This window comes from Takifugu rubripes, chromosome 22, assembly GCF_901000725.2.
Source record: "Takifugu rubripes chromosome 22, fTakRub1.2, whole genome shotgun sequence".
NCBI classification, from domain to species: domain Eukaryota; kingdom Metazoa; phylum Chordata; class Actinopteri; order Tetraodontiformes; family Tetraodontidae; genus Takifugu; species Takifugu rubripes.
The window spans coordinates 2,338,916-2,563,160 of record NC_042306.1 but is presented as its reverse complement, the minus strand read 5'-3'; the positions used below and the strand labels follow the sequence as shown (position 1 = coordinate 2,563,160).

Below are 224,245 nucleotides of genomic sequence, written 5' to 3'. Positions count from 1 at the left end.
GAAAAAAATCCCTACTGGAAGACATTGAAATAGTCTTCTATCCAAATATTCCTGCCGAAAACTAATACATAAGTGGCCTGATAAATGCAACTTTTACACATTGCAACTAGTGTCATTTCAAAACAATCAAAGGGCCTAAAATGCTCAAAATTTCTTCCTCATGTCATGTGGTGATGTTTGTACCACAAATCCTGTTTGTCGACCTGGTGGGACAGTGAATCGTGCTGATTCGGGGCCCTCGGAGGACTGCTTTGCTGACGTAGACCTTTATGTAGTTCTGGTGTATATCCGACTCAAATACACTTCAGAGATCAGTGAAATATTTGACTTTTTTTCTCTCTTCATTTTCTATACTTTTACTGGCGGTTTGCAAGCAACATGTCGTGTGTAATCGCTCCAACACTTCAGTGTATCTTTAGCCAGTTTGGGCTTCTGGCCAGTTTAACAGAGGTCAGAGTCCTACTTGAGCGTTTACGTTGTTTATGATTATGAACCACAGGGGAACTCATGTTGCATCTTGTTGCCCAATACATCACCTGGCAAAAGTTGCTTTAAATCAACTGAAAGGCAACAGCAAATGACCTAAGGTCGCTTCCACAGAGCTAATGATCCATTCCTGCCGCTGTGCTACTATGAACTGAGGGACTAATTTATTCTACACCAAAACGTCAAGAAAGCCAAACTTGTTGGACTCAAGTATAATGAATGTTAAATGTATTAGAGGGGTTGGCAGTGGGAGCAATTAATCATTCTATGATAATAATTTGTGATTTCATAGTAAATGTGTCTTTATGATTGGATTTCTTTTTTCTTGCCTACCGTCTGTCACGCCGGGCAGCACTAATGGCGAGTGGTATTCCCCTCAAAACGGGAGAAATGTTTTGCCTTTTACTTGACCTCATAAGTCAGACTGAATGTAGCGCATTAAACAAATAATTAATTGGTAAAGCAAACACACAAGCAGACTAACTGACAGGTCTAAACACTCCCTGTTAGCTTGAGGGTTTTCCCTCTGGGTTTTTCTACCTCCCGCTGCTACACTTTTCCATGTGTAACCGGCTGGAGATCCCTTGTGGTGCTCCACCCTTCGGAGGGCTTACATCCTCCATGTGTGGCACCTGTCAAGCAAATGCCAGCATCACTGCTGACAAATGTGCGGTGAGCGACAGTTCACCCTGTGTAACATTTGGCCCGCGGAGAACGGGACACACAGAGAAGGGAGTTTCCAAGCGTTGCTTCAGACAGCATGTCTGTTACCAGAACAGCTACAGTGCAGTCGTTCAGTCGCATTCTCTGACCTCCATTAATGGAAACGGCGCAGAAAACAACACAGTAAAGTGAGTAAAGATGAGAGAGAAAAGCAGATAAAACAAGTCTCTGCTTCTACATTTTCCATCTGTATCCATTTACTGCTCGGCAGACGTTCGGTATGGTCCATTACTTTGGCTGAGAAGCTCTGGGTGGTTTTGTGCTTCATCTCCAACTTAAGATTTTCTCTCAGCAATATTCGTGGGGGAAAATATGAGCTGACAGCATTCACACCCATTCACCGTCAGGTGAGTCATTTCATGTAGCACTTTGGGTTTCAGTCCATCCAGACCGCTGCCGTCTTCCCGCAGCCGGTGCCGTTCAAAGTCTCGTCCTGAAGAGAGCTGGCAAAAAACTGCTGTGTGATGTAGAATCCTTCCATCGCAGGCGATGGCAGGTGTTTTATTTAATTATATATTCATATTTTTGTTAATGACTGCCCAACAACCAGACCCTTTCACACTTTTGATATGAACAGGTTTATAGAATAATGGTTTAGAAGAAAAATCCTTCACCCTCAACCCAGATTTCTGGATGTGGCGCAACATAATAACAGTTTATGATGAATGAAACCTTCAGCGTGTCATTAGAGTCATAATTTTTAATGACTATGCAGTGCACTTAAATTCTGTTTTTCTTAAGCTCTAGAGTATTATTGATCCTCCTGAGTTACTTTAGATGCCAGTAGCACGGGAACGGTTGGACGGTCCATTTAGCTCCTGAATTATGAAGACCGAACTGCTGCTGGTGGTGCTCGTGGTGGTGGTGGGTCAGGGTTAGGTGGGGGAGTTCAATCCACATGTTTTTTATTTTAAGGCAACTTTATAAAAAAGAAAGTTCGTTGCAAACCGACCCCACCCACCCACTCACACACGCCACCCATTCCGATCACCATTTAATCAAACAGACATCTGGAGCACATTGAGTATTGCAGAGACAAACGGCTGATTGCTGTTAAGCAAACCACGCAATGATGTCACTTTTTATTAATAATGATGCTGCCCATCTCCCTGTCTGCAAAAAACATGGACCTCAGAACGAGGACGGGACAGGGACTGAGGACGTTCCGCGAGCTGGGAAAATAGGCTGATGCTGCGGGGAGACTCCCTGGATGAGTGAGTCTAAAAGCACCACAGTGAAACCAACAGTCACTCAACGTGTAACTAACTACATGTATTTGGTGTCTATCGACTTATATCACACATCACAGATTTGATTGACTGTCGAAAATCAGGGACAATAATGTCTAGAGGTAAAATAAAGCTGTCAAAGAAGAGAATAGGTTGAAATACGTTCATATCGTCACATAGACATAAAGCGGATGACCCCATTTCTGACCCAGAGCTGGTCTGAACCCTCCATCCAGGATTGTTCTCTGCACTTGGGTTTCATTTAGATTTGACAGTCAGGGGCTGGTTCATGTTTCAGCTATTGTGTCCATAAATCTAACATCTTGCTGGTAAATCTGTGACTTTCAACAAACCTCCTTAATGGCTGGTTTATACAGAGAAGTGAGTGTTTTTTTTCTCTGACCTTCAGAGCTCTAATAGAATCTCTCTTTTCTCCACATTTTCTTATCTGTTGCTTATCACTGATAAGAGTTGCAAGGACATGAAGGCAACATCGAAGTCAGGACAAGCCAGATAGAGATGAACTCATGTTCTGTATGGAGCAGAAATGACAGCAAAGAAAATATTCTGTCTATTTTCTGCATTTCTTCTCTCCTGTAGCTCATTTATGTGTCTTGTACTGACTGAAACGGAGCAGCAGGTGAACAGCTGCACAGAAAATCTGATTCTGACGTCTTCTTCAACAATGAATACGTTTTTTAGACATTATTAAGTTAAGAACATTCAAGCAACAGATGTAAAATGGAATTTTATAGCTTTTATGGTCACTGACACCAGTTTATGGTTGTCCTGATCATCACTGACTTATTAATTCAAGGTATTTCAAATGTTATTGGCTTTCAAATGGTTCAAGTGATGCAAAACTGTTACATTAAAAAAAAAAACACACAGACAGAATGTGAGTATTTTAAGAAAACGATTCCATATTTGGATTTTCAGCATTTTCCGACAGGCTTAAGTTGATAACTTTTGACATTTGTGTTTCTACTCTAAATTCTTGCTGTTTCGGGACGTAAATTCAGAAGGACCGTTAATCCGAAGTGACTGTAGCAAAGATGTAACCCATTATATCCCAACACCGTAACTAAGCGAGCGTCGTGGTTCTCAAGCCATCTGCTCGTGGACAACGAAGCGTCAACCCGTCAAAGGTCCTGCGGAGCATGGACACTGTCCAGCCCGCAAACAAGAACGCTCTGCTTTAAACTTTGAGAGAACATTAATAAGGGGATATTTGTTAAAAATGTTTTCCTGATTATGCTGCTTATCCAAATGAGGAGTGGGACCTTTCAGAAGAGGAAGCCATTCATCGGCGCAGGGACAGCAGAGCTGGTCTGGACAGTCTCCATTTGCCTCTGTTATCATTAAAAACTGAGGGGATTCTGTGTATAATGGCACCAATTTGATCTGTGTTCTCTCAGCTACAGTAATGAGCCTTTCTTATAGCAGTTTATACGTGAGTGTTTAGCTGTTACAAAAATAAAAAAAATTTAAAAAAAACGTGGGATGTGCTTTTGAGATCTGGGGGCTGAAGTGTAGGGAGGACAGATCGGAGCTGGAGAAGTCATTTGGCTCTCGTTGGAGAAACTGTCAATAACAGTGTGAAAGCGTTTAACCCAACAACAGGCAGGAAATAATTCCACAAAATGTCCTCCAGATTTGGAATAATAAACAGCAATGCGGCTCTGTCCCCGAGCGACAGCGTGACATGATTATGCGCAGATTTTCTCGTTGCAAAAGATGAAAGGCTGCATCTGGACCGGCGAGGTGGCCTGTAGCGGGTCTGTAGCGCCGTTGCGTGCTATCTGCCGCCACTTCTAAAACCTCAAGGTGAAGAGCGTGAACAAAAACACATGTGACCTGGGAGTGATTTGGCACCGCAGAGCCGGGTCAGGTCATTCCCCGTCTTCCTTTGGTTCGGGGTGTTCTTTGAACCCGGAGGCCAGAAGCCCGCTGACACCGTCATAAACACTACATGAATCTTTCAAGCCTTTCTGGTGTGCAGCCAGAAATATTTCCAGAGATTTGTCATGGCGAAATCAAATGACTAAAACACTGTAAATCATGTTTGAGGAATAATTTGAATGTTTTGGTGCTATTTCAATTGGTTAAACTGTATTCTTGAGATTATTAATGCACCCCTATCATGTACAAATTATGCTGCTTTCTTTTAGCACCAACTAGCTAAGTATTATGTTCTTTTATTGTTATTTTACTGTTATTGATGCTTACAATCTGGCACATAGATTCAAATTCCATCTTTCACTGGTTATTTGTGATTAATGTGCTTTTTAAATCTCTATGTTGTAAATTGCAACGTGGAGCTCCAACCATCTAAATGACCCTACATGGACATACAAGCTTGGATGTAAAGTGCAAATCAGATTTAGTCCCCATCGCTCTGTCACTCTACTAAAGCTGGAGCGAACTAGCCATGAGAGGGCCTTTGGAGCAACAAATGTTTTCCATTTTAGTGGGAAAAAATAGGTCTTAAAAGATAAAAGAGGGTTTGGGGGCCTATTGTTGTTCTCCTGCATCGCCCTCTGTTATTGTCTTTCGTCCCCTGGATGCAATTAAGTTACAAATACTTCTGGTAGCTCATAACGTGTCCTGACGAAGCTTCGGGAAATCGGAATAACCCTTTGAGACATAGCTGCGGTTCGATATTATTTATCCAGTCATTTATGGCCATTCCGCAAAGTATTTCGTATATTGTTTTAATAGGGGAGCAGTGCTGACGTAAGGAGGGAGCAGTGTTGTGATTCTTCCACAGGGAGGGGAGACCAAAAGGTTTCCATTGTCTCAAACGGAGTTGGCAGTTGGAAAGGCTTGCTTGGATTCCCCCGGCATGCTGTAATTTGTATTATATTGATAACCTGCATTAGGTTTAACATCGTGTGTTTGTCTCCTCTCGCCTGTAATAAGAACTGATGCCATGTGTAACAGACACCAATGGGAGTATGATTTCAGCCAGACGGTGAAGTGAATCACCAACTGCATGTTGCATGTGAAGAGTACATTTGCGTGACTTGTAGTTTATTGCCCACATTGAGCTGCGTGACTGTCTCTCTTATTTGTGCCAAATCCGAGACCGCATTCTTAAGTCTCTCCGTTTTGTCCGCCTTGTAAGTGTTTTTTTTTTTTTTTTTTTTAGGCAGTTCTGGTATCTCTTTTGAATGGATAATCCTAACAGAACATTTAATGTCTGCCAGGTTTTTTGGGGGGGGGTTGTTTCTCCTCTCCTGTTAAAAGGTTAATGTGTTGCGTAAGATGTCGACCAAAACCGCCAGGCTGTGTATGCACGCAGTGTGTTTTTCTTCATGAAATATATCATTTTTTAGGTGGACATAAGTTGCACATTTAATCTGTGAAGTCATTTAGGACATTTTACTGCTGTGACAATTAGTCATATTTCAAGAAACAATATTAGTATTTTTATACTGTTTTTTTGCTGTTAGTGTGTGAGGCATTAGGGTGGCCTGTATGATGGTTGTTCCTGTCCCTCTCCCCTCCTGCTCTACCCAGCCAGCTATCAACAGGAGCGTTACCCCAATATGAACCTGGTCCTGCTCAAGGAGTTGTTCCCTCGCCACTGTTGCCTGTTCGGGGGGTCAGGCATTGGGTTCCTGTAATGTGCCTCGAGGCAATTGTGATTGGAACAGATGCTAAAGTTAAACTGAACTGTAGTGACACAGAGCTTTTAAAGATGGTGTAAGCTCTTCTGGAAGTGTGAGTCTCCTACTACTGCTACACTGTTGCAGTCCCAGGCTGTAATACAATACGTGCCGGTGTGTTCTCCACTGAGCCGCGCTGGCGAGGCTGTGGTGGTGCATCCACCCATCTCTCACCCTCACTGGTATGGATGCCAGGGTAGGAACCCTCTCATTCAACATCTCTGCTGACTTAGGTGTTTATTTATTTCTGCTCAGGCTTAAATGCTAACATCGACGACCAACTGCGACGCTTTCCTCTCGTGTCTCAGTTTCCTTCTCTCATAATCCAGAAATGTTTTTGGTGGGAACCAGAACCAGAAAGTAAACTCAGTGACTGGAGCCGGGGTTGTTATCGTCTCTTTTCCGTCTTAAATCCAGGGGTGTGACTTCCAAAACGGGAATTTATAGGGGTGTGATATTCAAATGCCGATTGTCTTCAGCCGCCTCATTTATCAACGCCACTATCCTTCGCAGACACTGGAAACGTATAATGGATCACATATTTCCCAGCACAGATGTGTTCCTGCTCTGATAAATGAGAACCAGTGTGCAGTCCCTTTTTCTGGCTTCTATTGTTCTGTCCGGCATTTGGAAACACATAATAAACAAAAACAAGAGTTCTTGCGCTGCTTCCGGAGGTCATTCAACTGTTCAACCGTGCTCTGTGTCTTTTTATTCACACTTGTGTCGATCATGCGGGAGTTTGTCACCCAAACAGGCTTTTACAACAAATGAAAGGTTCAACTACAGTAGTTTTCTTTCTTTTGCCCCGCATGTCTGCAAGTGCAAGATTCAGATATAACATGCGCGTTCCAGATGTGGTCTGTAACATACGTGCAGGCTTTGGCCCCCACTGGCATCAGACCTAGTGCAGAGTTTTCTTCTTCCATTATAAGCGAGTGGTCAATGACATGTTTGCTGTTACGATCCGTGTACCTGTCTTTAGGAGAAAGATGGACTCAAAGCAGGAACAATAGTGTGGTTTAGCGATTAATTACATCACAGGGTATATTTGGCTGGTCAGAAATGTCAAACAATTTCTCAAACAGTCTCTCACATGCACGAGTGGGAGGTGGGAACGCTTCTGCAAAATCAATACAAGACTTTGAAAACGCAGGTGTTGGGGACACAGAAAAGGCCCACTGCAGGTTTTCTGGGTACAGAACTGAGGAATACATCAGCAGATGATCGGCTGTGTTTTGGTGCGTCTTGTGGTTGGGAGGAGGTGTTCAGACACAAACAATTAGATTCCCATCTGAAGACAGATCAGGATTTCAGTGCCACTTTATATACTTTCCCACAGCCTGTCCCCTGCGCTCTGGGACTGCAGATGCTATCTGCTGCTACATGTTTACTTCAATAGTTAAAAAAAGAAAAAAAAAACGCAAAACATTAGAGGACAAAATGTTGCCGTGTTAATTATTAGAATGAGGAATGAACGGTGGAGCGTCAGGCTGAGGTTTCAGTCATTTGTTTGCACATACGAGGGGATAATTTGGCGTTTATTGTAGAAAGTTAGTTGACACAAAAGTGGGTATTATCTACAAACAGATTGAAGTGAAGCTAATCTAAACAGTGACCCACCCTGTGATTGAATATAATTGCACACAGCCTTCCCGACATCTCATTGACTGAAACAATTTGCGTCATATTTCACTGAAATAATGTTAAAAAGGGAGAATTTATCTGCTTTTTATCCCTTCTAGTAATAGTATTCAATGATATTGTTTTTCTTTCTAACGACAGGAATTAGAGTTTTATTTGTGAACCCAGACTGACCACAATTCAGAGGTTAGTTTGGGTTCAGCTGGGATGAAGAGGTCATATCCTTCAGTATTTGTCAAGTTGATATACTGCTGGCAGCATAATTGAAAGGCGGGAGGTTGTCAAGCCGGCGGCGCAAGCACTTCACAGAGTATTGTTTTCTTTGGGCGCATGATGAATCTTGAACTGCGTGTTTTTCTTTTTTCCTGTATGGTTTTCACATTTGCATGGAAAAATCTTTCTTGTGTGTTTGGATTTCCATTGTGTGGACAACATAAAGGGTTCTGGGATGGGATGTGGGAAAAGGGAGTGTGCAGTTTGGTTAAGTGCATGTTTTGATGTCTGTTTGACAGCCGTGGTCAGCGGCTGATGTCATTACATGGGCAAAGTGAAAGGCCGTCCTCTTTCTCTTCAATTCACGCGGAAACCAGTGAACAGCATCCCACGAGATAATAACATGGAAGGCTTCTCCTCTTCTATTTCATCCTATGTCCGTGATAAACCAACAGCATGTTAAAAACCCAAAGAGAAAAAAAAATGTGGTTGTACGGGTATAAAATATTCAAGAACCGCGGTAGTGTGCTAACCCTATCATTTGGAAATAAGGGTTGATGTTCATATTCCAGTGGTTCTTCAAAAACCATTTAAAAGAAAGCATCTGTCCTGTGATTTGTCCTGACAAACTGTGGTCAGAAACCAATTGGCCAATCACCGTGTATCTGTCACACAAGTATTTACTTAAATGGGAAAGCATGTCTGCTCAAAGCTGATTCCCAGTATTAATTGTTTATTTAATGTCTGCGATGGCTGACCTCACTGATCACTCAAATCGCGACCTTAAACAATATCTTCAACAATGGAAAGGTGTTGTCTCCTGATTACACCTACATTTTTCGAGGTTTTCTTTTTTTAATGGCACACTTAGCTTCCCCATTCTTCTCTGGGTTTCCCTCTTTATTGCTTTTTTCCGGCTGCTTTTTTGTCGCTGTTCACATGTCCCGAGCATGAGGTGTTTAATAAGTGTCCACACTTCCTCTGTAAGAGGAAATAATAAATCCCAAGTTACGGCTTTAATAAACAAAATGTACTGGTGTCCCTGAGCAGTTAATCAGTGCGGAGTGTTTGGCACATGCAGCCAACAATGAGATACCAGGTGCTGCTGCTCTGTTATTGAGCCCGCTGGCAAAGACAGTTTCTTGGCATAAAGTGAGGTGGACATAATTTTACTTTGACACTTAGCAACTGAGCGTGAAATGTTTTTTATTTAAAACCAGGTTAAAAGAGGATGTGACCTTATGGTCATAGGTATGGTCTCACTGACTAAATATTGGAGCATGTAGGAAGAGAAATGTCAGGCCTGAAGCAGCCACCGGTGGGATTGTTCCCATTCATCTCTGTTCACCATAACTCAGACCTGTCAAGCTACCTGCAGCCAGTTTTGTATTCTCGGCTCAAGGTAAAGTTTCGACCCCGATGGCATCAAAAGTATGAAGGCTGTTGGTATGAAGGATTGAAATACCTTTCATATACCATATCCTGTGACTGATGTCACCCCCCAAAGGCTAAATAAAACTATACTGAAGCTTATCGGCGAAGCTTTTTAGCACTCACAATATATTATAATTATCAAATATGGATAACATAAGACATATGTCCTACATGCATGAGCTGCACGGTGAGAAGAAGATGAAAATACACTGCCCTCCCCCTTCAGGGAGGAGAAATAAACGGTTTGCTCAATTCAAGCAGGAGAAACTTCTGCGCAACACATTATGGTAAAAAAAAAAAAAATGAGGTAACCCTATTCAAACACTGCATTACTTTTTCATAAACAGAGACCACACCACCGGGAGGCCTTCGGTAATGTTTAGTTTATGAAGAGAAATGGGGACCAGGGAAGGTTGAGGGGAAGAGAGAATGAGGGTGGGGGTGCTGCTTCATTGCAGGGAGTCTTCGTGGAATCCCCTTGCGGTTTCTTCTCTGAAAGAGAGAGGGGTAAAACAGCACGGAAAAATGGGACACGCCTGAGAGATCGGAGAAAATTGACTGCTGAGATTGATGTTAACCGACCTCTCGTAGGTTGAATTGTTCTATATCTATATGCTAAATTGAACCCATATGTAAGTCTCCCGGTGCTGCCAAAAAAGGGAAATAAAATGTAAATGTCAGTTCCATGGTGACCCACAAAAGCACATACCCCGTTTGTGGTTAACTGTTGCTAACTCAATCTGAAACTTGTTAATCTTAATCTGTGGGTGTTTTTGGCCTGGTGCAAATTTGATACTGCTATCGTACAAGAGGCTGTGATGCGTTCAAAGTGCACCACACTAGTTGATTTAGCTGCAACCGTTTGAGAACAACTGAGGGGCTCCGTCATCTCCACATTCTAATTCTACAACAAACAGATCTACTCTGCCACCCAGTAATCTCACATACATACTGTCTAATGCCGCCTCTTGCACTGATGGCTCTAGTACATAAAATTAGGACAGCGTCCTCTGTCTTAGCTGCAGTAATTCTGGTAGCAGTGGGTCATGCTCGTACGGGATGGGATGGGAAAGCCTGACCCAAGTGCAAGGAACAATAGAAAATACGACATGGGAAAGTCTCAACTCTCTGTTTTCTCAACACCGAACACCGTGAGGCAGACCGGTGAGGGGGATCCCCTGAAAACATTGGTCCTCCTTTGCTCTGTGACAGGCACTGCTCTCCATCCGGTTCTTTCTTCCTGTCCCCTCAATCAACACACAAAGGGATCCCCAGGCTTCTAAAGAGGAAAATCAAGATCTTGTGTCTTTTGTCTGGACAATGGCTAATGGTCATTTCTGAAAACTCCAACGATGTCCGGAATAGGAATTTCCATGAGCGTAAGCAGCTCCATTTACAAGTTGGAGCTATACTGGGGTGAAGCGGCCACCTAAGCTCGTTTATGAGGGGCTGACTCACTGAAAAAACTCCTCAGTCACTGGAAATGCTGAATTGATGGATTACATCAGTAAAGATTTGTCAAATTTATGTTTTTATGATCTTCATCTGTCTGGGAATACACCTCTTCAAATGATATATTGTATTTCTACACAAATAAGCTCGTTTTTTTCCCAATCATTGTCAGGAGGTGCTGCAGCCTTTTCCAATGATCACTGGCCAAATGAAAGTAATAGAGCCTGGACAGGTCCCTCACTCACACACTCAAATGGAATAAATATATAGAGGGTAAACTAGAGTATTTTTAGCAAACCCACACAGGAAGAAAGGTTTCCTATCCACTGCACCTTGTTTGATCAGATCAGAGCTCATATCGATAATACAATATTCATCCTCATTACTGGCCACACTGTGCCTTTACACTTTTTGCAACTGAAACAGGATCTTTACCATTAGGGAGGGGGGAATAAATCTGTTTAGGCTTTGTTTCCCTGTATTTTGAGTCTGCCTCAAAAGGGACTACCTGGACACCATAAGGGTTCACCAGTCAGAAACAATTTAGGGTTTCATGTTTTGTCCAGGAACACCTAAATATAGAAATGACTTTTGTCTAACAGCATTCCATCTGCTTGGCCATACCACATGATCCACACTGTAGTTTATTTCTTTCTGTTTTTTTAGGGCCACCTACGTATATCTCAACATTCCATTCAAGCCCTGTTCTCAGGATTTTACTGTATCTGGAATGTCTTCCTTTCCTCCAATCGCTTCATCATCTATTTGTATTGGACTTCAGCACAGACTGTGGATACTGACCTAATAAAAACACAGCTTTCATCTCGCCAGGGGGTCCGTTCACCGAACAGATCACTGCGGACACAAACATCTCAACCCTTTACCCTTATCCTCCTGCTGCAGTCTCTTACATACAATCCCACCCTCAGCAGGCTCCCCTTGCCCTGTTTTCCCTACAGCATGCTGGCTACTACATGGGAGCAGCTCCTGTGGTTGAGGCCACTGGTGACACCTGTCTCCTCTTCAGCGCCAGGCTAGGAAGACCGCCCCGAGTTGATCCCCGCGTTAATTATTTTCAAAGCAGCTGGGATTTGTATCACTCTCACACAGGCGCCAGTGGCACTACAGCTCCCCAGGGAGGTGGCTTTCCCTTCTATGTCTCGATGGGCAGAGATTGCCACCCCTCTAGCAGACGCCACAGAAGCATCTGGCCAGCTGCTTGCATCTGAGCATTGTCCAGAATTGGATTTTTCATTACACATACCAAGTGACTTTGTCAGGGTCTCTATTAGGATAAAGGATTCTGGAAAAGCTCGTTGGTCCAACATAATAATACTAATACTAATAATACATAATACACCTAGTACCACTATTACTACTTCTAATACTACTACTAATGATAATATAATGAATAGACAGTCGATGCCACCCGATGAATTATGAAATCTTTTTTTCCAGAACTACAACTTTTTCTGTATAGTTTATCTTCATCTTTTGCTCACAGCAACAGTTCCCTGGCGTTAGCTTTCAAGTCCAGACCACAATTTTGGATTTGAACTCACACATTTCATGGCAAAAAGTGCGTAAGCTGGCGCAGTTATTCTTTCAACAAAAACAGTAAGGACACGTACCAGTTATGGTGGAGAGCAGTGTATTCTCTTGGTCAAACGTCTGTCTTATTGTTTTGATGTAATAACTTTTTAACCAAATCAGGCTTTTTTGGACAATTGTATTTAGAGGTTAACCACATGGAGTCATTCTGAGCCGCACCCCTTTATTTAAAAAGCCCTCTCTATTGATATAATTTCACAATTCACCTCTGTTATTGCAATATGTGTTAGAACAAAAGCAAACAAAACAACTGATTTCCAGCCCGATCTTTAATTGTCGACTCGGTGAGCCAACATGAAATCAAAGCCGTCTGCTTTTTCCTGGCCGGTGTAACAGCTGACACCACACTGAGGAATTAAAGGCCGCCTATTTGAAATAAGTGAAATGCTCCAGTTCATCCAATTGTAAAATACACAGTAACTTGAACTTTGACCTCTTTTTCATACAGAAGCCCATTCTCTCCTCTCTTTGTTTTTGTTCAGGAGTCAGCCCGGGTCATTAATTTTACAAGTTCCCGGGGGCTCGCTGCATTCTTTGATGTTTTTCGATACGCCGCACTTAACATTCCACTTGCCCTCCACGTCACTTTCGGATCTGGCAGGACTAGCAAGTGAGTTATATCCAATGTACCTCACACTTATCTCAGCACAGAGAAGTCAGGGAAAGGCATTCTTGGCTCTGTGCCACCATACAATACAATACCAAGATAAGGTCCCCGTTTGATGATGTTGCTTGAAGAATTAGTAGGGTCCAGTGTATATCCTGACATGCAGCCACACCTGCAGAATATAATGCACCAGTTGACATATGTTTAGTCCTTTGGCCACGATGCAGCCCCGTCTTATCCTTTGACAAATCTGGAAGATATATTTACTGATTGCACAATACCCGTCACACAGTCCAAAGTATTTTAAAAATCATCCCTAATGTCAGAAAATGCGGAAAATCGAATCAAGTCCAGATGTCGTCGGTATCTTCTAGCGGTCAAAAAACAGAAGATCCAGTCTCAAATGTCTTTCTACGCTGAGCGAACGGATCTGAGTCTGTTTGCAGCGACAGTATAGATCCCATTCTATTTCTAATTTTGGACTGTGGAGAAAACTATAAGTAAGACAGACAACCTGTCTGTTCACTGCGTAAGACAAAGCCAAACTATGTGGGATGGGACCAATGCCATCTTGAACTGGTGACTTCATCCAAAGCTGCAATCTATAAAGTGCAGTCATGATCAAGTACATAAGAATTAAGTTTAACTGAATTTTTGGGACACGCCTTTAAGAAATAGGCGCCAGTAACAAGTTTCTGTCTGCAGACTTGCAGAAAAAAATGACAATTCATCGTCAAATTTCCAAAATAATCTGTTAAATGGTTGTGTTGGATTGGGGGAAAATTTTCAGACATAACCAAAATCTGCACCATCCCATTTTTGCAAACCATCCTATACTAGACACACTGTGGAAAACACAAGCTCACCATGCTGAGGTGAAGGCTAGCCAGCAGGAAGGTCTCCCAATAGGAGCCTGGTCCTGCTCAAGGTTTCCTCCTGTTAAGAGGTTTCTTCCTTTCCACTTTTGCTCACCTGGGGTTCTGGGTCCCTGTGAAGAGCCTTAACACAATCTTAATTGTAATACATGATGTATATATAAAAATCTACACTTTTCCACCTCTGAAAAAAAAGCTCAATCAATGATGCTCATTTAATGGTGAAAAATGCTCATTTCTGGTTTTTAAATGTTTCCACGAACACATTTTGCCTCTAACAGTTCAACTTGCAGAGGTGCTGCTGCTTCTTACTACCTTCAGGTAAAAAAGCCTTGTAGCAATTCACTTGACATCCCACAGGAATCCTTGAAAAAATAAACCTGCGTGTCTGACCTTTGCAGAGACTCTTGTAGCAACAAGCTCCTCTTACGACTTATATCAGCTTCTATTGAAGAGAAAACAAAGCATCGGTAAGAGTTACCATATAGACCAGAGAGGTCTGAAGGAGACCCGGAAACACTGCTCCTTTGCTGTATTTCTAATTTAATGCAATCATAAAAATGTTTCATTTGCCAGCAAAGATTGAATTCTGCACAATTATAAACACAGTGACACGGGGCAGGATGGTACTGCCAGGGGCGTAACCCATTACAACTGATTTTTTTGATAAATATTTAGGCTCAGCCACATTAAGCTGATTTAGGTACTTTACTCTGCTGGTCTGCTGTGAACACTTGAGTCTAAATCTGCTTAACTTGTACTGTGCCACTCCGCGCGTGTTTAGCATTCTCTGGATTTGGAGTTACGTTATAACATATTTCTCTCTTTTAAGATGCAACTCAGATGCCTGTGAAGCTGTGGACTCGGCTACTGATGACAGTTTCTGGTGTTTTTGACGTCTGGGTGCATGAGAAAGACATCCAATTTCATCTGGGAAACTCTGAGCAGAGCTGCGATAATTGATTTGGGAAGTCCTGACAATTGAGTTATGGGTAAGTATCCAATACCAGGTTATTGTGGCAAGACAGCGGAGATGTTGTGGTGGAGAACTTGGCTAAACTCTCAGGGTGAAGGGTAACGATCCCTGTGGTTGACTGAGAGAAATAATTACTGGAAGATTACAAAAAAAGAAATGATGTGCATTATACAGGGTTGAAACGGAGAAGTTTGTTTTTCCAGGACATGCTTTTCTCTTCTTTTCAGATGGCAGAAATTTTTGTGGGGATTTGTTTTTCTTAAAAAAAAAAAGCAGGGGTTGGATACAGATCTCTGATCCCTCATCATCAAGATGGGCATAAAAATGCTCGTGGAGTGGTGCTGAATATAGGATCCCTAAACTTGTTAACCGACTAAAAAGTTGAAATAGTGAACAAAACACAACCTGTCATGACCCCTGAAAATATGTTCATCTACGACAGCTCCAAAAACCTCATCAAGGACATTCTAATCCATTCTCTGAGCCTTCTGCACACACCTTTATGATACACTTTAACATCAGCCCCACAGATTCCCCAAATGCGAGCACTGCTGAAACCTGTTGGGGTTTTTTTGTTGTTTTTTTTACAACTGAAAAGGTACCCAAAATATTTAGGGTTATATCTGTTAAAAGCCCCTCCTCATTTCCACGCATCGGTGGACAGTCACCCTCTTACCAGCCTCTGACTCACTGAATCACCAGTCTTGGACAAAATTCTTAACTCAGACACCGAAGAGCCAATGACAAGCTGGTCACACAAGTATTATGTTTTATGTTTTCCCCGTTGCTGTCTAATGTTTCACATTGAGGTTGGGACTATCGAGCAAACTAGAGCTCACAAAAGAATGGGCCCATTGATCCCCAGAGGAATAATTTTAGTGGAGGGAGTATTTAGCACAGGCCCAGCAAGAAGGAGCTATTAGTTGCTTCTCCAGCTCTGTGATCCATGACTGGAGAGGCTCAGTGTGAGGAGAGAAAGAGGACCCTGGCCTGGCACTCGTTTCAGGCAGTGTTGCTGAAGTCACATTTCACGCTCGTATAAACACAGCTGATATGTTCTGGTCCACTCTTGTGATATCCCATCCTTTGAAGCATCCTTTTAGTGTATGTTATCTCCTAATACAACAAAAGAGAGATGTTAAGCCTCACCTGGAACTCCAACTGAGGCAAGTTTCCTTTTAATGGCTGGAGCGAATGAATCACACCAGCTTGGGACATAATGAAGAAATAGATAACTTTTAAGAAAGACATCATTAGTGGCATCAAATTATCTGAAAATATCCTTTATTCCCAGTCAAATGCCAATAAAAGCAATGCGCTATCAGAAACCTGGCTACTGACAAAGTGCAGGAAAGGACTGTGTGCTTCTGTGCGCATATACGTCTTCATCTAGTCAGAGCTAGAAATCTCAGACTGGGCCTGAATTCCTTTCTCTCATGAGAAACTAAAGTGGTCCATCATTACCTCCTTCCAAACTCCCCCTTTTCCCATTTCAGCACCAGACTGAGCTAAGATATCAGCTAACACATTATCCTCTTAGCCCTTGAGACTGATAGCCAGCGAGGGCCTCGAGCCAGGAGCAGCCATAACAGGTCAGGGAATAAAACAAGCATCACACGGTAACAGTAAATTTAGCACAGATCAGTTGAGATTTTGCTGAACTGCCGATGCTTTGAGCAGCTTTAATACATTTAAACTGGAGAATTTAATTAAATGTATTTATTGCAGGCGTCCGTTAATATCTATTTGAGAAAATTGGCAAATTGCAATATTAGGTATTGGATGGGATATTGGGTTTTTAATGGCTAAAAGCGGGAAAAGTGTATTTGATACGATACATTTATCATTGCGAATTATTGTTGTTTTAGTAATCAGTCCTGGGGAGATTAGAGGAAATTTATCCCACCCTGTCCCGCGAAGGCCAGACAGTTATTTCAAATCATCGCGTCTGTCAGTAAATATCAGGTGTCTGTCTGTGTTGCCCACCGTAACTGACTTTTTAAAGAATACTTGATTGTGTTTCTTGGCTTGATCTGCACTATGTCAACACAGGAAGCCAAACCCACCAGGTTTTTATGATTAAATGGACAAAGTCACATGGATTTTATTCCAGATTTCTGGTCGAGCCATTTTATACGACTCCAGCAAGCCAAAAACTGAACTTATGAAATTACAGTAATGGCAGTCAGAGAAACATAAGTCCGTAACAACTGGGAGATGGTTTACGAGCAAATTTGACATTCCTCAGGCTCTGTGTTTTTAATCATTTTGGAAGTATTTATGTAATAGCTTCAGCTCATGCGGCTAAAAACATTACTGGGGCTGGCTGCGCTCCAAGATGCACCTGCGCTCTGTCAGCCGGCGAGCGGCCCGAACCTCTCTGCCCGTCTAGACACTCAACACCTGCTGATGTTCATCTGCCTCTGCTGCCAGATAGTTTGCAGTTAACCAGACAGCAATCTTGGTAGTGATAGTTGGTAGTTTGTGTTAAGCAGCTTGTGATTTTGTTGACATTTTTGTTCGTCATGTGCAGGGACTCTACCCACCGACTTCCTGTCTATGTCTTAGTTTCCCGCCACTTTGTTAACGCACCTGAGTTTCATTTGTCCTGATTGGTTGGTGGGTATTTAAGCCAGTCTGCCTTTCAGTCTGTGCCACATTGGGCCTAAAAATGTCTTGTTAGAGCTTTGTGAGTGTGCAGCCTTTGTTTTTTTTATCAAAGAATTTTGAGTTCTGCTTTTGTAGTAATAGGAAAGAGCAGTCGGTATTGCTTAAGACCTGCTTGAGTCAATAAATATTGTAGCCTTACCGCATTGCCTGCTTGTGGGTCTTTCTGACAGGCTTCATTTAGAGGACCTGATATTTCTCATCAAGTGCCTGGATTGAGGCCGCAGGAAGGGGGAGGACGAGAAGGTGGTGGGTAGACCCCCCCCCCTTTGCAAGAACTTCGCTGGGGTATTGTCAACTTCAATGAAACTGAACACCTGCAGTGTTGTTGGATGTGGTTGATGGGCTGGGCCCTCACCAGCCGTACGGTGACGTCGTTACTCCCTCCAGGCCCCCGCTCAGAGTGAAATAGGAGTCAAATTAAACCACAGACTCGTGGTTTAATGGTCTCTAATGTTCAAATACATCTGAACGCAGCATACCTTCTCCCCAAATTGTATCATATATTCACCACCCAAATGTTGCGGCAAGTCAACTGGAACTGTGCAACCAATTTGCAGAAATAGTGACGTAGCAGCCGTTGCCAATAAAATGCTGTTCAGGCTGTTTGTCTGGGCTTTATTTGCAGGTCATGATGTAAAAAAAAAAACACAGAGATTTTAGAACAACAAAAAAGGAAAAGCATGGGGCTCAGCACATAATGAATGTGTGTATTAACTCAAATGCCAGAGGTCATTTTATAGAAAACACACCTGGTTTATAACTATTTGTATTTTTTGGCCAGGCCAGCAGGTGGTAGAGTAATAGCGTGCCGCATCAGCACAATTTGGTTCTTAAAACTAGAGCACAACACGTGCTGAAATTATTCTATTAACCCCACAAAAGTCTAAGTTGTTATGTCTGAGACTCCTCTGTAATTTTTAAACTGTAAATAATCTATGAAATACCCTCTCAGGTCTGTTGTGTAGAATAATACTGCAAATATTCCAATAATTACATTGGTACTGTCTTTCTAGAATGTTCTATTATGCCAAACATAATGTCTTCAGGGTGGAGAGAACAAGCTAAGATACCGCATTCTGGTCAAATTGTTTTGATGATTCCATTGTGGAAAAGCAGAATAAAGCCAGCAGGTCTCTGCCCTGGATGCAGCCAAGGAACTGCGTGTCCAATGACAGCTGCGAGCGCGTGTTGACTAAAGTGAATGTCAGGGAAGGCAGAAGCAACGAGACAGTCATTCAACCTGTCAACGACTTCTCCACAATTCAATAAGTCAAGGTGGACAATTCCTCCGGGGTACAACAGCTCTGTAAATATCTACCTAGCATTGCATGTGCTGCTCTCTCAACCAGGCTGCATAATTGAAAACAGGGAGTTGTTTTTTGGGTTTTTTTTAAAGAGATGCAGTGACACAAGGAATGTTTTTTGCCCTGGATGGTTGATTTTGACAGCCTTGTTCTAACATGCTCCAGGAATCTGTGAATCTGTCTGCAGGTCAACATGTCCCACAATGCACCCATTGTTAGCTTGATTTAAATAAAAGTATTTGTTGCTGTTGTTGCTCACCACGACAGTGGTTATCATGTTTTCTTTGCCTGTATTTTAGTTAAAGCTAGTAGAAGCTCATAAATCCCTACTGCACTTTGAAAAGTCATTTATTTTTTTATTTACTAAAGTTAATCACAAACAGCAGCAGAGGGAGAGCTTTTCGTGTAAATCTATCACAGACACTTGCTTCAATTTTCTCTTCAAATTCCCCTTTTTGTCAAAGAAAAGCAGCGTTTCGACTTTCCCACAATCTCCTCTCAATATAACTGCCGCACTCTGATTGTGACTTAAACCTCTGCTGGACCATGGCCAGTGTGTTAACTCCAGCTAAATCGATGGATTAACAATTTAGTCCCACCGCGCCACATACACACACCACCCACCACCACTAACGTACTAATCTTAGGAAGCTGACCTCAGCCAACAAATGGCCAAATTCACAGAAAACGAAGCGCCATCCCCCACCGTCGACATGGTCCTTCCTTTCTCCCGATCCCCATGAGAGCCCCCATTGATGCAGCCAGCCACACTTGTTGAGATCGTGGTGACAAATCCTCAAGTACCTCTCTGTTAAACGAAACCATACAATCCTTTCACATTCAATTAAGTTGGCGAATTCTTGTGACCACATCAGCAAGGGTGGGAATGGAGCAAAAGCAAAGTTTCCTGCATTTATAGATGGGATTACTATCTCCACAGGCCCTATTCCCACAACAAGTTAGTTCTCGGTGCCTCAGCGGAGGTGCGAGTGAATGGATAAATCACCTTTCCTTTTACCTTACAACTTGAGGATATTTGCATTACACTGGTTTAATTTATGACCAATAGTGCTTGTTTCAGTGCCTCTGTTAGCAGGCAAAGCTGGTTATGACCCATGAGGTCAGCGATACTGTTGAATCCCTGCCACAGCAGGCGATGTGCAGCTGTGCTAGGCCGGGCTCCGGAAGGCCGCTTACACACACCATGTTGTTACAGTCATTCCACATGTTGGACACACTCACGAGTTCTCCTGTGCCAACATGAGCACATTTGAAACGTAGGAGGATGCAGGAGGAAAACCTGTGCCTCTTCCTGTGTTGGCACCATGTTTGAAAGCTTTCCCAGGTAGGCTCACTTCCGAGCCATTCATGACAATAACACATGCAAGAGTCTTTATTTGTTAGTGGGGTTCCTCATGGTTAGTATAGAGCAGGTCATGTGAGGGTGACAAGCTTTCATTAGGGGTCTGCTGTAATTCAATTGTACGCATTTAAAACCAAAAGTGTTTTCACGGAGCACCTGCAAAGGTTATGTATTTACACATGCATTAACATGAACTCCAGGGAGTGGAGAGTGTTTTAGACACAAGAACTGACTTGGCTGGGACATTACAACTGTTTTTGCCCCCCAAAAAACAGTTAAATGCTCAAAAAAAGTAGGATGTGAGGTATTTTATCAAGCACTTCACATCCTACTGTTTAATGCTTATTTATTTACTGCATCCTGCCACCAGAGGGCACTTGAGTCGCCCCAGCAGTGTATCCAGTCTGCGATGCAAATACACACATAATATTAAATACAGGTGTAAACAAACCCAGTGTTTTATGTGCCCCATGTCTCTAAATAATGAGCTCTCTTTCATTCCCAAAGTAAACAACAGGTTTGTCTGATGTCAGCGGGGCCGAGCAAGTCCCTGTCTGATTCTGGGTGTTCGGTGTTTACGCAATGTCTCTTTTTCTGCCATCTCATCTCTGGGTCAGAGGCGCCTGGTCTAACCGCGGTGCCATGTATCCTAATCGCATAAGCACACAGGCTAATCCATAGGACAGCTGGGGAATCTTTATCACACAGTTGAAGCATGAGCTGGACGGCAGCTTGGTGGCCCATCTCTATAAACTCCCTCACTTTCATCAGCCTACCATTGTTAACCCCAACAACAACACCAGCCACGCACACAAGCCGGCACAAATGAGCAGTCACAGGTCAGCGCAGCTGCTGATGGAAACTTCCAGGTCCTCCTGGATTTACAGTTGTACAAATTTCCCTGATGTGTGTGTGTGTATAACATCAGCGTTTCGTGATAAACCAGAGAAATATTTCACACTCGTCTGATACAGAAAACAGGTGGAAAACAGATTTCTTCGCCATTGTAAACGCTTATTTTACTGTGACACTTCACGCGGTGTAGTTATGGTATTGAATAGCTATTCAGTGATCTCTGAAGTACTTACTGTCCACTTAAATTTATGGAGCAGGGAGTATGTGTGTGCAGTATGGGTAATTCGTCAGAACGCTCTCTTATCCACCGTGACACACTGTTCCCTTTCAGTCTCTGCTAGAGCAGTTAGAGCATCCATCCATCTCCTCCATATTCTGAATAATCCAGGAATTCCATAAGGAAGAGAAATGTTTCTAAACCTGTGGCTAAAGGTTCAATTCTCCCGGTGCCAGTACAAGAGCAACAAGCCTGCCAAAAAAGCAAGCGTCTCTACAGGTCTATGTTTATCCCATCCCCCTAGAAACCCAGCCATGGGGTCTCTGGGGCTTTCCCCTCCTCTCCATGGATCTTTGCTAATGAAAGAACCACATGTGTCATAATTATTTATAGAAGAATTTGTTTCTTTGGGTGTTTTTGCAATGTTCATTACATTATTCTTCAGATGGAGAACATCAGCTGAGTCACTTTTATACAGTTTTAGACTTTTTGAGATTGAGATGTGTAGAATGTGGAGATGTCTCTGCCATGTGACATTTTTATGACTGTGAACAAGTGGTGATGAGCCACTTGTCATCATTGTGTACCCTGTCTTGTGTCTCAGAAGTGGTCAGTGAGCTCTCTGGCCTGGTGTAGCAGTGATCTCTACTATGGTGGGTTTGATTTCCAACAGAAAATCCACTGATAATATTTACTGATAGACCATACTTCTATAATTTGTATTTTAAGTTGTAGCATACTGTCTGTGTACATGATTTTCTTCCAGCTACAGATGCGGAGCTCACAAGATTTTCCAAAGCACAGAGTGGAAGCGGTGACAAGTGCCTAACAACAATCAAACAGCTATAAACAGGGCAGGCATTTGGGCAGGATAGAGGAGGGGGACAGGAGGGAACTCTATTTTCCCCAAAAGCTTTGAAAAATATATAAATATGAGCCCTGCGGATCTGCAGGTTGAGTGAGCTAAGGTGTTTACAGTGTCGACCACATTTGCCTCGCACACTCACCGAGCTACACACCTCCGCTCTGGCCCAACTTTGACTTAAAACACCTGGAACATTTTCCTCTAGAGGCATAAGCATTTGCTGAAACATATCTTTTAATTTTGGTAAAATCTTGCTAACGAGTTCGGCAGCACAACAAAAAAAAGCGACTAATACAACTACCCCCCTAAAATGCATTGAGTGTTACTGCAATGCAACAGAATTAAATATTTTTCAATAAATGTCTTGAAACAGTCTTTAAAGTATTTTTTTTAGCAATTTCTTTCCCAGCAGAGCAGCATGATCGTGTAGCCTCAACAAAGACCAGCAAGAGGACACCTGGTTCCTTTGCCATTATTGCTAAAAATAGAAACCTGAGCAGTGGTATTCTGTACGCGTGGTCAGTCCTCTCCTAGGTTTTATAATGATTGTTTAAGCAGATAGAAAAGTGTCAGCAAGAATGAAGGGAACGGTGTAGAAGATAGTGGACATGTCATGTGGTTTAGATACACGGGACCTGAGGAGAAGAGCTGGAGGTGGCAGCGATGAAGGTGTTGAGGTGCTCTTGAGGTAATAAAGAGGTGGTTTGCACGTGTCCAGAATAAGGACAATGGAAATACTGTTAGGAGGACACAGTATGGAACTGTGATGTGGGAGACCTAAGACTTGATAGGTGGATGTAGATGGAGATGATATGAAGTTAGCTGGTGCGAGAGAAGAAGATCTAGAAGACAGGAGATAAAGGAGGATGATTCTCTGCGGTGTCACGTTCAGATGTCCACGGGACGCCAAGCTTGAGCTGTCCTCGGCAAGTAATGATTCAGTGTCCATTGATGAAATTCTGTGGTCATGCAGATAAGCGCAGGTTGCTGCAAAAATAATCAAACACTAAGTATTTCTTGAATTTATCTGGGTTCCACTTTTTTTCCCACTGGAAAGCAAGTTTTGTTATTTCTATATTATTTCCAGAACATCTGCATTAATGGGTCTGCTTTGTTTTGGTTGTTCGTCTGAACGAGAGACGCTGGGATCCCCTTCCTGAAGTCAGCACAATTAGACCGCAATCAACACTCCTCAGCCAATAGCACACTCACATCCTGTGCAGCAAGGTGATGCTGGAATAACAAATCATCTGCCATTTTGAGCGGTCCAAGAATGGTCTTGCTAAACACTCTGTCAGCGTGACAGGACTGCACGAGCAGACCAGGAGGATGAGCGCAAGAAGGGGTGACTAATCACTTGCTTGACTCATATAAAAAAAATTTTAAAAGCTCAGGAGCTACCTTTTTTTCCCCGATATGTGCTTTGGTTGTACCCACTTCCTTCATGGTAACAGCTGTCAAAACATTGTCGGATTACAATGCACCACAGCGCAAGAGCTCATATTAGAGTCTGGAAGAGGGCAGGAAGTTAGGAGGAGCCCAGTGAGCAAGTCGCTTTAAAGCCTCTCATTGCTATGGGACCCGGGGGAGGCATAACTAACACCAAGAGGGTGCTGCAACAGCAGTACTAATTTAGGTACACGTGTCAGGGATATCATGGGCTTTTCTGCTGATGTTTAAGGTATTAAAACTGACTTTGTAATTGTGTTTTGCTTTGGCAACGGTACGTTTAACTCCTATTCACAGCCCCGGATCACAAGTCCATTTTCTGTTGGACTAGTCAAGCTTTGCACTTGTGTGATGAGGCCATGAGATATTCGCCAGGTTGTTGGGAGAGAAAACTCCCTGAAATCTCTGCTCGTGCACCGAGGGCTTAGAGCCTGTTGAAATAATATCAATTTGACGGGGTAATATTCCCCTACCTAATGCTCTTAACCCCAAACAGAAATGTTTATATGCAGCACTGATGAGTTTTGTGGTAACTTTGTTTGACATTGAAGTGAAAACAACATTGACACGGGTACTTTGCGACGTTATGCGGCAGGGGCCTTAATAATAAGTTTACGCTAAATCAATATTAGATGTCACAGCAAATCAAGGGTGATCCTGCAAAAAAAACAACAACTTGAATATCTAAAGGTGTCTGTATCAGGTTTCCAATAAACGAGTTATCAGTTAAGTCACTGACGTAACCACTTCCCACTCATTTCTAACTCCTTCCAGAAAAGTCCCCGTACCACAGAATTGGAATGAACACTTTAAAATATGTATATTTTTATATGTTGTGCCTAATAAAGTTCCAATTCAAATTACTTTAAGTTAAAAGACCCCTTAAAATACTTAATCCAAAGGCTGAAGTTCCAATTAAAATGATTTAACTCCATAAATGCTGTGTGAGTACTGGTAACTAAATCATTCTGTTGCTATTTCCTAGAATTTTCCGTAATCTTCGCTAACTTTTGCCCCTTTTGCCGACAAAGAAAGAACACTTGAGAAATTTTTAAAAATTCATTTATTATTTCAGATTTTTTTTCTGCCTTTGTTATACAAAGATGTTAAATAACTTAAATACATTCTTACCAGTCATTTTTGATCTGTTTATACCTACAAGCTATACACATGAGGTAGAGGAAAATAATTTAGGGTTCCCATAAGACATGAATAAGTGAACACGGACAAAGTCTTGTTGGTGTAGTATTATCATAAAGGGCAACACATGGTATTGTAAGCACAGTTCCAATCCTAACAAAAAGTATGTGTACATATAGAGTACATAAAAAAACATGTTCATACTGATGCAAATACTATAAATATTTATAAAACATTGTATGATGACAACCAACTCTACATTTTCCAAGCAATTATGCAGATGATTACGTTGTATTATATTACTGATTTGTATCTGATCTCTTCTTTGTGCATTCGTTTAAAATAAAAAATAGGTATAGCTGTTAGGATTTTTATTGCCTGGAAAACAATAAATGATGAAATATGAAATTAACTTTGACTCAAGAATGTACTGCCTCTTGAAGCCTCCGCCCCAAAAAGAACACCGGAAACAGTAAAAAATACAGAATATAAAATTGATTTAGACTTTGATGTTATTTACACTAAACACATGCTCATATATTTAAAAATAATTTATCTATTTTTTTTCTACAAAACATCATTTTTGTACATGATCCACTGGAGACTAAACAGTGCAGAGGTTTCGGATTTGAAAATATGGACGATGTCTAAAAACCGACGGGCTGTTCCTCGTCCTCGGGAAAAATGTTTTTGGCTTATTTACAATCTATAAACAAACAAAAATACACTCGGTGTGCATTTGGTATTCCTGAAATGCCTGTGTTGAATCTGTTCAATGGCAGAGAACCTCAATTTTCTTGGGCAGGAGAGAATCTATGTGGAGCACGTACACAAAAACAGTGAAAGCTGTGGGAAGCAGGCATTTACGCTTCAAGTCTCAGCATAGCTATTATGGTTTCCACGAAGCGTGCAAAGTTCTATGTATATGTTTTGACCAGCCTTTATTTGGCTCGACTTCTCATATCAAAATTCTTGGAATACATGTCAGGATATCTAACTCCTGCAAGGCTTGCTTCCTGAAGAGTGATGTTGCGTTCAGGGACTCGTGACTCTTTTATTGACGGACTCGTCACAGCAGCTGTCCTAAATTTCATCTTATTGCCACCAGTATTTGTATTGCTTTTTTAATTCTCTATACTTACATAAAAAATCTGCACTGAAGTGTATGGATAAATAGAGTATCCTGAAATACTTTAAAAGGAATTTTGTTTGCACTTCAGTGTGTGATTGGTGGTATAATTCAAAACTGGGTCCCTCAGTCAGTAGTTAATTCACAACCATCTACAAACAAACCATATTTTATAGAATACACCATAATGTTCTGTGTGTGCTTACGATACAGGGAACTGTCTTTGTTTTAGCGTGTGCACAGTGGCATTGTTCATGAAATTAAACATTTTTCTCATGATGCTAAGAATGTCCTTCCTTTCTTGCTGTTGTTGATGCCCCCCATAGATGGCAAATAAATATCAAACGATAGCCAGCAAAAAAAAAAGTCAGCTCGGCATCAAGTCTGGCCAGTTTCACTCTTTTCTGGTCTCTAATCTTAGCTAGCTTTATGTTAGCTGCACGTTAACATTAACCAGGAAGTCATGACAATGGTGTCAATCATCTAACCCTGGGCAAATAAGTCAACCAGCGTATGTTCCTGACACGTGTTCCTAGAGTGTCAGTAGCTGCACAGCAGGGCAAATGCATGACTGCTTCAAATCCAATGAACCGGCACATGTGTAGAAATCAATTAACTCATGAGATGCAGCTTCACTGAGCAACACTGAAGTGAAATCAGATCACTGTCCGTTGTATTGTCTGTCTTGGCGTCTTCAATATGGCTCACAAATTATGGCAGCAAAGGAGAAAAGAAGGATGAAAAAAAGGGGGGGTACATTAGGACAGTTCTCCACAGTTTTCTTTAGAATGTTTTTAGGATTTAGGATGTAACAGGTTCAACTAAAAGATAATAATAGCAATTACATTTAAGCTACAGGCTGTAGGTCCACAATTTCTGATCTGAATTTGCTGGTCAAGTGAGCATGTAGGAATTATACATTTAATTTAACAAAGCTACTGATATCTGAAGCTTTATTTGTTCTATTCCGCCATCTTCTCTGAACAGATCTAGTGGTTTAAGTCATTCCCTGAACTCTGCTTCGTTCAAGGCTGAGAAAAGCCAAAGCGGACTGGTTTTCTTTTCTGTTTCAATCATTTACTAACATCTCATTATACAAAAAAAAAAAACAACAGATATTTTTCTCCCTGTGAAAGAGAAGTCCCAAAAGATCTATAAATTATGCACAGCAAGGTGGCAGACGTGAGTCTCGTCATCATCATCGCGAATCAAATAGCAAAACAAGCGAGGGCACACAAACAAGACAACATTTGTGTGGTTAGTGGTTTGTTTTAACATCGTTAGATAAGTGGCTTATATAGTATCATTACAAATATAAATGAATTTATGTACATGCGTATTCAAACACACAATGTGTGTGTGTAAATGCAACTGTGTGTGTAGAGTAACTCCTACACCCTGTCTTTTTCTTTTTTTTGTTAATTCTTTTTCGCAGTTTCTGAATACGAATTCCATTGCCATTAAAGTTGTCAGACGCTCTGGTCAAGCTCACAAACAAACATTAAAAAAAAAAAAAAAACACCCACAGATACACAACGTTTAAGCCCGAGAGGCTGTTGGTGCTCCTCTTCTTGTGAAAAGATGTAATTGTAAGAAAATAGAAACTTCTCTCTAAGGCAAAACTGGGATCTAAAAAAAAAAAAGTCTTCAAATCAGCCCAGTTGTTGCAAACTCCAAACATGAGGCATGCTGAAGATCCCACAAACCCAAACCCACACAAATCCCTCAAAGTGCTTATTGCTTTTATATCAGCTTGCGCCTCCTGCAGAACGCTGTTCGGCAGACGCAGCAGCACGAGCAGCTCTCACCCGCTCTGCTGATATGAGGCGTCACCCTTTGCAGGTGTAAACCTCCTCTCTCTGCGTGCACTGCTTGCATTCGACATAGCAGCACCAACGCACCTGGCACTGGCAGGGTCGGGTCACCTCCCTGCTCTGAGTGTTGTGACCTCGCCCACAGCAAATGGCGTCGCAGTTTTTGTCCTTGTAGCACTTACGGGCCGCTGTGCCTGACGAATACTTGCTGGGCCTGCAGAAACTCGGCGAATCCTCTATGTGGAGCAAGTCCATAGTGCGAGGGATCTGGTCATTTAGGCCAGGCAGGGGCTGCAGCTGCTGCTGCTGCTGCGTGCTTCGGCCTGTGGAGATCTCCCCCTCCCCCGTGGCCTCATTAGTGGAGCTTCCCACCTTGATAGACGTCTCGTAACGCTGCTTCAGCTGCTTGCCGATTTCGTGGAATGGCAGGAGCTGCCTCCAGCACGTCTGGACGGTGCACGAGCCCGAGACGCCGTGGCATTTGCAAGTGGTCTCCACTCCGGCCTTGATTACCTGGATCAGAGACAGAAAATGCTCCTGTCATAAACCACAAAAACATTTGCTCGATTAGCTAATGCTCCCAATCAGACGTAGACAAAGCAAGTCCAATAATTTGGTGGGAAATTTGGGAATATCCTGATGAATATTGTGTCTCATCTACAATCAGTAAATATATTTATAGAACTACACCACGCTTTACTAGATGGTGGGTATTGTTATGGATTCCTAATATATATAGATATTCTTTATTAGATAAATATTCAAAACAAGCGATTGATTAATATATTGCTTATAGCTGCTGTACGGATTTCACCAAAGCAAGAATAAATGCATAAACAATGAACTGTAAAGAAAAAAAAATGCAGACGTAACCACAAGACTGTACTTTAACTTGACCTCTGTGCAGTCAGCCAAAGTTCACTCCAGCATTAACCACAATGTCAAGAGCACTGCCTGCACGCAGAAGTCAATGACAATAACACATTGTCTTAGATGGGATTTGGATCGCATCTACAGCTCTTTTCTCAGACTGTGAAACAGTTTGGGGAACAGGAAGTGCACATTCATCACACCAGCAGGTCAAGAAAAATTCTGATAGGTCAGCTTTAAAACATCAGGGGATGCCGAGGCTAGCACATTCCACCGTCATCCTGCATGTGGGAATGCGACCTGAATGAATGTCCTACCGCATGTGCAGATCCCTCCTCTCAAAAAAAGTTTTTAGAAAACGTAAAAAAGGCCAAACAAGGCGGTGAATCTTTTGTCTTTTCAGACATTTGTGTTTGGGAAGCGTGCCTCGACTATAATTCATGATGAAACCAAAATTCAGCAGGCTTCAGAGCCCAGCCTTTCAGATGGCAACAGTCTGCCTGATTTCTGTCCTACTATCAAAATATCTTTGGAGATTAAAAAATACAAACGCATATTTACAGAATGATGCCTATTTTACAGTTAAAAGTAACAGGACTGTTAAGATGACACCTGTTACTGTTGCATATCCACTGCATAAGTTGTCACATCACTGTCTGCATACATAAAATCACCGTTTTCTGTCTTTCCTTCATTGAACTGATTTATTTGAACAATTACACAACGGACCTTTCCGACTCAAAATACACACAGAGCCCATTCACGCAGTTTCCATAATAAGTGTGTCCTGCTTGGCTGATGTATGCATTATAACTCAAAATCACGCCAGTATTTTCCTTTCAAATTGTTGAAATTATTGCTTTAATAAATGGCAATTAATGGGAAATTGCTGTGCAATGAGCTTTTATTATTTCTGTGCAAGTGAACTCCCTAAATAGTTTCAGTTCATTAAACGGCACATCAATAATCTTCTGAACCAACCGAAATTAAGTCATACATTCAGACAAGTCCCTCGCTAATAAAATGCAGTTGCTGTCAAAAGCCACAGTAAAGCTTAAGTCATCAGTGAAGGAGTGAGTGGAAAACCAAATGAGACCTTAAAAAGGGCGTCCACAAGAAACAGATTAAAGCAAAAATGCTCAAAAAGGACACAGCGGGACTGACTTTTGCTGGGGTCATGCTCCAAAAAGCACCTCCCTTTTCCCATAATGCAAATCAAAGGCATTTTTCGGAATGGGTAATTCTTCCACTCCGTTGCACAACTCTGTTTGCGACACAGGCTTTTCCAAATATCACTGCCTGCATTGATTGACTTAATTGGAGGGGGATTACTCTACACTAAAACAGCTGTTTTAGTAAACAGAAACCTGTGTATTCTCACGCATGAGCTGAGCGCTGACAACTTGAGCATCGTTTTAGTCCTCTGATGACCTACTTAATCTGGTTTTCTGTTCTGGTACAGAGGTTCTGGAAGAATTAATCCCTTTAGTCAGTCAATGCCTCTCGATGGTTAATGACACTCTTAATAAATTAATATCCACATAAAACAGGATAGCCTGGTGCTGTAACACCAACCAGAGACAAAAGTCGTCATCCTCCCAACCAACACACTAACCTTCATGCCCACATTTGTGTTGTGCGTGTCCACGCGTGCGCGCAGGTCTTTGTTGGAGCGTTTGCCCAGGAAGTCCTTAACAAACTTGTTGGCGTATTTGAGGTTGTCTCCGCAGCCTCCCCACTGCCACGCCTTACGGTTCTCCAGGTCTGGAGCCTCGTCGCAGGTGCAGCGTTCCATTCGTCCAGCGCTGCAAGCCTTGGCCAACGCGTGAGTCAGGCCCGCTGAGGAGATGGCATACAAGAACGCCGTCTCTTTAAATCCTGGAATAGCACATTTGGAGTGTGAGGTCATGAGCCATTTTCGGTCTTTCCTGAGCAACGTGAAACAAACAAACCTCATACCTCTCTTTAATATGTTGGTTCGGTGGCGCCCCTCTAAGGTGCAGTTCCACCTCTCGAAGCGGAATTGATATTGGCATTCTAAGGCGCTCATGGTGATGGCCTCTCTCAGGGTCTCTGCCACGCCCGGGTCTCGTCTGCACATCCTGCGCTGCTTCTTTTCCAGTTTGAGCCGGTCACACAGCTTGTAGTGGGCCCTGCCCACGTTCTCCTCTGGTAGAGAGTTCAATGGCAGGATCGACAACGGTTCATTACCTGTCAACCTGCAGGGAAAGACCACAGATACACTCGGTTAACACAAATCTAGATAAGGACTCCAATAAAGCGCAGGATGTTGACCTTCCTGGATAAACAGTAAAACTAGGAGAAAGCACACAGCTGCTGGCATGTATGCACTTAAATTTGGTTAATCAATTCAGCAGTTCAGTGGTTAATGTTCAGGGGGATTCAACATTTGCTAGAGAGTGAGATCAACATTCTTCCTTCACAGCTATTCTGTCCCTGCAGTATACTTGACCAGAACAAGTCGTACTTCATCATTTTAGTAGCAACAGTAATATTTGCGAAGCACTCAGCTGCCTTGAGGACATATTTTAGGCAACAGCCTGCAGCAAACGTAAAAGTCACGGCATGCATCTGAAATGGTAGTCAGCTTACTACTAGGTTTAGTATTGACTTTATGTCCTCGGGCAAAGCACGTGATGGATATTCATATTGAAGAGATTTAGGCCTGCTCACACAGCAGGATTTACACTCGCTATACAGTTCTAAAAAACAAAAGTCCAGTATTCACGCTCCTAAGGCTGCAATCCGTCTGCAACATAACAAGCACCAGTATACGCTCCAAACATGCTATGGAGAACATGTGGGGACCTTGCACTCCTTTGTCAGTTTATTTAAGGGAGGCGTAAATAAAACACACAAAGCTGCCACATAGCTGGCAAAACCAGCGACCAGTGTTCTGAGGTCGCGATGGGGAACGCAGACCGTTGCTTACATAAACACGCACAGGGGACCCGGCTGTCCGCCTATGACTATTATGGCTGGTCTGGCGCTGCAGGTGGTTATTATGTGCATTTTCTTGCCACCTTTATGCTCTTTAACTGACTGTGCAGAAGGAATGGATTCACAGAGCTCCCACTCTCACAAGCAGAGAAGCTTTAGATCATTCTGATAGCTTGTGGAAAAACCATCGACTTAAAAACTTGGGCTGAGCATTAATGGCCAAAATATTCATCAGTTAAGACTGCATGTATACAGTGACACAGCCATCTGTCACTTATTGTGATTTTTATACATATGGGTTGCACTATGAGTTTAATTTTGAAGAATAAGATAGACTAAAAATGTGCTTGGACTGAGCCAAGCAGTACGACGGAGATCGCTCTGCAAAGAAGTATTTTTGTAAGAGGATAAGAGATCTCCATCAGACATATTTCTGAGCACATTTGTGCGTCTCCAAGATGATTCTGTCACCGCTCGTGTTACCTTGAGCCCCTTGCATAAGGTCAGAGAAGTTCTCCAGCAAGAGATTTGTTTTATTAAGTCCAATAACTGACTGACACGTTTCCCCTCGAGCCCAGAATTTCATACCGGTGGACTTAATATTCCACACATGCAACGCGATAGTCCATGCGAAGAGGCCTGCTTGAAAATCCGAGCAGTCAAATCAAAAAGGAGGGCCCGGGATTTTCTTTCAGATTGGGTCAGATGGTTTCCTTGTTAAAAAGCGTGTTTGCCTTTCTTTGGCTTTGTCTGACAGCTATGAATTTTCAAATGGAAACCTGGCAAGCTGTGTCTTGACAGAGATTGCTCCCCCAGCACACTTAGGGAGTGAAGAAAAAAAAAAAAGGATGGTTTGGGGCATGCAGAGTAAGACATGCACAGTGCACGAGAACCTCATCGCTCCCTGTGAATAACATTTTCCTCTGATTTGTTTCACGCTTAGTTAAAGCGAACTCTGCTCCCAATGCCAAGGAAACATTTCCAAAGTGCCAAATCAAACAGCTCCAGCTGACCTACTCTGCTACATGTGACTGACAACCGTCTCGCGTTTCTGCGGCAAACAAGCGGACACAGATGCAATGATAAAGTGCTTTGATTTAAAAATCCAGATAACATTTGGCTTCACACTACGCCAGGAAGCCGTGAGCGTGCATCGGTGCAGTTTTAATCAATACTGGCCGTAAGCTAGCAAAGAAATCCAGGCAACAAACAACGGCGCTAACTCGACGTGCACATTCCTAAGAGAGACGTGCGAAGTCACAGTATCGATGTCAAATCTCCCAAAAGCTTAGATGCTTGCAAAAACATGAGACCATTAGTGTGACAGGCCTCAACCGCGTGTGTGTGTGTGCGTGTGTGTATGTGTGAGTGACGTACGCCTGTCTGACACAAAGAGACGGTCTGAGCTGAGCTGGAGGGTGTCCAACGATGACATGACACTGAGCTCGGTGCTACTGTCTCTGCAGTGCTTCTTTTTTCTTGGTTTAAATCACACAAAAGCACACTTAAAGCTCCTCACAAAGACAGTCTGTGGGCTTGTGCAGAGCTGAGGGGGAAGAGATGCTTCAAGACGAAACAAGCTGTTCACGCCTGCGAACTCGCCGGACCCAAACTGAACAGAAGTCATAGATTCCATTTCATTTGTTCCGTCTTTGCGTAAACTTTGTTTTTCCAATTATTACAAGTTTACAAGCAGAGTTGCTGTCAATCATGTTTGAATTCAATTTGCTCAAGGATAATATTTTCACTGGATGCGTTCCCGGGGCCTCTTGCTGCCACATGAAAGGTGTCAACATTCCAATGTCGTGATCAATAAAAGAAAAATGCAAAAAGAGCCTAAAAGAGACTTTTATTGCATTCGTTTTGTCCATTTTGAGCAACTGTTTTCATCTCTTTTGCAAATATCTGCTGATTTCAATTGCGACTCATGTTATAGCATGTTATTTTGCTGTTGCTGGGGATTTGTGTATTATATAGGGAGGTAAACAAAGAAAAAATTAAAGGTTTTGTCCTCTATTTGCCCTTGCAGAGTGATTGACAATGGAAGCTTCTGCAAATGAGCTACAAGCTGAAGCAGGAACCACGTTATGAAATACTTGTGCTGCAGAATATCTGAATTTTCTATCTATTCACCATATTTGCGTCAGCGCCCCATTCGCTCATCAGTTATTCATCTGCTATTTTTCCGCGTCCTGATCCGAATTATGGTAATAGCAGCTTCACGAGAGGAGCCAAGGCCATCCTCTCCCCAGTCACCTTCTCCAGCTCCTCCAGGATACCACTGAAGCAATTCATGAATTGATAGGAAATGAAATCATTCCAGCATGTCCTGGCTCTGACTCGGGGTCTCCGCCCAGCTTGACATGCCCAAAACATCTCCCCAGGGGGAAGGACAAACCTTAATCTTGTATCACACAGGTCCAGTAGACCGATTCGCTCCGACTCTGAGAGCAGAGGGATACTCCAGTGCTCCCAGAGCGCCTCCCTCAGAGTCACTCTCTTCTCCAGCAACCTGGCGTGGATCATGGAGGCGCTGAAGTGTGATTGGACGCCGAATAACCTGAATTATGGCTCCTGTTTAAGCATCGATCACAATAAACAATTTAATGGTACAATAGTGGTATAAATGGACTCATTGCACAAAAGAACAACTATTAAGACTAACCCCAGAGGTCTCTGCTCTGAACACGCTATGCTCTTTGCTTTTTTCCATTCACAGCCTGTGTGCAGTCCTCAGACACCCGTGACCCCCGTCTCACGCTGCGCCTCCTCTCGATTGGGAGCGCTGTAGTTTGTTTAGTCCTTTCTCTCGATCTGTCAGCACCTCTTATTGCCTGTGACATTTTCTTCACATACATTTTTTCCAGTGCAGCGGGGTCGGTTTAATCAGTTCACTTCACACCGCAGAGATTCAGAGTTCAGTCCCTCGAGGAAATCATTTGCTTGCACTAAACTTCATCGTCATCAAGCTCTGTCTCTCTCTCGCTCTCTCTCTCTGGCTTTTCCATTATAAATGACCCTCAGCTGATAATTCTGCTCCTTCTTAATGGAATGTAGTAATACCTAAATTCCCAGACAGTGGAAAACATCATCTTTATTCCTTTAACTGTGTGGTCTTATATGCACTGTCTCATCCATACGTACTGGCGTGTTCTGGCCCGTGCATTGATTAATCTTGTCAGGCTTAAAGCCGAACATGAACTTTAAATATCAGACAAAGTGCTGAAAACAGTTGCTGAAGCCATTGGTGACATATTATTGTCCTTTTTTAAATGACAGTTCATAATGAGTATCACTTTACACAATTTTTAATAGAAAATACATTCTATATATATATATATATAGAAATCTAAATATTACTAGATAACCAACAAATGACATTGATATCAATGAAGACAGTCACACAATGACCGTTTTTAGTTGTATTTGCTCAGTTCCAGCATCTGTTAATGAGCAGAAATAGGATCAGCTGTATGGCCTGAAATGCTGAGAGATGCTGATATATGGACTTGTAGCCCAGCCCTTCTCCCAACTCCCTCTTTTTCAACTTTGTTAAAACTTTAACAAATACGCGCTAACAAAGCCAAGAGCTTTCTGACAGGGTTATTTTTCACTTGTGGAGAAAAGAGTGAAGACAGCGAGGCGGGGGAGTATTTCAGGGATTTTCAGCCAGTGTCTGTTTATCATCTCAGCTCTGCGGGACGAACAGGTGCTGGACGCGTCTCTGTGTGTGGATGCGTTGCACACGTGTGCGCGTGTCCATGTGGGCTCTAACTACCTTGAGTCAACGCCTACAATAGTTGGTCGTGGCAGAACTCGTCTGGGCAGAAAAAGCACAAAAGATACAGTTTCTACATGGGCCTGAACTTGCAGGCTGTGTGGTCTGGTGTCTCCTGGATCCCCCCACCACACACAAACACACACGCACACACACACACACACACCTTTACCTCCACCACCCCCTGTCTCTCCTCCTTTTTCCTTCATCTGCAAACTTCACCGACTCCCACTGGTCAATTATTCTCAATGAATGCCAATCATTCCGCCCAGCTGTTGGCTCAAAACAAAGCTCCCCAGTAGACAAAACCGTCTGCGAACGCGACCCGAGCGGGTTAATGACAGACATGAACGCGGGACTCGGAACAAATCTGCTGACACCGGGACCAAAATCATCTGAAGTCATATAAAAATAATTAGCTAATAACCTCGGCTGCGGCGTCTCAGTCGCTCCTTCAGTTTCTTTCCTGCCGCGTTTAAAAGTCTCCTCTCTGAGGGAGAGAAATGGGAATACGTGTGTGTTTTTCTCAGAAATGTTGGATGAACTTCAGACCACCCTGCCCAAGTCCCATCTGGTGTATCACGGTCTGGGCCATGCCAGAGGTTGTAGGAATGTGTGTATGGCGTGTTCTCCCACTGGCCCACTTGAACTATTGCTAAAAAAAAGAGAAAATACATAGTTCACAGCTTAAACCTGAATAATTGGACCAAAATAAAATGACTTGGTGTCAAATGACTTTCTGGTCAGGGAGTCCCCAGGTGATTGCCCACCTCAGAGGAGTTTAAATCTATTTTGCTTTAATTGAGACATTGTTCATTCATAGGCCATTAAAAACAGAAATGATTGCGAGGCTGCGATAAGACGAATTGAAAGCACCGGGTGATGCAGCAACTCCTAACAAGCAGTGTCTGACAGCGCACAGCAACATGACTAAACAACTCCGGTTGTACTGCCTCGGGCTGACTAAGTGGTTATTAGGGAGGTATCTGGGACGCTTGTATCATGAGGCAGGAAAAGTCCACTATCGCCTGTGACGTAACAGGAAATGAGCCAATGTTCAATCTTCCGCTGTCCCCTTCGACCATCAGGCCCACTGAGGCTCCCATTGCTCCCAGTCATCGAGCCGGTTGCCCGTACTCGTTCCCTCTGCACATTTTATATGTACTTTAAATGGCGTGTTATATTTGGCCTATTTATTCATCTGATTAATGTGCTCTCGTCCAGATTTCCAACAGGATTTCAATTCCTAAAATAAGGTTGGGGATTTAGTAAAATTTCTGCTCAGGCTAATTTTTTTTAATCCACAGCTGTGAATGTGAGTGCTAGCAGCCGAGCAGCGGGACTACAGGACCGTGAGTTTGGGAATGGGAGTGTGGGGCATGGTAAGAGGTTTAAGTGCTATGTGAGAACTCGAGGTTTCCAAGGTCAGCAGCTCAGTTATAGTCACTGTGTGACTGGCACAGATTGGGCGCGCAGCAGTGTCCACATGACTCCCCTGTTCTAGCCCACACCATGGCACAGAGCAGTCCTGTACCAGCGCACCGACGCACCAAACACGTTCAGGCGTACGCACCGTGCTCGGCTCTCGCCGAGTCGCACATGCTGACACAAGACCTTGAGTGCAGCGATTTGGCGAAAGGGCAAAAGAGCTTGACAGTGAGTTTGGTGTGATTCAACAAAGCACGCTTTTTTTCTTTTAAGATGAAAAAATCTAGAGCGCTCATGTCACGCAAAGTTAAAAAACAAAAAAAAACAAAAGAGAACAGTAGCTGCGTTGACTTCATGCCTCAGTAACTACTAACTACTCATTGGCTGAGTTCATTAACGGTTAGTCACATTATAATCTGCGATTCCTGGAGTGGCCCATTACAGCGGAAGCGCACGCGGGGACGGTCCGTTCCAGGTGTTTATTCATCTTCACCTGGCAAATATTTTACGCTCAATTATGCACTTCCTTTGACGTGGGCCATCCGGCTGCTGCTAAACCTGCGTTAACCGGCGGAAATTCATCTGCGCCGTTGCCATGGACCAGTCACAACAATGTACATCCCACTGTGTCCACACACACAATTAATGAGCCGGCTTCAGGGATAAATATGCTTTTGGGGGCAACCCCTAGTCTATGTAATAACACCCTTTTGGCAAACACATAGGCAAGAGTGGAGTAACCGAGTGCATGTCAGGTCAGGCTTGTGGAGGTTCATGTTTATACATGATGATCACCCTGATAAAGAGCAGAGAAAGTTGAGCCCAGGCTGTTTTTATGATTAATGGTCAGCTTTCTTACATTTGTCATATAAAGCAGGTGCAAGATTTTGAAAACTAATAAGCACAGAGGCCTACATGCAAAACATGTGCTTTCATGCAAATCAATTGTCAAAGGCCCTGAAATGTCTTCAGGCAAAAAGAAAACACGCAGAACTGATAACCTTTGCTTCCTTGAAATTCCATGACCTGGTCACACCTTTCATCTCTACCCCTCCTCTCTATAAATAACACTTTTGCTTCAGATTGTGGTTTTTATCCTACAGTATTCTCACTGTTACTACACATTGTACGTTATGACAAAAGAGCTGGTTCAGCATTCCAAACAGAACCCAATCTATCCACTTGAAGGCCCCAGAGATCTACATATAGCTCATATAGCTCCATTTATTTGTCTTGGCACCTTAAATCTGGCGCCATGTCTCTTCTATCAGTTGGGGAAGAGTCTGCGGACAAAGATGGAAAAGTCAGGACTTAGCAGTCATGCTAACGTGCATCATTTCATCTGTGAATGACCACTCTAACTATCTTGAATCCTGGTTGGCAAGTCGTCCCTGCAAATGAAGAGCTTTTACAAGTCATCTTAATGGGAATCACACAGATGTTTTGCCCGATCTGACAGCTAAAACGGACGTTTTTAAATCCCTCACATGCTGATGACACCAGCACTCTTACTCTTAGCAAGGATTTGCCAAACTTGTTTTTAAAGCGCTTACCAAACCGCGTAATCTTCGACAATATTCCGAAAAAGCACTTTATTATATCACATGATACCCATAACAGCCCACTGCAGAGACCACAGAAACCTTCATAATAAAGGTGTGCGTCGCTGCCTGCAATTTCTGATGATTCAACCAGTAAAACAAATAGTCAGCCTGTGTTATATTAAAGAAGACATGAGATTTTGTGCAGAATTGTAATTTTCTACTTTTGTATATGCTATGCAGATTGACCGCAGCTGAAGTGTTTTGTTTTTGCACATGATTTTACACCATCTTGGCAGTCTTTACAGGAAATGTTTTCACATTTAATTTCCCACTCTACTACGGTTACACACAAAGGTAACAAACTGCTGATGGAGAACGTCCCTGCACCGGCAGAAGGCGCTGCGCCCCCCTGTGGCCAACAGTGGTCATGGCGGGGAAATAACGCAGTAGAAAACTCAAAGTGAAGCGTGGCTTTGCGCGATCCACAAGTATCAAGCATAAACCAATGCTCTCTCTCTTTCTCTCCCTCCCTTGTGGTATGTTATCTAGGCCTCCAAGGTTATGTGATCCCTCCACACTGCACAGTCACAGTGCCGTTGCTGAGAGAATCCTATCTTGTTGGCTCACAGTAAGTGATACCCTCTGAGGTGTGGCTACAGCCACAGGATATCCTATGAAGTTGGGAAATCCCTCTATCAACAGTGCTCCCCGCCCTGCTGCACGTCAGGGCTAATCAGTCTATAAGGCTTGGTAATGAGACGCGCGCCACCACTGTCTGCCAGGCAACGCCAGCCTGAGCCCCACATTAAGTCTGCTGCTTCTAATGAGTGGTAATCACGCAGTGGCTCCCGCAAACCACTGCAGGGATGCCTGCATGCACAGGATGGGGGGAAATTCAGAGCGGGAGGCGTGGAAGAAGTGAAGAAAACGCAGAGAAACGCTCAGATGGATCGATTTAGGAAACGATAGCGGGTCTTGTGTGAAATGAGTTTTAAAAGGCAACTTTGCTCGATGCAGATGAAAAGGCGACGGTGCTCACAAGATGTTTTATATATTTGTTGATTGAAATCAGTCTTTTCGGTAAACTTACACCCATCCCGCTTTTTAGCTGGTGGGTTTTGCATTGACCTCCTGTGAGCAATGATGTCATCAAAAGAGGGCATCAGCACTGCGTTTGGAGGCCACTTGATGACAACGATTAAGGATATCGCTCTTTTTTAAGCAAATAAAGCTGTCGCTACACTTGCATTTTTTCATGTGCCAGGATTGGTCAATGCCAGATGCATTACTGTGGGCTGCTTTCCTGTATGTGTCACGCGTGAAGTAAATAAAAACCCACTCTCGACTCACAGTCAGAAGAGTTTACAAGACCACAGAATGACATGGCTTTTGCCAAAACTCATACTTAAACCATCAGAGTTGTTTCAGAGAGCTCGCTGCACCCTGACTGGGCCCACAAAATCTCCTCACTCTCTCACTTCATCAAAGGCGAGCTGATAATCTCTTAAATTGGACAAAGAGAGGCTAGACGAACATCTCCTGATTCAGACCTTGATGATAACAGATTTAGCAGAAGGAGCACCTGCCACAACAGGCCGGGGAGAGAAAATGAGCACTTACATTCTTGTGGCAAGGGATGACAATTTACTACGCCAAGAATCCCACCCCACCCTCGGTTGCGCAGAATCTGGGCAGGAGAGATTGTGTTTATGTTACACTTATGCTCCACCGCACTCTGGAAATTGGGTATGCAACATTGACCCTATATTTTAGGTAAATCGGTACTCGGGAGGCCCTGGGATGCCTCTCGCTTGTGGAATATTTATTTGAACGTGTTTGCGTTAGCGTGTCTCACCGTCGGGGCCGAGCAGCCGGCCCGTGCTGGAGTGTCACTGGTGTTGGGTTTCTGGGAAGTCTGCCACGGGGCAGTCGAATTTTGCGTCCGTGTCACCTGTGCAGGCTCTTTCAGTATGTTTCATGCTCCTCAGCTGCAGGGTTAAATCATTCACTGACACTCATTCATATTCCCTCCTCGTGGGGCCACGGAATAATAAACCTGAAGTATTGCAATCCCACATGTCTCCTCGCACTAAGCCGATAGAGAACAGACGGACAGAGGGAACTGAAAACAAGTGCTAACTGAACAAGCAAATATCCGTTAACATTTCGCCCATTAAGACCATTAAGACTTGCGCCGTGCCCAGTTTTAGTTCGGGTGTACAGTAGACACGGGCCTGCCAACAAGGACAGAAAGAGGCTGCATTTGTCTTTCCACAAAAACCTTTTTTAACTGAAACCACACAGAGGCAGATGGTGACGTTTTAAGAGGAAAAACTGCGCTTTAAGTCATTTCTGAACACTTTCCAGCGGCTCGGAGATAAGTCAAAACCAACATTTGTGTTTACTCCGGGTGGCTCATTCCTTTTGAAAATAGAATGATCTTAGATGCGACCTCACTAGCAAGATACTATTTTAAGGGTGGCCTGTGGATCCAGGAGAAGGTAAAACCCATCTAAACAGCACCCTGAGGGGACACTTTGAGTTCCCAGATCGCTTAACCCGCCTGGATCCTGCACGACACCCATATCTACCATGCATCTGACTCCGGTGGAAAGGCTCCAGGTCTCATCACGCAGTCCAGGGCTGACGGAGAAGCACCACGACCTGTTTTCTTTTAGAACCAGATAGCACTTCTGAAACTGCTCAAAGACTTGACATGCTGACTTCACGGGTAAATGTTCTTCTGTGGCCGTGGTAGAAAACACATGAGTTCAGTAGCCACGGTGACAGTGGAGGTCAGGGTGGACTACACCTAAAATCCCAGGCATTTCCCCGGACTGACTGACTTTGAAGTCTACACCCATGTCCTGGCTCTTAATTAGACATCAGTGTAGAGATGACATAATTCCCGAAAAGCTACATTATTCAAATTGATTTCCCAACACATGTCCCAGGTTGGTTTGGTCGGCAGCAGAGGGAGAAAAACACAACCTGGCAGAGTTGTGTGATGTTTATGCTGGATGGGGGAATTTTCTGTGCAAGCTGAGCAGACGTTTCGGCCACCAGTTCAGTCAGATTGCTTTATTGTTACCAGCTGTTGGGTCTGGAGCATATACACTCACCTTTGGCTGCATTCACACTCAGCTATGGATATGATTTTCACAAGTGTTTCAGGTAAAATAATCAGCTGGCTGCTTCTTTATTTTTATGTATGTATATATTTTGCAGTTTATTTGCGTTTTTTCTTGGGCAGGGTTGTTTGTGTGCTTGTTTTTGATCAATTATGGCTCAGTTGTCAGAATGAGGTGCACTCCTGAACCAATCAGCTATTTGCACGCTAGTCTCTTACAGAAGGTGTGTGTAGGCTACGCGTAAAACGCATCAAAACGATAAACTGTCAATGAGTGCGAAATAAGGCGCAAACAACCTGTTGCAGCAGTTGCAGCTGTGAGCTGCGCAAAAAGTGACCCCCGCAAATAAAAGGAGGACAAGTTTAAAGGTGAGCCGCGGGATGTTTTCAGTGACTTCTTCAGGGTCAGTTACCTGCTTTCTGAAATCAATGAAAGTGGCATCATGCGCACGCTTGTGCGCCCTTACCCGAAATACGCGGCGGTCGGTCCCGGTAAGCTGAGAAGATAAACTATGACAGCCAACGATAACCATCCCAGGAGTAGGTGTCCATCCAGCATTTTGCTGCGGCTCCAGGGCAGATCATTTCGTTTCTCCTGAGTAGCTGTCTAAAATCCCTGGTTGAAAGCGCAACACTTCTTATAGGCAGCGGAGAGGAGCCGCGCTGCGCTCCTCCCATCAGCGGAGAGGAAGAGAGGGGGGGGGGCGAGAGAGAGACGGAGAGGGGGGAGAGGGGGAGTGAGAGAGAGACGGGAAGGGAGAGGGGGAGAGAGGGGGGGGGAAGAGGGGGAGTGAGAGAGAGAGACCGAGAGGGGGAGTGAGAGAGAGACAGAGAGGGGTAAGAGGGGGAGTGAGAGAGAGAGACAGAGAGGGGGAAGAGGGGGAGTGAGAGAGAGACGGGGGGGGAGTGAGAGAGAGAGAGAGAAGGGGAGTGAGAGAGAGACAGAGAGGGGGAAGAGGGGGAGTGAGAGAGAGAGACAGAGAGGGGGAGTGACAGAGAGACAGAGAGGGGGAAGAGGGGGAGTGACAGAGAGACGGGGAGGGAGAGGGGGAGAGAGGGGGGGGAAGAGGGGGAGTGAGAGAGAGAGACAGAGAGAGGGAGTGAGAGAGAGACAGAGAGGGGGAGTGAGAGGGGGAGAGAGAGGGGGGAAGAGGGGGAGTGAGAGAGAGAGACAGAGAGAGGGAGTGAGAGAGAGACAGAGAGGGGGAGTGAGAGAGAGACACAGAGGGGGAAGAGGGGGAGAGAGAGAGACGGGGGGGGGGGTGATTCATAATCCACTTCACTGTTTCTTCATTGAATTTCTGATTTCTGATCTCTCCTGTCTAGTAAAATACTTGTTTACTGCCATTTAGTCGTGATTATTATATTGTAAAATGACAAACATCAAAAACCCTGTAGCGTTGACCCAAGTGACATATTTCATCGTGCACGTTTGAAGCGAAAGGCAGTTAAAAAAAAAAAAGACTGCAAAAAAAAAAACCAGGAGTCTTCTCGGCATTTGAAATGATTTATATGCGCGCTGACAGTGTGTTGATTCATGGAGAGTTTCAGTTTAGACACAGGTGACAAAACAATCCACAAGAGCAGGTCGTGGGAGGACTGTGGGGTTGGATTCACAGTTGCAGAGCAGAAACTGCAGCCTTGGCGTCACTTATTCATCACAGCATATCAGCTTTGTCAACACGTGACAGACACCTGGTGCATTCTGGGTCGTGCATCCTCCATCTGGAATCACAATTCAAGCGGCGAAATCTTAGCGATTTCTCTCATTTGGCTGCACGAGCAGCAGATTTTGGTGAGTGACGTCATCTCACAATAATAATAATAATGATGATGATGATGATGATGATGATAATGATAAAAAAAACACCACCTGTTGGTGTCATCAGGCAACGCGCGGCACAAAAGGCCCAGCTTGCTGAGCAGAGTTATGGTTTCAGATTGTCTGTTGAGGTTAAACATCCGTCTGGCCTCGCTTCAGTGGAGACCACTGGTCCCTTCCAAACCACACGGAGGTGAGTTCATCCACCGTTCACGCTAAAGACGACCGTCTGCCAGCAGGAACCGGGGAACCCGTTTCACAAGCAGGAAGCAAAACTCTTAATTACTTTGCGAACTGTCGAGCAGCGCGGATCAATCAGCCGGCGATTCATCTGGCTGAGGGGGAAATTTGAAGGCCGATTCCTGAAAACCGATGTTGCATGCTGAAGCAAATTTCTCGTGATGGTTCGACTCGGAGGTGCCATTAGTTCAGTGCCGAGGCCCCGTTGTGTTCAGGCGCAGTGGTCATCACAAGAAATGAGCAGATGTGTCAATAATAGCCAGCGGAGAAGGTATTCGCTCTGCAGCTACCCTGCTAAAATCCAGTTTAAACACCTCTGGGCTACCGTCTGACAGCTTTGTGTTGGTACACACCTTCATTTCTGGCATGCAGAGAAGGAAATAAGGAGAGAGAGAGAGAGAGAGAGAGAGGTATCTGGACTTGGATCAGGTCCAGCTTTTCCCACTTTACATCTGTTCAGCACCTCTGCCAGGATCCAGGCACCGGTTCCCAATCCCAAACCATACTCGCCACAGACGCTCCAAGTGACTCCGGCGAGCCAAGTTTTTAACTCGGTGTGTTGAAACAAAGCAGCAACTTAACCTGGAGATTAGGAGGGATAATTACAGTTGTGTGTTCCACGTGATATTATCTCCCTCCGATCGCTGCTGTCGACAGATCACCGGTCCTGCCTGGTTATTTAAGTAGGGGCGAACATGACGGGTTGATAGGGAACGCTGTTGAGAGCTGCTTTAAAATAAGTTTGACATTTTGGAATATGTGCTTATTTGCGTTGTGGCGAGCGTAAGATGAGAGCACTGATACCACTGGCAGCTCTGCTACAGCCTGGCTTTCCCTGTTTTGTTCCATTTTTGCTCTGGCAAGAAGCAGATCCAGCACTTTTTTTTTGGGGGGGGGGGGGTCAAAGTTCACCAATACAATTATGGGACCACTTATTCTGCCGTGTTAATTGACCAAATCCTTCAACTGACCCTGAGACTAAAGAGTCCTTTTAACAGGTTTTTATGATTACTCCTATTAACGCTCTGGAGGTTTGCTTCCACAAGTACCCTCCTTCACCCTAAGTCCCAACCCTTAACCCTAACACAAACATCAGCATATCTTTAGCGACGTAGCTTCCCTTTAGCTTTTTTAAAACTGCAGGCTATCAATCACGGTTTTACGGTAAACAGACACCAATCTTACCACACTCTCCGCTCCAACACACACCCACCTGTAACTATTAGCTAAGCCGCTCAGACTTGATGGCTCTAAGTTTAAATTCGACTTCAAATTATAGTCCAGTATTCATGCTGGTAGGTCTGTAAAGGCAAAGGAATGTACTTAAAAATAAAAAACTCTATTGGCCTGTCAGTCAGTGGTTAAGGAGAATCTTTCCAAAAGCTTTGGGTCCCCGTGGGCAGAGCTTTCTTGATAACACCTGGATTTAAGGAGATCAGCCCGAGGGTTTGTCAGTACATGACAAGAATGGACTCTAATCCTGAGCAATACCCGCCGGCCCTGCTAGCTGCTTGAGAGGAATAATTGATTCCCACACCCTCCACACTCAACCCCCCTTTTCCCAGACCTAACAACCAAGAAAACAGAGCTTGTTAAATCTGATGTCGAGGAAACTCGAGGACAAAAGGGTGTGAGCTTATGTCCCCGCAGCTCCCGATAACTGAACCGAGGGTTGGTGCAAGTGTTGGAGGGGGTGGCGGAGTTTTGTAATGGATGCTAATCTCTTTAAAAGGCACAACCTTACCTTCATCTGCCATTTTCTTTCCCTCTGGATTATATCTTTGGCACTATTTGAACCATTCATTAACACTGGCCTTGTGCAAATGGGTGCAAACAGGACGTGGTCGATTGGAAAAAGCACGAGTGCTTAATAAACCGATTATGACAGTTCATTTCTGGTTGGTGTGAATAGTTTTGTACTTAAACCAATTTTTATGCCCTAGATATACTTGTAAAGTCCAATCGGTCATCAGGCTCGAAACCTTCCTACATTTTCATATTCAGAGTCCCAACAGTCATGGGTCAACAATGACTGTGGAGGGTTGATACACACCAAAGAAACATGCAGCTGCCATTGGGTTGTGGGTAGAGAGGCAGGGCCGCGTGACTGCAGATAAAGTAAAAAATGACGGGGACTTCCCTGGTAACTTTGGGGATGGGGGGGGGGGGGGGGGGGGGTTACATCATTGTTTCTAAGGTTTCTTTTTTTCCATCCTCTGCACCACCAGTGGTTCAACACTAGAAATTCATTCGGCAGCTGTCTCCGAGGTACAAACGCTCAAAATGACTGACATGAAGCCAAGTTTTAAATCTGATTTTTAAAAAAGTGCTGTTACATCAGGTGACCACTAGAGGGATATTCGTGGGTAACGATGGTAACTTCCGATCAGGTTGTTCCATTTCTCTGCAGTTCCTTCTGAGCGCTTTAGCCTTGTCTGGCTTCTTATTGCCGAAATGCACGATGTGATGTTGACGCAGATGCCTGAGCATTGTGTACTGGAGTATTTTAGTGCACATTAATTCGACACATAAACACACCATCTCACAGAAAATTAACGTAAAATATGAGGTCACTGTCTGGATTTCTAAGACTCAGGTCCTCCCCCCCTTTTTCTCTTATGAATCAGCCTTGGTCTGACCTTGTCTCGGTATCACATCCCTGGAGAGGAATGCAAATCGTATCCGTTCAATCCCAACCCAGTTACCGCCAAACTCCACGTTCTCACCGCCCCATTCGGCTGCAGGGTCACATGATCTTTCCCACGTACCAGACATGATTTGTGGCTTAGGTTTGGAGGCTGACGGTGCGTCTGTGCCGCTCTGCTGTTTCAGGCGTCGGGTGCAGCGTGTGCAGCAGTTCTCAGGATTCAGGAAGAGTTCATCCAGAGGGGCTGTTCTTCTGAACGAAAGGTTGACTTGATTGCATCACAAAGGGGCAAGAAAATCACCCTGGATACCTTTAAAGATGGCGGGCAGAAACTTTAGTGTTTGCAGCAGTTGACGAAATTTTGAAGAAGGTGCAAGTTAGCTAAAATTGTTGAGGAGGAATTTAATCCTGCTTCATTTTGAAGTTGGTGCACATTTTCTCTTGAGCTGTTATGACACACTGGAGCCAAATTGAATGTGAGCATGTAGCAGCACGTCTGTATCTGAAAGTGTTTAGGTAGGCACACGTAAGCTGCTGCCGCTGCTGCTCCTGCTGCTGTGGAACCATGCATGGAAGACCTTTAACGTTAGCTGAAATGTTTGGTTGGAGGAAAGCAGATGGAGTTTTGTGCCCCTTTGGTCTGTTCCATTTCCATCGCACCAGCGGCTTTGCTTGTGTTTCTCGCTGGGATTAATATCAAAACAGCCTTTTTTAGATTTAATATTGCACGATGCCATCCACTCTGGTATCACAGCAACGGGTAAAACACTCTGATTCAGCAGTGTTTATCCACAGCCATTCATCCAGGTTCACCTCCCCTCATGCAGAAAGTACCGACCGTGACATAGTCTCAACAGTAAAAAGCAATGGCAGGTGAAGGGTGTGAGCCAGGAAAGTGCACGCTGCTGCAGAGAGACAGATGATGTGGAGGACAGCGAAGGGTCGCGAGTGCTGACGGAACGGTATGATCTGCTTTGCTTAGCCTTAATGAAACAAGACAGAGGCCAGCTGAGCAGCTGTGGTCCCGTCAGCCTCACGCTCAACTGATTGCAACCCCGGATGGCCCGTAGCGAACTCTCTGTGTTTAAACGGCCAGACAAAGGGGAAGGAATGGATGAGAAAAAGTGTGTTTTATTTTCTTTTTCAGCGTCTCTTCCAGAATGTGATAGAAAACACTGGTGTACAGGTGGTTTCTGCAGTGCTGAGGCAGCATTGTGAGAAGGTCTACGAATGCTTTGAAAAGACGGATTATTGTAGGAAAATGATACACGTTGGCCTTGACACCTAAACCAGACAACACTTTTGATGATATGATGCTTATATATAGTGTGTAGAAATGGAGGAGTGTCCTTCCTGTTCCTGTCATTGGTCTCCAGTCATGGGAAACAAAACCAAAAGGTCTGCCTCCGCGTTATCTTCAGGATGGGCATTGCCAAAGGCGTTGACGTCCGCATCTCGCCTGCTGGCCTCTCATTTGCCCTTGTGTTAAAAAAAATAAATAAAATAAAAAACCCTCCCGATAAGTGAAATCATGGGAAACAGCTTTCAAAGCTTCGCGTAAATCGTCTGAGGTCAGACGTGTTGCTTTTGAACCACCTCAGTCTTGGCATGACGGTGGACATTCGGCCCGGCTCCCGCTGTCCAGATCTCTGCCTTTGACCCTGGAGACTGAAGACAAACATTAATCATTAATCAACCCTTTGTTTATTACATTTTAACAGAAATGGTCAAAAACAGGGGGACAGTAGTAGGGTTTTAGAAACAATATTTTCCAACACTATCCACTTTGTCGCCATGGATTTAGAAATAACGTGGTTGATGATGTAATTCCGGGGCAATTCTGACATCTAGTGGTGTGTTTGTGTTTATGCACCCCCGAATAACGCACGGAAGCGTCCGTCTGACCGGTCTCTGCATGATTTACAGCATCATGGTCCATCAGGAAACTATTCATGGAAAACTGAGTGAAGTAATGAAAATGTTAGCACTTCGACATGGTGTTGCATGGTGTTAGTGTAGCTGTGTTGTGTCAAGAAGAGGACAGAGGCCTCCTCAAAGCACCGACGGGTCTCACTAGTCTGTCTGAAACGGCCGTGCATGACATCAGCAGCATGGTGAGGTCACCGTGGGCACGTAGAGGAACCATGATGTCCTCCTGTTTTTGGGAGAAACTGAACAGATGCAGAGATTGAGCTGAAATGCGGAATTGATGGACAACCAGGCCGAAAGGGGAGGGGGGAAAAGAGCTGTGAAACGTAATTTTAGGATGTGACAATTCTGTTTTGTCGTGTACATGTTAGAAGAGTTTTTCTGCACGATGACAGCTGCGTGGAAGATGGATTGATCATGTTTATGACCATCTCGGGGTGCATGAATTGTGCTGGGTTATTTCTATAATATCATCGGAGAGAAAGGGAAAGAACACACATATTTACTCCACAAACGTTGGCTCCCATCCCATTATTTGTTTCTTTATTTAGAAATATTTCTCTCTGTCGTTAAAGTCTATTCTAAATTACGGTATATCGACTTTACTCCCGGAAACCTGAAACAACTAATTAATTATTCACGCAGGATTTACAATACAACAAAATATTCTGTAATTTTGAAATTACCGAAGTTCAACTACTTATTTACAAATTAAAACAACGTAACAAATATAGTATATAGATACAGTATATACAATTATAGATATCGTGGTTGCAGTACACATATGTTCCACTAGACGGTGCTAATGTTGCGCTTCCTGCGGGGCCGCGCCAGTCAGACGTGAGTGTTGTGTCACGCAACAGCACGCAGGAAACAACCAGAGATGGTCCAACAACATGATCAGACACACGCTGAACATCCCGGAGATGTGCGTGAGACCCGCAAAAACACGTCTTGCTTGTGTTTTAATCACAAATTCATACGAGGAAGATCTGAAACTCAAAAGCCAAATTTTAGATATCAGCAGTGAAGCTCAAAGTTGAGCTCATTTATTTATTGGTTTGTGTTGAAATAATGCAATGAATAGTTAGAAACAAACACAAGCTTGGACAGAGTTTGTTTTTACGATTTTTTAAAATCCTTTTCGACCAATATTATTATTAGTAGTAGTAGAATTAGTATTATTGCTGCTGTTGCTTTTTATTTATCAGGTCTCAAAAACCTGACAGACATATAAAAAAATGTGTGCCAAGAAAATTATACAAAAAAGTAGAGTTATAAACGTAGTTATACGCTGCTGGGATCAGTCAGATGAATTGAAAATAATGACTCGAAAATAAAAAAAAAATAAAGGTACCCATAAATGCTCGTGTGATATTCCCACACATCTGCTAAAAAATAATTTGAAGCCACTAATGTTTCTAACTTGTTGCCTCGGCGATCCGTCGGTCTTCTCTTCGCGTTTTACTTCCATGGAGACGGCTGCGATCAGGGCTGCGTGTCTCAATAATATGGAGCAATTCACACATATTTATTTCTGCATTTTAGAAGCTTCAAGCCAGGGAGTGAAATCCGGACAGGTTGTTATAGCTACGCGATCCACGGGGGTTCTGATGTCTATTTAAAACCCCTGGGACCCTCCCTCTCGCCTTTAAACAACATTATATATCACACACACTGCATGCTAATGCCACCAATTCTCAATGAGCACTAAAACACATCTTAAAATTAGCTCATTCTACCGTGTGAGTTCAAGCCGCCTGACTAAGCAACAGAGGGAACATATCATCAGAATTCCCCCTTTGGCAATACCTGCTGATTGGGTCTTAAAAACCAAGCGGCTTTTACCTTTTAATATTTGCCTCTTCTGCCACCAGTAGACGCGAAAGTCCGATTCCCCCCAGTTCCTCAAGGACAAGGATAGAGCCAAGCATCAATTAGCGCAGATTTCTTATTTGTTGTGTTATTTTTTGCGGGGTTTTTCTTCAGTTCCGATCTGAGTGCGCGTATGAGCGCGCATGTAGGCTCTGCTGGAAAAGTTTTGCGAAGCTTTAAGGATGATATACCTTGGATGTTTCCTGCTGCTGTGTGGGCTTACGCGTGTCATGGCAAGTTATCCCATCTGGTGGTAAGTTTTTTATTCTTCTATTCCCAACGGCCTGTTTTTTTTTTTCTTTAAATACTGAGATTTGTGTGTTTGTAATCCGATTGTCCTGTCAGCATCGGAACTTTTAGGCGCATTGACGTTTCCAGCTTGAAGGCGAGAATTCGGCTTTTTCGGCAGTGGTATTGTTGAAATGTCTTCAAACTAAACTAATCTAAACAGGGAAAAACATATACTAGATCAAAATCATGGATTAGTAAAGTTTGAGACTGAACCACCCAAACGGGCGCAGAAGAGACGCACTCCTAACAACCTGTTTGTGTCTTTGTGATACTGCAGCATGTCACAATGCATTTTTGTCAAAATATATATATGTATCCTGTGCAGCAGGTGCACATTTGTGTGCTTGGAAGTGCGTGTGTGCGCGCACGTCTGTACATGAAACCTTGCCTAATGCTTTGGAAATATTTCAGTAATGCCCCTTTTCAATGTCATGTGTGCATTTCTGAACCTTTTAATTCACTTTAATATACAGAAATGAAGGCTCAGTCACCAAACGCTCCACGAGTTAACACAAAGAAGATTTTTTTTTTCCAATCAAACAAGAATTTAGCTGATCAAAAAGTTTATCAGGGAAGAAACTCGGAATTTCTAATTGCAATTTAAGACTTTTCTTTTTTAAATAAACGCGTCTACTGGTGTTCTGTGACCGCATTTGATGCATCACTGCAAATACAAACGTCTTTTAAGCGCTGAAGAAAAAAGAAAAAAGCTGTATTTATAGTAAATCCTTTAATAATCGGGGTTGCTTTCATATTAGGTGTGCCTTAAACTGCTTCTCTCTGTGGTGATACTGATGAGAAAGTAATTATATGCACAGCTGGAAGGAAATCCAGATCTAACTGTGCAACGTCTTCGCCAAGAGATTTGAATCATCCACTGACTTTTGACTTTCCCAGTCTATATTAGGATGTATTGTTTGTTGATTGTTGTTGTTTTTTCTTTATCTGATGGATTATGTGAAAGGGGCACGTTTCTCCTTCTGCGGTTGCTCAACGGCAGACGTGGACGCTGGCAAAGAAAAGGCCTCGGATTTCCACCTCCACAAAGTTTTGTCACGTGGAGCCAGATACGAGGGGCATGATGAGAGGCAGCTTTCCTCTCTGTCGTAGCGGACGTTGCGTCTCGATGGTTGGATTTGATCGGATCACTTCCACCTTTACAATCGCTTGCAGACTGCGGGTGCAGCGCCAAGTATTGGCTCAATACTCTTGATGTGCTGCAGCACGAGGAGCCGTTTCATCCCAGAATCAAATCGCCCGGGCCTGCAGAGCAGCTGCACTGCTCTCAGACTCGGAGGAGCTTCACGGGTGTCGGGCACAGGGATAGGCATTAAGACAGGTTCTTGTCTGTCTCGTTCCCAACCTGCCATGACATAGCCTGGCTGCACGCACGCACCACCCCACCACCCCCTTCCCTAGTCCACCCCACCTCAGAAGATAAATACCTGGAGGTGAAAGCTTGCTGCACATTCCTTTTCCCAAACATATTCTCTTGATGTCAAAGTCGGCTCCAAGGCCTCAGGGAACACAAGTAAAGTGGTAATTCTAAGGTACCCTGCTTGGGCTTGCTGAAATATGCATTAAAACCTGCACTCGATACACTTAGACAAGGGGGAAGCCTGCACCGAGGCTAAATTACAATATGTGTGGCGCTTGAGTTTTGAATTTCATCAGTTTGTATTTCAGCGTTTCCACACAAACGTGAAGTTTCACGTGAAACTGTCGAGGTGATCGACCATTAAATGACAGCGGGGTCAACCGACACGCCGAAGCTATTTTAAGATATTAACTAGTATCGGTTTGCAAATGCATTCAACATTTTAAAGCCATAACTCATGTCTGATGAGACATGCCCTGCCTCCTCTTTAGCCCATTTCCCAACACAGGAAGAGGTGGCATGGATTACTCAGCACCAGTGAGACAGACACACACGAAGAGCACTGACTCATTTCACGTTCAGGAGGTCAGCCTGGTAGAAACACACTGCAGCATTTAGCTGAAGAGGTGCAGTTTTGGGATGAGCGCTGGAGGGAAGGATGTGCTTCGGGGTAGATGGACGGACAAGGGCCAAAGAGAGGTCATCACGTAACAGGAGTGCTGCTGTTTACTAATGGAGGCTGCAAACAAATGCAGACAGTTTCCTCTAAAGTCATTTTCAACTTGCCGTTGCTCTCTCGCTGGATGTTTCGTTAATGATCAACTGGACACTCCAGGCCTCTCCACATCCTGTCAAAACAAACCAAAAAAAAACCCCCAATACGACAAAAAATAGGGCTCACTGACATGATGGGTCGTACAAACGCCCTTGTCAAAACACACAGTAAAATTAGAAAATTAGAAATTATTAAGGCCATGATGCTTTTTTTTTTGTTTCCATCATTGACCGGGGAAGATCTATTCTCTGGGACTGGTTTAACTGGCAGGAGCCTGAGGCTGGCGTCGGTGGTTTTGGGTAATCTTATGATCAGCAATTAGTTGGAACAACGGCAAACAGGTCAAATGATAATGAGCTAACTACAGCAAAAGACCGCACACCTGTGCAAAATCACCAGAAGCTGTTCTCTTGTCTATAGCGGCCTCGTCGTGCGTATCTTTTTCATCTTTAATGAACATTTAAAGAGCGAATAAGTCTAGTCTCCTTTGGCATTAAGAAACTTTGCAGATTATGCACAGAGTACCTGTCAAAGGCAAATATTCCACCTATGTCATTTCATCAGTTTTAGTGCTATTTCAATTAAAGCAGCTCAGCCTTGGTATGACAGTATGGCCTATTAATGCTTACATGAAGGGCAAACACTTAAAGATGGAGCCACATGAACAACACGAGCGTCAAACTGTCTGAGTTCCATATTACGCAATGACACAATGGACGTCTTTTTCCTATAATAACTAGTTTATAACAAGCCTAATTGAGAGAACACCTAAAAATCATGACAGAAAGATGGAGAGAAAAGCAAAGAAAAGAGCAAAACACAGATGTAATCAGCGAACCAAGTTTGCACTTGTTGTATCCCAGAATACCTTCCTCAAAGGAAAGAAAAAGGGGGGGCTGGGCTCTGTTTTGCTCTTAATACACTCTCTGAAGTCTCATTGTAGGGTTTGCACTCTTATTAACCTAAGCTGAAGGCCTGTTAAGTGTGCGGACACTTAATAACATGGTGTAGCTTTCCGAGTTGTCAGCTCAGGGTCTATGAAGACTTCTACATGTGTTGTGGACTTTCATCTTAGACAGAAACATTGCCTGATTCTGAGTTAGCAAGGTTGCAATTTCAATAAACACAAAGGCCAGGTGTCTGCACAAAGGGTAGTTGAGGGGATAAAGGATGAACGTCTAATGGTAACATCGAATACAGCAAATAAACACAGACAATGGTACTTGGGAGTAAAATTACAATCCACCTAAAGAGAAAAATTAGCCTCCCACTTGAGCCTTCAAGAAGAAAACAATAGAAAAACAAGAAGAAAAAATGCACTCAGTTAGATACTGTGACTTTGTAAATTGCCATTGTTCTTATAGGTCACTAGCAGTGGGCCACCAATACTCATCACTGGGGTCTCAACCCATCCTCTGTGGCAGCATCCCAGGCCTGGTCCCCAAGCAGCTGCGATTCTGCCGGAACTACGTGGAGATAATGCCGAGCGTGGCGGAGGGCGTGAAGATCGGAATCCAGGAGTGTCAGCACCAGTTCAGAGGCCGACGCTGGAACTGCACCACCATCAACGACAATCTGGCCATATTTGGACCAGTGTTGGATAAAGGTACCGCCAACACAGGTCACAAAACCGGCATATCAATGTATCAATGAGGAAGTGTGCATCCATAAGAAATATCTAAAACACAAGACATATGTAAGCAGCACAAATAGTCTAATGTCACAGCGTGTCACATCTATTTATCAAATCTGACACGGACAGAAAAACTGTAATGGTTTAGTGGGCCCTCTTCTAAGTTCTTAGAAGGTCTTAGTTCTTCCAATCAACTGCAAAAACACCAGAACTGAAAAAATATGAGTTACTTTTTGTGTCTCTAAGCTGATTAACTCTTCAATTAACAATCCTATATTCTCTCTATGTTCTATTTACATTAGAAAAGCTTGGCTGGCTTTCTCCATCAGCCATTATGCACATTCAAATCCCTGTCTAAATAGACTTTGGACTGAACAAGCGCAGCGTAGCCGGCATGCATCAAATAATGTACACAATTAAGACGAGTGGGTTCTGTCTTGTTGGTGTTTTCTTTGGGAGGGAATTCCCTGGGAGGGCTCGTGTTGTACACGTTTGAAATTATTGCATTTTTCAAAGCAAATGTGGATGGTGTGTCGTAACTTTCCAGCTCTTGTCACGTCGGGATGCAGTCAATAATTTTAGCAAGAAAACACCCAAATCATACAAGAAACGCTAATTATGCTCAGGATGGTTCTCTCCTCTTTTAAATAATCGATGTACTTCTCGCGTATTTAAAACAGTAGTTGAATTGAGGTTGCTTTTCGGTGGAAAACACAAGGGCTTCAATAATGAGAACTGTCACCTAGTTTAGGGAAGATTGATGCAAACACGAGGGGGGTTGGAGGCTAGCCGGGGCAATTGCTTTTAATAAACTCCTGAGCCAGTTGATGGAGGGGGCTTGGGCTCAAGTAGGTGGCTAACGATAGGGGTTCTCAATCCGGTCCCCATTGTGGTGCAAAATGCTACCTCATCTCCCCTCGCTGCCTCCCCTCCCAGGCCCGAATTGCAGAGGTGCTGAGTGGAAATAGGAGGCAGCTACTGGGCTTTAGTGAATCATTTTGATTGGATTAAGGTCACCGAGGCCCTTAATAATGTGAGAGGTCAAAGTGGCTGGATTAAGTGTCTTTGTCAGGGACCAAAAAGAGTGACTCAGGGGCTCAGGAGCCTTTGATAAGGCTGAGGAGGAGAGGACTTCCATTTGATTGATGCCGGTGTTATTTTGGGGTTTTCTTGTGTGCAACTGGGCCATTGTCTTCCCTAGTGTCTGCAGTGCTTGTCCACGATTCAGACTGTTGTATGTCAGTTTCCTTCTGCCATTTTTTTTTTTGAGAAGCGGGGACTGAAAGGAGGATAAGCGCCTTTATTGAGTTCAGAGGCTTAGTTCCTATCAGTTATCCCATCACCGCCCAGGTCCTCCTCGTCTTCACCGAGGATGTTGGAAGTTTGTTTAACAGAAGCAGATTAAGTGGAGTACTTCAAGAATGAAAGACAACAGAGCACGAAAGAAGAAGAAACGCCACCTCTGAGTTACAGAATGGAACATGGCTTCCTCTGAGAAAAACAGAAATATGTGATTATAAACCAGACCCATCACGTACACATGCTCCGTCTTACTCAGGATTCTTCTATGTGCATGTTGTTTCTCTCTTACACATGGCCTGGCCCTCTCTCTCACTCCACACCCCAAATCACGAGCCCTGCCTTTAGGCTACGTCTGCGTCAGCACTCATTAATTTACATTAACCAAAGTGTCAAAACATGCACCGCTGGAATCTGCCTGTGATGAAAGGTAATAGAAAGCTGCGCAGGTGTTCTTCAGTGTGCAGAGCCAATCCCAGAAATGTTTTGGCATTCTTGGTATTTACAGAAGACCTACTTACGACGTGGGTATAATCAGACCCCTCTTTATGAGTCACATGACAGAATCGGCGACGGCCAGCGTTGCTGTAAAGAGTGGACAGTTTCACAGGCCTTGCCACCCACACGGGGATAGACGGGCATTGTCACCATTTCCTAAAAGCCATTAAACTGAGAAGGGGTTGTTAGGACGTGCACATTACATAACCTGTAAAGCGTGGAATGGACGGCAAAAACGGCGCTCCGATTACCAGAGATTCAACCCAACTGATGAACCAGAATCGTTAAACCTCGGCTAAACCGACTGGGAAAAGACCAGGGGACAAGGGTTAGGACCTTTGACCTGAGGATGAGAAAGTGTAACGATTCGGGACGAGCTCAGAGGTCTCGGTTTTTCACGAGATGCATGTCTGCCCATGCTTGGGGGAGGGAAGCTCGCGCACCAGTATATCATTAACTCTGGGCAAAAAAGAAAGAAGGGGTGTGTTAAACGAAGTTGATGGGGGGACCTTAGCCCTGCTCCCCACTGAGCGCTGCTCGGAGCACAATATCGTCGCAACCATGAGATTAAGCAGGAGAAAAAGTGCTTTTCCCCATTCACACGCCCTTTAGATTGTTTTATTAAAGCATTTGAATAGGGATTTCCCCGTCTGCCGACAAGCAGGGTCCAGCCAATGCATAGTTCTCTGTTGCTATGACTTAACTCGGTCTCCACTAATCACTGGCCGGGGCAAATTTCATATAAAATATCTGGGGCCATTGTGGGACTAACGCAGCGTGACAGTGGCAGCACAATAGGGGATTCAACCCCCCAGCAGGTTGTAGGGACCACTTGGCCTACCAGGGTCTGCCAAAGTGGTGTAGGAGCATCGTCAGGGTAAATGCCCCAAAATACCATAAACCGGTTGTAAAACTGCGACACTGAGCAACGGATGTAGGAGCTGCTCAAGACACTTGAACAAGTGGATCATTTCTTCGAGAACACATGTCCACAGCAATCATTTTGATGTCATTTTACTATGTACTATCTATATTGTTTATGTTTAAAAAAAAAAGCTTTTATCAGCTTAAACAGATGTTGGAAAGTATTAATAGCTCAGTTAATACGTAGCCTTGTTTTATTTAAAACGAGAGTAGTCCTGGTGGCCACTCAGTTAAAATTCTCCATGTGCAGACAACAGTGTGAGGCTTTTGCCGACGCAAAATTAAGTAACTAAAGTACAGATTGTGGAGCCTCTATTGTCCACACGCTTCAGCTCATTCAAGCCCTCAACATCAAAAACATGAATTCATCATTGTCGTTTCGCCATCCTCTAAAGTCCAGCTTCGTTGGCGGTGCAGGAACGAATGGAACCGACTTCCCATGACCTGCTCTGTATGTTAAAGGTGGGACAGAGCTTCAGGTGTATGGTGCATAGCCGTAACCCTCGCACGCATACAATAGCAGCATGCGTTGGGTGGTGGAGAATGCCAATAGACTTTTTTCTCTTGCATCATTGTTACTAATGCCCTTTAGTCCTCAGACTGGTTGGAACCTGCTGTAAGGGAGGCGCTCCCTCTAGTTTGGCTTTATAGTCCTCCTTTCTTTTTGCTTTCTTTCTTCTACTCTGTGTTCCTGGTTCTTTACACGGAGGCATGTGTAGTTTCTTCATCGCTCCTCACAGAGCCTGTGATTCTGTTATTGATCCGTAGCCATCGCTGTGCCTCGGTTCCACCTGGTGTTTCCATCTTTCTGCTCTTGCTCTCTCACTGTGTCTCTTGAGACCACACAAGTATATTAAGCAGATTCGGACGCAACCACCTCACTGGGAGCTAGTTCTTTCTATCATTAAAACAAAAGTTGCTCAGGATCTAGACACCACAATCGCAGCTCCGGGTTGATCTGTTCCAGTGTGAGGCAGTTTCCTAACCTTTCAAAAGCTTAATTGAGTCCCTTAATTACAGGCCTGTCAGGCCCCTCTCTTCCTCTCATCTCTTTGGAAGATCCTGATCCCTCTGACTCATCAGTTTGTCATGTCAGACAGAGGCAAAGGGGCCGTGTCAGCTTTATTCAAAGAGAGGACAAGAAATGTCTGTATGTTACACAAAGCACCTCGAAAATGCCTGAAAATACAAATGGTGCAGAGGGAATCGTCATTACAGGTACCTTGCGTGTTGTTGGGCTCTTGCGGTTGACTTCAAAAATATTTGCTGATGACATCATCTGCAAGGGAACAGGTGGTGACCTATATTCTCTAGCTACCACCTCTGAATACGTTTGACACGTCATTGCAAAATCCTACCAAAAGTCAGTTGCGCAGACGCCTTTATCTCTACAATTTCACCTTGGAGAAGTTGTTTTCATTGTTCAACTTCTCATTCCAGCAACCCGAGAGTCGTCGTTTGTGCACGCGATCGCCTCGGCGGGAGTGGCCTTCGCCGTCACCCGCGCCTGCGCCGAGGGTTCCGCCACTATTTGCGGATGCGACAACCGCCACAAGGGTCCACCGGGTGAGGGATGGAAATGGGGTGGCTGCAGCGAGGACGTGGAGTTTGGGACCATGGTGTCCCGGGAATTCGCTGACGCAAGGGAGAATCGACCTGACGCGCGCTCGGCTATGAACCGCCATAACAATGAGGCAGGAAGAATGGTGGGTTTCCGCTGACCGCTTTGGGACATTTTTCCGTTTGAATTGATATCAACCCATTTGATATTTTCTTCTATCCACAGTCTCTTAATGAGAAAATGTTTCTGAAGTGTAAGTGCCACGGGCTCTCTGGGAGCTGTGAGGTCAAAACTTGCTGGTGGTCTCAGCCCAACTTCCGAGTTATTGGCGACTACATGAAGGACAAGTACGACAGCGCGTCAGAGATGGTGGTGGAAAAACACCGTGAGTCCCGTGGATGGGTGGAGACCCTGAGACCCAAGTACAACTACTTCAAGCCCCCAACAGAGCGAGATCTGGTTTATTATGAAACCTCACCCAATTTCTGTGACCCCAATCCGCAGACGGGTTCCTTCGGTACCCGAGATCGGGTCTGCAACCTGACATCGCACGGTATAGATGGCTGCGACCTCCTCTGCTGCGGCAGAGGTCACAACACCAGGACTGAAAGGCGAAAGGAAAAGTGCGACTGTGTTTTCCACTGGTGCTGTTACGTCAGCTGTAAGGAGTGTGTGAGAGTGTACGACGTGCACACGTGCAAATAAAGACAACCGGTTTCCATCTTACGTCACCAAAACTTAAGGCGTCAGCAGGCAGAACAACATGAGAGGCTCTGAGGGACTCCAGTGGCAGGCACGTTCGGGCCAGTCGTTGCTGGACTGACTGAGTAGACGTCACAAACTGAGCATTGAAGCCTACAGATATGAGCAAAGATGCAGAAACGGAGAACTGTCAGCTGACTGACAAACACCATATTGGTGATTTTACGTGTGTGTGTGTGTGTGTGTGTGTGTGTGTGTTTACGTATGAGTGCGTTTTGTTGGGATTAGGACAGCACTGCCAATGTTTTCATATCTATGGGGCAAATACATTCCATGGTTTTTCTTTCCCGTTTAATCGTATTTTTTTTAACCACAAAAGCTTTTTGACATCTTTTTTTTTCTTCCTAAAATTCCTCAAGTGTATGTGCGTGTATATCTGAAAACTAACATTACCTTTGTGTGAATGATTTTTTTTGTTTGTTTTTGAAATAGTGTTAATATACTACTGATGTTTGGGTACAAATGCACTTGCACCTGAGTGAATGTAGTTATGTCGTTATGCTGCAATGTGTTTACATATCCTCTGTTTTGTAAGCTAACAAGCTAATATCTGCTTTAAAAAGTTAATTCTATTTTGAGAGTAAACATGACCTGCATCATCTGAACAATGGCAAAACAAAAACACTAACGTTATCCACATCTCCTGAAACACCTGGGAACACTGTAAGCTTTCATCCTTCCAGAACAACAATGCTTTTGAGCGACATCGATAGTTATGACCAAAGACAAAAGAAAACCTGCGGCGATCGGAGAGCTGGAAGCAAATCGGAATATCCAGCACTTGTACCATGTTGTGATATGAAGCATGCTCCCCTTTTTTTCTTATCAGTATTATTAAAGTCACATGAATCCCTGTGGGAAAGTTATTATTTATAAAAAGGGATGTTCCAACCACTGCTTTTCTTCTTGCATTTGTTTCAATATTTGCTGAATTAGAGGTACAATCTTGCAGGCACACATAACCCAAATTAAGCTATAAAATAAGCTGTAGCTTAGACAGTATAGTTTGCAAGTTATAGTTTAATGATGACCAAAACTAGTGCATTTGATGAAACCCCCTCTCAGCTGTGGATTCTTGCCCCCGCCCCATCAACTAAACAACAAGCAGCATCACAGACACTATCAAGACTTCATTTATTCGCTGCTGCTATGTAAAGATAATATTGTGTTTTGTGTGCGTTTAAGTTCTTACATACATCATTTCCATGTCTATAATGTGTTATGTTCTTGTGTGTATTGCTTCTTTCTGTGAAAGACATCAAAAAATGTGAAGTTTTGACATTTTTTTTTTACATTTATTGATTTTTTTTTTCTAACCAAGTAGACCAAAATAGTCTTAGATCTTCACCATCATAGAAAAAGTCGTGTTACTTTCCCTTTAATTGAGGAAATAAACATCTATTTATTTATTTGGAGGATGGAGCATATATTGTGAAAAAGCGTGCGCTTTGTTTGACTGACAGCCCTGAGCCAACAGTTGTTGGCAGGTGTGTGTTGTCATCCAAATTCATTCAAATTCCCCATCTTTGATCCTGTTGTCCTATTAATTATGTTAATAAACAGCCATAAGAGGATTCACAAAATATATAGGCAACAAAATGACCCGTATAACATCATTTGACTGTATATTCGGCATGTAATGGATTGTTTGTGTGGAAATGTTCTAATTTTTGTTGTCTTTGAATCCAAAGGTTTGTACAGTGTAGTTTTTACATTTTTATCAATTTCTAAACTTGGAGGATTTCTTTTTTTATAATTATTTATTTCATGATATGTCCTGTACATATTAGTAAGTAAAAGTATATATTTGCAGAAATACAGTTTGGAAACAGTGTTTTGACTGTAACACTGTAGCTTTTTTACCTCATTTTTTTATTTTCACTGACTGCACACAAGCATCGTTTGTCTCTCTGTCTATCATAGATTTCTTAAGTTAACTCTGTAACACCAAAATAAAGTAAACAACAACTGACTGGAGTTTGTATGGCAATTATATTTAGACATTTATATAGGCATTGTTAAATATTGAGTTGGAAGGGATAAAAGATGACCACCATATTCATTGACATTTAAATGATGATAACACAAAAGAGAAAAGAAAAGAATCTAATTCTGAAATTATTATCCAGGTCATTTGTGTGTTACCTTGATTTGACCTTGAAAGTAAAACATTAGATTAAAAAAATAAAGAGTTAAAGAAATAAGTGATTAGAAATTTCCAATCAGTCACACACAGAACCACCACAAGCAGCATAAATGGCCACAGAAACTGCATCTGTAAAGTCTTTCACATTCGGGATGCAATTGTTGCCATGGTTACAAACAATCTGGTGTGATATGGAAACAGTTTCTGCAGCTCTGAGGATTGACATCAGAGAGATCCTGAACCCTAATATAGAAAACCAAACAGGCTAATCTCATGTGGACCCTAAAAACCACCTATGATGACAGAACTGGGACCTACCGCAGATTAAACTCCCATCTTTTCTTCTATAAACCCAGAATAGAAGATTAAATCTCCATCCCAAGACCTGGAATAACTGTCAGTCATGATGTCTAACAGATTTAGGTGAAGGTCGTAATACTCAAACATAGGCTGTAGAAAGGTAAAGAAGGAAATAAAGACTCAAGCTGTGCTTATTGTGGGGGGTGGGGGGACTTAATAAAGGGGGAAAAATTCCCCTGATGAAAGTTCAGAAATGGATGGAGCCTTGTTCAAGAGAAAGGCCTGATCTCAAGATAGATTAAGGATTGGATGTGAATAGAGCCCATCAGTGCTCCGGCTCAGCCACCGGACCCCTGATAGCCCTGCAACAATGTCTCCACCAGAGGCCAGGTCTCGCTGCTATCTAACCCCATTATCTCACAGAAAGATTGATACACACCCCCTCTGGAGCGTAAGCACCACAAAAAGTGATACCCTTCCGTTTTCATTCGTGAGGGTTCATTCGTCTTGCCCACCCCCGCATCAAACTACATTCGAATCCTCGCGGGTAGACCTCATTAGCTGGGTGAACTCTTTTTTCCCAGACACATAAAAATGCTATGGTATTTAAATCCTGCAGCATGATGGGGAATGAATGAGGACTTGTGGAAGTGGATGAACTGCTGGGAGCCAGCCAGGTTCAGGTTTGCTTTAGTGACTGGGAGGCGGTGAGCCGCTCATTCCACACCTCGACCTTTGGCACTTTTCACACCATCTGAATGGGGGAAAACAAGTACAAGACATGAAACAGATCACAGGATGGACAGAAACTCGGCCCTGCAGAAAGGCGGCCTTTTAGCTGAAGGAAATGGGCCCTTCCCCTTGAGGCAGACCCACCTTGCAGCTTTGTCACCCAAGTGACATGAACATTGTTAGCAGATAGTTGCCAGGGAAGCTACGGCGGCTCCAGTGTGGGAGATGGCATCCTGACTGTGAGAACTTTGACACGACCAGACTGCAACAGGCACCACCCAATAACCATATAAATGGGAGACAATGGACCTAATTGCAATCAGGCAGCTCTTTTTTATTTTAAGGCCTGAGTTTCACCCTGACCACCGCATGCATTTCAAATGAAGACTGCAGGGCAGACTGGAGTCCCTTATACAGCCTGAAGCACAAGGAAAAGGACTATACATCCAAATACACAATGCAAATACTCTCATTTCACACTTTAATTTCATCTATTTTATGTTTTTTGAGAACGTTATTGTAAAAAGCGATCGTTGAAAGTGCTGCTTTATTTGTCGCTTGGTTAATTATGATTAACTACCTGGCCATTTTATTCAGAGAAAATCTTAACAAAAGTCTTTTTTTAATGGGATTTGAAGGCTAGCACTAGATATGAATCATATCTGGCTGCTGCTCTGCGGTTCTCAAAGCTCTTCTTGTTTATGCTGCAGCTTATGCACCAAAGGTGACGGGCCAGAGCAGAGCAGCAGAGGGGAGAATCCGTGTGTGGGCATTTCATTATGTTAGTGACTTTGAAGCCACTCTTTTGATGTCTGTGAAAGTAGATCAGTGTCTTGGATAAAGTACTTTTAAACATTTAACACATACGCCCCTGCAGACTAGACTACCAAAAATCCCAAAATATGCATTTGATATGTGAGTACTCCACAAATGAACAGCCTATGTATTTGCAGTTTAATTCATCTGATATTAATCTACCCTGTTTTTATAACCTCTGTAAGTAATAATCCCCCACCTTTGTTTAAAAAAAATAAATGATCTTGACAGCAATCACACCTTGGCCCAACACTTGAGCTGCTAATTTCTAACTCCAGATCTTCTGATGTGTTGTTTATCACACAATACTAATCACTTTTTCACCGATGAATGAGACGCACCAAACAAACCATCTTCGGTGTATAACTCTTTGCAGTGACAGCAAACCAAGCAATTTTTGGACAGCTGTGACCCCCAACGTCTGCGGCAATCGTGGCATGACGCGTCTTCTTTTACAGCCCAGGGACGGGGTGGGGGCAGGGGGTGCGGCGCGCGAAGGATGTCACCTGCGATGAATGAGAAGATGGGTTATCTGCAAGATTTCTAAAGAGCGCCACGATCATCAGAAGAGATGTGACACCTGTAAAGCAGTCTTTTGAAGTGCCTATTTGTATTGTTGAAGCCAACAAAGGAATTTTTGCCACCTCTAGTCTTACAAGAGAACTTTACTCTAAATAGGGGAGAGAAACCAGGGGGAGGAGGGGTGAGGCATACTGCACTACACAGTCTGCGTTTGTGTGAATTTACATGTCGGTATTTCTTCTAAGGACAGGTTTTTCTGGTGGTGTCATTGTGCTAGCCCAAGGTGGCTGCTGAGAGATAAGGTCTGGTAGTTCTGGTGGTGCCTGGAGCTTCATGGGGGGGCCAGTGAGTCGGATCACACCAGTGTAGCAGAGGGGAAAAGAAGACAGACATGATCACTCATTAGTCACCTAATCAGCACACTGCAGCTCAAGGCAGTGGACTCCATGCACTTGTTTGCATGTTGCCAGAAAAACCAGCTCCATCTTCTGTCTAATCAACTTTCTAGTGGAAAATTGAAAGGCGCTAACTGAGAATCCTGTTCAACAGATCCTGGGGTTCAGCACTTTAATTATAGGTCAAATAAAGTTTCTGAGGCTTCTGTACCAAAACACTGGCTAAAAATGTGTCTTTGTATGGTGCATTTAAAAAACTATGGGAAAGTAATGACATAATACTGAATAATTGTATTTTTGGAAAAGCAGATTCCAACCCATCAATAGACCTGCAAACTGGAAAATCAGAACCCAATGACAATTGTATTTTAGTGTTCATTTAACACAGCATTTGTATCATTATTCCTTTTTAGATGTTTTAGATGTAAAGTTTTCCTGCTTTTCCCAGTCGCATCGATAGGAACACTTTCTTTGGAATTTGTGTTTATAAATTTTGTTGGACTAAATTTCTGTTACCCTTTGATTCATTTGTTGTCCCCTTCTGGTGATGGGTTGCAGGTCCTCAGTACCTCTGTCATGTATGATGACCTCCTGTTGACTGCTCATAAAACACAGTTTGAACATTCTTTATTTTCAGAAAATACCTCAAATTGAGGGAACATATTATTTTAGTATTATTAGAAATATTTTTACTAATATGTAATATATTGTATTCATTTTTTTAGTTATTATTTTAACCACATACATGTAGGACTATCTTCTTTAGAGGATATAGAATGTTGGTTTTGGAATTCCCCCTCTAGGGGTAATAAGTGGAACTGCAATACAAACTGAACACTAGTTGATAAAGACTTGATAAAACAATGCATCAATGTTTTTTTGTTAGACAATACTGTTCATTTAAAAACACATGTATGTTTTTATTTATTTAAAATAATTTATTTATTTAAAATGACAACCTGAAACATCCGGAAATCCACACAGGAATGCTCGGATTACATTCCAAATAGAACTTTAGTTTCCAGGAATCTTTTTATTTATTTATTTATTTTTTACAATGGCAAAACAACAAGCAACTTGTGCCAATTTGGCCTGGCGACATGAAATATCAAACAGAAGAATCAAGTTTTCCCTCTCCTCAGATTTTCATCAATGTGTTCTTATCAATCATCAAAACATCAGCTCTCTGTGTACCAAGGGCCAAATGGAGACGCTAAGGTCCAAACCCATCTGCATGGTTGTGGACACGAGTGACTGAGAGTGGGTATATCAATTACAAGGTGACTAGCAGGGGAGGAGTGGGTTTATCATTAGCAGGGACTGGCGCTGGCCTCTGGTAGTTCCAGTAATTACCTCACAAAGGGTGGTGCTTGCCTTCCCACTGCTTTTCCCACACTGCACTGCAGGCTCAGAATTCCAATCGGCCCCAGACCTGCAATCTCCTTGGTTTTAGACAGCAAATTACTGACAAGTTCCATTCTTCACAGCACTGTAATTGCTTTTTAGTGCTGTTTTTATTGAGGCCACCCCAACCCCCTGTACCCTTCCCTCAATAAAGCTAAGTCAGGGAAGGGGCGAAGGGTTAATATAGATAACATTAGGACCTAATTGGCAGGTCTCAGACCTCAGATGAGGTCTGCTATTAAAAAATGTCTTATTCTTGTTCTTCTTATTCATGTTATGTGAAGATTTTTCTTCTGATTTGATGATTTATAATCAAGAAACTTTTTATCTAGTTGGTCCAATATTTAAAAGCACAAAACCCCTCAACAATACTTTAGTGTTGGACTGCTCCAGAGATTCCATATCATTAAGGCTCTTCACATCCCATACAAAGGGAAGCACTAAACATTTTGGATACTCTGTAACTTAAATCACTTTGTGTTGTTTTTCCCACCCCTGTGCATTACACTCTTAATCTATTACTTTGTGGAAATCATTAGTCTCCATGTCAATACAAGCTCTGGGGAGAGAAAACATCTCATTATGGGACTTAAAGAGATCTGTAGCATTCTTGGCTGTGTAAAGCTCTTCCTTTCTTTAATATAGTTACTTTCCTTTCACTGAGTGGACAAATTCTCAACGTTCCAGTGCTGGACAACCAAACAGTTGCCCATTTGAAATGGAAAAAAAGAGAAAGAATTGAAAATGGCCGAGGGATTAGAGGATCTAAAACGGATAAAGGGATAGGAGATTCTTGGTGTGATCTAGTTTAGTTTGAAAGATGAAGGGTCTTAACAAGGATTTGAGACTTTAGAATTCATTGTGCCATTATTTCCATCTTGTGCAGATTTACCAAAATTGTTAGCCATTTTGTAGACCATAGTTTTGGCAGTAATTTGCAGGGGGGTTTTGGGCCACTATACAGAAGTACTTTGACTCTACTTCCACTAGGATTCCAAAAAGTAGATTTCTATATTTAATCTGGCTATGAACAATTTTAATGTTTGATATGCAGAATTCATTCCAGATCTCTTTTTGCATATGACAAACACACATATTACAAAAAGTTACTGTCAAGGCTTCTGTCGTCTGGTCCATGCATCAACCAAGACTATGTCCAGCCTTCGATGACGAAAAAGCCCTCGGGCTACAACCCCCAATTGAGTCAGGTAGCAACCTAGCTCACCCGTGCCTTCATGTGTCTATCCTCCTGTCAGTGTAAGCAGGTTGACACCTTTGACCCTGTCAGGGTGTCAGATAGCTTGTCATAAGCCTTCAATAAAGTACAACGACAAGCCCTCTAATACATCACCACACGAGCCCTAGCCAGAAATGAGAGGCTGCGATCTTTGCAGCCTTGAGGCAGACAGGTGCGCTGTTGAGAAACACACACAAACACAGCAAACAGTCAGAAGTAAAGCCTGTCTATCAAAGTAATGGTCAAAAAGGGAAATTTATAACATGATAGCAAGTTGCATTAAGAAGATATCCGCTATGGACAAAATTCAAAGTTAATGAGGAAGTTTCTAAATTATATTCATCGAGTGCCCTTAAATACAAAGATTAAAATGTATTCAGCTCTTTTGTCAGTTCAGGGTTGCCTTTGAAGGGCTTACATATGATCAGTCACAATACAGTACAAACAGCCAGCTCTGACCACCTGGTGAGCAAGAAGTTCTGCCTGTCACCATTAGGCCTCTGTGGAGGCCCCACAGGGCCACTTACAATCATCTTGTCAAATCATGAATGTCAAATGAATAAGATGAGACTATCTTACAAATCATTTGGCATCAATTTGACAAGTGAAAAATCCCAAATCAGGACACTTACCGGTTCTTGATGCCACAGATTTCAGTTGATGCTGGTCGTCTTCAAGGCCTTGCTTCAACATGCTGCACATTCCAAACAATTATCTACCCAAAAGGAGCAACAGGTTCACACTTTAATCTTTGATGCCTTCTTCGATGGGATATAGCGGGATTTAAAACAGAGAGCAGGGTTGGGACAACCCTTACAAACCTGTATACACAGCAAACATGAATCGACTTCAAACCAACCAAAAAAAGTCTCTCAAAGAATTACCTTTATCCTCATCATTGTTTCATCTTGTTGACGCTTGAAGCAAGTTTCAAAGAGAGGAGCTGATATATCCTCAAATATTACTCCAGACCAAATGTACTTTGAGTTCATGCTATCAATAAAGGTCACCGAAAGGGTGGCTGAGAATTCGAAGCAATGGAGCATGGTAAACTCATGCCTAAGCAAGTCATCCTTTAGCGGGAAATCCAGTCCGCTGGCATGGACATTGTCCCTTTGCTTTGCCAGTATATCCACATCCTGCAAGCAAGCAATTCCCATTCTTAATACACTCCCCTCTCCAATGCCAGAGGCCCCTGTGCTCTTTTTGAGGAAACGTGTCCATGAAGAGCTTGTCGCAACCATCTGTCACGGATGTCCCAGGACACCAGTGGTTCACACGTAAACTAGGGCACTCGTCATATGTTAAGTGAAGGAACTGCCAGTGGTCGAGTGACATCACGCGCTGCGTGGCACCGAGGACGGAGAAAATGTTTCAGATGTCCTTAATACAAAAAGATGGTTTTACCAGTTGTGTTATTAATCAATCTGTTTTCTATCCATCGTATCCTATTAAGTCAAATCGCCATCGTGCGTTTGCGTCCAGAGGTTCCATTATCAGAGTACATAGAAGCTTCGACTCAATATGGAATCAAACATTTCCGCATGAACCCAGGGCGGAGTGCAAAATGTTATGTAAATCCCCTTAACGACCTTTTCAAGCTTCCGACAATCACCATACAAAGGTGATTGGCAGCCGACACTGGTGCACATTTATCCTTTTGCCCCATCGTATCTCTCTGTGGCGCCCCCTACTGTGAAAGGCGTGGGGTAGGGTGCCCAGTGGCACTTGTTGCCAATGGATAAAGCCAGCGTGGATCCTCTCATGGCAACGGTGCTGGTCGTTGTAATAATGTTCGGTTTGTTTCCTGCTTCACACCTCCTTTGGGATTTTGCCCGACCTATAATCCAGTACATGGGACGCAGAGGGAGGTATCCCATGCCTGTCCATCTGAGTTCCAGCCCTGCTTAGCCCAAACCAGCTCCTTTGTACGATTCACACGGCGCTCTATTGGAGGCCTTCGGGCCAATTCATAATTCAACTCTATTAATACGAGTCTTACGTGACTGAATCTAAATCTAAGGAAATATATTGAAATGAAGGCCCATTATACATTAGATATGTTGTACACGCTTTAAAAATTTACACATAACCATTCATTCCCTATTTCTGACCCAGTCTCATGCAAACACACACACACACACACACACACACACACACACACACACACACACACACAGAGTGTTCCCAAGCCCCTTACTGAGTGTTTTTATCCTCACTAGGCCTCATCTCAGAGGGGAGTCAGGCCCCTACTGAGAGCCTTATCCATTTCCTACTGCAAAGCCTGTTCAGGTCTTTGGCAGCTCTCCTCTATTCAGAAACTTTCATAATTTATTTTAAATGCGGTAAGAATGATTTGGCACAGCGAAGGTTTTGAATTTTTGTTGCATATCTGATATAATTTGGCTGCAGAAAAAAGTCGCTAAATGATGAAGCGCTAAATGTGACCTCCTGGGTGTGGACGTGAGTCAAGATGGGAGTTTTATTCTTTTAGAAGCCACAAATTTTATGCATACAGTATAAATTTGTGTCAACTCATAGTTATGCGTCATTGACAAAAAAAACATTACATTTGTGTACATGAAGACTGTGTGTATGTGTGTGCGTGTCTGTATCCATGTGTGTGCGCGTATCTGTGTGTGCGCACGTGTGTGTGTGTGTGTGTGTGTAATAAATACACCCCCTACTGTCCTATTTCTACTCTTCTGTCCACACATCACAACATGTGAGATATGAGGCGCAAAAGGAAATGAGAGAGACCGTCAAAAGATGGATATTACGGCTGTTTACCTGGGAACGTAGAAAGGTGGAATACGCCCTTCCTCAGGGATCTTCTCAAGATGATCATCTCACTGGTATGTTGTCACAAAAAATATCTAAACAATTAAAACAAACCTTTTGCCATAAATCGAGATGTCAGCCTACAGTGAGGCAAATAGAGATGTTGTAAGGCTTTTAGTATCCTTATTATCTCATATATTCAACTCAATCACCACAGAACAAAAAAAAAACATCTACAAGAGTTTCCAGCCTACAGGTGAAATATTCCAGATAAGAGCTTATCTCAGATTCCAGGTATCTGGATTGGCCGCATCAGGAGATCTTGGTTATAAAATAAGATTTTGACAGGTTGCAGTGCACGTGTTTGCCCTCATCTCTGTTGTCAGCCTGCAACACCTGGGGGTGACTGAGCTCTAATTGTGCATAGAGGAAAAAGGGGAACATTTGACTTGTGCTTTTTGTCAGCCTTATGAAGGATAGCCAATGAGTTTATAGCTTCTGCTTTTATGGTTTTTCTTAAATTGGGCAATTAATTTTAAATCTAATGCAGAGTAGTTGAAGTCTACACTGATGAGGAATTGTATGGAATTGTATGGGTATGTTCGCTTCACTCACTTGGGTGGCCTAAAATTAAACTGTGTTTAAGTCTTCAGTTCAAACTTTAAATCACTTTTAAGTAAATTTGACTTCTGGTCATAATGTTTAAGCAGTATTTCGTTTTGTGTTTTAGCTTATGATTAAATTTATTTTGTATTTTGACGGTGAGTTCATGCAGATGTAAAGATTTAAGTTCAAATACTCCAGAGGAAATCATATAAACATAAACAGACATGTATTGCAATTAACAATTTGACTCGAAATACTCGTATATGTCAGAATGTATGTATATACATACTCATGTACTGCAACTTTTTATTACACACAAAAACTGTGACATTCCCCCAAAGTGGACACCATTGAAAACATAGCTTCTTCCTTCATAATTGCTTGAAAAATAAACTTGGTGGCTTATTGAAATGAAATAATCTAGTTTGTGTCTGGCCAATATTCTCTTAGACATAGTTTGTGATTATTGGAACATGTTTCTCCAGATCCAATGACATTAAAAGACACTACACAAAGAAAAAAGAAACTACAATAGAAATAGACTCACGCTGTGATAGTGTTGTTCAGAAAAGAGCATGCACTTGCCTCCTTGAATGTGATCTAGCAGACATTCTTTAGTGGAAAAAACTTGTGGTTGCAGAGGATTTTCGATTGTGCAGTTCATCAGCTCTGATAGACACTTCTGTCCCTCCTCCCGCGCCCCCTAGCGGTGTTAGGAGCTATTGTTCGAATTCAAACTTGCTGCTGGCTAAAGGGGACATCACTCTTTTAACATTATTGTTTGGAATTCTGTGAGATTTGGGCCAAGTGTACCTTGAAAAGTTATTGCGTTTTGAATCTATATGGACTTTTATCAATTTAAAAGAGGGAAATAATTAACAGTATTTAGTGTGATCACATTAAATCCTTCTATTTTATTGATTGATTTTTTCACTGAATGATTAGTTTTTAAAAATATTTTATTTAATGTGGCAATGTCATATACTCCCCCCCCCCCCCCCCCCCCCCCCCCCCCATTAATTACAAATAAAGCCCATTCAATCAAATTTCAACTTCAATGTTAATGTAGTTGCTGGAAAGTGCGAGTTATGCACTCCAACTTTTTGAGTTTGGATGATTTATAGGTGACTTTGCTATCGATTGTCCAGCCGGTTTTTACAATGTTAAATTGACACAAAGGCACCTCAAACAAATGTATGAAGAAATAATATTGTTGCTGAAGAACAGGCGTAATTTTCCATTTTACCACAAGAGGTGACATTTCCCAAACTGGTGATCACGGAAGTATTTTATGATCACGGAAGTGAATCGATTCACTGACGTGACAAATAACTCCAATTTATCAGAAGAGAGAAACGATTAGAAGACAAGAGGAAACGTTTGAGTGGCGTAAGTGCGAAGCTACACTTTTTTTGAGGAGATGAAGACGGTGCCGATTGTGTAAAGTTCGGTCTTCGGAAAACGAAAAAATATCGAGTTTGTCAAACGCCTGTGTGGCGGCTTTTGTGGACACACCGCTGAGAAACTTAACCGCTTTCAACCCAACTTTAAGTAACTTTACCGCGTCGCTCACATAACATGTTTGACACTGCCCCTCATTTCTTCGTTCATGTTGTCGCTGTAACACGCATTATGTTGACGATAAAGCTAAAAACACAGTTAAAATAGTAAAACCGTGGACTGACTAGTCCTCCATTTCGACAAGTTAAACTGGTTGGACAACTTGCACATTGGACAGCTAATGCTGTTGGCTAAACCAAGTACCAATACTGCAGTAAGTCGTCTTAAATTTAGTTTTGCTGTATTTCCGACATACATTTTAAAACCGCCTCCTTTGTCCAAATGACTTGAAATCGAATCCAAGAGTCGTGGTTTCCTTGTTAGGATTGTCAAATAGTAACATTCCTTTCTTTTTCTAATTTCAGGTGCCTTAAAGATAAACTCTTTTGTTCATTACTGGTTCACTTTTTTTTATTATCTTTATTGGCATATTTTAAAATCATACTAGTTTCCACCGACAGCAGCAATGGGGAGCGCATTTTCAGCTCTTTTTAAAGGTTTGTTCGGGAAAAAGGAGATGAGGATCCTCATGGTGGGTCTGGACGCTGCAGGAAAAACTACAATTTTGTACAAACTCAAACTTGGAGAGATTGTGACTACCATTCCCACAATAGGTAAAATCATTATTTTATGGTAGATGACGAGGAATTTAAATGTTTGTCGGTGACTTTGCTCAGGCCTCGGTGTGACTGTTTAACTGTATTTTAGGTTTTAATGTCGAGACGGTGGAGTACAAGAACATCAGTTTCACGGTGTGGGATGTCGGTGGTCAGGACAAAATTCGACCGCTTTGGCGCCATTATTTCCAGAACACACAGGGTACGTGCACGCAGATGTGTAGCCTGAAATGGAGCTCTGTTTCAGTAAATTTAGGTAGGCCTTTGCTCAAAAACTACCATGACAAAATTGGACTAACGAGATCAGTACTTCAAGATGATAGTCTTTTAAATCCTGCTCCTAAATACGGAGCCTTTGTGAGGAAATTCCCACATATCTGCTGGAGTATGTGAGTATAACCCAAGAACCCCCAAACCAATGTGGTTTCAAATATAGTCTGACTTAAATATGCTGATTATTTCAGTGCTCAAACCTCGCTGCCTTGGGTCTGGCAAATCAGGTGAACCACAGGGTAGCTGTGGATTATTAATGATTCATTGACGGGATTTATTTGATCATTTCAATTATGTCTTTCTACTGAAGTTCAATAGTATCCTTGTGGTAGTACCTAGGTAAATGACAGATACACATGTTTAGCTGGATGTTGCTGTAGAACTTGGGGCCCTGGCCAGCTCCTGCTCAGTCCTTCCTTGCGTATCACTGTGCACTTGGTACTTGAAGGCTGCTGAGGGGCTCAGCTGGTGCATTTTGCACTGCCTCACTGCTTCCTCCTCCTTTGACTGTGTCTTTCTCTTATTATATGGAATATGTCATTTAAAAAGACCTTTTAGCACTTTCATTCTGGACATACATGGACTGTGTGACCTTTAGTCCACCACGCTGAGGTGCTAAGAATAAGGCTTTTTTTTAAATTTATTTATTTTGCAGACAGTTGTTGAGAGCACATTCAATTTCACAGGCTCGGAAGCGGTTGGAAAAGTGGACAGGCTGTTGATGAGGCGTGGTCTGACATCAGAACTTATACAGTGAATCAAAACCTTAGAAACTTTAGGTGGTAGATTGGCTCTTTGATTTATTTATTTCTTTTGTCCAATCAGTGCAATTGAAGCTACACCATTAATGTAAAAATAATAAAACAAAACCAAGAAATGGCACCGAGATTGACTGACATGGCCACTTAACACAGAGCACTAATTAGATTATAAAAGCCATTATTTGTCTTAATGCACTATAATCCTGTTTTATTTATTGATGATGTCAAACGGCAGCACCATGTCAGACCCTTTAGATCTCTAGAAGTAGAATTGCCTGGGGTGGGTGGATGTAGACTATAGTGGAGCCGTTCAGGAGTAGACGGTGATAAGTTGAGATAATGGAAAGTTTAATATTTTTTCCCACTTGAATAACTTTGGCAGCACATCCCTTTTATCTAAAAATGGGTGTAAACTTCACAAAGGGCCACATGAAACAGCAGTCGAACTCATTAATTCGCCCTTTTCCCCGGTGCAGGTCTAATCTTTGTCGTGGACAGCAATGACCGAGAGCGATGTACCGAGGCACGCGAAGAGCTCTCGAGAATGTTGAACGAAGACGAGCTGCGTGATGCTGTACTGTTGGTGTTTGCTAATAAACAAGTAAGCCAAACACTCCACGAGTTTTCGGTTGCACTCTCTATCTCGACATTTCCTCCAGTTTTCCGTCTGTTTATTTACAAGTTGCCGTTTTAAGCTTTTGCCGACCGTTGTTTGCAGGACCTTCCAAATGCGATGAATGCTGCAGAAGTCACAGACAAGTTGGGGCTCCATCAACTGCGCAGCAGAAACTGGTACATCCAGGCAACATGTGCCACGTCTGGAGATGGCCTCTACGAAGGACTGGATTGGTTGTCTAATCAGCTCAAGAATAAGTCATAATCACCAACTAAAGTGCTCCACACGATCTATGGCCTAGTTTTCCTGCAAACCCGGGTTACCTTATCCAGAATACACACTGGATGCTGCCTCAGTCTGAGCTTTATCTTTCCAAATATTCATTGGTGCGGGTTATCTATTCTTGTAAAGCTGTCTTTGTTTTCTTTGTTTTTGTTAATATATTTAGTAAAAGGGTGGCCTACTGAACTGTTGCGGTAGTTATTTTTACACGGTTGTTGGACAGCAGCATCTCTATATACAATATCATAAAGGAAGGTGAAAGAATATACATGCACGTGGTGGCATCAGGACCTCGGTGCAGTCCAACTGCACCCAATCTGGTTGCAGACGTTGAGTCGTCCCAGGGGAGTTCTGTGAAAACTAAATCACCCAAGTGCGTACTTGATGTTCTGATTGTTCGTTTTAGCCATTAGCACTGTGTAACGCCCCCCTAAATGGCCATTTGTAAAACACTGACGATCTATTTAACCTGCCAGTGAGGATGTGCCAGCATTTGTGATACATTTGTGTTACATTTGTGTTGGCTTGTACTGCTACAATAATCTCACGTCTTTCTGCTTCATTATATTTTCAGCGGCTCTTTCGAATCAGCCTCAGGTAGAACTTTGGAATATATCATTTTTAGCCAAACTCCACAATGTTGATTTTTGGTCTTTAATGTTGTGGGTGTGTGCGTTAACGCTCTCAGGAACCGCTCCCCCACCGAACACGCATTCAAACACCCCAATACTGTAATTTGATATGTGTGGAGCATGCAGTATTCACAGAGAATAGCACATGACAATAGCTCAGCAGCTTTAGCCAAAGCTCTGCAGACATGGAAATACAGTTTATTGTCCATGGAAGAAGCAAAAACACCATTGTCGAGTGTAGTTATAAAAGTACTTTGATTAGTCTTTTTTATTTCAATTATTAGATTACATTCCTCAACTTTTGTGTGTTTTTTTTCACTTGTTTTGATTTGTTAGAATATAAAATCTTGTGTCTTTGTTCAAGTAAATCAGTGGTCATCAAGCAGCTGAGAACTCTGTCATATGACTGTAACAACCTTGTGAACATTGGCCAGATAAGAGCTTACTTTAAATCAGTGTGTACTTCCCTTTACTTGGGGTTTCTAAAAAAAAAAAAAAAGAATCTGGTCGACACTTAGCCGTCTACTCCCATATCTTTTCCTCCTCCCTTGATGACTGTTTGCAGGAATCTCGTAACTTATTCTTAACTTATTGTAGGTAAAACTCAAATGTTTGACATCGACACCGTCTTCCTACAAACACACGAGCACTCCTTTGTTTCCTCTTTCATTCAAGCTGTTGCTGTTTCCCGAGATTTGCATCAACGTGGAAAACTTTTAGACTTGTGCTATTAAAAGCTCTTGTTCACGTCAGACTGGAAAGGCATTTTTTGCAGCGGTCTCTTTCCGCTTCTTGGTGTAATAAACTGAAACTATTTCCACAGTCGTCGCTCCACCTTTAATATGTGAAAGTTTCCCTTTCTTGTGAGGGAAGAAGTAGGCGAACCACTTCCTGTTTCTCTGCTGCCGTTGCCATGGTGAATCGTACTATCTGGGCTCCATTAGTGGTGTCTTGTTATCGTCACATGACTAAACTCCATGGAAATCAGTTACTGATTTAGCCTAAACGTTCAGAAAATATATAAACTGAAACTTGTGATTCGTGGGGTCATTTTGTTTTTTACCGAGCATTGCTCACATCCCTGCCAGTCAACTAGTAGCACAACTGTTGCCTTTTCTTGGTTATTTGTAATTCAGCACATCTGAACTGCTGCAGGGTTGATCATTGAGTCACGTGGATGCTTTGATAGTCTGTCAGAGTTCCATCATAGGCAGCACCTGCTTTAATTTTGGAGAGACTTTGGGCCCAGGACCAGCTCTGAACCTGAATCTGAATACCACCCCCAAACCATAAGGGTGGTGGGTGGTGATAGCTCAGTCCATTGAGAATTGGGCTGAGAAGCAGTGAGCTCAAGGTTCCCCTGGTTCAAGACCAGGCGACAACAGACAACCTGATAGCAGGGCAGCAGCACCAGAACACAGGCAAACCCACAATGGGGTCCCACACATGGAACCAGCAGGTACACACATGACAACCAGAGTGCCTCAACATTATAGCATCAGCTGCTAGAAGTTACATTTCAAAACCACTCAATTGCTGGTGTATTAAGGGACTTTATTTGTATATTGGCATCACCAAAATATGAACACAGCCACACATTTGTGCCACCATTGACAGAGGATTGTGAATTAACTGCTTAATCTTCTGGTTGGCGCAGTAATGAGCACACACACCCTGAGACACCGAGCAGGGGTGTATGGAGACAGCATTCTTGCAGGTTGATTAGGCTACTATGGTTAATGCAGCCATGCCTAGAAAACATGGCAGGAGAGGGTGGCGCTGTTGCAAAGAGGACAGACATTGAGCCTTCTCCCCCACTGCTCCATCAGCACAGCTGTGTGTGGCTGTCCAATGGCACTGGCTCATATAAAAAGGACTTGCACTCTTTTTTATGAATGCCTTGCTCTTTTTTAGTGCCCCCCCCCCAGGTGCCAGCCAACAGAATGCCCCCTTTCAGGACAATTCAAAGCAAATGCAAACAGTACACTCCATTATGACCGCTGGACAGCATTCCAGACGTAGCACACCAGTCACGGAGCTGAACGCTGGGGGATTAAGGAGGACCCGCATGACAAAAGTAGAACAAAGTGGAATTTAAAATAAAAATTAAGTTATTTTGCATCAAAATGTTGGAGCCGTGCTTGTTTGAGCACTGTCCTATCATCACAGGTGACAGGAAATGAGTCTTTCTGTCTGCAACAGCGAGACTAAAGACTTAACAGCCACTATGGCCAGATGCAAAAATGACATTCATGCTAAAAAAGAGGACATCTGATGAAAACACTTGGAAACTGTGACACCACAAAATAGTTATTTAAAAAAAAAATTGAATATTTGTAAATTAGCAACTTCAGCAATTAATTGGCTAAAGAGGCTGACCCCCCCCCCAAAAAAACCACAGGACATACAGGGTGAGTGAAGTCTTCAGGACCAGTCAAGCTGCTATAAAACCGCCTTCTACATCTTTAAACTGGGGGTGGTGACGACATTAGTCGTCTGAGTCTGTGTCGTGGCGTCGCCTGTGGCTTTGTGTGACACCAGCGGGGGCTGTCTTGTGGCTGACGCCCTTGCGGGGAGCAGGAGACCCCCCATCAGAAGAGTCTGTGTCATGTCGCTGCCGTCGGAGTGGGGGACTGGAAGGCTGTCGCTCGGCGTTCGCTCCCCCCCTTGAATGGCTGTCATGGGGTCTGGCTCCGCTCTGGCTGTGGTATGATGGATTATGATGAGAGTGTTCTTTTCTCTGCCTGAAGCAATAAAAGCAGACAAATAATCCACAGTTGAGGCATGTTTGATCAGGTACCATGGAGTAATGCTGGAGGACAACACACCGCTGAGAGAGCAGATACAATCATCCCTCACGTCCATGAAGTATCTACAGAATTCAATCAGGTGCATCATCTCAGTCTGTGTCCTCAAGTCATGAGACGAGCGCAGCCAAATCCTAAAATTATGGCTTCGCCGATATACCGAGCGGCACTTTGGTGCCCTCTAGTGGCGACCAGAGGGAATTGATTCTAACGACGAGTTTGAACTTGTAATATTAAATCTGACGTGAAAATAAAGGTTAATATACACTCTGTCGAGTGTTTAATAATTGAGGTCATTTGTTAAGCGTCAGGCACAAATCAACAAACCTTTTCCTGTTGCCGTCCGAGTCTGACGAGGACGAGTCTCTTCTTTGCCGTTTCTTCTTTTTTTCTTTCTTCTTTTTCTCCTTTTTGTTCTTTTTTTCTTTCTTCTTCTTTTCATTTCTGCAATGTTAATAAAGTGAAATTCAATTTTGAAACAGCAACCATAAATACTTTAAATAGTACAGTTTTTCAGGAATTAATTCCAGATGATGCATTTCCATCGTCTACTCACCGTTGTTCTACATCTCCTTTTTCTTCATACTGTGGAGGCTTCTTTGTTACCATCTCTGATGAAGCCTCTGTTTTGTGGTGCTGTAATTATTTATAGTATTTGAGACAGTAAATTTGGTCATACTAAACTCAACTCAACTTGTTGCTTCAATCAGGAAAAAACTTACTGTAAAAACTGGCAATCCCATTTTAGCCGCCTCCTTTTCTTTCTGAGAAAGCACCATTCTCTTCGACCCCAAACTAAAGGAGAAACCATTCAGAAACATTGATCTTTTGCCACAGTTGTGTTGAATAAGAATCAGGGTTGACACTGTTCGAAAACAGAAATGCTCACCCAGAGCTCCCTAAGCCAGAGATGCGATCCACATTTCTCTCTTCCCCATCAGCCTCTTCCCTTCTGTAAACATCCACAAGGTCCTGCAAAACATTTGACAACATTTAAATTAAAAAAACTAATAATTCCTGTAATTTTTTACTATTTTTGGCTGAAATCAGCTGCAAAGTGATGCAGTCTACCTCTTTGGTCAGGCCCGTTGGCTGCTTCTTGATGGTCTTGTGCCCTCTGCACCAAGGAGGGAAAGAAAAATATTCATATGTCTCATCTTAAACTCATTAAAAATGTCTTTTCTTCTATTTAATCAAGTGTTGTCACTGAGGCATTTATAAAGAGGACATTTGACATGAGGTTGTACATACAGTGCAGCCATCATCGCCTCCTGCTCTGCAGCCTTAATGGCAGCAAGTTCTTCTGCTTTGGATAAAGGTCTTTTGCCCTTTTTGTCTCTCGCATACCATGTTAGATCTTTGCCCTTTTGCCAGCGGCCTACTGGTGCCATCAAAGAGTTCCCTGGAAACATGACAGAGAAACGGCAGCTCGTTGAGGAAAATTACGTTCAGTGTGTTATGACTGCACAAGAACTCCATAACCAATAATAATACATTTAGAATACATTATATAATGTTAATAATGTATCCAGATTTCAATGTAGGACTGCTACATAAATGCAAATAAGTTCTTTTTAAGGTTAACATAACATGGAGGCTTTCTTAATCAAGGAAAACCAAACTTCAAAGTTCTACAGCTATTATGTCGCTGGGACAGGAATTGGATTTACAACAGGAGGGTTGCCGGTTTAAATCCCGGGATTTGCCATGAGCTGGAGTGTCTCTGAGCAAGGCACCCAATCCCCATTTCTCCCCGGGTGCAGTAAAATGATGCTCCTGGTTTTTGTGGTTTTCTTCAGTCATTAATGTGTGCGCAAAAAGCTCGGTTTCTTCTTAATATTACTGTTTAACCACGGGCATCACATCAGATTAAAAGGGAAACTCTTGTTACTCCGTGTTTATGTGTCTTTGCACTCCAGATAACAAAGTTTACTTTAACTGCTGTTGTCGAGATATGCCCCGGCTCTCGGTGCTACGTAATGCTAGCTTGGACTTTACTGGCAAATTGACAGTAGTGCGAGCTGAGATAGCGGGGTGGTCTGTTCGATAAAAGGGGGGAGCAGAAACAGGACCCCCAGTGTGTATCGTGGGAACCGGGACCAGGCCAGATCAGTCACCGCATCGTGTAATGAGGGAATCTATCGCAACAGGTATAAGAAAAAGGGAGCATGTGGAAGCCGACATCGCGGTGTGTAGTTTACTGTCCTACACGAGTGCCTGCAAATTAGCAACAGCTCTTAGCAGCGTCTCTGGGGCGCAGATAACAGACAGGGGCGGCCACTTACCGAGATAATTTTCTCTGTGCTTGTCGACTTTTACGTCGTCCCAGTTGAACTGGTCCTGGCCTCCGCGGACACCTCCAGCTCTCGAAGAACCAAACATTTTATTCAGCGAATCGAGAAAAACTAGCGCGCAAACTACCCTGCCAGCTAACTTGCTGTCGTCTCTTTAGCAGCGTGACCTGTAGGATTCACTCATCGGGGCGTGTCGTTGTTATTGGAGACTAGTGAATTAATCGTGTGTATTCTACATGTATTTTAAGTCCTGTAATGTGTCAGTTTACACCTTGGCCTTGACTTGTGCTGTATATCAATATACAGGGCTCGCCGGGTCACCCAATGCTAAGGCTAAGCTATGTAGCAAACGCGACTTCGAGGCCTAAAACAAAGTATAAAGTTTATCAGACTATAAGTTCGTCTGATAAAACAAACAAAATTCCAGTTGCTATATACTCCCCTGTGTCTATTAAAACCACTCCGTTTAAGTCTTGTAATGTTTGATTTAAACTCGTGTCTGTTGTGTTGCGCGTATTCCCGACGCTCGCGAACGTAACGTGTTGATGTTTTGGCCCGCAGTGATGACGTAGCACAGATTTCGCCAATGGCTCTAAACAGCACTCAGAGGAGGAGAAAGAAAATCCTCCGCAGACGGACCTAAAGTCTTGGACTAACGTAGCCCCTGATGTTCATGAGATTTATTTACAAGCGTTTGTCAGGTAGGAAGAAGAAGATGATGTTTCTCTCTCTGTGTACTTAATGTTTACCGCAAGAACGCAGCTCATATCGTCATTCATCGGCCGTCGGTGCGCCAGTTTAGAAGCCTTCAGACATTTTTGCTGCGGTATTGATGAGGAAGGTGGTGGTGGAATTACTGGGCAAAGACGAGTTATGCGTGGCAAAATTAGTCGGTTAGGCAGTGTTTGGTGGCTCTCTTTTGGCCTGGCCAGATCACCATGGCAACTTGTGCTGAACTCACGATGAGAGCTTCGGAAACAGCTTTACCCGATAACCGGCTGCGCTCCTAAACTAACAACTACGACACTATAGACTTTTATGTAATACCGTAATGCATGTAGTGTTGGTCATAACGTTATGAATTTGTACAGTCTTTTATGGTTAAAAAGAAAAGCAGATGATTTAGTTAAGATGGCCACAAATCACCACCAAGTATTTTAAAGATGCACATGAACATACATTATTATTGTTTTGCGAGATGAAGTTATATATGTTTATTGCATAAACTGATAAATTGAGTAAAAGAAACGTGTTAGGTACCTTTAAGATGCCTCATTTTATCCAGCTTGTCTCAATTGATTGTCTGGAATAAATAATCTGTTTATTCTGGGAATATATATTTACCAACATGTAAATTCTGATTCTATTTCCTTACAACTACTGTTGCTTTTATTGCTGCAATCAGTGAGTCAAAGTGCGGCTGAGTTTCTGTCAGTTATCGGCTAGATCATTTTTACCCTTGATATTCCATCATAATGAAAAATGAAAGTGCTGCTTTGCTGAGCTTGTTTGTTGTGTTTAGACAGGAAAAACCCTATTTAACAACCAATTTAACCCTGTTTGTCGGACTGGCCAGACAGCACTGCAGCACGCGACAGACTGGGTCAAAATCCACATGATCTAAATTAAATTTAAGGCACAAATTAATAACTGGAGGTCTACTGCACATGTTAAATGTTAAGAACAGTGCAGCCAGTGTCTGATAATAAACTCCCATGCTTCTCCTTTCCTGTCATGTGACTGCGCAGCATGTTAACTCGGTCCCTGAAGCAATTGACAATAAAAAATTAGGTTTTTACAGTTTTTTTTAGTGACCGGTGATGTCATTTTGCCTTTATGGTGTCAAAGAAGCTTTCCAATCATTTCTATTAATGGCTAAACTCAATGGCAGTGGAGTTTTGAGTGACACTACAAGTCCTGAGCCTTAATCACTGGTTTGAGGGGGAAACAGGAAACCCTGCACCTTTAATTAGCTGTGTTACAGCTTCTATGGTGTTGAAGAGGCCATAGAGAATGCCTGTTGTCATCTGCACCTGCAAACACAACCTGACCACATCAGATTTGCCTGGAGACGAGACGGCTGCGGGGCGTTCAGTTGATAGCGTGATTAGAAAGTCCAGAAGAATTAGCTTCCAGAGAATCTTGTCATCATGGCATCAGGAATACCTGATAGTTGGACAGATCGCCCACCCGTCTGATAACTGACACCGACGTAAGTAGTAACCCCTACGAGTGTCGGTCTGTACTCGCTGCTTTTCTTATGTTTAATATAAACACTGAGAACACAGAAGGATTGCACATCCACATAGGATCACCTTTCATAAACATCATTTTACACAGAGGTTGGGTGTGAGCGTAGACCTGACCCTGCCCTCCACTGTTGTCTCTTCCTGGACTTGTATGTGTTTGACCAGGATACAGTCACACCCTGCTTGTTTCACTGCCTGTCAGCTCAGTGTGTGGGTGTGTGTGGAAAGGTAAGGAGACTGCAGGCTTTCCTGTTTTTCTTTACTGAAAGAATTCACCTAGATTTGCCGGTTGTAAATGAGCGATCAGCCAGCTGTGAATATTTTAAGTTAGTGTTCATCTTTGGGGTTGATATTGTGTGGATTGTTACAGTTCTTGAGCTGAGCGTCTGTTGAGTGTTTACTCCTCTCTATCCTCGCTGATTGCCTCGGCTCTTATGGGAGCTATTCTGGGCTTATCCTTTGATTTGTCTTGGACGATTGCTGGTTTGTGGACTATATCCTGCCAGAGCAACGCTCGCTAAACTCAGATATTCTGCTGCAGCAAAGTCTTTTAACGCCACAAGAATGTCCGCTGGTAGACCACTTTCCTCTGTGACTCAGCATGAGAGGACTCCAGAGGTGGCGCGTCGGTTTCTTTACGAAGCTTTCCTTTCTGTTGTCCCTTCAGCTATGGCTGGACCCAGGCCTGTGGTGCTGAGCGGCCCCTCCGGGGCAGGGAAGAGCACTCTGCTCAAGAAGCTCATGAAAGAATACAACAACGTCTTTGGCTTCAGCGTCTCTCGTAAGTGGGCCACTAAACACGCTCATTTAGCATTTAATAACACAACTGGAGGCTGCTGGTGCTCATCAAGCTTTTCTTACATGTAAACGCTCGAGACATGCGCACTCATTGGCTCTAAAGGAAGTGAATGCGACAGAAATGATGCTGTTTTAGCTTCTTATTTAAACCCTGCACCAGTTTAAAGTTGTAAAAAACTTGTAAAAAATTCTGACAGACGTCTGTTCTTCCTCAGATACAACAAGAAATCCTCGGCCTGGCGAAGAGAATGGCAAAGGTAGCGCTCGATCTTCCTCTTTCTGCACCTCCATCGCAGCTAGAACTTGGGTCAGCAGTCATTGTTCTGTTCGGGGGTTTCAGATTACCATTACGTCACCCGAGATGTGATGAAGGCCGGGATCGACAAGGGCGAGTTCATCGAGAACGCCGAGTTTTCAGGGAACATGTACGGGACGAGTAAAGCCGCCGTGCAGGACGTCCAGGCCAAGAACCTGATCTGTATACTTGACATCGACATGCAGGGTGTGAAGAACATCAAAAAGACAGATCTCAATCCCATCTACATCTCAATCCAGCCGCCATCCATGGAAGTCTTGGTAAGCATATCGATAAAGGTAAACCATGCACGAATATACCTGCCTGAGAAGGTCTTCATTTCTTGGGTGTGACGGTAGTCATTGTGCTGCAGGTATCTGGTCATACTGGTTTCAGGTGATCCTTGGTGAGGAATCTACTGTACGTACATTAAACTGTCACTAAATCATCTGCGTGTGTTTCAGGAGAAACGTTTAAGAGACAGAAAAACCGAATCAGAGGAGAGCCTGCAGAAGCGTCTCAACGCAGCCAAGAATGAAATTGAGTTCAGTAAGTAATTGAGGGTTTTGTTGCAAAAATAAAAACACTATAAAGCAAATAAGTGTATCTCATTCTAGGCAAAAAACCTGGCATTTTCGATGTGGTGATCGTCAATGATAATCTGGAGGATGCTTACGATCAGTTAAAAAACGCTGTTCTGGAGGTGAGGAAAGAGCTGAGTCTGTTTCTACTAAGAACTAATCTAACCAACAGCCATATTGTTAACCTGCTTATATAAAGAGTTTTTTGGAACAGGTTTGGGAATCAGGTCGAGTTAAAGTTATGAGCTCATCCGCTAATCGTTAGAAGAGTCTTTTCACCTGTCGGTGCATTAACGTGGAGGTGGTACGCACATCAGCAGTAGTAAAGCATAATAATTGGAGTTTTTGTGCATTGAGCTTGATGGTGAAGTTAAAATAAAGCTTCAAACTCTGCCTCTCTAACAAGAAAAACTACCCCTGGAATTTTTGTTACCACTAAACCCAAATTTCATTCCTTTAAATCTAAAATGCACTGAATATTCACCCAGATCGTGTCATGACTTGTAGTTCACCATTATGTCCACAAGACGTCGCCATTTAACGAAATATTCCACACTGTAAATAATGGTATTTGTTCCGATTTAAGATTTACTTAAGCTTCATGATTTCTTTTCTATTCTCCAGGAAATTAATGTGGTCAACAAAATGAAAGTGTCTTCGTAGGAGCACAATCCCGCCTGATTTCACTTTAACCCCGTCAGCCACTCCTCACCGAATCCTCAGACCTCTATTCTACTCGGGACATTCCCTCAGCTGGTGGTCCGCAAACCTCAAACCCTCAGATCCACAAGTGGCGGATTTACACTCTGTTTAAACGTAGTGATTGCAAAATAAGCCCAAGCCATTAAGTGGATCGTTTTTCTACCAGCAGCAATTGTTTTCATTTTCTAAAAAAAAAATTTGTAAAGAAGAAAAACTCCAGTAACGTTGCCGTCAGTCTGCCTGTCAGGGTGCGAAGCCCCGCCCCCATAAATAGACACTCACAGGATGTATCAGAACTCATTCCATCCTGTGGTATGTCACACTTGTCTTGATATTCTGGTTCTATCTTAGATTTCCAGAGTGATGAACACGTGCACACACACACACAGCACGTGCACACTCAGCAAAACCTGTATAGGGACATTCAAGTCAGTGGTTCTGTGGAAATCAGTGATTCCAGTTCACAATTGTGCTTTGTTTTTAGTTCTTTTGTGCTCCAGTAACATTTGTCTTGTTACATAAATATTAAATTGATAGAAGGATTAATCCCATAAGATGTGGACAATGTTGCATTAAACGTCACCAGAATATGTTTAGGTTTTACCAAACTAGTTTACATGTGTAAATTTGTAACAATATTGTGTAACAAATTTTTCATTTTACTTTCTGCAGTGAAGTCTTTGGACAAAGATCTTTTTTGTCATCTTGAAAGGCTTAAAAAATACAGCATCTTTTCCTTTTAGACATGTATCTACAGTGAAGTTCATTTTAGTCCAAAAAAATTAGCTGGTTTTTTTTTTTCTATAATACAATCTTTAAATTATTAAAGCGTCCACCTACAGCGCTTGTATGTTGTGTCCATTCATGCAGATGTCAGTTTGTCAGTAATCAGTCACTTTAACAATTTGCCTTTGTGGCGATAAAACAATGTATTTCAGTTGGAACAGTGAAAACCCGGCAGAGAGATGATGTCTGTAAAACTTGAATAAAAATGTTACAAAACTGGAAGAAACCTTTGCTTTACTGAAACAAAGGAAGTCCGACCAGTTGTTCGTTTGCTGTATATCCGTTTAATGCAGATGAAATACTGACATTTCATGTTTATATTCATACACAACACAATCCAATAACTCACTAAAAGTGAGTTGGGGGGGGGGGGGTCGAATCTATCAAGGGCAGTTGTATTTCCAAAGGTAGTGAATCCTGCGAGCTCCAACACTATTTCATCAATATTCTTTGGTAATCGTACTTCATTCCAGATGGTTTGCCGTCTTTAACACAGCTTTATGAACACAAAGACATGCAGTAACTAGCATCTATACTATCAGATAAATATCCCTGTGATATCAACACTGCACCATCAGAAAACAAGTTAAACATCGGCACTAGAAACACGTTTCACAACAGTGAATTTGCGTCGTTAGTGGAACCGTTTTTTTAAATCTTTGACTTGAACTTGAAGTTAAAGAACCACCCAGTTCACCAGTGTTTAAATAATCCCTCTTGCATATTATTACAGCTTTTCTGGACGAGCAGGCGTCATGCCACCGAACATCCAGTGATGAATTATGGGAAAACTCTACATTTATGGAGACACCAGTAAAAGAAAGAAATGGCAGCGACCTATAAATCCTGTTCTGTTAATGTCATGATTTATGATATTGGGATGGTCTGTCGTTTCTAAGATCTTAAAGGTCACAACAGTAAGAGTCCTCACACTGAGACTTTTTAAAGGTTCTTAACGATGTTTGAAGGAGACTAAAACAGTCGTGTTTCAGAACTGAAGAAGCCGGAATATCTCAAAGAACCAAAACGAATGAAAAATACAGTTCTCAGACATTTGTTCCATGCACAGTTTATCGTAACGACACCCCGCAGGTGTCGTGAAGCGGTTAGTAACAGTTTAGGATTGAGTGACGCGTCTACAATTCGGTCTAACCTGAGTCTTAACTGTCATGACGGAGAGCCAGAATATGAAGCTTCAGTATGGAATGGTTTCTCAAATAAACTTCAGTGTGTCTCATTGATGATGAAAGTAGAAACGTCCCAGTTTAAGACTAAGATGGTGTGATCTGAAAACACTTTACTTCTACTGGTTCTGATAAAGCTTATCGCCGATCTGCAGAGTGACTGGTTTTCCCACCGACGTGTAGTCGTAAGTCTGGGTCGATACCTGCGTTTTGAAGCTTTGCTGCCCTCCTTCCACCCTCTGTACCTCTGAGCAGTATGAAGGCTTCACTTCCAGCTTGGCGTGGCTCACCTGGATGGGGACGTGTCTCTCCGCCCTGGACCTGGCTCCGCTTTGAGGCCCAGCGGATGAGAAAAGGCTGCCAGAGAGTTGATCTCTGCACCGAGCAAAGAAGCCGCTCCTCTGCCTCGGGGCCACGGTGGGCCGCCCCACGTTGAGGAGCACCGGCTGTCCCACTGCAGAACCTCCGATCTCCCTCTGGAGCACCGACACCTCGCAGGGCTTTTCTGCAGCCTGGCTGCGAGCGTCAGACGCACCGTAGGTCTCGCCTTCCTCTGGGACGTAATCCTCCAGGTCTTCGAGGGCCAGGACTCGGCCTTCTTGTGCCAGAACCTGGGACAGATGACGGTCACCTTCATCATCAGGTTCGAATATAACAGTTTGCTGATCGTCCTCTTGGTCCTGTCCTGCTGGGATGAGGACAGATGACAGCTCAAGTGGATCAGAGTTGACTTCGGAGGCAGAGACGCTGTCGGAGGGACCCTCCTCTCCATCCTCCCAAGAGATCTGCTGACTGCTGACTTCTCCCTGGAGTTGAGTTTGCTCTACCAGCTTATTGTTGGAATTGTTGGCGTTTGGGTTTTCTGGTGCCGGTCGTTTGGGTCTGGAGGTAGTGGCTGCTCGGTCAGACCCCGCCGGCGAGACGCCCCTCCTCCTGGACAGCCTGGGGGATTTGTTGACTTTATACTCGATGACCTCCTCTACTTCGACCCACCTGTGCCTACTCTCCATGGCTCTGGCTTCAGCGCCCTCAGGCTCGGTAACATACAGGGTCGGGATGGTCGCCTTCCTCGGGGTGGGGATCCTCCTCAGCCTGGGCGGAGGGCCCTCTGGGGTGGAAGTCTCAGAGCGGTGGGGTCCGGTTACGGTCAAGCCTGGGGATCGGTGTCTCCTCATGCGTGGGTTCTTCACCACAGTGGTAATCGTCTCTTCACTGGCAACAAAACACATTATCAAAGCAACACTCTCCACATGCTACAGATGTGTAACGCGTTGGAGGTTAAAGAAGCAACACTTTGGTGGAGAAGGCCCACCCCAGGCCTTATGCACTACGCAGAAATGCACACACAGGATATCCACAGGAAACGCTTTAAAGACTCTGAGAAAGTTTGTTCACACTTACATGATGATGGTTTTCTTTGGTATTTTAGTCTCCTGTTCTGTAACTAAAAGTGGAAAGTAGGATCCACATGAATATACAAATCTAAAGAAAACATAATACGCAGAGTATAAAGCGGAGTGTGTAGCTCTACAACTCTGTTCTAACAAGCGCTCCTACCTTCGATTGTGATGGCCTGCTCGCCGGTGCGCGCCACAGCAGACGGTAAAATCAGATCAGCGCCACACCTGGCGCTGCCCAGACGGTTGGACAGCTGGGAAAAGTCTATGTGTTTTTACATTGTTTCTGCAGTCCATATTTAAGAAGAAGGCTTTTATGAGCAACCAACCTCACACTCGTAGTGTCCCAGGTCCCTCTCTGTCAGGTTCTTTATTACCAGGACCAGAACGCCACTACGAAGCTCGCTGTAGGTCTGATACTTTTCCTTTTCAGTCAGCAGCCTGCTGTCCTTGAACCACCTTGAATAACAGCCAGAAAACAGGGTTGGAGGTGAACACAATATGAAACTGGGTTCACAAATAGTGTGTGTGTGTGTGTGTGTGTGTACCTGATCTTGGGACTGGGGGCACTCTGAATGACACAGGTGAACTGAGCATCCTCACCAGCAGTAAATATGCAGTTCCTCAATTTATTGACAAAGCGAGGAGGTACTACAAAAAAAAGTTAGTTTGCCATGAGGATGTTTTTTTTGGACATGATGTTATTTGGAACTGTTAGCAGAGTAAATTTTTCCCCAGCAAAAGTTTTATGCACTTGTTAATATATTGCATTCTAATTGCATATAAAGGTCCGTCCGTGTCACTGACCTTGGACGGTGATCTTGCCGAGGGAGCTGGCGTTACCCGCCGAACTTGTGGCAAAGCACATGTATTGGCCAGAATCGTCTGCAGTCATGTTGTCCAAAATCAGCGTGCAGGAGCCATCGGGGTCCTCGATGATGATATGATGAGGGTCTGCCTCTACAGGACGTCCATCTACAGGAAACGATATGACGCTCTTCGTCTCAGACGCAAATAAAATGACTCCAAATGATCATAGTGCTGTTGGTGACATACCCTTGTACCAGGTGATGGAGGGTTTGGGCACTCCTGTGACTTTGCAGGCTAGTTTTACCGTCTGTCCCAGCTCTGCTGTGCAGTTTGCCAGAATTTCCTCAAAGTCAGGGGGACCTGCAGGGATTAATCATGAAAATTCAAGTCATTAGGGAGACTGTGTGTGTGTGTGTGTGTGTGTGTGTGGGTGTGTGCGCTACACTCACTCCACGCAGGAATGCTGTATCGCTGCTGCAGTTCTCTGAAGTCTCTCAGCCATGAGTTCTTGACAATAACTGTCCGAGCCTGCAGCGTGTACTTCCTCACAGAGTCCTCGCGTTCGTGCCAGATCTCAAACGCTCTGTCGTCACCCTCCACGGTCTCGTTTACATCAATGTTGTTCAACTGCGGCAGAGTTGGAAAAAGTCAGAACAAACAACGTGTAAAAGGAAAAATGTGTGCGACGATGGTGGACATTTACCTTCATCATGTTCTTAAAGACGTACGATTGCGTCTCAGTGTTGCTGTCTCTCTTGGGTTTGCAGATGATGCAGTAGTTCTTAAACAGGAAGACGTGACGGTGGTGGCCTCTGGAAGATGTCCTTATTCCTGGAGCTCCTTCCCACACTTGGAAGGGTCCCTGATTTTAGAGAGGCAAGTTAAATAAAAACTCAACCCTTTCAATCATTCAGAAATGAAAACGGACCTGTCTGATTGGCTCTCCTAACACTTCCAGCGTGGCAGGATAGTTCTCAATCATCGAGACGTGGTGGCTGTTCTCGGAGCGCTGAGGGAGCGCAGACACCATGGCGTACGCTTCTTCCAGGAGGCAGCAGTTCTGCCCATTTCTTGCTTTGTTCCGAATAAGTTCCTGAAAAAAAGGTTTCAACCTCGATTAAATAGTGATGTCTTCTCTCGGAACACCATTCGAGGGCATTATGTGCCGGGGCCTCACCTTAAGAACAGCTTTGTACTTCTGGATCATCTCCAGAGGCTGTTGTAAGTAGGCGTTGATGCTGCGTACAGCTGGATCTGCAGGGTCTTTGTTGGCTTGGATTTGGTCAGTGTACTCCTACAATGAAGTAAAAACTTCCAAACTTAGTAGGGTGTAACACGCAACAATAGTTAAATGACAGTTCTGCATCACTGTTCTGGTGTGACCTTGAAGAAGCGGTGGACTGTCCTGTCCCCCACAGCAGATTCAGCCACATCCTGACCAACAAGATAGTGCAGGTACTTCTCAAAGCCCGCCTTGTTCTTCAGGAAGCACATGGCAATATCATCATCCGTTTCACACTCGTTCAGCTTTGTGATGAAGACCCTATGAGACAAACACTGTGTGAAACTCAGCTCCATGAGAATCCTCCTGCTTCCCAGAGTGGAAAAAACAGACATGAGCTCACTTGTTATGGAAGGATTTGATGTCTTCAATGTTCCTGAAGATGGCCTCCTTCTGGCTGCTGACTTCAGATGGTGCATCCGGACTGTCTGCATGCTTCAAGTGATGGAAGGTGAAGAAGTCGATATCTTTTATGAACTGGGATTCACCATTTATCAGGTCTTGGATGAATTGGCTGGGGACATGAAGGTCCTGGTTATGGTTTGTCCTGTAGTTTTAGTAGTTCCTCAGTGAGAGAAGATGTCGTTTACTCACAGTAATTTCCTCTTGTATTCCCCTTCAGACACCTCCTCAGTGTTCGTCTCTGGGGGTTCGGCAGTGTCAGCAGAGATCTGGAGCATAACAAGATGAGAATCAATTAAATTTGGGCTTAAGTTTTGTGAGTGAGCTTTACTTTCAGGAGGACGTACTTTAAGTTTCTTATCCAGGTAGGCTGGTGAGACCCAGCCTTGGCGGGATGGTGTTGTTTTGGTGGGTTTAGTCCGGACTAACCATTTAAGCGGATGAGCCGAGTCCAAAACCTCAACATACTGCCCCTCCTTCAGAGAGATGGATTCTTTGGTCGCTATTTGGGGGTTGTAGTCAGCTGTTGCTACATAGATGTCAAACATCTGCGAAAATATACATTTGTGGGTTATTTGTGGTCCAAAGTTCATTCATCTGGGCATCGACCTCACCAAAAAGGTCCTTGATCCTAACTTGAACTTGGGAAGAAAACACTGATCTGTTCTCCTTTGGATAAACTTCTGCGACTCACCTCTCCCCGAGCCTCCCCTTCATCAGACTCCGACGAGGAGTCAGCGACAAGGGAGGGAGGACGAGAGCGACCGTGATGAGGGGACGGAGACGGGGTCTTGGTCTCGTCGTCACTGTCAGCACCTGGGACTCGCAGCGATGCTGTAGCGGCACACGTGAGGGGAAATTCAGAGAGCAGACGGGTCATTAGCACGGAGAACTATGAGACATTTAAAATCTTTCAGTCGCCGCTGAAAAAAGTCAGTCGTGTCTGTGAGGCACTGGTGCTTTACCAGTGGCAAACTTTGACTGTTAGTACTGCCGCACCATGCAAGAACAAACTGAGAAAAATACTTCTCCTGAATCTAATGTATACCGAAAGGGTTTTTAATCATAATTCTAAATACCGGTAATTTTGAAAACATTTTCAAGAGATTAAAATGATTGAAGGATTAAAGGAGCTCAGACAGCCAGTGAAATAGTGCAATTACGTTTTCATGTAAAGATCATTAACAGTTTTTCTCGGTAGCCAAAGGACTTCCTACAGATCATCGGAAGATCTAAAAGTTTAAAGATGCCTTTAGATTAAGATTATTATAAAGCTGATACATACTGGTAGTTTTGGGCCAAGATTTCATCCACTGGAGCACTTCTTGATTCTGTAAGCTGTCTGAATAACAAATTCATATTTGGATGAGCATTTAAGTGGTTGGGCTGCTCGAGTGATGGGTTTAAAGGATGTTTGGATGAAGCACTGAAAGGTTTAAGGTGACATATTCAGGGAGAGCGCGCGCACACACGCACACACACGCACACACACACACACACACACACACACATGCTGAAAAACAAGCAGGAAAGTACAACATGGCTTTCACCCTCACACCAAGAAAATTTAAATTCAAAAATGAAAGTGCCAAAAGACACTTCAAGACATATCAAGTGATTCAGTTGAAATTAACACGGATTTATGTTATCAAATAATGAACAGTAGCGTCAGGATAAAGGTTAGGTTCAACACTTGAATGACAAGCGATGATGAATGTCAATGAGAGTAATGAGAAGCTACTTCTCATGGGTCACTTAAGTGAAATCCTTTAAATTATATACATAAATGTGATACATTTTGATTAAAATCACATGCTCGACGATGTTCCATAACGGTCCGTAACACTGGTTTACCTTGTGTAATCTTGGCCGACACCATTTCAGTGATCTGAGAGGTGAGTTTCATGAGGAATTCTTCAGTTCCTACTTCACCCAAGTAGGGAATTTTACCCTCTTAAGATAAGGGAAGAGAACAGATCAGTATTAAAATTACATTATTTTTATAATTGGGAATCTAGTAATCCATCTCACCATTTCCTGTTGGTGCCTCCTCCTCTGGGGGACTAACTGTAATCCCAAGAACCCTAAAATATTTGAATTAAAATGTATATTTTCTTAATATTCACATGCTTTTTTTAGTTACACTAATGCCACATCAAAGAGTTAAACTTACTCTGGTACTTTTGTCTCTTTCTTTGGTTGCGGTGCTACACAAAAGAAAGGAACCATATTATTCAAGTGTAAAAAAGAAAAAAAAAAAGTAGAGGCTTTGGTATTTCTTGGTGCTGGAGTCTATTCCAATGTCCATTTAATTTGTAAGATGTCATTTAGATTCTTACCATCATCAACCTCGAGGTGGGCAGTGCAGATGGACTGTCCTGCCCTGTTTGTAGCAATGCAGGTGTAGGCGCCAGTATATTCTGTGCCCACATCCATCAAGATGAGGCTGTGCCGGTGCCCTGAGCTGGCTATTTTATATCCTTTGGTATCAGGTTTGATCCACAGGACATCCTCCATTGATTCTTCCTTCAGCCAGGAGACCATAGGAGCAGGGGAGCCTGATAAAGTTTACGAACCGCCGTTAAAATTGGTCCCAGATCAGCGTCAAGTGTCAAACCCACGAACCACAAACCTTCAACTTTGACGGACAGAGTGATGCTGGTTCCTTGTTTCACCTTCCTGTTGCTGAATCTTTCAAGGAAGCGAGGTGGAACCAGAGGCTCTTTGGCATCTGTCAAAATCCGGCATGAAAGAGAGCAAAGTCAAGGATGATACAAGTGGAGCTGCAACTTTTCCTGGAGGTAAAATGTCAAATTACCTCTTTTATCCTGAGGCATAATCTCCCCTGGACCTGGTGGGAAATATAAATGTTAGCATTTTCTTTAAACACCTTTTCTGCTGCCATTCCCAACAGTCATTTAGATACATACTCAGAACACTTAGTCTGGCTGAGGAATAAGCAGAACCGGCTGCATTGCTGATGTAGGCAGAGTACTCGCCCATGTCCTCCCTCTTCACCTCCAGAATCTCCAAGTTGTGAACGTCTCTCTCGACTTGTAAAAGGACTCTTTCTGATGATCGCAGAGGGTGGCCATCTTTGAACCAGTATACTCTGGGTTTGGGGAAGCCTGACAAACAAAAGGTATTTAAATATCTGTCAGCCAGCACTCGAGAGTAGCACCATCAGCATGAACGCACCCTTTACTTTGAGCTGCATTTTAACAATCGGTGTCCCTGGGCTGACGTGAACATCATGAAGCTCCTCCACAATTTGTGGAAGCTGATCATCTTCAGTTACAGACTCAAATGTCTCAGTGTCCCTGCACGAGGACAGCAGAGGTGTAACACTCAATGAATCTGGAATTGCCATTGATGAAATACATCATAAATGTATTTTAAATTGCAAAACACCTGACCTTACCTGGAGATGTAGCCTTTGGCACTGACATATGAAGATGTCTCAGTGGCATCTGCAGCTGTATCGTAATCTGAGCTACAGGACACTTATAGAAAATATTTATAGGATTAAGTTGTGGGAAGTATAGGAAAGGACATTGATGTTTTTAAATCAGTGTTTTTACAATGCTGCTGGACTTGAGTGTTTAAAATCTAATGTTGATTGGGTTTACTCACTGTCCACTCTGAGTTCCGCTTTAGTAGATGCGATGCCACTGCTATTTTCCGCTGTACAGCGGTAGACACCCATGTCAGTAGGCAGCACGGTGGTAATGATAAGCTGGTGGCAGCCCTCCTGGTCTTCGTTGATCATGTAATGGTCATTCTCCTCCAGCAGCTTGCCATCTTTATACCAGCGAACTGTTGGAGGGGGCTTGCCGATCACAACGCAATCAAAGCTGACCGGATAACCATCGGGGACGTCCTGACTTTGCAGCTCTGTCAAGAAGACTGGAGCAGCTACATAACGAGAGCAAATAACACATTGAACACATTTGTTAATTTAAATGGAACAACAGACATTTGTGGAATAAAAATTAACTGTTTTTGATTAATTCAACCTTGTGCTCCAGCCAGTACAGCGGGGGGATGTCTTTCTTCTGTGGGGGTCTCTGTGCCATCTTGAGAGTAGCCCATCTTTCTTATTCGCAGCTCTACTTTGTGATGCCCCGCCTCCATGATGGTGGTCTCCACAGGAACGCCGTGGACAGTAAACATCTCCTGGAACCTCTTTGATGCCACGTCGGCCTCAGCCCTCGTGTCAAAGCGGATGTAGATGTAATTCTCATCCTCCCGGTAGGAGTGAGGATCTGGGGGCCGCAGGTCTCCTTCATCTGCGCTGATGAAGGGCTCTTCTTCTACATCTGGTGGGAGGCGTGTGCGCAACAAGCGGCGGAGACGCCTGCTCGCCTGCCTCAGAGACTCGTCCATCTCGCTGCCCGAGGAGCTCTCAGCCTCGCTGTCAGCGCTGTAACCCACCGTTAGTGGCCGTCGGCCAGACGATTCTCTCGCCGTTCCTACGGTGACCTTTCCACTGTGAGAAGACACTCCAAACTTATTAGTGACCTCACAGGTGTAAACCCCAGTATCTTTTGTGGTGATGGCTGTGATGACCAGTGAGCATGTACCATCATTGTAAATGTCTATGTGGTGGTGTTTTCCATCCGTCAGTAGTTCTCCATCTTTCAGCCAACGCACATTGTCAGGTTTCCCTTTGACCACACATTCAAGATGGATGGTACCACTGGGTTCTTTTGTCTGGTCCTTGAAGGTTTCTTTAAAGACTGGGCGCATGTCCTTGCGGGCTTTGTAACCCTTGAAGGCAGCTTGTATCTTAATGGCAGCTTCGCTTAATTCCTCCTCCTCCTCACTCCTCTTCTCTGCTGGGACGGGAATTTCAGTTGTCTGTTGAACTGTGGTTGTTTCCACCTTGGTGATATGTACAGTTCTATGTTCCGCCATCTGGAAATGCTCAAAGAACCTCTCAGTAGAGAGTGTCTCTGCATCATTAGTGGCTGTAACTGCAGACGTGCTACTCTTTTTGAGGTATGACACCAGCGATGATCCCCCAGAGCTGGACTCCTCCTTCGAGCTGGTGTTAAGTTTGGAATCCGTCTTCTTTGACACGATCACCTCCTCCTTCTCTAGTGACTTCACTTCCACTTTTTCCTGATCCTTCAACTCTTGCTCCCCTGATGTCTTCTGTACCGCCTTGTCTTCCTCAGGTTGCTCAGAGATGGAGTCCAGAGTAGGTTCTCGGCTCATCCGCCGCTTTTTAGCCGATGTCTCCCACAGGTCATGGAGATCGCCCTCTTCAGCAGCTTCTGGAGGAAGACTTGGCTGACCCAGTTCCTCAGGCTCAACCTCTTTCTCTTCTACACACAATCACAAATGCAGTGATAAATTACATTACAAGCAGGTGTAGGTGTTAACTGGAGAAATAATGTGCCTGTAAATTGGAGTAAACTAGTGGGAGTCTCCATACTTTAAGGAGAAGAACACACGTTGTCACAGGTAACCGCTATTTTAGAGCTAAACCATAAACCTACTCACCTAGCTGCACGGTTTGAGGCAACTCAACAGGCTCTCCACTTCCAGCCCGGTTGATGGCTGCCACTCTGAACCTGTATCCACTGCCTGGTGTTAGATTTTCAACAACAAACTCTGTGTTGCACACAAGTTCAGAATGACACGGCAGCCACAAGGTGCAGTCTACCAGCCGTGTCTCCACCCTGTAGCCCATAATGGGACTCCCACCATTGTGAAGGGGAGTGAACCAAGAAAGCGTGACAGAATGTTTAGTCTGACTTAGGACCTCGGGGTCCTCTGGGGGATCAGGAACAGCTGGAAAGAAGAAAGATTTGCGATCTCAAATTTTTCAAATTTAATTCGTAAAAAAGGACAAGATATGAAAACAGTCAAAAAAAACTTACTGATGATAGTGAGTTTAGCCAAAGAGATAGCATCTCTGGCAGCAAATGTAATTTCCTGCTGTGGCAAAAGGGGTGCTTGTCTTAAGATAAGACGATATGAGCCCCCATCGGCCCTCTTAGTCCAGAGGTCGCTGGATTTTATCTCAATCCCATTAGCATACCAGGCTACTTCTGCTGCAGGCACAGGCTCGTTGAGCTCAACACAAAACTCCACCTTCTCCCCAACTACAGCAATCTTGTCCTCCAGAGCCCTGACAACTTTCAGCTGCCAGCCTTTTTAGAGAAATATCAAAACTCAGTCAAGTTAATTTTGCATGGAGCGTAATTCAGGTCATTACAACCTGCAGAGGTGCTTCACCTTTGACGGAGAGCTGGGCAGATGAGGAGGCTGTGCCAGCTTCGAAGGTCACCATGCACGTGTCTTTAACTGACAGTTCTTTCAACAGGAGCAGGTGACGACGGCCATTTTCAAATGACACAATTTCAGTACTGGGAGATTCTTTAACTGGTTTCCCGTCAAGGAGCCAGCGGCAGTCTTTGCTCTCGGGACGAGAGAGCGCGCACTCAAACAGTGCCTCACCTCCGTTAAAGGTCTCCGCATTCTCCAAGCCCTGGACAATGGTGATGGGTTTGGCTGTAAGAAGAATGAAAATCTCAGTCAAGAGAGATTTTGACAGAGCAGAATGTTTAACGTCTTTAAATGATTTCTTTAGACATGTAAATGAGGGGTATGAAGGGGCAGAGGAGACTCAAAAGGTTGGCGCTTTTTCCATGTGGAGGGAAACCTCACCTTCCACATGAAGTGAAGCAACCACGCAGGTCCCCTCTGCCTCACAGGCATACGTGCCCCCGTCCTCAGTGGACACGCGGCTTATGTACAAACGAGCCACATTCCAGTCCTGCTCCACTACCACCCTTCGGCCATCAGCCCACAAAGGCTGCCCGTTTTTCCTCCACTGAGCTTTGACTGGCCTTGAGTACTGGCAGATGAATTCAGCTGGTTGGTTTTCAACCACGCGAATATCCTCCATCTCGCTCACCACTTCCACGGTGGGATCTGAGGTTGGAGTCAGGGGGTCATAGCGTCAGGGCTATTACATTTGAATTTAAAAAGAGGACATGCCAAAGGACATATGGGCTTTATAACCTCAGTAAAGATTTTGATCTTTTTTTGCTCATACAGATTGTATAGTTTGAAATCTGACGGTGTAGAAATAAGTCTTCTGTGACTTTCATAGTGGCCGAATAGTGAAGTACAAATATTATTCATTTTAGGTGGGGTAAAAAGCCCAGGTGTCAGGGATGAGGGTAGAATTGGCAGATGGTAAAACAGCAAGGGGTGATAGATGAATGCCAATCTCAGGTGGGGGTGGTTAAAGGGTATAAATGTTAGGGGCAGGACTGGCAGGGAGGGATATTATTTATAAAAAGCTGGCCTGCTTGGATGGGTGGAGCAGCACTTTATCTAACACAACATTTTAAAACCATCAGTATTAATCAACTCTGCAGAACCTCAAAACACTTTCAGGCCCTACAGCAATAAACTGAACCACCTCTGATGGGCAGGTCTCTTAAAGTGGTAGCTGCAGTCCAGGAAACGTTTGCAAATTAACTGTAAATGATGGATTAATTCACGGGAAGTTATTTACATTTCATTATGCTGGGAAGTACTGAAAAATAGACTGAAAATACTGTCTGAAGAGGCGGCTTCATATAGTCAAGGGCTGAAAAATGAGCATTAAAACTGAGACTGATATATATATAAATTTGACTATCAACAATGTACAGTTCCTACAGTATATCTGCGGTATATCTTGCTACAGTTGTTTTGATTACCCCAAAGGGTTTTTGAAGGGAGAACCAAGCCTAGATGACTGTAAAAGAAGCACAGTAAAGCCCTAAATATTTACCAGTCACAGGACACACAAGTAAGACTGAAACCAATCACGCCCACATTATGGTGTGATCAAGATCGTCAATGATTTATCATAATGACAACACAAGGTCCGCTCAAGGTGCAAATTCCCCAAAAATAAGCATGAATAAGATTGCTTAGAACGCTCAGCTCTTGTAAAAGTGCTTTGCTGTGTTGCTGCACCCAAGTTCTTGTGACACTACATCAAAGCACACAGCATGAAACTGCAACTTATATTATTGATGGGCTGGGAAACAAATGCACATGCAAAAAGAAGCAGTAAATTAAACACCACTGTTCATGACTATTAGAAGTAGAGTTATTTACTTTCCTTAAATTAAAAATATGCACAATGAAAATACAATCCTGATTCTAAATCTGATGGGACTGTGTGTAAACTGAAAAATAAAGAGAACAAAATGAATAGTGCCTTAATTGCCAATTATTATACTACCCATGTGTCCAATAAAACTATTATTGTGCTAAAAAGGGCGTTACTTCAAGGACACATCAAGGATAGGTGCCTTTTACTATTCCTGAATAAATGGTTTATAGAAACTCATCTCTAGAATCAAGATTGTATAAATATGTTTTAAGGTAAATATGTATAGTGAAAAAGTGCAAGTTCTAAAGGGAAAAAAAAGTCTTCTATTATTATTTGGTACCTTTAACTAAGAGCTTGGCTGTTGAGGTTAAACTGCCAACTTTGAACATAACAGTGCCAGAGTCATCTGGAGCCAGGTTCTTTAAGGTGAGTGTGTAGATGTGGCCCTGGCTCAGCCCTATCTCAGTAAAGGCACTATTCTCCAGCCTGGTGCCATCCAGCCACCACTGGACCTTGCCCGGTGCCCTACCAGACAGCTGGCAGGAAAAGGTTGCCCACTCTCCCACAAAGACATCTGTGGTCTTTAGACCACACACAATGACGACTTCTTTCACTGTTGAGCAAAAAATACACATTTGCATACACTGAACATCTAACTCATATCTGCATTCCTTCAACAGACCACAGCACCACACCACATACAACTAAAATGAAATGAAAGCTATACAAGGCTTGCGTTAGTCCAAAATGGAACTGAACCATGAGCTAAACTGGGATAGTCTGGATAAAATCTATCTTGATCACACTCCAAGAGAAAGAAATAATAATAAAAAGAATCGACTACCCTGCACTGCCAAAGCCGCTGTCGTGAGCTGGTCTCCTGCATCACAGGTGTAGTAGCCACTGTCCTCAGACATCAGGTTCTGAATGCAAAGCTCCCGAATGCATCCTTCCTGTTTCATCTCATACTTCTTACTGGGTTGGATGACCATGCCCCCTTTCCTCCACTCAACTCGAATACCTGGTTTAGACAGCTCACACCGCAGACTAATACCATCACCCTCTACAGCGTCCTGGTTTTTGAGCTCTTTGCGGAAGAACACTGGGGAACCTGTTGAAGATGTGAAATCTGAGTTGAGTCGAGGTGGAAAGGATGGCATCAGATAGTTGAAATAGGGGAAAGGGAGGGGTTTTAGGAAAAAGTGTTTATGGTACAAAGGGACTCCGGGACAGATGGGGTTGAGATCAAGCTGAAGTTCAAGAATATGTGAATATCTATATAGAGTAGCTCCACTTTATTATGGTAAAATAGGTTAGAACAAAGGTTTTTTTGACGCATCCTTTATTACCTTCCACAGTCAAGCTGACGTCACATTGTGCATCTCCAGTATCACAGGTGTATGTTCCCGAGTCTTCTGGCAGCAGGTTGTGGATGCAAAGCTGGTGAAACGCTCCCTTGTCTATCAGGTCATACTTGAGACCTGCCTGGAGGACGGTGCTGTTTCTTCTCCAGGTCACAGGGGCTTTGGAGTCAGATGTAGTGCATGACAGGGTGACCGTTTCACCCTCTAATGCCAGGGTGTTGTGTGGCTTCTCCAGGATCAACACTGCAAATATGCCAAACCCAGAAGACAGTTCAAAAGCTGCATTTGTATGTATCATTTAATGTAAAAATCATGCCTAATATTATAACACAGTGAGATTTTATTTGCACGATTAATGTAAATCTTAAGTCAGCCATTGTTTTCTTCACCTTTAGGTTTCTCCTCCACCAGGAGGCAGGCCACACTCTTCTCTTTCCCCACCACAAAAGCGACATCCCCCGATTCATCTGTGGTGACCATCTTCAGGGCCAGGCGGTGAACTCTGCCGTCACTTCTCATTTGATTTAAATCATTATTCTGGAGGAGATTGTCTCCCAGCCACCATTCTCCTGTTGTCACTCCCAAGTGTGACAACTCCACCTCAAAGACGGCATCCTGACCAGTGGTCACTGTGACATCTCGGAGCTCCCGGAGGATGCGCACGTGCTCTGAGGGGTAATGAGATGATGGGAGGGCAGAGTTTCCATAAGGCATTTACACCCAGTTTCTAAGATCAAATATTTTATGCTTCCGTTTGATCTTGACTAATGAAAACAGCTGTCACACACGCTGGGCGCCGGATTACCTTTGACCATCAGTGTCGCGGAGCTTCTCTTGTCGCCGGTGTCGCAGGTGTATTCTCCACTATCCTTCACATTCAGCTTGTGTATGCACAGTGTGTGAGTGGCGGCTCGGTGTTCGATACTGTACTTCTCCCCAGGAGTGAGCACAGTTGAGCCCTTTAGCCAGGTTACTCTGCAGTCTGGGTGAGACGTTTCACAGGCCAGGATGGCTTCTTCTCCTTCAAGGACCTCTTGGTTTTCCAGCTCTTTCTTGAAGAGTACTGGGGCAGCTGCCAAGTGATAATAACAGAAACTAAAGCAGTTATTTATACTCACAATTATGTCATTTTTATGGCATCAGCAGCATTAATGCAGAATGAATATTTTCATTTAATTGGGGAGGAAACTACGGGATCGTAGAATACAGCCACCGAACAACAATAATAATACTGTCTAGTTTCTATGTAAATGTTATTGTTTTATACAACATATTCATATGAAACGCAGGGTAAAACCAACAATAGCATCAGACAACCAAGAGCAACACACACACAGCACCAAAAGGAATTATGTATTTGTCCATAGAAGAAGAGGCAAAGGACATCCAAGGGTTAGAAAGGATGGAAAAAAGGTGTTGAATCTTGTCCCAGAAAAACCAGCCACATTACAGGTTTCTTACCTTTGACTGTAAGAGAAGCAGTGGAAGTGTGGTTACCCACAGAGAAAGTGACAGTTCCTGAGTCAGCCATCGTTACACCTCTGAGTGTGAGGCTGTGCAACTGGCCCTCAGACTTGATCACATTCATTTCATTATCCTGCAGTGGAACATCCTGAAGTTTCCACTGGACAAAAGGTGCCTCATCGCGAGACACCAGGCACTCAAAGCGGACATCTTCGCCCTCGTACACCACGCAGCTCTCCAAGAATTTCAATATGCTGACCTCGATCTCTGTTTGACAGACAGATTTCAGCAAAGTCGTTACGCTTTGGTCAGAGACGTGTGAAAGAAGGAGGGATCAAATCAAGAGAACTTTTGGTGGAGGTGTTATTGAGTGAAGAAGTGAACAAGGACGCTGTAGAGTGTGTTAATGTTTTTGAAGAGAGGGCAAAGTCAGGCACTCGGGGATTGACATCAGATAAAAAGGTCAGAAATGGAAATGAAGCAAGATGTGTGACAGGATATTCAAATGCAGTAGAGAAGATGGAAATCTGGATCTCTAAATGCAGAGAGATGCAGATCATGCTCAAGTTCTGGGGCGACGTAGGACTCCAGCTTGTGCACGATGGTGATATTCTCGCTCCTACCCTGCACGGTTAGAACGGCTGACGTCCTCTGACTGCCTGTATCGCAGGAGTAAACTCCTGCATCTGCTCCCTGCAGGTTATAGATAACAAGCTCGACTCTACTTCCATCTCGCCGGAGGCGATACTTGCTGCTGGACGACAGGACCTCGTCACCGTGCCTCCAGACCACGCTGGCTCCAGGCTTCGTGGTCTCACAGCAAAGACTAGCGCTCTCTCCTGCCTGTCTCTCAAGGTTCTGCAGGTGTGTTTTGAAAAGGACAGGCTGGGCTGCATGAAAGGAAATCAAGGGAATTATGTTTCAAACACTAAACTACCCAAACCAAAAAAAAAAGCTATGAGCGATATGTGGCAGATATGCCAACACCTACACTACCACCTAAATCTGTCTTTTCTTAACCACTGTAAGACAACACTAGAAATTTAACTTTCATTAGATGGGACATTGTGCATTCATACTAGCATTATAGAAATATTTCTCTGATCCAATGAAAGCCATCAGAATATACCAGCGTACCCTTCACAACCAGCTTTGCGGTACTTCGACAGTCACCGGCGTCACATGTGTAACTCCCAGAATCCTCGGGGTCTACATCATGAATGATAAGCGTTGCCAGTGTTTCCACTTGTTTAATGTCGTATTTTGCACAAGGACAAAGACCAAGTTCTCCTTTCTTCCACTCCAAAGGAACAGCAGACTTCGAAAGCTCACAGTGCAGGCTGACACTGTCCCCTTCATCAACCACTTGACTCTCAAGCTCTTTCGTGAAAAGAACTGGCGCAGCTGATTAACGACAAGAAATAATGTTTATCTTCAGTGCAAGATCAAGAATGATGATGAAATAGAGTGAGAAAGAAATGATACAAAAGGAGGAAAAAGACCTCTATCCTACCATTTACTATAAGAGAGGCTGAGCTTATAGTATCCTCTGAACAGCAGCAGTAGCTTCCCGAGTCTTCGGGTCTCAAATCAAAGATTTGTAGTTCGTACGCGAGTCCTGTTTGCTTCATCTGGTATTTCTCTCCACAAATCAGCACAAAGGTTTCCTTTTTCCACTCAACGAGGAGTCCAGGTTTAGAAAGCTCACAGCGGAGAATGACAGTACCTCCCTCCTCAGCCGCCTGGCTCTGCAGGTCTTCAATGACTACAGCTGGACCAACTAGAATCCAATCAGAATGTTTGTTTTAATTACATCTTAAACCCCCCCCCCACACACACACACACACACACACACACCTCTATATTTCTATATGGGAGCCAAGTATACTAAAAAAGACCTTAATATTCACTTTTGGAGACCACAACAATAAACACTTAAAACAACAGACAATGAATTCAAAGAGCTACAAGAGTGTTTGTACAGCAGGATGAAAACTCTCTATATAATAATATAATAATGTAACATAACCCTCACATAGCCCCTAACCCAGGACACCTTTTTCCTAACCCTAACACAGAATTAGGGTGGGGCTCAGTCTATATGGGACTGGACTGAGAACACTTCTATAGTGCCCTTGAGCAAGGTGTCCATGGCAGAGCCCTCTCTTTTAATGACTGCGTTCATGTGTGTCTTGTGTCATGTATCTTGTGTGAAATAAACGGGCTTATCCTACCTAATGAGACTAGAGAATTCAAAAAGACAGAATTGAGAAACAAAAGCAAAAAAATGAAGAATATGAAAAATGAGAGATGTTGCCAGCCTGAATGCACAACTTCTACATCTTGGCATAACGCCACATGGTCTGATATTTATATCAGCAATATTTCCAAACACAAAGATAAGACAACACCATGGAACCCACAGTAATCATCACACACCCTCTGGTCTGATCAGACCATTGCACAGCTGCTTTTGCAGGTTTGAACATTTAACTTCACAATAAAAATGAATGTGTTTCATAAACGGAAGCTCTGGTGCTCAGAGCTGCGTAAGAGCCACACAACGAAATGCACAGAAACAGCACAGACATGCTGTAGCTCCATAAAAAGACTTTCCACCTACAAGACCAAAATAGTCTGGTCAAAACAGAATGACTGAGGGTAAAAACTGAGCTCATTTGAGAAAGAGGACACCAAAAAACTGCCCATAACGAACAAGAATATGAACCAATGACAGCAGTCAAAACCCAGAAGAGCAGCAGTGGTACCAGGAACTGGGCTAGACACAAAGTCACATTCAACACATAAGGGAAATGATACAAAATCCTTTGTAGCTGATAAGCCAACATGAGCTGTATTTGTCCATTTTAAGGTTGGATAAAAAGGGAAATGCAAAAATTCTAATGAACGGACCAAAGTGAAAGCCAATCCAGCATGTCTAGCAGCTGTATTCCTCCCATTGATACGGTACCTTCCAGCGTTTGTCTGGTCTCCAGTCTCTTTGCATCCACTTTATCAGTTGAAACACCAGTTGAGGATTTCACAACTGAGAGCAAACAATTAAAAATGACATGTATTTGGTCAAAAACACATTGAAGTAATGCTACAATATCAACTTGCAAAGTAGCGCAGACGGCACAGCCATGGCAACTCAAGCATAAGTCATAGAAGCAATGCAATTCATAATGATAATAAACAAAATCCATCTGAACTATGCGGCACCAGGATCAGACCTACTGGATTTGTACTGAACACCTGAGCTCATCGAGTGTAGCTGCCAACCAGCAGGTACTCATAAACCTAAATTCTCACAACCACAGAAGTGTCCAAAAAAAACCAAACCTGATGGTCACAATTTTGTGCAGCAGACAACATTCAGTCATTCACATAATCATGCTAAACCAGAGCTGACATGAAGCCACAAACCCACAAATGTGCCAAGCTTATAGCTGTAATTTAAGCTAGTAGATCCTGAGCTGCACACAGCAAAACAAAAGCACGGAAAGGCGCGTAAACCAGTATTGGATTTTCTTCATTTCATACCTTCTACGGTCTCTTTTGTCTCCTGTTTTTTTGACTCAAATGTGGTGGTTGAAGCAGTAGATTTCACAGCAACTGCAACTAAGGACAGTCTTGCATGAATTATTTTGGATCACATTAATCTAGAGAAAAATGTTTTCTCCGACTTACAAAAAGTTGCAATCATTTTTACTTTAACCATTAAGGGATATTTACTAATACACTTTAAAGCATAACTATAACACTGTTCCAAAACAATACTCATGAGAATAGAACATGAGCAGCCCAACGTACTGTATTACGTCAGAACATAAAATTCTCAAAGTAGAATGTAAGATTTAGAATATCTGAGTCAAAAAGCTCTGTCAACACGTGTCATTACCTTGACCTTCCACCCTCAGCTCTTGTGAATGACCCACAATCTCCTGTTTGAAATGCTCACGCTGCTGTTCGGGAGTCTGTCCAGTAGGTGGCAGTGTTACCGCTACGAAAACACAAACAAAGTCAGACCCTCCAATTGGAATTTGTCTAAGAATAGCATCGAACAGCTGGTTGGGACAAAGACGAGGCTCCATACCAATGACTCAGCCTCCATGCAACAAAGTAAATTAAAATGCAAAGCAAAATTTGGAGCATTTTATGTTGCTGAAAGAGATAGTTTGGAAAATAGCAAGCCAGACATTGGACAGAAGGAACATGTAAGCCAGTACATGAGCAGAGACATTATTGACAAAACCACCACTATAATGACTGGAACTGCAGACATAAAGGCTGAAACCACCACCGGTGCAGATTTTAACAAAGGTCTTAAAGCCACAAACATACCGTGTAAACAAAAGGACAGGAAGTTGGGGTAAACACTATTTTGCACATGAACATTTTAATCACCAGCAGGTATGACCGCCAAAAACAAAACATGCTACAACCACAACTAGCACAACACCAAGAGTCGACATCAAACTGAAAGGCACAATCAGAAATGCAACAAGCACAGATGGTTCAAATTTGAGCAAATACGTCTCAAGCTGGGCACGGACATACCAAGGGACTGACGACAGAGAGCACAAAAGCTGAGAGTCCAACCCTGAATTTGCTTTTCATCCTTTCATACCTTCCACTGTTTCTTTGATCTCCTGCCTTTTTGACTCCACTTTAGTAGCCGAAGCAGAAGACGTCAGCTTCACAACTGAGACAGAAACAACTGCAACTTAAAACAGTACACCAAACACGTTTTTGATGAAAGAAGGACCAATTTTAAATCCTTCAATTTTGCAAGAGCTACTTATCAGTAGAGTTTAAGACAAAATCTTTTAAACTTAAAATTTACAACAAACGTCATTTCAATGAGAAAATCTTCAGGTGAACTTGAGATGCTATTTAGTCATTGGACAGAAAAAAAATCCTCAACGTCATGAAATCGTTAAAAGCTCTGCCAACTCGTGTCATTACCTTGACCTTCCACCCTCAGCTCTTGTGAATGACCCACAACCTCCTGTTTGAAATGCTCACTCTGCTGTTTGGGAGTCTGTCCAGCAGGTGGCAGTGTTACCGCTACGAAAACACAAACAAAGTCAGACCCAGTAATCGAAATTTGTCTGAGAATAGCTGGTTCAGACAACCTCCATGCAATAGCAAACCTATTCAAAAACCAACAATGCACAAAAGATTACAATAAAAGGTTACAGGTCCTGAGCTGAGCATTGTTATACAAATGCACGGCTGAATAAGGGCAGAGCACATAAAGCTGAAAGTCCACCTTGAATTGGCTTTCCTCCCTTTCATACCTTCTACTGTCTCTTTTATCTCCTGTCTTTTTGCCTCCCCTTTAGTAGTTGAAGCAGACGTCAGCTTCACAGCTGAGAGGAAAAACAACTCAGACTTAGAACACTGTAAAATACTCCGAATACAGTGTTTCTGAATCTTAGCAACTGGACTGTCTGAGCTTCTTGAAGACATTTCCCATCTCAACCAAGAGGCTTCATCAGTTCCAGCTACTTGTACTCTTCGGAGCCACTAACACATTTGAAGCTTCAGTTACCTGGTTGTTGGTTGCTCCGCTCCTCATTATGTGGGTCTCCTGACACAATGGGGTTCGTTAGTAGCCATGTGTGAATGGCCTCTTCTCCTCCTGGGGATGTTTTTCCAACGCTCTATTGAGCACAGGTGACAGGTGATGTCTCAGAGCTCTTTCCAGTTTGACATAGATGGCCTCTTTCACTTCTCTCTCAAACCATCTATCTTCCCTGGCCAAAACCTGTTCGTTATTATCCCCAAACGAGTGCCCGTCTTCTTCAGATGCAGGTGGACTGCTGAGTCGTGGCCTGAGGACTTGGCTCGTCCATACTGTGCCATGTGCTTGTTGTTTTGGATTTGATGAAGGCCCAGCCAGGGTAGCCACAGGTTTGGAGTGCTGTCTTGATGTGCTTCTGTTCTTCTTCCTTTTCCTCTGTTCTGGTGGTGTATGGTTCTAATGACACCCAGCTTGTGCTCCAGTGGGTGGCGTGAGTTGGGCCACGAACGAACCCCATCATGTCAGGGGAAGTTTCACCGACCTGCATAATGAGGGGCGGAGCAACCAACAACCAGGTGACTGAAGCTCCAAATGTGTGAGTGGCTCCTGAAGAGTACAAGCAGCTGGAACTCCCAAACAGTCAGCTAGAACTGATGAAGCCTCTTAGATGGGAGGTGAAATGTCTTCAAGAATCTCAAACAGTCCAGTTGTTATGATTTTACTACCAGAAGTACCATCACCTGGATGGCTGGCAACCTTCGCAGACATCAAATACAGTGGGTTTTTTATTACCCATAATGTCATATCAATGTGGATTTAGAAAACCAAAATATATAATCTATCATTAGAAAATAGGCATCATTTAAAGCACAGAGCGTGCTGCACGTGAGGCAACTCAGGCAAACATGCAACCTCCCAAAATGTGACATATTTTTGTTAGTGGACATGTGAACAGACAGACTGACAGGTGCACCCACAAAGAACAGGTAGAGATTTTTTTTAAACTTTAAAAAAAAAAGAAAAAATCTTGAGTTGTAAAGTCATTTGTGTACAAACACTTTTAAACATATATTTTACATGTATATTTAGAAAAATGTACCGGTAAGGATTTTCTATCTGAACAATAAAATTAGACTTTAACTTGCCATTAATATGAATCCGAGCTGTGGTGCACAATTCTAACATGCAGCAACAGCGGTGTTAAAACACATGTGTTTATGTGCATCTAAGAGCCTTTTGTGCATCATTTCTCTTCAACTGTGCATAAATGAAATCCTTAAAACTCCTCTTCCTACCCTTGATATTAATCCTAGCTGTTGTCTTCTGCTCCCCACACACACAGCTGTAGTCTCCACTGTCTTCTGGTGACACACTGTTGATCACCAGTTCATTGATGGAGGCCTTCTGCTTCATCTGGTACTTTGCTCCAGGCTTCAGGACCTGGGTCCCCTTCTTCCACTCCACTGGAACTCCAGGCTTAGAGAGCTCACATTGCAGCGTTAGAGTGGATCCTTCCTCAGCCTCTTGACTGTCCAGCTTCTGTCTGAAGGTCACTGGTTGGGCTGGGTATTTATTAATTGGTTAGATATCAGCAGCAAGCCAGTTCAGACTTAACATGTATAACAATGACAAACATGTATAGCGAAGACAATTTTCTAGTCACAATTTTGAGTGACATACACATTTAAAATTGGCATTTTTGAATACGAACACTGCATATTTAGTTTCCCATTATTTCTGTGCAAAGCTTTAGTGATCAAGTACTTAAAACTCCTCATCCTACCCTTGATATTAATCCTAGCTGTTGTCTTCTGCTCCCCACACACACAGCTGTAGTCTCCACTGTCTTCTGGTGACACACTGTTGATCACCAGTTCATTGATGGAGGCCTTCTGCTTCATCTGGTACTTTGCTCCAGACTTCAGGACCTGGGTCCCCTTCTTCCACTCCACTGGAACTCCAGGCTTAGAGAGCTCACATTGCAGCGTTAGAGTGGATCCTTCCTCAGCCTCTTGACTGTCCAGCTTCTGTCTGAAGGTCACTGGTTGGGCTAAGCATATATTAGTTTGTTAGTAATTAATACCAGTTCTGATAGCAAACATCTATCACCCTAAAACACAGTGACATTTGTGACATGCAGCAACAGCGGTGTTAAAACACATGTGTTTATGTGCATCTAAGAGCCTTTTGTGCATCATTTCTCTTCAACTGTGCATAAATGAAATCCTTAAAACTCCTCATCCTACCCTTGATATTAATCCTAGCTGTTGTCTTCTGCTCCCCACACACACAGCTGTAGTCTCCACTGTCTTCTGGTGACACACTGTTGATCACCAGTTCATTGATGGAGGCCTTCTGCTTCATCTGGTACTTTGCTCCAGGCTTCAGGACCTGGGTCCCCTTCTTCCACTCCACTGGAACTCCAGGCTTAGAGAGCTCACATTGCAGCGTTAGAGTGGATCCTTCCTCAGCCTCTTGACTGTCCAGCTTCTGTCTGAAGGTCACTGGTTGGGCTGGGTATTTATTAATTGGTTAGATATCAGCAGCAAGCCAGTTCAGACTTAACATGTATAATAATGACAAACATGTATAACAAAGACAATTTTCTAGTGACAATTTTGAGTGACATGCACATTTAAAATTGGCATTTTTGAAAATGAACACTGCATATTTAGTTTCCCATTATTTCTGTGCAAAGCTTCAGTGATCAAGTACTTAAACCTCCTCTTCCTACCCTTGATATTAATCCTCGCTGTTGTCTTCTGCTCCCCACACACACAGCTGTAGTCTCCACTGTCTTCTGGTGACACACTGTTGATCACCAGTTCATTGATGGAGGCCTTCTGCTTCATCTGGTACTTTGCTCCAGACTTCAGGACCTGGGTCCCCTTCTTCCACTCCACTGGAACTCCAGGCTTAGAGAGCTCACATTGCAGCGTTAGAGTGGATCCTTCCTCAGCCTCTTGACTGTCCAGCTTCTGTCTGAAGGTCACTGGTTGGGCTGGGTATTTATTAATTGGTTAGATATCAGCAGCAAGCCAGTTCAGACTTAACATGTATAACAATGACAAACATGTATAGCGAAGACAATTTTCTAGTCACAATTTTGAGTGACATGCACATTTAAAATTGGCATTTTTGAATACGAACTCTGCATATTTAGTTTCCCATTATTTCTGTGCAAAGCTTCAGTGATCAAGTACTTAAAACTCCTCTTCCTACCCTTGATATTAATCCTAGCTGTTGTCTTCTGCTCCCCACACACACAGCTGTAGTCTCCACTGTCTTCTGGTGACACACTGTTGATCACCAGTTGATTGATGGAGGCCTTCTGCTTCATCTGGTACTTTGCTCCAGACTTCAGGACCTGGGTCCCCTTCTTCCACTCCACTGGAACTCCACTTTCAGAGAGCTCACAGCACAGAGTAACACTCTCTCCTTCCTCAGCCTCCTGGCCTTCTAGCTTCCGTGTGAAAATTGGCAATGGTGCTGTACAACCAAGGTTTTATTATTCGTTAGGAGAAAGTGGTCACATGTTGGTTTTATTTTTAAATGATTTGGAAGATGCTTGGTGATTCCATACCGTTGACTTTAACAACTGCGGACGTCTTCTGGTCCCTGCACACACAAGAATACTCTCCACCATCTTCCATCTTCAAATCCTTAATAAGAAGCTCACAGAGGGTCTCCCTCTGCTTCATCTCATACTTTTCTCCAGGTCTGAGATACTCGGAGCCTTTCATCCACTGAACAGGAGCTGGTTTTGACAACTTGCAGCAAAGTTGTGCCGTCTCCCCTTTGTTTCTCTCTTGGTTCTTCAGCTCCTCAATAAAATTAGCTGGTAAAGCTAAAATAACGCATTGAGTTGGTTACAGTGGTTTTATGTAGTGAGGGATGATGGAGTGATGAATATCTTTGAAGGGATGTTATTAATGCTGAGTATGATACAAGCGTTGTTGTGTACGAAGCATATGAGCCACGACACGTGCATATACTCCAAGCAGCGAATCCATATGTACTTACCATTGACGGTCACCTTGGCCATGCTCTTGGCTGTCCCCACATCGCAGGTGTACATATCTGTGTCTTTCTCTTCGAGCCTCTTGATGGTTAGAGTCATGACCTGCTCCTTCTGGGACATCTCGTATCGACCTCCATTCTTGAGCTCAGAGTGACCTTTAAGCCAGGTCACAGTGGATGGAGTTTGCGCGGTCTCACAGAGCAAGGTGACAGAAGATGCCTCCTCTGCTTGACTGTCTTTCAGCACTTTGATGAATTTATGGCTCGGTTCTGCAAAAATGAAAGAATTTGGAATACAAATATATCATCCTTTGGAGAAGCGGTAAGACTTTCGGGTGCAGGAAATGCACAAGATTGGTCCTACCTTTTATTTCCAGCGTGGCTTTGGTGGTTGCTCCTCCAACAACTTCACAGCTGTACTCTCCAGAGTCTTGAGCCGAGGTATTATGGACGGTCAGTTTTACGATCCTGTCCTCTTGGCTTGTGACATACTTGTGGCTTTTTTTGATGGCTTTGCCATCCTTGGCCCACTTAACAGTCGAATTAACCTGTCTTAATTCGCAGGTAAACACAGCATCTTCTCCTTGAACAACAGAGACATTCTCCAGTCCTCTGGACACCGATGATGCTTTTTCTGTTGGAATACAAAAATAACACTCAATAATATGAAAGTGAAAACAAGCTTTTGGAGGTCATATTTGTTGTCATCATCCTGTCAAAAGAAAGGGTTCGGGTCAATTACCTTCAATTGTTAAAGTTGCTTTTGAGCAAAGGTCTTGAATGGTGAAGATCACCTCCCCAGCATCAGAGGGAGTGACATCCTTAATTGCCAGCATATATTTGCGTCCTTTACTTGCAACCTTGAAGCGTCCTTCATTTGCAACAGTTTGGCCATTAAGAGCCCAGGAATACTCATCAGTGCACTCGCGAGATAAGATGCATTCAAAGTTACACGTCTCTCCCTCGTTGACCTGGGCAGACTTCAGCCATTTCGTGATTCCAATGCCAATCTCTGGAACAGAAATCATCGGTTCAAAAATGTAACACTCAGGACCATTTCTTATAAAACAAACACTTTGAAATCCATCCTGAAACATACAAACCTCTTACAGTAACCTTTGCTTTAGAAACCTCCGTTCCAAGATCACAAGTGTACTCTCCTTGATCTTCTTTGGTGACGTCCTTGATGATCAGCCCCAAAGATTTACCTGTGTGGAGAAGCTCATATTTTGGGCCAGCCTTCAAGACCATACCTTCTTTTCTCCATATGGGGGAAACTCTCGGCTTGGATGCCTCACAAGCCAGAGTTATCATTCCCTTCTCTTCTCCAATGACATCATCTAAAGACTTGAGGAACACAGCACGCTTCTCTGGAGGGAAATTGAGAACAAAAACAGTTAGATTTTCAATCTATACTGTCATTTTTATAAAACCTGACGCTGCAATTGTGATTTCCGCGTTTTAATATGATGTGATGAGTTATTTGTTGCGTGATTGCCCACAGTGCACAGTCCCTACCTTTAACCGTGAGTGTCGCAGACTCTTTCACCTTTCGGACTTGAAAAGTAATAGTCCCTCCATCCTGAGGAGCCAAGTTCTTCAGCGTGAGCTTGTGAACAGTCCCTTCATGAGTGATGGTGTTTACTTCATTCGTGAAGAGGGCTTTTCCATTCAAAAGCCATTGTGCCTCTTCATCCGCGTAGTTAATCTCCGCTGTGAACGCCGTGTCGCCGTCCTCGTCAACTTCTACGTCAGCCAAGTGCCTGGTGATCTTAATTTCACGAACTAGAGAAACAAGAAGCAGAAACATTTTAAAGACTGTATGTGATTAATGCGGTGAGCAGTATTTGCATGCCCAAACACTACCTTCAACAGTCAGTCTGCCTTTTGTCTTAGCAGGTCCAGACTGACAACAGTACTCTCCACTATCTTCCTCTGTCAGTTTATGAATAGTAATCTGAGCTCTGGTTGCATCTTGCTTGATGTTGTACTTGTCCGACGCCATCAGTGGTAGCTCGCCTTTGAACCATTTAACGTCTTTAGGCGATGCAGAGAATTTGCAGGAGAGTATGACTGAGCTTTTCTCCTTGCCCTTCACGTCTTTGATGGGCTCTGCAATCTCAAGTGGACGCTCTAAACGTGGGGCAAAACGTGTGAATTAGAACCGTGGGTCTCACCACACGAGATGTTGCAGCCAGGTTGCGCAGCTACACCAACACACTTGCCTTTGACAGCGAGCTGCGCTGAAGATTTACTCTTCCCAGCTGTAAACTGCACAGATCCGGTCATTGATGCTTTGGTCTTCTTGAAAGTGAGACGGTGGAGAGTACCTTCTTTCTCCATTTCGATATCACGGCTCTCCTGTACAGCTACCCCGTTCAGAGTCCACACAGGCGGTTTCACCAGCTCCATACTGATTTCGACTTCAAAAACTGCTGCGAAGGGTTCTGTCACTTCCACTGGACTAAGCTCCCGCACAATGCTGATGGACTGCTCTGAAGGAGAAAAAGGATTTATTTAAAATTCGGAAGAGAACTTGGAATCTCCATTCTGTGGTTCCGACTGTCCAGGTGTAGCGACGCAATATTAACGTTAAGGTGGAGTCAACACAATCACATCGCACAGAAAGGTGTCGTATTAGTACATTAATTTATCTAACAGCTCAGGCTCATACTAAAACAGTCAACCAAAAAACAAAGTGTTCTTCAGCTCACATCACTGCAAGAATGAATTTATGAATGAGTGACTGAGTGAATGAATGACACCTCATTGATAAGAACTCTGATGGCTACTTTTCTTTGGCACCACTGACTAAATAAACACAAAGTCATAGAAATCATCCAATTCCAGAGCCTAAATACAACCAATAGTTGTCATGTTACCTTCCACCAGTAGTTTACAGGATGTTTTGTCATCAGTGGCGTCACAGGTATATGTGTCTTCGTCTGCCTCGTCTACGTTGTTAATGGTGAGTTTTCGGTACACGTCTTCACTTTGGATTTCGTATTTCAGGCCCGGCTTGATCTCCGTCTTGCTCTTGTACCACTTCACCTTTGCACTGGCGCGAGACACTTGGCACTCAAGATGACCACGATGCTTATACATCGCTATCTTATCCCTGAGTTTCTTCACAAACTTGACTGGCAGTTCTATAGCAACAATAACACTAAATCACTAAAACCTCCCAAATGGGTCACAGTATTGGGTTGCGTTTGCCGTGGACGTCACATTTGGTATAACAGCCTCAGCCATGTAACACCTGTCCTCACAGATCGGGATGCACACTAATGCACACTACTGGAGGAACAAAAAGGTCTTCTTATTCTTCATGATTTTATAATAATTGCAAAATTACATTCAATGAAAAGACAGTCCTGTAACTACTCAATGACTAGTTGCCTTTCCTTAGCCATCAGGTCACAATGAGGGATAACAATGCAAACGCACAATGAAGGTGGATAGTCTATATGTCTGGATTGGATATTTTTGCTAAATAGAAATAATTAATATTCAGCACACGAAGAACACTGTTATTTAATTGAAAAATAATGCCTCGTTAATGCATGCATCATTATGTGTTGTGATTTCACGTATTTACCTTTTACTTTAAGTTTAGCAGATGAACAGGCCTTTTCAGCTGTGAATTTAATTTCACCCATATCTTCTGGAGTAACAGACCTGAACAGAAGGACATAGGTTCTACCTGGAACAAAAATGTGTATGTTAGCAGAAATGCAGAGGTTATTAGGGAGGTAAATACTGAATATGTGTAGAGGTCGGTGAACTTTTACTTGCTTCCTCTAGGTCATACCTTCTTGCCTCATCTTGATGTTGTCACTGACTTTTAGTTTGGCACTTCCTTTAAACCACTGACAATCCACATCATCGTGTGAGATTTCACAGACAAATGTAGCACTTTCTTTCTCCATCACCTCCACGTCCTGGAGCTTCTTTACTATTCTAATATCTCTAGCTGCAAGGACATCATGTCAGCAAACTGACAAATATCATGTAACTAATAGCACAAGGGTACGGCATCAATTACCATGAACTGAGAGCTTGGCTGAGGTGTTATCATCGGGAGTGCGGCAGATGTAGGTGCCTGCATCTTCAGGGGAGCATTTGCTGATCACCAAAGTGCGTTTTCGGCCCAAAGAGTGGATGCTAAACATCTTCCCGGGTTTCAGTTCCACATTATCCTGCACAACAAAGTATGTTTCAAATTCTAATGTGATTAGGTCATATTCTTTCTATAATATCCAAAATGTCTGCTTACCTTAAACCATTTAACTTCTGTATTTGTTCTGGACACTTCACATTCAAAGGTAACTTTCTCCTTCTCAGGGACACTGATATCCATGATGGGTTTGGAGATCATGGCAGGAGGTTCTGTACCAGCAATCATGAGAGTTAAACTGTGATTAAAAGGCCAGAGCCAACATCTCTACTGTACAAGCAGCCCTTACCCAAGACAATTAGCCTGCCCGAAACACGTACTCCTTCTGCTTGGAAGACAACATTTCCTGCGTCCTCCATTTTGAGATTGGACAGTGTTAACGCGTGTTTTTTCCCCAGCACCGTGATACGACTGTTTCCTCCGGACTTCACCTTGATACCATCCTTGGTCCACGAGCCATCTACGTCGGCTTGGCTCAGTTCCACCTCAAGGGTTACCGTCTCAGTCTCATGTGCTGTGGTTTCTGTTAAGCCTTTAATGACCTGGATTTTCTTCACTGAGGAAGAGAAGACGGCTCAACGTTTCTGCACATGAGTACACCTTCAATAAAACGTGATTTATAAAGGAACTATGCGGTTCTTACTCTCCACATTGAGCTTTCCCTGGGTTTTGTCATCCAGTGTTTCACAAGAGTAGATGCCTCGGTCAGCTTGAGTCACGCTCTTGAGGACTAGAGCCTGCTTAGCTCCATCAACACATATCTTGAGGTTCCCTGTGGGCTGTATCACTACACTGTTCTTCATCCATCTGACCTCGTCTGAGGGTTTACTGAGCTCCACCTCCAGTTTCGCTTCACTCTGTTCCTCCACTGTCACATTTTCCAGCTTCTTTTTAAACATGACAGGTTCATCTAATGGCAAGGGGGAAAAAAGTAACAGTGACGTTTTACTACATGACTGCGTTACCAGGGATACCATTATATAACACGGATGGGCTTACGTTGCACTTGCAGATTCGCTTTGCAGCTTTTGCCTTCTGCTTCAAAACTAATCTCTCCGGCATCTTCGTGGGTGACAGAGGTGATGGTAAGCGTGTGGCTGTTGCCGCTGTGCTCAGTCTTATACTTTAGCCCAGAAGTGACCGGAACACTCTTGTGAAACCATATCACACTGGCGTCTGCTGGCGTGACAGCGCACTTGAATATGGCGTCCTTCCCCTCCATCGCAGCCACGTTGTTGAGCTTGGCCGTCAGGCGAATTTGTCTCGGCGCTTAAAAGAAATGGAAGGTGAGATGTGAAACGGACGGATGGGCCGTGTCCACTTGTTTCAGCCCGATTCCTGACTACCTTTTGAAGAGACTGAGGCAGAAGTCCTGTCATTTCGACATTCGCAGCTGTATTCTCCCTCATCTTCTTTTTTCATGTTGGTCACGGTCAGAATCCGCTGAGGCCCACTGGTGGTGACAGAGTACCTGCCTCCCGGTTTAATGTCACGGCCGTTGTGCTTCCAGGCCACATCCCCTGAAGCTTGACTCAGCTCACAGACGAGAACAAGCGTACCTTCCAACTCCACGGTGGCAGCTTTTAGCGGCATGACAAACTTCAAAGCTGCATCTGAAATGAAATCGGAACCAAACAAGTCTTAGGAAGACATCTCCCAACTATTTCAGTGTTGTGAACAGGTTCTGTATGTAACATGCCTTTAACTTGAACTTTAAACTCCAGTTTGTCTTGGGCGGTTTGACAGGAATACGATCCACTGTCTTTGGTTTCGGTGGATTTTACTATGAGAGTGCGTGAAAAACCGTCTTTTCTCATTTCATATTTCTTGCTCTCTTTGAGCTCCACGCCATCTCGGAACCACTTCACGCTGCCGTTCTCGGCAGTCAGCTCGGTGGTCAGAACGATGTTTTCGCTGGCTCGAACGGCACATGTCTCGTTGACGGCCTTCTTTTGGAACTTGACTGCCTCGTCTGGAAAAGGGGAATCGGTGCTTTGAGTTGATAAGTCTCATCCGTTCCAAAATGAATCACGACTGAAATATGTCACCTGTCATCTGGAGCTTAAATAGGAGCTTCTCTGCACCGGCCTCACATGTGTATTCACCAGCATCTTTTTTATCCATTTTTTCTATCACCAGCTCACGGATCTTGCCCTTTGACTCCATGTGGACAGCTTTGGTGGAAGTTAAGAGCTTTCCATCTTTGTACCATTTCACCTCCACCTTCGGATCAGAGACCTCACAGCTCAAGGTTGCCTTTTGTGAAAGAGCAGCTTTCACCTCCTTCTTTACAGACTCTTTGTTTGAGAAGCCCACAGCAGCTTCTGCAGAACAAACCACAGCATTTATGACTTATAGGCAGTAGTGATGAATTCAGGTTAAAATGTTACCAACATTGAGATTTCACCTACCTGCCACATGTAGCCTAAAAGCTAGCTTCTCAGTACCAGCCTCACAGATGTACTCTCCACTATCTTTCTTCTCGACGCTGTCCACCACCAGCTGTCGACTCTTCCCCTTGGATTCTATGTGTAACGTTTTAGTGGATGTGAGCAGTTTGCCATCCTTGTACCATTTGACCTCCGTCTTTGCATCAGAAACTTCACAAGCCAAAGTAGCTTTCTGGGAGACGGTGGCCTTTACGTCCTTCTGGACTGACTCCTTGTTGGAGAAAGCTGACTTGATCTCTGTGCGATATACGAACAGAACGCGTAGTAGAATTTAAATAGTTTGAAACAAAATGACGAGGCCCTTCAGGGTCTCTGTCTTTCACATATTGCTTCTTTCATTATCTCCTACCTGCCACTTGAACTTTAAATGCCAATTTTTCTGTTCCCACCTCACATGTGTATTCTCCAGCATCCTTTTTTTCTACATTGCAGATGACCAGCTGACGAATCTTGCCCTTTGAATCCACTTGAACGGCTCTGCTGGGACTCAGCTGTTTGCCATCTTTATACCATTTAACTTCTGTGGCATTATCAACAACCTCACAGCTCAGGGTGGCTTTCTGAGAGAGAACAGCTTTCACTTCCCTCTGGACAGCCTCTTTGTTGAGGAAAGCAGGTTTAGCTTGGACTTCTGCTCGGGCGGCTGTAAAGGAGTGTGATAGGATTGTGGTGAACTGTATAGCACAGCAACATATCGGACATGGATTCAGCAAATCCTTTGGCTTTACAACAAAGCAACCAAACCCTGCAGATGCAGTACATGAAACAAAAGCAAAACAGTGAAGAACATTGTGTCCCGCAGCCTTCTGCCAATCCACACAGACGAACAAATGTGCAAAAATGCGTATTTGTTCAGTACGAACCAGATGACATCTGTGGAAAAAGCTGACAAACAGCGAAGCCACACAACACCACAGGATGCTGAGGTGAAGGCATGAGGCCAAGCTGGACACAGAGCTAACAACAGTAAAGTGGCAGCATTCTGAAGCTATTAGCTATATGTTTTACAGTTGTTAGCTATGTGTGCAGCTAGGCCTCATGCCTTCACCTCAGCATCCTGCGGTGTTGTGTGTGTGTTACCATAGTGACCAGTTATTCCCTCTAAGTCAAACTTTATGGCCTACCCATAAACGCATGGTAACTTGTCAATGTGGCATCAGTTATACACGATCCTTCTTACCTTCCATGTGTATTTTAAAGGCAAGCTTCTCAGTGCCGGCGTCACACATGTATTCTCCAGCATCCTTCTTGTCCACACTCTCAATCACCAGCAGACGACTTCTCCCCTTTGACTCTGCGTGTATGGCCTTGCTGCTGGTAAGCAGTTTCCCATCTTTGTACCATTTCACCTCAGTTTTAGAGTCAGAAACTTCACAGGACAGAGTCACTTTCTGGGAGACAGTGGCTTTGATCTCTTTCTGAACAGAGTCCTTGTTAGAGAATGCAGACTTGACCTGTATGTCTGTACAAAAGACAATCAACCTGAATGACACTGGTATTTTCTCCCTATTCATGCATCTGTTCTCTTTATTCTCTACCTGTCACATGGAGTTTGAAGAGCAACTTCTCAGTCCCAACCTCACAGCTGTACTCTCCAGCATCTTTCTTTTCTACACTGTCGAGCACCAGCTGCCGATTCTTTCCTTTTGACTCCACGCGGACCGTTTTAGTGGAAGCTAGCTGCCTGCCATCCTTGCACCATTTCACTTCTGTCTTGGGATCAGCGACGTCACAGCTCAGAACAGCTTTCTGGGAGACGGTGGCTTTCACATCGTTCTGAACTGACTCCTTTTTGAAGAAGGCTGACTGAGCCTCTGTGGAGATATGAGGAGGATCACCTATATTATATAGGAAGCCCCTAGATTACTATAGAATCCGGTTATTCCATAGTCTTTACCTGCCACCTGAATCCTAAATGCCAGCTTCTCAGACCCAGATTCACAGATGTACTCGCCAGCATCTTTCCGCTCTATGCTGTCAATCACCAGCTGTCGACTCTGGCCCTTCGACTCCACACGGACGTTCTTGCCTGAAGTCAGCAGCTTGCCATCTTTGTACCATTTCACTTCTGTTTTCCTATCGGCTACTTCACAGCTCAGAGTGGCTCTCTGGGACAAGATGGCTTTCACCTCCTTCTGAACGGACTCCCTGTTGTGGAACGCTGATTGGGCCTCTGATGGTAACAAAAAGAAAAAAAATACAAAGGCTCTATTTTGATGCATCACTTAACAGTGCACATTTCAATTCTCACTGCTGGGAGGTGTTGATGCATTGGAAAGATAGATGATGTTTATATTTCAGAATTAGCCTGATGCAGGCTGCTGATGAGCACCAATATGACTGGTTAAGGGCAGAACTGTTTAAAACTCAAAGATAAATGTATTTTTTTTTACTGGTGCAGTATAAAACATCAGCTACAGCTATTTAGTTTATTAGCAGACCATAATATGAGCATTTACAATGACAAAACTGATGTGTTGCCCTCGTACCTGTCACAGTTATCTTGAAGACCAGCTTATCTCCTGCAGCTTCACAGGTGTATTCGCCTGCATCGCTCTTCTCCACCTTCTCTATCACCAGCTGACGAGTGCTGCCTTTCGCTTCGGAGTAGATTGTCCTGCTGGATATCAGCAGCTTGCCATCTTTGTACCACTTCACCTCTGTCTTGCTATCTGAGACGTCACAACTGAGAGTGGCTTTTTGGGAGACGGCAGCTTTCACCTCCTTCTGGACAGTCTCCTTGTGTGAAAAGGCAGCTAGTGCTTGAGTTTCTAATAAAACATAAAAAGCACATATGTGAGGATCAAGTGTTGGACAGTACAGAAGAATGATGCCACTTTTACCTTTTATCTTGACTTGGAATGTGACTTTATCTGCTGCTGTCTCACAGGAATAATGGCCTTCGTCACTTTTCTTGGCATTCTTGATGATGAGTTTTCTTTGAGTCCCTTTGGAGATGAAGGTTGTTCTTTGGTCCTCGGTGATCTCCACTTGGTCTTTCCTCCAAACAACAAGTGCACTGGCGGGAGTTACTTCGCAGCTCAGCTCCAGATCTCCTTTGAGGGACGATACCTGGCCCGTCGTTCCTTTGGATTTGTTCAAAAATTTGGCAGGCTCATCTTAGGGGGGAACAAAATAAAATAGGGTTTGTATTTGTCCAACAAAGAGATACAAATATAAAAACAATAGGTCAGTAGCATGGGAACACATGATGTCACAAAGAGAAGTCTCCATAAAACCCATTTTCCAAATCAATTTATTAAAATTCATGTTTAATCAACCGTCTTGTACCTTTAAGAGCCAGTTGCACGGACATCCTGTCATCAGCCAGAACACACTCATAGATGCCGACATCCTCCTCTGTTACATTGTGCACCACCAGGATCCTCTTTCGATCATTGCTCACATATTCGTACTTCTTTCCCACTTTCACCTCTCGTCCGTTCCTCATCCAAACCACCTGCAAACATCACATTCCAATATGACTTTAAAAGGAAAATGGGACATAGTAAATAGCTCTGATGACCAGAAGAAGGATTTTTAATTTTAAAGATAGAAAAAAGAGGTCAGTATCAGTATTTGGTATCATGTTCTGCTAGAAAAAGGAGAAATCCTTGCTCTGCATAGTGTTCCATTCAAAATATTTTGAACATGAAAGGTTTAAAGAGGAAAAAAAATCCAAGAGGTGATCACGAGGCGCGATGCTGTCACACACCTGTGCGTCGTAATCTGACACCTCGGCCGCCAGCTGAGCCGTGGCGTGCACGCTGCAGGTCACCACCTCCAGTAGATCTGACTTATTGGTGAACCTAACAGGAGGAGCTAAAAACACAGTCGTTATTTAAGAAGCCACCATCAAAATGACAAGATTCGAATGCAGTAATGTTACTGTTACGCTATGACGCTTTGAAAAACACCTTTTACAGACAGGACACAGCTGCTTTGGGAGCCTCCTCCTACAAACTTGACCACAGTTCCGTCCATGTCGGCGGTCACGCAATGGATGAGCAACGTGTGAGTGCTTTTGGACCTGGTAATGAGATAATCAGCCCCACTGCGTAGGAGGCGTCCGTTTAGGGACCAGAAGCCAGAACAAACAGCCGACAGTTCCACAGAAATAGAGAACTCTCTGCCAGCGAGCGCCGTGCTGTTGATCAGGCCCTTTGTGACTTCAGCGAGGGGCTCTGCAGACAGGAGGAAATATTTGAAAACGCTGTACCGGCGCTTAGGAAATACTGCAGAGGCGTCAGTGTTACCCAGGTAGAAGCTCCCTGGCACTTCCAAATATGGACTCTGCCCAAAGTCATTCATAGCAGAGATGCGGAACTGGTAGCTAGCTTCTTCTGTGAAACTGCAGATGGTGATCTCGGTGGACGTGATGGTTTCTCCGGGATTGCACCTCTGCCAGGTCTTATTGCCAACCTTCCTCCTCTCCACAATGTAGCCCTTGATGGGCACGGGACGGTCGCTGTCAGGAGGGGACCACTGGATGGTGATGGAGGACTCGGTCTTGTTGTGTGTCACAGCATCGACTGGGGGATCAGGAGGATGCTTCCTTGCCGCTGCGGAGCAAAGATTGACGGTGACGCCCTTTATATGAGGAATTTAACCCAGAATTCACTCTGGAGAATTTTCAGCGATGACATTCCACGATTCAATAGGTTTCCTTATATAAAAACATGTTTATTCATTCCAGCATTTAGACTTTAGTTACTTTAACCGAGGCTGAATAAGATGAAAGCGGGACTCCTCACCGGTGACGGCGAATCGGGTGGAAGTCTTGCAGTCACCAGCCACGAAGGCAACTTCTCCAGAGTCATCCGCTTGGCAGTCTCTGATCGTGAGCGTGTACTGCCTGAGCGAGCAGGCGATGGATATCCGGGAATCTTCCTTCAGCTTCTCGCCGTTGCGGGTCCAGTAGGCATCCACGCAGGGATGCTCCAGCTCCACGCAGAAGATGACCGTGTCACTGACAGGAACCACCGTCCGCCGGGGAAGCTTCTTCGTAATGTTGCCTGTGATGCCAAAGGATTTTTTTTTAAAGCCCCAGGAAGCAAATGCAGTGGATTTGTGAGTGTAGGGCATTTTAGTTACTTCACCATACCCCGGACAGTGAGCTCGGCCACAGTGCGACTGCCTTCTTTCATCTCACATATGTAAACGCCGTCGTCGTTGGTGGTGACATTGTGTATGGTGAGCCGGCGCAGGGTGCCCTCCTGCTCCATGTAATACTTGGAACTTTGCTCCAGGCGCGTTTCCTCCATAAACCAGTTGGTCTGGGTGGCAACGAGAGGCACCTCACACAGAAGCATGGCTGACTTCTTCTCCTGGACCTCCACATCCTGCAGCTTCCTGCGGAATGGCACCTGTGGCTCTGACACAACGGGAAAAAATCCAAATTTAGGGTGCAAAGTTTTTCCAGTCACATTGGGGTGAGGATAACTATTAAAAGAGCTGGGTGGAAGACCAATTTTTTTAAATACTTTTGCTCCTTTTTGGTATTTAGCCCTAAATCAGTTTGGAAGAGTGTTTTTTTTAATTATTTTAACCTAATTAAAATCCTGAAATATGTACACAGTGACGGCCCGACTTCCATTGTTGATCTGCCCTGGATGTTACCGAGCAACCACGGTGACTGTGCTTAATGCAAACTAATGGTTTCACTTTGCTTTTACACACTTTATTTAAAAGGAGGTTGTAAATCATATCGAGTTTCCTCTGCATTTCTGGCTGCTCTTTACGACACATCCATACCCTCAGCTACTCTTTGAATGTGAGCTGAGGGCTTTAAACTTAGGAATCAAGCGTTGAAGCATGGTTATTCTGCTTTGAGTTATGGTCCCGTCCCATTTTTACAATAAATCCCCCAAAGGGAAGTGATAGGAAATGTAATTTTACAGTTAAATAATCAGATTTCTTTTATGATACATAAAAGGTAATTTGGTTTAAGAACAAATATGATTTAGTAACTACCAACATAAACATTTACAACCACATTCTTCCCAGTGGAATAATCATAATAATAGTGGCGCTCTAACCAGTGAATGACCACCATGGTAACCGTGATCCGGTCATCAGAAAATAGATGCAACACAACACCGGACTACCACCCGGAATCTAATCTCGCAGTGAAAAGTCACACACACATTTGGAGGTTTAAATGAGGCTTTGCAATAATTATGGGGACTCCTCCTAATGTAATGCTGTGGCCACAAGGATATAGTTTATTCCACAATGGCCAATAAAACACACTGATCTGTATTTTTAACACTATATAGACGTGCACTTATCTATGAAAGCCTCTCACGGGCTCACAAACAGAGACAAACAACCATTTGCAGTGACTTCCACACCTCGATAATAAAGAATAATTAAATTCATTTATCAGCACCTTTCTCAACACACACAGCAGGAAAAACAAAATAGTGTAAGCTAGCTTTTCTGCAAGTGCTGCTGAGGTGGGCGAGGGCTACGCTGGGGTGGATGGAGCAAGAGGATCAGGTCGGGGGGGGGTTGATGTGGAGAAGAACTAACAGATAAGGAGGGGAGAGGTTATGGCTGGCCTTAAATATATAAAGAGGGACTTTGTATTCTATTCTAATTTTGACCGGGAGCCAGTGGAGGATGGGGTAGATGTGGTGGAGCGAGGGAATTCTGGTAATAACAGCAGGGGCGGAATTTTGAACCTGTTGAAGCTTATGGAGGGATTTGTGAGGGAGACCAGAGAGAGGGGAGATACAGCAGTCACTCGGGAGGTGACAAGGCTGTGGAGGAGGACAGAAGTGGTGCGTTCACCAAGGGAAGGATGGAAATTATTCAGTGTTTAATTCATAAACCACCGTGTAAGCATGATTGTAGAATACATTAAAGCACTGGTTAAAATACTCTTCCTCAAAGGTTTTGAGCTCCAAACTCAGCCACTGCGATTCAGGTTGTTTTCATCTTACCTTTGACTGTCACCAAGACGGCGCTGTAGGTCTGTCCCGCCATGTTGCCGGCGTTGCAGGTGTACAGGCCGTTATCAGTCTGCTTACAGTACAGGATCTTGAGGATGAAGTTCTCAGCCTGGTCCTCATAAATGACGTGCCTGCGACCTTCGCTGATGTTGGTTCCATCCTTCCTCCAGGTGATGTGAGGTTTGGGGTGACCGGTCACGAAGCAGCTGAGTTTGGCGTGTTTGCCTTCGGTCACCGTGCAGGTACGAGTGAACACGCCTTTGGGCAGCTTGGCCAGCGTCGACGCCCTCAGCTCGTGCGCCAGACCCAGAGAACTCAAACCATCCGTGACGCTGGTCACAGTGGAGGACGTGATGGAGCTTTCTTCCGAGCGATAGATGGAGATGTCCTTCTTCATTTCCTCTTTGCGCTTTTGAAGGTGAGCCAGCAGGGAGGTGTTTTTATCTGCAATCATGTTGCGGGAATCCCGGGCGTCCACCGTCAGAGCTGCTGCAGCATGCGCACGACCAACGGTGTTCTGGGCCCTGCAGGTGTAGGTGCCGCCGTCCAGGTTGCGCACACTTTGGATCTTTAAAGTGCTGCCGTCGCTGTCGGAAACAATCTTGACGCGATTGCTCTCCCCTAAGTAGCGCCCGTCTTTCTCCCATTCAAAGTTGGCCTCGGGGTGGGCTGCGACTCGGCAGACAAAGGCCACGTCTCCTCCCAGACCTACGCGCGTGGACGCAGGCTTGACAACAAAGACGGGAGCCCTGTGGGGCATCTCCGTTGGCAGGGCTACTTTGAGGGTCACGGCGGCGTAGGCTTCACCCACGTTGTTTTTGGCTCTGCACATGTACTGTCCACTGTCTTCCAGCGTCAGCTCATAGATGGTCAGGCGGTACACATCCCCATCCTCCACGGCCTTGAAGCGTCCCCCAGATGTCAGCTTCAGCTTGTCCTTTTCCCAGGTTATCAGCGGGGTTGGACTACCCACCACCGTGCAGCTCAGAGTGGCGTCTTTGCCGACACACACCGAGAACGCCTTCGGGCGCGATAGAAACCTGGGGACTCCTCCGAATAAGTTTGGATCCATAGTTTGTTCCTGCAGTGAAGGAAAAGGCAGTTAAAGATATGCTAATCTATGAAAATGGAGAATTCCACGTCTCCGCCGTGGAACACCGGTAAACACAACCCCGTGCTGACCCGGCAGACATTTGCCAATACCCCCCAGCAGTAAAGTAGCTCGACATTCCAACAACAAATCGACAAGGTCAATGCTGCAGAGATGTGCCTTTCAAACAGTGACATTTGCCAGCTTCGTCACCTCTGCTGCTCGGGGGCTGCCAGTCCCAAAAATAACCTCAGCTGTCGGGCCCCGTCTCTGTCCATGGCCATTTGTAGAAGACACGGACTCTTTGATAAAGCTGCCACTTCACAGACATACTTCAACTCTTACGCGGTCCGTTATTTATGTTATTCCAGGGGGAAAATGGAATTTAGAAATCAAAGTTTTGGGCCAGGAAAAGAATGGCAACTTGAAAATGAAAATAAGCACTAACAGATATTTACCGAGCTCAGATTCAGCTAAAGTGAACTAACAATGACACAAAAAGTTTGTCACCAACAATCTGGATTAAATTAGAAGTGTATCTTGCCAGTGTATCTTGCATAATTATTCAGCGTTAATGATTAATGAGCTCACCTTGATTCTTCAGCTCAGGTAAACAGAGACGGAATCATGAGGGCTGTAAAGTCTCCACTGAGATGGTGGTCCTACTCCAACATCAGTGAGGACAAATCCCGCTAAAAACGATCTTCTGTGGGCTCAGATATCCACAAACCGGCTGCACAATTGATGGTGGAACATCCCCCCAGGCTCCTGCGGCAGGCGGCTGTCTAACGTTGGCTTATTTTTTTCTTTCTTGTCCGGTAACTTATGATGTCAAATTGCTGCCGTGCCTATTTTAGAGCAGCCTCCTGTCTAAAATAGATTTGTCATTTAGTGTGCAGATAGCAGGGAGCCTGCTGGGGAGGTCGGGGAGCAGAGCACAGTGGCCCGGCCTCCGCACCCTCCTGCAGCCTGCAACGTGTTTTATCACCACTGCATTTTATCACCCTGTGTCAAACACTGTAGGTAGAATAATAATCTAGGAAGCAACACCAGCATCCGAGTATGATTTTTGTCTTTTTTATTCACATAGTTGCAGTCAGTCGTTGTCTCCACTAACACATGTTATTTTATGAAATACCTGTTTAGTAGCTTAAAACAGACACATTACCAACTTCTGTCAGAGCTAGATTATTTTTAGGTGTGTAAACTCTTTATTTTTAAGGACGTCACAGTATGGCTTAAAGAGCTCATTTCTGGTAAAATGCCAACAGCTGTTTATCATGTGTCCATCATCACTTTGTAAAATTGTCATTCTCCTTTTATTACTCTCTCGTGGACATCATGGTGCAAACACAGGCGGGTAGATTTCATCTGTTTAACCTTTAAACTGGCTGCTTTGCCAGAAACTACATGAAAAACAAACAGTAGTTTGTTTTTAAAGGACCATGCAGCCACGATGATGAAAATGGGAGGTGCTCATTTGCAATTCTCATAAAACACAAAAAACAAATCATAGTGTAAATGTTCGAGATATGAAGGATGTTTGAGTCTGTTTAATACTGATTTCTCAGCCTTTCACCGTGGGCTTTCTTCCAGAGCCAGTGACTGACAGCAGCAGGTCGCCTGGACCCGCATTTAAACTGCCCGAAACTCTAGCAGACAGAGTCTCAGTCATTAGTTGACTTTGCCTCATTCTGTATCAGATTATAGCGTGTCTCATTTTAATTGAAGAGATTGACAACAAAGTCTTAATTATTTATCAGAGCTGTTGAGATCACCAATGGCAGAAACAAGTCCTAATTTCCCAAAGTAACTTGATGTTTTGTTGCCTTTAATGTGAACTGACTTCAAGGGGGGAAATAAAAGCTTGTTATAAAATACTTCAGTTGTAGCAAAATCTAATAATACTTTAATTTCTATAGTTCTTGACATATTTTACACGCTATAATCTGATTATTTAGATCCAAATGGTAACAGAATATTTATCCCTTCCTTGGAGCTACCAGTAGGGGGCGCCAAAGGCTCATTTTCCAGAGACATTTAGTGTGAATACTGCAACGTTTCGAAAACACACCGCAAAGCTCTATTTCAGCCATAAACACATTTATATTATTTGTATCCTGAATGTCCATAACAGGTAAAAAGTGATAAAAGTTAAATATACTTTTATTTCAAATAAAACATTACATACTCAACCACACATGAAATGATTCTCTACCCACTCACAGAAAACACACATATGGTAAAGCTGTGCTGAAATCAAGTCGTTTTGGCATGTTTCACTTTTCCACTAGTGTTAATTCATGTAAAAACAAACAAACTAATGTGATGAGTCAAACAAACAAACAAACAAACAAACAAACAAGTCATCTTAAACACTTCCAAATGAAAACATAGCACCTTGTTCCAGCCCCTGTGATTCTTGGACTGGTGTATAGTGGATAATAAAAGATGGTAAGGTTTGACGCTTGGCCGTGACGGTGCTGCCAAACAAATGGCGTGCCACCCGCTCCTGTAGGATACCGAGGACAGTGCAAATTCAGACGCCAGAGTGAAGTCATGTGCTGCGGGACTGTGGCACACACGATCTCGAGTTTGCAACCCTTCTTACAACTTCACAACACACCAGATGCTACAGAAGAGGAACAAAACTACAAAGAGCGCGTTGCTAAATCTGACAGGTGAAATGGCTTCGAAGAGGAAGAGATGCTGGACCTTAATATTAAGGCACTGCTAAAAATGAAAGAGCAGTATATGTGGACACTGTCAAAAAGAAATGCTGAGCTCCAGTGTCTCTATGATAAGAAACTCACTGTGGGGAAGGACAGTGGGCACCATAGCATCATGTACGCATATTTAAGTGAGACAGAAACACACATCGGCCCCTGTGGGGCGAACATTTACTGAGCAGAGGTAAAAGCGACCTTGTACGATTGGGCCACAGTGTTTTCCAGGCGGTCTGAGGAAGGTGTTGATGCTATATGTGCTGATGGTTGGCTTATATAAACGTGATGGGGAGGTCACGCGGGACGGAGACGGACTGAGTGTCCCTTCGTGACCTGCCCGTTGCAAGTTTGGTACTTAAACATGTTTAAAGGAAAAAGGATTTAATGTCAGTGCAAAACAAACATTCCTGCCAGCATGATTAGGTGTAAAAAGACATGCTCGTTCAAATAGAAGCTTCTAAGCTTTGAAAGTGAGAAGGAGAACTTCTATGTGACTAATCTATGAAAAGTTGGGGAGAAAATCTAAATTTCCCCATCACTATCCACAGGAAGGATCATGACTTGATTCTTTAGTTGGCCATGTTGTTGTTCAAATGATACATTTGTCCAAATAGAATCCTCAGGTATTTGTCTTTGGGAAGATATTTTTCAAAACAATATTCTCTTTTTGTCACAAATAAATAACCTACATCAATCAAATAATTGAGGTGGGGAGCAGAAAATAAATAAATCAACGTACGCCTCACAAAGAATAGCTGGAAAAATCAAAACCAGAGATTACAACTCAGAACTTCAGGATAGAGAGGCATTTTTAGGGAATTTTTAAGGGGAAAAGGGCGGAAAATCCATTGATTGTAAAAGCAACACAACCCTGTTTTCTCTACAAAGAAACAAAGACTGGGGACATGGACTCTTGAGCCAAACCTTGAAAATCTAATCACACCTGCCATTAAAACTCTACTGAGGTTAAGAGATGCATCTGTACACTGTAAATAAACTCCCATCTGAGATATTTACACAATAAATAGAATGCTGTGTTAGTGTTAAGGCATAAAGATGCTTCGTCAGACCTCTTCGCTGCATTAGATGATACGAATGAAGCTTTAAATGTCGATCCTTGAGGTCGATTTGATACATCCGCTGTGAAAATAATAATACTGGATAAATCTGTACTCAGAAACATTAAACAGACAGCAGCATCAAACCATGTGAGTATCTGGTATAGAGGAGGTTTACTTAAATCAAGTGGGGCTTTTTTTCAGGTATTTCCATTATATTTTACTTGTACAGCTGTTGAACATCCAGCTGCTACTCTAATTTAACATACTTGTTCAAATTGAGCAAAGGTGAGAGGCTGTATTTAGTCAGAGGGCACACAAAAAAGCTTGTTTTTCAGTTGATCGATTTTGTTCAGGCAGCAGCAACACTGTCTACAGTCTTCATAGCACACATGAAAAACTTCCATCATAATTGAGCTTTTGACTTTCTACTCTTCGGGGGAAGTCAAAAGGATTCGTCTACGTTTCCAGGATAAATGCTGGCTGCAGCCACCATCACACTCCTCCCTCGTGAATGCGCGGTATAGTCTATCTTTCACTTCAGACGCGGTTTATCTGTACAAGTCAACGAGAGATCCAGGGTGAAATGGATGGAGGACGAATGCTTTCCCTGATGTGACCGGATGAGGAGCGGAGGAGTCGACGCAGTGGTTTTCATTCCTACAACAGATGCTGGATGATGATGATATCAAGGTCCATCCTAAATTACCCATGAAGGTCATCTAAGGCCACGATGTTCATAGAAAAAAGGAAAATTGTAAACAATTTCAAAAGAAGAGAGAAACTGTCTTGGTGGTCGTGAAAGGTTTATCGGATTTTGGGGTTAAATAGCGGGAAGGAGGGGATATACCTTATCACACTTCAACAACTACCTCCCGTGCCCTGTTTAGAAGTAGAACTACTGTTAATCTCCTGCTCATCCTCCTCTTCCTCCTCTTCCTGCCAGTGACCAAGGACAGGGGTCGGCATGGAGATATTGGATCCGAGGCAGCCATGTGCCTGGAGACCTGGTTAGGATGTTGACATATTATTTACAACTCTACATCAACACAGGGTAAAACTCTTCAGGCTAACCTGCCTCTGGTTTGATGTACTGTGTGAGTGTGAAGATTAATGATTCTAAATGGTTGTAATGTCATTTAATCAATGCATTACTCTGCTAGTAGCCCTAACCCAAGAAATACCTTTGAAAACTTCAAATTATAGCATGTGAAACGAATAATAATAACATTTCTGAAATATAATGGCGTAATGTGACTCCATTAACAAGTCCAACTACTTGTGTGACCTGCTCACCAGTGTTGGTGTGAAGCTCTCTCATTGGTACATTCTGCCACTGCCCCATAGATCTCTGTGGGTGGGAGCTGTGCTGGTGAAGCTGGGGAGAGAAACAGGTTTCAGTGTGCAACAGGTCCATCCTTTCACTGTCAAGTGCACTATAGGCAACACCAGTACTCAATTTACCTCGTGCAGGTAGATGGCGTGGAGACTCATCTCGGCTGAAGCGAACTCAGAGTGCAGTGCATTACTCCGAATGTGAGACAGACTGTTAGTCATACTGGAAAAGGGGAGCGTATTAAGCAAAGTGGGTAGTAACTTATGCTAAGGTGTATAAAACGCAGGAAAAGAAGTGTATATAATGCGTAATACCTGTCGATGACAGTGCGATCGCTGCGGTACATGGTGCTTTCAGGGTGGATGGATGAGGGCGGGATGCTGTGTGGATGGCCACGGCCGGGATGTGCAAACTGGGAGTTGGACAGAGAGGCCAGGACACTGGCAGCAGCAGAAGCGGCTGAGCTCGGAGGGACGAAGCGGTGGTCTCGCCCTTGTAGTCCCGAAGCCGTTAGAACCGGGTGAGCCAGCACACTGGCTAAGAGACTGTCAGGCTGAAAACAACAACACGTCAGCACGGAGCAACCACGGAAAACAGAACGTCAGCGTGTTATACTGTAGCCAAGATTTTACCCCTGAAGCAGACTCATTGGAATGCAGCGAGGTGCAGAGAGGAGCCTCTGAGAGGAGCAGCTGGGTGGAGGGGCCACCCTGTGCATCGTGATGCACCTTTTCCTTCAGATGGCTGATAAAGACCGAGCTCTCCTGGGGCGGCTGCCAGTGTGGGTTCTTGATGGTGAAATGCATCAGAGACAGCTCGGTTTTTCCATTTTCAGCCTGTTGATATACGGAGGCCTCAGTCTGGCCCTCTGACATCCACTGTAAAAAAACATTTGAATAGCACATTCATTCAAGGAGCAATGTGAATACATTAAAACAACAATAGAGAAGAAAGGACTCCTACAGTTGGGTTTCCATGACGCCTGATGTCCATCTGTGCGAAGGAGCAGATGTCTCCCACTCCAACCACCTCTACTGTGAAGTTCCTGAAGAAGTCAATGATCTCTAAGGACTTGTTCCTCAGAAGGAAGATGAGAATAAAGGGTGTAACAATGGGGCTCAGCAATTCCTCTAAGATAAACACCTGATTGGGGCAAAAATGAAAAACAGAATCTTTTTTTAGTTTAACTGTGACAAATATGTTCCGATCTATGAAAATGTTTCCGTGCCTCACCGCTTTGTACTGGAACAGCTGTGCCACCTCGTCCCGGGTCTCACTCTTGTTGGCGTTGCCTCTCCAGTGATCCGGCATGTAGTGAATGTGTGCCAGCATGCACTGCAGCAGCTGTTCTGGACACCACACCATATGCTCATCTGGGATAAAAGACCTAGCATGGGACAGGTATGAAATATGGGCAATAAGTAAACAAATGTTCATCACATAAATCCTATTTACAGTACATATTTAGAGTTGCATCGTTTGTTGTGACTGTTGCCAGCAAAAAGCTCTACTGTAGGAAAATTGGGATAGCTGCTGTTCCCATTAAAAAATGTAAATGAGTGGAACCCTGGTAAGCCAGAAGATGAACAAGAAGACTACGCGACTCATTTCTGCTGTGAAAGCTCACCTGGTGACAGTGATAACGATGCCCAGGACAGTGATGGCGGTCAGAATGTGCTGCACTGTCAGAACATCCTCATCATACACCGTCAGCGCGATGAGCACGGCTAGAACCGAGCCGGAGAAGAAGGCAATGTTCTTAGCCAGGACGGCCAGCAGTGGTGATGTGAAGGAGTTCATGTATTTGGACGTGGGCTTGTAGCCACGACCTAAACGCTCATGCAGCTCGTGATTCAGCTCATTGAAGTGTCGCAGGTACAGGCGGCCATACAGGGACCAGCGCCTTGCTCCCAGGCTGCCGGGTTCCCTGCGGATTATTTCGGTGTAGCTGAAGAAAGCGTACAGCACCTGCCACACCAAGATGAAGGGACACAGGAGCAGGTTGGCCAGACCCATCAGCAGGATGACTCTGCTGAGCTGCTGTGCGAGCTCCAGGCGGTTTCCGCTCCGCTTGTACTTGGGGTGCAGGTTCCACTTGTTCTGAAACAAAGAGCACGGGCCCCAGAACAGGATGAGCTCAAAGTTGTACTTGAGGCCCTGGGTGAGGAACACCACATTGCCCAGCAGGGGGAGCTGCAGCTGCACCGGCAGCAGTGACTTGTTTATCATGGCCACCATGTAGTTTTTGAATCGCAGGATGCGGTGATAAATGTCCAGTTCTGTCAGCTCTTTCTTGTGGATGCACATTTGCTGCTCTCGCTGTAGGCTGATGAGTCGATCCTGGACTTCCTGCCATGTGAAGTTGCATAGTTCATCCTGGTTCAGACGGGGACGACATAAACAGGAGATCTGTTAAAAGGTTTCTTTTGCGGAACGCTTTTATGCAGCTAATGACTGACTATCCAGGACAGCACTTGCCATTTTGATCTTCAGTGCTTTGATGTAAAACTGCCGAATCTCCCAGTAGCTGAGAAAATTACAAAAGACTTTGACGAGCCTATAGACCCAGAAGATGGCGGCCATAAAGAGGAGGAAGATAATCCAGCTGTTCTCTTCAATGCTGGAAGTAAAACACAGCAAAACAAGATGGAATCATCCATAATATAACTTTGGTTCATCCAGACATTATTCAAAATAATTTGACAACATGGGCCATGGTTTTAGGTAACTTAAATATATTTACTTTAAAGAGAATTTAAAGAAAATGCGATACATTTAGCAAGTGTTGCTTTATTTGTGAACATTTGTTTTCACACTGAAACTTAACCCCTGTTTACAGCCACAGGAGGAGTTGGGCAATCTTTCTAAAATTACAGAATTGTATTACATGTCAAAAGAAGGGACACGCTGCCTGCTCTACAACCCACGTGGGCATTAATAGAGAACGCACAGGTATTATGACGGAAGTTTACAGTTACTTCCAGGGATTGCTAAATATTTCATGAGCATCATCAGTAACAAGGAACCCACAAGTACCCCTGTTAGGCCCCCTCTTTATGCTGTATAATTGACATTGGCATTCCAAATTTCACTTTGCTATCGACATACAGTGAGATCATTCTAAGAAGTAGAAATATTAGAATCTTTTCAGGAAAAGCATCTGGCCTAGCGGGACATAGGAGAAGGGATATGACGCGCAAGACGCCCAAACTGCATGACAAGCCATTCTTAAATTAGAATTCCAAGCAGCAGCATCGCCTTCAGCATTAATGACTATTCTGACATCAGAAGCAGGAACAAATTGGTGACAAGCCTGTTAGTCGAGTCTAGCTGAAGAAAACAAGAGAAGGCCCGGCCATCTCCTGGGAAAAAATATGACGACACGGGCCAGAAAAGGGCAGCAGGGAGGGTCTGTGCGTCTGCCACCAGCTGCTGACATGCCATGTGGTTGCTGGCTTTCTGGTCCTGCCAAGTTGTTAGTATTTCAACAAGTCACTTCTGCCTCACCAGCCCTATCAATTACACCACCTTCTTTCCCAACGCCAGTTAAATAACATCTGTTGAGTGAATTTGTCACTGTCAAATATTTTCTATGGGTTGAAATGTTAATTCATTTAATGGAACAACTTTTCCCAAAAATAAATATGTTTTACTGTCAATGGAAGCACTTTTTCTTTTTTTAACAAGCTCAGTTCTGTTTTGTTGTTTTGCAGTATTAAGATGGGAAAATGATTAACTCCCTATAAGGCTGCTAGACTCTGAAAAGATGCTGTGATTAATACTATCCATGTCAGGTTAATGAACAAAGAAGCATTTACTTTGATTGCACTGTCTTTTATAATAATTCAGAAAACCTTTCTGGAAAAAAGACATTTTTAAAAAAGGTGAAAAGGGTCCAGTAAGGAGTAATTACCTCTGAGTGCACTGTTCAGTAGGAAGGATTGCATCCGGAAGTGTAACCTTGTTCCTGTCCAAAGGGTTCTGGCTCGGCCCCGTGTGGTTGACAGCTCGGTTAGCAAATAGAACATCATAGTCCACGCAGTTGACGAGAAAGGTCGTAAATGTGACGACAAACAAAAACTGACTGTTGAGAGGGGAAAAAAAGGAGGAGATTAAGACTAAACGAATGAAACCACAGCGTAAACGTAGCAGTCTGGAAGTCTGTGTTCAACCACTGGCGCTGTAAGTGACTGGAACATTGAAATTTATCCTCGGCTCTTATTTTGAGACGTTTTACACTAGCTGACAGTTACAAGAGTTCTCATTAAATCTGAAACTTGACAATGACACAATAACAAAGGAGGTCTGGCACAAAACAAAGAAAAGGTGTTCAGGATACATGGACAGCAAATGAGCCGAGTATTTGTCATGCAATATATATGCATAGTTAATTATATATATTCAAGAGTGGCAAATAACTTGAATGAAAAGGACATTAAGTGGTAAAGGAGGAATGATTTTGCACTATTTGAGAGCCAAATGCTAAACTCACTGAACTTGTTCCATCTGAAGCCTTCAGGCTTTGACTCAACTGTCTAAACAACATGAGCTATTGCCACAGATCCATGCGCCTAAACTTAAAGTAACAGTCCTATATATTAGCACTTGCACATGCATTGTTGCTTACAATATAATCTTAACACGGACATGGCATAATACTGGTACTCACACAAGTTCAAAGAACTCTGACACCATCATGCAGGCAAAGCCATTCTTCTGGTGGAAATGGTAGATGTGAAGAGGCTGATTAAGGACAACTTATGCTTCTGTCAACAAACAAGGGCAGACAGGCTGTATTTGCTTAAAAGGATATTCTTGTGAAGAAGTTATCCAAGTTCTTGATATGATGCCATGAGTCTGCAACATAAACACAACATTAGATAGCATCAAACCGAAAACAGCCCTATGCACAGGACACAATGTGCCCCTTTTTATTGATGTTGGGTAAAAGAGTTCTAATTTACATGAACTAATATTATCAGAGTTACGTGTTTACCTTTTAGGCCTTCGGGAACATGTACCAGCAGATCTTCCTCCCCTGGTGGCGAGTCCTCCTCAAAGTCCTCAATCCTCTGGTACTCTTGATAAGCTTCAAAGTTCGCCATTATACGTTACATACTCGTGGTCACCTCCAGCAGCTGAGCTCTATGTAATACACGTTTTATTGGAGGAATGCTGTCCGGCGACCTAACGCATAATTTAAGCACCTTTAAGAACAGGTAACGTTAGCTGTGGCTAACATTAGCATAGTTAGTTGCCAAATTGACGCACAACGATTGTGTAACGCTCCAACACAATGATGTCGTTTAATACACCTACCAGCGAATATTTGGTATGTTGACTATAAGATGCCAGCAAGCCTAACGAAATGTCATAATTCGACTAACTTCACTGAGTGTTGGCTAGCTAGCCTGAATGATTCAGCCTCTCGTGCGGTCCCTGGTGAAACGTGTTGTTTTGTTCCATTCTCGGTCCGTTTCTTCTGACCTGCATCAGTCTTTCCTCAAAGTCAAATGGTGAGCACAGTAACGAGAACTAGGTTACGAAAAATAAACGACGGTTTTCGGTCAGTCCAGACGCCTGTTCGGCGCTTTCCAAAAATACACCAGCTTCAGTATGTCCACTGTTTTTGTCTTTCACAAATAAATGTCAACAAACGACACTGACGCCACTTCCGTATTCTCTGCCGTCATTTCCGGGTAGAATATGTAGTTCTTTTGCCGTTTCCTCTTTTAATCTCTATTTTTTGGGCTCGTAACTCCGTTAAACTGGCATTGCAACACCTCTACATAAATGCCAGCTGCAAACCTGTTGTAAAATAAATCCAAATAGTTCCTGAATAATTGAATTCCCACGTCAGAGAAACACTCTGGGTCAGAGTCAACATGGCAACCTGCAGTTCGCCGGTGGATTACAGTAGAGCTTAAAGACTGTTTATTCCACGAGTTTGGGAACGCTGAGATAAATTTGAAAACATGTTTCAGTTTTTCTGCTGTAGAGTCAGCATCAATGCTCCTGTGCGACCACTGTATTTATTCCCGCGATGCAAGAAAACGGCCAACACAGGCAACCTCTTACGGTAACGTAACCTAAAGCCTAGTTATTTAATGCAGCCCATGTGTTTCAGCTTTTGCATGCCACAATTTTTATATGTATATATATGTGTGTGTGTGTGTGAGAGAGAGAGATTTAAGACAGTAAATCGTTGAACCACATGGCTGTGTTTAAATGTATTTATGTTTTAACGTCGTGTTCGAAAATGAAACCTGTCAAATGGGACACCAAGATAAACAACGACTATAAAGTGACAGTTACACCCGTATTTCTAATCCGACCTGACCTTGAAAGTCCTTCATTTTGCTTTTGTAATTCTCAGTTGTAACATTTCTCTATCCAGATTGTACACACCAACATCTAATGCATCCAGCTCCTCACAGCAGCCCGGAAATGCAGTCAAACGGTTGTGGTGCCTCACTCGGAAGGCTGCTCTTCGGTCCCCCCGAACGTCCAAACGTCCAGGAGTGGCTCTCAAGTTTATCCTGGGACCAGCAGTGCTCACCGTCTCTGCACGACTCTTTTCTCGTGTAGCCTACTGTGAGGCCGACGTGAATAACAACATCCCGCTGGAAGCTGCAGCCAAAAAACCTCCACCGGAATTCAAATGGCACATCCTCTGGGAATTTGTCAAACCCCAACTGTTTGCTCTTGTCGGAGCTGTTGTGGTACGCTTTAATCCACGCCCCTCAATGCTGATACAGTGCTAAGCAAGATTTATGGAAATAAATCACACCTGTCTTGTCTCTTTAGCTTGCTTTTGCAGCAGCCATCCTGAACATTAAAATCCCCTTGATGCTCGGGGACCTGGTGAATGTCGTGGCGCAATACCTGAGAGAACAAACCAGGAATTATATCCAAGAGATCAGCGCCCCTGCACTGAAATTACTTGCACTGTATGGTCTGCAGGTGAGTACAAAGTTTCAGCCACCCAACAAGCAACTCTTCCAATTAATTTACTGAGAATTCAGGCCGGCTGGAAGAAACAGGCAAAATATATAAACACAGAGCACTGCATCGACTGACATACCAGCGTACTTTGAGATATATTTCAGTATTTTTCTTCAGCTTATCATCTCTCTTCCATCGGAGCAGGGCCTGCTGACCAGTGGCTACATCATCTTGCTTTCCCGGGTGGGTGAGAGGGTGGCGGCAGACATGAGGAAAACCCTCTTCGCGTCTCTTCTCAGGTACGATGCCTCAGCGTTGCTACAACGTGACCGTTCAGATGCAGGAACGGCTGGACTTCAGACGGGCTGTGAATTCTTTATGACAGTCAATCCTATGGTTTGGCACAGCGATGGACGGCATTTGCGTGAAACAATAAATCCCCCCCCCCCCCTGTTTGTTGCAGACAAGATGTGGCTTTTTTTGATGCTAACAAAACTGGACAGTTGGTGAACCGCTTGACAGCCGACATTCAGGAGTTCAAGTCATCGTTTAAATTGGTCATCTCTCAGGTATGATCAGCTGCCTGATTAAACTCGCCCGAACGCCTCTTTTTCACCCTCTCCCCCACCTGCAGGGTCTGCGGAGTGTCACCCAGACAGCCGGATGTTTTGTCTCCCTCTATATCATCTCTCCCCAACTGACGGGGCTGACTGTGGTCGTCCTGCCATGTTTAGTGGGCGCCGGGGCTCTCATCGGCTCATTCCTGCGCAAACTCTCCCGTCTGGCTCAAGAGCAGGTGATGAAGGAACCTGTTAAAAAGAAAGAGATCTGTCATCACTTCTGTCCTGACTGATGCCCGACCCCTTTGATTTTAGTGGGTTAACCTAACTGGAACACTTGAGCCGTATTGCACGCTCTCACTCCCAGCTCTACATTGGAATTTACCAGTACGTTGATTTAATTGTGTTTGATTTCAGGTGGCAAAAGCAACGGGAGTCGCAGACGAGGCGCTTGGCAACGTGCGGACCGTGAAGGCTTTTGCGATGGAAGAGCGAGAGCTCCAGTAAGTGACGAAGCTGCACTTGTAACCGTGTTTACGTGCTGTTTTACATATTACCAACCCTTCTTTTGAAATCAGGCTTGTTCTCATACCTGTCCTGGGAATTGTCCGCTCTCCTGCAGGTTATATGCGTATGAGGTTGACAAATCATGTGACATGAATGAAAATCTTGGCGCTGGAATAGCAGTTTTCCAGGGACTGTCAAACGTGGCCCTAAACTGTGAGTGCACTTTGCAACCTTCTACGCACCAACAAGGTCACAGGTTAGATCTCCTGTGTGTTGTGTGTTCAAATAGGCATCGTTCTAGGAACTATTTTTGCGGGAGGGACACTAATTGCTAACAAGGAAATGTCCCCTGGAGACCTCATGTCCTTTCTGGTCGCTTCACAGACTGTTCAGAGGTAACAAACAACTCATTTCACTACGATTCTCTTATTTTTGGCTGCTGTTTTTCTTATATCGGTTCTCCCTGCTCAGGTCACTGGCCAGTATCTCTATTCTCTTTGGACAAGTGAGTAACAAAATGTGGTGCAATGTTCTTCATGCACATCGAGTTTTATCTAAAAGTCTGAAATACGACAGGCCATCTATTATTGATGTCCTGTAATGTTTACTGCAGATGGTGAGAGGAATAAGCTCTGGCGCCCGGGTCTTTGAATACTTGGCTTTGAAGCCGAGCATCCCGCTGTCTGGAGGACGACGCATCCCGTACCATTCTCTGACCGGGAGAGTGGATTTCACGAACATTTCATTCAGGTTGTGTCACAACGAGATCAGACTTCATGACAGTAGATAATAATTCTGTGCAGATACCAGTCAAAATGGTCTCTTTTTGCCTTACTGGTTTATTTAAGTGTGTGTGTGTGTGTGTGTGTGTGTGTGTGTGTGTGTGTGTGTGTGTGTGTGTTTAGCTATCCCACCAGACCTGGTCATCAGGTTTTAAAGAAGTTCAACTTAACGCTGCCACCTTGTAAGACTGTTGCCATTGTTGGAGAATCTGGAGGAGGTGATTTCTTTGATTGACAGCTTGATTCTTAATGTGGTTCATGATGCCAACTAACCGATCACAATATACTGAAGGAAAGTCCACCGTCGCTTCCTTGCTGGAGCGTTTCTATGACCCGACCAGCGGCACGATCATGCTGGATGGAGTGGATATACGGACCCTGGATTTGTCCTGGTTGAGAGGGCAAATTGTTGGATTCATCAATCAGGTATTGACCATTTATGCAACTCTTGATTGAAAATGTCCAGATGCTGCAATTCCAGTCTGTCTCCACAGGAACCCGTGTTGTTTGGATCATCCATCATGGACAACATCCGGTTTGGGAAGCCCGAGGCCACAGACGCTGAGGTCATTTACGCAGCTGAGCAAGCCAATGCTCACCGCTTCATTACAGCGTTCCCAGACGGCTACAACACCATAGTTGGTATGTTCCGTCGGGACATTTGAGCGAGGTTTGCATTCCATTCCGATGCTGAGCTCCATACTTGACGTATCCAGGTGAGAGAGGTGTTACGTTGTCCGGTGGCCAGAAACAGCGCATCGCCATCGCCCGCGCCTTGATCAAGAACCCAACTATCCTGGTTCTGGATGAAGCCACCAGTGCTTTGGATGCAGAGTCCGAGCGGGTGGTGCAGGAGGCGCTCGACAGGGCCACCAGGGGGCGCACTGTGCTAATCATCGCCCACCGGTTGAGCACCATTCAGGCGGCTGATCTCATCTGTGTCATGAGTAATGGTCGCATCGTGGAGGTATGGAAGGCAGGAGAGGACTTTTTAGGTTCCATTGAACGGGAAATCATTTGTTCTGGATTTCATTTAATAACTCACATTTTCTCATCAGGCCGGAACTCATCTGGAGCTGCTGAGCAAAGGAGGATTTTATTCTGAGCTCATCCGCAGGCAGAGAGCTGAGGGGCAGAAATAAACCTTTTTTTTTTTTTTATCACGGAGCTGTGAAAAAATATTTTAATTTACTGGAAATTCATAGGAAAGGCCTGCATCACTCATTTCTGAACAGTGTGTCTTATAAATGTTTAAACTTTATTTAGTTTTATGAAAGATGTATGTAATAAATGTAGCCTTGGCTCAAACCACACTACTGTACAGTATTTAACCTGAATGAGAATTTCATAACTGTCTTATTTTGGGCAAATTCTGTTTAAAAATAAGTTGGGGGGGGGGGGGAGAATGAAACTTCATTTGAGTGTAACTGACAGCATTCCTGTGTTGGCACAAAATACCAAATAATTTAACGGTAACTCAAAAATATTTATGCTAATAAAAATGACAAAAAACTGGGAATAAACTGCAGTCTTGGAGGAACTTTGTTAGTCACCTCAGTTTATTTTGTTTTCTTCTACTGTACAGGCTGATACAAGGCCAGTTTCTCCATATGCAAGCTTATTGTGCATGATGCAGCTTTTAAAAAATGTATTAAGGAACTCCAGTTGGATAGGGAGAACCATGTATTTTATTCCATCAAATCTGCATAAATCTTTTTCTATAATAATTTTTAAAGGTAAAATTGCAGCTGTTCACTCACGGCAGGTATATGTGTTCGTGTTGTAATACACAGCTCAGCCACTAGATGGCCAGCATGAGAAGCTTTGCTGCAGAGTATTAGGAGCAGCAAGTGCTAACGCTAGCTGTCCAAACATTTAATATTTCCCATTTTTGACATCGTCATTGTTTTTGCTAGCTCATTAGAAGCTAGCTATAGTGACCAGACATGCAGAAATATGAGAAGCTTGAAAAGATAGGAGAGGGTAAGTTCACGCTGCTTTATTTATGTAGTCATATCTCCGTTAGCATTCTTGCTATGCTTACCTAGCATTTCCAGATACTGGGGTTAGGAACATTGACTTTTGTGCTGCTCTTTTTTAAAAACACAAACAAACAAACTATGGATTAAACGTATATCACGCCATAACCACACTTTTGCGTACACCAGCCTACGAGTGTGTTAAACACTTTCTGCCTGGCTGCAGAACATTGACGCTAGCTTGGCAGTGGACGATGGCTAACGGTCCGACGATGCTGTGCATTCATTCATCGATGCTGCTCCTCAGATTCCTGATGTCTCTCCCGTAGGTACTTACGGGACAGTTTTCAAGGCGAAAAACAGAGAAACCCACGAAATCGTGGCTCTGAAAAGGGTCAGGCTGGACGACGACGACGAGGTGCGTTGACACAACCCTTCCCACGGTCTGATGGTGTCGCGGTGCAGACCGACATAGGTGCCATTTGTTTTTCAGGGGGTGCCAAGCTCTGCCCTTAGAGAGATCTGTCTCCTAAAAGAACTAAAGCATAAAAACATCGTCAGGTGGGCTCAAACTGTTTGTGACCTGTTGCTTTGGAACCGTCTAGTCACTGATGAAACGACCTGAATCCCACGAGATTGAATGTCATTTGCATGAACTCAAGGCTGTTTGCTCATTTCAGACTACACGATGTTTTGCACAGTGACAAGAAGTTAACACTGGTATTTGAATACTGTGATCAGGTGAGAGAAAGCTACATCTACGGCCCCTCTGTGTTTCAACATCCAATTTTAAGTCTAATGTGTTAACGGCAGGATTTGAAGAAATATTTTGACAGCTGCAACGGTGATCTAGACCCAGAAACTGTAAAGGTAGGAGAATACTGTGAGAATATTTTGAATATCTTATGATATAGATACACGTTGAATATTCAACAATGCCGTCTTTCCTAATCTCAGCCTCTTTTGTTGTAGTCATTTATGCACCAGTTGCTCAAAGGCCTCGCGTTCTGTCACAGTCGAAACGTTCTTCATCGAGACCTGAAGCCCCAGAATCTGCTCATAAACAGAGTGAGTGTTTGTTTGAGGCCATTTGGCCTTCGACCTGAGGGCTAGTTTAATAAATATCGCCCCATCGTGTCTATAGTGATGCAACCGAGAGGAAATTATGAGCAGAAAAGCTTTGCGTGGCTCAAATAGCTCGTCTTTATTAGCATGTGTGTGATGTCACCGAGGGAGATTTGAATTTTGCGCTTCTGTCTACAGAACGGGGAGTTAAAGTTGGCCGACTTTGGCCTGGCTCGAGCCTTTGGCATTCCTGTGAGGTGTTACTCGGCAGAGGTAAGTCACGCTACTCCCAGTTTCACCCACGTTAGCAGTATAGGAACATAACTGGGAATCTGTTGTGCGAGGGCCTATTGTGGTGCACAAAGATCTGCTAAAATATCACTACTGTTCGGTCAAATGTGACCAAAAAAAAGGTATTTTATCATCTTTAAACCCATGCTCCGATCAATTCCTGTTTTTCTTCTCCAGTCATTCCCATTTAGACAGTTTGGTGTTGTCTTGTTATTGGGTAAAGGCGTGACAGGCAAGTTTCACAAAGGGTTAGTGACTGTCTGACCTCGAGGTCCGAGGGCGAAGCCTCACGAGGAGGCAGCTGACCCACAATGACACCACTCATCTGAAATAAACAGTTTGGACAATTGAGAATCTGAAGCGAGGGTATCTCAGAAGAACCACATCCAGTTTGGCCTCTGTCCTCGGCTACCTAAAAATGACGGCTGCATTCACGAGGAACTGCTTCTTGTGGTTCTCACGCAGGTGGTCACATTGTGGTACCGACCTCCAGACGTGCTGTTCGGGGCTAAACTTTATTCTACCTCAATCGACATGTGGTCCGCCGGCTGCATATTCGCAGGTTTGTTGGCGATGATTGACAAGTAGCCTTGGTCACTTTAAACTGGCTACAGATTGAATCTGTTCTCTTCAGAGTTGGCGAATGCCGGAAGGCCGTTATTCCCTGGGAACGACGTGGACGATCAGCTGAAAAGAATCTTCCGATATCCTTTGAAAAGCACGTTTCGAGTCGTTTGTTCCGACGGAACTGCTCCGATTTCTTTAACGACCCGCTTACGTTGTTGGGGACTCCGACCGAAGAGCAGTGGCAGTCAATGACTAAACTCCCAGATTACAAGGTGAACTATTACTGGATGTTGACTCCCCCTTTTTAACCGATTAACCATTCTCATCTCTTGCTCCTCCCTGCAGCCATATCCCATGTATCCAGCCACCACCTCACTGGTCAACGTGGTCCCCAAACTGAGCAGCACGGGGCGGGATCTTCTCCAGGTGCTGTCACGCATTTGGTATTTTAGCAGCACTTTCAGCTGTAAACGCAGGATTGCTTTAATGACCGGCTTTCTTTGATCTCCAGAACCTGTTGAAATGTAATCCTGTCCAGAGGATCTCTGCAGAAGAAGCCTTGCAGCACCCTTATTTCGCGGATTTCTGTCCACCTTAGATTCCTAATTGCCTCCTCCCGACACTCCGCTCCCAGAATCGCTCATCCATCTCCCCGTCGGTTCATTAGGACCAGTCACAACACGGCGAATCCCTCAGATTTTCAGCCCCCCCACCTGCTTTAATTCTGCCGTGCCTCTGTGCAAAAATCCAAATGACTCTGAGGTTTTAGGTCCTTTTATGTGACAAATCTGTTGAAATTGGCGCAGATATACATTAGATTTAATAGCTTCCTCGATTAATTAGCACTATTTGAGGAGAACCGGGTTTTATTTTTCTAGTTTATTGTGGCTGATGCCCCCTTAAACATTTGTTCTGACCTTTAGTGGCCACGTGGGTCCTTCCTGTTCGGGATTCTTACTATCGGCATCGTGTTGCCTGTCATGGACCCGGCAGCTAATCCTTTAAATGCCCCATTACTAATTCACTGATTTGTCAGTTTTGGAACCACAAAGCCCAGAAGTCATTTGAAAATATTAAATGCTCAGTTCAGCGTTTATTTAATGTTATTTTTTAATGTCACTTGCCAGTAATTTCATGAGAACATGTAACCATTATGTTTATTAGCAGTACGGATTTTATTTTATTTTTTAAGTTTGCTTTTTAAAAAGAGCAGCGAATTCTAAAGCGTTAGTCCGCATCGTTGATATTGTTGCTAATGGTGTAGTTCAGATATTTGCATTTGCAGCCGTGATCAGGACTGATTCAAAATCTTCTTTTCTGGAACCTAAAGGAATTTTTTGGATTTGATGAAGCCAGTTATATTTGTTCCAACGTTTCCCAGACCACCTCAGCATCCCACTACCTGTTACAGATTGTATAATAGCACCAGAAGCTAATTTATAAATATATATATTTGGTCCCCCCCCCCCTCCTTTTTAAAAAAATAGGTTTTCATTTTCTATCAATCTTTGTGCACTTTGTAACTGACAAGTTTTATTTAAATCATTTCATTATCAAGATCCTTTTTTTTTCCTTTTATATTGTATATTTGATTAAATGATTACAACGAGAAACAGGTTTCTAGCCGGCTGTTATGACTAGTGACCCACAATGCTACTAACTCCTGTACTAACCGTTTAAGGCTTTATTAATGGCTGAAGTCATGATTGTTTTGCACCATTTGCTGTTTCCATTGTGGCCACTTGCTTTGAGGTGACAACAGCGTGCAGTGATTTCTTAGATTGTTGCTTCTCATCCCATAATGCCACTCAGACTAACTGTCAGTACCTATTTTTCCTTTTTTGCCAGTGTAAGACAATGGATGCATGTATTTATTAATGATAGAATGTCTGCTCACGGCTTCATTTGGTACACAAACTGCTTGTGAATGATTTTAGCATCGCTTGGATCTTTAGCATTTAGGATGCTTGTTTTGAGGATTTAACATTTGAAGGTTGTGCGTGCATGTGTGATCCACGTTCAAATAAAACTGGTTTCAGTATTTAAAGGACCTTCAGACCCACTTTTAGTGTCAACTATTTAATTTACAGTTCAGTTAAAATCACGTATCTACAACAAACGCACCAAGTATGGAGAGCCAGGTGAAGTGAGATCTCCAGATGTGCGCACGATGACCTCGAAGGCACATTTTAGTCCTCTTCAAGCCACATTCTTCGACGAAAATTCGCCGATTTTAGTTTTGTTCATAACTGCACAATCTTTTTTTTTAATATTGCACAATCCCGAGTTTGGGTTCGGTTTTGGATGTCGGGGAGCGTCGAGCTCTTGTGTCACATGATCTGGAGAACATGATGATTCGCCTGGCTCCCATAACACAGCTGGACTTTCCAGAGTGGATAACATGGCTGAGGCTACACTGGGAGGGTTACAGGATGGTCATGCAGGGAAGGGAGTGGAGCGACCTGACGGTAATTATTAACTGGGAGAAGAAGTGAAATATACAGAATACTGGTTCATACTTGGCCATAACTATTATATCTGCCAAACGAGGACGGAGATGACCACCGCAAACGGTCTGGAGATGCCGCCAGTTCACAAACACTCTGCTGTTCTCTATCTGTAAGGCAGAGGGTTGGGGGGGTGGGGGTAAATGCTGCCTCCTTTATACACTTTCAAACACAACGTGCACAAATGCAGCATCAGAAAAGCATCATTGTGTCACATGAACAGGCGGGATGTCGCTTCATTTGGCTGTGATGGCCAATATACAATCATCCATCGTTAGCGCACAGATGTTCAGCTGACGTCCGCTCCAGCTGTTGGACAGCTCATGAACCGGAGGCGGAGATCCCGACAATCACCAGTTTGTGAACAGCTGATCCAGAACTCTTATTGCTCGCGACACACTGATCCGACCCCAAAAGTCTCGCCTCTGGCTCCTCTGGAGTGTGTGTGGTGTGTGGTGTGTGTGTGTGTGTGTGTGTGTGTGTGTGTGTGTGTGTGTGTGTGTGTGTGTGTGTGTTTCCAAAGCCAGAGCCACAAGAGGTCCAGTCGTCGGCTTTCGAGGGATGGCTGATTTCCAGGTTTGTGCTTAACATCAACAGTCATCTACTACACAGACGCCAGAGTCATAAAGCTACAGAGTTCAGAATGCCACGTACTCGACTGGCAGAATAATCAAAAGTTCCACGTAAAAAAAAAGAAAGAAGAGAATTCTCAGCATTTATAGAGAGGATATGTAGCCAGAATTAACAAGTCAAGGGTGGAAATAACAGAGAACATTAACAATAGAGGACTCACGGGAAGATTAGAAGAAATTGTGTATGTGGCTTGGATGGGTAAATATAGGTTTATTATATTTCATCAATTATACATCACAAACCCTTTTTGTGACTCTTTTTTAAATACATATTCTGATAAATATTAAAGGACACAATGGTTCAATTGTACAATGCATTTCTGCTTTAAAATCAACTGAATGTGGCTGTGGCGCACAGTGGTTTTGAGGCAATTTCTCAAAATCTACCTACTTTTCAGACAGTACCCGAAAGGTCCGCCAAAATAGAAACTGTGCAAATAACACCTTCATTAATATCTATATTTGTATATACATTTGTATTTTTAATTGCATTTGACTGCGCGTATTTACAAATTTCTGTCAAGATTAGAAATATCACTCGCAGGGCTTTTAAAGGGATATTTCACGTGAAAATGAACGGTCATTTTCATGTGAAACACACTTTTAACTGGTACTCATATTCCATACAGAATAGATTACTATCACAGGGAATTGTGCTGATAAGACACAGTTTGGAGAAAATATATTAAAATATATTATAAAGGCATTTCTTTTGTTCACTTCAAAGTAAATAAAGGCCAGTATTTACAGCAAGCTGTATGCTAGCAGTAAATTTAGCCCACACTATATTCCCTACATATGGGGAAATAATAAAAACCAAAATGTCAGCTTTATAAAGATAAAAAATTACAATCAAAAGCCCCCCCCCCCAGGTTCTCCTTCAGGACCCTTTATTTCAAAAGTACCTGAAGTGGATAAAAACATCTGATTCAATTCTGGGATCCAAAGCTAGACGCTTGCATATATGCAAACGATCAAGTTCCCCGTCTGGATTTAAACTGAAGATGCACAGTTTTGGAAAGAAAGAGACAAATCCCCATCTGACATTAGCGGAAGGCAACAAGAACAGACGTCTGAGAAAGCTCTTCTGGTCAAACGGTCCATTAAGGTCACTCGTTACAGCAGGAACAGATGTAACACTGATACATATGTAGCGCTCATGTACGGCAGGAATAATGGAACTCATCTGAAAGCAGCTCTGTAACCCTGCGGCGACACGTTTCTCTCGACTGATTGACCGGATAACAGAAGAGGAACCTACAAAGTGGAACATGGAGAAATAAAAGAGCGATGCCACGACATGGCACGTAAACCTGAGTTCTGGTTTGGAAGTGGTCTCACCTTCTTCTGATGATAGTATTCTATTTCTAGTCAGGCAATGATAGAATCTACTATACGGTTATGAACTTTTTCATCCACTTTTTTTCCCCTTATAATTACGTACATTATTTCACAGTTTGCTGTCAGGTTCCTGCTTTAAGTCGTCAACAAGCAAACTCCTCAAAGTTCCCTAAAGTCGGGTGACGAGGTAACACGTTCGGCGTGAATCCGAGACTGTCCGAGTGACTCCGGAGGGTGTCACAGGTGCTCTGCAGGAGAGACGGAAGGGAGGGAGGGAAGAGGAGTTCAACCAGATTAAGGGAGGTAGATGACGATGGTGATGATGATGATGGATGGGAAACACAGGAACAGATCCAGTGAGGGTGAACAGAACGTTGTGAGCAAAGCAAGAACAGTGAGAACATTAAAAGAGGGGGGACAACAGATGATCGGATGGAAACACACAAAAATGAGTGGAGGAGGAAGAGGAGAAAGAAAACAGCACACATTTAGATCTGCTTTGATGCTAGCGTGTTCAATTGTTATAGATCCGGACGTTAAAGCATCCACAACAGTCCACATTTCCCTGAATAAGCTTCACCAGGAGATAACTGCTGACGTGTGGACGACTGCTGCTGGAGAAAAAGCCCGTTCCAGCAGACAAGGTCCATTTGTGCGGCGTGCAAACTCGCCGCGCGCAGGCCGGCGATAACATCACCGAGTAATACATCGAGAGATGTTATCTGTCCCGGGCCTCAAATGCACGCTGTCTCAGCGCTGGAGGGACACAAATACATCTCCTGGTTCGTCTTCTTCAAAACAACAGTTCATTACCTGCAGTTTTTCCCGACAAGAACAGCAGCTTTCTTGTTTTTCCAAAACAGACGGCTAATTATGTTATTTTTGTGATAGCTGCGCTCATCTAGAGAATCCAACCGCCTCGTGCCGTTATGGACCCGACATACACAGAAACACACCAAACCAGAGCTGATATTCCAATAACAGATGACCCCCCCACCCCCACCCGTAGAGCTGATGGAAAGCCACTGAGATCGTGATGTATGAGATGTTATCAAGTATGAATGAAAGACAGGGACAGCGTGGGAGGGAGCATCTCCTGTATTATCAGAGGGGTGTGCTACCTGGGGGCATGATTAGGCGTGACACCAGGGCTGGTTGGGTTCTCTGGAAACTCCTGGAATAGACATGGTGAAAAGAAAGATGGGTGAGGGTGACTGAAATGAAAATAAACGACAATGCAGAAGCTGGGGCATCGGAAGGGTGCAGGGTGGCTCTTGAGGATGAGATCACAGCTTTTGTAATATGAGGAAGCGAAACAGAGGATGAACATTAAAAGGCTGGAGTAGAACACTGTTATATTAATATAAGTTATATTAATATATATACTGTACTGCTGGGTTGGCTGAGTGGAGACGTGACAATAGACTGGTTGGAAATGGTGGGAGAACAGAAATACATGATGGTAAACGTGTGAATTTATGACAGATGAGACAGTACAGTAAATACCACACTTGAGTTAACAGGCAAAAGCTATTCTGCCCCCCCATAAAGAGAATAAATCCCCAGTGACAATCTTCTCACCAAGCAAGCATGCAGGACTTCAGGTCACATGCAGAGAAAATGTCAGGGCTTTTACAGACTCTACTTCCAATAAGAAGGTTCTTTTGAAGTTCTGGTAATGAAAAAAGCTCGTGCTTGTGTCACAAAAACACAGATTTACAACTTGCATTTCCAAGATTCTTCCAGGAAGACTGGATGGAAAGTGGCAGAATGCAAACCAAGTGTCAGCATTAAAGCGCATCCAGTTTAAATGCTTTTAATCGAAACAGCACCAGACAGATGTGACGGCCTTTGTTTCTGTGCCCAACACTACAGTCAGCAGGAGGGGAGGAGAAGACTTTAACGTGGACTGGAGATACAGCAATTACGCCCAACAAACTGGGATCCATTAGCAAGCAAACTGTGTACACATCTTAGTTTCTCTAGCAACAGCACAATTACAGTAAATATGGACCCTCTCTTCAGATCTCAGTGGATTCTAGGAACAGGCTGTTTATCTGCATCACACAACACTTCTGATTTGAAACACTGCTGCCAAAAACTGGGACGATGTTTATTCATTCATGTAATACGGGTTAAACTCAGCACTTATCTCAATGCTCAGTGTTTATAGGGCATTAAAACAATATCTGTCCCATCGTGTAAACAACTATGATTGAGCTAAATTTAAGTCTGAAAGCTGTGAGCATGAATAAATCATAGATTTTCTCTTTTGCTGGGTCTCTAAAGAATAATTCCATGTCCTTTGTAATGATATACAGTAAACCTCTCCCAACTCTGCACCTCATATGTAATAAATAAGTACTCCGTATATAGAAAATGCATCTGACCAGGATGATTTCATTTGATCTATACAGACAGATAAAAGTCTCCTGTGAAGTCTTGCTAGTTTAAGTCCAAACGGAGAACAAACTCGGGCTTCTTGTGTCAAAGAGAAGCAGTGGAATGTGATGAGTCTGCATTCTGAACATGAATTAATGAACATACATAACGATCGCTGTTATTTTGCTGAGCACAGTGAATATCCTGAGGTCTGTAAAGCTGCAGAATTTCTTATCTTTGCCTGGAAGCGTGACTCAGCGGTAGGGTTCTAAAATGCAATTCAGTTATAATTTCTAATAAGCCAACCCTCACTGGTTAAAACTGTCTGAGTTCAGCCTCTGAGGTGATTTAGGGCAGCACAGAAAAGCCTCACAGGCTTGACTCACATGAGATTTGATTTTGAAGTTCAAAATGGTTTTTATTGCCTTGAAATCTATGAATTATTAAATTTATATTAAGAAACGTTCACAGAAAAAAAAGCTTTCTTATTTAATTTTGTGCTTGTGTGTGTGTGTGTGTTTAAAACTAAAAAATAAAGCTCATGGTTTTCTTATCTGAAAAATAATTCCTTCAGTGTTTAACATGTACCATTTGTGTATAGAAGCAGATACGCTGGCTTTACTTCCCCTCTGGTGCCTTTTATCCTGAGCATCTCCACTGTGGGGGCTTTTATGTTTGGTTTTTATGGGGGGGGGGGGGTTCCCTTCCCAGCTTATCTATCATCACATTCATCATCTCTGCCAATTAAAATCTTTTGATGAGGTGAACAATTACCAGATTGTCGCTCTGACAACGCTGTGGTCGTTTCTTGCGCATGAAGTAGCCCAAAATCTTATCCTTAAAGACCTAAATGTGGGGGGGGGGGGGGGGGGGGGGGAGAACAGAGATTATGCAGGGCTAAGAAACATTCTCAATCAAACCAAGCAGCTGTATTTGTTACAGTAACACATCCAGCAACGAGTCAGTTTAGCTCATATTAATGTAAACACCTGGATAATAGATTAGATGGTTTAAATCCCAATATACAAATATTTTTCAAGGTTAACTAATTTCACGTGAGGCTAAATTGAGGTCTGTAGTGAAACACTTAACGTTTTGATTTAATGCAAAACTCTCCGTACCTCATACAGGTAGTCAAATATTTCCAGAATTGTTAAAACGCTGGCGCCGATAAACAGCCCCATCTGACCTCCGATATCACCTGGGAACAAAGAGATGGACGGATGAGCGGCTGCTGCCACTCAACAACGGTGCATGAAACAATTCCAAGCTTCCAATTCAGCATCGTTCAGTTTAAATCTCAGCACAAACGTCCACAAAAGTCCTGACAACTCAAATGTTCCACAGCTCGGAGATGAAACCTCAAAGGACGGCAGCACCATGAAAGGGAGCGAGCTTATCACGCGTTTCAACCCCGAACCGACGCCAGCACAAGTCTTACCGAGGAGTCCTGCGATTTCGTACGCCTTCTTCTGCTCGATCTTCTCATAATTGAGGGCCTCAAAGAAGATGTCTAAGACCAAGATGTTTTCTCTGAGGAGAGGACAGAAGGGAGCGTGCCTCAGAGACTTCCACGAGTGGCGTGATAAAAAACGACATCACACACTTTTTCATTATCGTTACATTGAAGGTGAACGATGGAGACCCAGAACATGCGGCACTGCTACCATCCATCAACAGAGAGAGAAAAGAAGCTTAGATCTGGAGAGCTGATACTGCTGAACGATACTCACCCAATATATTGTTCAGTTTTGTTGAATTTCTTAGCCAGATATTTAGCAGAGGCCTTACTGGGGATCTTAACCATGGACAGCTCCTTGCCATAGCGAGTCATGTTGCAGGGGGTCTCACACACACAGTAATCGTTGTCTTTCTCTACCAAAAAGTCTGTGGATGATCAGAGTCGTTTAAAAATAACGTGATCACTGCCAGAGAATCAAACAAACCCGACACAGAGGCTCTCAGGTTTCTGCCAAAAATAACGCTGCGCACGACAGGGAGAAGGAACCGAAAAGGAAAATTGCTGCCATCGTTCACTTTCCATGAAAGCTAGTAATGACGGAAACGTGGAGAGAAAGCTTTGTGGGATTTATTTGATATCGGTGGAGCAAAGACACATCACAAATCCTCCTAATGGGATTTTTAAACAATCATTTACTGTATTATTTCGCTCCAGTTGAGCTGAACGCAGTTTCAAGTTAATATGTGAATATTTCTGCGCGTGTGCTGCCTGTCGAATTCAAACTTTAAATCTCATGACAACGTTTTAGTGGGTTTTTTTTTTTTTTTTACATATCTGCGGTATAAATGCTCACCTAGAGCTGGGTCAGCACAGTCCTTGTACTGCTCAGGAGTGCAAACAGTGGAGGTCCCTGTTCAAAATGAAAATCCAATGGAATGGTTACACAGTTCAAATGATGCATTTGGGATCTGACTGGGCCTGTTCTGAACTCGTACCCGGCATGTGAACCATCCTGCAGTTGCAGTTCTCCAGCAGGTACCGGGTTTCACAGTCGATGCGGCAGGCGCTGATGCTGTACGTGGAGAAGTACTCGGAGTCTATAGGGGTGGACTTGCAGTCTCCCCACGGTGGCGGGAGGTACTGAAGCTGCGACAGAAAACGGCACATGTTGTGTCTCAGAGGGTCAGCAGGACAGAATAAGAGCAGGACACAATGCAGACCCAGGACAAGCCGACACACGTTCCAAACGTAAATGAAAACAAATCAACCAAATGAAAAACAGAAGCATTTCAATGACAATGGCCACTGACAAAGTAGGTAAATTCAGAGCAGCGTTATCTGTCACATGGCAAGCAGACGTCATGCAGAACGTTACTGATGCAGGTCTAGTCCCTGGTAGGAAGCAGAATACCATGGGATTAGAGACAGGCTCTGAAGACGCTGTCAAATATGTAGTTTCAGACAGGACACCACAGTAATTAGACACATCTCACAACCCTGAGACCAGATCTCAGAACAGCAAACACTTTTCAAATCAAAAAGAACAGATACAACCACATTACTGTGATAAATATATAAGAAATGAATGCATTTAGATTTCAAAACCTTTTTCCAGGTATTAACATTTTAAATCATCTTTGGTAAGTCAATAAAACTGCCTGACTGGATTTAATCACTTTGTGGTAAAACTAATTAAAAAGGTGAAGAGCAACACAGAATTTGGTCAGACTAAATATTAGATCTGACCGTAGATCACAGGAATAGTTTCCCCCCCAGCAAAAGTTAATAATATAAAATATTGCTAAGATTTGCTGGCTCTCCTTAGTACTTTTGATGGAAGGAACAACAAAAAATAAGTCTCATTAATCAGGACAACAATAGTCCTTGTTTAAGATAACATGAAATCCTTTGATTCCATTCAAATGACTAAATTATGTAAACCTTTTCTTTAAGGCCACTAAACAATTGTGTAGCTGCAAGCCAACAGCCAGAAATAGGAGCTTCTTCCGGAAAGGGTTCACAAGAAAACAATTGTGAAACTATCACAGCAGATCTGATCTTTAGCAGCTTGAAGCCACCTTTGATAATGCCTCGGTCATTTAGGTTATAAAAAGACTGAGGAGGGAAATCGGCCCCTCAAAAGACATGATTTGGCCCTTATTGAACTCTGCCTGTTGCCCTCAGACTCTACATAACTGGAGAAAGACTGGAGGTAAAACCCCAGTACAATAAAAACTGATGCCAGAGTGGGTAATAAAGCCTAATGAATGGCCCTGGCTGGTCCCTCCAGATGATATTAAGTAGCAGTCCATGGATCGCTGACAGAACACATAAAAGCAAAATGAAAAAAAGAAAAAGAAGAAAAGAAGAAAAAAAGAATCAACAGAACCGTGAAGGGCAGTTAAATTGTGGAGCCAAACAACGGCTAATATGAAGACAAAGACTTAAATGAATGACTTCAAGCTGGAAATTTAACACATTAGATGCTCTTCGCTGATAACGACAAGGACAGACTGCAAATGTTGCATGGCGTTGCTTCAGCCACGGGGGGTGGGGGTGAAAAGGGAGGTGGGTTTGCAGGGGAGTGAGACAAATCCATTCCTCGGGGAGAAGGAAAGAGGACAACGGCAAATCAAAGGTAATGAAGTTGATGACGCTGTAACAGTGCAGTGTTTGCAGCATGCAGCAAGCCCAGACAGTCATACGCTACCCGCTGCTCTTGGGTGGAAACGAACGTTTGGAAGCCGGGGGCGACCCCGAAGCCCAGCTCGTGGAGGAAAGGAGGCTCTGACTGAGTGTGCAGCTGTACCTTTATGCCGGCCTCATAGGACGTCTCATCTAGGACGAGGGGTGAGGGAACACAGCCCGCATCATTATCAGTGTGATAGTTCCAACTGGGATCAGCCCCTCCGGTCAGCGCAGTCAGACCGGGGAACGGGCCATCAGCCGGTCCCTCCTGTCAGCCGCTCCAGGTTCATTTTATTAACAGCATATCGATTTAGGAAGAATCTGGTGCTGCGGTCTCCATGGTTCAGTGCACTCAAGTGACATTCAAACTCCTAAAATGATGAGTGTGGGCAGCGGAGACGCTGCCACTGTCCTGTCATGACTGGAATAAACACCAGCCATACTTCACTGATTAATTAATTCAGAGCATCTTGGGGCCGGCGAACACATCGTTTAGCTGTCACTGGTGTCAGGACTGGAAATGATAGCCATGCGTGTTTTTCCGAACTTGATGGTGATTCAGTTTAGAGATGGCTGAATGATGAACAGCGACACGCCCCAAATGTTTCACAACCGTTGCACGGAAAGATAGAGAATGTTTGCTATCCTTGTGGTGTCCAGGTGTCTGTTTAAAATAAGAGCTAACCACCTCAGTGATCCCATGTTATTCTGCTAAAACAGGACTTTGGTGACATCATCTGTCTCATGCTGATGAACTGACCAGGAACGTCAGCTTTGGGAGCAAAATCACATGAACTGAACTCAATTAAATGATGAAATAATAACTCGGTGCTAAAGTATGAATTATTTAAAGAATCACAGGGACTAATTATGGAATTTTAAAGTGTCTGCAGCTGATGGAAAGAGGAGGAATTGCTGCAGAGCCTGAAATCAGTCTGTGGCAGCAGCATTAATGTTGTTCAAATGCTGTCTTGATGACATCCCATAATGACAGCTTCATTAAATTCAAAGTGAAAATCAGGTGAGCTCCGTGTTGTGATATTACAAACAGCTTCTCCAGTGCTTCGCAGATGATGGGGAAGAGCGCGGAGGTCACTTCTCGTTATTCTGCATGTTTTCCTCTGTCCCTAAATCACACTTTCAGTTTATTTAAATGCCTCAGTTTTGTCGTCTGACACATAATTAGACTGTTTGTGTATTCAGGTCATTAGCTAACCTGATGGCTTATGCATGAGGAATCTTTTACCAGCTCATTTAATCATTCTCCCTATTAGGGGACCTTCAGAACTTACTTTGAGTCCCTGCATTAGTTCTGCTGCAGCCACAGCAACAATTTTAGTGAGAAAAATCCTGTTTAACAGCTTTAAACTGCATTCATTTACAAGAAATTGTAAATTTTGTTTTTATTTCAGCTTTTGCACAGGATTTCTTCGTGTCCTCTCATCTGGAATGTATTGTTTTATATAACATAATGTAAGCCATTGTCTGATTTTTGATCCGGGTTCTCACAGAAAGAAGCGATGGGCCCCGGCTGCCGAGGTTTGGGGGTGAAAAAAGGATGAAGCTGAGCAATGAACAGTTGAGGTTAGAGGGGAGGAGGCTGAACATCAAATACCAGTTGCTGCTGACATGACACAAATGTTTGAAAACCAGGGGCCACACCAAATCCCAGCTGATCAATGAACGGTGGTTCGTCTTGGCTGTGGATCTGAACTTTGATGCCTGCTTCGTAGGAGGTCTCATCTGTGGATACAGCACGCCAGAAAATGTAACACTGAAACACGGTTTCCCCTGGAAACCTGAGTTTTGGCTCTGGAACTGATACCAACATGCTCCAAAACTGGAATAAAATAAAGAAGACATAATAACATGTCTGTGTGGTGAGAGAGAAATCTATACCATTAAATCTATATTGGATAAATTACGAATGCAACAATCAGTGCTGTGTTATCTACCATAGATTACAGACAATATGTCAATAAAAACATACTATTAAACATTAGTCCATAGGTTGTTACTGCTGATTGTAGCAGCTATGACTGAAACGACCTGAAAAAAAGGGCAAAAGGCAGGTTTGCTGTTCATTTACTCATCAACTTAAATTAGGGACACTTAAATTACACAAATATTAATAAAGGAAAAATTCCATTTGCAACTCTTCACTGATTATAGTGGGTGATTCACTGACATGTATGCGTTTTCTACATCTCTGCATGCTCCTGATGAAAGAATGGATGCTTGAGGGGGTGCAACAATTGCACTACCTGTGCATGGTCTGTGACGGGGCACTGAAAACTGATTCACAATCATGATTGCTTCCTGAGAGAACATGCAGACAGCCTAAGAGCTACCTAAGAGTTACGTGGTGATGATTCTGTGTTCCCTCTATTTTCTTGTGCAGCGCATATTAGCGAGCATATCGGAGGGAAGGAGGAAAACCCATACGCAGCACCAAATCCATAATTACGATTAAGAAAGGCAAGAAATCACAGACCTGTTTCTCCCCACACAGGCAGGTATTCGTCCTGCTGGATGTCCAGCATGATCTCCAAGCCGTTCCCCGTCCCGCCCTTCAGCGTCGTCAGCAGGGGGTTGCCATCTAACCCCGAGTTGAAGGTGTAGCATTTCCCATAGCGTGTGTAAATCTGCAAAACGAAAATGACAAATCAAGGCCTCAGCCCTCAGTCCGTAATCGTTTGATGGGTTTCTGTAATTATTAGAATTTAGCGTTGACTCGCAATGGCTTTGCCGCTCAATGAATTTGTAGATCATCGATTTTTGCTTGAGCGAAAGTAATAGTTTTCTTTCAAATACATCAAAGTCTGATATGTGATTAAAACTTTAATTTTTAATGGCTTAAGAAAGTTTTAAAGACAGACTTGTAAAAATGTGGCTCTGTAACCGTGAAAAATGTACCTCGTTAGTTTAACACCAATAGAACCACTAGAGCCCACAAGAGCGAAGCACTGCGGGAACACAAGCTAGCACAGATGCAAAAGATCATGTGGGCAGATGTGCAACATGTAAACTTCTTTTTTCGTAAAAATCATTTTATCATGGTCCTCTGGTTCTACAGTGCCCTCCCCTTATTTCTCTGACAACCCAATAATTGCTTGGTAATGAAATCCAATTATCGGTGCAACCAGAAAGTGGCCACGCACATTTTGATAGCATAAGAGCTATAATGCTACCTGAGCTGTACCCAGTACAGAATGCATGAAATAAATCTCACCACCACCACCAGTTGTATCGCTGGGGTAACACCTGACTGCACTGCTGGCGTTGCAAGTCTACTGCTGTCTTGTCCAGATTTTTTAAAACTCTACGACACAGAGGTCAGGCCAGGAATGCAGCCGGCAAGGATTCAACCAGCGTGGAAAAACTGATTCCGAGAGATCAGAATCGATGTTCCATGTCCAGACTGGGGCAGACGTACGAGCAGCTCCAACAGATAAGACAGCAGTTTGGTCTGTTCCCCCGACTGAGTGGATAACAAGGTCTGCACCAAGCAACGGCTTTAAGTTGAGTCGTCCACAACAACACCAGGAGTTACTTCAGCAGTCAAACAGCGAAAGTCGGCATCTTTTGTTCATACGCATCCATATTTTATCCGTTTAAGGGGTGTGTAAACACGCACGAGTAATTTGACTTTTATCGGCTCCGTCTGGACCAATTAGTAAACGCAGAAATTTGACTTATTGTTTCAGTCCACCAGTTTATTAGTATTTGTAAGGTTCTAATAATGGGTGTGGTTAAGTTCTGCCCTCACCCAGTGTTCTATAATGTACTATATATTTCTACTGTGTCCTCTGGATGTTAATTTAAGGAACTAAATCTGAATTCAAACTGAGTTATGAATGAGAATTAATTATTAAAGTAGCTTGTAGCCAGTTTGAATATTACAGGGTGAGAGAGTGTAGATGAGGCTGGAGACTCTTTGGAGTCTCATTTATGTGATCCACATACTGACTACAGCATGAAGGTTCTGTGGTGTTCTGTTCTTCAGTGGAGTGAAGTTAATGAGCTTTTGAAGGGCAGAAAATAGCCGTGTTCCGATGGACACATGATGATGGGATTTGGTTGCAGGAGTGAAACAGAAATCTCTCAGCAAGCAAGCTGGAGGGTATAAATGATGAAAGACAACATTACCAATCCACACCTGACAAACACCATTTTCTTTCTGTACATACAGTGCTGAAGTTTCTGGAGGTGCATGTTTCCCCGCGGAACCTGCACTCCAGGAGCATTTCCTCCATCTGGTGACCGAGGCGTCCCATCATCTCCGTGGTGTTGACGCGGTAACCGGGCCGCGGGCTGTAATTGTTGAAGTCCAGCAGACTCAGGAGACCCTGTTTGGGGCTGTCTTTGAGGAAGGACAGGCTCTTCTCCATGACCGTGTGATTGGGATACATGAGGTCCATCCAGTAGCCGCTGTGGTACAGGTCCTCTTTGGTCAGCGTGGACACGCGGAACACATTTTTGTTGCAGAAGGTGACAGCCGGGAAGGACATGTTGCGAGCCCACACCATGTTGATCTTTGTGATGGCTGGGTAGGACATCAGATACTGGATCCGGTTCCGGGACCAGATGCAAAGGAGACTAATGCACACGAAGAAGGCCACGATCCAGATGACCCGCTGCGGTCTGGACTTGTCTGGGCAGAAGACAAACTTCAGACCATGGATCTTGGTCCTCGTGACAAACTCCACGCTGATCTCCTTCCACGTCGGTTTTACTGAGCCAGCTTTTTTTAAAGGAATCTCGTGGGAAATCTCCGTTCTCTTTGGGCAGACAGAGCCTGAGCTGGCTGCAGATTCCTCCACCATAACTACTCGTTAATGCACACACCTCTACGCTTAATGGTGTTTTTAGGCAGCATGCACTAAAGATCCGTAGAAGTGGCTTTTCTCCATTACCTTCAGGTAGAAGCAAGCAGCGTCCAAGTTGTAACGTTCAAACAAAAATAACTGTGGCGTCCAAATTGTTGGAAATAAAGAGTCCTTTATGAGAAAAACAGGCATACGAGCACAATCATCAGCAGTCCTCCGTCATCAGATAAATAGACGTGATAACTGTATTTTGAAGCGGCGTCTTCGCACCCACAGGCAATCACTTTGAAAATCCAGAGAGCCTTACCCCTGTTGCTCAGATCTTCCACTCCTTCAGCTCCCTCCCCAGTGCCAGACAATGCTTGTCTATTTCGGCCGTGTCTCTCTTTGTGCACGAGCTCTTTGGGAACCCAGCTCCTCCCTTTTCCACAGATCGAAGAGATGGTTTTTTAGTGTGTTGACTTGCAGCCGGCAGAAAAGAATTTACAGCTTGTTGCCCCCCTACTCACTCCCTGCACAGGCAAATGGAGAATGAGGTGGAGCCAGTGGATGAAATTGTTTTCCTCCGGTGATGAAGTAGACCTCCAATGATATGGAGAGGAGGGGAGGAAATATCAATCAAAGCAGAAACAACTCTGACACAGAAAATGTGGCTGACAAAGATCCCCCCCCCCCCCCCCCCCCCAGTATTAAACTAGTTTGCTTGCAGATCAATGGATAGCATATTATTAATGATTAAAAAGGCAAAATCCAGGGGTGTGATACGAGTATTGAAAAACCCAACTCAGTTATTCGCGCTCTGTGCAATTATTAAATAAAACATAATGGAAGTGATCTGAAAATGATCTTATATTGAACCGTGGCTTTGAATTATCGTGGGCTATAAATGATTTGTGTTGTGGACATTGTTGTAGTAACAAACACCGCCAACTCTGTGACAACCTTTCATCAAATAGATGGGATGTTGGATTTGGCAACATCTAGTGGCCACTTCAGAGATTGCAATAATTGAATGTCCACATATTTGCTTTGGCTGCTGAAGAATCAAACTGATGCTAATAGGTCGACTTCCTACACGATTCCAGTGGCTGTATATATTTAGATTGCCTTTCTAGCTATTAATTATTTTCCTATTTTATATTCTCTAAAATGTGAAGGAACACCTATAGCATTACAAATATACATTAACACACATTTCTATGCATTATAGTTAATTTCAGCCTGTGAGAAAGCCACCAGTGTGACTCAGGCCACTAAAATAAATCCAAGAATCCCACTTTATTAGAGTTAAAGCTGACCAGCTGGTTTCGTCAACCCTTCAATAGCTGCATCGATTTCCTTTAATTCTGGTTTCTTTGGAAACGTGAACATAGATATGAAGCGCAATTAACTCTGGAACTTAATGACCGGAGCTCATTTGTCCAATACAGACTCGGAGGCAGGCTGTCGGAATTGTCCCTCGTCAGCAGTTGGATCCAAAGTTTCATTTCATTAGTCCGAGCGAGGGTAAAAAGGCAATATATGAGACAATCATCATTAGTCTTCCTGAACATTTGTTTTAACAGCAGCTCGGCACCAACAGAATTCCATTTCTACTGACAGAAACATGACTCAAAGGGTCAAATACAGTATATTCATTAGAGCTTCACTTTACTGCTATCAGGTGATGGACATTTATGGGAATAAAAAAAAATAAATTCTAGTTAGCAAACAGAGCAGGAATTCCGTCTGAAGTCTGTTAGCTCTTTTGTAACCACCACAGTGCAAATCGAGCTGTGGCTGAAAAAACAATTCTAATCCAAGTAAAACAAAACATTGCTGCATTCTACAAACCTCTTATTCCCGTTTTATTCCCTCAACAATCCAAATATTTATCGACTGCATTGATCTAGTCGAGCAACAGGCAGACTTTCAGATGTGGAGAAGTGCACTTTTAGGGGTGGGGGATCAATTATTTAGAATTTAAAATATATGCTCGTCAGGCACACTGCAATCAATGAGAACAATATGAAGTGCTTCGAGCTAATCTTAATGAGTTTTCTCCTGTATAGCCGCCATGCTACTTCTTGGTTTACTGTACATCTGCTGCTCTTTTATTTCTTATTGTTATCCTCCTGGAGAGGAAAACACATTTCATCTTTGCCTCAGCTTTGGAGCATGTAATTAGAGGATCATACCATTTACCAAAACACAATATGCTGATTGCAGTTTGATGGGAAAGAAAAGCAGAAGAGAGCAGCACCGTTTGGAAGATGCGTTTGCACATTTCTCACCCAGCTCCAGCAGCAGCTCAGTGATCCCTGAGACAAGTCGGGGAACGACGTCTCCCTCCCGACCTTTCACGTCAAAGCCCAGCTGAACCCCCGAGGTCTCATTACAGCTGCAGGGCAGTTATGAGCCAGTCAGGGGGATCCTGGCTCCTTCAAGGGCCAGTGACAGTGCTCACCAGCACGGGAAATACTGCCACCAATTAGACGCACATCACAAATGACGTGGCATAAAATAAAATTTTAAAAGAATAAAAGTCATATCAGACACGGACATCCAGTCCCAGTCATGCTGATAAGGCCAGAACATCAAAAAAGGTTGGATTGTATTAAACATTTAACAACTAAACCCACACAAAAGGTCACACTAACTGAACATTGGTACAAAATAAGAGATTTGATGTACTTAAATTATTGTTTGTTCAGTAAAGACCCTATAAAATGTTATTTAGGAAGCAGGGCAAGAGTTTTATGATAGCAATGAGCCAATCTGCAGTTTTTACACATTGCTGATTATTCCCATAATTTGTTGAATGTATAAAATAAAGTATCTCATCAATCTTAAATATTTTTAGATTCGCCTGTTTCAGTGTGAAACCCAGCTCGACATTTTCATTTCTGCATGCATTTGACTGCATATCCAGGCTAAATTACCTGATAAAGAATAATGTGGTTGAATGATTTCATTGCCAATTAAACTGCTCTTTATGTGCAGTATGACTGATGTAACTTTTTCAATTTCAGATCCTGTTAATTAAACTGTTCAATTTAAATATAAAGAATGACCAAATCATACAATTAGTGCAAATGCGTCAAACATTAAAAGAATTACTTGGTTTGCTTTACGTAATCAATAAATTGAGTTAATTATTTTAACCTTCACAGTTCATTTTATTGCTTTATAGCGTGTACTTTCCTGCAGAATTATTCTGTAACTCTGACATTACTTTTGGTTCAACCCCTGATAAAGTTTGAAAAGTCATTTAATAGCATTTAGGATTGACAGGTTTTAACAGTCAAGCTATCACAAGCAACAGCCTGTCGTAGCCACAAAATGAGTGACAATTTCACCCTGAGAATATCCAGACCAGTAAAATAAAGCTGCTTGGCTGCATGCGCCGAACAAAAGCAAAGAGAAAAGGTGTTAGAAGCAAAGAATTCATTAAGAGAGGCGTCACTCTGGTGGATAGACAGCTTCTTTAGCAAAGGGAGACATCTTGTGGTCTCTCTCTAAATGAAACTGAACCACGAGCAGTCCGCATGCTGAGCAAGGAGAGATCCTCGGCTACGGCTCAGACTTCATATAAAATTCATCATATGAGAAAAGCCCTGGCGATTTTGTGTAGGAGAGTATCTTCACTGGAAATCTCATCTACTTTTGAAATTATTTCAGTAATGTTTATGAAGCAAACGCAGTGCTGCCTCATTTGAAGGGAATAAACTGGAAACTTTCATAAACTGTATCTGGAAGACCGAGTTAGGGGCAGCTGCCTCCGTATCGTTAAAAAACAGGCGCTGCCATCCACACCTGCTTTCATGCATCCTCATTTCATACCAGGAAGAACCCGCCTCCGCCGCCAACAACAAAATGCCAGCATGCTGCCACTCAAGCTTTCAGTCTGCAGTCAGACTTTGATAAACTCTTTTTAAATTTTGCTCTCACATTTGCAGGGATAATCTTGTTTTATTTTATTTTTTTTCCCCAGCATGTGCTCAGATGGAGGCTTCTGGTATCTGTTAATCCGCCCATTTTGCCAGCACTCCAGAATTTTGAGCACAGTAAGCAAGTGCGGGGGTCTGAAATGCCGGCAGGTTACAAAAAATCCTTCCCTCTAAATTAAAATCCTAACCCTAACCCACACGGACATTTTCACTTTGAAATGGCAACATTACTCATACTTTAAAAAGAGTACGTCATTCCTGGTTTTCCCTTTATGACTAGTATCGTCGAGGGGGAATCTCAATTTACTTGAAAGAAGATAGCAACGGTACAGAAGGAGGTGGGATGACAGAAGAGGATACAGATCCAAGAGAAGATAAGTGAAAATAAAATCTAAATATGACCACCTGAAAGAGCTAAAGTTGTGTCCTCCTCCCATCCTGAACTGGTAAATGATGGAAATTTGAATATAAAAAGGGCCGAGACGTCACACGGTGTCAGAGGGCTGGTAATCTACGACGTCTCACAATGGCACTGTTGGTTTTGGACAAAGCCGTGTTTGCATCCCTGCTTTCAAATAACAACCTCATTACCTTAAGAGGTTTTGTCAACCAGGGCTTTCGACATCGGCCCCCCTCGCAGTCAGCAGAAAATGGCCACCGGTCGCTCGCTACACGTCTTCAGGGCCATTGATCGGTCTGCCAACACTGCACTTACAATAACAGAAACTCACTCACCGGATGTTAGTGTCAGAGCAATAAAACAAACCAATCACAGGTATTTGTTATTTGGCTCATCATCTGCATCAGGGATCTTTATTTGACTGCTACCGCGCGAGGCAGCGCTGTACTTAAGTCGTTCCCGACACATTTCTCCCCTTCATCTCTCCCAGTGGCTCTGGCTGTGCTCTGTAGCACGCTGAACACAGCGATGGCGTCGGCCCTTAGTCGAGTCCCAGTCCCACTGCAATCTAAATGCAGCCCGGCCCCTCTCTGCCACAGTTTGTTATCCTCGCTCCCACTTTTCCTCTCTCGTCTAAACGGATTTCCAGATTTTCTCCACAGCTTGTGTGCAAGCACAGACTTTGAACTGGTCAACAGTCGGCCCTGGCATTGTTCACCTTTCTTTCTGTATAACCTTCTAAAGCCAACAAGGAAAAAGTAATCCGACACATTCGCTTCAGACGCGGCTGACTCGGAACCACAGCGAACTGACCACAAGCCTATAGCTGCATTTTTTCCCAGTACAAGCTACATGTACATATGCAGGAAGTCCAATTATAATGTGATATTATAAATGTGTTAGCATCAAGCAAGCCAAAAGGATGAGATGTCGATCGATTGAAATCACATTAGGCCGACTTCAGCGTGCATCCCGCATACACACCGACAGATGATTTATTTAGTTAGAGGAAATTTTCCAGGTTTAATCCAGAGCGGAGTACTGGGCGGACCGTTGAGGCTTCATGATTTTGTATTAATGAGGCAATCAATGACACAGCAGCAGTTCACGGGAATCAGGTAGCGCTCAGAGATGGAGGCCTGACATCTGTCAATGATGGAATCTGTGCAACTGGTCGATCCTCTTGAAATAACCGTGTGCTGGCTGACATCATTTGGAAGCATCTTTTGTTTTGATACCAGGGACCTACTCCAATCACTAAAATCTTTTTTGAAGACAGGGAATAGGCACAGTCCTCTTCAAGTATCTTTAATAATGCTGGTGCCACCCAAAATCCATAAAAGTCTCACACACACATATGTGCAGGTACTATAAATCCAAATATACCCTTAGCAAACAGCATCTGAAAAACAGTCTAAATGATGTCACTTTCTGCTTATATTTTCCACAGGCAGAGATCTAATTGTCAGATGTTCTCTAGACCTTCTGTGAGTCATCTGCCGAGGTGATGCTGAAGTATATAATGGATCATCTCAATCCCTACATATCTCATCCCCACTGCGAGTGGACGTGCCTCCCGGCCTCCCACAGTAAGATCAGCAGTCTGAAGAGGGTGAATTCAGGCAGTTCCATGAATCTTTAATTAGTGGTGTCTATACTTAGGCCCAGAGAGCATCTCCAGTTTCTGACATTTAGCAGAAATTTGCCCTTTGTGCGTGGGGATGTGAAAGAGTCAAGGTCATCACTCTGAGCAAACTGATCAAATTGTGCCTTTGAAGGACCTTTCAGGCTCTAATCCAGCGCTTTTATATCAAAGTATGACACCCCTCTCAGGTGCAAGGTGCCAGTTGAGAGCATTACTGCCACCATAAAACTCCTCAATAATTAATAAAAACATTTGCGTCAGATTCACTGCCACTTCTTGTCTAAGAACTTGTGCAGCATGACAAGCCTGTCTTGATGCTCATTTTCTATCACTCAGATCGATGGTGCATTTCATTGGAACACAATCCTTCCCCTGTCTCTGCAGCGGGGCGATTAACTTCCCTTCAAATTCTGCTGACACCATTTTGTCCTTTTTTGTGGGGTGATTGTGATTCCACAAAGCCAAAGATTACAATTTCACCTTTGTAGAACTGCCTTCATTTTTATAGAATGACAGAGAACAATCGTTTATTTTCAGAAAAAGCCCAAAACTTGCATTTCTTAGAAAACAGCAGATGCTTGCTTCATAATGCATGACGCATGATGTCAGCAGAGATTTGCTGAACCATATGGCACCAGCACTTCACATGTTGTGGTTAAAGGAGTGACATTTCTCCTTTGGTAAAATGGATTGCCTAAAAGTAACAACATAAGGACCATTTTTCTTTTACCGTACTCAGTTTGCCCTTGAGTTGAGGATAAATGACCAGGCAGTTTACTTACTGTAGTAAAGTTCTCTGGGCCACAATCTTTGCCTCTATATTTGCAGTCCAGCAGCATCTCCTCCATGCTGTGGCTAGTCCTCTGCACAAACTCCAACATGTTGAAGGTCTTGCTGGGGAAAAACTTGCTGTTGTCTGTGGGCTGCCCCACAGCAGCCATGAACTCATCAAAGTCACCTTGCTCCACACCCAGGAGCCCCGCCATCCAGAAGATGTCGTTCCTACGGATCTGAGACTTCCGAAAGCTGTTGTAGTTGCAGAGGGTGACGGCCGGGAAGTACATGACCGGGCTGTCCATCTCGTCCAGGATGGTCACATGAGGGTACCGATAGTACTCGATCACGCGGTCGGCCACTTGGTACAGGAAGATGGAGAGGGATGTGCTGAAGGCGGCGGCCCAAAGCAGCCGTCGCAGAGTCACTCCACCGGGAAGAAAAATGTGACTGAGACCATGGAGGGTACAGTTGGCCCCAAACACTGTGATGTCCGATGGTGGACGTGGTTTTTCCTCTTCTGGGATGCCCATTATGACTAAAAAGTTCCCTTGTTCTGGTCTTATGGATGTTGTCTTGCTGTGGCGGCGACCGACTGATCAGCGATGTGAACAGCAAAGTTCATCTAAACTGAATGCACAAGGATGGCTGGAGAGGACCGGGTCAAGTTTCTGCTCTTCACCCCCGGGAGGGGAAGAGGGTTGGATATCTGCAGCTGGGAAGCAGCAAGTGATGGTTCAATCACCCAATCGCCAGTGAGATCTGAGAGCAAACATTGGATATTTAAGATCTCGTTTTATTTGACAGGAAAAGGATCAGGGCTCCTGCAGTGGAGGAATACATCAGAGCTTCACCGATAATACTTTTAGATGCCGACAGACGACAAAACTTGTCTCTTGGCGCATTAATTTAAGGGTGGACATTCTGTCTGTTGCTGTGGTCTTTGTACATCACTCTAATGTTATTGGCCTTAGTCTCAGAGAGGCTCCACTGATGTAGGATGACCAAACAAGGTCACCTGTCTGAGATAACGTCAAGCTCTAAAACCACAATCTGTCCCTTCCTCTCTGAAAAAAAAAAATCTATTTCATTCCTTAAAAACACAATGATTTCTCGCCAGTACAAGCATCTCTGATCCCAAACACACATCCTCTATTTTCCTGCAGAATCCATATCGTGTTTTCGTTTTATTGATGAATTCTACTACATACATTCATTCCAGCTGTGTTTAGGAGAAGGCAGACTTCTGGTTGTTTCACTCCATCCTGAGAAGCATTTTGTCCAGTCTGAATTTCTTTTGCCCAGCGGTACGAGGAGAGCTACCGCTGCTGCTGCTGCGAGTACTGAATGATAAATTATAAAATATTTCCATCAGAATTTTCAAGCATGTTCAGGTGTTTATATTGCAAATTGGACAGGCAAAAAAGAAACAGGTTTATCTAAATTATGAAATAGCCACTTTAATTGTTGTCCCTTCTTAACTTATGCTCAGTGTTGGTAATAACTTGATTTTCAGGATCCAGTTCAATTTTACTCATTTGATCCACCTCAGACAAAAACTACTGTGAGTCCAGAGATTCCAATATTAACCTGAAAACAATGTATCACTGATTTAGTCACAAATGCTAAAGAAGGTAAAGGTAGCATAACAATCATCAAGACCAACCCAAATGCACCAAGACAGCTTCCTGAACTTCCTCTTTTAATGTTCTCCTGATGCAACCTATAAGATGGAACTTCTGTTTTCGCAGTTTCACTGTAATGAACAAAAACATGTTTGGGATGTTTAACCACCAGAACACTAACAATTCTAACAGCATTCAGAGCGGTGTATTGCACTTGTTTGTCCCACAGGATGCGATCAATGAAAATATTGGTTGTGTTGTAGGACTGGGGGTTGCTCTGACAGCGTGTGTAGGTCTGTCTGCATGTAGGGTGTTGTTATGGCAACTTGATCTTCTGACTTCAGGCTGTAGAACAAGAAGCATGACCAAACATGGAAGAGCGTAAAGAAACAAATATTTCACCCAGGTATCAGGAGACACGGTTAAACACGGCAGAACTGTTGTTCAACATAATATAAATTCAAACACTAATTAAAGTACTGTCACATCTTTATCTTGAAAAGACAGCGGTTGTTGTGCACACACACACAAAATGTGCCTGTAAAGTTGCCAACATGAGCAGTAATGCTGCACAAGTTGAATAGGTTCAATAAAACCAGCAATGAACTCGCAGCATTGTCTTAATTAACACATGGAAAAATTGGTTAACTAAGGTCAAGGCAACATCAAAATGCTGAATATATTCACAATAGAAATTGCCAGACTCCCTTCAGCTTGATTTTACATAATAACATTTATATTAAATAGGATTTATAATATAATAATAGCATTTATACTAGAAAATAAACTATTTTTGTACTCAACCAGGACTTTGGAACCTTTTACAGGTCACTACTTAATAATGTTAAACCTGATGTTAAACAAAGTTTACTGCCGGGAGCACCTTTTCCTCTCAAAGGCAAACTTCTTCCATCTCACTGTACAGTACAGTAAATGGGAAAGTGGTCAGAGCACATTTCGGTGATTAATTGGTCCAAAGTGCAAGCCACTATTCAATCAATAGATGGAGGCCTTTATCCAGATGCTTTAAGTTTGGCGTACTGGTTAATGCTCTGCCCTGAGGAATCAAAAATCAATTCCATCCTGGACGGTGCTTGCTTGAAGAGACTTCTTTTTTTTGACTCTGCAGTATCAAGTCTGCATTCACACGTGTCAAGATTACCGATATGTTCTCTTCAGACCCTGTTTCTCCTCATCAACTGTGTTCTCCACATTATTAAGAGGCTTTTTAACACTGAGTAAAGAAGCTAAAACTGTCCCTCAACTGTCCCTCACGCACATGTGATTTACTTCCACTGGTGTCCACATAATGCTGTGTACTGCAGAAATGGTTTGACCTTTGACACGGGAAGACCAACAATCAGGCTCAGAAATATGTCCTGAAGCCAGGAAGTCATGCACAAACACTCACTTTGCTTTATCTCTCTACAAACTATTTCTCCTTTTCACACGTATAGATTTTTTTTTTAATCGTTCCAACATGAAACAGAAAAGTCAGAAGCAGACTGGACAGTGCTGACACTGGAAATGCTGCTCGGAAAAACAAACCGACATCAATGAGCGTTACCGAGATAACGACACGCGAGGACACAAACTCATTAAAATGTTTGGACAGATGAGGATGGTGGGATTCACTACAAAACACTCCAGACTGTTAAAGCTATGATGAAATGATGATATTAAATTTAATTCCCTTCAAGCTTCTCTCGCCTTTAAATCATCTTATTTAATTTACACAACACATGGGACAATTGGTTTCAAACATTTATCTTAACCAAAGGTGAAGGCAACAGCTAAATGCTGAATATATTCACAATAGACTCCCTTCAGCTTGACTTTTAGTTTGATACTACAGTTATTCATCAGGCTGGAGTTGATATCTCTGCCAGATTTGGCAAATAAAAGCCAAAAACAACTCCAATCTTTGTGCATTTAACAAGTTTTTAAAAAAGAGCTTTGCGGCCCATGAGAGACGTCGATTAGCAAGCCCAGTTAAAGGGGAATAAAAGGGGTAATTTGTCACTGTCTGTTTAACAAAGCGGTGCAACATATCTGAAGTGAAAGGTCATTAAGATTCACCTGATGAACCTTCATTTGAAGAACTCTTGAGAAACATCAGGTTTATTCCACAGGTGTGTGGTTAAAACTCCTCCCCCAGAAAGGATGTTGCGTGTCATGATTGTATCACTCGTTCAGCTGTCTCCAATATCTAACAGAGAAATTAAACTCAGAGATTTACCATCATGTCACATTGGTTTATAACAATAAGACCAGACGCACGGTGACTAATCAAAACACACAGAAGCTCTCAAACTTGTTTGACTTAATAATCCTGGGAAGTAAATCAGGGTTGAGAAGCTGCACGTTGGTTTGACGGCATTGACGAAAGATTGCACATTATCCAAGGTTAGAGAAATAAGAGCTGCGTCGCAGCCAAGGACAGAGGTGGATTCTGGCCAATGGCTGGTAAAGAAACACTGAGATGAAGGCTAAAACAGGACAATATGAACACAGATCAGATTTGTTTGGTTTTTTTGATAGTTGTGATAAGAGAAACTTAAGGGGGGAAGGAACGACTTCAGGAAAAAGGAGAAGAATGCAGAGACAGTTTTTTTTTTAAAAGATACAATTTATGCTGTTGCCTCTGTCAAACATGTTAACCCAGTGGAGATTATGCTGAAAGACACTTTGGTATTAAATGATCACAATAAATTCAAATGGTAAGAAAAGACAAATAGGCAAAGTTGCTGCGCAGCTTCCGTTGATTGATAGTCTCGATTAGCTCTTTAATCACTGATCATCAGAGCTAAGTATCTTGATCCCTTTCGTCAATATCAGATGTTGAGGAACGCCAGTATGATTAAACAGACCTGCAGTGTTTAAGCAGCTCTAGTAAAATGGCCTCTGCTTGTCTGCACTCCTGCACACAGTCAGCTAACTGGATTAGCAAAAACAAGTCAAAGCAGCCAGTGGACAGGTTTTGTCAATAACACATTACTCCCTCTGCTCGTTCACTGTACGTCAGGATATTAGGCTCGAACACAAACTCGTTTCCGAACCGCTCCCGTGGTCATTAATTATAGCAGCTATAAATCGCCCCAGCGGAATGAATGTACATCAGGAGGGGGCCTGAATGTTTTGATGGGTGCCTGAAAGCTATCTTGGAAGTATAACAGGAGTAGGCGGTGGTACAACAGGAAGAAATGCGACAGCACTGCAGCACAGCGTGGTCTTGTCTGCTGCCTTTCCCCTCAGGGGGATCAGCAGGAAGCGTATCAGAGGGAAGGCTGACACCTGGGCAGGCTGGACCCTCAGTTTCATACACTGGTTCAGGCAGGCTGTCACTCTTCCTTTCCCCTGGTATTTGGCTTCTGATGTCACCATTGCTTCTTCTGTACAACGGCACAATGTTTCAAGAGTAAATTAACTTTGCGCAGCTACATTTTCATTACCGGGCTGCAAAAGATGGAGGCGTTTGTCATTTGGCAACAAGAGGGAGGAAATTAATGTTGACATTCATCCAGGCATTCAAGTTTAAGCTTCCAATCTGCGCTGAGGCAAATCATTCCTGTAATTGACTGCTATTTTGATTGGCCACATTTGTTCTCTTTACTTTGTATCAATATAGTTTCAATCAAAAAGCACTTTGTGTTTCCGCCTTTTGCTGTTCTAATAATTACAATTAATCATTTCTTGTCATTTGCTATTTTATTTATGTTAATTCCCATCTCATTCTGTTGAATACATGCTGTATTTTTATGTTATTTACTGTATATGTCTGCACCGGTGACTCATCCGCATCGACTGATGACCTGACATCACCACGACCTTGAGATCTCCGCAGGTTAGAACCCGTTTAAGAGCTGCTAAACACAGACACAATACTATCAACAGAAACATGCAGAGCCTCTGTTATCAGTTATCAGCCAAGTCCTATTTGAGAGACAAGAAGAAACCCAATCTAGAGCTTTTCCAGTGATCCACAGCCATTGTCTGAGCCTAATTAATTGAATGTGACGATCAGCAGGGAACAAGCATGGATCAGCTGACAGTGAAAGCACGATGAACAATCAGTTATGATTCCAACAAGCAGTGAAATAGCCGTTATATCAGTAAACAGTAGGAGGTTTGGAATTAAAACTAGCTTGAAAATCAGGGTATAATGGCTGCAGTTTCTGAAGTAGAGGCTAAACAACGCTGGGACACGGCCATATTCCGAGGATTTATTGGTGACAGAGACCAGACATTAGTCTACAGAGCTAATGACATCCGTGAGCACCGACAATATTAATACGACGACGGAGCTGCGGGAAGATTAGGACAATGTTAATGCATCTCTGGCGAAAAGTAATTCAGAAGTGTCTGCCGGGCAGGAGAGACAGGAAGGGGGTGGAGGAGGAGAGGATGTCAAAGCCATCATCAGCAGTCCGCAAATAAATAAAAAGGGCCCCAGTCTTTGTTTGAGAGAACACCTGGTGCAGGATAAACATGTCTGACAATACTATGAATTGAAAAAGTAATTTGGGCATCCGCCCACGGCAGATCATTTCAGTTTAATCCTTCATACTAAAGTCTCCTTATGTGTTTTAAAAATGCATTTTCCTTCCAAAAACAGTGAAAACTTTCTTATTCCATCGAGTTACTCTGTGACAGTGATGTGGAAGAACTTGGGAACCAAAACCAATTACCTTCTTTCTGTACATCTGACTGACAACATGGATAATTAATACCGCGAGAGAATCATCCAAGACATTAAAGTTAAATGGATTGCAAGAATCATTCACTTTTACACCTGATTGTCTAGAACATGAGACATGCTGCAGGCTTGGCTTCACTAATCAGGCTATCTCCTGTGGCTGATGGCTGTGTACAGAGTGTGAGCAATTCAATTAAATTGGTCAAGTAAACACTCACTCAGCTACAAGCCATGACATTACTCCACAGGAACATGCTGCATAGACCCTGGCCTCATCCTGCTGGGTTTAACTCAATATTACTGGTGATTAACCAAGCAAGATAAAAGTGAGGCTTTAGACGTGCCAACCATCTCATAATGCACATCAAATCAGTAGTTTCTAAATACTTTGGAGAAATGGAACTGCGCAGAGGGAATTTGGGAGAGATGAGCAACACTAGGTGATCATTTCTTGGTGTTACTTCTGCCAGTTATTGAGGTTTTCCACAAAGCTTCTGTATGAAAAGTGGTTAGACTTTTCCTTTCAGGCATATGCAGATGTTTTGTGTTGAGTAAGAAGACGTTACCTTTTGCCAGAGGGCTATTTGATTGTCTTTTGGGAGGGGAGGCTGTTGCACTGTTGGGTGCTTGTCTATTCTTAGAGCTCTTTTTTGTTCTTTTTCATCCGAGCCCTTCAGCAAACAGTGAAGTGGGGAGTTCCATTATCATTTTCTTAACAAGCTCTCCTGTGTGCCTCTGAGCGATCTGTTCCACGTCTGCACAGTTCAGCCCCAAACACTTGCTACCAGGACACAGTCCCTGCTAACAATTTTACCCTGTGGGTGCTGCAGTCTTCCACAACACCCCTTCTTCTCTCCTCCATCAGAGAGCAAGGTATTTTAACACTAATGGATATTTGAGCTATGGTATCTCCAAAAAATAACACCCAATGGATCTGCGGTCTCTCTGTCTGCCATTCCTCCCATCACTTCAGTAATGTGTCTGGATATGACGGCTGATGCACTGCAGACTCGGTTTTGGACCCTCACTCAATTGATAAAGGCGGGCAGCAGGTGGCAATGTTTATTTAGACATGGATAAGAACTGAGACATTTTCCTTCTGATGCTGCAATTCGAGTGTAAATTCATCACAAGGCGTTCAGCTTACAGTATCGCCACATGTGGTGGTGCAGCGGCTAGCACCACCACAAGTATGTTGACAACACAAATCTCTGATCTCTCAGAACGACTGTGACTCCGATAGCATGAAGCATGTAGAAGCCATCGGTAACGTATTGTGTCACTTCCTGTCTTCGCAATCGTTCCTTGGTTGCACTGTGTGTTGTATTCACTCTACTTAAAATTGAACACTTGGGACATTCTAGTCACCTGATAACAGTGAGAAATAACCCATATTAAACAAATACAGGGCTCTGCCGATTATCAGCGTTAGCATGGTCTCACCGTCTGTTTCACCTGGTGTTTTTGTCTGTTCAGCGTGTGAAATGTTTAGTTACTCCTCTGCCTCCTTTAGTGAAGGGAATAGGTGCAGAAAGTGGAGTTTATTTAAGGCTATGGAGGCGAGACTTAATGAGATTGAGACGCGGTTCCGCAGCTTGGATGGAGTTGCGTCAGGTAGCCAGGAGAAGCTAGCTGCTGCGGAGCCGCCTAGCGTAACTACAGCTAGCGGTCCCCCGGCAGCAGCCAGGGCGGCTGGGTGACGGTTCGCAGGACTCCAGCGACCATAGGTAAGTGCATTCCGGGGGCCAGAGCGGGCGACATAGAAGCCAATCGAAAGCTGCTGGCGAGAAGTAAACGTAAATTTGGTAAAGTTATTATTCACGTCGGAGCGAACGACACCCGGCTTCGTCAGTCGGAGGTCACCAAAATTAACAGAGTCGGTGTGCAGCTACGCAAAAACGATGTGGGACTCCGGAGCATTCTCTGGTCCCCTCCCCGATCTGGTCAGCGATGAGATGTTTAGCCTCATGTCGTCGCTCCGTCGCTGGCTGTCACGGTGGTGCCCCGAAAACCAGGTGGCCTTTGTAGACAATTGGAGCACTTTTTGGGGAAAACCTGGTCTGGTTAGGAGAGACGGTGTCCATCCCGCACGGGATGGCGCCTCTCTCATTTCTAGTAATTTGGCTAATTTTATTAGACCCAAAGTGACCTGACAATCCAGGGTCCAGACCAGGATGCAGAGTTGTAGTCTTACACACCTCTCTGCTGCTTCCATAGAACCCTCATCCACCAACAATAACATATTTAACACTATAGAGGTAGTCTCTGTTCCACGGTTAAAAGTTCACCAAGCACAGAGCAGGGGAGCGGTCAATCACCATAATCTTATTAAAATTAATACCAAAGCACAAGTTGGGGAAACTAATATCACAATTAAGTGTGGACTGTTAAATATTAGATCTCTTTTGTGTAAATCCCTGTTAGTGCACGACCTGATAGCGGATCATCACATTGATTTATTTTGTCTTACTGAGACCTGGTTTCAGGAGGAGGAGTATGTTAGCTTAAATGAATCTACTCCTCCTACCCATCTTAATGATCATATTCCTCGTGTTCCTGGTCGAGGAGGGGGAGTGGCAGCAATCTATCACTCCAAGTTATTAATTAATCCTAGACCAAAACATGGCTCCAGTTCATTTGAAAGCCTGACTCTTGGCATCACCCATCTGAACTGGAAGACAGAAAAGCCACTTTTGTTTGTAGTTGTATATCGGCCCCCTGCTGGGTCACATTCAGAGTTCCTATCTGAGTTCTCTGACTTCTTATCTCACTTGGTCCTTAGATCAGATAAAGTCGTTATCATTGGAGACTTGAATATCCATGTACACGTTGTAAATGACAGCTTTAGAAATGACTTAATTTTATTACTTGGGTCAGTTGGCATTTTTCTCTTTGATCTTAAGTTGGCCTTTTAGTCTTTGATCTCCTTTGTATCAAACACCTCAGCTCTATCTCTTTCAGCACATGCCTGAGGAGCTCAACACTCTTGTACCACACTGGTGACCAGCAGACGCATCAATGGCACAGCGAGGAACCCAGCAGCTGAAGGCAGAGCAAGAACCACTGGAATCATCAATGGAGACTTGGAGGGAAGAGGTCCAGCACCTCAGAGAAGCCCTGGCAGAGAAGGAGGAGCAGCTCAGCAGGGCAGTGAAGAGGCGACACATGAGGACTGTGGCCGATGTGGAGACCCTGACCCAGCTGAACACCACGCAAGCTGCTCTGAAGGAGAGCAACCTCAAATGTGCTTCTCTGGAGGAAACCCTCCACAGTCGGCAGCAGGAGAAAGAGGAGCGACATAAGAGAGAGCTGATGGAGCAGGAGGAAGGCCTGAATCAGAAGCTCCTTGTGATTGAGGAGGAGTTTGAGAGGAAGCTGGAGGAGGAGAAACAAAGGTTTGATGAAGAGAAAGAGGCCTTGAGACAGCAGCTCTTTCGACAAGACGACAAGTTCAAGAAACTTCTTGAGGAAGAGCAACACAAATATCATGAAAAGATCTTTGAAAAAGAGGAGTCAATGAAGCAGCAGCTGTTGACTCAAGAGGAGACCCATAACAAGATGCTGGCTGATGTTTGTCAGCGGTGGGAGACGACATCTCAAAAATGGATCCAGATGAGAGAATTGCTGGAGCAGAAGGTCCTGGAGAGCCAACGGTTGAGGCAAGAGGAGCAGGAGAGGACCAAAGAGGAGCTCCAGAGGCTCTCTGAAGCGATCCTCCAACTTGAGGTGAGATACTTTCGCCTTTGTTCCTCTTCCAGAAGATTTCAGATGATGATCAGTGAAATCTAAAACACAATCTCTCTTTTCTGCAGCTTCAGATATCAAAGAAAAAGAAGAGAAAATGCTTCTGGAGATGGATCTGCAAAAGGATGAGGTTCTGGAAAAGATGAAGGAAAGAACAATTCCAGAACTCCCAAAGCCCCCCCCCCCCTCCCCCTCCCCCTCCTCCTCCTCTACATCCTGACTTCCACAGCATCACATCCTGTCTTCAGTTTTATTTTAAAGTATAATCATTGTTTATGTTCTATGTTTGGATCTATGATTTAGAAACAATAAAACTCAAAGTAAACCACCAGATTGTAGATGTTGTCAATGGCAGCTTTAGAAATGGCTTCATTTCATTACTTGAGTCAGTTGGTTTCCTCCAGCAGATAAACCAACCAACTCATAGCTTCAACCACACCTTAGATCTAGTCCTGACTTATGGTGTTGAGGTAGAACATGTGTCAGTGTTCCCTCAGAACCCCCTCCTGTCAGATCATTCATTGATCACTTTTACATTTATGATTAAGGATTCTTCTATGCTCAGAGCTCAGTCTTCCTATAGCAGATGTCTCTCAGATAATGCTGTAGCTAAGTTTAAGGAAGTGATCTCTGTGCTGATCCCAGGACCACCGTGTGTTTCCCCAGGGATCAATCATTATAATCTTAGCCCTGCTCCGCTCTCAGAATGCTGGTCTACTTGTGGTTCCTAGAGTCTCTAGGAGCAGAATGGGGGGTCGAGCATTTAGCTACCAGGCCCCCCTGCTATGGAACCAGCTCCCTGTCCAGGTACGGGAGGCTGACTCCATCGCTACTTTTAAGACTTAAAACCTTCCTCTTTGAAAAAGCTTATTATCACTAATTCTGTAGTTCCAGTTACTATTATAGACAGACAAATTATCATACTTAGGGGGTCGTCTAATCATTAGGTCACATCTTAGCTGTGCTGCTATAGGCCAAGGCTGCCGGGTCCAGAAACATGATCACCTAACAGGCCTCTGTCACCCCACTGGGTCATGGTTTCCTCTCCTCTCCTCTCCTCTCCATCAAGTAGACTAGTTATGCTGATTCTTGTGTAGTTTTTCTGCCCCCCCCCCTATTCATTTACAGGTAGCGCCACCTTCGGAGCTGCGTGATGACCTCCGGCCCCGCTGACCCACACGGCCGGCAGCTTGCATAAATAGTGTATTTTTGTATGTGTTTCTGTGCTCTGTGCCTCTCCTTTCCGCTTCATTCTATCATCTCCCTGTCCTCCCCCCTCTCCCGGAAAGCGCCTTGAAACAATTTTGATTGTAAAAGACGATATATAAATAATGATTGATTTGATTTGAGATTGATTTGAAGAGTCCAGCTGTTTATTTGTCCGAGTCCACATCTGCTCCTTTCAGCAGCCTTATGGCTGAAACTTCAGCCATCTCATGCAAGGCGCAAAATACAATATATTCACAATATTGCGTAAATTATCATTAGAAAACAATTGGCGAGTCATGTTTATATATTGTCATGGTGCTCGGGATAACCAGCACATAAACCAGTGTGTTCCTTTAGGTATTTACAATCGTGGTTGTTTACCGCTGACATCTGACCATTTCAATTTAATTTGAGTTCAACAGTGTGACAGGTTACATAGGGTCTGGTTGCCTCTGAGACCTACCGGTACACTGCAGTGGCAGATGACTTGACGTTCCATTTATTACTCTCAAGCCCCCATGACCAATAGCATGCATGAAGGCAAGCAGGTCTGAGGAGCCCTGATAAATGTTCTTGGGGCATATTGGTGGGAGACAACCCTGTGCCTTGTTCTTTCACTTGTGCTTTTGAACACGTTATGATTAAACCAAATTTATTTTCACTGGTTCATACTGGCCTGTTCAAAATAAATATCAGTTTGTATAATACCCAGATTGTTTTTCCCAGGCAGTGATCAATACGCCATTAGAAGGTCTGAAGCCCTTTTTGTGTACGACTGTGTGATGAAGAGGTGAGCACAGTTACGCAGTTTTAACTCCCTTCCAATGCGGACTGCAGCGTGATGGGCACGTTTTGATGGATGTTACGTGGCGGCTGGTTTCAGGGCTGCAGCGTTTTAATTTGTGAAGGATCATTAGCTGGGGAGGGCTCCTGCTCGTAGCTTTGGGGGGTGGGTGGGGGGTGTTGGGAATCAAATAGATGCAGCACAAAGAGGCACATCTTCATCCATCAAGCTGCTGTTGTAGCTATCACAGCCGGTGTGTGGAGGGCGGGAATTATTCATGAGTTGCAACATGCTGTGAACGAATATAAGCTTTAGGTTAAATAAACTAAACTTCTGTGTGTGCTTCTGGAAATACGCAGGAAACAAAGTGAGCATGAATCAAGCACTGAATATTCTAGACTTCGTCATCCACTGCTGCTCCTCCCACACACACACACACACACACACACACACACACACAAACACACACACAAACACACAACAGTAATGCGTGTGGACAAACAGTGTCAGACAAGGGTCTCATTTACTGCTGCATCACTATATTCAATAAATTCATTTATGCAAGCAGGATATAAAACTCAGACTTGCTTACGGTAAAGACAGACGGTCACAACATTCCAGCTCTTATATCACAAGAATAGGTTTGCTTCCTGACTAAATTGGATGTCCACGGTGTGGATTTACCCGACCTGTGGCCCTCATAATGTTCCGTTATGACGCCACAGGGGCCTGAAATGTCAAGGCTACCAAAAAAATAGCGGATCAAATCATCCTTCTGCTTATATCTTTCGTGGTGAACCTTTTTCTGAAACCTCAAGCCCACATAGACTGCGTTTCTCCTCTCAAATCAATGAAAAGGAAACAATATAGTCAAGAGGCCGAGGCAAAGGTCTGATTCTATCGAACACCCGCCTGGGCCGTAATTGCTGCTGGACACCGAGGACAAAATTTAAAGTCCCTGATATTCACACCATCGTACAGCTTCCAAACCTCCTTCTGATGGAAATGCTCGGCTAATGATCAGGAGGCCTTTGTTCCCATCAACGGTTTTGATTTAGCTTGGTTGTCCTGTTATCAGTGTAACGACTGAGTAATAACACTGAACAGGCTATTTTTAGAAACACATCGATTGGGAGGCTGGTGATGTAAAGCAGCGTCGCGCAGGAGTCTGTGGAGAAGATTTACCGAGGCCATTTCTAAATCATTTTCTCCATAAATGGAAATTGTGAGGGTTTGTGCCTGTGAAATTAGATCTACACACTAACGGTGACAAATAAATGTCCCCGAGTTAAAAAAGATGTACGGCAGAATTGTAATAGTTAATAGTGTGCATGTTAATGTACAGACCCCAGGGGCTATACATGAAAAGAGATGATTAATTTATTAGAAACATATTCATACGCGGTTGTGGCATGTGATTGTCGTCGTCATAGATGATGAAGAGCATTTCTTAACTCACCGCCTGAAGACAATTAATGCAAAACACACGAAGCATAAGGGTACTCGGTGATTGGGTCTGTGTTATTCATCTGCCAGGTGACAATTCTTTACACTAACAGTCATTTCTTTACATCTTTGTCATTAACATCTCCTTTGTTATCCCTGTAATTATCATCTCTACGACTGTCTGTGACTCAGCAGCCTCATTAGCTTACTTCTGTGTACTTAACAGGATGAGCCTTTTCCATTCAACCAGCAGATCAGAACGTATGGGCGCCACATCCCGATTGTGCTTTCTCAGATCAGAAAGTGTCACTAGAATAATAATTCCTCATGGTCACGGTTTAAAAGAGCAACTACACCAGTCAGCACGAATGGGTCCGCAGCCCCGTACGCAACAAATCGAGACGCGCTGACGTCGTTTATCAGATCAGCGACAGCAAATTCAGCCACGCTAGCTCTTCTGTTGGATCAGCGCAGCCTTCGCCGCCCGCTAGAACTGCAGTTTTAGAACTGCATGTTCTGACCCATCTATTTATCACGGCTTTGCTCATGTCAAACTCACTCAAATCCTGAGCTGTGCCCGTTGTTTTCAGCTCACAACACATTAACATTGAGGACAAACCGTTCAATTGTTACCTAATATTTCCCAGGGGACGTGAAGAGATTATCGGCATTATTCACTTCACCCGTCAGTGGTCACGATGTTTCGTCACTGCACATTTGATTATTATAATTTCACAGGTAAAGACACATTATGTTGTACAGAAGGATCACCATCATATGGACCAGGCCTGGCCAACCCGCAGCTCCCGAACCGCATGCGGCTCTAACGTTCATATCAAAGTTTGGGTTTGTGTTTTTTTAATGTGCGTGTTCGCTTCGCTTGAGTTCAATACGGTACTTTCGCTAAAAGCGCATGCGCGTTAGATGAAAATACCGCAAAGTTTCTCAGTAGGGACAAGATCTTTTGAGTACACAATTAGTGTCAAGTTCACCTTCAAAATGGCAGGAAAAAAATGCACAAAAGCTTTGTGACTCGGTTCCGTGATCTACAACTGAAAAGGCCACAGATCGTATTCCTCGTTGACCCTTTTAATGTGGAGACGCACTGTTGAAAAGCCCCGCTAGTCACAGATGAGGCTGCAGCTGAGTTGGAGATGATCGATCTTTGTGAGGAGGACCAACTGAAACCTGCTTTAAGGGAAGGGGCCATTGAGTTCTGGAAAAGTGTGCCAATGGAAAAATAACCCAATGTCAAACAGGCTGCGCTTAAGACACTGTCAATATTTGGGTCAACATACGTCTGCGAGTCTGTGTTTTCTACCCTAAAACACGTGAAATCAAAGCATCGATCTGTTCTGACTGCCTAGCAACAACTGAATACAAGCCAGATTTGAAGAGGATTGTTCAAAGCAAGGAATGCCAGAAGTCCCACTAAGCAACATGCATAGTAAGAGAAAAAAAGATATTTTAATTATAATATTTTTTGTTTGTGGACTTAGTTGAATTGAGAGTTTGTGTGTGTGAGACAATGTTCACACAATTTTCATTGTTGAGAATGACTGGCCCGTGGTCTGTAGAAGTCAAGTTCTGTCATTATCATGTTGGTGTGTGACATTTACAATAAATCTGGCTAAGCAGAGGTCTGTGTGTGAGGAAGGGATGAGGTGATGTTCATGTGTGCCCATGTGTGTGATGTGGCTCTTTGCGGTAACACAGTAAAAAATGTGGCTCTTAGGCTCTGACTGGTTGGCCACCCCAGATATAGACCCTCTCGGTAATGTGACATGTTGTTCTTTTTAAATTCACTCAATGCACAGCAAAATTACAACCAGCCTTTATGTACACCATCACAATAAGGGGGGGGGGGGCTAATTTTGAGGCGCCGTGCGACCAGCAAAATTGCACAATTTCACGCTGCGCCTTTAGAGTTGTCATTCTTGGGGAGCCTTCTGAGGTCAAATACTGGGAGCAACGTCTGAGCAAGGCTTTTTCCCCAGAGGAACAGTTCAACCCTTAGGATGGTCTCATTAAAACTACAGATCCCAGTTACGTTTTGGCTTCTAAATTAGGTAAATGCTTGTTCAAGGAGAAACAAACAGAATAATTTGAGATCAAACTGCTCTTCATCTAATTAGCGCAGCTTATTCATTAAAATAAATGCTAATTCAGACGCCGCTGCTTATTTCTTTCTGCGAAATACAAGTATTACAACAGCAAAGTTTATTTGAAGGCTGCCTGACAGTCAGTATTGGGATCAGTCTGCTGTGTATGTTTATTTCTATTGTTTGCTTGTTTCTCCTGTATTTTGTCTCGTCCCCTCTTGACCTTAATGACCCTCACGTTACTTACCTGTGTAAATGTCCCGTCTTTTTTTTTTTTTTTGCATATATGAACCCTCTTTTTCTTCCCTTCTGTGCCAGACCCTCTTTCAGGAAAGTGTCCAGCATCACCCTGCTGCTCTGGCTTTTGTCATATTAGACTATAGTTTCTTGGATAATTGACGGGCCCGTTGCAGAAGGCAGGTTTGACCAACCGAGTCGCGTCCTGAACTCTAGCTAGTCCAACTCCAACGTGTCAAACTCAGATTGCAGTTCCATAACAAGTGTGGAGTGTGAGTTCATTCAACTGAGTCAAAATGTGAAGCTCAAGCATGAGTATCTAAAAAGCCTTATCAATGGAACCCAGACAACATGATTTACCATGGCAACGGGTAGAACCAAGCCTCGATCCTCCTACTTCTCAATGGAGCCCAGAATATTAATGACCACAAAAACCCCCAAAAGCAATACTGCGGCGGCAGCTTGTATGGTGAAACATTTCTGATGGAGTTAACGAGTAAGTAATAATTGAGGGGAAAAGAATGATCCCGTATCTGTACACTAAAAGACACGGCCCTTATTGAACTGATAACTTTGTTCTGTATTTTGGAAAATTCATGGTGGACGCTTTTTACTATAATGAAGCAGGGCAGTTCTGACTGTGGCCGTGTCTCCCTGACCAATGGGACACCGTTATGTTGCCGTGTCACTGTTGCTACGAGAATGAGGATCAATAGAAAGCACTGTTGCTAAGGTACTGCTGCGATGCTACCCAGGCAAGTTTGTTGGCAAAAAAGTGATCGCATGGACAGGAAAACATGAGAGATAATTCATGTGAAACCAACTGCACATCTGCCAACCAAATCCCTCCATCAGTCAGGAGGTTAAACAGCCGGGGTCAGGAGACAACCACAGAGGAACCAAAGGAGTCCGAGGTCTTTCACAGGTTGTGGTCTGCCAGGTATCTGAGGCTGAAACAGCACGTATTAATACTCATACTGATTTTATTAGACTCACCAAATCTGAGACTACCTCCCATCTGCAGCTTCAGCTTAAGAACAGGACAAACTCAGAGTTATAGTCAGCAAACCTGGTAGTGAGCAGGTTGGTTGCCCGGGTAACTGACTCAGAGTTCTGCTGAAGCGGCTTTGTGTAAGCGAGTTCCTCCTCTTCTCAGGGTGGACTAACTCATTAAACCTGCGGTCTCTCCATCTGCTGGAGTGGGTTTGTCTCTTTATCTGTGCTGCCCCAATCAGTCATTTGGATTTTGCATCAAACAGACACAAACCGAAAACCTTTTGCATTCTTATATATGTTCAGAATATATTACGGAAGACGTTTAAACTTCACTGGCGTCATCGCTTCAGCAGCAACGGGGAAAATTGTTTTTGAGCTCATCCTAATTATGAGGCTCTTTTCTAGCAGAGTCTCTCTGCCGTCATGATTGAAGGTTCTGCACAGAATGGTGCCACACTTCCTGATACCACCTAATGCGGAGCATTCATTTGTTCTCTTGTATTGAGCACAGGTTTAATCAAGTCTGGTGTAATTAAATGTTAAAAATTAACAATCATAGTGTGTGTGTGTGGGGGGGGGGTGCTAAGCTACTTTTTGTAAAAGAAAAGAAAGCGGGTTGAGGTTCCTGGAAAGTTGGGTTGCAGATTTAAAGTAAAAGAACTTTCTGGTCTGGCTCAGAGTCACTAAACCAAATTTGTTATTTTAATGTAATAACTTGAAAAATTTATGCTGACGCAAAGTTGTCATGAGCAAATCCTTCATCATCATTATTTCTATCCGTTTAAGGTTAATATGGCTTATTTCTAAATTGATGGGATGTTGGAGGCTAAGCCAGCAGGGTAATTCTGTTTGTATGTTAGCATGGGCAGGTGTTTCGTTATTTCATAAATCACAGCCTGGTTAGCACGAAAACAACTCTTGGTTTGTGTCAGACTGCAGATAAAACTGAAAAGCAGGGAGGAGGTGGATTTATCATCTAACTGGGACGTCTCAGCACAATAATAACGCCATTAGCCCAGAGACAAATGACCTCTCAACAAAATGGACACGTACAGGTGAATAGAAAGTTCTCCGGATTCTTTCGTAAGACAGTTCAGAGGTTACGTGCGTATTTCCTGCCCTGCTGAGTGCTGAATCATCCCCATATGCACCGCGGCAATAGCAGCAGTCTGTTGATCAGGTGTTTCTGGTAATTATGCAGAGGGGGAAAATACAAGCGAGGAGGAGGATGACTCAATGCACTTTCCAGGGTAATGAGGCTGATGCGCAAATACCGGTCTCCACATGCAAATGAAGATGATCATTAGCATTCTCTACGAATATGGATTGATATTGTTCACGGTACCAGCAGAAGCTGCTCACTTTGACAGAGGCAGACAAAATAAAAGCCTCAGAGTGCAGCCGAGAGCGCCATCTTTATCCCGGCGCTGCAAGTACAGGTAACGACGTATTGAAGGTGATACAGTAAACACTGTAGAGGGGGGTAGTACCCCTCCACCCCCTTAAACAACACTATCGACGGGCTGACACTTTGTTTTTTAATCTAGAATATTACAGCTGGACTACTGCTGTCAGAGATAGAAGCATTTGAAATGAACATGATTCCTTGATCGTTATGTTTGCTAACATATCAGGGGCATTTGATTACTTCACATACGATTCTGGCTCCTTTAAAAAAGGACTCTTTAATTGTTTCTCCGTTATTTTAGTTTTCTTTTGAAATAAAGCTTAAGTCGCCCAATGCCGACACCCGTTTTACAACCAAGATGACCTTGGACACCAGCGCCAAGACCTACGGGCCCCCGCTGCAACACCACTGTAAAGAAAGATGGTCGTGGCACAGCCTTTCCTCAAAACTATTACACCAAAGCCATAAACATCCTGGTTTTATTCGCAACATAACACATTGCCGCATCGCATTAGCAACAGGCAACCAGCTGTGGAGGAGGGCTCACAGCCAAAGATCATGCCACTGCTGGAGGGAGAAATATTGATGCTTGCTGGAATGACTCCCATCCAGACTGCTGTTTAAACGGCAGCGTTTATACAAATGCTTCTTCAGGTGCTGGACACTTCAACAAACCCAGAGCCACATTTTCACCGTTCACTCTAATTAAATGGAGTGAATAAATACGTTAGACTTGTGACTTAAAGAGGAGGGGGAGGAAGGCTGGTGTGAATTCCTGAGTGATAAAGAGCAAAGAGGAGTCTGAAGATCAGGTCGATAAAGTCATCCTGATTAATTATTATTCTGATTAACAATGCAGATGAGTGGGGCAATAAATAATTAATGGCACTGGGAAGCATTCATCAGATTACCTGCACAGATCCTGCAGAAACAGAAATTAAACATGCCTCTTTTCATTAATGGGCTCCTCACACCTTTATACTCAGCAAGTAGATTCATCAGAACCTGAAGTTCATCTGCCCCGTGCAGCCACAAGATTCAATAAACAGTCCAAGATCATTTTATAGGCTTGGTTTTCCTCCCAAGGACATTTGCAGTGAAATTGCTTCTCGCTCCGGAAAGCGTTTGTGTTTTGGATTTGTTAACGTCTTACTCGAAGTAAAATGCTGCGTGAAATCGAGGCAGATTTTTTTTTTTTTTGTCAATTATGTAACTGCCTTTAAATTAAATAACAGAATCAGCCAATAAAGCCTAAAACCACCAAATTCCTGCTTCACCAAATGGATGTAAAACTGATTTAAAAGAAATAAAGATCACCAGCTCAGTTTTATATGCTTACATGTTTTGTGATTCAATATTTATCACATTGAACAATGTGTGCACCAGGAAGAGTAGAGGTGCATTAGTGGCAGCATATAAAGGGATAATAAAGCAATACTCAGACTCTCACTGCTACAACAATTGTAATTAACTCTGTCCCCTTCCTGCTGTTCTTCCTGTATCTGCTCCCTGGTGCACGGCCTCAGCCCTGCAGTCGTCTGTGTTGTTTTATATTAAACCAGTGTCATATTAGATAACCGCCTGTGATTGACCCGATACAGACAAGGACCGACGGAAATGTGGATAAACGGGGGTGGACCGCCTGCGAGAGCTAAAATATCGGCAGCGTTGCAGCAGCTGCAAATATTCTTCCTTTGGATTGGGAATGTTTATCCTTTTCCTGAGTTTAATGGAGTGACAGAATTAAAATAGTGTCAGTGAAAACATGTCTGCACCTCAGAGGAGTGCAAAACTACCTAAACAGCGTCCAGACTGTGACATCCAGACTTTTAAGGCTACATGTCAGAAATTAAAGACAGATTCCTACAGAACAGCACAAGAAAAAGTGATGTAATCCTCCTCTAGAGCTGCTAGAATGTTGCTCTATATAGACTCAAAAACTTTAGTATTCCTTTACATTGTCAGCTATAATATATGACTTTTGCACTGCAAAACCAAGGCTATAAATTCATAAATCTCTGGAGTGGAAACTTGTATTTTCCTCCACAACTGCAGCCAGATCTATTCTCCTTAAACCAAGGACTGGTGTGACTGGCTATAAAATGTGGAGCCACTGTTTGCTTTCAGTAAACAGTTTATCATGTCGAGGCTTTCTTTAGCTTGCACAGAGTTTAAGTTGAGGAATTTCTATTTACGTGGAGTAAGTAGCGTAAACAGATAGCATGAAATGAGCCATCCCTGTGAGGGGTCCGTACAGCAGGTACCTCAAGTGGAGCTGCTTATAGAGGCCCCGCAGAGACCATAACCCATTTATATAAGAACCCGGAGTTTTATTATTATCCATAAATTGCATTTCTTAATTAAATGCCTCTATTTTCATTTAAACATCCCTTATTCCCAATCAGGGTCACAGGGGACATTTCCCAGATTCTTAATTAGATGCTGTTATTCTATTCTCAAATGCACTAATGGAAACTCTACAACTATGTTCTATGACGTTTGATGTCTGCCAGTGAAGAGTTTGATGGTATAATCAGTGTGATGAGTGGCATTTGAATCATGATCTGACACTGGGATCGTTTAGAACGTGGTGATTTATTCCCAGGTCATGCCGCCTCCTGCCTTTACATCATGTTTTCTACTGCTATGTAATGACGTTCACATTTGTTACACATTTTGTGAGCCTATCTTTGGGGAACTGCCTGAGTAATTGCATGCAGAGAAGCTCTCTGCTCCATTTGACTAGACAGCATAAATGAGTGGACACTGGGTGGGTGTTGCTGCGGCCAAACAACAGATAATGCGGCGAGGCAGGCTGTTGACAATGCGGCTTGCGTGTAGTCATGCCATCTCTCTAAAATGCATGTTTGGCATTGCTATTCTAGGGCTACACCGTATACTGTTTATGCGTCTACCTCCAGGCCTCAGTGCAGCTCACATTATTATTTCCTCCATGTTCTACCTATTGCACTACAACGGTGGAGCCTGAGATACAAGATAGCGTCAGTCCGCCATTTCTTTACCTAAATATTTTCATAAAATAGGTTCAAATTTCTAAAAACATACAGCTGTATCAAAGAGTGAAGACCGTGATGCAGGCCCACGGAAGCTGCAAAATCAAAATGCAACAAATGTCTCATGGGTTTATAATCTTATGGAAAGGAAACCCGACCCAATCTAACGGGAATAAAATGGTCTCCTAGGAAAGAAAAGCAGCGGAGGTTTTTGAGATAATCGATGAAAAACGCCAATAACACAAAAAGTGCCAACAAAGCCAATAAAGAAAACACTTTAAAAATTTAGCTTTACTTGAGGATGCTAAATACATAATAGTGCTACAGTATCAGTTTTGCTTTTCGGAGGAAAAGATGTACACATTTGTGGAACAACTGTTTGAGCCTGTGGAGATCAGGATGTTTCCCCTGGCAGCTGTTGGTTGCGACGTGACAGCTGTGCGAGAGTTGGAAGGACGTTTTCATCTTCTGCTCCCTACCGGTCCACTGACTTCACTCTGTCATAATGCAAAGTTAATACGGGCTGTTTTGTATTTGGCTTACACGATACAGAAGATACATCATACATCAGGATTTCTGTCTAGAAAAGTGGAAGCTACATGTAGCTTAAAGCGATGTATTTCTTTACATGGGATCAACGTTCTCCTTCAGCTTGTGAACGGAGGATTTAGAGTTTAAAGGTCCAAAATAAAATCATGGAAACATGTGAACACGTGCTCTGTAACTAGTTCAGATGAGGTCGAGCACAGTCGAAGCAATAAGTAACATTAGTTCTCCTGCTAGACGTTCGTTCGACAAGTTTATGTAACAGATGCCGTTACTGTTCTTACCATCAGTGCACGTGGTGCAGGAAACAGATATACAGCAAACATGTGTGCCCCAGACAACAACAGATTCTGTTATTGAGCAGAAAAACATGATGCACATGTCTCTGCTATTTTAATGGCACAATATTCAGGGAGATTCAACAGTTTTCTCACGTGGTGCACAGACCAACGTGCCACGCAGAATCATCCCTGCAGCAAATACAGCTGGACACCGACGCAGCAAACAGAATTAATCTTTCCTTTCTTCTGAATGTGGGTTCATGTCTACAGTAACAAAATAAGAGATCCTAACTTGTAAGGAAAAGAAAAAAAGCAACTAACCTTCCAGTTACATGATAAATACATTATTTTCTGGTTCAGGTTTCCCTCAAATCATTTAATACTGATTTTATTAAACACATTATCTATTATGGAATGTTGACGTGTGTGTGTGTAAGTGTGATATGATTTATATGCTACACACATACGCGCGTGGGAGGCTCATCACGTATTTGTGTGTCTGTGTAGCATTGAGTGGGTGGGTGGGTAAGTGCATGCATGGGAATGTGATTCTGTCTGTAGCTCCACACATACGTTCAGAGGTGTGGACGTTGTGTTGTGCGCACAGCCGAGTTTGACCTTTTTAGCACCGTACAAAGGTCCAAACAGGCTAAAGATGACCCACTGTGACCGAGATCAATGCTCTCTTTCCGCTTCCCTGCTTTCCGTCACCAAATATAAAATAATTAACCTTCTGACAGGCATCTGAAACAAATGTTATTGTATGAACCAGAATCATAAAAATATGCATTTACACATGCAGTTTAGCACAATCATCTTTTTTTTTTTAATTGAATGAAGAACGTTTCTTATACTAATTCAGCTATCCCAGAATATTTGTTTTCAGTCACAAGTTATTTGTGTGTAATAGAAGTGGAACGGATACATGCAGTCATTTTTCCCTCTTTTAAAGTGGTTTAGAACCATTTTTAAGACAAAAAAGAATCAAGTTAACATTAAATTACAGCTACAATTCGGCATATCGTTAAAATGTCAGGCGTGACTATCTAAGGAAACATCATCATTCTGTCATCTATTAAAGAAATCTGAGTAATATTTAAAATGTGAGCGTCACATTCACCCTTTTTAAAATGCATTGCACTAAATGATCATTATCAAAGCCTCACAGCTGAAATGGTCAACGTGGATCAGGAAAAATATTCATCCTATTCAGGTCGTCTTTGTGGGATCATACAGCTGCACTTATTGTTTGAAACTGGCGAGGCTTGTCTATAACACACCTGAATGCATTAAACACGATTTTAATCTACCCCCCCCCTTAAGATAGAGCTCAGGCAGGCTCAGGCACAGGACGATCGACTTTATCATCTGCAGACTGATGTCAGATAAGCAACTTTTAATTTGTTTTTTCTAATATGGAAGAGTTTCAACAGTAATCAGTGCCAAGTTATCTTGGATTCATCCGACTGATGAACCGCCGCTGGAGTATTTACCAAAACAATGTGTTCCACCTTTTCATCAGGCTTCATAATGTTAGGAACCTAAACGTCCCATGTTTTTAGTACAGCTTTTAACCTCCCCGACTTTCCCGTGAGAGGCAGCAGGAGTCGAGGTTGTTACAGCACTTTCCGCTCAATTTCAGCCTGACCTCCTTCCTCACAACTGACCCCATCGCCTCAACCCTGAAAGAATGAAGAAAAACGTAACCACACTGTGCACAGACTGAGGAATTCTAATAAGGTTGACTCACAAAACCGAGTTTTCATATGAAGCCAAAATTAATCTTCAAAGCAGTTAGAGCTGAGCCCAGCTGCATGGTGGTATTATAACGTGCTTGTACAGTGAGTGAGTGACTGGTTTACTGTGGAGCGCTGCTTGGGACTCTGCGGGTCAAATGGTCCCTTTTTTAACAAAAAGAAAGGTTATGAAGGGCAACTGTGATTCCTTCAACCAGTTTCTCAATGGTAACCGTGGACTTCTAAGGGAACCTCTCAGGACTGCTGCACAAACATCAGGAAAATTAATTTGATGGAAAATGAAACTGGGGTAAAAGGAGATCCGAATGGTAAAAGATTATTTGATGGAATGAAGGGAAAAGGCGGCCTGAATTCTAAACAACTCGCAGCATCACCTCAACAATCAGACATCGACCTACATTAAGTCATCTTCTCATCGTCTCCTTTACCTTTTCTTAAAGGGAGCATTAGCTTCTGTCAACACACAGCATTGAATGTAGAAAATTAAGCTCTTTATCATCAGATCTAATTTCATGTGCGTCTAAGTGAGGTGGTCGGATGCACGTGTCGCCTGATTAGAAAGTATTCGGAAATTAAATTGAGATTATCCTTATCATCCTGATTAAAATAAGGCCATTAGCACAGTCTAAATGCCTGAATTGTAACAGGCTGTAGTCTTCCAACAGAAACGGGTCATTACCTCCAAGCATCTTTAGACGCTCTGCAGACATAAGCAGACACCAGGTCAGGATGACATCGAAGAGGCAGCTATTTCAGCAACTGGGTGACGCGACCTCACCTAAAACTCTCGATGGCATCGCGGATCATAAAACACATAAAAGGCACCAGTGTGATTTACAGTCCAGCTGTGCACAGTGCACACGTGCATGGTCATGCGGAAAGGCAGCGACATTATGCAGCCCAGGTAATTCCATATGTTCTAGACCCGCTCGGACTGTCAGGGGATGAAAGGGGAGCACTTGTGCACGGATTTTTGTGCACCACAGCAGAGCAAAGGACCAATGGCCTCCTCATCTTGATGATGGCTGTCCAGCGCTGGTCAAGGACCGCGAGAGTGCACAGAGGCAGTGAGACGCTCCCTCTGACTCATCGAACCCACGCAGGTCGAGCTGTGCTTTAACTGTATATGCAACACAGCGTCATTTATGGTCACTTTTGCAAAAATGCTGCTGTGCTTTGTGATCGATACTGAAAAAAATCCCGCCATTATTAAAAGATCGCTCAGACTGATATTGGCCCAAAGCAGTGATGTGTTGGTGGGAGAAATTCCTGGACTGGTTGAATTTTGAGGTATCAAGCTTTAAAAGCACATTACAACCTTCTCATTAAAAGAGCAACATTTTGGTGCTCAGAAGCAGCTCGTACATTTGGCACTCATGTCCTTCGTTTTGGTTTCCAACATGGCCTGAAGTTCCAGAGTTTACATAATTCATGCTGCAAATGTGCCAGCTGTGACAGACAAAGAGAAGGTCAACGTCCCATCGGAGCATTTACCCAGGCAATCTTTTCCTCCCGTTTTAAATGGCAGGATGATTTGGTGGGCTTGCAAATAGTCCTGGGCTGGAAAGGCAGCTTTCTCACCACTTTCCCAACTAACCAAAAACAGAAAAAAGAAAAAAAAAAAAAGACAAAACAACTTTAACCTCTGCCATTATTTGGCTTCGGGTTTGTTTCGGTTGCATCAAGAACACAATGATCAGTTGCAAAGAAGTGTAGCAACCGCTAATCTTTAATCAACACGAGTTGTATAAATAATTGAGATCTATTTCATTCGCTGAATGAGAGATCAGACAGCATTGTTCTCAGGAGAGCCGTCCAAGTGCTTCACCAACAGCCCAGTTTGGACTGGATTATTAAAAATCTTAAAGGTCACACTATAGACTTTCAGTCATGACACAATTGATGGCAATAAACCCTCGTTACACATGAGAACACATTTGTTTGGACAAATAACAGCCATTAATTGCTGCCAGGTTGTTTTGCAATCATTGACAGATTCACTATTAACTAACTGTAACTTGGCCTGAGAGTTCCTGAAATCGTGCCACGATCGACCAAAGCAAAGCTCACATTTACGCGCGACTTCAACAGGTTGGCTTGTCCTTCAGGTTCTCTTTAGTGTGTCGGTAGCAGTTAGCTTGTCTGCAGATGTGCTCTTTTAATTCAAAGGTTTTGAACGTCTCATAAGCGTGTGTGTACCCGGAGGAGTGATGACAGATTGGCTGATGCACTATTTTAATATCCTGTAACAAGTGGAATGACATTTCTCTGGCTCCGTCCACTCATTTGTTTAATATTTTGATCTGGAAATATCAGCAGTCACCGCACACATCTGTTGTGATGCTGAGGCTCAACAGTATCCGTGGGAACACATTGTCATATTTGGAAGACAATGTTCACCGCTGTAATGAAAACATGCATATACCTGCAGACATAGTATATGTCCACATACTGTGGGCCTAAATATGAAAGATGTGGTAAATACTCGCACCTCATATCCTTTAGTCATTTTTTTTGCCTCCACAAGGCATCTGCCAGTAACCTCACACTGTACCGCACCACACAAAAGCAGCATAATCCTTCTATTATATATAGACATGCTGTTATGTCACCGGGAAAATATATAATTACCTTCCTACGCTGCGTGAAAAAAAAATGCTACACAGCCTTACATTTGAGATTAATTGATAGATTTAGGGTGTTGACAGTTGTGGCCTTGAGTGTTAGTGCAAGGGGAGAAAAAGAATATGAGAAATGCTCACAGAATTCATGCCATGAGTCAAACAACACAATAGCATGCTGCATTTTGCATGCTGGGGAAACAAACCTGCTCGGGGCGATGGCTGTTTGATTTTGGAAATATTATGACTGTTTAAATATCACATACGATTCATATTCACCGAATGCACATCCCCTTATTAAAAGATTTAAAATGGTAGGCGAGATGAAGACCAGGGAATTGGCTCTTGATGTGTTGGTGGCTGATATTTGGGGGGGGGGGGATCAATGAGATAAACATAAGGGTTCTGAATGTCAAAGTTTACATCTGAAAGATTGAAGATATAAATTTGATGACTGGTGACTGCCAACTCTTCCATTTAAAAAGGTCAGTCTTAGCCCGTGCACTGCAAATGTCTGGATCTGTGTTCAGCCCCGGCATCATTTGCATTTGTTTAAAAGCACTGGTTGTGAAAGCCACCGAATGATGCTGTATTAACATAAAAAAAACTCAGACCTTTTTGATTTACAGCAGGTGGAACTGCAGACTCTTGGCAGGAAGTTGCTCTGCGAGATTGGAGGGAAGAGTCACATTATCCTCCTGGCCGAGGAAGCAGTTTCTCAATCCTGAGTACGACTGGAGTCACCTTCTGCCAGAACATGCATGTGGAATCCAAGGGGAAAATCTAGGAAGTCCAAAAGTGTGGATGGAATCCTAGCAAGACACTTTTCTGTCATGTAATTATGAACCTATGTTTTCTAACCAACAACAGGCCATGGGTCAATTTTAAGCATGTTAGAGATACTACAGATATCATATATTCCAAATCCAGAACTGGCTTTTCTGAAGCCAATCATAGCGCTGATTAGTTTTATGCTCTCAGACAGAAGCTCTCGCAGCCTCTCATTCACAAATAGCTCTTTTGCAGCCGTTGCTTCTCCAGCTCACAGCTGCCCGTCATCCCCTCTGATAGCAATTTAATAGCACACTTTTGAAATAATGCAGAGATAAAATGGGCCTCTCTGAGCCGTCTTGGGTCATGAAGAAAACTGCTGTTTGGAGACACTTTATACTTAAAGCAACCAAAAGTAAAAGGGAACACAGGGACACTGCAAAGCAATGCACATGAAAATGAAAATGAAGGAGCAAAGAGTAGCTCCCACTTGTTCTGTGGCTCTGGAGATAAACACGACAGCTAAATATGTAGCCAGTCTAACAGGGCTCTGGAAATGTGCAATGCAGTGCTGCATGCAAAACAACCATTTTGAAATTGTACCTTAATAACCAAGAGCCCATCTGAGTTCACTGGGTAACAAAACGGCATATTAGATGGGAACTAGAGGCTGAAAAACCTGACAGATAATACTTTCTGAGCAGCTAGCATGAGATGCACGACCGCTGTTTCTACAGCAGGAGAGATAAAACCAACAAAGGGACCACATTATTGGCAAATGGTGACATTCAAAGCTGCCGATAAAAGCTGTGGCCACTAAACTAGCCTTTCATACAGAAACAGTTTGTGTTTTTATGATGCTGGCAGAAATCGGACGCTGGGGCCATTATTGCATGCACTGTTCTGGTGACGTTTTAATGTCAAGTGCCCTCACATTCACGAGAGATAGGAACAAAGTGCTTTTCAGTCTTCCCTTCAGTTTGCAAACAAGATACAAAATTGCTCTGGTCCTTGAGAATGGGGTCAGCTGTCGGCGAAGCAGGACGTATAGTCTGAGGGAAATCTTTAAGCTGCGTAAAACATCAGGCTGAGAACGTATTTGCCTCCACTGAACAAGGAAATCAGGCCTCTGATAACAGCAACATAGCAACAATACCAGTGTGCAAACCTCTATATATTCATTGTGTTGTGTCCTTCTTTCAAACATTCAATTGGCACTTAAATATATTACTGATATTGATTTAAAAAACTAGACAGAGATTTTTTTTTTTTTTACATTTACATTTGCATCCAGTGTTGTAAAGGAAGCAGCGATGTAAGATTTCAGAAAATGTAGCCAACACAAAATGTATATATCTGCATCTAAGGCTGACATTTCAGGCACATGATTTAAACATTAAACATAATTCAATATTTTCAGTTGTTTCTGACAATGAGCACAGAAAAATAGGAAATTTAAATAAATAAACGCTCCCCAGAAGCTTCCAATCGATGTGAACAAAGGACTATTATCAGACCCACAATGAGTTCATTCTAACAATGAAAGCTAGTTTCTGATTCTGCATCTTATATTCACATATTAGGGACTCCACTTTCAATTCAGATCACCAAGCTCAACTTTGACTTATCTATGCTCTGGAGCAGGGGTGGGCAAATCCAGTCCTCAAGGGCCGTATCCAAGCCAGACTTTCTGTCCTACATGTAAACACGCTCACCTGGGGTTCCATTTACCCTGGTGAAAGCGGTTTCTCCCTGGTAGGATGCAAAAGCTGGCTGGATTCTAGTCTTCATGGATTAGACTTGCCGATCATAGGTCAAATCCATTCCTCGAGGGTTGAATTCAAGCCAGGATTTGCATCCTACCAGGCAGGAAACGCTTTCGCCAAGGTAAATGGAACCCCAGGTGAAAGTGTTTACCTGTAGGACAGAAAGTCTGGCTCGGATACGGCCCTCGATGCCCACCCCTGCTCTGAAGGGATAAAACACTGCTGGTGTAACACACAGTTTGATCTTTAGTGTTGGAGGAAGACGAGACAACCATCTGGATGAAGCCTGCAAAATGACGTCCGTCGGTACTCCTGTGGTCGGTGCAGCCTCAAGTTTTGCCTGTACAAAAACTGCCGTTTGGGTCTAAAATTAAAGCTCTGGTTTTCTCCCCAACACCCAACTCTGTGCTAGAGAAAGTCTGTCATCTGCTGTGTAAGGAGCTCCGATGGCTGACTGCAACACAAGGGCAAGGAGACACATTTGCTTGATTTACACATCCTGCACCACTAAATTAGAGCTGCTCGCAGCTAAATGCATCAATTCAAATCACAATTAATTCCAGACCTAAGTAAATCATATAGAAGTTACAGGGGGGACCTGGTTTCATTGTATGAAGACATTTTGTCAGTAAACCAGCAGGTGATGAATGAAACTGGTGCGACTATGTCTGGCCCTCCGTGATGTGGCACTTTTAGAGCTTAACATTAAGGCTCATTGATTCTTTCCTCAAAAATGGTTTGCTTATAAGGATGCATCCCCGCTGTCGGCTGTGCAAACATTTGCCATCACTGAGCTGAATTGTGAAGAAGTCTTAACAGCTTCACACAAGACAAATAAAAAAGGTTTTTTTTTTAAACAGGCCTGATATCATTCTCCCCAGACATGTTAGTCAATAAGCCTGATTGTTCAATTTCAAACTAATATACCAGAGCAGAGAGGAAAACAGATAAGTCATCATCTGAATACAGGAGCCACACTGAACAGGGTGCCAGCGTGCACAGCGAGTGCTCCTGGCAATATGACTCAGCCCCTGGTCCCACAACATACAGCCACCCGACTAAAACAGGGATTTTGGTGCTGTAAATACGGCGCCCAGTACAGAGATGGTAAACAACCAGCAAGTTGCCACAAATCCTCCGTTTAAGGAATGTGAATATTAACCTCTGTGAAACAGGCACCACCTCCTGGTTTTGGAACTGCAGTCTGCAAGAGAAACGATAATAAAGCAAAAATTGCAGTGCGCTTTAATTTATATGCAGATAGACGGTCATCTGCCTCTGGCATGTCGGGCCTGACTAAGCAGAATAAGCGAGACTTGTCTGCAGAAAGCTTTCTGGCCCACTGAGGAGGAGCGGATCTCTTTCAGCTCTAGCCAGCGATGTTTAACTCATCCTTCATTACAGAGCAGTTTAGCATGTGTTGAATGGACCTCACTGTCACCCTATGCCACCAGTTTTGAGGATGCTTTATAACGGACAAGAGAGGGTTATCAAACAACCACATCTAGCAAACCCGTAGCCTAAAGCCAGTTCCAAGGGAGGAGCAGGTCAGCTTCTTAATAGGCTTTACTCTTGGAAGTGTTTAGCATGAATCATCTGCAAAATGGAATTACTTTGTCCTTTGGCTCTAAACAAAGACTCTACACAGCACAACATGTGTGTAACAAAAACGCCTGCTTACAGGTTGTGTAACACTGCAGAGTGCAAGTGTGCACTTGTGTCAGGACTATTGTGTGTAAGTGAGTGATCAATAGGCCGCTCTTGATCCCCAGTTTGGGGGGCGTTGGGCAGAAGCATGAATCAGCGGGAGCAGAGGTTTACTAATCTGCAGTTATGGAGGCGCACACGGAAGACAGGAAGGTACAGTAGGAGCTGTTCTGCAGAGGAGAGATGCTGCGAGATAAGCACAGGGATGGAGAATGCAAACTAAATGAGCTACCACTCCTCCTCGCACAACATCAATCTCCCTGTCGAGGTCATTACAATTACAGATAATAACACGCTGCCAGGTTTAAATGCGGTGCTTCACGTGTGTAACCCGTCCAGGTTTGCACTTCTTTCACATCACATCACACTTCAGTGAGTGGGCATTTCAGCCTTCGGTTATTACATCGGTGTGGAATTCACTGTAAATCTGAAGCTATACAGCAGACACTCGTGGAAACACGGAGGATTTCTAGCTCTCCTCTGCAAAGACATAATGTCCACATTCAAGTGCCCTCGATTAACAGCCACAGGTGTCACGTGGGCTCCCAACCGAGCTCAAATAGGAGCCATTGTCATTCTAAATTTTCAATCAACCTGCTACTGTTTGGATTTGAATGGCGGCCATTCAGGAAGCTTGTTGTGATGGAGGTCCACACTGCAACGGTACAAAGAACACACTACAGTATATTAGTATCATCTCTGCGGTGGCCACGGCCCCAACATATCGATCAGCTGGGTGCCGAGATGCAACTTTACTCTCAACCTGGCCACAACTTGGTGATTCACGAAGAAAATGGAGGGCTTCTTTTCACTCAAGGTGAACCACTGTGAAAACTGTTCTTGCACCGTAAGTTAGAGGAGGCTGCATATGCCGATTGTGCCTAACAGATGAGCGCCATGGCAACAAGCTGCTACAGGTTGGCAAGTGACTAGATCTGTATCACGCTGAAGCTAAACAACTGTTTCAATCTATCTGAATTAGCAGCAGAGACAGAATGTTCAAAGAATGTTTTTTAAAAGACAATCTTAAGCTTTATTTTACTGCAATAGTTGGGCTCTCCACATATCTGAGTTTTGCAGTATTTTAAACTATTAAACCCAAAATCGAGACTAATAATAAGTTGCGAAGAGAAGTTCTGAGCAGGGAGAACAGAAAAAAAAGAGTATTTTCAAGCCTTCTATACAGTGCGACTCCTGGGTTTGCAGTGAGTGTGGGATGCAGGCTCTCAGGTCCAAAACGAATCCCCTGTCAGTTGTGGCTGAGGAGATGACAAGAATTAGTCCTCAAGGAAGGACTGACTCACCGGGGAGAATGGGAGACATCGCCTCGGCTCAACAGCTACAGTGTAAAAACTGTCTCAGACAGTTGGCAGGAATTCACATCATGACCTGCATCGGCTTCAACGGTTCTGAATTACCGCTGATGCTACAATGTTTTCTTTGTTGCCGTTTGTTATGCTAATTCTAATCTCCCCGTGGTATATTTGGTCTTTTATGTTGGCTATTGCGCAGGAAATAAATGTCAAGTTTTCAGCAAATGTTCAAGTCAACCTTCCGTCTGGTCACTGAGCGGCAGGAGATCACATCATTTAAAAAGTCCAAATTAGTGACTGCATGTTGGAGTGCTGGCCGGGGCAGGACGAGACCCCCGTGTATTATTCAAAACGTTCCAGCACCGATTATGCTATTGAATTTGTAAAGCTCTCGGACTAAGGATAAAAGCGCTATCGTCTCTGTGTGAACTGAGGGGATCTCAAGGGTCTCAGATGCTACATGAATGGAGGGATTTTAAACTTTAAATCTCATTTGTCATGCTTGTAAAAATCATGACTGAGCACAATATAAACCGGAAGCAAACTGATAAGTTAATAAAGGGTCAGAGAAGCCCGCGGATTAGCTTTAGTGACAGAGCCATTAATCTGATTAATCTTCATTATAATTCACCCAAGATCATACTAGAGAATTAGTTTAATCTTTCATGTTTTCAAGTTAAGAGACTGTGTTGTATTTTCCCCCAGTTTTAGACAATGGAAACTATGAATGCACGCGTTATGGAGACGGCCCAGTCCGTAAGCGCGTATGGACAGTTTAAATCTGTGGCGACAGTGATGAACGATCCACCACAGGCGACTAATGGAAACGAGATAAGAGCTACAGCAAATCATGGTGCTGCGACACAGCCGAAGCAATGGCAGGTGAAATTATTTCCAGCATAATTCTGTCTGTGTAATTATTGGTTTAATGAACTCAATTGTAAAGAACTAAGAAACGCGCCGGTTTTCGAGCTCCGTGCAGAAAGTGGCAGGAATTAATAAACATTCGGAACATGCAGGACGCAAAAAAAACAAAAAACAAAATCGATTTGGCCACAGACATATTCATTTCTGCTTCCTCGTTGTGTTGCTGAACTTTAATGGAAAATGCACTCATGCAAACAGAAGGTGCAAAGTGAGCGTTGTACCCCAGGAACAGTAAAAAGGGCATGTTTTGCAATAGTCAGAATTATCTTCAAATGCCTGCTGTTGCTCACGTAAACATTAATCTGATGACATTAACCTCTGCCTACTGTATCAATGCCTGCCTGCTCTGCTGCAACTAATCTGATGCTACTTGCTTATTTTGACCAAATACTTGTCTGAAAATCCAAAGGAGGCAGTCAGGTAACAATTTTGCTTTAGTCGGAGGGAAATATAAGCGTTGGTGTGTGGAACATTTAATTATTGCGACATATTGCCGCGGACGAGCAGCCCAGTCGTCTCTGCCGCCATCCATCCTTTATTCCCAGTTAGTGTGTGCTGGAGTCTATCCCAGCAGTCACTGGGAGAACGGGGAGGGTCACGCACTGGAGAAGTCACCCGACCATCACAAGGCTCCAGTAATGAGGTCTGCTGGGTGTGATGAAGGATTCAAGTGTTGCTTAGATGCAGCATCTGCATGATGTTTGTCGATTAGACTTTCTAATTTTATGTGTTTAATCAAGTAAATAAAATAGGCAGGATCGTCTACGCTGCATGAACGGCAGCAGCATTTGGACATTTAAACCATGAAGAGCTGCCAGCAACCATAGCTGATTAAAGACAAACTCAGAGGCCTTGGGGATGATTATCTGCATCGCTTGGACTGACGAACACTAACAACAGGTTATTTATTTACTAACACAATACTTGCTCTTTTGTTTGATCGGATTTTCCAGCTGTAACAACGAAGCCAGATTGCAAAGGTTAAAGGCTGGAATTCATCTTAATTTCAATCAAAGCAGCCCTTTAAAGGCTCACAAACACATCACCTGCAGCAGTTACCACAACGATGTGTGTGTTTATGTTCAATAAACTGGCTTAAACCCGGCAGATGGACATTAGAAAATCTCGGAAATAATTCTCTCCTCAGTCTCCACGGCATGACCGATCTATTTTTAGATCTTGTGTAATAGCAGGAGAAAATAACAAAGTCTCAGTTTGGGAATCTTTGACATATTTACTGCACCAAGTCTTTATCACATCTTCCTTTGAACAGCTGGAGTCTGCAACACTGAAATTTCACAAGACCTTAAGCGTAAACATGATTATGCAGCATGTTTTAAACGATGTTGCTGCCAGCAGGTCAGATGCGTGGAAATGTAGGCTGGCCCAACTCTGACACACAAATCTGTAGGTGTAAAATGTGTTGACATTAATTACAGATGAGAATTAAGCTGTAATTAAAAAGGTGCCATCAGGCATGGGCTTCCAGTAAATATACATGTTTGTTTGCTTATTTTTTAAGAGTTGTTGAAGAGTTGAGCTCTGTATCTTTGCAGTGGTTCTTTTTCTGTGGCACAATTTTAAGAACTCCAGCAGCTGAGTGTTGGGCATAGCTCTGAACTCCGCCCACATACACACTAAACAAAAATCAAACTGTCTGCCGCAGGTATGGAACACATTTTTAGTGTTTTGCTGCTGCAAATTCGATGTTGGGGCACGAGCTTTGTGAAGCGTTCTCACTCTAGATCCCCGTGCATGAAGCTAAAGCTCCACTTGGCTTTGCTCTATCTCCGCATGGTGGGAAGAACCGTAAACAGAGGTCCGAGCATGCGCGTCAGACTGGCCCGGAAAGATGCTGGACGGCAGCAGCAGATGCCAATGTTTGTTCGTAAATGTGCCAATATTCACAAACACATTTTTCAGAAGGCATACTTCAGGAAATGGAGGCATGAGAAACAATTCTGCGCTAAATTAAACGGCCCGCATTGATCAGGGATGAAATTAAATGTGTTAAATGTGTGTAACAGCTACATAGTAACGCTAAATGTTGTAAACACAGTTTCTATTACACACGTATGGCGTCTAAATGTCAAAGACTGAGTCCAAAAACAATAAAAACAACATTTATTTGCGGAGATCAAACTTAATCCGACTGTCAGCAATCGTTCCCTCAGCACCCGGTTTAGTTTAAAATGAAAAAAGTTGCATCTAAACATCCGAAAACATTGCCGTGATCCGATCTGATTTCCAGCTGCCGTGAGGAACGTAAAGAAACGAGGCCCAAAGTGACTCATCACAATCTGTCAAGATTTAAGAATGAAGCGTCTTTGCAGTGAAATTCTGATGAGCAGCAGCTTGATAGTAGCAGAGTCGGTGGATTCATTTCTGTTTGCAGACAGGGCAACAGCGCTCATGGTCACTCGTGCAGCGTTAGCAGGTTAGAACAGCACGCACCAAAGAACTAATGCTAATTTATACATGTACAATACAGTGCAGATTAATGGTGATGTCAAAAGTAGAATTGTATCAATGGTTAATTTATGGCCTTCATTCATATTGGTTAGTAATTTTCAGATTTATAACACTGGAATCCTTTTTTTTATTTTTTAAATCTCTGAGGGTCCATCACAAAGACCGTTTTAGATGGGATACAATGAAGAGCAAGTGCAGAATAGTCAAGCTTAAAAGGATACAGTATGTGATTTTAAACATTACCTGAATGAGGTCTTTTCATTGAAGACTTTGTGATTACCTTTGTCACCCAGTTTACTCTCTCAAGAGGTGCTGTAAGCACACAAACTGATGTCCAAGCTCACGTCTGATATCAACTAGTTAGATTTGCTTTGGGAATAACCAGGAGTTTCACGTCAGGTGATGAAAGACCAGCATCCATTTCTTATCCACACACAAAAAGAAAAGAGAAAAAAGCAAAATGGATTGAAGTTTAATTATAAACATAAACTGTGATGGCCGTTTTCTCTGCAGCGCTGGGAGAAAAACCACCGCGGCATCATGGGAAACTAAAGCAGGATCAGAAAGACGACAGTCTTCTCAGCGCCGCTCGCTCTCGTCTTGAAAAGTTTTGTGTAAATAAACAAAAACGTCTTCAGACAAGTAGTAGAAACACACGTGGACAAAAGGCCCCAGATGGGAACCGACACAAGAACCTTTCAATATGGTGCCAATGTTAACTGCTGCATCACCGTGACCAGCCAAGCCTCAGTTATAATTATTACTCGTCCCTACAAGCAGAGACAGTCTGGACTAAATACAGTCAACTTCAGAGGATGGTAATGTAAAAACAACACTTCTATTGGAGGTCTAAAATCATTTTTATAATCAATTACTGAAATCCATCAGTAGCCACTGAAATTAAGGCTGGGATTCTTTTTTTTTTTTTTTTTAAATAAAAAACATGACATGTAGAAAATCATTTAGAAAGATTGAAATTGTGAATGCCATTACTGGAATTAAACAATCCTACCCTCCCTTTGTCCTCCCATTTATTACAATGAAAAAACCGTTTTGATGCGTTTTAGTTCTCAACTGACTCACAAGCTCCACTTAATGGGAGTCTCAACATTCATCATTCCCACAATAGTTTGCACGTGAATCTTAGTCTGAAGACATCTGTGATGGGAATCAAGAACTGAGAATTTCCTGTAGTTTCCATATAAATTATTATAGGTCTCCTAAAGCATTTAGAGGAAGACTTCAGAGTGCAATTAACTGAATTGTACATTAGTGGCCACTAATGCACTAACATAAATCCCTCTGAAGCTCTTAACGTTACTATTGTTTCTACTATACAGGACCTAAAGTCTGTCCCCATAATCAGCCCGGAGTCTTTTAGTGTGTAAGATTGTATATTTCTAAGCATTAAATGGATGTTTATTATCAGCTGTGATAGATGTCTGTCAGAAGATTCAGTTCTTTTGTGTTCTGCGATGGATCCATGACTGGATTCTTAACAAGTGGCTCAAACCAACATGCGTCTCTTGAGACTGAAACACAACCTTTGTGGGGAAATGTTGGTTCCATTTACACAAAACGCATAGAAATTTAACAGCGCTTCCTTATTAAACTGAGAAAACACTTTCACAGCACTCAGACATCCACTGCAGACGGGACAGACCTCAGCTGCTACTAAACAGAACCGCAGGAGGCTCGTTTTACTGCTGTTTTGGGCCCCGTCTAGTCTCTTTTAACCACTCATGCAGGATGGCGTGGCAACTAGTAAGGAAAAAGTCACAAATCCACCCAGGACAGGTCATCTGGACTCTCCAGTTTTAGGGCTGTGGTGAATCTTCTGCAGACCATCAGACAGCAAGAACCTGTACTTGTACAGAACCGGACCCAGAACCTTCCCACAGCACCACCCTCCACCGAATAAGCTCTTCTGTCCTGCTGAAACTGACTCACCTTGGCACAACTTATCATAGCTGGGAAACACATACGAGTCCACTTTTAAAGGGAAGCAGGCGATCATTCAGAACATGTTCTAGATACATGTGGATTACCAACTTTGTATTGTTTTCCCAGGAACAGTGCCCAGTTCTAAACTGATAGAAGCTGTTTTCTGTATTCACAAAGGAGAACACATCAAAACCCAGGGAAAAAAAAAAAAAGCATCAACTAAGGACACATCTGACCAGAAGATTGTTGCACAGTGTAATATCGACCACAGCTTCCTGTCTAGTACTATATTAGACTATATCGAAGTACCAGTGACAGCAATGTGTCTCCACTAAATTTCTCAAGCAGTGGTGAGACTAGGTTTAATACAATATATCTAAACATATTAAAGGTCCACTCTGTCAGGACTCCGGGGAAATGGAGCAGCCGAGGCAGGCTGGACTTACTGTGCTGAAGTTGACCGGGTAGCAGTCCTCTCCTCTAAAGGTGCACTGCAGCAGCATGTCGTTGATGTCGTGGCCCGTGCGGTTGTAGAAGTCGGTCATGTTGAAGAGTTTGGGCTTGAAGGTCTGGAAGTTGGCCTTCTCCTTTAAGGTGGCCAGAACTTCGGGGTCAGCCAAGTGTGGGTTTGCTATTTGGTAGTTGTTGTTGAGCAGGGCCAGGAGCTCCCCCACGTGATACAGGTCATTCCTGGTGATCTTGGAGAAACGGAACTCGTTGAGGTTGCAAAAGGTGACGGCTGGAAACGTGAGGTTGGCCGCCGCCACCTCGTCCAGCTTGGTGACGTGAGGGTATTCCAGATAGTATAACACTCTGTCCATGCAGACCACCATCAATAAGCCCAGTGAACCCAGGAAGGAGAGAGTCCAAAGAAACCGGCGGAATGTCATGTGCCCATAGGCGAATATGTGACTCATGCCATGCAGGGTGGATATGTTAGCAAAAGCCTGCAGGTTGGATGGCCTGATGCTTTCAATGCTTTCCTCGGAGCTCTCTTTCATGATTGTAGAATGTTTGCAGCACTCCCTCTCCAAGAACTTCGGGTTAAAGACTTTGCTTAGCAACAGCACGAGTCGAATCCTACCGACGCCGTCTTCAGACGCTGCTTCTTGAGAAGTCTAAATAAACAGCTATCTTAAAATAGTTGTCAGTCTCTGGAACTGTTGACTTTTCATGACAATTTAAGCGTCCGGCAGTTGTCCCGTCTTTTCTTTCCCTGCGTTTCTCCCGCGTCTTCAATGCTCCGCTGTCCTTTGTAGCGACACCAAACACAATGACAGCTCGAGAGACACCCACTTCTACCAATACGCAACGTCTCCTGAATCCTGAGTGGTGTGAAAAGGGATGAAAATACAAGAGATGAGAAAAGAGAGAACAGAGGCAACAGCAGACATATGGACAGGGGCAAGAAATGAGTGTGGGAGGGGGGACTTCAATGGAAAAGCCTAGCCTTTTGAGAGAGGTGCTAAGCCTCAGCAGTCAGTGGGACCCTTCCTCCTCTAATGGCAGAGAATACCTCTACATCACTGTGATAATGGGATGCAATGATTTTGTGAATGGAGGTAATAAAGAGAGAAACGGCTCACTCGTCCCCCGCTGCCACCTTCCCTTTTCTCTTGGGTCTTTTTGCTCTTCTGTTTTCTTCCACAGATGAAGACGAGGGGGGTCAAAGACCTCCGACCAGCCCAACACTGTGCTTGACAACCGGCGTTTGCGGCTTTCCGCGGGTTCCACTTCTTTTTGCACAGATCCTCAGTTAATGGGAAAGACCACCTCTTACAGCCTAATGGCCACCCCCGACAGCAAAGGCGCTAACGCTGCTTCGAGACCTCCAGCTTTATTCCTGTTAACATACAGATATATATTCTGCCGTGTGGAGGCTTTCACTCTTTTCTCCTTCCTCTCTCTCTGCTCTACCACTCCCCCATTCCTCGTCCTCTCTCTCTCCCAGCGTCCCTCTCTCGCTCCCTCTTTAGTAGTCAGGATCCATCCCACTGCTGAATGGCTGCGTTGCCCGTGTCTGTGCTCACATGGGTTCTCTCAATCAGAACGCCCCCCCCCCTTCAGTCTTGTTGTCATTCTCTAATCTGCTTCGCCCGACGTGTCTGCTTAAACCTGGAGAACGCCACAGGTTGCTTATTGCATCAAAAATAAAATAAATCCAGAAAATAGAAATCCATTTGATTGCTCAGCGTCACTCGCTGGTTACCAGGGAGGTCTTATTATCATAACAATAGGTAAAGTGCCAAGGATGTGACCGCAGCCCTTGAGGACTAAATCAATATTCTTCCATGGTAACCAAGCACAAAGACCATAGCAACCATTACCATAGCGGTATGCGGTTCTGACATAAGTAAAGCATTCTGTCGGTTAACTTTGGAGAAATGCAGCGTCCACCGTGCACTGACGCTTGTCGTTTTGTTTTTAACACAGATTCAAAGGCAGCCTCCGATGACAGAATCATCATTCCACCTGACAGGACGCGCAAACTAAGATTAGGTCCGCTACAACAACACCTGTGATGCTGCAGCTCCCACCAGCCCCCTTTAATCACTCCACCTACAGCCACAGAAGCTGAAAACCAACATAGAACAGTGCACTTTTAATAGCTGAAAGCATCCTGACAGTGTAAATATATTAGTCCCTGTTGTCAGATTGTCACGGAAAAAAGGATGAAGGAGACCTAAGTGGTTGGTGTCTGAGTCAAGGCTGGCTCAGCCCGTCTTAACCTTTAAATGTATGAATTCATCTGTACTGCTTTCTGCTCAGTCCTGACATATAATGATTAATGTTGTAAACGCTTGATGGATGACGCTGCGCACATTTGCGTACGAGACCTTCACCGAGCCTGAATGTCTTTATTCACGCAGGTTTTGTCCTCCGCAGACACGGCTGCTTATTTGCTGCAAAGAAATATCAACATAGTACGACTGCGCCATTGGAAAGACAGAAAATATAGATTTGGTTTAGTTCTGTGAAAAATCTTGTGCTGGTTTGTCCTGTTAGAACTGATCTGTCATGTGACCAACACGCTTATTACAAACTACAATGTTTATTACATGTATGGTACGATGGAAAGTTACCGCAGCAACAGCCTGGAGGAAAAACCACAGACTACTCGTCTTACTTACTTTTCTCAGCTTAGATTTAGCATCTTACATTAGCGCAGCACAACTCAATTAAACTCAGACAAGCGTCCAGCTGAGAGATGTTTGAAGATATTTAGACCATCTTAGTTGTTCTGCAATGATACATCGACCAGTAAATGATCTTCTCATCCCCCCGTTAATATGTGTTCCATCAGATGTTTGTTTTATTGCTGTATGATAAATCCTAGTTTATTCAATAAGGCTAAATTAAAAACGCTAAATCTTTGTCGGGGTGCGAGTCAGTGATGGAAAACTCTGAAGAAAAATCGATCAACTTTGGGATTGTTTAAATTTATTGGAGGATATCTCGTAAATGGGAAACTACGTTTTAGCAGCGAGCGAGGACAGAAATGACCACGATGTGATGTCGTTTGTCCCACATTTGTGTGAATGATGGGTGATGTGGTGGGAGGGGATTTACAGAGACACAAAATGGACACTATGAGAGCCAACGCTGTGAAAGACCTGGCTACTGTAGAAGATTCATTACAGGGTTCATGTGTAAAGGGACACATCCTGCAAAAATAAATAAATAAAAATACAAACAGGCAGACGCTCGCCAACGTCATGATGTGAAAAAGAGTGATAAGCAGATTTGGCTTCATTTCTGTTGTATGTGACGGTTGAATAGCTGTTGAAGTTGGTTCTCTCTCCAGCACGCGCACGCACGCACGCACGCACGCACGCACGCACGCACGCACGCACGCACGCACGCACGCACGCACACACGCACACACACACACACACACACACACACACACACACACACACACACACACACACACACACACACCTTTTACATCATCTACTGCCACATGAAACAGAAATCTGCCAGACAAAAGAGAAATATAGCTCTGGTCTCAATCAGCCAAAGGTTGCTGTTTAATGACCTTGCATAAAATGAGGACTTATTCACGGAAGCTGATGCTCTCCCAGTAATAATCAGAAGGCAAAAATACCTTCATGTTAAAAAAAAAAACTTACAATGATGTGTTTCTACGCTGCTTATGTTCCTTCTTATGCAACATGCTAATGTTCTTAAAGAAAAGCTGCAATAAAAGAGGAAGAATATTAAAGATTTCCCAAGAGATTGTTCATTAGAGATTGTTCTTTAGTCCATTACCGTGTATTTTCTCTTGTGACTAGTTTATTTAGGAATGAAAGTATCAGTGTAAATATGCTGATGATTCTGGTCTGAGGGGTAGTTGGGTTGGACGGACCCACTTCAGTCTGTGACGTATGGCCAAAACAGGTATGAGAGAACGTGCAAATGCCTTGTTCAGGTCAGGTTTTACAACTCTGCAGGAAGAAGCTGGGCTAGGTGATGGACCATGCAGGGGTTAGAATGCAGACAGACTTCATGGTTATACACTCAGGTTTTAAGTTTTGCCCTCAGAGGGAACAGTGACACCTGGTGGCAAACTGGTGTAACGGCGGACCAACATGACGTTCCAGTCGTTTTTGTCGAACTCTCAACAACAAATTGTCAGTCAATTAAATCTAGTGCATCATGAGTGCCAAGTGATATATGTTACAGACAAATATCGGCTGACAAGAACATCCTGGGTTTTACTGAGAGTTATCATTTTATCTTTATGTATGTGGTGATTTAGACCAACATACTTTTGCTGGCTGAAATTTATATAAACTTTTGGAAACAGATACTTCCCAAAATCATTTATCTTCGACAAAACATACAAATATTCCTGGGCTATGTAAAAAGTTATGCTCTGACAGGAGATAAAATAGCGCATGAAACTCACATAGGCTCCAAACTGGTACAAGTGCGCCACCCAGTGGAAGCGGTCATCATGTGCGCCAGTAAACCCCGACAGCAGACCCGCGAGCGCCTCCAGTGGACGTTGTTCGAACTGCCGTATTTCGAAAGGGATTGAAGACGTCAAGTTTTGATGCGATCAAAGCGAAAAATTAGCACTACTATGTAGTTTACAGTACAGGTCCATGATTTACCACGGTAATAATTAGTATTTCAGTTCTATTGGACATTTTGATATTGAAAGGATGGGTGCAGAAAGAGCACTTTTTAAATATCCAAATATTAATAAGAAAACGTGTGGACGGATGAAGGGACACAGGGGTTAGAGGACAACAAACAGTTTAATTTATTCTTCCCGTTTCTTTTTTCTTCTTCTCTGCCATTTTTAGGATGATGGAGCTTTTTTAAGGTGATGGAGCTGCTTGATTCGGTGCTTTACGCACACCACATCACTGTCACCCCCGGGGACAATTCGGGGTACCAGGTCAGTTTATTTTGCCTGTTTCTGGACTTTTTTGGGAACTTTCTGGGTATCAGGCACCTGATAACCAAGCAACCCTCCTGTACAGCCATACTCATATTTTAGTTTATCATTTAGCCTCAGTGAGTTTAAATGATTCCCTGTTTAAATAAATACATGCCTGACTGTCAAAACCCTGTCTCAAATTACTCCCTTTAAACTAAGTTTTAATTGGCTTGTGAAGAGAATACTAAAAGTCACTTTACCAGCTTGGATGGAACCTAGTTTGAAGCCGGATAAAAGCAGCACTTTTATTCCATCTCGCCGTCCTAATTTAATGCGCCGCGGCTGTAAAAGTCAAACAGGTGAAATAAATCAGCGGCTAATTAAGCTGCGCCATAACCCGCCGCCCGCGGCTGCTACGACCGGGATCATTATTCCTAAAACCGTCTGATTCAGCAGCTGGAAACCTTCACAGAGTTGGAGAAAAGATGACTAACGATCTCTCCAAAAAGAAGGGGAAGACTGCAGGTGACAAAAAAGGTAAAAGAAAGGTCAAAAGAAGGGAGACGTACGCCATGTACATCTATAAAGTTCTGAAACAGGTACGTGTCCTCACTTACTACCCATCAATTCTGTCTGCTGCTGGTAAAATAACTGGCGTTCCGTCTCCGAGGTTCATCCGGATACGGGGATTTCGAGCAGAGCCATGAGCATCATGAACTCCTTCGTGAACGACCTGTTTGAGCGGATCGCCACGGAGGCGTCCCGGCTGGCTCAGTACAACAAGCGGTCCACCATCACCAGCAGAGAGGTGCAGACTGCGGTCCGGCTGCTGCTCCCCGGGGAGCTGGCCAAGCACGCGGTGTCCGAGGGCACCAAAGCCGTCACCAAGTACACCAGCTCCAAATGAGGACCGGGGTGCTTCTGCAATGTCTGATTTATTCGATGCATCTGTGCGTGTGAACGCAGGGAAACTGTTATAAATCACAATTGTTTTGGTTTTTGAATGTGTTTACATTTGTGAGTACGAGACGTAACGACCCTGTGAGGCCGCTAGATGGCGCCATTGTGTGTATCACGGTTTACTCCACGAACATGAAACTAAAAAGTGATGACAGAGCAGCCTGATGTATAGTCCATACATTATGGACGGGTAAAACGGAGCTTATTTTCCACGTGCTTTTCTTTCTACTGTAGATATGCACCAAACTTTTCAATGTCAATAAAAATGCATCAAGTTGTAAGAGGCTGATTTGTGTGACACAGCTCTCACCATGACAAATGGCCTCGTAAAAAAATAAAAAATTATGAAATCAAATCTTTGCTGTGGTTGATAGTGACCCTTTAGTTTCTCTCCACGTACACTTAATGTAAGATTGTAATATTTTACATTGACCATGAATGATACACTTTATTGTATCTGCATAAATTGGAGGAAATGTCTTAATTTTCTGTTACTGAGAAACCAACGGTCATCCAGAATGTCCAGTTGATATAAGTAATTTCATATGACATAATTTGGCAGCACCAGGCAAGAAATTGACCTGAAATGGATGTTAAAATTATTATTTTTATTTCTACCTAATTAAAATGAAAATGGCACACAAATGTTAACTTATCAGATGGAAATAAATATAGATTAACACTACACTGTTAAATCTTGATCTCTTTGTTTTTAGAGTATGGTTTATATAGATTGGTTCATGGGTATATGGTTAGATAGATGGATCCCTGATCAGGCTGTTGGCGTTATAACAGACATATTTATAAATGTACAGAGACAATAACACCATTCATTAGCTTTTTAAAAAGCAAGAGTGTTAACTGAATAGTAGTTGATTAAAGGATAATCACGGTAGCATTAGCCTCGGTCCATTCAGCTGCTGCTGAAGGTCCGTCTAATCAGGACACCAGGCCTGACACACACGTAATAGGTGACCCTTCAGCATCCAAAGAAACGGCGTCGCACTGGGAAAATGCACTTTGGTGTGGGGTGTTATCGTTGAGAGACCCATTTCAGATGTTTCTCAGTGTTCTTGGTAATGATGTGAAATCTACCGATGTTATTATGTGGGTTATGCAGCCTCTGATGGCACTGACTTTGTTCATGATTATCATAGTCATTTAGGGTTTGTATCTTGCACCCTTCTCCATATCCTCCTTCATGCCCGTGCCGAGCGGTAGTCATCGTGGCTTCCTTTAGGCAGAGAGCTATGAACACATTATGGATGGGTGCATTAGTGAGTGATGCAGCACGCGGGCTGGCTTGCCTTGTTTTTGTCTGAGAGTGCATCATTAGAAAATGTTCCACTTGGCAGGGAAGCGCGTATTAACTGCAACTGCAATGAAATGAGGTTGTGATAGATGGTTAAAGTTATACGGGACTATTAGGTTGAAATATGAACCTCTCAATTGTCGTGATGAAACAGAGGGCTATTTGCGTGGTGATCAGTGCATTGAGAGGCAATTGGAATCTGCAAAGGCCGATACAATTCATTATAGGTAGCACGCTCTGAGCTGAAAGAGTACAGAAAAAAAAGTAATCACGCTTCTGCGGAACAGTTTGCCACCATTGTTCAGACTGAGGCTCTATAAATTCATTTATGTTTTCCACTAATATCTCAAACATCATGATGAGACTCCTACAGGGGTCTTTGTCTGATTCCTGGTCTTGAGTGTGAGCCACGGAGGTGGGAGGGAACCAGTTTTGATCGGCTGCGAAGTGTGTTTTAATGGCGTGGACGAGCGCAGAGAGACCACCTGTCCGTGCTGGTGCACGTGCGCAGCACTGGAATCACTATCCTGTTAAGATAATGGGAATTACCGAGAAGACGTGCACACGAATGCATCATCTGTGTTGGCTCTCTACTGTAGTGTCACCAAACAATCAGGCAAATGACATTAGTTTCCATGGCAACGCTCCAATTACTCTACAACTGGGACAAACTTCATACTTGAGGTCCATGCAAACACCTTAAAAAAAAAAAAATCATAAATAATAAAAGAGAAAAACACCTGACAGGAAATATGGGCACCACGATGTCACCGCGACTCCTTCCTTGCACTAATTCTGTCTTAAACCAACAACAAATTCAATTGCAAAGCCATTAGTGTTTCATATTTCTGTAATTACTGTGTACATTTCATTATGTTTTCAGTATATTAAATGGCTGCTCAGTGTAAAAGGAGGGCCAGAGTTTAATCTCTTTCTGTATTACTGTGAGCCACAGCACTCAAAACAGCATTAAGAGGCACATAATCAGAGGGAACTAATTGCCAATGATTGCATAAATGAAGTGCCTCTGACTCATTGGGGGCCGCCGATGTCCAGCGCCTCGCCGCTGTAGGGCGGGAAGATGGAGGTTGACCACGAGGTGCAAAACCTCGGGGAGACGGCTTCTGGTGGGTAATGTGAGGAAACCGGAGCTATAATGTGTCCACGGGGGTGTTATGGGAGCAGCCTTTTTACTTCCACTGCCATCAGAGAGGCCTCTGCTTCAGAGGGGGAGAAAAGGGGGGGATCTCACCAATGCCCACCATTTGAGAAATGAATTTATCGAAGTCGCTGTCTTTTTCCCCATTAGTAAGTGTTTAGTTCAGCGTTTTAAATAATTGCGTTACCAGGAATGATATTTAAAATACATTTGGGAGTCAATGAGGCGGGAAAGTGCCTACATGTTTTGCTGATGACACCCGGGCCATTTAGAAGACATCAAAGTAGAGAGGAGGTAGCCCAGATGCATATTATAAACTCATTATGTATATCATTTAAAAGGATGTACTCCAGCCGCAAAAAACAATATTCCTTTCCTCCCTCCCTCCCTCCCTCCCTCTCTCTCTGTCTCTCTCTGTCTCTCTCTCCCTCTGGTAATGTGTGTTTTCAAAGTTGAAACTCTTACTCGCCTTCAGTTTAATGCGCCATCTATTACCAAACTGTAACATAAAACAAATGACCTTGATTTCCATATCAGAGCGGCCGTTAAGGTATGGAGCTGACCCAGCGGCGTGATGCCAAGCAACCTCCTGGAAATATGCGTTTGCACACCGGTAGTGAGGACCTCGCTCCCCCTCCGCCACATCTAGAGGGATCAGCAGACGTTAAAACATTTATTATTTCAATGTTATTGATTGTTCAGCCTCTTCCGATGCTGAGCGACGGGGTCAGAGGCGGCTGCAGGTTCACGCTGTAGAAGATGTTTGTCATCGGGTTAGCATGTAGGCTTGAAAGGGCTTAATTATGCGGCGTCTCTCTGCCATCAGAGGACTACACGTGGGGGCGCAGTGACACAGCGGTTGCCAGGCATTCAGCCTAATGTTGTAATGGAGGGAGCCGTGTGAATACATAAAATCCATTAGGAGGGAAAAACACTGAGCAGAAAGTCATTTTACCAGCACACAGTCACTGAGGCTTACAAATATTACAACATTTGGAATGTTTGGAATATTTGCTGTTTTCTTTAGGAAAAATCTCAAGGCAATATTTGACCTTTGAGGTTACAAAAATGTTTGAGATGAGGGCTTTTTTTTAGCTGCATTATTGCAGCTTGTGCCCAATTATCAGGTGGTTTCAGCAATCTCATTCATGTGTCCTGCCTCTTCCCTTCCCATCACTCACAGCTGGAGCTTACCTGCTCTTTCAGAATCATTTACAGACACAAATCACCAAGAAAAGGAGTTATAGAATGTCTCCTCGAAACCGATACCTCATAACTATAGCAAGGCTGCACGGGTTTAAACATGCCCATTGATCTTTGTAGACTCTTGTGTCTCCAGAGACGTGATACAAGTCTGAAGGAGACACTTAAAGGCTGTAAAACAGCTGAAAGTAGGACATACTCCAGCGGCTGCATGTGAGGCATAAAAATAGCCGCGCTTGTCACACTGCTGGGAGGGTCTCATACCAAATATCAAAACAGCTCGGTGAGCCAGCCGTGTTAACAGGCTGCAGGCACAAAGTGGACCTTAGCCAGAGAGGAGGGAACCGACATCCTGCAGATTTCTGTTGACTTGGAGTGGTGCAGCATGTCGCAGGGCAGCTTTGTCTTCACTCCCATGGCCCTGCGCTCCCTTCAGCAGGACGAGGACATGCTGAGGAGGTACGAGTGCAGGAGGCGGCTGGCCTCCCGTCACCTGCCCAGCAGTTATATGCTGAGGAAGGAGGCCAGAGACAGGACGCCGCTCGGGTCCAGCAGGGCCCTGCCAGCAGCTGTGTGTCAGGACGTGGTCGTCCAGAATGCCCTGTACACGGGAAACCTGGAGGCGCTGCAAGAGCTCTTTCCTAGAGGATCCAGAGTGAGCCTCATCATTGAGCCGCAAGGAGGTGACATGCGCTGGGTGGCCACGGGGGAAGGTAGGAGACGTTAGCTTAGCACTGAGATCAGATGGTTGTAAGGCTCCTAGATTGATCATCATGTGTCGACCCTCAGCTGTGATGCAGTTGCAGAGCTAATACACATAATTGAATATTATTGGTTCTCTGAGAGATTCAAGGCCGCCCAAAATAATGAATGAACCAGTCTTGGTACCTTTCTGCATTTATATGAAGCAAAAACTACCCCCACCCCCCCAAAAAAGTAGCTGAATCAGTTGGCCGGACACACGTAACACCTGACGCGCAGAGTCAGCCAAAATATCAGGTAACAGCACACTGAAATAGTCCGGTCCGCACAAACAAGCTGCATAAGAGCTGGTTTCCTTCAGGAGAAACAACTCAGCTTAGAAATCCATTTTACTCCGTTATGGCTTACATGCCTCCAAAGATCAGGTGGCGTAAACCTAAAAAGTACCGCAATGATGTGATAGCCACGGCCAAAGCCACCGGCTGCGTCCAGAGGTTCTGGAATTCTCTGCTTGTGGGGGACGAGCTGACCGTTCTTGGTATTGTGGATGACGAGGAGTACGACTACCTCATCGATGCCGTTTACGACACCAGCGACATTGACGAGTGGAAGAGCTTCAGATTTAACTATACGTGCCTGAGTAGGTGCATCCACATTCTGATATTCAATGTAAATTAGGACAGGTCAAGTACAGCTGAGTCATATATCTGCAAATATAACCTCCCGGTTTGCGTATTTGCTTCAATAGCCGGTGTTTTTGTCCTGCTGTCAGGACTGTGGTCGCTGAGTTATGAGCAGGAGTTGACGACGCCGCTGCACATCACCGCCAGCAGAGGCTTCACCGAGTGCCTGAGGCTCCTGCTGCAGCGAGGGGCCGACGTGGAGCTGGCGCCAGGAGGCGTCGCCGCGCTCCACGAGTCCTGCGAAAACTGCCAACCAGAGTGCACCAAGCTGCTGCTGAGCCACGGCGCCAACGCAAACGCCGTGTCCGAAGATGGCTACATGCCTCTGCATTACTGCGCACACCCCGAGTCTCTGGAGTGAGTAAAAGAGCAAAACCCTTTAACAGTTCCACCACATGAACATGAAAACACCACATGAAACACCACATGAACAAGAGTCCATTTCATATTAAAGTCATTCCTGGAAATTTAAGCTCTACATTTAATATCAGAGCAATCACATATAGAAAACGATTGCCTGAGTAGAAATTAATGTTGGGTGAAAACACTCAAAGTACGTTCAAACCGTATTCAGGTGGTTTATTGGGCTTTGCAGCATGTATTTAAATTACAACGCTGGTATCATTTGGTTTTTTTTTAAGAAAGGTCATTTGAGTTGCATCCTATTCAAAGTGGGGGTCATGTGACCTGTGTGTCAGACCCATGCCGACTCATCTGCCGCCTTCTCTCTGTGTGGCCGCAGATGTGCCAAGTATCTCCTGCAGTATGGTGCAGCAGTCAGTGGCCTCTCCACCGATGAAGGTGACACTCCTCTGCATGCGGCGGCCAGGAACGGCCTTCCGGGTCACACCGAGCTCTACCTGCGCTACGGAGCCTCTGTGAATAAGCTGAACGCGGAGGGCCTCACGCCCCTAAATGCCGCATGCTCCCAGCACCAGGAGCTGGGAGACCTCCAACGGTACTTCAAGGTGTGCCAGACTCTGCTGATGGCAGGGGCCGACGTCCACGTGACGGACCAGGACAAACACAGCCCTTTACACATGTCCTGCAAGAATGCCAATCCAGACATCGTGGATCTGCTGCTGGCCAACGGCGCCTGCGTTAACAACATGGACTATGGTGGCGAAGCTCCCATGCACAACATTCTAAAGGTGGTGTGCTACAAGGTCTCCCATCAGCCTGAGAGAATCGTCCGAGCTCTGCTCAACCACGGTTCCATCCGGGTCTGGCCTGGTGCTCTGCCAAAGGTAGGAAAGGTCCTCTCAGAAAGCTGAGAATGCCTTTTATACACACACACAGCCATCACACATATGCTTCTATCTTTGTGAGGACTTTCACAGATATCACACATTACCCAGCTCCCTACCTAAACCATCCCTAACACTAACCTATTCTAACCCCAGAATTTAAACTATGACTTAACCCTCAAACAGTTCTCTGAAGTTGTGGGGCCCCACTTTGATAGTAGAATGAGGATTAGAGTACTCAATATGCAGTAAATGTGAGGACACACACGCACACACACGCACTGATTTGTAGTGTGCTGTAATGAGCCACTTTGTCATCAAGGTGGCTGGTTGTTGTTTTTTTTTATATGATGATTAGCAAGTTTTGCACGTGTAGCACCTTGTGACAAAGAGTCACGCAACATTAAATTGCTCCCTGCAATATTTCAGACTTCACAAGTTCACATTCAAATCATTCCCATTTCATGACACGACGTGAAGTGTTGCACGCTCTGCAGGGAACAGCCTACAACTATCAGTGCAACCACGTGCACCAGACAAAATGCTTGGTTCCTAATTAGGCAAGTGTTAATAGGAGATTAATTAGCACTAATTGCATAATTTCCAGTTAAACCCCTGGAGGGAAGACCAATCTGTTCATTTCACAAGTGTTTAATTACTTTATTTCTTCAGTTCTGTGCAGAAGCTTGACCTTAAACGGTGATTGTCTGAATTTTTTTTTTCAGGTTCTGAAGCACTGCTCCATGTCTCCACGCACCATCGAGGTTCTTCTGAACGCCTACAGCCGCCTGAAAGTCACAGACACCTGGACCGAGTCGGTGCCGCCAGAGGTTCTCCAGGTGACCCTTTTGAAGACTAAAGCGCTTGATTTTAGGTTTTATGATACAGATATTCCATTTAAATGAATTATTACAAATAACGTGGGCATATTGGCTGGTATTTTGAACTCATCTGGTCATCATGAGAGGTCTTAAATTAAAATGAATGGATTGAGAAAACGTTTCTTACGATTTTGTTGGTTTATCCCACCAGGAACATAAAGAGTTCTATGATTCAGTCTTCTCTCTGGCTCTGACTCCTCGCTCCCTGCAGCACTTGGCTCGCTGCAAACTCAGGGACCTTCTGCAAGGACGGGTTCACAAGGTGGTTCCTAAACTGGGTCTGCCCACCTTCATTAAGAACTACCTGCTCCTGGAGTACCAGGGCTACATCCACTGAATCAGTTGTTCCTGATTAAAATGAAGGGTTGTGTGTCAAATGTAAGAAATAGCAGATACACTCTTCTCCACTACACTTTATCCCTCTAAATATATGTATATATCTTGTAAACTTTTTAGGAGGAGGAAGATTCTGCTTGTTCTGCTGTTTTCGCCCCACATTAACCTTGTTGTCTCGATCAGTGACGTGTTTGGGTTTTGCACCAGCAGAGGGCGCTGTAGACTAGAGTTGGTAAAGTAAGCAGGTATGAAAATGTGTTATTTTTAAAGACTTCTGATTTAATTTTTTCTTTTTTTTAGTTCTGCACTTATTGCACTTGAGGATGCTGTTTTTTTAATCAAATGTAATCAGATGTTATGCATTATTCAGTTTTGATGCGCATATAGATGTGTCCTTTTTCCACGTTTTCCTCAGTGTTTAATTGTTTTTTAAAGTAAATAAATATTAATTATATATAAGTAAACCATACAGCTTTGTTAATAAGCGTATTTATTGCTGTTCCTTTTTTTCGTTTTTTCTTTGGTGAAATGTTGACTGAAATACCTTTTTAAAACAATCACATTAAGTCTTTGTTAAATTAAAATCTAAAATTAAAAAAAATGAGATTTAAAAAATATATATACCATAATGGGAATCAAAATTACTTCTTTGGGAAGATTTTGCCTGGTTGAGAATTTAATGACGACCAAGCGAGACACGTAATTCATCATTTACATTTAGATTTTTTTTTCTGACTTTATAAACTAAAAAATGTTCTAAAACAGTAGAGACAATAATCTTTTAATGTCTTGCAAAAACAAAAGAAACAAAAAACCCCAATAAAATAATACAATTGTAAAAAAAAAAAAAAAAAACTACTCCTCGTTACCCCTCTAAAAGAAGGCCAATTTTGAATTAATCTAGACTATTCAGATATTTGGATAAAGTCGCCCTGACACCTTCCGGGCATAAAGAAACTTGTGTAACATTAGAATTCCTTCTAAAGAATGACAAAGGAGCAGCGTGTCGAATGGTTTCAGTATCAAAGAGGTGCAGCTGAAGTCACACGCAATTATAAGAATTAGCTCGGCCTGGTCCTCCACTGCTAATCAGAATCGGTGGTGATATGTTTATGTCCTTTTGCAATCAGACGAGCCGTTGGAGAGCTCGGGCAAGACTCAATAGGGCTAATCATCATCAGTTCCCATTGCCATTTAAAAGGTGAAATGATCTGCGATTAAGCCACCACTTAAAGAAAAGCCCCTTTTTTTTCTCCACGCATGCATTTTTGATCAGGGGTGATTACAGCTCCCTGGAGGAAGATCTGTGGTTCCTCTCTTTAAAGGGAAAAAGTCTAATGAATGTAGCTGACAGATGAGCTGGGGTGATGGCGGGGAGGGGGGGGGGGGCATCCAGATAAAACCCCTCAGAGTTCAAACGGATTTTGACTTTGGCCACGTTGCCTCCGCGTCCACACTGCCGTTGACCTCGCATGCACGCCCTTTATCGGCGTCTAACTGCGTCTAATTCTGCGCAGAGGATCACTCTCCGGGGAACAATTGTTGCGGAGCTTCTTTTGTGCCGTCCAGCCCGAACGCATTGTTTTTAACTGCGGAGAAGCAGGACAGAGAGCGCGCAAACATCTGCCTCCCCACCCTCCTGACTGTGATGCCCATCGGCCCTCAATATTCCAACAAAAGCCGCCGTTGTTTTACGCTGTCCCCTTGCATCCAGAGTAATTACTTATCATCAATCAAAATTAATAATAGCTGATTGGGTTGGTGTGGTCAACGATTATAGAAGGGGAAGGGCCGGGACAGTCTCTCACACCGTTTCGCAGTCAATGGTGAAACCTGGCAAAAGAGGAGGAGGGCTGGGGGGGGGGGGGGGTCCGTCTATTTGGTCTCCACTGGGAAACTACCGCCTCTCAAGACGGCCAAAAAGTCAGGCTGAATAAGGAAATGAAGCGTAATTTGAGGAAGATGGATGAGCCCCCGGGGAAACACCCCCTTTTCATTCCCCTTGTATTGCAGATGATAACCAATGCGCTCTCGCCTCCCTTTTCTCTCCGCGCGCACACACGGCGCTCCGGAGCGGGGCGGAGGGAGGAGTTGCCGAGAGGGGTGAGGTAGATAGACAGAGGGAGCGTGTGTTTATGCCTTAGTGTGTGACAAATAAGAAGGAGGAAAAGATAGCGGAGGGGCACACAACAAAGCGCCCTGACTGGCCGGAGCACTCAGCGCACGAAGCTGGAAGGAGACGTCCGCTGTGGTGCGGGATGACAACACGACAGAGGATCTACCCTCCATCCACTCTGCCTCTACACTGAAAGTTTTGCGCCTCGTCGACAGTAAAACGGACACTTTGGTTTCAAGTTTGCACCGAATCAAAGCGCGAAAACGAAAATGCAGAGACCAGGTGGCCAAGGGACGGCGTTTTCAATCGATTCGCTGATAGGGACCCCTCAGCCCAGACCGGGACACCTGCTCTACACTGGCTACCCTATGTTCATGCCCTACAGACCTCTGGTGATTCCACAAGCCTTATCCCACTCCCCTCTGTCTTCTGGCATACCTCCACTTGCGCCTTTGGCTTCTTTTGCGGGACGGCTGACTAACACTTTCTGCGCCAGTTTGGGTCAGGGGGTGCCGTCTATGGTGGCGCTCACCACGACCATGCCGAGTTTTTCGGATCCTCCGGACAGCTTTTACCCACCACAAGAACTTCCAGGTCCTCGTTTAAGCGCGGCCGACCCCGGAGCGAGGAGACAGGAAAGTCCGCACACCGACGAGCTCCACAGCCGCGACAAGGGCTCCGAGATGCTCAACTTCTCGGAAACTTTCCAGACAATATCTGGTGAGCTCTACCTCAGTAGTCCTTGGTGAATTTATTCAAATCCAAAACAGCATTGCCTCGTAAATGAAAAGACCCACGCGTAAAATGCGCAAAGCTCTTCTCCGGTTTCCTGCTTCTAAAGATGCTTTCAAATTAAGAGTAGACATCCCATTTTTAATTGTTTTGTCATTACATGAATCATCATCTGAAAAGAATTTATCAGAAAATGTAACAGGCCTGTTTTTATTCAGAGTTGCTGATGGAACCCTACATTTCCGGATAAATCCTCATTTCCTTGCAGGATAAATGGAAATAACTCTGAAACTTAAAGTTGTTATGACAGTAAAATAAAACTAAGCGTATTCCTACATATGAAAAATGGAGATATCAACAATAGGCTGGGGAAGTTCATCTTAAAGTAAACTTGTCAAAGACGGCTCAGCTGCACTGAAACATCTTGACGCGCAAATGTTTTAATAAATTAAGAGATATAACTTTTTTTTTCTTAGCTGTTCCATTTTTTTTATCAGCTCGGTGCTGTGGGGTTACGACATCCATGCTTTTTAAGTGACTTGAAATCTGTTTTTTCCCCTCGATTTTCTCCAGGTGAGACTAAACTGTACAGCTCAGACGACGAGAAACTGGACCTAAAATCCGCAGACACGGTGTGCAGCGACCGGGAGGACAGCTCCGCGGACAGCGAGAACGAAAGCTTCTCAGACGGGAACAACTGTGGCTCACTGTCCCAAAAGAACAAACTTAAAGGCGGCTCTCAGGAGGCGCTGCCGCCGGGCAGCTCCGCGGGGAAGAGCCGCAGGAGACGAACAGCTTTTACCAGCGAGCAGCTTCTTGAACTGGAGAAGGAGTTTCACTGTAAAAAGTACCTTTCCCTGACTGAACGGTCCCAGATCGCGCACGCACTGAAACTGAGCGAGGTGCAGGTGAAGATCTGGTTTCAGAACCGCAGGGCCAAATGGAAAAGAATCAAGGCCGGCAACGTCAACAACCGCTCAGGAGAACCGGTGAGAAATCCCAAAATCGTGGTGCCCATTCCGGTGCATGTCAACAGGTTTGCTGTGAGGAGTCAGCATCAACAGATAGAGCAAGGAACCAGGCCGTGAACCCAGACGATGAGACGCAAATAGTGCAACACACAGACACACACACACACACACGGAAAGAGAGAGAAACACTTGCAACAACTCAAAGTTCTGCTGATTTGTCGAACGCATGAAGCACAAAAACAAGGATTGGTTGATTTTGTCTGAGCTGAGACCGAGCAGGAGATTTGCCCGCAGTCATGTCGTCATTTCTATTTATTGTTGTGTAAATATGTAAATATAAATGGGAAAATGGTATAAATGGGCACTATGAGATGAGATTGTAAAGGCTTTTTTTTAAGTATTTATATGTTGGGCCAAGCTGTTCCCTTCGTGCATGTCCTCATTTGGTGAATTTTGCTTCTTGTGTTTGGTAAAATGCATGTTAAGACGGTTTTTTCCCCCCTATATTTTTTGTTGTTTTGTTGACAATAGAAAGCATCTATTTGTGGAAAAAGGAACCGTTGTGAAGGACTTATGACCAAACAAGGGACACGTGTAAATCATGACCTAATAAATAACTTTATACGGAAGTTGGGATCCAGATTGAATTATTAACGGGGATTTTTGACTGTCAAATTATGTTTTTTATCTATGTTATAATAACATCTACCTGCATCACAATAAGCAATAATTCGCTTAGTTTTTTGGTTGCAAATTTTTCTATTTAATCCCCTATATAATGTTTTATTTTTAATATTGCGTAACAGCTTCATCTTCACACCTTTGCAAGTCAAACCTCCAGCAACATTTAAGCGTTTCACCGATTCTGCTTATTTAACACGAGTCACAAATTATGTTTTTTGACTTTATTTAAATGGAAGCAATGATTGCATGATCCAGATTGAAAATCCAGTTCTACCCCCCCACCGACCCCCTGAGAGCTGCAGCCAAACTCTCAGGGCTCAATTCTTTTTTTTTCTTTTTTCAGAATTGAAAACTAACAGTCGTTAATAAATAATAGCTTAAACTTTAAAATATGTGGTCAAAATGGCAAAATACAAGACGAGAAAATTATTTTTTTTGCAAACCTCTATTGATTTTAAGGCATCTTTGTTTTTTATTCCAAAACAGAAATAACTGTGAAGGTCTGTAAGACAATAAGCTAAAGTTTAAATGTTCTTGTGAGTGTATATATATTAATAACTTTAATGTGTTTGCAGAAGTGGCCACATCTTTCTTCTTAATCACCCAAAATTCTAAATAAAACAATTCATTTCTTATATGTTGTCACCCAGGTTTTTAGGTCTGGAGATTAACAGAATTAATTAAAAAAAATTACAGAACAGCATTATTGAAATACTACCGACCACAAAAGGGAGAAAAAAGCAAAAATGTCTCAAGACATTTTTAAGCACCTGCAGAAAGCAAAGGGTCGAGAGCGCCCCCCCACCCAAACCCAAATTCAGTTAAATATTTAGGCACGATATGATGGGTTATGAGAACTTACTCAGACCAAACAACTATATTATTATCACTTCCAGTGTGTCTTGACCTTCCAGATGAGCAGACGCTTCATTGGCAGCCACGACCACTAAAGTTTATTTCGCCGTCCACCTCAGACTGCAGGACTGTAACACTTGGTTGGGGATTCGAGCGGCGATGACAGGTCCCAGGGAGCAGCGAGGGTTTTTATGATGGTCCGAGGGCTGATGCGGGCGGAGGGTCCATTTCACAACACTGTGCAAGGCTGCTGCGGATATTTCGGGCCCCGTGAGGTGTGTGGCGGAGGCGACGGTAAGGGGGATTTCTCCCAGCTCATCCAGTTCATGATCAAAAATAATGAGGACTTTTGAGAGGGAAAAGTACCAGCTGGGACATCACTGACTACTCAGAACAGGAATCAGCTTGTATATTTTATTAATTTAATTTTTCAGTGACTTCTAAATCTGTTAATGCCTCATGAGGTGTAATTTTAAAGGCCCAAGTCTCAGGACAGTGTGTATGTGTGTGTGTGTGTGTGTGCCATTCTACTGCTGTCACAAATTAAAATATCAGAAGTTCTCCCCACCATAGACACCAAGACCACTCTCACCACCTGGAGAGAGGGAAAGCGAGGCATGTCATTACCGGCCGTGTGAGCGCTGGCTGCTCGGCGCCGTCTGGAGGCCTGACTTCTTGGGAGGGGCCGGACGGCCGCGGCTACAGTGATGTATGGGCAGATGCATCAAATCGCACAAGATAAACAAGCGATGAGTTTCATCAGGGCCATCACAGCTTTAATTTGGCTGCCTAATGAGTCAGATCTAGCGGCGGAGATAAGAGTTGTCAGAGGCCCGGCTCTAATGAATTTCTTGCCACTTGTAATCAAGGTTGGCTGTCTGAGGGGGGATGATTAATGAAACCCTGGAGGATTCCCTCGGCCCTCAGCCTTCATTACAGCTAATGCATTCTCAGGCAAATTAACAGAGAAATGCAGGCAAAAGCCAGCGGGGAAGAGGAGGGAAAGAGAGAGGGAAGTGGGAGAAAGGGAGAGAGGGACGGCAACTTAGTGTTTATTCAAGACAAAGAAATGGAGAAGCAGATGATGTGGTGGGGTTATGAAGGAGCCAGGGCTGAGACGGGCAGGGATGAGTTGAGGTCCACTGATTAGCCTGAGGTTCAAGGATATGGAAATAAGAAGATTGGGCCGGTCAGAGAGGCAGAGAGCAGGCGGCCACATAGATGTAGAGGGAGCTGAGATTGATGAATGGACGTGGAGGTCTGGTGGGAATGTGGAAGAGGCGAGATGGTCAGACGGCAGCAGTAGAGTGGATTTAATTACTGCTTAAAGAGGTTAAATGGGCGAAGGGATGAAGCAAGAAGAAACAAGGAGCAACAGTAACTTATCCGAAGCACGACAGGCCGACACTGGGAAGAAAAACTGCCCTGGAACAATGTTTATGCTGGGAGTGGGCACATCACTGGCTTAACAGGCTGTTTTGGTGGCCTGTGGCCAAGCCGTTCCTACATTTTACGGAAATATGGATTTAATGTTTGCAAATACGGTCTCATCAGGTGTTTGTGTAGCCATCCATCAGCCTCAGACCCACCTCTGCAATCTATGAGGCAATTTGTCTGAGGAGAGGTGGGCGGCGGAGAGCCCTCCTCGGTGTTTAGCAGGACTTGATGGAATATCAAAACACACAGCGGTGCGGGAAAGCACTTCAGCCTCACCACAACAAAC

General features: G+C 43.6%; 13 protein-coding genes and 3 long non-coding RNA genes across 38 annotated transcripts; 9 read left to right on the top strand and 7 right to left on the bottom strand.

Annotated features, from left to right (window-relative positions):
- The first annotated feature begins 14,228 nt into the window (after positions 1 to 14,228).
- Positions 14,229 to 18,236, top strand: LOC115247998 (uncharacterized). The gene is made up of 4 exons (XR_003887032.1): positions 14,229 to 14,266; positions 14,347 to 14,415; positions 14,778 to 14,937; positions 17,762 to 18,236. It is a non-coding gene; the product is annotated as an uncharacterized lncRNA (long non-coding RNA).
- Positions 18,237 to 24,921: 6,685 nt separating this feature from the next.
- Positions 24,922 to 42,041, bottom strand: wnt9a (wingless-type MMTV integration site family, member 9A). Of its 2 annotated transcripts, none has more exons than XM_003975333.3 (4): positions 41,906 to 42,041; positions 30,557 to 30,816; positions 30,213 to 30,475; positions 24,922 to 28,240 (listed from the first exon to the last, which is right to left on the bottom strand). In XM_003975333.3, exons 1-4 carry the CDS (start codon positions 41,995 to 41,997, stop codon positions 27,743 to 27,745), a joined length of 1,113 nt encoding a protein of 370 aa, XP_003975382.2. In that variant the 5' UTR covers positions 41,998 to 42,041; the 3' UTR covers positions 24,922 to 27,742. The 2 variants fall into 2 exon arrangements, with proteins under 2 accessions (XP_003975382.2, XP_029686918.1); XM_029831058.1 differs by lacking the exon at positions 41,906 to 42,041 and adding an exon at positions 39,929 to 41,882.
- On the top strand, positions 41,414 to 59,096 carry wnt3a (wingless-type MMTV integration site family, member 3A). Of its 3 annotated transcripts, none has more exons than XM_011616188.2 (4): positions 41,414 to 41,482; positions 53,760 to 54,001; positions 58,190 to 58,455; positions 58,536 to 59,096. In XM_011616188.2, the coding sequence occupies exons 2-4, from the start codon at positions 53,875 to 53,877 to the stop codon at positions 59,013 to 59,015; spliced, it is 873 nt and encodes a 290-aa protein (XP_011614490.1). In that variant the 5' UTR covers positions 41,414 to 41,482; positions 53,760 to 53,874; the 3' UTR covers positions 59,016 to 59,096. The 3 variants fall into 3 exon arrangements, with proteins under 3 accessions (XP_011614490.1, XP_029686920.1, XP_029686919.1); XM_029831060.1 differs by having other exon boundaries at positions 41,434 to 41,482; positions 53,820 to 54,001; XM_029831059.1 differs by lacking the exon at positions 41,414 to 41,482 and adding an exon at positions 50,072 to 50,204.
- A 3,044-nt stretch (positions 59,097 to 62,140) lies between these two features.
- LOC115247951 (uncharacterized) lies at positions 62,141 to 64,559 on the bottom strand. 2 transcript variants are annotated; one of them, XR_003887006.1, is made up of 4 exons: positions 64,500 to 64,559; positions 63,814 to 63,917; positions 63,408 to 63,572; positions 62,141 to 62,272 (listed from the first exon to the last, which is right to left on the bottom strand). It is a non-coding gene; the product is annotated as an uncharacterized lncRNA (long non-coding RNA). The 2 variants fall into 2 exon arrangements; XR_003887005.1 differs by having other exon boundaries at positions 63,814 to 64,506.
- Positions 64,560 to 71,246: 6,687 nt separating this feature from the next.
- Positions 71,247 to 75,574, top strand: arf1 (ADP-ribosylation factor 1). 2 transcript variants are annotated; one of them, XM_003975335.3, is made up of 5 exons: positions 71,247 to 71,400; positions 71,937 to 72,185; positions 72,280 to 72,390; positions 73,699 to 73,823; positions 73,941 to 75,574. In XM_003975335.3, exons 2-5 carry the CDS (start codon positions 72,038 to 72,040, stop codon positions 74,100 to 74,102), a joined length of 546 nt encoding a protein of 181 aa, XP_003975384.1. In that variant the 5' UTR covers positions 71,247 to 71,400; positions 71,937 to 72,037; the 3' UTR covers positions 74,103 to 75,574. The 2 variants fall into 2 exon arrangements, with proteins under 2 accessions (XP_003975384.1, XP_029686458.1); XM_029830598.1 differs by lacking the exon at positions 71,247 to 71,400 and adding an exon at positions 71,446 to 71,785.
- Positions 75,575 to 76,273: 699 nt separating this feature from the next.
- Positions 76,274 to 79,977, bottom strand: c22h1orf35 (chromosome 22 C1orf35 homolog). The gene is made up of 8 exons (XM_003975378.3): positions 79,845 to 79,977; positions 78,811 to 78,961; positions 78,631 to 78,676; positions 78,449 to 78,531; positions 78,282 to 78,354; positions 78,116 to 78,195; positions 77,887 to 78,003; positions 76,274 to 77,496 (listed from the first exon to the last, which is right to left on the bottom strand). Exons 1-8 carry the CDS (start codon positions 79,939 to 79,941, stop codon positions 77,241 to 77,243), a joined length of 903 nt encoding a protein of 300 aa, XP_003975427.1. The 5' UTR covers positions 79,942 to 79,977; the 3' UTR covers positions 76,274 to 77,240.
- On the top strand, positions 79,553 to 85,486 carry guk1a (guanylate kinase 1a). 5 transcript variants are annotated; one of them, XM_003975379.3, is made up of 8 exons: positions 79,553 to 79,709; positions 80,415 to 80,554; positions 82,770 to 82,883; positions 83,116 to 83,157; positions 83,241 to 83,476; positions 83,660 to 83,744; positions 83,813 to 83,898; positions 84,401 to 85,486. In XM_003975379.3, the coding sequence occupies exons 2-8, from the start codon at positions 80,521 to 80,523 to the stop codon at positions 84,437 to 84,439; spliced, it is 636 nt and encodes a 211-aa protein (XP_003975428.2). In that variant the 5' UTR covers positions 79,553 to 79,709; positions 80,415 to 80,520; the 3' UTR covers positions 84,440 to 85,486. The 5 variants fall into 5 exon arrangements, with proteins under 5 accessions (XP_003975428.2, XP_029686455.1, XP_029686454.1 ...); XM_029830594.1 differs by lacking the exon at positions 79,553 to 79,709 and adding an exon at positions 79,935 to 80,076; XM_029830595.1 differs by lacking the exon at positions 80,415 to 80,554.
- A 43-nt stretch (positions 85,487 to 85,529) lies between these two features.
- Positions 85,530 to 126,457, bottom strand: obscnb (obscurin, cytoskeletal calmodulin and titin-interacting RhoGEF b). 2 transcript variants are annotated; one of them, XM_029830585.1, is made up of 86 exons: positions 126,110 to 126,457; positions 124,420 to 125,509; positions 122,577 to 122,846; positions 122,227 to 122,487; positions 121,729 to 122,034; positions 121,390 to 121,656; positions 121,188 to 121,294; positions 120,764 to 120,932; positions 120,316 to 120,591; positions 119,962 to 120,243; positions 119,370 to 119,645; positions 119,011 to 119,286; positions 118,653 to 118,934; positions 117,822 to 118,115; positions 117,434 to 117,709; positions 117,071 to 117,346; positions 116,722 to 116,994; positions 116,369 to 116,635; positions 116,022 to 116,291; positions 115,666 to 115,932; positions 115,312 to 115,578; positions 115,122 to 115,234; positions 114,891 to 115,044; positions 114,657 to 114,818; positions 114,444 to 114,548; positions 113,728 to 113,994; positions 113,071 to 113,340; positions 112,712 to 112,978; positions 112,364 to 112,630; positions 111,949 to 112,215; positions 111,588 to 111,857; positions 111,210 to 111,479; positions 110,849 to 111,115; positions 110,409 to 110,672; positions 110,048 to 110,314; positions 109,560 to 109,826; positions 109,072 to 109,338; positions 108,609 to 108,875; positions 108,121 to 108,387; positions 106,599 to 106,670; positions 106,264 to 106,365; positions 105,926 to 106,000; positions 105,197 to 105,298; positions 104,839 to 104,916; positions 104,267 to 104,341; positions 102,809 to 103,075; positions 102,433 to 102,699; positions 101,919 to 102,185; positions 101,293 to 101,562; positions 100,637 to 100,903; positions 100,221 to 100,499; positions 99,817 to 100,074; positions 99,312 to 99,578; positions 98,808 to 99,080; positions 97,018 to 97,284; positions 96,586 to 96,861; positions 96,228 to 96,500; positions 95,848 to 96,138; positions 94,356 to 95,669; positions 93,973 to 94,254; positions 93,761 to 93,842; positions 93,538 to 93,659; positions 93,270 to 93,467; positions 93,158 to 93,190; positions 92,972 to 93,070; positions 92,679 to 92,897; positions 92,513 to 92,546; positions 92,371 to 92,423; positions 92,194 to 92,292; positions 91,625 to 91,681; positions 91,034 to 91,173; positions 90,687 to 90,887; positions 90,532 to 90,608; positions 90,281 to 90,451; positions 90,039 to 90,198; positions 89,833 to 89,949; positions 89,584 to 89,748; positions 89,359 to 89,517; positions 89,105 to 89,282; positions 88,902 to 89,015; positions 88,653 to 88,820; positions 88,394 to 88,496; positions 88,175 to 88,304; positions 88,006 to 88,099; positions 87,850 to 87,892; positions 85,530 to 87,660 (listed from the first exon to the last, which is right to left on the bottom strand). In XM_029830585.1, exons 2-86 carry the CDS (start codon positions 125,498 to 125,500, stop codon positions 86,568 to 86,570), a joined length of 20,052 nt encoding a protein of 6,683 aa, XP_029686445.1. In that variant the 5' UTR covers positions 125,501 to 125,509; positions 126,110 to 126,457; the 3' UTR covers positions 85,530 to 86,567. The 2 variants fall into 2 exon arrangements, with proteins under 2 accessions (XP_029686445.1, XP_029686446.1); XM_029830586.1 differs by lacking the exons at positions 101,293 to 101,562; positions 101,919 to 102,185; positions 102,433 to 102,699; positions 102,809 to 103,075 and having other exon boundaries at positions 126,110 to 126,456.
- Positions 126,458 to 127,660: 1,203 nt separating this feature from the next.
- atg9b (autophagy related 9B) lies at positions 127,661 to 136,268 on the bottom strand. 3 transcript variants are annotated; one of them, XM_003975274.3, is made up of 15 exons: positions 135,958 to 136,268; positions 135,635 to 135,783; positions 135,452 to 135,495; positions 135,308 to 135,372; positions 134,552 to 134,722; positions 133,117 to 133,258; positions 132,266 to 133,014; positions 131,872 to 132,025; positions 131,602 to 131,781; positions 131,271 to 131,516; positions 130,953 to 131,191; positions 130,767 to 130,860; positions 130,599 to 130,680; positions 130,153 to 130,309; positions 127,661 to 130,024 (listed from the first exon to the last, which is right to left on the bottom strand). In XM_003975274.3, the coding sequence occupies exons 2-14, from the start codon at positions 135,741 to 135,743 to the stop codon at positions 130,164 to 130,166; spliced, it is 2,421 nt and encodes an 806-aa protein (XP_003975323.1). In that variant the 5' UTR covers positions 135,744 to 135,783; positions 135,958 to 136,268; the 3' UTR covers positions 127,661 to 130,024; positions 130,153 to 130,163. The 3 variants fall into 3 exon arrangements, with proteins under 3 accessions (XP_003975323.1, XP_011614386.1, XP_011614385.1); XM_011616084.2 differs by having other exon boundaries at positions 136,026 to 136,268; XM_011616083.2 differs by having other exon boundaries at positions 135,635 to 136,268.
- Positions 136,269 to 136,377: 109 nt separating this feature from the next.
- abcb8 (ATP-binding cassette, sub-family B (MDR/TAP), member 8) lies at positions 136,378 to 140,972 on the top strand. Its single transcript, XM_003975253.3, has 16 exons — positions 136,378 to 136,717; positions 137,036 to 137,360; positions 137,446 to 137,601; positions 137,788 to 137,882; positions 138,047 to 138,152; positions 138,218 to 138,379; positions 138,561 to 138,646; positions 138,766 to 138,863; positions 138,940 to 139,045; positions 139,122 to 139,155; positions 139,264 to 139,400; positions 139,556 to 139,650; positions 139,725 to 139,858; positions 139,927 to 140,074; positions 140,149 to 140,399; positions 140,491 to 140,972. The coding sequence occupies exons 1-16, from the start codon at positions 136,614 to 136,616 to the stop codon at positions 140,572 to 140,574; spliced, it is 2,121 nt and encodes a 706-aa protein (XP_003975302.2). The 5' UTR covers positions 136,378 to 136,613; the 3' UTR covers positions 140,575 to 140,972.
- Positions 140,973 to 141,223: 251 nt separating this feature from the next.
- cdk5 (cyclin dependent kinase 5) lies at positions 141,224 to 145,390 on the top strand. Its single transcript, XM_003975254.3, has 12 exons — positions 141,224 to 141,415; positions 141,741 to 141,829; positions 141,905 to 141,972; positions 142,092 to 142,152; positions 142,225 to 142,281; positions 142,384 to 142,479; positions 142,675 to 142,749; positions 143,233 to 143,329; positions 143,402 to 143,471; positions 143,546 to 143,606; positions 143,680 to 143,760; positions 143,846 to 145,390. Exons 1-12 carry the CDS (start codon positions 141,379 to 141,381, stop codon positions 143,930 to 143,932), a joined length of 879 nt encoding a protein of 292 aa, XP_003975303.1. The 5' UTR covers positions 141,224 to 141,378; the 3' UTR covers positions 143,933 to 145,390.
- A 337-nt stretch (positions 145,391 to 145,727) lies between these two features.
- On the bottom strand, positions 145,728 to 209,034 carry asic1c (acid-sensing (proton-gated) ion channel 1c). 9 transcript variants are annotated; one of them, XM_029830590.1, is made up of 13 exons: positions 208,942 to 209,034; positions 208,202 to 208,309; positions 203,736 to 204,614; positions 156,841 to 156,991; positions 155,962 to 156,089; positions 152,654 to 152,804; positions 152,512 to 152,568; positions 151,930 to 152,083; positions 151,638 to 151,729; positions 151,318 to 151,397; positions 150,971 to 151,042; positions 148,936 to 148,988; positions 145,728 to 148,062 (listed from the first exon to the last, which is right to left on the bottom strand). In XM_029830590.1, the coding sequence occupies exons 3-13, from the start codon at positions 204,288 to 204,290 to the stop codon at positions 147,984 to 147,986; spliced, it is 1,572 nt and encodes a 523-aa protein (XP_029686450.1). In that variant the 5' UTR covers positions 204,291 to 204,614; positions 208,202 to 208,309; positions 208,942 to 209,034; the 3' UTR covers positions 145,728 to 147,983. The 9 variants fall into 9 exon arrangements, with proteins under 9 accessions (XP_029686450.1, XP_029686452.1, XP_029686451.1 ...); XM_029830592.1 differs by lacking the exon at positions 208,202 to 208,309 and having other exon boundaries at positions 208,942 to 209,013; XM_029830591.1 differs by lacking the exons at positions 208,202 to 208,309; positions 208,942 to 209,034 and adding an exon at positions 204,876 to 205,249.
- LOC115247869 (uncharacterized) lies at positions 167,119 to 169,833 on the bottom strand. The gene is made up of 3 exons (XR_003886932.1): positions 169,628 to 169,833; positions 167,590 to 167,679; positions 167,119 to 167,266 (listed from the first exon to the last, which is right to left on the bottom strand). It is a non-coding gene; the product is annotated as an uncharacterized lncRNA (long non-coding RNA).
- Positions 209,035 to 209,066: 32 nt separating the features above from the next.
- h2bk1 (H2B.K variant histone 1) lies at positions 209,067 to 209,996 on the top strand. Its single transcript, XM_003975256.3, has 2 exons — positions 209,067 to 209,280; positions 209,352 to 209,996. The coding sequence occupies exons 1-2, from the start codon at positions 209,167 to 209,169 to the stop codon at positions 209,586 to 209,588; spliced, it is 351 nt and encodes a 116-aa protein (XP_003975305.1). The 5' UTR covers positions 209,067 to 209,166; the 3' UTR covers positions 209,589 to 209,996.
- Positions 209,997 to 213,629: 3,633 nt separating this feature from the next.
- Positions 213,630 to 217,653, top strand: asb10 (ankyrin repeat and SOCS box containing 10). Of its 3 annotated transcripts, XM_029831106.1 has the most exons (6): positions 213,630 to 214,028; positions 214,790 to 215,057; positions 215,443 to 215,947; positions 216,673 to 216,786; positions 216,980 to 217,206; positions 217,285 to 217,653. In XM_029831106.1, the coding sequence occupies exons 1-5, from the start codon at positions 213,701 to 213,703 to the stop codon at positions 217,163 to 217,165; spliced, it is 1,401 nt and encodes a 466-aa protein (XP_029686966.1). In that variant the 5' UTR covers positions 213,630 to 213,700; the 3' UTR covers positions 217,166 to 217,206; positions 217,285 to 217,653. The 3 variants fall into 3 exon arrangements, with proteins under 3 accessions (XP_029686966.1, XP_003975325.3, XP_029686967.1); XM_003975276.3 differs by having other exon boundaries at positions 216,980 to 217,653; XM_029831107.1 differs by lacking the exon at positions 213,630 to 214,028 and adding an exon at positions 214,168 to 214,657 and having other exon boundaries at positions 216,980 to 217,653.
- A 1,609-nt stretch (positions 217,654 to 219,262) lies between these two features.
- gbx1 (gastrulation brain homeobox 1) lies at positions 219,263 to 221,611 on the top strand. The gene is made up of 2 exons (XM_003975257.2): positions 219,263 to 220,000; positions 220,586 to 221,611. The coding sequence occupies exons 1-2, from the start codon at positions 219,550 to 219,552 to the stop codon at positions 221,098 to 221,100; spliced, it is 966 nt and encodes a 321-aa protein (XP_003975306.1). The 5' UTR covers positions 219,263 to 219,549; the 3' UTR covers positions 221,101 to 221,611.
- The last annotated feature ends 2,634 nt before the right edge of the window (positions 221,612 to 224,245 follow it).

Coding starts and splice junctions, on each gene's coding strand:
- arf1 (XM_003975335.3), top strand. CDS start 72,038: ATGGGGAGCGCATTTTCAGCTCTTTTTAAAGGTTTGTTCGGGAAAAAG. Junction 72,391..73,698: donor TTATTTCCAGAACACACAGG/GTACGTGCACGC, acceptor TCCCCGGTGCAG/GTCTAATCTTTGTCGTGGAC. Junction 73,824..73,940: donor TGGTGTTTGCTAATAAACAA/GTAAGCCAAACA, acceptor CGTTGTTTGCAG/GACCTTCCAAATGCGATGAA.
- wnt9a (XM_003975333.3), bottom strand. CDS start 41,997: ATGCTGGATGGACACCTACTCCTGGGATGGTTATCGTTGGCTGTCATA. Junction 30,476..30,556: donor AACCAACATATTAAAGAGAG/GTATGAGGTTTG, acceptor GTGCTATTCCAG/GATTTAAAGAGACGGCGTTC. Junction 28,241..30,212: donor ACACAAATGTGGGCATGAAG/GTTAGTGTGTTG, acceptor TCTCTGATCCAG/GTAATCAAGGCCGGAGTGGA.
- obscnb (XM_029830585.1), bottom strand. CDS start 125,500: ATGGATCCAAACTTATTCGGAGGAGTCCCCAGGTTTCTATCGCGCCCG. Junction 111,858..111,948: donor AGCAAAGGTTACTGTAAGAG/GTTTGTATGTTT, acceptor TTTCTGTTCCAG/AGATTGGCATTGGAATCACG. Junction 91,682..92,193: donor GTCGGCCAAGATTACACAAG/GTAAACCAGTGT, acceptor TTTGTTATTCAG/ACAGCTTACAGAATCAAGAA.
- gbx1 (XM_003975257.2), top strand. CDS start 219,550: ATGCAGAGACCAGGTGGCCAAGGGACGGCGTTTTCAATCGATTCGCTG. Junction 220,001..220,585: donor AACTTTCCAGACAATATCTG/GTGAGCTCTACC, acceptor GATTTTCTCCAG/GTGAGACTAAACTGTACAGC.
- abcb8 (XM_003975253.3), top strand. CDS start 136,614: ATGTTTCAGTTTTTCTGCTGTAGAGTCAGCATCAATGCTCCTGTGCGA. Junction 137,602..137,787: donor TTGCACTGTATGGTCTGCAG/GTGAGTACAAAG, acceptor CCATCGGAGCAG/GGCCTGCTGACCAGTGGCTA. Junction 139,651..139,724: donor TGTTGGAGAATCTGGAGGAG/GTGATTTCTTTG, acceptor AATATACTGAAG/GAAAGTCCACCGTCGCTTCC.
- atg9b (XM_011616083.2), bottom strand. CDS start 135,743: ATGGCGAACTTTGAAGCTTATCAAGAGTACCAGAGGATTGAGGACTTT. Junction 135,496..135,634: donor TGTTCCCGAAGGCCTAAAAG/GTAAACACGTAA, acceptor TTTATGTTGCAG/ACTCATGGCATCATATCAAG. Junction 130,861..130,952: donor GATCGCACTGTCATCGACAG/GTATTACGCATT, acceptor CCCCTTTTCCAG/TATGACTAACAGTCTGTCTC.
- asic1c (XM_011616088.2), bottom strand. CDS start 159,172: ATGGTGGAGGAATCTGCAGCCAGCTCAGGCTCTGTCTGCCCAAAGAGA. Junction 151,043..151,317: donor TATTTGACTACCTGTATGAG/GTACGGAGAGTT, acceptor CCCCACATTTAG/GTCTTTAAGGATAAGATTTT. Junction 148,063..148,935: donor ACGCCTAATCATGCCCCCAG/GTAGCACACCCC, acceptor TCTCTCCTGCAG/AGCACCTGTGACACCCTCCG.
- c22h1orf35 (XM_003975378.3), bottom strand. CDS start 79,941: ATGTTTGGTTCTTCGAGAGCTGGAGGTGTCCGCGGAGGCCAGGACCAG. Junction 78,355..78,448: donor TCTGGCTTAGGGAGCTCTGG/GTGAGCATTTCT, acceptor TTTCTCCTTTAG/TTTGGGGTCGAAGAGAATGG. Junction 78,196..78,281: donor TGGGATTGCCAGTTTTTACA/GTAAGTTTTTTC, acceptor AAATAATTACAG/CACCACAAAACAGAGGCTTC.
- guk1a (XM_003975379.3), top strand. CDS start 80,521: ATGTTCATGAGATTTATTTACAAGCGTTTGTCAG. Junction 80,555..82,769: donor TATTTACAAGCGTTTGTCAG/GTAGGAAGAAGA, acceptor TTGTCCCTTCAG/CTATGGCTGGACCCAGGCCT. Junction 83,477..83,659: donor CGCCATCCATGGAAGTCTTG/GTAAGCATATCG, acceptor CGTGTGTTTCAG/GAGAAACGTTTAAGAGACAG.
- h2bk1 (XM_003975256.3), top strand. CDS start 209,167: ATGACTAACGATCTCTCCAAAAAGAAGGGGAAGACTGCAGGTGACAAA. Junction 209,281..209,351: donor TCTATAAAGTTCTGAAACAG/GTACGTGTCCTC, acceptor TCCGTCTCCGAG/GTTCATCCGGATACGGGGAT.
- wnt3a (XM_029831059.1), top strand. CDS start 50,134: ATGATATACCTTGGATGTTTCCTGCTGCTGTGTGGGCTTACGCGTGTC. Junction 50,205..53,759: donor GCAAGTTATCCCATCTGGTG/GTAAGTTTTTTA, acceptor TTGTTCTTATAG/GTCACTAGCAGTGGGCCACC. Junction 54,002..58,189: donor TGGACCAGTGTTGGATAAAG/GTACCGCCAACA, acceptor TTCTCATTCCAG/CAACCCGAGAGTCGTCGTTT.
- cdk5 (XM_003975254.3), top strand. CDS start 141,379: ATGCAGAAATATGAGAAGCTTGAAAAGATAGGAGAGG. Junction 142,153..142,224: donor TATTTGAATACTGTGATCAG/GTGAGAGAAAGC, acceptor TGTTAACGGCAG/GATTTGAAGAAATATTTTGA. Junction 143,330..143,401: donor CGCCGGCTGCATATTCGCAG/GTTTGTTGGCGA, acceptor TGTTCTCTTCAG/AGTTGGCGAATGCCGGAAGG.
- asb10 (XM_029831106.1), top strand. CDS start 213,701: ATGTCGCAGGGCAGCTTTGTCTTCACTCCCATGGCCCTGCGCTCCCTT. Junction 215,058..215,442: donor GCACACCCCGAGTCTCTGGA/GTGAGTAAAAGA, acceptor GTGTGGCCGCAG/ATGTGCCAAGTATCTCCTGC. Junction 216,787..216,979: donor TGCCGCCAGAGGTTCTCCAG/GTGACCCTTTTG, acceptor TTATCCCACCAG/GAACATAAAGAGTTCTATGA.